Genomic DNA, 264,320 nt, shown 5'->3' on the forward strand with positions numbered 1-264,320 from the left:
CTTAAAGCTTCTAGATTTCCACCATTGCTTTCTTAATAGCCGCAGCTCGCTATATAACTAAAGGTAATAGTGCGTCCAATTTAACTATTTAGGGGTAGGCTCTAAAGACTAGGAGTGTAGGGACTAGGCCTTTTAGGCTAGCCGTGTTATTAATAGCTTTAAAAGCCATTTATAGGGCCATCTCCTTGCTGATTTTAGGGATTTTAGATATAATAATTTGGTAGGCTCGTTATAGCGGACTGTAGTAGCGCTCTACCATTCTAATGGAATTGTGTGATTCGACTAAAACTAACTTTATAGTTACTCCTATAGTAGCAGCGTAGTGCTTAAACTCCTTACTAATAAAGTTCTTCTTAGCGTCTATAGTAATTAAGTCTAGTAGTCCTAAATAGCTATTAATCTAGCACATTTATAGAATATCCTAAGTGTGCTTAGCGCTAATATCTTATAGCTATCTACTAGTTTAAAATTAAGTTACTTTGTTAACTACGTATAGTAGGGGGGAGCCGCTAATATATATAATGTCAACGATAATATTATAGTTAAAATTAACGTCATCTTATAAGGTAAAGCGAAATCTACTTAGAAATCTGCTAAACTTTTAGCAGTAGTAATAGAGTCTAGTTAGCTCTTCAATAGTAGATTTATTAGTATTATAGCTATAGCCAGTCTTATTAAGAAGCTTTTATAGTCTATTAACTAATAGGTAACCAAATCGACGGTATAGACGTCGTAGCTCTACGTTAGTTAAGTAGTAAGGGTTCGCGTTAAAGGACTTAACTAGATAAAACTATAAAGAGAAGCTCTATATAAGAAACGGGTGGCCAAATTGTCTAACTACTAGCACCTTTTTAGTGCGAGTAATAATAACGTCCTTTAGGTTATCGTATTTAATATAGAGTCTATCTATATCTGCTAAGTAAAGTAGAAAAGGAGTATCTACTTTAATAATATGGAATTATATCTTGCCTATAGGGCTGTTAACGTCTATAGTTCCGATAGACGTAGAGGCTCCAATCCCAAATTAGATAGTTACTTGGCCCTTAGTTAACGTATTAAGACTTATAGACTTATCTACGGCCTATAGGGCTTAGAATTGGCTATAGCTAGCTATAGACTTACGCGAAGCACCTGTATTAATTATAATTCCTATAAAGACCGTTAAGGTATATCGTAACGCTATAGTTATAGTTATATTACAGGCGAATAGGTTAATCTCTATATAAGGTTTTATAATAGACTCCATAGTAAGTTCTAAAGCTATAAGTAGGTATATATAAGCCTTATTAGCTAGCTCTACACTTATAGAGGTTGCTTCCTCTATAGTAAGTGTTCTAAAGGTAGTAATATAAACAGAACTATTATTAGATTCTCCGGCATTGCTCCTAAAGTCGTTAGCGTCTTATATATAGGCTTTAAAGTCTAAGTTATCCTCTTTATCTCTTTCGCAGGCGGTAACGTATTATTTAAAGTAGTTGTTAAAGTTACCCTTATTGCGGCCCTTAATATTAATAAAACGTCTCTTATAGTTGTCTCTAGATTAATTACGCTCCTCCTTTATATATTTCCACAAACAGTAGTCCTCCTTCTTGCAGATATAGCACTTAGCCTTTAATCCGCCGTTAGTTCTATAGGGGCGATTACTACTATAGCGATTAGTGTTTTAGTCTCGATTTTGGTTATTTTAATAGTAACGTTAATCCGTAAAAAAGGTTTGGTAAAATAATCTTATTAAGGCCTATAGGGGGTATTCTTTTTCCCACGTAATAATAGAGGATTGTAGCTTACTAATTAACTAAGAAAGGTTTTTTAAAGGGTTAGAGACAGCGATATAGCATACTAGCACTCCCTAGTAAGTAGTAACTAACTTATTTATAAAAATACGGTTTGTATAAAAGTCTAGGTATAGTCTATAATGTTACTTTAGCAGTTTATCTATAAGCAGTTAGAAGTTCTAATAAATTAACTTATTAGGGTTCTCGTCTATAACTCCTTAGAGGGTTATACTGTTCCACTCTATAAGGTTCTTACGGTAGTATTCTAGCCCTTTAAAGAACTATTATATGTGGTTATAGGCTTCCGTAAAAGGTCTTAACTTAAGGTTACTATTATAGTAGTGGTCCTAAGCAAGCCCTTTTAGTATACTAGGGAATGCCACTACGTAGCCTTCTAGTAGTAAGCCAGATCTCTTACAGATGTTATAGAAGATAGTTAGCTTAAAGTCGAAGCTGTTATTAACTCTATTATACTTTTAGTCGTCTATATAGATTTTCGCAATTATAGCTACCTCCTTACTATATCTAGGTCCTTACTCCGCACTAGGCACGGCTAGTTTAGGTGGTGTATATATATATAGCTACTGCGGCTACTATAGCTGCTATAGCTACTACGGCTGCTGCTCTTCTGGCCATAGTAATTAGTTAATAAAAGTATAGATTTAGTTATAGTTAAAGAATTAAGGACTAGGAGGGGTAGTAGGGGTAGCGAGAGTAGCAATTAGAGTAGCTGGCGGTGCAGTAATTAAAGTAGCTAGTGGTACAGTAGCTAGAATAGCTGGTGGAGTTAGTAGAGTAGCTAGTAATAGGGCTAAAGGTATAGCAAGCTTGTCTAAGGTCGAATTAAGTTAGTCTTATAGAGTTATTATAATTATTAGTTTTACCTCTATAAGGGCCGCGATAAGCTCCTTATCCGTCTATTTATAAAACTCTTCTTTATTAGCGACGTCTGTTAGCACCTTGCTAAGGAAGTATCTCTTATTTTACTTAGCAACATATACTCCTCTCTTAACTAGGTATTAACGGATTCCCATTTTAGTATTAGATTATACTCGTTTAAAGGTCTCTAACGTAAAGTTCTTAAAGTCTTCCTAAAACACTATCCATAGTGTAAAGTCTATAAGGTTAAATTGTATATATAGGTGCATCTTAGTCTCTATATACTCCGTTAGGTCATTATTCATAACCATCTCTAAGTCGATTCCGTAGCCATATTTAGTAATTCTTTCCTTCTAGTTAATTTCTATATTGTCGTGTCTTTATATATAAGGGTAGGTGTAAGGGTAGGTATAAGGGTAGTTATTAGTTTAAAGAAGTTAAGGTTTAAAGTAAGGATAAAAAGGTGTGTATATATCCTATTAACAAATCTACAGTTCTTAGAAACTGTAGATAATTCTTAGTAAAGATATAGTCCTTTAGGCGATCTAACGCGTTAACAGTTAAGTTAATATATGGTTTTAAGCTTTAAGAGTCCTCTAGGTAATTTAACGCGTTAATAGTTAAGCTAATGCGTAGTTTTAAGCTTTAAGGGTAACATAGCTCTCTTTAAGTAAAGGTATGATTCTCTAGGCGATCTAATACATTAGTAAGCTAATACGTAGTCTCGAGCTTCGAGGGTAATATAGTTTTCTCCTTTAACTAAAATAGGGCGATAGCTCTGCAATTTAACGCGTTAGCAGTTAAGCTAATGCGTAGTTTCAAGCTTTACTATTACATATTTCCTAATCTATACGTCTACTAATCAGTGTCGGTATACTCGCTTTATTAACATATACGAATATCACTTATAGTGGTACGTATGCGGTATTAAAGTTAGTAGTTAATAATATCTAGAAATAGGGGTTTGCTCCAAGGTCAGATTAGCTAGTCTCGCTTTATAGTCTTATAACCACGTTATATAACTAACATTCCAACATTAAGCCTTATCGCTTACAAATGCAACCTAATATTATTATAGCCTTATAGTATACGCAAAGCTAAAACCGTAATGGCTTTATTAAATATAAAAAATAATCTTTCCTAATAAGGAAATTATATACTAGTTTAGACTTAACCAGAAATCGCGCTATTTAATTTAGTTTACTAACTTTAAAATAAAGTAACGAGTCCTACCTAAAATTTCAATTTTAGCTTCTAAATTTAGTGCTATTAAGAGGCGCTACTTTTTACTTTAGGAGCTGTTTTATATATATATAATAATATATAGGGAGGATTGGCTATATAGCCGGATTAATATTACTGCGTTATAACGGGCGATTAATTTTTTAGGTATCTTTTATATAGGAAAACTCTACGTTAAAATTAGAGTTACGTAACCTTCTTTAGGAACCGCTAGAGTAACGGCAAAGGAGGTAACTCCTACTAGGCTTCTAGTAAAGAGATATTAGTAAGTAAAAGGATAGAATTAAATTATAAAAGGATAGGGATAGGCGTTAGGATTTCTTATTTCTTATAGTTTTCTACCGTTTTTTTATTACCTAGTAGTTGCTTATAACTTAGTATTTTACTAAAAAACTATAAACCCCTAGTTTAGGGGCTTATAAACTACTAGGATATAGTTACTAGTATATATTAAGCTGCCCTAAGGGATTTATATATATAGAACTATAGCGCTATAGCCTAGAGGCTGCATGCGTAGTATTATACGTAGTATAATACAACGGATATAAAAAATAAAAATAAAAAGTAATGGTAAGGTTTAGTTTACCTAATAGTAAGCTATCCTTATACAACGTTTAGACGCTATTATAGTAACTAATATTAATAGATTTGCCGCTTTAGATTAATAGAATTAGACTTTACTATTATTAATACCAGGGGTAATTAATTGTGTTTCCTCTAACTTTTAAGCCTAGTATAACACTAAACGCCTATTACTAAATTATAGCGTAGAGCTCCTAAATCCTCCTATTATTGTGTAAAAATGTATATAAATCTATCTAAATAGTTAAACCTAACTAAACCGTTTACTAGTTTAATTAACTAAACGAAATAAATAAGCTTAAAGCTTTAAAATATCTAATTAGCTACCTATAGTTTAAATTATTTATTTATTAGTAAGTCTACTACCCCTAGCTCCTTACTGCCCTATATACGTATATACGCCTACTTATAGTCCTCCTACTTAATAACCTAGCCTAGCCTAATCTAATATACCCTCCTAAGAGCTAAGTACGCGTATTTTGCCCTAGAGCCCTAACCTAAAGGGAGATACTAAGGCTATTAGGTAGGTAGGTTAAGAAAGGCTCTTATAGGCCTTCCGCCTATAAGGTATATATAGTTATATATATACCTACTTATAGTCCTCTAGTGCCCCCCTAAAAGCTAAGTACATATATCTTGCCCTAGGGCCCCAACTTAAGCCCTAGAGGAAGATACTAAAGCTACTAAATAGGGCGGGTTTTCCGTCTATAAGGTATATATAGTTATATATAGGTGCCGTATAGTATATCGCCATACCGTATAAGAAGAAGGGGGACGCCGTAAAATAAATGCCGTAAGTTAAGTATACTAGACGTGTACGTAAAGGCGTAGTAGTTATGTTTATAAGCCTCTGCTAAAGCTCACCCTCCCAGCAAGAAAATTTTCGCACTACTACCACGTCGCAGCGCCGACGCTGCGCAGCCGTATATACGTCTTTACGTTAGCTCTACTAAATCTAAGAACTAGCAGGTTCGTAGCTATTACCTCATATAAGTGCAGAGTCCGATTTCGACGGCCTGACGCGGATATTAAGCTAAGGAGTAGAAGGTAGTGGAAAGGACACGTCTATATATATGCGCCGAGCCTTAAGCGAACCCCTAACTAGACTTCGTAACGGTGCCGTTATAATATTATATATAATACTACACATATAGCCTTTAGGCTATAGCGCTATAGCTCTATTATATAAATCCTTTCTAGATAGCTTAATATAAACTAATAACTATATCCTAGTAGTTTATAAACCCTAGGCTAGGGGTATATAGCTCCTTAGTAAAATGCTAAGTCGCTAGCAACTATTAGGTAATAAGAAAACGGTAGAAAAAACTATATAAAATAAGAAATCCTAATACCTGTCCCTATGTGCTATGTATATAAACATATCCTTTCCTCTACCTCCTTTTACTCCTTAGCTTAATATCCTTATTAAAAGACGATCTAATTATATAGGCTTACATATCCCCTCCTATTATACTAGTGTATTAATTAACTAAGTTAATAATAATTTTAATATAGCTTTAAATCTCTTTAAAACAAAGTAAAATTATTTAAAATTAAGCTAATTAAAGCGATATACGACTTATTTTAAATAAGGTAGAAATGTTCCGGAATATTATATATACTAGTATTAGTCTATTAGCAAAATATCATCCCTTTTAGATGGCCTCAACTGCTAGTAATTAATAAGTAATTGAGTTTTTTTGACACGCAGCCTGCGCGCAGCCTGCGTAATTGGCGATTTTTACTTAATTTAAATAATACTCCTTCTATAGTAATGTGCACGACTAACTTTACCCCCCTTCCCCCCCTCTTAGCGAGTTATAGATTTAGTATAGGCATCCAATTTCACCTAATTGCTACTAACTATATATAGTAATTAAAGTAAAACCAAGTGCCTGGTTGCTGGGGGCAATTAAATTAAAGCTATATATTTAGAACTTACTTAACTTACTAAAGTTTTAATATTTATCTATTATTATTATTTATTGCTTAACGTCCGATTTAGATCCCTATTAGGCCTACGTGGACTACTCCTTATATACATATAGGGAGAAAACTCTATTTAAGAAAACCCCATAATCTATTTCCCCGCCTTTTAGAACTCGCCTATAAGGCGCCTACAAGGCGCCTATAAGTCACCTATAGTGCTCTACTACCTTACTTTTTAACCTTCTTAGGAACCACTACTGCTATAACAAGCCTACAAATGCGCTAGTATCGTAAACTTTACTCTACCACTATAGAGTCATTAGGGGGCGCCCGTTGCTCGCCCTCCCCACCCTCTATTACTATTTCCCTTATAACCCGGAACTGGTTTAGTATATTTTAGCTAATAAGCCACTAGGTAACCGCCTTAAGGCCTTTTTATATTAAGAGTAGTATATTATAGTTCTCTGTACTAGCTACTAAGAGTATTACTTCTTAATTAGTGCGTAAGGGGTATAACAGTATTATATATTTTGGTGTCTATCTTAGCCAGCCACATTTACATCTTAGACTACCTACTAGGACACCCACCTAGTAGAGCCAGTCTTTTAGTCCTATTATTCCTATTCTTAAGAGTATTGCTATTATATTTTCTGCCTTTATTAGGCCTTCTTAGAGCCCTAAAGTATTTACCCCCTATAGCGTTAACTATACTACAGCTTAGGTTCCTCTTACCTTAGTTAGCCTCTATACCTTTAACTCCTATACACCTCTTCAGCGTTGGTTTAGCCAGTGTTATATTACGGTAGATAGTTTTCTAGCGTTCTTTTATGCTCTACTTTAGCTCCTTTCTCTCTCTTACTATTGTTTTTACTAGCCTCTTACACATCTCCCTTCCTCCTCTATATGGGCCTAGGCCCTAAAGCAGCACTATTCTTCTTCTACTTTCTTTACCTATTTCTCTAATATATCTTCCCTACTTTAGGGTTATTAGTTTGTTCTCCTATAGGGCGCCCTAAAATCCCTCTATAGTTTATTTAGGCGTGTCTTAATATACTTTATAACATTAGAGTTACGTTTATTTTACGCCCTTTATATTGTAGCGGCTTTAATATATAGTTATAGGGGGGGAATATTAGCTTCCTTTTTAAGCAGTGCTATAGCCGTTTGCTTATATCCGCCTGTTATACTCTAGAGGTAGGCTATTTAGACCTTTTAGAGTGGTTTAAGGAGCGATTTAGGGGGGCCTTTCTCAGATTCTCTAATGGCCCAAATACTAGACCTATACGTCATAGTTGGCCGGACAACTGCTATATATAGTAGGCGTAACCTCTAAAAGTATGGTTTAATATTTATCTAAAATCGTATTATAAAATTGTTAATTTGCCTTTAATATAAATCCTCCTTTTATTAACAACTTAGGCAATTAAGGCATTAGTACGGCAATATAACGCGCGTAAGCCTATATAATTGGTAGTTTATAAACAAGAATCTAAAGCTAGAGAAAGGAAAGGAGAAGAAAAGTAGCACCGCTTAATATTTCACAAGATCTTCGCGTTACGTAACCGCAATATACGGCAATCTATAGTAACTTGCTAGTATAAAGGACTATAAAGTTCTACTAGGTTCTGCTAACTAAGTTCTACTATTTTCTGCTAGTGCCGTAACACCTTTAAAACGCGTAGCGGCTTAATTAATAGGTATGTTTTTTTACCTTAACAAAATTAACGAAGCCTTCTTTCTCCCTTATTATATACGCCTTTACCTTTATAGAGTTCTTACTAAGGTGCCCTATAATAGTCGCCAAGACGTAAATATAATGCTATTTAGCTAGACTTTATATTAAAGGAGCTTAAGGAAATAGAAAATAATTTAAAAGCTATAAATAAGGATAATAAGGAAGATATAAAGGCTTAGTTTAACTATATATAGAGTTAGCAGACTTCTTATATATAGAGCTAGTAAGCTTAATTAATATTACAGCACTGGCAGAACTTAGCAGAACTTCGCACCGGCAAGTTACTACAAATTGCCGTATATTGCGATTACGTGACGTAAAGATCTTATAAAACACCGAACGGCGCTACTCTTCTTCTCCTTCCCTTTCCCTAGCTTTAGATTATTATTTATAGACAATCCAATCGTACAGGCTTACGCGTCCCTTTTGCCGTGCCTATACCTTAATTAACTAAGTCACTAATAATTAAGGCCGTATAAGTTGCTGTATTTAATATAGGATTTTACTTACTTATAATTAAATATACTAATACCGCAATATTAAGCTATAGCCTCTTAGGTAGCTGCTTAAGCTATTTAAGCTTCTTTAGCTCCTTAGGCTCCTTTATAAAATATAATTAAAGATAAAAAAGAAATAACTTCACCACCTTACCTATGTATAGAGAGTAAGATTAATAATATAGGAAGAGCTAGCGGCGGCGTGTTTATTACTTATAATTATAATCTATTAATTTAATATTTAAAGGAGCTAGTATTTACCAAAACTCTTATTAATATAAGCCTTTAATATTATAATCCCTAGTAACTTAAAGTCCCTCCTATTTATATATTATTAAGAGTAAAGTATTTATATTAAGCTCCGGCCAATTAAGATAAAGGTTAATACTTAGCATATAGATATTCGCAATATTAGGTTTAATATAGATTCTAAAGTTATAGATTAGTAGTAAAAGATTAATACGTAACTTATTATATAGGCTTAATATACTAATAAATATAGCGAGATTAAGGCTCTAACTATTAACCTCTTAATTATATATACTTTAGATAGAAATTGGCTAGCAGCCTCTTGCCTATTAATAATTAATTAACCTATAATAAGCTTTTAACGCCCTTATAAAGCTTAGAGCTTAATATAATGCCTTATATACTTACTAGTAGTATTATAAATTTAATAGGCTTATAAATTAAGCTTACTAAGTATTAGTGCTATAAAAGTACTATCTTAACGCCAATTGGTATTATATATTTAGTTAGGTAAATATAAAATTAATAAACAAAGACTTATAGGAATAGGTAGCTAGTATTTAATAAGGTATTGTAAATATTAAGAATCCACCTTATAAGCTTACTATTCGGCTTTCTAAGAGAGCAGTAATAAGAGAAAAAAGTAGTAGAGAAGTACGCTAATCTGCCTTAAGTAAGAGCTCTATAATTAATAGCCCAGGCATTATTAATTACTTTTATATTAGCTTTATAGGCTTAATATAATATTAATAAATTACTTTTATACTAGCAAGCTAATTGCCCTTATTATTCTTACCTATATTACTAATATACCGCCTATAGGTATTAACCGTATAAAGGATCTTAAGGAGTTCTTTAAGTATTAGAGGTAGAGTATAGCTAGTAATCTTAATTAGGAGGCTAATTTTAAAGCTGTGTATAAAGTTACTTATAATTTAAAATGGGACCTAGAGCTTTTATATAATAAATTTAATAGCGCTAATCCTATTAAGGAGCTTATTAAGGCTAGTATTAAATTAGGTGTTATAAGACGGCTATAAAAGGACTTAAAAAAGTAGGTAAATAAGCGTTATACTTAGCTTAAGGGAAGTTTTAAAATATAAATAATTAGTAAAATATAGGGTATCTCTGTTACTGCTAGCGCCCCTATAGTAGTTATTACGGACCTTATATCGGCAGTAGTACGACTACTAAAAAGAGATATAAATGGGTTAATTAAAATAGTACGGGAGGCACTAAAACCAATTAAGCTATAGAATAAGGAGTAGCTAAGTTATATAGCTAGTTATATTATAAGTTCGGAATGTAAAAACGTAGGAATATAGGAACGTAGAGGATATACTAATGTATTAATATACTAGCGTACTTAGTATATTTCTTAGGCGCAGTATTATATATTTAAGGGACTATAGTCTCTATTTAGATAGTAAATCTTAAATTATAATTAGAGTTAATCTATTAGGTAACTTACTCTACTAGTTATATTAATGTTATTAACTTTTTGTTTACCTATATACCTAGCCTATTAGTAAGTCTACAGTAGTATTTCCTATAAGGCTTTATTATAGTAATAAAGACGCCCTATATTTAGGCTCTTTAAGATATAAATAATTATAATTAGTAAAATATAAAGTGTCTTTATTACTGCTAGCGTCCCTGTAGTAATAAAGACACCCTATATAATAAATACTATATATAGTTAAGAATGCTACTAAAGATTAATTGTAACTTTTACCCTAAAAACCTTAATAGTTATACCTACTATGTTAGAAATGGCCTCTTACGCTCTTACTCTTACTACTAATCTTATCTATACTTTAAAGAAGGAACGCTTTAAAGCTATAGCTAAAGGCTACTAGGTACTTTAGCTAAAAGTACTACTCCTACTAAATAAAGGCCTTTAGCTCTTTAAAAAAAACTCTTTAATTAGATTTAGATTAGGTAAGTATAGAGGTAAAAATACTAGCTTAACGCTAAAGGCGTTAAAGAGAGATTGTATCCTTTCTAAATAATAGAAGTTAGCATTATCTATAACTACTAATCGCTTAATAGGAAAGCAATTATACTATAGTAGAAAAGTATTTACTACCTAGAACTTAAAGCCTTTACTATTTATTAAGCCTTTATATACTAAGGCTATTAGTATACTATTAATTATATATATAGGTAGTATATTAAGCCTTATTTTACCCTAATTATATAGCGTTTATAAAACTAGTATAATACTAAAAGGAGTCTAGCCTGCCTTCTATACACCTATCTTTAAGTCTACACCTAACTTATCTATAAATACTAGTTAATTGGTAATATACTATAATATAAATATAAAATATATGTTATAATTATAAGCGCTATATTTAAGGGCTACCTACTAATATATCTTTATATAAGCTATTCTTTAAGCTTTATACTAGAGGATTTAATTAGCTTACCCGCTTCCTTATCTAGCCCGCTAAATAAAGCTCTTAAAATATTATATAGCGGTTACTACGACGTTAAATATGTTATAGATTAGCCACTGCAACTCGTCACTAAAGAGAGTTGGTTTCTTCTCTAGCTATATTAGTATTACCACAATTATTAGATCGCTTAGTAGGAACTAGCCGCCTTCGCCATTTAAAGGTGCTTAAGTTAAGCGAATTATACAACTAGCGGCGGAGGTATACTCTACTTAAGTTGCTCTAAGTTAAAGAAGATCCTTAATTAGAGCGTGCTAATATAGGCCTATTCGCAGAGCTATAATACGGGTAGAGGATAGGTAGAGAATGGGTAGAAACCTTATAATATTTAATAACGATTACAATACCACAGAAGGTCGATTGTGGACAGCTTTAGGTTCTTACAGCTAAGCATACGGCTTCGCTTCAATTACTATATACAGTTGGTGGCAATTAGGCGAAATTAGATGCCTATATCGAATCTGCAACTCGCTAAGGGGGGGGGGGGGTAAAGCTAGTTATATATATTAATAGTATATCTACGGTTCGATTTGTATAGCTAAATCAGCCGCTAAGTTACGATTTGGCAGGTAGGAGGCCCGTGCGCTTAGCGCCATATAGATATTACCCCATATTTACGGTCGATCTTCAATCGCTAGCAACGCCACAGTAATATCGCGCTCTTAATACCCGTTAAGTAGTATGCGTAGAGCTGTCCGAGGGCTCTCTGCTCGCACTAGGATGGCAAGAATTAGCTATAGGTTAATAGAGATATTTACGTTTTAGATTAGGCGCCGCTATTATATAAGTACCCTACTAAACTTATACCGCACTAAAATAAGCCCCTAAGGGGCTATAAATAAAGGCTTTAAGAGGACTTCTTAAAAGTTAGATATATATACTATTTTAAAGCTTTTCTACCCGCTTAAAGCTATTTATAAAGCTAATTTAGTAAGCACTATATCCGCTCCTATTATTAATTAACTTACTATATAGCCGCTTTCTTACTAACCCTTTAGGCCTACGCGACCCGCCTAATTTCCTTAATAACCTTAAGCTATAGGGAGTACTATTAGAGCTCGTTTTACCAGCTAGCCTACTATTTACTACTCTATTTAGAATCTAGCGCTACTATAAAAGGATTACCTCTAAGCCCTTTAGTCTACTTGCGCTAAAGGGCCTATACGGACTTTACTATACGGCATATATAATATATAGGCGGCTACTTAGGCGGCTACTTAGGCTTAGGCCCTTACTGCGGCTATAGCTATAGCTATAGCTACGGCGGCGCTAGTAAAGGGGAAGCTATAGCGCTTACTTAGGTGTAACGGAACCTTATAGCAAGAACTACGATAGGCTCGTTATTGGGCTAGGTGTATAGGTGATATGAGTTAAAGTTAACAACGCAATAATAACTGGTAGAGTGGTTGCCTAACAGATTAACTCTAATTATATTCTGAAAATCACTATAAGGAAGGAACTATCTAGGTAGGGACTAAGGGTCCTTAAATACACAACCGTACTTCTATAAAATCCTTCTTATACGTAATATACGTCTTATATGTAAAATACGTAAGTTCCTCCCGTTCCTCTTGTTTAATACGTAGCATATTATATAACCTTAGTTACTATTCCTCATTACATAGTTCTACCGGCTCTATTTTAGACCATATCTAAATTAACCAACTAGCTTCTTCTAACTCCTCTCCTAGTAGTCGTAATATCGTACTTAAAGCGTCCATAATACCATCCCCCTCCTCTTTATCTTTGTCCTTAAAGATTTAAAACATCTCTAAGTCGTTTATTAAAGGTGTAATATCCGTTTAATTAATTTGGTTAATATTATTGCTTATTATACCTAAAGCAATTTCTTCTTTATACGCCCAACGTCGTACTTGCACTATTACTGTAATATTATCTCTTAGTGAGATTATACCATCTCCGTATTCTCGCTATTTAAAAGAGGGGTTAGTTTATATTGCGTTGGCGAACCTATCTTCGCGACAACCGTCCTCTTACTTAGAGTGCACTAAAGTAAATATTCGTTTGTCCTGCGACGTTTGCTCTACTTTTAATGCTAAATATACGCGACCTATTACTCTTAATAGTCGTCTAGTTCCCTAATTAATTTGTCTTAGGGTTTTATGTTTAATCTGCTACTACGCGGCTAGATGGTAAACTATCTTAAGCCCTTATTAAGTTAGAATGTTCTTAGGATACGGAACAGAAGGCCCTGGATACTTATATCGCGGCGTTTACTCATCTACTCCGTCTTAAGAAGGTTTATAAGAAGGTCCGTTTTAAGGAGTAGAAACTTATAGAATAAGGTTTATAGGAACTTGGTAATAAAAGAACGGATTCTCTTCTAATAGAGAAGGAAACAGATTTAAGTAGTTCGGCAACTGCTCTTCTTAGGTCCCCCTTAGGTAACTCATTCTTTAGTAATTCTTTTTTGTTAATACTACCTGACCTAATTTCTTCTAATACTTCTATACCTTTTCTATAGCGTTCTTTAAATTCTTTAGTGGCTTTTAGGTAGTCTTAGTATAGCCTATCCACTTAACCTTATACCATATTTTATTGTTAATGTCCTTATAACTAACAATCTATAAAACTTACTATTTGTCTTCTTCTTATCCTCTATACATATCTGCTTCGTAAACTAGTAGCTTAATATTCCTATATGCTGGCTTTAGCATTACGATATACTATATAGGGTAGATCTTTATTTTAGCTAGTAGGTTTAACTTAAACGTAACCGGTGAAATCCTCTATATAATTTTAAAAGGTCCTAGTCTAACGTAGTCCAACTTCTTGCTTAGTTATTAACTTTTGAAATTTTTATATAGTAGCTATACTTTATCTCCCTCCTTAAGATCTAGTCCCTTAGATCTCTTAGCATTATAGTACTTTTTTATTCTCTCTTATACTTTCTTTACTAATTCCATAAGGTCTGTATAAAGATTTATTAACGTCTTTATTCTTTCTTTAGCTATACTACTCGTTTTCTTTACTTGCCGTAGTAATAACGATATTCTTAGCTTATATCCATAATTTGCCTTAAATAGTAATATGCCTATTCCTTTTTAAGGTGTTGCATTATATATAAACTGTATAACTGGTAATAGTAATACCTAATTATTCTATATATAATTAATATAGTGCCTTAGATACTGCTCTAGCGTCTAATTTAGTCTTTCTATTTAACCGTCTGTCTGCGGATAATATACGGTGGAAGTTACTGCTTAAACTCCTTGCTCCGCTAAGAATACTTCCTAAAATGCTGCTATAAATCTTAGATCTCTATCCAATATAATTTTACTTAGTGCTCTATATCTTATAAACACTTCCTTAATATAGATTTTAGCGACATCTTCCGCTAAGATTTCTTCTGTATATGCTATAAAGTATCCCTACTTTATAAGCTTATTTACTATTACTAAGATCGCGTTATAATCTTATCCGGTAATAGGATCTTTTAACTTTAGCAACTTAATAATAAAGTCCTATAATATGACCCCCTATAGTCTCTCTGGTATTTTAATAGGTTATAGCCCTCTATATAGCTTATACCTTGTTAGTTTATTTCTTTAGCAATNTANATATTNCNTNNTAACNNTNCNNGNTANNCTCNAGATTCNATTAATAATATACTCCTCTTAAAGTCTTAACACTAAGCCTATAGCTCCATTATATCCTTAAGTCAATCCCCTATAGAATTCCTTTATAAATTGCTCTGCTATACTTCTTAGGATATACGTTACTTTTTAGTTTTTGTATATATCCATCTATAGATCTTCTAGCTATACTTCTAGAATTCTTTATACCTAAAAGCTTTCCGGTGTTTTATAAACTCTCTTTAGTTTACTGCTTTCTTAAGTTGCTATAATTTTTAAATAATTATACCTAATTAATCCGTCTATATCTTTTCGCAGTAAAGCCCCTAATGGCTTTTTATTATTTTATAGTTCAGCTTTACGGCTTAGAGCGTCTACCCGTGTATTATCTGTACCCTTAGTATACTAAATCTTAAAATAGTATTCTGTAAGCATCTCTACCTATCTAACCTATCTTTAGTTAAGTTCCTTTATTGTTAGAAATCCTATTAGGTTCTTATAATCCGTCTTAACTATAAATAGTTTCTCTATGCCTTATAAGAATGCTCTCTATTTCTTTAATGCTATAACTATACCTAACAACTCTTTATTATAGATATTATAGTTTAACTCTAGTAGTGTTATCTTCCAACTGTAGTATGCCACTAGGTGCTATCTATCTTAATATTTCTATATAAAGTACGCCCCTAGTATATAGTCTAATGCATCCGTTTTTATAACCGTCTTTAGTCCTGGTTAATAGATCTTAAGAACTGGCTCCTAAGTAAATAACTCTTTAACTTTCTTAAAGAGTTCCCTTTATTCCTCTCCCCATACCTATAGTTCTTCTTTCTTTATTAATTACGTAAATGGCTTAATATCCTTTAACTACTGCGCTATAAACCTTCTACAGTAATTGCAAAACCCTAGAAACGACCTTAACTGTGTAATATTCTCTAGTTCTTGCTAATTCACTATAGCCTCGATCTTCTTTAGATCTATACTAAGTTAGCCTAGTTTAATAATAAATCTAACGAAATCGGTCTTTCTGGTAAAGAACTTGTATTTCTTAATTGCTACTAGTATCTGTTCTTCTTATAGTCTCCTTAAGACCTATTTAACGTATTCTCTATATTCTTCCTTAGTTATTAAGTAGATGATAATATTATTAAGATATACTATAACAAATTTATCCAAGTATTCTCCTAATATATTATTAATACGCTTTTAGAACATTACTAGTGCGTTTATAAGCCCAAATTATATAACTAATAGTTTATATAGTCCTTCCTTTAACCTAAAGGCTGCCTTCTATTTATCACCTTCCTTAATTCTAATTTAATGGTACGCCTACCTTAGATCTATCTTCGTAAAGATTTACGCATTGCCTATTTAATCCTAGATCTTGCTAATTAAGGGTAAAGGATACCTATCCTTTCTGGTAATATTGTTTAACTATCTATAGTTAATACACAGCCTTAGTTTGCTATTTTTCTTTAGTATAAATAGTACTGGATATCCTACTAATAACTGCGATAGTCTAATATATCCCTTTCGTAGGTTTTCTTAGATAAACTCTTTTAATACTCTACCTTCTTCTTCGGTAAGCTTATAGATTAGAAAGAACTTTAGACTTATTTCTGGTTCTAACTCTATCTTATAGTCCCATGCTATATACTCTAACAGCTTTTTACTTTCTAGTAACTATAGTTTCTTGCCGTACTTATAGTATCTCTTTAGTACGTGACTTAAGCCTCACTTAGTCTCTTTATATATTACTCCAACTTAGTACCATACTAACTTGGCTTATTATTACACCTTACGGCGTTAAGTATTTCTAATATCGACTTAACCTATAATCCAATTAATCTTTAGATTGTATTCCTGTAACTAAGGCATTTTTAATACTGCCTTATCCCGTCCTAATAGTAAGATATTAAAAGATATCTCAATTTGTCTCCCTTTGATAGTTAACTAAATAGGTCCTATTTTAAGATTAATAATCCCTCCTCTATAGGCTATTAGATCTCCTAAAATCGTTACTAATAGGTAAAGTTCCTCCCTTTATCTATAAGGTAATCCCATCCTTTTAACTGCTACTAGTAAGATATGGTTTCGCGTTACTCTACTATCTATTAGCGCTTCGAACTGCTAATCTTGCTATTTAACTTATAAATTTAGGTGTTGTCCTTAAATTCCTTTAAGGGTCTAAGGCTCTACTACTAGCTCCCTCTGGTTCTATAGGCCTCTACTTTTCCTAACTATTAGCTACTTAATCCCTATATACTTGGCTTACTCTTTAGCTAATACCTAGTTCGCTTTTTATCCTCTATATACTATAGACACGTATTTTCTAGGCATTTCCACCACTATTGTCCGTCTAAGTATTCTTCCGTAAGAAATCTTCCTAGTTAAAGTATTAAATTTCCTTCCTCTTAAACCTCTACTGGATGCCATCTATATATATATTTAGCATTCCTATACTATCGCTCGTCTGTTATCTAGTATATTCTTATAGGGTATTTCCGATTCTTTTCCTTTGGATTTTTGTGCATCTCGTATATATCGTCTACGTACGCAATCTATAATAACGTGTGGTGTGCTAGGTGCTTTAGATTAACTCTTAGCTCGTTTTCGCCCTTAAGTTTAAACCTCTATTGTACTAATTTAAACGTTATAACTTTATTCGCGGGTACTAAGATGCGTCTCTCGCTTCTCTAGTCCTCTAATTATTCCTCTAGATCCTTTAATGTTATAATTAAGGCTCCTTTAATATAAGTTATAGCCTTTTCTATAATTAGGTGGTCCTAAATAACTTTCTTATTTAACTATATATAGAAATCTTCCTACTTGTTATTATGCCTCTGCCTATACTACTTTTAGTATAGCTGTTAGAGTATATACGGCTTATCCGTAAGGAAGTATCTTCTTATTACTATATCGTAATAGCCCTTTATATGTCGTTCTTTAAACCTAGTAGGGATCCCTAAATCCTCCTTATCCTCTAGTTTAGTAAGCCACTTAGCTCTTAGTGTGCCTGCCCTAAGCCTATTAGTAATTCTTTATACTAATGCTCTGTCCTTCGTACGTCCTAATATACTAGATCTCTTATCTAGTTTCTGTTCTTGCTATACGATAATTCTTTACCTAAACTCTTCCATAGTTTCTTTTAGTTTGCGCCTTATGCTTTAATCCTCAAAGTTATCTTGCTTCTTAATCCTGGTATTAACTTTTTAATCTTTAGTTTAAACACTTTGTTTAACTAGTAAGTCTTCTAAGTCTATATATTTATCTCCTAGTTTAATTGCTATTTATACTACAGATTCTCTAATCTATAAGGAAGCTTCTTACCTCTTACTTATAGGTGTCTTGATTTGTACCCCGAATTCTTAATCCCTTAAATTCTTTAATCCTAAGCTTGCTTTTAACTTGAGCTTAGCTCTAGCCTTAGTCTAACTAGGCTTGCTTAGTGTTCTTATCTTATTTTAAGAATCTTAAATCTTACTTATCTTGTCTTGAGAATCTTATGCCTATAGGAACTTCCGTCCCGAGCTTATTTGTATATCACTAAACTAAGCTACTACTCTGCTCTATTGGTTTTTATCCGTTATAGGTCCTTAAGCTTGCCTTATCTTATCTTAATAATCTTAGTCGTCTCTTATCTTATTATGAGAATCTTAAGCCTTTAGCCTTTTGCCTTTATTAAGTGCCGAAGTGGTTTACTATCCTACTTCTCTTACGTCTCGCGAAGCGATAGACATTATATCTAGTGGGGTTTTAATCCCTACTAATGTTCCCTATTTTGTAGTAGAATCATCCTCTACCTCTAGTATAACATCTTCAATAGCTACGTGTTCCTAGTAAACCGCTCTTATTACCTTATCATTACGGAATATTTCGCCTATGTTAAATTTATCGTCCTTAATGTCCGATCTGCGAACTAGTTTATTGGTTCCTCTGTATTCTATAGGTGCTGGCTCTTATAGCTAATAGCCTGCGCCGTACTTAGCGTCCTTATAAATTTGGTATGCGTTATTGTAACAAAACGCAAAACTTTTAATTAAACACTCTTTTGTTCCTCGTAGCATATTGTTATCCCTCTATACGTGTATATCGTCTACTAGTCTCGTGCCTTTTACTATATAGTAACTCTGCCCACTTTTACAGTCTCTAATATAATGACCCTGTTTTCTGTAATTTATATAAGCTCCTTCTTTAAACCATTTTTCTTGCTATAGAGTCCGCCTAAATATCTTTTGCTACTAAGATCCCTAATTTGGCCTTTACTCCTTAGACCTTTAATTACTTAATCTTTATCCTCTAGGTTTCTACGGTTTTGTACTCCATCTCTTATAGGCTTCTTTAGTACTACTTAAGTCCATTAGCTCTGCGCCATACTATAGTTTTTAACTTAGCTTTAGTCGTTGCGTACTCTGCGCCTTATATAACTATAGAACTCTGTCCTAATCTCTCTTAGTCTATTCCCTTTAGTAGATTTAATTATTAATCTTAATCACCTAATCTATTAGTTCCCTTAGGGTATCTGTATCTTTTATTAGGATAATCGCGTCCTAGACTTTAGCCTTAAGTCCCTATTTATACTGTGCTATAAGCGCCCTATTATTCCACTTAACTTATATTGCTAATGTCTGGAACTATATTATATACTTAATTGCTAAGGTTCGTTGCGTAATATCTTAAAGTTTTCTTTTTACCGTAGTTACTGCCTCTAGGTCTCTAAATATTTATATAAGTCGCTCTATAAATCCATTCCAGCTTAAGAATATAAACCGTACCTCTTAGTTTGTAGTTGTTATTCCGTTTACCTAGATCTCTGTAAGGTAAGGCTTAAACTATTTAAGTACTCTTCCTGTTAAGAATAATCCTGCGTATACTATTTAATCTATAGGTGTTGCTAGCTTAGCTCCCTCTTACGCGACCTTAAAGTACATTTACGTAAAAAATCCTTTAAGCTTTAATCTCTCTCCTAAGTATCTTTTAATCAATAGTAACTTAACCTTTGCTGCGCCTATCCCGTTAATCCTATTTTCTAACATTACATTATTTTCTGTTAGCTAGTCGACTATCTCTTATAACTGTCCAACTGTTATAGGTTACTGTAAGTTAGTATCTGCTATATTGGTGTCATTACCTAACCTCGAAGTAGTTGCTGCCGTTAATGGCGTTATAGTGGCTGCTTTTAGTGGCATATTGTTCGACTTTTTGTGCTTAATACTATAACTAGGTAGTAATTGTGTAACGGAACCTTATAGCAAGAACTACGATGGGCTTGTTATTGGGCTAGGTATATAGGTGATGTAAGTTAAAGTTAACAACGTAATAATAACTGGTGGAGTGGTTGCCTAATAGATTAACTCTAATTATATTCTAAAAATCACTATAAGGAAGGAACTATCTAGGTAGGGATTAAGGGTCCTTAAATACATAACCGTACTCCTATAAAATCCTTCTTATACGTAATATACGTCTTATACGTAAGGTATATAAGTTCCTCCCATTCCTTTTGTTTAATATGTAGCATATTATATAACCTCGGTTACTATTCCTCGTTACATAGTTCTGCCAGCTCCATCTTGGACTGTGCCTAAATTAACTAACTAGCTTCTTCCGACTCCTCTCCTAGTAGTTATAACATCGTACTTAAAGCGTCCGTAATACTAGGCCGATATATCCTAGCTTAATTCTATAATAGATAAAAGCGCTAATAAACATACTATTGGTAAACGTGCTATTAGTAGGTATACTGTTAAACATAAATATATAAATACTAAAGAAACCTTAAGCTAAAAGGTAAGGCTGCTAGATATAAGCAATTAAAGCTATAAAAACTACGCCTATTAGGACTCGGCTATACGGTTAAATAATACCTATAGCTTACGTACTCGGGCGTCTATAGTCTTTAGGTAGTTTATAATAGTTAGTATAGCTTAGTAAAGTATTAATAGCTAGCTAGGGCCTTCTTTCTCCTACTATAGGTAGGCTTTAACCTTCCGTATAAAGGGTAGATAGGCCTTATACTAGAAGACTAGGTAGTCCTATATAGGGCTACTTAGGAATATCTTATAGAGGACTACTAAGTTCTATAGGATAACCTCCTGGAGATAAAATAGGAGGTTTATAACGCCTATAGCTATAAGGTTATTAACCTAGCTAACCTAAGGGCTAAACTAACCCTTCTAAATATTTAGCTCTGGCTAGATTATTAATAGTAGTATATTAGGAGGGGTAACGCTTGCCCTATAAATTTTAAAGTAGCCTATTTACGGCAAATAGCCAGCTATTATCCGTATAAACTCCTATAGTAGTAAGTTTAAGTAATAGCTAACTATCTACTCCTAGTTTTACCTACTAGNGNNTTTAATCTAGTNNTNACTAACCCCTTTTAGCTCCGCTGTTTTAGCGCTAGCGCTTTACCTAATATAGGTCTTCTTTTATAAGAAGACGCTAACGGCCTAGAATACCTTAGTAACCTACTCCCGCTATAAGTTATATAAAAAGGCCATCCTATAGTCCCTAGCGCTACTCTTAATTAGGTAGATATTATACCACACTAACTACTTACTAAAGTTTAAAAACGGCTTATTACTAAGGTTCTAGTAGTATAAGAGGTAAAAAGCTAGCCTATTAAGTATATAGACGAGCGGCTTTTTATTATATAGAGCTCTAATAGTCTTAAGGCGGCTATACTAGTTTTACTTACTAGCGCGTATAGTAAATATTAGGGGTATATAACGCGTAGGACCTTCCCCCTTAAACTTAAAGGTAAATAGGTTTAAGATCTTAGCAAAGCGCCTATTACTACCGTAGGTAAGTATATAGTGGCCTAGTAGGATATCTATAAGCGTATAAAGGTAGTATTTTAGTAAGGAGTCTTTATAGGCCTATAGCTCGCAGTAAACACTTTTAAACTTATCCTTTATATATCTGTTAAGTAGTATATCTCTACCCTTATCTATAAACTACTTCTTTTTCTACTATGTATCCCTCCGTTATAAAACCTTTAGGTAACCCCTAATATTATCCTCCCGTAAAGACTAGTGGCTATTTATTTTTATACCCTTTTATATTTAGTAAAGGTCTATTAAGGTAGTAATATAGCTATAAACTAAGCGCTAGGAGAGCCGTATCTTATCCTAAGGTACGTTATTACTAGCCTTATGGCTTTTTACTTTTAGTAGCCGGCCTATAACCTCCTTAATAAGGAAAAGAAGTAGCTTCTCTTCTGTAACGGTATTACTATTATAATACTACTTTCGCTTATAAAAGGCCTAAAAAAACGCGCGTTAGTTATAAGTATACTACTCTATAAAGCACCTACCTACTTACCTTAAACTCTTTTTGCTTTGGCTTATAATTTAAAGATATATTTTTAGGTCTCTTAGAACGTATAAGGGTAAGGATACTTTACGCATTAGCACGTAGTTTGGTATTATTTACGATATTAATCTTTACGCAACTAATTAACGGCATTTTTAAGATATGTAGGATGCTGCTAGAGAAGCTGCGCCCTAAGGGGGGGTTCCTATTTTCCTATATACGTAGATATAGACTAGGGAGAAGAGGTAGAGAAAGTATACCTACCGGATAAGTAACCTTACTATATAGGGTAAATAAATAGGCGTACGGCTGGGCTAATAGGCCAATAATACGCGCGCGTTAGCGACTTAATTAGTAGGGGTAAAGATATTTAAAAATGTCTACGGCTTAGCTATAGGCTTAGCTATAGATATCCGTAAATATTAATAGGGGCTATATATATTATATACGGCTTAGTAACTAAGCGGGCGCTTAGCTAAGCTATAAACACTAATAGTATATCTACAGTTCAATTTATATAGCTAAATCAGCTACTAAGTTACGATTTAGCAAGTAGGAGGCCCGTGCGCTTAGCGCTATATAGATATTACCCTATATCTACGGTTAATCTTTAATCGCTAGTAACGCCGCAGTAATATTACGCTCTTAATACCTATTAAGTAGTATACGTAGAGCTATCCAAGGGCTCTCTACTCGTACTAGGATGGCAAGAATTAGCTATAGGTTAATAGAGATATTTACGTTTTAGATTAGGCGCCGCTATTATATAAGTACCCTACTAAACTTATACTGTACTAAAATAAGCCCCTAAGGGGCTATAAATAAAGGCTTTAAGAGGACTTCTTAAAAGTTAGATATATATATACTATTTTTAAGCCTTTTTACTCGCTTAAAGCCATTTATAAAGCTAATTTAATAAGCACTATATCCGCTCCTATTATTAATTAACCTACTATATAGCCGCTTTCTTACTAACCCTTTAGGCCTACGCGATCCGCCTAATCTCCTTAATAACCTTAAGCCGTAGGGAGTACTATTAGAGCTCGTTTTACCAGCCAGCCTATTATTTACTACTCTATTTAGAATCTAGCGCTACTATAAAAGGATTACCTCTAAGCCCTTTAGTCCACTCGCGTTAAAGGGCCTATATAGACTTTACTATACGGCATATATAATATATAGGCGGCTACTTAGGTGGCTACTTAGGCTTAGGCCCTTACTATAGCTATAGCTATAGCTATAGCTACGGCGGCGCTAGTAAAGGGGAAGCTATAGCGCTTACCTAGGCCGATATATCTTAGCTTAATTCCGTAATAAATAAAAGCGCTAATAAACGTGCCGTTAGTAAACGTGCCGTTAGTAGGTATACTATTAAATGTAAATATATAAATACTAAAGGAACCTTAAGCTAAAAGGTAAGGCTGCTAGATATAAGTAATTAAAGCTATAAAAACTACGCCTATTAGGACTTAGCTATACGGTTAAATAACACCTATAGCTTACGTGCTTAGGCGTCTATAGTCTTTAGATAGTTTATAATAGTTAGCATAGCTTAGTAAAGTATTAATAGCTAGCTAAGGCCTTCTTTCTCCTACTATAGGTAGGCTTTAACCTTCTGTATAAAGGGTAGATAGGCCTTATACTAGAAGACTAGGTAGTTCTATATAGGGCTACTTAGGAATATCTTATAGAGGACTACTAAGTTCTATAGAATAACCTCCCAGAGATAAAATAGGAGGTTTATAACGCCTATAGCTATAAGGTTATTAACCTAGCTAACCTAAGGGCTAAACCAACCCTTCTAAATATTTAGCTTTGGCTAGATTATTAACAGTAGTATATTAGGGGGGGTAACGCTTACCCTACAAATCTTAAAGTAGCCTATTTACGGTAAATGGCCAGCTATTATCCGTATAAACTCCTATAGTAGTAAGTTTAAGTAATAGCTAACTATTTACTCCTAGTTTTACCTACTAGCGCGTTTAATCTAGTTTTTACTAACCCCTTTTAGCTCTGCTGTTTTAGCGCTAGCGCTTTACCTAATATAGGTCTTCTTTTATAAGAAGACGCTAACGGCCTAAAATACCTTAGTAACCTACTCCCGCTATAAGTTATATAAAAAGGCCATCTTATAGTCCCTAGCGCTACTCTTAATTAGGTAGATATTATACTACACTAACTACTTACTAAAGTTTAAAAATGGCTTATTGCTAAGGTTTTTGTTGGAATGTATATTGCGCGGTCGCGTGTATCTGATTAGTCACCCTTATGGTGACTCATCAGCCCCCTACTTAAGCACTGCGATCCTTACGATCCTCTGCTTTCGATACCTATTTGCAAACCATCAGAACAAGAGTATACTCTTAATAGGCCACCCCCCTGTGAAACCGACAGTTTTAGTAGTATAAGAGGTAAAAAGCTAGCCTACTAAGTATATAGATAAGTGGCTTTTTATTATATAGAGCTCTAATAGTCTTAAGGCGGCTATACTAGTTCTACTTACTAGCGTATATAGTAAATATTAGGGGTATATAGCGCGTAGAACCTTTCCCCTTAAACTTAAAGGTAAATAGGTTTAAGATCTTAGCGAAGCGCCTATTACCACTATAGGTAAGTATATAGTAGCCTAGTAGGATATCTATAAGCGTATAAAGGTAGTATTTTAGTAAGGAGTCTCTATAGGCCTATAGCTCGCAGTAAACACTCTTAAACTTATCCTTTATATATCCGTTAAGTAGTATATCCCTACCCTTATCTATAAACTGCTTCTTTTTTTACTATATATCCCTCCATTATAGAACCTTTAGGTAACCCCTAATATTATCCTCCCGTAGAGACTAGTAGCTATTTATTTTTATACCCTTTTATATTTAGTAAAGGTCTATTAAGGTAGTAATATAGCTATAAACTAAGCGCTAGGAGAGCCATATCTTATCCTAAGGCACGTTATTACTAGCCTTATAGCTTTTTACTTTTAGTAGCTGGCCTATAACCTCCTTAATAAAGAAAAGAAGTAGCTTCTCTTCCGTAATGGTATTACTGTTATAGTACTACTTCCGCTTATAAAAGGCCTAAAAAAACGCGCGTTAGTTATAAATATACTACTCTATAAAGTACCTACCTACTTACCTTAAACTCTTTCTACTTCGGCTTATAATTTAAAGATATATTTTTAGGTCTCTTAGAATATATAAGGGTAAGGATACTCTACGCGTTAGCGCGTAGTTCGGCATTATTTATAACGTTAATCTTTACGCGACTAATTAATGGCATTTTTAAGATATATAGGATGCTGCTAAAGAAGCTGTAACCGACTACCGGACCTTGCATATTACCCTGTTTCACCTGCGTCAGCACTACCCTCGCATGTCTCGGATATGGTTTAAATGACTTATGGGCTCCGGAGTTAGGGGTCTACTTTTATGTATTTATACCACTTGATTTCCATAGATTTATAATTAAGTTGCTTGTTTAATTCCTATACACTGCAAAGCTTACAGAAGCTACGCCCTAAGGGGGGATTCCTATTTTCCTATATACGCAGATATAAACTAGGGAGGAGAGGTAGAGAAAGTATACCTACTGGATAAGTAACCTTACTGCATAGAGTAAATAAACGGGCACACGGCTGGGCTAATAGGCTAATAGTACGCGCGTACAGTATATCTAAGAGTTAGCGTCGCTGCCAGCGTCGCTGCCAAGAGGCTAATAACGTAAGCAGTTAGTAAGCCTATAGAGTTATAACAGTTAGTTAGCTATAAAACTGTAGCTAGCTAACAGCTCGCTGCCTTGGTGGTAAGGTTTAGTAGTAAGTTAAAGCTTTTAGTAGAAGTTAAGGATATTTAAATCTTCGACTAAGATTATACGCTAAGCAATAAGAAACCTATAAAAATCTCTCGCTTAGCCATAGTAAATAAAGCATTTTCCCTAATATCTCCATTACGCGCCGTATACCCGTCCTCCTATGCCACCTATATAAAATGCAACATACATTACATTTTACGCGTCAGCTAGGCAGTAGAGCTTCTTCCTCTACTTTTTCCTCTACTTCTTCCTCTACTTCTTTATTAAATCCACAATCTATGCGTTACTTAACTCCTTTAGCACCGCGTAGGGTTTGTGGATTAACTACTTCCTCCCCTCTTCTAATTAACGATAATACCGAATCGGGCGATTAAGATAATTCCGTATCGCGAGAGCCTCCTCTAGCTAATTAGAACTACGGCTGTATCTTTCCTATTAATTGGGATAATCTCTACCTAATAATATACGGTAAGCTTACTAGTAAATACGGATACTGAGTTACTAATAAGCGGTTGCTATTAAGTAAAGCTCCTATATTACTAATATGGAAGTATAAAGTAGACCTTTTTTAGGACGGTCCTTTAGGCAAAAAAAGGCTTTAGCTGTATAAGCTTTGCCATCTAGCTTAAAGACTAGGTGCTTTACTTATAATTAACGGCAACGATTATATTAACGGCTATTTAAAATTAAAGCATGACCTTATTATTAACCCTAAAAGTTATAGTAGTAGAATATAACTATTAGCCGCAGAAGCTTTTACTTCCGCTAGTAGTTACGAACGCCAGCCGTTCTGGGCAGCTGGCTATGTTTAAGCCTATATTAATTAGACAATTTTATAAAATATTACCTTTTATTAAGCTATAAGTCCTTCTACGCGCGCTCTACTAATATTTAACTGTCCTTAGATCTAAGACTGTCTTATAAAGGCGCCTATATTACTAAGCAATTGGATTAAAACCGCATTTAAACAGCGGCGCGTTAATATTAAAGACCTCCTCCTTACCGCACTTAGTAAAATTAATCTTATTTATAATATCTGGATATCTACAAACGGAATATCACTGCTTAGTATAGTGGCTTATTTTATTAATAAAGACGGAAGGCTTTAATTAGTGCTTTTAGGCCTTCTATAACTATAAGAATTATACTCTACTAAGAATATAGCAACGGCCCTAGTGTCGGTAATTTAAAAGTATTAATTTAATTATAAGCTTGGCTCCTTAATAGCTAATAACGCTAGTAATAATAATGAGCTCTACGACCATCTCTTATAAAGCCTCTTAGTGCCTAAAAAGGAGCGGCTTTGGTGCGTTGGCTATATTATTAACCTTATTGTTAAGGCTTTAATATATGGCAAAGGCGTTAGCAAGCTTAAGCGCTTAATGATTGACGCGAGCGACTATATTAAATTTGATCTTATGCGGCAGAGAGGCTTTGTAGGTAAGATTTATAATATCGTTAAATATATTATGCGATTAATAGGACGCTGTAAGGACTTTGCTAAGAACTAGAGTAAGGCCTGTATTAAGGACGATCTTTTTAATTAAGTAGAGCTTCTGCTTATTAAGGACGGAGGCGTTTGGTAGAATTTAACCTACTTTATACTTTACCGTATATTACTTCTTTATAAAGCGATTAATAAATATCTACTAGCTTAAAGGAAGCCCGCTAATAATAACTACAATCTATCTTAGGACGCGCTTACTAATAAAGATTAGCAGTAGGTAGAGCAGCTTATTAAGATCCTAAAGCCTTTTATATTAGCTACTAAGCGTATAGAAGGTAACGCTAATAGTCCTAGTATTAAAGGCTTATATGGCGCTCTATAGGAGTTAATTACTAATATAGAGCTCCTCTATTAAATCCTCTAGCGAACTTAGCTAAGCCTTAAAAACGAATGCAACTCCTTCCTTAAATTAGGTATTAATATAGCTATTAAAAAGATTAATAAATATTTTAATAAAATAAAGGCCGAAAGCCCTTACTACTTTGCCGCAGTAATCCTTTATCCGTCTCTTAAACGCGCCTACTTTCGCGATAAGTGGAAACGGTGGCCCTAGTGGTGGAAGTACGCCAAGCGGTGTATAGAGACTTTATTTAATAACTATATTAATAAGCAAGTAGATGAGGAAGATAAGGAACTAGTTAAGCTATAACGCAGGAAGGTTCCTTATAAATCTAACAATGATTTAACTAATAAATATGCACAGTCCTTAGTCGTAGATAAGAGCCTTACTTCCTTAAAGCGCAATTAAAAGCGTATTAAGCTCGCCAGTAAGCTTAACCGCTACTATAATATAGGCCTTAAGTTTATTAAGATCTGTTCCGAAGATGGTAATAAGCAGAATAATGTTGTTTCTAATCCTCTTAACTAGTGGCTTAAAATTAGTCAAATCCTTTATCCAATACTTGCTAAGATTGCTCTTAATATATTCTCTATACTAGCGATAAGCTTCACATATAAATAAGCCTTTAGTTAAGCTAAAAAGATTATTACTAATAAGCGCAATAGACTTTTAGCTAATACGATTAAAGCAAACCAATGTCAGAAGTAGTGGTTAATTAAAGGCCTTTTATTAAGCAGTTTAATTGACTGTATTAACTTAAATAGAGCTTTAACTACACCCTAGTTAACGAGCTTAAATATTAATCTTACTAGCTATAAGCCAACTACAGAGGCAGAAAAGCTAGCTTAGTAAGGTAGACTTAATAGAGCTTTATATTTAATTAAATCTAATATAGAAATAGAGCCTCCGGAGTCCTTACTACTAACTATTCTACCTACCTTTTAAGCCTCTACGGGCGCGGGACGAATTTAGCTATATTTAGATACTATATTAGGTAAATTAGGGCTAAATTTTAATTAGGCAATGTTAATATTTGTATATAGAGAGGTGCTGCCAAAAATCTAAAATGAAACACTATAAAGTCTATACAAATTTCCTAATTGGGACAGCTAGCTGATAGCTTTATAGTTAGCGTACGTTATCCAACAGTTAGCGGACAGTAAGCGATCCAATTGACGCAGTCAGTCAGCTATTTTTCTTAAGCTCGCAGCTAAGCTAACTGTTAGACATACTGCGCGCGTATTAGCGACTTAATTAGTAAGGGTAAAGACATTTAAAGCTGTCCACGGCTTGGCTGTAGGCTTGGCCGTAGATATCCGCGAATATTAATAGGGGTTATATATGTTATATACGGCTTAGTAACTAAGTAAGCGCTTAGCTAAGCCTTAAACACTAATAGTATATCTACGGTTTAATTTATATAGCTAAATTAGCCGCTAAGTTACAATTTAGTAAGTAGGAGGCCCGTGCGCTTAGCGCTATATAGATATTACCCTATATCTACAGTCGATCTTTAATCGCTAGCAACGCCGCAGCAATATTGCGCTTTTAATACCTATTAAATAGTATGCATAGAGCTGTCCGAGGGCTCTCTGCTCGCACTAGGATAGTAAGAATTAGCTATAGGTTAATAGAGATATTTACGTTTTAAATTAGGCGCCGCTATTATATAAATACCCTACTAAACTTATACCACACTAAAATAAGCCCCTAAGGGGCTATAAATAAAGGCTTTAAGAGGACTTCTTAAAAGTTAGATATATATACTATTTTAAAGCTTTTTTACCCGCTTAAAGCTATTTATAAAGCTAATTTAGTAAGTACTATATCCGCTCCTATTATTAATTAACCTACTATATAGCCGCTTTCTTACTAACCCTTTAGGCCTACGTAACCCGCCTAATCTCCTTAATAACCTTAAGCCGTAGGGAGTATTATTAGAGCTCGTTTTACTAGCTAGCCTACTATTTACTACTCTATTTAGAATCTAGCGCTATTATAAAAGGATAACCTCTAAGCCCTTTAGTCTACTCGCGCTAAAGGGCCTATACGGACTTTACTGTACGGCATATATAATATATAGGCGGCTACTTAGGCGGCTACTTAGGCTTAGGCCCTTACTGCGGCTATAGCTATAGCTATAGCTACGGCGGCGCTAGTAAAGGGGAAGCTATAGCGCTTACCTAGGCTAATATATTCTAGCTTAATTTTATAATAGATAAAAGCGCTAATAAATATGCCGTTGGTAAATGTGCTGTTAGTAAGTATACTATTAAACGTAAATATATAAATACTAAAGAAACCTTAAGCTAAAAGGTAAGGCTGCTAGATATAAGCAATTAAAGCTATAAAAACTACGCCTATTAGGACTTAGCTATACGGTTAAATAACACCTATAGCTTATATACTTGGGCGTCTATAGTTTTTAGGTAGTTTATAATAGTTAGTATAGCTTAGTAAAGTATTAATAGCTAGCTAGGGCCTTCTTTCTCCTACTATAGGTAGGCTTTAACCTTCCGTATTAAAGGGTAGATATTTATACTAAAAGGACTAGGTAGTTATATAGGGCTACTTAGGAATATCTTACGGAGACTACTTTTATATATATCCTTCTAGAGATAAAATAGAGGTTATAGCGCCTATAGCTATAAGGTTATTACCTAGCTAACCTAAGGGCTAAACTAACCCTTCTAAATATTTAGCTTTGCTTAGATTATTAACAGTAGTATATTAGGGGGGGTAACGCTTACCCTACAAATCTTAAAGTAGCCTATTTATAGTAAATAGCCAGCTATTATATCTATATAATAAACTCCTATAGTAGTTAAGTTTAAGTAATAGCTTAACTATTCTACTCTTAGTTTTACCTAGTATATTTTATCTAGTTTTTATTAACCCCTTTTAGCTCCGCTGTTTTAGCGCTAGCGCTTTACCTAATATAGGTCTTCTTTATAAGAAGACGCTAACGGCCTAGAATACCTTAGTAACCTACTCCCGCTATAAGTTAATAATAAAAAGGCCATCCTATAGTCCCTAGCGCTACTCTTAATTAGGTAGATTTATATACCACACTAAACTACTTTACTAAAGTTTAAAAACGGCTATTATACTAAGGTTCTAGTAGTAATAAGAGGTAAAAAAGCTAGCCTACTAAGTATATAGACGAGAGCGGCCTTCTTATTATTATATAGAGCTCTAATAGTCTTAAGGCGGCTATACTAGTTCTACTTACTAGCGTATATAGTAAATATTAGGGGTATATAGCGCGTAGGACCTTCCCCTTTAAACTTAAAGGTAAATAGGTTTAAAATCTTAGCGGAGTGCCTATTACCACTATAGGTAAGTATATAGTGGCCTAGTAGGATATCTATAAGCGTATAAAGGTAGTATTCTAATAAGGAGTCTCTATAGGCCTATAGCTCGCAGTAAATACTCTTAAACTTATTCTCTATATATCCGTTAAGTAGTATATCTCTACCCTTATCTATAAACTGCTCCTTTTTCCGCTATATATCCCTCCGTTATAAAACCTTTAGATAACCCCTAATATTATCCTCCCGTAAAGACTAGTGGCTATTTATTTTTATACCCTTTTATATTTAGTAAAGGTCTATTAAGGTAGTAATATAGCCGTAAACTAAGCGCTAGGAGAGCCGTATTTTATTTTAGGGCACATTATTACTAGCCTTACGGCTTTTTACTTTTAGTAGCTGGCCTATAACCTCCTTAATAAGGAAAAGAAGTAGCTTCTCTTCCGTAACGGTATTGCTGTTATAGTACTACTTCCGCTTATAAAAGGCCTAAAAAAACGCGCGTTAGTTATAAGTATACTACTCTATAAAGCACCTACCTACTTACCTTAAACTCTTTCTGCTTTGGCTTATAATTTAGAGATATATTTTTAGATCTCTTAGAACGCATAAGGGTAAGGATACTCTGCGCGTTAGCGCGTAGTTTGGTATTATTCGCGACGTTAATCTTTACGCGACTAATTAACGGCATTTTTAAGATATATAGGATGCTGCTAGAGAAGCTGCGCCCTAAGGGGGGGTTCCTATTTTCCTATATACGCAGACATAGACTGGGGAGGAGAGGTAGAGAAAGTATACCTACCGGATAAGTGATCTTACCGCATAGGGTAAATAAACGGGCGCACGGCTGGGCCAATAGGCCAATAGTACGCGCGCATCAGCGACTTGATCAGTAGGGGTAAAGACATTCGAAGATGTCCACGGCTTGGCTGCAGGCTCGGCCGTGGACATCCGCGAATGTCGACGGGGGTTGTATGTGTCACGTGCGGCTCAGCGACTGAGCGGGCGCTCAGCCGAGCCGTGAACACCACTGTACACTCATTTGCACGACCAGCTTCACCCCCCCCTTTGGCGAGCGCTGCGAGATTTTAAATTCGCTACGCGCATCCAATCTCGCACCAACTGTACACAGTAATTGTAGCGAAGCCGTATGCTTGGCTGCAAGAACCCGAAGCTGTTTGTGATCGGCCTTCCTCCGCAGTGTCGTGATCTTTGTCAAATATCGTGAGGTTCCCACCCGTACGGTATTGCCAAATCTTATCGGCAGTTGCAGAGACAGCGTTGTATTCGCGTTTTGGCGGCCACAACGGAGGCGCAGTTAAGGGGGAGAAGAGGAAACGTACGTCTTCTAAAGAATTTGATCCTCCTAGCTAACCAAGGCGATTCCCCAGGGCAACCAAAAAAGGCCCTTGCGTGTAGCCACAACCGTTCGCTACAATTACTGTGTACAGTTATTGGCAGTCAGGCGAGATTGGATGCGCGTAGCGAATTTGAAATCTCGCAGCGCTTGCCAAATGGGGGGTGAAGCTGGTCGTGCAAATGAGTGTAGGTAAACTTTTTATAAAAAAATTATTATATGATTTTTTTTATAGCGTTGCTAGGAGACTTACTAGAGCTTAAGCGAAAAATTAAGCGAGGTAGGAAACTAAAAAAATCTGTCGGGTTGTTGTCGAGTCGATTGTTAATTGCGCAGGCTGCGTGTTAAATACGTTAAATGCGTTAACGTCAACTACGTCAACGGCAAGCTATTTAGCAGGCAATTGACGCAATTGACAGTATTTGATTTTGTCAGGGCACTGAGCAGGCTGATGGAATGATACATATAATGCTCTATGAGGAAGGATCTCAGGGGCTCGAAGACCCCAAGAAGATATCTACACGATGGCCCGCGCGCTGTCACGTAACACGTCGCTAAGCTTAAAGAGACTGCCTAAGTACCCCCCCCCCCAGGCTCTATGAGCTCTAGCGAATAGGAAACTCCTCCAGGATGACTATACCATGCTCTGTAAGGTCGTGGTTAATAGGTAGGGGTAGTACAAGTAGTAAGAAATGGACTTGGGAAAAAAATGGAAATTTTTCGAATATCGACGACGCTCGATCGCCCGTCTCCCATGCTGAAAAGTAGTATTAGTAAGCCTTTGAAAATTAGAACTAAGTCGATTGACGCTAATTCCGAGGTTCCGCCGGTCGTAGTATGATTTCCTAATCAGGCCTAGGTGGCCTAGGTGGCCTAAATAGCCTAGGTGACTTTAGTAGCACTGATACCTTCTTTAATCGCCTTATAGGCGTCCTTTGGTGAGCTTTCGTTAAGCCATCTACTGGTTGATCTATACTCGGTATATGGTGTAGTTTAATCCTACCCCGTTTAATATCCTTGCGGAGCTTGATATCCGCATAGTGGTCCTTTAGTCTTTTAACGAATCGATGCGTCTTGACCTTCTTATATTGAGTCGTCTTAACAGTTAGTGTCTGCCGCTAGCGAGGAGCCTCTAGTGACTGCAGGGCTTTCTTTAATATTCGCGGTATCTTAATCTTGTGCGGAGCTTTTAGATGAGGCTCCGGATGAGGCTCTAGATGGGTTGGCTGTATATATGCGTAAGATAAGCATGTAACTGCCGTATAAGAGACCTTCTTTAGTTTAGTAGTCGCTGTCTCCATACCCCCCTTAAGCTGTTAGTTAATTTAGTAGACGCCGCTGTTATTAGAATTAATATTGTCTTAATCGTTATAACCTTCGTCGCCCTTAGCGATTATTAGTATTATGCTCTCCCTACCTACGAGAAGGGAATTAGCAGTTGTTTGCCATGCTATCTCCTTTACAGTAGGTTAAGAGATTTAGCGCTTTGCTGTTAAGGCGTACGCAATATATTAAGGCTTTAAAGCCTATTAAACGATATATAAGCCGTTTTTATAAGTTGCTCTACCTACTACTAAATTATTAGAGTATTGTTAAACCGTATAGCCACCTGTTTCCTTATTAGGCCTAATATAGAGCTTCTTACGCTTCTTAAGGGATAACTCCAATAGGAGCTTATAGGGTGATTTGGGTGTATAGTAGGCCTTAGTAGCTACTATATAGGTATTACCGTCGTCTATTAGTAGGGGTATATATACCGTCCCTTTGCCAATTATATAGTAGATAGTCCCCCCTAATATTCCTATTTTGTAAGGTAGTAATAGAGTTATATATTTAATAAACTGGCTTTGTTTATTGCTTATTATAATATTAGAACAGGAATTAAGGAACTAGTTGTCCTAATTACTGTCGCCTAAGTTATCGACTATAGCCATGCTACTAAATAGGCCTTCTGCCGAGCCTCTGCCTATTATTCCGACTTAATGATTTAAATTTGATGTAGTCTCCGCCCCTTTTTAGGGTAGATCTATGCATAATATATGCTTTTTATAAGGCCTTTACGCCGGATATCAAAGCTCCGGGTGAAGGTAGAAATACCTCTCTTTATCGCCAGGGTGCTTGCCATTGCAATGTGAGCAGCGCTTAAGTTCCTTTTCTTCTGAATTGGATTTTGGTTAATTGTCTTTGGATAGGTTCTTGCTGACTAAGGACATCGCGAGGGTAGAGGTAGCTGGTCGAGTACGACTCTCGTCTATAAGGTCGCTTACTAGCTCCTCTATTGTAATAAGGTCTTCCTCCCTTGTAACTCTTCTGGCTGCTTCTTAACGATTAGCTGTCTAAATAGGAAACTCCTCCTCTACCGCGTAAAGTAGTTGGGCGTGTGCTTGCTTCCTTAATATTGGCATTAACGCCGCGTTTAATTTCCTTATGCCCGAGATAAAAGCTTCTGTGTAGGCTTTAAGTAAGGTGTAGTCTTTGCGACTAAGATCGAGCCATTAATTCCATATCTGGTAGTCGTGAATGAGACCTTGCGCGGTGTATAGTGATCGAATTGAGTCAAGCAGGTCCTTGATGGAATCTCGCGGCTTGCCCGATGCGGCGAGACGATCGCGAATCAATTCTGACACTGCTCCCTCTATTATCTCAAGTCCCATTATCTGTTTATGTCGCCATTCTCGGCATTCGTTCGTATTCGTTGGCGGCTCTACAGCCGTACCTTGTATCAGTGGTAGGAGGTCTTAAAGCTCAAGTCGTCGTACGATTCGACGATACCATTCTTCGTAATTGCTCTCCCCTTTCAATGCAGGAACAGCCCCAAGAGAGCTGTGGTATTCCTTTTTCTGTACTGTGTCCGCCATGATATGCAATTATCGGCTCACCCGTATCTTGCGTGGCGTGTATTTGTATTGGTTTGTTATGAATTTCTGTCGCACCGTGCCGGCTCCAAATTCGAGGGTTTATGGCTTCGTGTCGACCAATCAATTAAATAAAATAGCAGCTGATAGAGCTTTGATGGAAGCTGCAAGAGGGCTCATAACCTGTCAGGGCACTGAGCAGTGATGAACTGGATCTGAGGATAAAAGAATGAATGAAGCTATGGAATCTATCTATGAGGAATATAGGCCTTGATATAGGCCTATATCTACGGGGTTCGGGGTGACTACTACGGATACCGAAGTGGTTGCCGCGGATACCGAACGGGAAAGGGAGTCTGCTTATGTAAGCAGGTAACGCATGTGGAGGACTCCTCCAGTACCATCGTCAAGCAGGCTGATGGAATGATACATATGATGCTCTATGAGGAAGAATCTCAGGGGCTTGAAGACCCCGAGAAGATATCTACACGATGGCCCGCGCGCTGTCACGTGACACGTCGCTGAGCTCAAAGAGACTGCCCAAGTACCCCCCCTACCAACAGATTTCAAGCTACCTATCAAATGAATTTCAGCCTGCGAATATTTTCCCGATGTCGGAACAGAGACCCCACAAGACGGGCCCGGGTTCCTCCGCACAACCTAGAATGGAAACCCCTGCACTGATTAGCTATCTTTCATATCAAGAGGTCTCGTCACCACATGGACTCTAGAGAACGTTTGAGAAACCTCTCGCAATTATCAGGCAACCTTTCATGATGGCCGGGTTCAGGCACGCGTTCTCACTCTCGGCTGAAGAAGTCAGGAATGCTACACCACCTGGCACAGTTACTCTCGTTGGTAAAGAAAATTTTATATGCCCCTTTTTATGTTTACTCTGATCGCAATTTTAGACCATGGGCTTGAAAGAACTGTCAGTCATGATGAAATTCGGCTTGTCCCACAGCCCTCAGCTGATCCTGCTGATCCACTAAACTTTGCACGCTGGCGCAAGCTTGCTATCCTCGCATGCATGTCAATTGTGCCTTTCGTGGTCAATTTTACTGCGGCTTCAATATCGAGCGCGTTCCCAATCATGGCCACACCTCTAGCATTCAACCCTCCCGTGCCAATGTCCAGTCTCTCACACCTTATTGCTGTAAGTGTCTTAGTTCTACGAGATATTAGAGCCCTTCTAACAGGTGAGCAGGTCGATGTGTTGATGATGGGCGCTTCGAATCTTTGGTGGGTTCCGTTGGCAAACAGCTTCGGCCGCAGACCGATCGTTTTAATCAGCCTTCTTCTCCTGACATTGTGCTCAATGTGGGCTGGATTAACACACAACTTCAACAGCCTGCTGGCAGCACGGTTCTTCATGGGTGTCGGCAGTGGGCCTGCTGATACTATCTGCCCTGATGTAGTAGGAGAGATCTATTTTGTGCACCAAAGAGGTCGCGCTATGGTAAGTTATCCAGTTTGACTCCGACAGTTCTTGGCTGACAGGTTATTTAAAGGCTATATACACCGTACTTTTAGCGTTGGGCTCTTTAGTGGGTGCCTTGTGCGGAGGTTATATCGTGGCTTCTGGAGGCTTGGTCTGGATCCATTGGACTAACGTGATCCTTTCGGCTCTCATGCTAGCCCTCTGCTTCTTCTTCCAGCCGGAGACCCTGTTCGACCGTGCACGAGCATTAGGATACCCTCCGTCGACCATTACCGACTCGAGTGAAGCGGACGAAAAATCCCAAACCACACAAGTAGAGGAAACTGGGACCCCACCTTCATTCACAGCATATACATTCGGACGCTCTTTGAAAGTTGGCACCTATCGTAGTGGTGTCTTTCAAAAATTCGTTGCACTGCTGCTCCCGCTTCGACTTCCAGGCGTTTGGCTCGTAGCTCTATGGTACGCTGGGCTAGTTGGAGGTATCGTCACCATTTCTATACTAGGCCCAACCCTAGTTTCGGAACCTCCCTACCTCTGGGGCAGGAGTGCTGGTCTCATAAACGTTGGCGCTATTGTTGGTACAACTCTAGGTGCTGTATATACATACTTTATCGCCGATCACACGACAAAGTCACAGGCAAAACATGACGCTCATGGTTTCAGCGAACCGGAAGCTCGACTATGGACTGCGCTGCCAGGATTGTTCCTTGCAACAATTGGTTTATGGACTTTCGGATTTAGTGCTCAGAACCCTGCACCAAATGCCTGGCTGGGTCTGCAGTTTGGAAGTGGAATGCTAGCGTTTGGCCTTATGCAAGCCCCATCTATTGGATTTAACTACGTAAGTGCCTTGAATTTAGCGGTGTTTAGGCCAGCACTGACAACATCACTCTAGCTGATTGAAGCCTACAACGCTATTTCCGGTGATTGCTTCGTTGTAGTGACTTGTCTTCGTGCGATAATTGCCTTCTGTTGGACATTTTTCGTTGGAACTTGGTCGGAGAAAGCGGGACCAGCAGAGCCTTTCGGCATCTTTGGTATGCTCGTGGGAATCTTTGCGTTGTTAACCATTCCTATGATGGTCTGGGGGAAGAGAACCCGTATTGCTACAGCAAGGTGGCTGCCTGAGAAAGTAGATCATTGATACTTCAGTATCGTCGTAAAAGACTGTACATTATTTGAAAATTCGTGAGTTTCACGTGAAGAAATTTTGTGACGCATGAAAAACCTAAAGTACGTGATTACCTAGAATTAATTCCGAGGAAGATTTTAAAGGCTTTCTGGGCTCCTAATAAGCTCAGTTACATAGTTTTACTAATGGAGGATAATTTCTAGCCGTGAGATCCTTTCTGATCATGTGAATAATTCTAGACGTTACTATTACAGTACCCGGAACTGCAAACGATTTAACCTATCGAGGGAAATCCTCTTCATACCCCAACTGTGGTCCTTTAGCAGCCGCCCGTAACCCTCTCATAAGCTGAATTAGGTTTTCTACCAAAAGTGGCCCTGGTCCATGTTTAGCACTATGATTATCACGCAGTACCCCAAGCATAGAGTCCAAAACAGCACTAGGATCGTCGAGAAAAGCAGGCGGAGCTGAGTCAAGTGGATCATGCATTCCACGAACGCAAGGTGAACCTCGGTCCAGGCCAATGAATCTTTGCGTATCCGTCGTTTCTACATCATCGAGCCACACTGGTGGGCTTGGCCGTTCTGGTCCAGAGGCTGGCATGAAAGACCGCTTTTCTGCGCCCCGGATGAGTCCGTAAGCCCAAAATGCCAAGCTTGCGTGATACACTGCAATGGCATGAAAACCCCGAATAGAATTCGCCGGTAGGGACCTTGTTGCCCGTATGACCTGACCCCCGTGCCAAACTGCCTGGCGTGCAGCTGTAGTGCTCGCCCAGTCACGCAATGATGGATAAACACGACCAGTTTCTTCCTGCCCCTCGAGACCCGCAAATAGTTGGACTTCCTCTAAAGACATATTGAGGTGCATCAATATGATTTCCAGAACAATCGTTAAAGTGCCGCCGGAGTCATTGGCTAAGCCTTCGCAACTGATTCGGAAATAATTGAGAGTTTGAACAATGTCTTGATGGCGGGATTTCATCAAAAGACCTTGGCGAGATTGGGGCTTCAGAAAGGAGCTCAGTTGCCGATATTCCCACGCTAAACCCCAATGGGCGTAAAGATAGGCCATCCTTGACTCATCGGTATCAATAAAGTAGCTCGAAGAGCTTAGAAGGCCCACGTCGTTGACACAATCAACCAAAGTTAGCCGCCTGCTAGGAGCATTGGGTCTACTTAACCAAATGCTTTTCCAGGACTCGGCATCCGGAGCGAGCCAGAGACTTTGCGTGTCCGGTAGAGGTAGCAATAATTCAGCGTATGAGATTAATGGATTTGTCAGCAACGCCATTGACATTTGAACGTCATGTTGAAAAATGTAGAAGACAAGGCTAAAGCTTACAGTCAGTAGAGATTTTTGTAGGCTTAAACCCAGGTAAGAGTGCTCATTCGAAGGCTGAAAGGGCTCATAGAAGCACTTTAGTTGATCGGCCATAGGATGAAACTGAAATCCGTTGCTCTTACCGGATATATGACTCCTGCTCTATCCAAAACCTCCACTTTTTTTCAAGGCCTTGGCCATGGTCGTCTGGACAAGGTGCTTCAAAAGAGTATCCGGAATATCGGTATTTACCGCTACGTCGAAGCATCTAGACATATTAGGATTTGACCATAGAAGTTTTAGTTATTAAAAAGAGAGACAAGAATAACATATGCTAAAAGGGAGACAGTCCGGGCACACCACTAGCTGACTCTATCTTTTGTGTAGATTTTATTAGGTTACACTTTGGCACTTTAGGCCAGAAATTTCGTTCCCATAAGTATGATGTATGAGAACAAATTTAAGGACGTTGCATAGGCAAAAGAAGTAAGGTATATGATAGAGCTTTGAGCCGTTGTACATGATTTAATAAATCTGTATACTCACCGTAACCAGTGGTTGCAGAAAGCTCTCCGCCATTTCAATTTTACGACTATTGCCACTCCAGAGCCCGACCTCTAGTTGGAGCATAAATGCCTGCAGGAGCTCCAGATTCCGTGTTTCGCTATTGTCTTCCTCCCACTATAGAAGTGAGCTTCCCTAAAGTCTTGGATAAGAGTTGGATGGAAATATAAATTAAACATACCTTCATAGGAACAAACACACGCACTGCCTCTTGTAGTGCGAGCCCTAGTTTCCTCAAGGATATGTCAGGGGTGAGAACAGCTCCCGCTGCAATTAAGACTGTCAACAGCTCTGGTCTTTTGCTTGTAGTAGGGAAGAACGTAGGGATGTGCAGCCAAGTGTTGACTTTAGAATAGGGCGATGTGAGATAATATTGCAGCAAAATGTCCAAGAGTTCCATTGAAGGGAATGATGCTACTGCACGAGCTATGTTTGCTGTCTTGCAGGTACTTATTACGAGCGCTAGAATTTTGTCGCGTGAAGTCTGATGTAATTTGTCCATGGTGATCCGCCGACGAAGATTGATGCGTGATTCTGGGCTATCATGCGAATTGTCTGGTACTGGGAGAGAAAGATGTTGTTGTTCAGCAGCTCCATGGTCTTGTGAAACCGGGATAAAGCGCCAAATAGACCTTCGAAAAGCCTCCGTGCGTAATGCAGCTCCATTTTGCGGCATACCAACCTCTTCGGGCACATTACCAGAGGAATTGTACTCTGTATTTGGACTCTCGAAATCGAAGGGCGCTTTACTGTTATAAGTATCAAGGAAACTAAGATCAATATCATTCAGTTCTAAATTTGATTCGAGACCAAAATCCATCAATCCACGAGGAGTCCACGTCTCATGCTGGTGATTCAGAGTTCCCATGCTCATGAATGGATCTGCGATCGATGGTATCATGTTTCTGAGAAAGTCTGGTAGACCAAGCATATCGGAATTATTCAACATATCTCCATTAGAAATTTGGGTCTCCCTTCTTTGAGTGTCTGCAATTTGATTTCCAATATCACAATCTTCTGCGTTCGGCTGAGGCTGCAGTGATGGAACGCTTTGATGGAACATAGGGTCTTCATCTTGCCCCATGCCAAAATTCTCAGTGTGTTGGTAGTCCTCCGTGGGGGGTTGATTTCCCAAAGATATTTCAGCATTGGGAAGTGCCGTAGGAATTCCGGAATTTTGAGCTAACCTAAGGAGATCCCCAGCAGCGACCATGGTGGTGACCTCTTCACTCATCGATCGAGATAATACCATGCAAGGTAACTGCTTCTTCTGACATCTCTTGCATGGCTTGGTTTCTTCACATCGTAAGTGGACTTTGGCACAAGCTTCGCAGGCTTGGCTCACTCGTGGGTTAAAGGTTGGAGAAGCAGGCTGCTTATGACGCTTATCACTGGCTGTCGGTTCAGCTAACTTCGCCTTATGCCCCACCGCATGGCGCTTGAGTAGATCTCTGCAGGGATATTATTAGTATTCGTGCTATCCTCGGCTCCGGGGGGTAAGCTAAGGGGGCTTACACCCTGGAAAATCGCTTAGAGCATACCACGCAGAGGTAAGGTTTCTCCTGAGTATCTACAATACGAATTGATTAGCTAGGCCTACTTTTACGGAGCGCTCAAGATTTACGGACGCGAGCGAACATGCCGAGCCAAGTGGTCGACTCGCGTATAACTACGCTTACAATCGCCACATTGGTAGAAGCCTTGCTGAGGGTTCGAGTCGGACGCAATTGATGCTCTTGCTTCCATACTGGAGAATTGCTGATTACATTTGCGGGGCCATGCAGAGTGTGGAGAGGAATGGACGACGTGCGAATTGCGGTCGAGAGATAGGAGGTGGAGGTGGAGCCGATCATATGCGAAGAGCCGAGGCCTAGTGTGGCGAGTAGTGCTAGACCCAATTCAGAACCCTCTCACTTTCGGCTCCACTATCAGCCTGTACAAGAAACGACTCCCTAGGAAAGCCTGGGATACGCAATATTGCGCTTGAAAGCTCCGTCACACTCTACCGTATCCGTAACACCAATAATGGCTATCACTCCAGTACACTTCTTCTCTCATGGCTCGACCATGATGCTTGGCGAGGAGTCTGAGTCCGCCGAGTACTGGAAGAAATGCGGTGATGAAGCTCTTGTAAATGGAATCAAAGGCGTTATTATGATGGTCAGTCAGCTTTTCATTACACTTCCGTTAAAATTAGAGCAGGCTGCGCCACTTACATGAGAGCCAAGCTTCAGTCAAAAGCGTCCACTTACATTTCAAGGTTACAGGGCGCCCATTGGGACGCAAACGGTGACAAAATCGAAGTGGCCACAAACCCTAAGCCCAGGAAGTCGCCAGTCGCATATGTCCACCCAGATAAATACATACACTACAGGTTGAATCCAGACCTTCCGACGGCGAAGCGCTGCATTGAGATACTCTCTTCCGAAGGGTTTAACGTTAGAGGCAACAATTCCTTTGACTGGATCCATGACACTTACCTGATCCTCATACGGATGTTTCCGGATGGATGCCCTCCAACAACTATTATATCTATGAACGCACGGTTTGATCCACATTTTCACATGAAGGTTGGCTCTTCTCTTCGCCAACTGCGGAAAGAAGGGTATCTCCTGATTGGAACTGGAGGTGCAGTGCATAATCTTTACCGGAATCGCTGGGGCCCAATGTTACAGTACTCGGATAACTTCGCACAGGAGACCCCTCCCGAAGCATGGGCTCTTGAGTTTCGACAAGCGGTGGAAGATGTTATTTCGAATAACAGTGGCCCAAACTTACGGCGCGCCATGACGCGGCTTATGAAGCATCCGCAATACCGCGATGCGCATGCAACGGACGACCATTTTATGGCTGCTATGTTTGTTGCCGGTGCCGCTGGAGATGAAGAAGATTCTGGAGTATGTGGGAAGTTGTATGCAGAAACATGGGAATTGACAAATATGTTAGTGGTCAAATTATCCCTGAGTAAACCCAGAATGCTGACCATTTTAACAGGTGCAACTCCCAATTCACAATAGGGAATTGGGGTAGATTGGTTGCCTCCGCTGGCTAGTCAGAACTTTGAAGCTTCCTATTTTTATATGCTATATCCTTGACCCACGCGTATCATAAAATGAGAATTTGCTAAGCCCTATTATACATCCATCTTATCATAAAATCGTTCCCCGTTTAGTTTTCTAGCCTCATGTGTTCGCTAGTCTTATGCAAAGCCGATCGTGTGCTGAGAAAACGTCACACGAACAGATAACATCAGGGATGCACATAATCACCGTAATCGTAATCAGGCCATAGATTTTGATTATTATAGAATCACCACACCTGATTCTGATTGATTACATTGATTACATTGAATATACACTAATTTCCTAATTAGGATTAGATTGATCCTGGCTTGAGAGAGGCTCTATAAGTCGTACTTATAGTGATTAAAAGGAGCTCCAGATGAGATACGCATCGACGCGTATACAATAACTTCTCCTAAAAGCCCGCACGGACGTTTTTGTATGTAAAGCAGCAGGCTCGGCGCTTTTTAGTTAACGCCGGCCACATAGGAGTCCGGCCCACTCCGTACACGGTCCCACTCAATGCACACCAAAATCAAATATTACCAAGCCTCGATTTGAGGCTGTAGAATCACATACAATTAATAAAATAGTCTAGATTTTTGATGTAGTAATCTACTAAGTCTCCTCATTTAAATGAGCTATTGTATAAAATTTTCCAACTATAGGAAGTCGTCGAATTTAGCGTTAAGTGCGAGAAGCCCTAGATATAACTACTCCATCTACCTCCTTAATTACAACCTTTAAAATAACAATAAGAGATTACCTAGTAGCTTGTCCCCTCCGTCTACCTCCTCTTATTAGCTTAAGGTTATTTTAAAGCTATAGATTTACTGCGCGGGTATATACAGTCTCCTCTTTCTAGCGGCGTTTTTTAGCAGCCTTCTTCTCTCGTTAAACCTTAGCTTGTATTCTATCCTGCTTCCTCTATACTATTGTAAGTTGTTATTCTTCCTTTACAAGTTACTTCTAAATCTTCTCATCCTATCGGCGTACCTCCTTTTAGTGTTATAGTTGTTTACGCTCCTCTTAAAGCTCTTTTACTTGCTTAATCCCCAAGGGGCTAAAGAATATAGCCTTGCAGTTAGTTTCTGCACGTAGTTTATTAAAAAGAGGCTTACCACGAGCTCTTTTCTTCTTATTATTACTAAACGCCTTTTAGAGGCCCTTATTTTTAAAGTAGAGGAGAGTAATATTAGTAGTAAGCTTAAGAACTATATTTTTAAGCCTTTTAGCCTACGACTTTATAATCTTATTAACTATATTTTATAGAAGCCTACGCACCTTCCTCTAGTCGCTTACAAAGAGGGCTAAGATATTTAAGTCCCTTAATAAAGGCTAAGAGGCTATTTTACCTTACGTTTATTAGGTCTTAATAGCGCTAAAAATAACCTTTAAATTAAGCGGATTAAGCCTAGTATTTGCCTACCTACTAAGTATATTATTCCTAGTAAAGGACCTATTATAGGCAGCATAAAATAGACGGAAGAAATCTATTACGGACGCTTTAAGTATAATGTTATAACTACTTAAAGAAGAGTCGGAAGAAGCTAGTTAGTTAATTTAGGTACGGTCTAGGATGGAACTAGTAGAGCTATGTAATAAGGAATGGTAACCAAGGTTATATAATGTTGTACGTAGTGTACGTAGTATACGAAGGGAACGTATGTGCAATACGTATAACACGTACATTATATATAAGGAGGATTTTATAGGAGTACGGTTGTGTATTTAAGGACCCTTAGTCCCTATTTAGATAGTTCCTTCCTTATAGTAATTCTTAGAATACAATTAGAATTAATCTGTTAGGCAACCACTCCACTAGTTATTATTACGTTATTAACTTTAATTTATATTACCTATATACCTAGCCTAATAACGAGCCTATTATAGTACCTACTACAAGGTTCCGTTACATAATTACTACCTAGTTATGGTATTAAATATAAAAAGTCGAATAATATGCTACTAAAAGCAGCCGCTATAATACTATTAACGGCGGCAACTACCTTAAGGTTAGGAGGCGATACTAGTATAGTAGATACTAACTCGCAGCAACCTATGACGGTTAGATAATTATAAGAAATAGTTAACTAGCTAATAATAAATAATACGGCGCTAAAAGAAAGGTTTAATAGGATAGGGGCAGCAAAGATTAAGTTACTATTAATTAAAAAATACTTAGGAGAAAGTTCGAAGCTTAAAGGGTTTCTTATATAAATGCATTTTAAAGTTATATAAAAAGGGGCAAAACTGCTAATACCTATAGATCGAATAGCATACGCGGGACTATTCCTATTAGGAAGAGCACTTAAGTAGTTTAAGCCTTACTTTATAGAAATATAAGTAAACGGAATAATAACCACTAACTAGGAGGTATAGTTTATATTCTTAAGCTAGAAAGGGTTTATAGAGCAACTTATATAAATATTTAGAGACCTAGAGGCGGTAACCACAGCGGAAAGAAAACTCTAAAATATTACGTAATAAACCTTAGCAATTAAGTATATAACGCAGTTCTAGACGCTAGCTATATAAGTTAAGTAGAATAATAAGGCGCTTATAGTATAGTATAAATAAGGACTTAAGGCTAAAGTCTAAGATATTGTTTATATTAACTTAATAATACAAATGAGTTATATCCCGGGGCACGAAATACGTATAGTATCGTATGCTCTTTGGGATGGTAGTGACTGTCGATTCTATTGAGGTAGACTACGTGGTCTATATACTAACGCGCCTCCCCCTAATTAGTCAGCACCCAAGTAGTTAGTGCACTAAACGCGTAACTACACGTTCGGTGTACCACGTGCTATAATTATACACTGGCGGTACTTGGAAATGACTTAATTGTATCTAACCTCCGTAATCGCTTTAATGGAGCCGTAAAACATAAAAGAAATACATAGGAAATCCCTCCCAAGATGCCTTCTAGGCTGCCTTCTAAACAGTACTCCAAGCTGGTTGTAAGTCCTGCTTATAGTCCGTAAAATAAACCGTACGGCCTTCCAACGGGCCGTAAATAAACCATAAGTGCTCCGTTAGTCTCGTTCCACCCATTCTATAACCTTTAGATTGAGCTTATTTATGTTAATTAGGGTTTTTAGAGCTTGGCACGGCTTTGCCTTAGTTATAGCGTCCGCTAGGTTATCTCCGCTACTAATCCATTTAACCTCCGTAATCTTATGTCGTTTATAGGCCTAACGTAAGTATATTAGGTCGACCATGAGCCTCTTTTCCTATATCGTACCTAGTTTAACTAGGCAGTTATAGAGGGACTTTAAATTGGTGTATAAAACTAGGGGTAGCTACTCTAATTATAGGATCTTCTGGATTGTTAATTTGATTACGGCTGCTATATTAAAGCCATAGGCTAGCGCATATAGTTTAGAAGCTAGTACGCTGCGGGTTATTTATTTACATTTAATTGAAGACTAATACAGTATATTTACGTCCTAATTACGGTCCGTAAGTACAATTACGAAGCCGATTTGCGATAATAGGTCCCTGTTATTGGCAAAGGAGGCGTCCGTAAATACTAGTACGCTAAAGAAATTTAGGTCTAGTAGTATAAAAGTAAGTCCTCTTATTACATTGTTAATTTACCACTAAATACGCTTATTTAGCTGCTTAATATTTTCCTTTTATAGATCTGTTACCTAGGCCGTAAAGGATAAATCGTAGGTAGATTTAGGTTAACAAACTATAGTAATATAGGCGCCTCTTGCACGCTGTGCAGCGTATTAGTCCTTTATATTTATAGTCTTACGAGTCTCTCTACGGAAGCTAATAAGATCTATAGGCTTTGCTATAATAAGCCTTAGGTTTTAAGTTTAGCGTTCCTAAGTTAGCTAGATTATATTGCCCTTTTACGTAATTAAGCCTCTATTAAACTTAATTGGAGTCTACTTAGTTAACTACTCTTACGGCTTTACTAAGAACTTTACCTCTTATAGTTTAGTCTCTTTAGCATCCATAAAGGTCTAGTCTACTAAGAAGAGGGTATTATCCGTTTAGAGTCTAATAATGCTAAGACCGTTTAATGGGGTATATAGGAGGCAGGGGTCGTAGGTTAACTATTCCATTTTAAGTTTACTAACGTAATGCTAGTAATATGTTTTAAACCAGTGGTTTTTAGCTTCCGGTACTTTATAAAGGGGTTTTATAACCTATAGAATTGTTCCTAGTTATAAGTTAAGCTTAAGGGGTAGTTATATAAAGATGTCCCTACTTAGGTAGGTATTAGACTACATATAGGCTTGTGAGATATCCCATAAGTAAAGGGCTACGGTTTTAGCTTGCTATAGTCTAGACGTAAGTATAAGTATAATCCGTTAACTAACTCGTTAAATTGTAGGCAATTATGTAAGGACTAGGTCCTTTCCCTAGTCATTATAGGCTTATATAATAAGCCTTAATTTCTTAAAGGCTTTATTAGTACTAGGGTGCTTAATCTTATTAATAAAGCGTAAGTTAAATATACGGACGCCTTACAGAACATCTCTCTCCGTTATAACCATAAAGACGCCCTTCTTAAGTAGTCCGTTAATCTCTTTACGTTATAAGTCTATAAAAGGGGTTTCCTATACTAGAACTAATATATCTATAGGCGGAGATTACTTTACGGATGTGCCTATAAAGGTTAAGTAATTCTCCGTTACGGGGTTTTTACGGGGGCGTCCTCGGCTACACTTTATAGTAGGTTTAGCAGGTTTAGCAGGTTTCTAAGGAACCTCTAGGGTAGGCAAGGGTGCTTTTAGTTTATCTAATTCGGCGGGTGCTTCTAGTTCATCTAGCTTAACGTTATAGGTGTTTTTAGACCAAAAATAGGGTTTTACGGATATGCTTCTAAAGCTTATTGGTCCGCTAGGAAGCTATATATAGCAGGTCTTGTCTTCTACGGCTAGTAGACGGTAAGGTCTAGTCTAATTACCGCTTTTACGCTATATAAGGACTTCAGAATTAAGCGGGAGGTTATATACTAGGGTTATATTAGGTCCGTTACGGTAGTACAGGGCGTTATTAATAGTTTATTTAGTCCGTAATTTGGCTATTTTAGTTATTACCTTCCGTATTATAGCTGCTCGTTCCGTAATAGACGGGGCAAGAGGGCCTAGGTTGCTTATCTTTAGGTAGGCTCCGTAAACCAAGAGGGTAGGTACTAGTCCGTTAGGGCTAGCAGTATTATTAACGGCTTTTACGGCTATCTATAAAGCTAGTTCCTTTTAAATATCCTTATACTCGTCCGTAATAATCTAGTAAGCTCTCTATAGAGCTAGGTAAGCTCGCTTAATAAGCCTAATAGACTAGTACGCCTTAACTAGAACAGCTTTTATTAAAATAGCTATAGCCATAGCGTACTATTGGAATTCCTTACTAATAAAGTTCCTACCGGCGTTGTGGGTAATATACTTAGGGGGTCCAACGTATATATCGATCTAGTAGGTCCATAAAATATCCCAAGTATATTTTGCGGATATATTTTGCAACTAACGGGCGGCTTAATAGCGGGTTGCCTCGTCAATTATATATAATACTAGGCTGCCGTTAATATATATAATATCTACGTATACTAAGTAATTGAAATTAAGGTCTTTGTAGAAAGTGAACTTAAATTAGCCTAGGGAATGTCCGTATTTCTAGCAGAAGGAGCAGTATTTAGTTAGGTGGTTAATTACCTTCCTATTAACATTATCGTGTCTAGAACGTTTAAGGACTCTATATAGCTTTTCGGCTAACAGGTAGCCGAAACAGCGGTATAGGCGGTAGGTTTCCATACTAGTAAGGTAGTATGGGTTATAGTTAAGAGATTCCTAAATATAGGTCCGTAAAGTTTCTCCCTATATAAGGAATGGGTATCCAAATCGTTATACAATTAGTAGGGTAATATGCTTACTTCCTTAGGTAGTTATAGGGCTAATTAAGGTGTCCGTAACGTTGTTATAATAAACCTATAACCTATCCATGTCCGTAAGGCAGAGTAGGAAAGGGGTATCCGCTTTTACTATATGGAAGTTAACTGGGCTAATTAGTCTTAACTTTAACTAATTTAATTAATGCGGTTAAGCTAATGCCGAATTAGACGTTTACGGCCCCAGTTTGCATGGTATTAATATCCGTATTATTATTTATAATAGTCTTATATACAAGGTATTGTCCATAACCTATAGTAGACTTCTTAGAGGCACCTATATTAATTATAACGCTGTAGAATTCTTTGGGGGTGTAGCGTTTAGTAGTAATATATATAAATAGGTCCTGTTCGCGGTCCATAACGTCTATAATAGGTCTAATAGGTATATTTACGGGCTAGTTTTTGGGTGCAATTAAGTGTATAAAGGAGCGGTCGGCTAATACGGTCGTAATATTAAAGGCTTAGTTATCTATAAAAGGTCTATAAGTAGTTAGGAACGTCTCTAAGGTCTCCTATTCCTAAGTATCTAAGTTAAAGTCAATTATAAGGGCTTTTATTAACTCGTTAAGAGACTCCTCTACTTCCTCTCCTTTGTAGTCTAAGATAAACTAGTTAATCCAATTATTAAATCTCTTCTTAGACTTATTACGTTCTTCCTAGGTATGCCTTATAGACCAATATCCTTCCTTACCGTATATAAAACACTTCTGGCTAGTTCGTCTATAGGGGTATGCTTTTATATAGGAGTTACTATAGGGTTTACGGGTAGGACCTAGTCGATACAGGTACTGCTAGCGGTAGCGGCGGTCCATAAAGTAGGCATCTAAGTCAGTTTACGGATTTTATAGGTCCGTAATAAAGGCTTAAGTACTACCTAGCGGGTTTAAGGCTTCGTACATTATAATAGAGGACCGTAAATTGTTAATAAGGCCAGCTATAGTGTCTGCGGGCTTATAATAGGCGTATTTATAGGGTTCTATTTCCTGGCAAGCCATAATAAGTTTATTATGCAGGAAGTCGTCCGTTCGAAGCTTAATATTAAGACCGTACTATAGGTGGCGAAGGTCTTTAATAAGGATTTGCAGGCACTCTATAGTCGATTTTTCAGTGTTCTTATCCATTACGGTCCGTAACTTAGTCGCATTCTATTGGGTAAGGATATTACGCTTATATTCTGGTCCTTTAAAGTAGTTACATATGGCTTCGTATAGCTTATTAAAGGGGACACTAAGGGGGTTGCTCTTAAGGTTAGTGTAGTAGTAGTTAAGTACTAGGCCGCGCAGCATAGTAGAGTTGGCTTGGCTGAACTCCTATTTAGGAATATTAGCCTTCTAACAGAGGTCCGTAAAGATAGTTAGTTTAAAGTTAAAGTTATTATTTTTACCGCTGTACTTGGATTTGTCGGTATAGAGCTTAGCTAGGTTAGCTAGCTCCTTACTATAGGTCTTTACTTAGGTGGTTTGCGGATCTATAACTTAAATAACGGAAGGGGTTTAGTCCATAATTTAATTTACGGGGGTATTGCGGTCCATATTTTGGGTTACAGGGGTATTATAATCCGTAGCGTGGTCCGTAACGTAAGAGTAGGGTATATTTTAGCTAGCAAGGTCAATTCTAAAGCCGCTTAGGTCTATAGGACAAATTTGGTTAAATAGGTTAGCTATAAGGCTAGAGATCCTATTAAGTTTAAAGGAGGCAAAGAAGTCGCTAGTTTTAATATGATCTAAAATCTACTCTTTAGTCCATTCCGTTTAGTTCTCCTCCTATATTGTATTGTATAAGGACCGTGCAACAGTAACTTATTTATCCCTTTTAACCTATACACCCTAGTAACGTAAAAGGGTTCGTAAGTTGCGGATAGCATTAGGGTTACAAGCCTTAAGAATAGCTTCCGTAAAGTCCGCAAAGTCTTCCTTATATTACTCCCATAGGTCGTCATTTATAAGCTTAAAATATCCGTATTTAAGGATTTTGTACTTAATATAGTTGTTAACATCAATTATAGATATAAGGTCGACTCCTTATCTCTATTTCTCTTAACCTTTATTAATCTGCTTGCTTGTGTCTGCTATACTATATAGTATAGTACGTAGCGGGTAGTAGTAGCTTGTAACGGGTGGGGGAGGTCTTATAACGGTCCATAAAATCGATTAACGGGTCCATAATAGTTTAAGAGGTCTTATAATAGTCCGTAAAGGCGATTAACAGGTCCGTAATAGTTTATAGGAGGGTAAGGGTTTCCGTAAAAGGTCCGGAGGGGTTTAAGGTTTAAGGGGGTTAAGGATAGGGGGTTCCGTAAAGGTCTGTATTCGCGTCTATAAACTTCTAGTAAACTATACTAAGACTTAAATAAGTATACGGAGTTGGTAATAGTTCCGTAATCCCTAGCTTCCGACCTTCCAGCAGGTCGTACTAGGAGTCTAAACAGGTAGTCGCTGTCAAGTATCGCTTAGGGGGAGGTGTTAAGTAATTGCTAATCTATACGCGCTTACTAATTAGTGTTTGTATTAACTTAATAATATAAATAAGTCATATCCCGGGGCACGAAATACGTATAGTATCTGTATGCTCTTTAGGATGGTAGTAACCGTCGATTCTATTAAGGTAGACTACGTGGTCTATATACTAACGCGCCTCCCCCTAATTAGTTAGCACCCAAGTAGTTAGTGCACTAAACGCGTAACTACGCGTTCGGTGTACCACGTGCTGTAATTATATAGATATAATTATCCTAATGGAAGATACGGACACCCTATAGGAATTAATAGATTAAGTAATTAAAATTAATAATTGGATCTACTAAAGGGAATAGGCTAAAAGAGGCTAGAATAGAGTTTTATAGTTGTATAAGGCGTAGAGCACGCAATAACTAAAGCTAAATTAGAAGCTATAGTATAGCGCAGAGTTAATAGACCTAAGTAGTACTAAAGAAGCCTATAAAAAATAGAGTAAGAAACTATAGAAACCTAAAGGTTAAAGATCTAGTAATTATAGGACTAAAGAGTAGAGGCTAAACTAGGGATCTTAGCAGCAGAAGATATTTAGGCGGACTTTATAGCAAAGTTAGTAGTTTAAAAACGGAGCTTATATAAATTGTAGGAAATAAGGTTACTTCGCAAGGGATTATAAAGATAGTTAAAGTCACTATATAATAAAGGGAACTAGACTAGTAGAAGATATATATATATAGAGAGATAATAGTATACTACAAGGAACAAAGGAATGTTTAATTAAAAGTTTTACGTTTTGTTATAATAACGCATACTAAATTTATAAAGACGCTAAGTACGGCGTAAGCTATTGGCCGTAGGAGCTAAAATCTTTAAAATATAGGGGAACTAACAAACTATTACGTAGATTAGATATTAAAGACGACGAGTTTAATATAGGCGAAATATTTATAGATAATAAGGTAATAAGGGCAGCTTACTAGGAGCGTGTAAACCTTAGAAAAGTTATATTAGAAGTAGAGACTAAGACTGCTATAGAGTAAGGTTTAGTAATAGGTATTATAATACCGTTAGATACGGCATCTATTGCTTTATAAGATAAAAGAAAGAGTATCTTATAGAGATTAAGCAAGTAGATAACTGCTAGTGCTAATTCATTGCTTAATAAAGGCAAAAGGCTAAAGGCTTAAGATTCTTAAGATAAGATAAGAGATGACTAAGATTTTTAAAATAAGATAAGGTATACCTAAGGACCTACAATAGATAGAAACCGATGGAGTAGGGTAATAGCTTAGTTTAAGGATATACGAATAAGCTCGGGATAGAGTTTCCTATAGGCACAAGATTCTTAAGAAGAGATAAGTAAGATTTAAGATTTTTAGGATAAAATAAGAATACCTAAGCCTAGTTAGACTAAGGCAGAAGTAAAGCTTAAGATAGAAGCAAGCTTAGGATTAAGAATTCTATAGAACTAAGACTTTAAGACACAAATAAGGACTATTAATAAGATTAAAAAATAGGAAGACTTTAAGGATCTACTTATAAGACGCGAAAAGAAAGAAACTATAAAGGAATTTAGAGTAAGAATTACCTTATAGTAAGATTAGAAACTAGACAAGAGATCTAATATATTAGGCCGTATAAGGAATAGAGCACCCGTATAAAGAATTACTAATAGGCCTAAAATAGGCACACTAAGAGCTAAGTGGCTTACTAAACTAGAATAAGAAGAGGATTTAGGGATTTTAACTAGGTTTAAGGAACGACATATAAAGGGCTATCACGACGCAGCAATAAGAAGATACTTCCTTATAGATAAGCTATATATACTTAAGGGGTTATACTAAAAGTGGTATAAATAACGACATAATAATAAGTAGGAAGATTTCTATATGTGGCTAGATAAAAAAAAGTTGTCTAAAACCACCTAATTATAGAAAAGGCTATAAGTTATATTAAAGGAGCCTTAATTATAATGTTAAAAGATCTAGAGGAGTAATTAGAGGACTAGAGAAGCGAAAGGCAAATCTTAGTACCTATAAATAAAGTCGTAACGCTTAGATTAATATAAGAGAGGTTTAAACTTAAGGATAAAGATAAGCTAAGAGTTAACCTAAGACATTAAGCACACTATATATTGGTATGGATTGTATACGTGGATAATATGTATAATATATATAGAGTACCTAAAGATAAGAACTAGAAGTACTTAGTAAGGATATATTAGGCACCGGATAAGGCGAAATATAAAAACGCTAGGTATATATATAGTTGGCAACTAATAGAAGTATAGAGCTAAGGGGACTTAATATTTTAGCTAGGAAGATTCCTTACGGAAGAATGCCTAGACGGATAATAGTAGTAGAAGTGCCTAGAGAACATATATCTATAGTATATTAAAGATAAAAAGCGAACTAAGTATTGGCTAAAAGTGGACCAAGTATAAACAGAATTAAATAGCTAGTAGTTAGGAAAAGTAGAGGCCTATAAAACCAAAGAGAACTAGTAGTAGAGCCTTAGACCCTTAAAGGAATTTAAGGACAACACTTAAACCTATAAGTTAAGTAGTAAGATTAATAGTTTAAAGTACTAATAGATAGTGGAGTAATAAGGAACTATATATTATTAGCGGCAGTTAAAAGAATAGGGTTACTATATAGGAAAAAGGAGTACTTTTACCTATTAGTAACAATTTTAGGAGATCTAATAGCCTACGGAGGAGGTATTATTAATCTTAAAACAGGACCTATTTAGCTAACTATTAAAGGGAGATAAATCGAGATATTTTTTAATATATTACTATTAGGGAATAATAAGGCAGTATTAGAAATGCCTTAGTTATAGAAATATAATCTAAAGATTAATTAGATTATAGGTTAAGTTAATATCCAAAATACTTAATGGCGTAGGATATAATAGCAAGCTAAGTTAGTATAGTACTAAGTAGGAGCGACCTATAAAGAAATAGAAAAAGGATTAGGTTATATACTAAAAAGATATTATAAGTATAGTAAGAAACTATGGTCACTAGAAAGTAAGAAGCTATTAGAATATATAGTATAGGACTATAAAATAGAATTAGAACTAGAAATAAGTTTAAGGTTTTTTCCAATCTATAAGCTTACTAAAGAGGAAGGTAGAGTATTAAAAGAGTCTGTCTAGGAGAACCTATAAAAGGGATATATTAAACTAACGCAGTTATTAGCAGGTTATCCAGTACTATTTGTATTAAAGAAAAATAATAAACTAAGGCTGTATATTAACTATAGATAGTTAAATAGCATCACTAGAAAGGATAGGTATTTTTTACCCTTAATTAGCAAAATTTAAGATAGGATAGGTAATGTATAAATCTTTATAAAGATAAATCTAAGATAGGCGTACTATTAGATTAGGATTAAGGAAGGTAATAAATAAAAAGCAGCCTTTAGGTTAAAGGAAGAACTATATAAATTATTAGTTATATAATTTGGGCTTATAAATATACTAGCAACATTCTAGAAACGTATTAATAATGTATTAGGAGAACACTTAGATAAATTTGTTATAGTATACCTTAATAATATTATTATCTACTTAATAACTAAGGAAGAGTACGGAGAACACGTTAAATAGGTCTTAAAGAGACTATAAGAAAAATAGATGCTAGTAGCAATTAAGAAATACGAGTTCTTCACTAGGAAAACTAATTTTGTTAGATTTATTATTAAACTAGGCCAACTTAATATAGATCCTAAAAAGATCGAGGCTATAGTAAATTAGTAAGAACTAGAGAATGTTATGTAGTTAAGATTATTTCTAGGGTTTTATAATTACTGTAGACGGTTTATAGCGCAATAGTTAAAGGACATTAAACTATTTATATAATTAATAAAGAAAGAAGAACTATAGGTATAGGGAGAGAAACAGCGGAAATTATTTAAAAAAGTTAAAGAGTTGTTTACCTAGGAGCTAGTTTTTAAAATCTATTAACTAGGACTAGAGACGGTTATAAAAATAGATATATTATACTTTATACTAGGGGCGTGCTTTATATAGAAATATTAAAATAGATAGCACCTAGTGGTATACTATAGTTAAAAGATAATACTACTAGAGTTAAACTATAACATCTACAATAAAGAGTTATTAGGTATAGTTACAGTATTAAAAAAATAGAGAGCATTCTTATAAGGCATAGAGAAACTATTTATAGTTAAGACGGATTATAAAAACCTAATAGGATTTCTAATTGTATAATTACAGCACCTATTGTACCAAACGCGTGCTTACGCGTTTACGCGTTCAGTGCATTAACCACTCGCTTACGCGTCTGGTGCACTTATAAAGCACTAACTAATTAGGGGGGAGGTGCATTAGTATATAGACCACGTAGTCTACTTTATATAATCGACAGTTACCATCTAAATAAGTATACGATACTATATGTATTTCGTGCCCGTGGATACGACTTACTTGTGCTATTAAGTTAGTACGAATACTGATCAGTGAGCGCGTATAGATTAGCAATCACTTAATACCTTCCCCCGAGCGATACTCGACAGCGACCACCCGTTTAGACTCCTAGTACGACCTACTAGAAGGTTAGAAGTTAGGGATTACGGACTTATCTCTAACTCTATATACTTATTTAAGTCTTAGTACGGTTTACTAAAAGTATAATAGACGCGAATATAGACCTATACGGAACCCCCTACCCTTAAACCTTAAACCCCTATCCCTACTATACCCTCTTTTAATACCTCCGACGTCTTTTTAGACCCCTTATAGAGACCCCCTACCCCTTTACGAACTACTACGGACCTATTGAGACCCCTTACGGATACCCTTACCCTTCTACGAACCGCTACAGATATTAACCGCCTTTACGGACCACTACAAGACCTCTTCCACCCACTGTATACTACACTATACTATATAGTATAGCAGACCTAAGGAAGCAAGTTGATAAAGGCTAGAAAAAGTAGAGGTAGGGAGCCGACCTTACGTCTATACCTAACGTTAACAACTATATTAAATTTAAAGTTCTTAAATATGAATATTTTAAGCTTATAAACGTTAACCTATGGGAGCAATACTAGGAAGACTTCGCGGACTTTATGGAAGCTATCTTTAAAGCATATAACCCTACTACCATCCGTAACCTATAGACCCTCTTACGTAACTAAGGTGTATAGGTTAAAAGGAATAAACGAGTTACTGTTATATAGTCCTTGTACAATATAATATATAAGAAGGACTAAACGGAATAGACTAAAGAGGAAATCCTAGACCAGTTCTAAGAAACTAAGAAACTCTTTGCTTCTTCTAAACTTAATATAATCGCTAGCCTTATACCTAACCCACTTAACCAAATTCGTCCTATAAACCTAAGCAGTTTCGGAATTAATTTTATGGGCTAAAGTATACCTAGTACTTAAGTTACGGACTGCAATACCCCCGCAAACCAAAATACGGACCAAATTACCCCCGTTATTTAAGTCACAGATCTATAAGCCACATATCCGCAAACCATAAATCTGTAAGTTATAGATCCGCAACCCACCTAACTAAAGACCTACGGTAAGGAGCTAGCTAACCTAGCTAAGCTCTATACCGATAAATCTAAGTATAGCGGCGAAAACGATAACTTTAACTTTAAACTAACTATCTTTACGGACCTCTGCCAGAAGGCTAATATTCCTAAATAAGAGTTTAGCCAAGCCTACTCTACTATACTACGCGGCCTAGCACTTAACTACTACTATACTAACCTTAAGAGCAACCCCCTTAGTGTTTCTTTTAATAAGCTATGCAAAGCTATACGTAACTACTTTAAAGGACTAGAATATAAGCGTAATATTCTTACCTAATAGAATGCGACCAAGCTACGGACCGTAATAGATAAGAACACTAAAAAATCGACTATAGAGTACCTACAAATCCTTATTAAAGACCTCCGCTACCTATAGCACGGTTTTAATATTAAGCTTCAAACGGACGACTTCCTGCATAATAAACTTATTACGGCCTGCCAGGAAGTAGAGCCCTATAAGTACGCCTACTATAAGCCTATAGATACCTTAGCTGGCCTTATTAATAATCTATATTTCTCTATTACAACGTACAAAGTCTTAAACCCACTAGGCAGCACTCAAGCCTTTATTACGGATATTTAATATCCGTAAATAGACTTAGACGTCTACTTTACGGACCGCCGCTACCGCTAGCAGCACCCGTACCGACTAAGTCCTACCTGTAACCCCCATAGTAACCCCTATATAAAAACATACCCCTACAGACAAACTAGCCAAAAGTGCTTTGTGTGCGGTAAGGAAGGATATTAGTCTATAAGGCATACCTAGGAAGAACGTAATAAGTCTAGGAAGAGACTTAATAGCCGTATTAACTAGTTTATTTTGGAATACGAAGGAGAGGAAGTAGAAGAGCCCCCTAATGAGTTAATAGAAGCCCTTATAATTAACTTTAACTTAGACGCTTAGGAATAAGAGACCTTAAAGATATTCCTAACTACTTTTAGACCTTTTACGGATAGCTAAGCCTTTAATATTACGACCGTATTAGCCGACTATTCCTTTATACACTTAGTTACGCCCAAAAACCATTCCGTAAGCACCCCTGTTATAGACGTTATAGATTATAAGCAGGACCCATTTGTATATATTACCACAGAACGCTATACCCCCAAGGAATTCTACGGTGTTATAATTAACACAGGCGCCTTTAAGAAGTCTACTGTAGGCTATGGATAATACCTCGCATATAGGACTACCGTAAATAATAATACGGACATTAATATTACGTAAACTGGGGCCGTAAACGTCTAATTCGGCATTGGCTTAACTGCATTAATTGGATTAGTTATAGTTAAGACCCTAATTAGCCTAGTTAACTTCTATATAGTAAAAGCAGACACCCCTTTTTTACTTTGCCTTGCGGATATAGATAGGTTATAGGTTTACTACAATAATATTACGGATACCTTGATTGGCCCCGCAACTGCCCTAGGAAGTAAGTATATTACCCTACCAATTATATAATAATTTGGACACCCGTTCCTTATATAGGGAGAGACTTTACGGACCTATATTTAGGAATCTTTTGACTATAACCCGTGCTACCTTACCAGTACGGAGATCCACCGTCTATACCGCCGTTTCGGCCACCTATCAGCCGAAAAGCTATATAGAGTCCTTGAACGCTTTGGACACGACAATGTTGATAGGAAGGCAGTTAATTACCTGACTAAATACTGCTCCTTTTGCCAGAAATACGGACGTTCCCTAGGCCGATTTAAGTTTACCCTTTATAAGGACCTTAACTTCAACCACTTAGTATACGTAGACATTATATATATTAACGGCAGCCTAGTATTACATATAATTAACGAGGCAACCCGCTACCAAGCCGCCTATTGGTTGCAAAATATATCCGTAAAGCATACTTGGGATATTTTACGGACCTGCTAGATTGACACGTACGTTAGACCTCTTAAGTATATTACCTATGACGCCGGTAGGAACTTTATTAGCAAGGAATTCCAGCAGTATACTACGGCCATGGCTATATTAACAAAAGCTATTCTAGTTAAGGCACATTAGTCCGTTAGGCTTATTAAGCGAGCTCACCTAGCTCTATAGAGAGCTTATTAGATTATTACGGACGAGTATAAGGATATCTAAAAGGAACTGGCTTTATAGATGGCCGTAAAAGCCGTTAATAATACCGCTGGCCCTAATGGACTAGTACCCACCCTCTTGGTTTACGGAGCCTACCCAAGGATAAGCAACCTAGGCCCCCCTACCCCGTCTATTATAGAACGAGCAGCTATAATATAGAAGGCAATAGCCGAAATAGTCAAATTACGGGCTAAACAAACTATTAATAACGCCCTATACTACCGCAACGGACCTAATATAACCTTAATACACAACCTCCCGCTTAACTCTAAAGTCCTCGTATGGCGTAAAAGCGGCAGTTAGAATGGACCTTACCGTTTACTAGCTGTAGAAAATGAGACGTGCTGCGTATAGCTTCCTAGCAGGCCAACTAGCTTTAGAAGCACGTCCGTAAAACCCTACTTTTAGCTTAAAAACACCCATAACGTTAAGCTAGATGAACTAGAAGCAACCACTAAACTAAATGAACTAGAAACGACTACCGAATTAAATAAACTAGAGGCACCCTTATCTACTCTAGAGGTCCCCTAGAAACCCACTAAACCTACTAAACCTACCGTAAAGCGTGGCCGAGGACGCCCCCGTAAGAATCCCATAACAGAGAACTACCTAACCTTTATAGGCATATCCGCAAAGTAATCTCCGCCTGTAGATATATTAGTTCTAGTACAGGAAACCCCTTTTATAGACTTACGGCGTAAAGAGATTAACGGACTACTTAAAAAGGGTGTCTTTACGATTATAACAGAGAGAGACATTCTATAAGGCGTTCGTATATTTAACTTACGCTTTATTAATAAGATTAAACACCCTAGTACTAATAAAGCCTTTAAGAAATTAAGGCTCGTTGTATAAGCTTATAACGACTAGGGAAAGGACCTAGTTCTTACGCAATTGCCTATAATTTAATAGGTTAGTTAACGGATTATACTCGCACTTACGCCTAGACTATAGCAAACTAAATCCGTAGCCCTTTACTTATAGGATATCTTATAAGCCTATATACAGTCTAATACCTACCTAAGTAGGGATATTTTTATACGACTACCCTATAAGCTTAACCTATAACTAGGAATAATTTTATAGGTTATAAAACCTCTTTACGGAGTACTAAAAGCCGGAAACCATTGGTTTAAAATATACCACTAGCATTACGTTAGTAAACTTAAAATGGAATAGTTAACCTATAACCCCTGCCTCCTATATAGCCCATTAAACGGCCTTAATATTATTAGACTCTAAATAGATAATACCCTCTTTTTAGTAGACCGGACATTTACGGATACTAAAGAGACTAAACTATAAGAAGCTAAGTTCCTGGTAAAGCCGCAAGAATAGTTAACTAAGTAGACTCCAATTAAGTTTAACGGAGGCTTAATTATATAAAAGGGCAACTTAATCTAGCTAACCTAGGAACGCTAAGCTTAAAACCTAAAGCTTGTTATAGTAAAGCCTACGGACCTTACTAGTTCCCGCAAAGAGACTTATAAGACCATAAATATAAAAGACTAATACGCTGTATAGCGTGTAAGAGGCGCCTATATTGCCATAGTCTGCTAACCCGAATCTGCCTATAACTTATTCTTTACGGCCTAGGTAGTAGATTTGTAAGAAGAAAATATTAAGCAGCTTAATAAGCGCATTTAGTGGCAAATTGATAATATAGCAAGGGGACTTACTTTCATACTACTAGACCTAAGTTCCCTTAGCTTACTAGCATTTACAAACGCCTCCTTTACTAATAATAAAGACCTATTATTACAAATCGGCTTTGTAATTGTACTTACGGACTATAATTAGGACGCAAATATACTATACTGGTTTTTAATTAAGTGTAAACGAGTAACCTGTAATGTACTAGCTTTTGAACTATATGCACTAGCTTATGGATTTAATATAGCAGCCGCAATTAAATTAACGGTCTAGAAGATTCTATAACTAGAGTAGTTACCCCTGGTTTTATGCACCGATTTAAAGTCCCTTTACAACTGCCTAGTTAAACTAGGTATGATATAAGAGAAGAGGCTTATGGTTGACCTAATATGCTTACGTTAGGCCTATGAACGACGTGAGATTATGGAGGTTAAATGGATCAGCAGCGGAGATAACTTAGTAGACGCCATAACTAAGGCAAAGCCGTGTTAAGCCCTTAAAACCCTAATTAATATAAATAAGCTTAACCTAAAAGTTATAGAATAGGTAGAACGGGACTAACGGAGTACCTACGGTACGCCTACGGCCCGTTGGAAGGCCGTACGGCTTATTATATGGCCTATTCTACGGACCGTAAGCTATTAGGTAGAAAAACGGTGGAAAGCTGTAATAGAACTTAGTGGACTTACGTGACCTGCCAAATTCTGCTATATTCTGCCATAGTAGTCGAATTAACTAATTACGATTTTCCATGCCGGGCATAGAAAATCGCTATTGGCTCGCTTAGCACTAGCGCCTTGGCGGCCCTTAAAATCTGACTTACTACCTGTTAAAAGGCCGTATGGTTTATTTTACGGACCGTAAGTAGGACTTACGGCCAGCTTGAGGTACCGTTTAAAAGGCAGCCTAGACGGTACCTTAGGGGAGATTTTCTATGTATTTTTCCTTTGTGTTCTATGGTTTTATTAAAGTAATTACGGAGGCTGTACACAGGTGGTTTTATTTTTTAAGTACTACCAGTGTATAATTACAGCACCTGTTATACCAAACGCGTGCTTACGTGTTTACGCGTTTAGTGCACTAACCACTTGCTTACGCGTCTGGTGCACTTATAAAGCACTAACTAATTAGGGGGGAGGTGCATTAGTATATAGACCACGTAGTCTGCTTTATATAATCAACAGTCACCATCCAAACAAGCATACGATACTACATGTATTTCGTGCCCGTGGATACGACTCACTCGTGCTATTAAGTTAGTACGAACACTAATAATAAAGGAACTTAACTAAAGATAGGTTAGATAGGTAGAAATGCTTACAGAATACCATTTTAAGATTTAGTATACTAAGGGTATAGATAATATATAAGTAAACGCTCTAAGTTAAAAAGCTAAACTATAAAATAACGAAAAGCTATTAGGGGCTTTACTGCGAAAGGATATAGATGGACTAATTAGGTATAATTATCTAAAAATTATAGTAACTTAAGAGGAACTAAAAAGAGTTTATAAGTTACCGGAAAGCTTTTAGGCATAAAGAATCTTTAAAGTATAGCTAGAAGAACAGTTAAAATATTTAGAAGAAGAAATACTATATAAGTATAGAGAGGTAAAGTATATCCTAAGAAGTATAGCAGAGTACTTTATAGAGGATTTCTATAAGGGATTAACTTAAGGATATAATAGAGCCGCAGGCTTAGTATTAAGACTCTAAGAGGAGTATATTATTAATAGAATTTAGGGCTTAGCGCGAAAAGTTATAAAGGAATATCTAGATTACTAGAGAAATAAATTAATAAGATATAAGCTGTATGGAAGGCTATAACCTATTAAAATACTAGAGAGACTATAGGAGGTTATATTATAGGACTTTATTATTAAGTTACTAAAGTTAAGAGACCCTATTACCGGACAAGATTATAATATAATTTTAGTAATAGTAGATAAACTTATAAAGTGGGGATACTTTATAGCATACACGGAAGAAATCTTAGTAGAAGATATCGCTAGAATCTATATTAAGGAAGTGTTTATAAGACATAGAGTACTAAGTAAAATTATATTAGATAGAGATCTAAGATTTATAGTAGTATTTTAGGAGGTATTCTTAGCGGAATAAGGAGTTAGAGTAGCAACTTCTACCGTATATTATCTGTAGACAGACGGTTAAATAAAAAGACTAAATTAGATACTAAAACAGTATCTAAGATATTATATTAATTATGTATAGAATAATTAGGTATTATTATTACTAGTTATATAGTTTGTATATAATATAATACTATAAGAAGGAATAGGCATATTACTATTTAAGGCAAATTACGGGTATAAGTTAAGAATATTATTATTACTATAATAAGTAAAGAAAATAAGTAGCATAGCTAAAGAAAGAATAAAAATATTAATAAATCTTTATATAGATCTTATAGAATTAGTAAAAAAGGTATAAGAAAGAATGGAAAAGTACTATAATGCTAAGAGATCTAAAGGACCAGATCTTAAGGAGGGAGATAAAGTATAGCTACTATATAAAAATTTTAAAAGTTAACAACTAAGCAAGAAGTTAAACTATATTAGACTAGGACCTTTTAAAATTAAATAGAGGATTTTACTAGTTATATTTAAGTTAAACCTACTAGCTAAAATAAAGATCTACCCTATATAGCATATCGCGATACTAGAGCTAATATATGAAAATGTTAAGCCACTAGTTTATAAAGTAGATACGTATAGAGGATAAAAAGAGGACAAATAGTAAGTTTTAAAGATTATTAGTTATAAGGATATTAACNATAAAATATAGTATAAGGTNAAGTNGATAGGCTATAATNAGANTACNTAGGANCNACTAGAGAANNTAANNAANGCTANNNGAAAGGTATAGGAGTATTAGAAGAGATTAGGTTAGGTAGTATTAATAAAAAAGGATTATAAAAAAAAGAGTCACCTAAGGGGGACCTAAGAAGAATAGTTGCCGAACTACTTAAATCTATTTCCTTCTTAGTTAAAAGAGGATCTGTTTTTTTATTACTAAGCTTCTATAAACCCTATTCTATAAGTTTCTACTCCTTAAAATAAACCTTCTTATAAACCTTTTTAAGATAAAGCAACTAAGTAGACGCTATAATACGGGCTTTAAGAGCCTTCTGCTCTATATTATAAGAACGTTTTAATTTAATAAGGGCTTAAGATAGTTTACTATTTAGCTACGTAGTAGCAGATTAAATATAAGACCCTAAGATAAATTAATTAAGGAACTAGACGACTATTAAGAGTAATAGGTCGCGTATATTTAGTATTAGAGATAAAGCGAATATTATAGGACAAATAAATATTCGCTTTAGTGCACTCTAAGTAAAAGGACAGTTGGCGCGAAGATAGGTTTGCTAACGCAATATAAACTAACCCCTTTTTTAAATAGCAAGAATATAGAGATAGTATAATCTCACTAAGAGATAATATCGTAGTAATAGTATAAGCACAACGTTGTACCTATAAAGAAGAAAGAGCTTTAGGTATAATAAGTAATAATATTAACTAAATTAATTAAATAGACATTACACCTCTAGTAAACGACTTAGAGATATTAGGAATCTTTAAGGATAAAGATAGAGAGGAGGGAGATAGTGTTACGGACGCTTTAAGTATAATATTATAACTACTTAAAAAAGAGTCGAAAGAAGCTAGTTAGTTAATTTAGGTATAGTTTAAGATAGAATTAGTAGAGTTATATAATAAGGAATAGTAACTAAGGTTATATAACGTTATATATAGTATACGCAGTGTATAAAGGGAACGTATGTATACTATATATAACATATATATTATGTATAAGGAGGATTTTATAGGAGTACGGTTGTGTATTTAAGGACCCTTAATCCCTACCTAGCTTTTTACGGTTCTAATTTCTACAAGAATCTATATGTTTATTTTTATTACTTTTAACTTAAATTTTATCTAGAATCTTATTATTCTTACTTATATTTTCTAGCAGGTCTTCCTAAAGCGTCCTATTAGGGTTAATTATATTAATTACATCTAGTATTTAATTGGCCTTCTTTTAAAACAAATTTACTAGATTTAGCTAGCTGTTATTATAGACGAGTTACTTATTAAACGTAACGTCTTTTATATAAATTACCTTCCCTTCACTTAGTATATATATTTAAAAGATATTTATTAAATTATACCCTACTAAATACCCAATATAGGCTCTAGGAGTAAGCTTTTAGGTATAAGAAATATTATACTTAAGTAGGTAGGCTCTACAGCTATAGGCACATAAGTAAGCTATATTTAGCTTAGTTAGTAAAAACCCTATTACTAACTAAAACTTTTTAAAGGGGTCTTCTAGTTAAGCCGTCGGCTTAGTATCCTATTTATTATATATGCTACTACTTTAAAGACTTTAGGCTAGAGTTCTTCTAGTAGTTATGCTTTAATTTATATGTATTAAGACTTTATAATAATTACCCCCCTAAAACATTTCGTAGGACTGTTTTATTCTAGTATATTTAGAGCTAAATACTCTACTATAATACCTTAGTCGGTAACCTAGTTATTAAATTTACCTTTAAGGGATGTCTTATTTATTTATTTATTTATTTTTTAAATCTATTATATTATACTACGTACAATACTACGTATGCAGCCTTGGGCTATAGCGCTATAGTTCTATATATATAAATCCTTTTTAGGCAGCTTAATATATACTAGTAGCTATATCCTAGTAGTTTATAGTTTTCTAGTAAAATACTAAGATACTACAACTACTAGGGAATGAGAAAATGGTAAGAAAAACTNTAAGAAATCCTAACCCCTNTNCCTGTCCTTTTGNAATTTATTTCTNTCCTTTTNCTCTCTAATATNNTTTTAAGAGCCTAGTAGGAGTTGCCTCCTTCTAGAATCCTATCTGTTTTATTCTTCTATAGAATCTTCTTCGCGTACTAGTTTAGCAGCTTTAAGAGTCTCGCAGTCTTTACTATTAGTAAAGTGTTTTTCTTTATAATTAATGCAAAGAGGGGTGGTATGCTAGTAAGGCTTGCCTATTATTATACAGATAGAACAGGAATGGTCTTTAGATAAATATACAGCTGTATAGTATCTACAGGCCCTAGTAGAGCACCTGTTTCCTATATGGCCAAATTTTTAGCAGCTCGTACACTGCGTAATAGGAGAGACTTCGAGGTATTTTACTACCTTAATAGCTGTACCTGCAATTAATATCTCTTTTTACTTAAGGATTTCTTGTCTTTTTTTTTTATTCTCTATAGTAAAAACTATAGAGCTAAATCTAGTCTGTAAATCGTGTCTTTTTATACTAGATAAGATCCATCTAGGTAGTCCTTATATCCTTATAGGATTAAAGGTCTTAATTTTTTTTTTAGAAGCTTAGAGCCTCCTTCTCCTAGAAAAGGTAGGGTAGGGACCCTATAGGGTATAATTTAAACCCATAGTTCTAGTTTTTGTTCTCTTTAAAAGGTAAAGCAGTTATACCAGATTTCCTTATATTTAACTAGGAAATCCGCATTATACTCTTCTATAGTTATAAGGAGAATATTTTATTTTCCTTTTATTCTAGCTATAGATGCTAAAATGGGTTTTTTTACTTGCAGTTTTAATGCAAATAGTTAATTGACTTTGTTTTGTATAGAGAAGGTATCTAGAGGTTAGTCCTTTTGGTCTATAATTAGGACTAGCTTTCTTTCTTATAGCTACTTTTTCTTACTTCTAGTAGAGGTAGAAGGAGTAGGAAATAGTAGTGATAAGGAGGGTAGAGAGGACGAAGTAGGGAGGTCCTTCTTTAGCCTCTCTACGTAGGTTTCTTTAGTAGGGGCTACCTCCTTACAGAGAGCTCTTACTTCTTTAACTAGTCCTTTTAGGATATCTTTTATCTTTTCTTTTCCTTTTATAAAGGGATTTTCTTCTACTAGGATACTACGTGTATAGTCCTCTAGCTGTTTAACTTATTCTTTTTTATCTTCTTCTTCTTCTTCTTCTAGCCCTTTATAGGCCTGGGTTAGGCTATCTAAAGCCTTTTATAGGTGTTGTTCTAAAGAAAGGGGAGAGAAAGATATACTAGGTATACTAGCCGTAAAAGTTATTAGTTTAGTTATCTTTTTTATAGGTTTTTAGTTTTCTTTTTTAGTAGAAGACTAAGGATATCCTTTTTTTTCTCCTGTCCTAAATAGGCTAGAGAAGGAGAAGGGCTAGAGAAAGTAAATGTAGATATAGACTTATTATCACTTATTTCTATAGGAGGTTTCTTTTTAGGCCTACTGGGCCTTGGCATTTTGTGTCTTATAGGGGGGTTTTCCTAGTTTTTATTATCCTTATACCCTTTCTCCTTACTAATCCTACTAGAAGATTTCTGGGGAGATTAGGCTAAGAGGTAGTAGAGAAACTAGCCCCTATTTTATAGTTTTAGTATTAATAGTAGTGGTAGTAGTTTTGGTATTCCTGTCTGTGCCTTGCTTATAAGCTAGGGCCACCCTTAGAGAAATTTTTTCTGTTGGGAAAAGGAGGTAAAATAACAAATAAATCCACCTCTAGCTCGCTAGGCAGTAGGAATTAGGTCTTAAAAGTTAGAAAATCGTTTGTTTTTGATGGTAAGATGGGTATAGGTAAGTTTTGGAGTGTGGCGCTACCTTTTGGTAAGGTTGCATGTGTGGTGAAGGTTTGGGATGTCTTATTATTAATATAGATTATAATAACTTTAAAGCCGTAGCGGCGCTTAACTATATTATAATACTTAATAATTGCTTAAGTGGTTAATAACTTCTACGCGAATGTTTTAACTTTATTTATTTATATTAAATTATTAAGGAAATATATCGCGTATTTATATCTATTATAGGCTTTAATTTCTTAAATTAAATCTACGTGTATATAATAGAAAGGCCTTATTGCCTTATCTATAGGTACCCTTCTTAATATTACCTTATAAGCCTTACTAACTATATAGGTTTCGCATTTAATTATTATAGGGCCTTATATAATCGCCCCAGTTACTTCTTTAAGCAATCTCTTAATTATAGCACTTTTTATATATCTAAGTTAGCTATACTAAAACCGTCTATTTACCTTTTAATTTAGTAAAGGTTCCGTTAATTTAGCTATAAAGGACGCGTCCTCCGTCCTAGGCTTTAATTTATTATATTTAAGGGTTATTTAACTATAGTAATTGTAACGGAACCTTATAGCAAGAACTACGATAGGCTCGTTAATGGGCTAGGTGTATAGGAAATGTAAGTACAAAAGTTAACAACGTAATAACAACTGGTGGAGTGGTTGCCTAACAGATTAACTCTAATTATATTCTGAGAATCACTATAAGGAAGGAACTATCTAGGTAGGGATTAAGGGTCCTTAAATACACAACCGTACTCCTATAAAATCCTTCTTATACGTAATATACGTCTTATATATAAGGTACGTAAGTTCCTCTTATTCCTTTTATTTAATACGTAGCACATTATATAACCTTAGTTACTATTCCTTATTATATAGTTCCACGGGTTCCATTCTAGTCCGTGCCTATATTAACCAACTAGCTTCTTCTAACTCTTCTTTAAGTAATCGTAATATTATACTTAAAGCGTCCGTAATATTATCTCCCTTCTCTTTATCTTCGTCCTTGAAGATTTAAAATATCTCTAAGTTGTTTACTAAAGGTATAATATCCGTTTAATTAATTTAGTTAATATTATTGCTTATAATACCTAAAGCAATTTCTTCTTTATACGCCCAACGTCGTGCTCGCACTATTGCTGCAATATTATCTCTTAGTAAGATTATACCGTCTCCGTATTCTCGTTGTTCGAAAGAGGGGTTAGTTTATATTACGTTAGCGAACCTATCTTTATAACAATCGTCCTCTTACTTAAAGTGCACTAAAGCGAATATTCGTTTGTTCTATAACGTTTGCTCTACTTCTAATGCTAAATATACGCAACCTATTACTCTTAATAGTTATCTAGTTCCCTAGTTAATTTATCTTAGGGTCTCGTGTTTAATTTGCTACTATGCAGCTAGATAGTAAACTATTACAAGCCCTTACTAAGTTGGAATATTCCCATAATATGGAATAGAAGGCCCTAGATACTTAAATTGCGGCGTCTGCTTATCTACTTTATCTTAAGAAGGTTCGTAAGAAGGTTTGTTTAAAGGAGTAGAAATTTATAGAATAAGGTCTATAGGAACTAGGTAATAAAAGAACGGATTCTCCTCCAATAAAAAAGGAAACAGATTTAAGTAGTTCAGTAGCTGCTTTTCTTAGGTCCCCCTTAGGTAACTTATTCTTTAGCAATCCTTCTTTATTAATACTGCCTGACCTAATCTCTTCTAATACTCCTATACCTTTTCTATAGCGTTCTTTAAATTCTCTAGTAGCTCTTAGGTAGTCTTAGTATAGCCTATCCACTTAACCTTATACTATGTTTTATTATTAATGTCCTTATAATTAACGATCTTTAAAACTTGTTATTTGTCTTCTTCTTATCCTTTATACGTGTCTGCTTTATAAACTAGTGGCTTAATATTCCTATATACTAGCTCTAGCATTGCGATATACTATATAGGGTAGATCTTTATTTTAGCTAGTAGGTTTAACTTAAATATAACTGGTAAAATTTTCTTCTTAATTTCAAAAGGTCCTAGTCTAATATGGTCTAATTTCTTGCTTAATCGTTAACTCTTGAAATTTTTGTATAGTAGCTATACTTTATCTCCCTCCTTAAGATCTAGTCCCTTAGATCTCTTAGTATTATAGTACCTTTTTATTTTCTCTTATACTCTCTTTGCTAATTCTATAAGGTCTGCATAAAGATTTATTAATGTCTTTATTCTCTCTTTAGCTGTACTACTTATTTTCTTCACTTGCTATAGTAATAACGATATTCTTAGCTTATATCTATAATTTGCCTTAAATAGTAATATACCTATCCCTTTTTAGGGTGTTATATTGTATATAAACTATATAACTAGTAATAGCGATACCTAATTATTCTGTATATAATTAACATAATATCTTAGATACTGCTCTAGCGTCTAATTTAACCTTTCCGTTTAACCGTCTGTCTGCGGATAATATGCGGTGGAAGTTGCTGCTTAAACTCCTTGCTCCGCTAAGAACACTTCCTAAAATACTATTACGAATCTTAGATCTCTATCCGATATAATCTTGCTTAGTACTCTATATCTTATAAATACTTCTTTAATATAGATTCTAGCGATATCTTCTGCTAAGATTTTTTCTATGCATGCTATAAAGTATCCCTACTTTGTAAGCTTATTTACTATTACTAAGATCGCGTTATAATCTTATCCGGTAATAGGATCTTTTAACTTTAGCAACTTAATAATAAAGTCCTATAATATAACCTCCTATAGTCTCTCTAGTGTTTTAATAGGTTGTAGCCCTCTATATGGCTTATGCCTTATTAGTTTATTCTTTTAGTAATCTAAATACTCCTTTATAACCTTTCTAGCTATTCTCTAGATTTCGTTAATAATATACTCCTCCTAAAGTCTTAACACTAAGCCCGTAGCTCTATTATGTCCTTAGGTTAGTCCCTTATAAAAGTCCTCCACAAACTACTCTGCTATACTTCTTAGGATGTACTTTACTTCTTAATTTTTATATATATCCGTTTATGGATCTTCTAGTTATGCTTCTAGAATTCTTTATGCCTAAAAGCTTTCTAGTATCTCGTAGACTTTCTCTAGTTTATTGTCTTCTTAAGTTACTACAATTTTCGGATAATTATACCTAATTAATCCGTCTATATCTTTTTGTAATAAAGCCCCTAATAGCTTTTCCTTATTTTATAGTTTAGCTTTACGGCTTAGAGCATCTGCCCGCGTATTATTTGTACCTTTAGTATACTAAATCTTGAAATGGTATTCTATAAGCATCTCTGCCTATTTAACCTATCTTCGGTTAAGTTCCTTTGTTATTAGAAATCCTATTAGGTTCTTATAATCCGTCTTAACTATAAATAGTTTCTCTATGCCTTATAAGAATACTCTCTATTCCTTTAATACTGTAACTATACCTAATAACTCCTTATTATAGATGTTATAGTTTAACTCCGGTGGTGTTATCTTCTAACTATAGTATGCTACTAGGTGCTATCTATCCTAATATCTTTATATAAAGCACGCCCCTAGTATATAGTCTAATATATCTATTTTTATAACCGTCTCTAGTCCTAGTTAATAGATCTTAAGAACTAACTCCTGGGTAAATAACTCTTTAACTTTCTTAAAGAGTTCTCTTTACTTCTTTCCCTATGCCTATAGTTCTTCTTTCTTTATTAACCGCGTAAATGGCTTAATGTTCTTTAACTACTGCGCTATAAACCTTCTATAGTAATTATAAAACCCTAAGAATAATCTTAACTATATAACGTTCTCTAGTTCCTACTAATTTACTATAGCCTTAATCTTCTTTAGATCTATACTAAGTTAGCCTAGTTTAATAATAAATCTAATAAAATCGGTCTTCCTAGTAAAGAACTCGCATTTCTTAATTGCTACTAGCATCTATTCTTCTTATAGTCTCTTTAAGACCCATTTAACATATTCCCTATGTTCTTCCTTAGTTATTAAGTAGATAATAATATCATTAAGATATACCATAACAAATTCATCTAAGTATTCTCCTAATATATTATTAATACGCTTCTGGAACGTTACTAGTACATTTATAAGCCCGAATTGCATAACTAATAGTTTATACAGTCCTTCCTTTAACCTAAAGGCTGCCTTTTATTTATTACCTTCCTTAATCCTAATCTAATAGTACGCCCATCTTAAATCTATCTTTATAAAGATTTGCGTATTGCCTATCCTATCTTAGATTTCGCTAATTAAGGGTAAAGGATACCTATCCTTTCTAGTAATGCTGTTTAACTATCTATAGTCAATACACAGCCTTAGTTTGCTATTCTTCTTTAGTACAAATAGTACTAAATAACCTGTTAATGATTGCGATGGTCTAATATATCCCTTTTATAGATTTTCCTAAATAAACTCTTTTAACGCTCTACCTTCTTCTTTAGTAAGCTTATAGATTGGAAAGAACCTTAAACTTATTCCTAGTTCTAACTCTATTTTATAGTCCCATACTATATATTCTAACAGCTTTTCACTCTCTAGTAACTATAGTTTCTTACTATACTTATAGTATCTCTTTAGTATATAGCTTAGTCCTTTCTCTATTTCTTTATAGGTTGCTTCTACTTAGTACTATACTAACTTAGCTTATTATCGCATCTTGCGGCGTTAAGTATCTCTAATATCGACCTAACCTATAATCTAATTAATCCTTAGATTATATTCTTGTAACTAAGGTATACCTAATACTACCTTATCCTGTCCTAATAGTAGGATATTAAAAGACATCTTAATTTGTCTTCCTTTGATAGTTATCTAAATAGGTCCTATTTTAAGATTAATAATCCCTCCTCTATAGGTTATTAGATCTCCTAAAATTATAACTAATAGGTAAGGTTACTCCTTTTATCTATAAGGTAGCCCTATTCTCTTAACTGCTACTAGTAAAATATAATTTCGCGTTACTCTACTATCTATTAGCGCTTCGAACTGCTAATCTTGCTAATTAACTTATAAATTTAGGTGTCGTCTTTAAATTCCTTTAAGGGTCTAAGGCTCTACCACTAGCTCCCTCTAGTCCTATAGACCTTTACTTTTCCCAACTATTAGCTGCTTAATCCTAGTATACTTAGCTTACTCTTTAGCTAATGCCTAGTTTACTTTTTATCTTTAATATACTATAGATACGTGTTTTCTAGGCATTCCTACCACTGTTGTCCGTCTAAGCATTCTTCCGTAAGGAATCTTCCTAGTTAAAGTACTAAACTTCCTTCCTCTTGGATTTCTATTAGATGCCATCTATGTATATATTTGGCATTTCTATACTATTACTCGTCCGTTATCTAGTATATCCTTATAGGGTATTTCCAATTCTTTTCTTTCGGATTCTTATATATTTCGTATATATCGTCTACGCACGTAATCCATAATATCGTGTAGTGTGCTAGGTGCTTTAGGTTAACTCTTAACTTGTCTTTATCCCTAAGTTTAAACCTTTATTATATTAATCTAAACGTTATAACTTTATTCGCAGGTACTAAGATACGTCTTTTACTTCTCTAGTCCTCTAAACGTTCCTTTAGATCCTTTAATATTATAATTAAGGCCCCCTTAATATAAGTTATAGCCTTCTCTATAATTAGGTGGTTTTGGATAACTTTTTTATTTAACCATATATAGAAATCTTCCTACTTATTATTATGTTGTTATCTATACTACTTTTAGTACAGCTACTAGAGTATATATAGTCTGTCCGTAAGAAAATATCTCTTTATTGCTGCATTATAACAGCCTTTAGTATATCGTTCTTTGAACCTAGTAGGAATCCCTAGATCCTCTTCTTATTCTAATTTAGTAAGCCACTTAGCTCTTAGTATGCCTACTCTCGGCCTATTAGTGATTCTTTATACTAGTGCTCTGTCCTTTATACGTCCTAATATACTAGATCTCTTATCTAGTTTCTGTTCTTGCTATGCAATAATTCTTTGCCTAAACTCTTCTATGGTTTCTTTTGGTTTGCGCCTTACGCTCTAATCCTTAAAGTCGTCTTACTTCTTAATCTTAGTATTAACTTTTTAATCTTTAGGCCGAACGCTGTGTTCCCCTAGTAAGTCTTCTAGGTTTATATATCTGTCTCTTAGTCTAATTACTATTTGCGCTGTAGATTCTCTAATCTATAAAGAAGCTCCTAGCCTCTTGTTTATAGGTGTCCTAATTTATACCCCAAATTCTTAACCCCTTGGGTTCTTTAATCCCAAGCTTACTTCTAACTTAAGCTTAGCCCCTACCTTAGTCCAACTAGGCTTGACTAGTGTCCTCGTCTCGTCTTAAGAGTCCTAGATCTTACTTATCTTATCTTAAAAATCTTATACTATTAGGAATTCTTGTCCTAAGCTTATTCGTATGTCTTTAAACTAAGCCGCTGCTCTACTTTATTGGTTTCTGTCTGTTATAGGTCCTTAAGCTTACCTTATCTTATCTTAAGAATCTTAGTCGTCTCTTATCTCGTCTTAAGAGTCTTAAGCCTTTAGCCTTTTGCCTTTATTAAGTGCCGAAGTAGTTCACTGTCTGACTTCTTTTGCGTCTTGTAAAGCGATAGACATTATGTCTAGTGGGGTTTTGATCCCTACTAATGTTCCTTATTCTATAATAGAATTATCCTCTACTTCTAGTATAACATCTCTAAGGTCTGCTTACTTCTAGTAAGCGGCCCTTATTACCTTATTATCACGGAATATTTTGCTTAGGTCGAATTTATTGTCCTTAATATCCAATCTGCGAACTGGTTCGTTGGTTCCTCTATATCTTATAGGTGCTGGCTCTTATAGCCAATAGCTTACGCCGTACTTAGTGTCCTTATAAATTTAGTATACGTTATTATAATAAAATATAAAACTTTTAATTAAATATTCTTTTATTCCTTGCAGCATATTATTGTCCCTTTATACATATATATTATCTACTAATCTCGTGCCTTTTACTATATAGTGACTTTGCCTACTTCTATAGTCTCTAACGTAATAACCCTGTTTTCCGCAATTTATATAAGCTCCCTCTTTAAACCATTTCTCTTGCTATAGAGTCCGCCTAAATATCTTCTACTATTGAGATCCCTGATTCGGCCTCTGCTCTCTAGACCTTTAATTACTTAATCCTTGCCCTTTAGGTTTCTATAGTTTGCTCCTACTCTTATAGGCTTCTTTAGTACTACTTAGGTCTATTAGCTCTACGCCATACTATAGTTTCTAACTTAGCTTTTGTCGTTACGTACTTTACGCCTTATATAACTATAGAACTCTATCCTAGCCTCTCTTAGCCTGTTCCCTTTAGTAGATCTAATTGTTAATCTTAATTAACTAATCTATTAGTTCCCTTAGGGTATCCGCATCTTCTATTAGGATAATCACGTCCTAGACTTTAGCCTTAAGTCCCTGTTTATACTGTGCCATAAGCGCCCTATTATTCCACTTTACTTATATTGCTAGTGTTTAGAACTATATCGTATACTTAATTGCTAAAGTTCGTTATATAAGGTTCTAAAGTTTTCTTTCTACTATAGTTGTTTCTTCCAGGTCTCTAAATATCTGCGTAAGTCGTTCTATAAATCCTTCCCAACTTAAGAATATAAATCGCACGTCTTAGTTAGTGGTCGTTATTCCGTTTGCCTATATCTCCGTAAGGTAAGGTTTAAACTACTTAAGTGCTTTTCCTAATAAGAATAGTCCTGCGTAAGCTATCCAATCCATAGGTATAGGTAACTTTACTCCCTCCTATAAGACCTTAAAGTGCATCTACGTAAGGAATCCTTTAAGCTTTAACCTCTCTCCTATAAATCTCTTAATTAATAGTAGCTTAATCTTTACTGCTCCTATCCCGTTAAGTCTTTCTTCTAATACTATATTATTAGCTGTTAGCTAGTCAACTACCTCCTATAGCTGTCCAACCGTTACAGGTTGCTATAAGTTAGTATCTACTATACTAGTATCACCTCCTATCCCTAAAGTAGTTGCTGCCGTTAATAGCATTATAGTGGCTGCTTTTAGTAGCATATTATTTAACTTTTTATATTAATACTATAATTGGGTAGTAATTGTGTAACGGAACCTTATAGCAAGAACTATAATAGGCTCATTAATGGGCTAGGTGTGTAGGAAATGCAAGTATAAAAGTTAACAACGTAATAACAACTGGTGGAGTGGTTGCTTAATAGATTAACTTTAATTATATTCTGAGAATTACTATAAGGAAGGAACTATCTAGGTAGGGACTAAGGGTCCTTAAATACACAACCGTACTCCTATAAAATCCTTCTTGTACGTAATATACGTCTTATACATAAGGTACGTGAGTTCCTCTTATTCCTCTCGTTTAATATATAGCACATTATATAACCTTGGTTACTATTCCTCGTTACATAGTTCTATGGGTTCCATCCTAGTCCGTGCCTATATTAACCAACTAGCTTCTTCCGACTCTTCTCTAAGTAGTTATAATATCATACTTAAAGCGTCCGTAACAGTAATATCTATAATATATAAACTTCTCACCACCGCAACAGTAGAGGTAGTTACCCTTATTATGCTAAAAGACACCCTTTTTGTTAAGTCTATAATTATAAACTAGATTTATATAAAATCCTAGTATATATATAGCGTTAATAAGATAGATCTTCTACTTTCCTAATAGATAATAACTATAACTTTAGCTATTCTAAAGCCTTTAATATTTTCTATACTAGATCTAGTATATAACTGTTTACTAGCCAGTTAGATATTACCTATAAACCTTTCTTAGTTGTTAATAATATATAGGGTTATTATAGGGTTAAAAATTATACTATTATAGAGAGCGTAATCTAATGGAATATAAGCTCCAGCTTAATAAACTATAAAGCTTCCGTAAGGTTTACTAGGTAAGCTCTTCTACTCTATATTATCTAGCTTTTTATTAAATAAGGCTTTATTTCTTAACTAATTAATTATAGCCTTAAATTTAGGTAAAGACTTAGCAAGCTTTTACTCTATTAACTATATTTTTTAATTATTTAGTTTCCAACCTAATGGTTAAATTAACTTAATAAGGTAGTAGCATTTTCTAAATAGGTATAGCAATCCGTATAGGTATAGCTTTATCTATTCCTTATCTAACCTTCTTAAAGATTTAGCTTCCGGCTTAGCTTCTAATTTATTTTCTAATTTAGGCTTATTAATTAGCTCTCCTTTAAAGCTTAGTATATAGAAGTCTTGCTAACTCCTTACCTTCTAAGCAGAGTCTAATTATTAATAATTTTAATAGACCTTAATAATAACTTAAAGGGTAGGTAGACTTTTCTTCTTCCTCTTAAGGTTTTATAATTTGTTTTTCTAGTATTCTAACCATCCTAATAAGGCAGATTTAATGGTATATATAAAGTCCTTAACTAGTCAATCGCCATCTACCTTAGGTAGTTTAACCTTCTTATAATTATTATACACCTTCTCCTACTCGTAGAGCCACCTTTTAATATTCTAACTCTTTGGGGCTTTCTTTATTTTTAAATATTAGGTAACTAAGTTAACTTTCTAAGCATTATTAATTGGAGTAATAGCCTACTTAAGTAATATAAGGATATTATAGACGGTATTTCCTTTAAAGGTATAGTCGATGTAGTTATAGAAAATAGTGCTAATAATATAGGTGCGTAGAAACTTAAGGGCTGCTTCCTTTTTCTTATACCGCTTATAAGCTTAGTTATACTATTTTTATAAAGCTTAAAGCTCTTCCTTCTTACCTTTATTAAGGGCTAAGAATATAGTCTTCTAAGGATTAACAACTAATGGTAATAGCTCTAACAGTGCTCTATATCTAGGTAGATTATTTTTCTTAATATCCGGATTAATATACTCCTACATATTCTTACTATCGGCTCTATACTTAATAATACCAATCCATTAGTCCCAATTATTTAGGCCTACTAGAATTATAGTATACGTCGTAATAAGGGTTTTGGATTATTAAGAGGACATTTTAAGGCCTCTACTGTTTAGTTAATAATAGGGTAATTAGGGTTTCAAATTAAAGATAATACAGTAGATGGCCCGGGCTTATAACTATCGGACGGGTAAGTCACTTATAAGAACTCTGTTGATTAAAGCTGGCTCTAGAAGCTCTTTATATACATAAGGTAGGGGCAAAGGACTGACGATGACACTGACGACGACACTGACGACGATTTGGAACTATTACTCAATCGCCACAAGGTCGGTATTGCCACTCAGTCGGTAATAGGTAATGAATAGGTAATAGAAAATAGATAGTAAGACATACGATGGCAAGAAACAGGGTGTGAGTCATAAGGTGGTACTTGACAGTGACCTCAACGCTCGACATCTCTACTCGGTTACTAGGGAGACCTTGCACAAATCAAGTTTCAAATTACTAGTCAACAAGCCTCTATCGGTGCTGTGGCTACAGAATCTGGCATATAAAAATTTCTACGTTTGAGGTGTGGTGTTCCAGTCCGAGAGTCGAATGCGGGAGATATTCAGGGAGGAACAGTTCTGGTCAAACTCCCATCTCATAAGATAGAAACGGTAAATCTTCGCTTTTGATTTAGAAAAACCTACTTTATATTTGTGTCCATATATTTGCCGCTATGTGCAATCATCGCATCTGGTAGTCATCCAACGCCATGCCCTTCGCAATCTTCTTGATCAAAGCCTTCTTCAAGAATTGCTCGCGAGCTAGACTCCGAGTTTGCTGTTAATGATAAGCGAATTAGCGCAGATACCAGTGCAGAGGATCAGAAGTTTTATACCTTTACGAACACATCCGCTCCAACACGCCCTCTATCCAAAGCTCGGCCAAGGACGAATAAAGCATCTGCACATGCCCTTTCCTCCGCACATAGCGAGTACAGTTGGCCACCCACTAAAGTCGGGGCCACCAATACGTCATCCACATCCGGCACTTTGCGTGTCCGTGCCTCTTCCATTACGCGGTCAGCCTCAACCATTGCGTTTCGTAGGATCTGCTCGTTTGACGCTAGTGCCGCATCTAGCTGCTGTAATTGATCGAGTTCTGCTTGTAGGCGCCCGTGGGCTTCACGCAAGGCAAACTGCTGTGCTTGCAGAGATGCTATGGCATTCGTATTATCTGTTGTTGTTTGCCGGAGCTGAGCTACGAGTGTAGAGGATAGTGCGGTAAGAAGAGCATCCTTCTCTGGATTTGGAGGTATGGGGGGAGCAGGAATAGGGGCGGACTGGCCACTTTGAGATGGTAGCGTGACATCTAGTGGCGAGTCTAATAGGTCAGGAATGGGGTTTTTCGGCCTTTGGGGTAGATATTGGGTTTGCTGGCTTGGAGGCAACATATTTGTCATTGGATATTGTCGAGCAGGCATTTGGCCCGTGGGCCCTCCATATTGAGATGGTGCTTGAGCAAGCAAATAATTTGCTGGAGGTCTTTGGGGCTGTTGAGGCTGCTGAGGCTGCTGAGGCTGCTGAAGCTGTTGGGTTTGCTGGGCCTGCTGGGGTGTTGTAGGGGCTGTTGGTTGTTGCTGGCAGAGTCTCTGAGGCTGTTCATCAGGAGTAATTGGGCTGACAGGACTTCCAAGTTCGTATGATGTAGACTGGAAAGGTTGCTGGGTCATTTGAGCCTGTACGTGTGGCCGCACCGGTCGTCCTATAGGAGTTGGAGGGTTCATATCATAGCTTGGTTGTCGATGCTGTGTAGCATGCGGCATTCTTCTAGAAGTTTGCCAATTATCTGGATGTCCATATCTATTTTCAGATATCGTTTGTGGGTATGGAGGCACAGGTGGTAGTCTCTGAGCACTATCTTGTAGCTGTTGTAGTCTGTCTTGCGAAGGATCATGCGGCTTCAAGAGTTTAGGCGGTGGCTGAGGTTGTTGTACGGGAGATGGAGAGGCCGTTGGAGCAGGCCGCATTTCTTTCCGCAATTCTTCGGGTGGTGGAGGGACCGGTGGACCAGTCTGCTGGCCGCTTGGAGGCCCATATTGGGACTGTTGCTTGGAACGCACTGGAGGTTCTTTTGCAAACACCCCGCGAAGGACTGCTAGGAAGTCAAAAATCGTAGATTTCTTGAAGAGGTCAGCGTAGGTCAACCAAAAGTCTCCTAAAGCATGAAAGAGCACTTCAGTTGCTCAACATACGTCCCAATATTTCCCCCATTGCGCCAAATATGGATGATAAATCCTCCCATCCCCGCTAACATGCTGCCCTGGCCTGACTAGCATATCCTGAGAAGGAGTCACATAGACTATCGGCGATTCCCGTGGGTATGCATGGGGCACCCATAATGAAATGGGAAAGCCATAGGTAGCGCCTCGAAATGTGACAGGAAGGGTCCCACTGAGAAGCAGGAGGAGAGCAGACGCGCCATTTTCGTATGCTGGGACATGCCATAATTTCAGTATCAATATATATTGGTATACGGGAGACCATCGCAAGTGGAGGCGTACTATAGACCTCCGTTCGTGGAGAAAGAGATGGATAGTCCGCGAGGGCTTCGGCGACGTTGGAGTACGTGCGATTAACGTCGAGATATTCCTGAAAAAGGCCCCGTTAGCAGAATTGACTATAAAACTGAGGACTCAACGGGTGTTTACACTAGGGAGAACACTGTATAGCCAATTTAGGACTTTATCTGGCACTGGGGCCATGTTGCGATTTGGGCGCGAAGGCGGTTGCGGCGAGCATGCGCCATGAGTAGATATGACGACTATCGAGCCATGAGCACCGAATATGGCTTTCGAAGGTAGTAGAAGTTGATGGATGAGAATACCGATGCTGAAGCGTGTCTCAGAGATCGATTAGTAGGCTATTGGCGGGCGTTGGCGGTCTTCTGGTGGAGATTCTCAACGCCGAGCATTTCACAAGGCCACCACCATCATCATCAGGCATCAAAAAAGCTTTACAGTTAAATTTGAGCATTGTTTTCCTTCAGTGAAGAGTAAACTCATCAAGAGTCAAGACTAATAATATACAATGTACAATTTATACAGACAGTCGTCAACGCATACTGCAACAAGCAGTTCAGTAAAGCAAATCTAGCCATATTCTGTCCTTGCGCAGTCCTTTGGCATAGTAGCCTAACCTATAATTATAACTCATCAATCTTAATGCTGGCTCCACTCAATAGTGTTCAAATCAATTCCTTCTTGGACCAGCTCCCACAGAGGACTGAGCTCTCTTAAGAAGGTCACTCGTTCTCGCACAGCTTTCAATACATAATCAATTTCCTCTTCGGTTGTGAATCTGCCGATGCCGAAACGGATGCTGCTGTGTGCACTTTCATCGCTACTGCCGAGAGCTCTCAGGACGTAACTAGGTTCCAACGAGGCCGAGGTGCATGCGCTTCCTGACGAAAGAGCAATATCCTTAAGAGCCATGAGGAGCGATTCACCCTCAACATACGCAAATGAGACGTTAACACAACCCGGATAATGGCTAGAGGCATCACCATTTAGAGTGGTGTGCTCCAGGGCTAACAGTCCGTCGAGAAGGCGTTTTGATAATGCCGAGATACGCTTCCCATCATACTAGATTGGATCAGCTTCCATTATCTCCGTTCAAGAAATAGAGAATTGTCTTAAGAATTGTGTCCATCTCATAACCCCTGCTATGTAGCAACATAGTATGTCGACGTACAGGTGCAAGCACCTATAGCTTTCGTCGAAACACTCAGAAAGCCATGCATGTATAAAGCGAATAATCATAGTGACGGAAAGGTGTAAATTGAAGAACTTAAGGAAAATATATGCGTACCTCTATGTCCTCTTTACATATACGTGCTGCCTCGCCAATCCCAATGGCAAGCGGCGGAGCCAATGTGCCACTCCTTAGGCCGCGTTCTTGACCACCGCCGGTGATGATTGGGTCAAGCCGGACTCTTGGTCTACGTCGGACATAGCATGCTCCAATTCCCTTAGGGCCGTATATTTTATGCCCCGAGATGGACATAAGGTCTATATTCATTTTGTTGACGTCGATTGGAATTTTTCCAACCGCTTGAGCAGCATCTGTGTGGAAGAAAATTTTTCTTGATCGGCAAAGCCTTCCAATCTCTCCAACCGGTTGGACCACACCAATCTCATTGTTGACAGTCATGATGCTGACAAGAGCGGTTTCGGGCCGTATAGCAGCTTCAAGCTGTGCCATGTCGATAAGTCCGTTGCTTTGAACAGGTAGATACGTTATTTCGAAGCCTTCATCTTGCAGATGGCGGCAGCTGTCCAGGACACATTTATGCTCTGTTTGGCAGGTTATGATGTGCTTCTTCTTGCCTGACCGCCCAAAAAACCTGGCAACACCCTTGATACTCATATTGTTACTTTCGGTGGCTCCACTTGTGAAGATAATCTCTTTAGGGTCAGCACCGATGAGGTCAGCAATATACCCTCTTGCCTGTTCCACCGCTTTTTCAGTCTCCCATCCATATGCATGTGTTCGCGAATGAGGATTGCCGTAAAGACCAGTCATGAAGGGCAACATTGCATCAAGGACTCGTGGATCCATGGGTGTTGTCGCCTGCATATCTAGGTAGATAGGACGCATGCCTTCGTCCATTATAGTTGCCTGTTTTAACAGTTCTAGTGATTATCAGTTCGTAGTCAACCCATAAATTTGCTACTGTTATGAACTTACCAGCTGAAGGACTCATCGTGTCTGCACTCAATCTAGAGGTAGGTATAGTCTCATCCTGTGGCCTCTTCCCAGTCTTTTGTAAGAATGCCTTCTGATCTGCCTTGATGGCTGTTTCAACGCTGACGGTAGCGTTGATAGGTTTGGTCTCGGAAACATAACTTCGTCGTCCATTGTGGCCAAAAGCGGTGGCGGGTCGCGGTGAAAAGTGAGAAAAGCTGTTTGATGGGTATCGTCGTGAGCAAATCCTGAGGGCCTGCCTCGCTGCTGATGGGGTAATATTAGACATGATGGATCGAAAGCTTGGTGTCTTGGTGTAAGCTCCGCCAGAGCTTGCGACATTTCTTATCAGATGGTTTTCGTAAGCGACACCCCAGCGGGCAGACCTCCGTAAACAGCCCAATCCCAATTGAATGTTTGCTGGCTTGCAGGAAACGTCAAGTGCCTGGCTGTTTTCACATATTCTGTACTCGTGCGTTCTCCGTCAGCGTCTTTAATATTGAGGTTGCACGCATGCTGCTAGTCAAGTTTAAAATCCGAGAGTGACAAAGTCTTTCAGCCATTACTTACGAGGCTCGTGCTCAGCCACTGCTAGCTTCGTCATAGGATCGGCTTCAGGACATTGAAAGCACCCACGGACTTGATCCAAACCTCCACCACCAACGCCTACAACTTCAGAGCGCATCTCTTCGCCAGTATCCCAGTTTCCTTAGGCTATTGTTCTTTAGCATCTGCACTCGTCCAGCCCACCACAATCTTCAATCAATGAGTTGGAAAGGCATAACGAAGAGCGTCACTAGGGTAACGATCATGGTCTAGACGCCTGGGATTAAATAGGACTTGGCTAATTAATTTCTCGCAGGCGCCGCAAACCCTCAAGCAACGCTTTAACATTGTGAGTCTTTCCGATATCCGCATATTTCCGAATCGCGACAACATCCGGCTTTGCAAGTCAGGCCCCAACTGATCTGACTCTGTGGGACAGGGCGAGAACACAAAGGATCCAGTGTATGTTGATGCAGAAAGGCGGTTCCAAGAGTTGGAGAAAGAGACGAAGAGGTTGCATGATGAATCTAAGAAGTAATTCTTCTTCCCAGAGGCCACTGATATCAACGCGGCTAACAGTCACTAGGTATTTCGATGCCATAAATAGTTTGTACTCAGCAGCACTTTCAGCTTATCCACATATCTAACAAGATGGGCCTTAGGCATGCTCAACCACCAGATCGAGTTCTCTAAAGCGTGCGCGGAAATTTACAAACCCATCTCCGGTCGCATGTCGGATCCAGATTCTTTTGTGCAGGAAGGCAACCCGGAAGGAATACGAGCATGCGAAGAGTACGAGTCAATAGTGCGCGAGCTTCAAACTACGCTGCAGCCGGAACTGGAAATGATTGAAACACGTGTAATACGGCCTGCCGATGAGTTGCTAGAAATTATCAAAGTTATTCGCAAGGTAGCGACGAAGCGAGACCATAAACAACTGGACTACGATCGCCACCGAGCTACACTAAAGAAGCTACAGGACAAGAAGGACAAGACATTAAAAGATGAGAAAGCGATGTACAAGGCCGAAAACGAGGTTGAACAAGCCACGCAGGAGTTCAACTACTTCAATGATCTGCTAAAGGACGAGCTACCTAAGTTGTTCCGACTCGAGAGGGAATTTATACGACCACTATTCCAATCTTTTTACTACATGCAGCTTAATGTGTTCTACACGCTACACGAGAAAATGCAGAGCATAGATATCGGGTACTTCGATCTGACACTCGATATCGAGGCTGCGTTTGAGAAGAAGCGGGGCGATGTTCGAGAACAGGCTGAGGCGATAGCTATCACAAAATTCAAAACAACTGGAGGCCGAAAACCTGGCCAATTGAAATATGGCTCTAATAAGTTGGCTATAGAGGGCAAATCACCCACAACACGTCGATCAACCTTAGATTCTACAGATTCACCGCCGCCTCCATATAGCCCTGCTCCCGAAAAAAGCAATGCTCTCTCGCCCGCATTTTCTGGGGGCTTTGGAGTTGGCCGGGCTAATAGTACTGGTAGTGCCTGGGGTGCCGCTGCTAAATCCAAAGGTGCAGCACCACCGCCACCAAAACCCAAACCTTCTCGGTTGAACGGTGTGCCCGCTGTAGAGACAGTCACCGCACTCTATGACTACGAAGCACAAGCCGAAGGTGATCTCAGCTTCAGCACTGGGGATGTAATTGAGATTATTCAAAGGACATCAAATGAAAATGAGTGGTGGACTGGCAAAGTTAATGGACGGCAAGGGCAGTTCCCAGGTATGTATATTGCTTATGCCACAAATTCTCTTTCAAGAGACTTATATGTTTACTAGGAAACTATGTGCGCCTGAATTCTTAATATGGAGTAAGGGCTTGTGTATTTTTTTTGTCCACCAGTAGCCCAGCATCGTGGTAAACAATCACATTATTCTCACCTGTCTATTGAGCAGGAGATTTCATATTGAAACAGGAAGTATTGCATACTCTTTGGCCCGGTAGAGTGCAATTCAAGATACTTGAAGTCTCATGTGTGCCTTCATTTCATGCGCGATATTGTTATCAATCCCATATGGCTCTATTACCTCTTTTCTTTCTCAAATCAAAGTCACGGAATTCGCCACCTCTCAAGCCACACCCGAAACAATTTACACCCAAACATTAGCGCGAAGTCACAGCCCCGCATGACGACTAGTTGATTTGAAAGAACAGCTGCGGAAGAATGGAAGCTTCAATATCACATATAGCCCCACTTCTCCATCAGTAACTTCAATTCTCGCCCCTTCAATGTTTCCGGTTTTCTGTTTTCCTTGATATACTGACTTCCAATTTCTTAATCGTTTATTCTATCATTATCTCTCTCAACCATGGGTTGCGACTCCCAGACTTCCTTTACGCTCGACACAACCTGCCCCTAGTACGCCACAAATCCCTCCCAGCTTCAGTAAAGCCCGTTCAAACTTATTTCCTGGCAACAGGACTTACCTCGCCCTCCGCCGCCTGCAACTCGCCCTCGCCCAAATTCGTTCACGAGACCCGCCACCCCAGTAACTTTCACTGTGAAGTTCTTCCCCTACCAACTATACCCCGAGGCATCGAAAGCGGGCGAAGACAAGTACGAATGGTACAAGAAGTCGCGGTGTGGCGACTCGGAGGAGAAGATGAAGATGTGCACGACACTAATGAGCGCGTATGGCGCGAGCTGCGCCATTGATTTCAAGTTTGGAGGCATAGTCGCCAACACGATTGATGCATAGGGTGGTGCAATGGGTGCAGGAGACCAAAGTGGAGGAGGCCGCGATGAAGGTTGTTGAGTGTGAGTAGTTTTAGCCTCTGCGGTCAGGCGTGAGTTTATGAGGGAGGCGCAAAGGAGATTTGGAGTCGTGAGGGTCGGCAACGAGAGCTTAGCTGATGGTATACGTTGGCAACAGCGCTCTATAGTACTTCGAGAACGAGAAATACCCTTCATCGACCGAAACACTGTCAACCGCAACCTCTACGGCGGGTATTCCTGAGTCGGAAGCGAAAACGGTCATTGAAGACGAGTATGAAGGTTTACAGGATGTCAAGATGCTAATTCGGGAGCAGGCGGGAAATGGTGTTGATTCGGTACCGTACATCGTGGTTGAGGGAAAACGGACGTTACAAGGTGCTAAAGCGTATGTTAAGGCACTAGATCAAGTTATCAAGGAGAGCTGAGGAAATAATCGGTGGATCCAAGGACCGGAGTCTGTTCTTGGCCACTGGGACTTCGAGGCTGGAGAAAATCTCAGACGTCTCTAAACATTAATATATAAAATAGCGTAATACCCTAACTAGTAATTAAATTAAAAAACCTCCCGTCAAAACAGATCCGTCACAATTCTATATCTTCCTTTCCTACAATCAAAAGCTTGGGAACTGCCGAGGTTTCTCCGGCGCCGACATGACCTCACGCAGCTAAAACTGCCTTTCAGCTACCTCTCAGCAACCCAACATGCCGTCCTCCGACTATACCGGCGTCACCTCTGGTGCGCTGAAGCTTAAAGGTGGCGCAGGTATCGACAAAAAGCGCAAAAAGAAGAAGCCGAAGCCCGCATCAACACCTGATATCACCTCCGCAAACCCCATAGATCCAGACAAGGAGCAGGAGAAGGGGAAATTGAAGGGAAATGCCGCGAACATACAAGCTGCGTTAGCAGACGAGGATGAGCTCGATCAAGATGAGAGCAAGGAGCTAGAGAAAGTGCTAGTGGGGAAGAGGCAAAAGACGGAAGCGGAACAGCGGCATGAAGAAAGGAGGCGGAGAAGACTGGATGAGCGGCTGAAGCGCGAGGGCATCAAGACGCACAAAGAACGGGTGGAGGAACTAAATCGGTATTTAAGTAATTTGAGCGAACATCACGACATGTGAGTATAATATCCAGTTCGACGAGTCTACACTACGAGAGAGTCCGGGATAGTGGGAAAAGATAATTTGGAAGGCAGAGCTAATTGCATTATAGGCCCAGAATCGGACCAGGGTAACGAAGTTTTTTGGATAGCATATGAGATTGGAGATTGGAGATCCTCATATTTTGGAAAGCTTCAATGTTTTGTGGAAAATACATTGCATCAGCTAGAAGAATTTAGGAGTTTGATTCGTGTATATATCTTAGCAGCGGATGGCTTGCCACATGTAGCTAAGTTCCACAAAAGCCAAACAAAGAGTACTGTTTACGATTCCAGAGGCACAGTTCTGTAAGCGAGTGTGATTGTTTTTGGCTCCACCCTTGATCACAGAATAGATGGCCATAGTTTTTCCGGTGTTGTCGTTTTCGATATAAATCAATATTGTCGGGCATGTTTCATCAAGGATAAGAAAGTGCGATAACGTGGAGAGTAATAAAGGCAAGTGACGGCCAAAGAACTCTAGGGCATGCTCTTCTCTAGGGAATTGTTAGAATTCGGACGTGCCTACCTCATATCTCGGGTTGTCCTCACTAGCTTGGGTGTGTCTACCATCGGGCTCGGTAGCTTCGATAATGACTTTACAATCGTACCAGTAGATTCACTGGTGTTGCTGTTCGGCCCTTTCAGGAGTTTGGGCGTTTGTATGCTTGTAGATTGACTACAACGTACCGCCGACAGGCTTATAGCGGACATGTTGGCCTTTTCTATATTTCGGTCCCATCGTGTTGTATTCAGAAATTACTGAAAATGTGTTTCCTAGGAGAGGTATTCTGAAGAATAAACTGTAGGCGTAATAGTCATTAAATATATCAAGGGACTCTGATATAATCGTACTATTCTCATTTGAAGCTGAGGACATGGTAATCTAGTTCTCATTGTGATTAGAACAGAGTAACGCGGTTCTCATTCTGGGATGATATCTTGTTAATTAGATCCTTTCAACGGTGAAGTCCTACGAAAGTCGGACCGTGCGCGAACACCAGAATCGAAAGTACGCGTATGATTGATCCTAGTATTCTATTCTACCTTGCAAGGGATAGTAGCATAGAGCTCATCCTGACATATTTCCTTGACTAAAAACAGTTCCGTTTGGCTTTATTGCACTTTTGTGTGATCATTCAAGGGGTATTCTTCGATCTCGCACCTACGCTTGGAATTTGTCAGAAAAAGCCGTCAAGTTTCAATAGGTATTCGGACCCCGAACTACATCATAAAAGTGGGTCTCTTAATTGGCAAGGTTTCTAGCATTGTGAGACTGATATATTCACCTAAGCGCTTTGGGAAAAAATATATCGCACTTTCAACACATTAACATTACTTTATCTCTATGGACTCATCTCTACAATATGCCTGAAATTCGTAAAATACACCACTGGGATAAAACATCCCTAATCAAGCCGAGGTATGGTGTAAGCTTTTGCAGTGTGGGAATTGAACGAGCGACTTGATTGTAAATGTAGCTCTAAAGCGTCTATATATACACGAGGAAGGTATAAGGAATAAGATAAAAGGGGAGACTAATATGTAGTCGAAACAGGGTAATATAAGATATACGAGGTATACGAGGGTAGTGCTGACGCTAGTGACCAGGGTAATATGCAAGGTCCGGTAGTCGGTTACATATGGTCATCCCGTAACTCCACAACAAGCCACTCCAAAAGCATATGGAAAGGCTAGCATGACAAGCCACTCCAAAAGCATATGGAAAGGCTAGCATGACAAGCCACTCCAAAAGCATATGGAAAGGCTAGCATGCATTAAGGCTAAAACATTAGGGTTTATGGTATTTCGTGCGGTTACTTCATCGCTTGTTCCTGGTTAGGGTTGCAAAGCTTGAACTAGCGGCATCTTCCTCACCATGGCCATAAGCATCAGTGCTGTAAAACCACGCAAGTTTCCGCTCTATAGCATCTTGGGTGAAATCGCTAGCTGTAATGGCTTTAGGTGCGAACTCGGGCTCCATAGGATTGATAAAGTGAGTAGACGACGGGTAGCCCCACTTCGCTAGAGAGGTTACGTTGAAGCCAACCAGCATACTATGGAACGTCAGCTACGGCCTTCTGGATACATATTGCGTTTGGGTAAAGCCTTACTCATGATCCTCGTGAACGAGGTCGTGGCAATGGAACATGTAAACGCCGTCCCAGGGCGCATACCGAGCAATAACTTGAATAGACCTAAAGATGATAAGCATGATTTCTTTGAAGCGTTTCTTTAGCGCAACATACTGTCCGGGGCCTAGATAGACAACATCTTTCAAGCCAGCAGCTTCATACGGGAGAACTGAGCCACTATCTCCGTTTCGGGTAAGAATCTCGAAGTCGATGAGATGAATGTGCACAGGGTGAACCCCTCCGCCAGCGCCATTCTTTAGATTCCAGATCTCTACAGCACCACGAGGAGGTTTGGTCAGAATGCGGGCATTGATATCAGCAAAGCCCACTCCATTAATCTTCCACTCATCCCCAACACGCGCAAACTCAAAATCTTTATCTGCCTCGGTTTTATCTGGAGGAAAAGGTACTACTCGAAGTGTCGAGGGCAGGTCTCCATTATTGTTCTTGCTGGAGACAGTGTTACCAACCACAAATTGCATGACTTTGTCTGTAGCTGCATAGTCGATATTCTGTCCAACGCCTTGAGTATTTCTCAGGGTAACGTTTTTGCCTGAGAAGGACGAGAAGTCGAAAACTATCTCATATCTTTCACCCATAGCAAGGTTTAAAGTGCTTGTTTCGACCGGGTGGCTTAGGAATCCTACCCGATGTTAAAATAATGTACGTCACAAATGGTAATGAGCATGTTTAGATACGCGTACCACTGTCTGACGCCACAACGTTGAAGGAAATATCACTGCCGTCATCGCTTTCGAAATAAAGGGCATATGCTAAGTGAAGATTTTAGCATTTACAGAATCGAGTGAGCAAACCCAAACTTACTACGACTGACGGAACCATCCAGGAGTCGGAGGCGGTACTTGCGGGGTTCCACGCAAAGGTATGGCCATGGCTGCCCATTACTATTCGTTTTCTTTTAGCAAGGAATGCAATGGATCGGCTAAATGGGCACTTGAGCTCGCTTACACATGGATAATATCCCCCCAAAACCCGTTGTTGTCATTCGTATCAAACACGAGTTGGCCATTATTGTCATACTGTTTTGATGATAAAGCAAGTGGAATATCATAGTTTCCGGATGGGAGCCCAAATGAACCTTCTTCAGAATCATTGATGATGTAGAAACCAGCCAATCCTTCATATACATTCTCAGCAGTTATGAATTCTGCATGATCCTGTTTAGATTAGCACGGAATTTGTTGAAAAGGATCCTAGACCAATATGTTCATGCAACGCTGCAACCTAAAGCACACTGATATAGATACGCATTGCATTTGTAGAATCTGGGTTCCTTACATGGTACCAGAGGGTGCGAGCGTTCTGCCCATTAGGATAGTAATAGTCCTATAATATATTAATGTATGCAGTATCGTATTGACACGGATGAAATACTTTGTATTGTCCAGGTTGACTTGTATCCGCTGCCCAGCCATCAAATGGTGATCGGCCTTAGCAATTAGTCAGCGTAAGGGTATGTGGAAGGTAGCAGGTTGAACGCTTACTGTATTGGCCGTGCACATGAACCGAGGTCTCTCTTGGAGAGTTATTGCTGAATCGGGCTACAGCCTCTGCATGCATGTCACCCCAGATGGCTTCATTTAACAACCGCGGTCCTAAGCTAGCAGACATCGGGACTCATCTTACCGATACCCTTCTGCATCTCGAAAGTTGGTCCTGGAGACATTCCATCGTATCCAACGAGTTTAGTCTTCGGCAGATTCGGGTAAATTTGCTGTTCGAAGGACTGAATAGAAACCTCATAAAAATCAATAACTGCTCCTGTAGACGAGTTTGTCCACGTCCTAGCGAACTCGAGTCAACTCTGATGTAACCATAGCGAGTTTCCCTACTTACGTTGTAATGGTTTTGATAGGCGGAATTGGTAGCGGGTACTGGAAAATCCAATAGTATTCTGGGCTAACCCAACCCAAGTTGTTTCGTGGTGCTAATGGTGTGGGTGCTGCAAGAACTAATGTGGCAAACGCAGCAGCTAGAGTTAAACTCTTCCCGAATGCTCCGGAAGACATAATGATAAAGAATGACAAGTGAAAAGCGAAAAATTCTTGGCAGTTTAGAGCAAGATGGTACCAAATGGCTCAAAACATCTTATGCGATATCGACCAAGAATGAGTACGAGAGTACTTATACAAACTCTGAGCGCCCGGACTCCGCTATGCCAGTCTCCATCGGTGCATGCCATTTACGAAATACCGAACGTTGAATGCTTGCTTGGATTTGTCGGGATCCACACAAAGCGGTAAACACAGGGGCCATGGGGAGGTCAGTTGTCATTGGTTTCTGCATAGCCAATGTGATGGCAAACAAGGTCACTGCAGATCCAACTGACCAAAACAAGCCTCTGGGTCTGCGACGTACTCATCGGAACCCCATGAAGTCACAGACGTTCTGCTGCGCAAAATAAATATTTGCAGGAGCATCCATAGGACCAGGATCTTAGTTCCCGGCGCATCTTGGTTTAGCGAGCCGCAGAGCGATCCGATTACCGGGATTGGAAAGCCAACATGGTGTGCTAAGGCTGGACAATGGCTGCGGAGACGGCTGGTATACCTGACCTAAGATACAAGATATATTCAGATCCGTCTATAAAATTTTCTATATGCAGGGAAATGTACTACCATACTCGTACCATGGTGAAGACGAAGGTAGTGACGGCATGCATACGAAAAGTCTGGTTGGCCTTCGTGAAGGAACATGCAAGCAGTAACTTGGTCAGGCTGGAAGTAAGACATATTCCGGGTAATGGTGACGCGCACTGCATATCGACCTAAGATAATCAAGGGATGTCGCATGGGTAGTAAGCGCTTTATTGGGTCGGCGTGCGGACATATAGCGCTATATATTAAGTTCCTCCGGCGGCTGCGACGCAAGATCAAGCCCCATGGAAACAACAAGCGATGGTGCTCGGCAGGAGCACGCCAGGACGGTCCGAAGGCTAGTAGGAGGCACGCTTTCGGGTACCAAAGGCTTTCTGGCGTTAACGACACGGAATTTCCCCGCTCCACTTCCGAAAACTACCAACGTCCAATTCGCCGGGCCTCGCTTCCAGCCCCATCACAGCATCTCTACATGGATTTCGCAATCCTTGTGAACTTCGTAAAGTCGCTCAATCTAGAAGTTTGAAGCCGTCAATTGAGCCTTGATCAACACCAAGTAGCTTGACGCCGTCGCATACACCCTGGCTTGTAGATCCGCATAAAACCGTTCATATAAAGCCTCTCTACAGGGGACCCATACACATGCATAACGTAGGCTTAAAATACTTCATAAAATAAGGCAATTATTTGAAGCCTGCGTTACCTCGCTTACGCACCTATATCAGGTAAAGTTACTTAGTGATCGTCGCGATCGATCAAGCCATGACGTCCTTCTTCTCGCCCTCATTTTCCTTAAGATCACCAATTTGCGAGACGTCACGATCGTCGTTTTGTTACCACAAAGATGCTCGACGTAAGATAGGCTTATTACACGATTTGAACCCTTAAATAATATTAAGGCTCGGCGCCAGCCTCTCGCCCAAATTAGCATCCTCTAAGCCGTATTCGTGCTCTCTGCAGGCCTCCTAAATTAGCTCCAACTAGTGTAAGGAAATTTGCGAAACACGCTTTCTCAACTGCATCTCAGCCGCATCCTAAAGCACTGGCTCGTCCCTGGCGATTCTTCCAGTTCTCTGGCACCATCGTTATCCGTGAATAGAAATTCATCCAAGTCTTGCTCCTATCATGATTTCTTTTTCCGGCTTTTGTATACCACATCCGGTTGAAAGCGCGTTGATACTAGTGATCAAACGGCAGAGTTTATACCTTTTGAAGTAATACGCACGGCCATTTCAACATATTTTTATTTCTTTTTGGGTATAAATCTACGCATTTTGATTAGCGTGATCAACACGCGCTTTCAACCGGATGCGCCAGGGTGGTAGATCAAGAACGCCACGAAGATCTTCCTTTCGTGTTTCAAGCGTCAACCTTGGTTCTCGGAGAATGCAAAGACATCAGGTAGGGCCGCGTCTTCCAGCTTCTCAGGTCCCTCAAGAGACTGCCTTGATCCACCTTCCGCTTCATGTCTCACTCTCTTCTGCGTCGCCGTGCACTGTTCCTGCTTTCGCGAAGCTTGTTTGATGTCTCTCATCTTGGCTTCACTTGGCTTGTGTTACCACGGTCATTTCTATTTGAAGAATGGAATGACGAGCGTTGTCCTCACAACAGGCGAAGGTAAAACGTGAGCTTGTCGGGAATTTTTGGAGACCCAGCTCCGGCCTTGCCACCGTCCCCTCAAATCCGATACTTCGAGATGCTAGGCTCTATCAGATCAACCTACCCAGCCATGTCGGGAACAGCGAAACGCCGATTAATCTTGGCTTGGGTACGCAGTCCCCGTTCCTATATGCATGACGATGTAGTGGCGTCAAGCCGCTATCCGCAATTTTGCATTATGTACTCGGCACGGGTTCTTAATACCGCCGACTTCTCAAAAGGAGTGACAATTCCATTACAGAACTGTCCTCATTGAATCTCTGCTGCACCCCCGGGCAGGCGTTAGTTGTTTTTACATGGCTTTTCCTGCGGCTATTGATACTAGCATGACACGGCGACTCGCTCAATGGGTGGGTCTACGATCAACTTCTGAGACTTTTCGTTACCCTTTCGTCTCCTTCCACTAGCTATTTCATCTACCTCAGAAATTTCATTTGACTGAGACAGTTGAGCAGTGCGTTATTCTTTTGAGGCAACACAAATTTAAACGCTCAATCCGGATCGGCTAGTGAGACAATTTACAACTGTTGTATTTCTTTCTATGACAGTTTCCAAGGTAATGAAAATGCTTAACAGATTACCTTTCTTCACTCACTTCTTAAGTCAATATTCGGATTTGTAATCTTCGCCACCTCGTTAGCATTTTGAATTTCCCATCTTTTCTCTTCTGGCAATACCGCATCATAGTTTGAACCGGTCATTGCACCGAAAAACACCTCGCTCTAACGCAGCAACCATGGATCACCCGGTGAACACCGATTAACCAAGCTCTACGAATGACAAATCGCCACTGTTTACCGTACATGTGATTCATATAAGTGTCTATGTCACTCAACACGCACTATGATGACGACGTTAATACCTTCAAGCGTTCGGTGTCACTAGGCCGATAACGTATCGGGTCAAGAGTAGAGGTATGAAGAGAGCGGCCGCTCCGTAGCACGATAGGTAATACCAAGTAATGTGTAAGTGTAGAATCGAGATTCCCGCCCTACAATAGCGGAAATGGTTTAAGATGCCCGTACTAAGCAAGAAAACAAACAGCGAGGGAAAGGGTGAGGAAGCATGTTTAGGATGAGGTTGAAACGACTAATATCTGCCTTACGTAGTCAGGACAGATTATGGCCAAGTCAAGTAAAACAAATATCTTCTAACACATTTGCGCTTTTCTACCCAGTGAGGAAGAAATTTTATAAGATGAATATTAGAGTACCTGTCGCCTGCCCTCTGCTGCTTGCTAAGATCCCTTCATCATGTCCGAGAAATTTTTGAGAGTGAGACGGAGCCGCGTACCTGCAGGTCTTAGGAAAAATTAGGAACTTTGTATTTAGTTCTAAGTAGGCTCCCCGCAGGAGATAACCCTTGAATTGAGCAATCCTTTCTATATACATGCCATATATCGAAAGCCCTTTTAAACATACCACTATTCCAACAGTTCCATTATTCATAAATTCAACAATAGGGTATCATGATAAAACAGAAGCAGCCAGTCTCGCAAACCATCTCTCATGGCATCTCCTCAGCCGGACTTCCCGCAATGACACTTCATCAATGTCATATTTCCAAATACCAAAGTGTGAAAGCAGAACCAGAGGGGTAAACCCCAGCTCTGAGGTCGCCTCTAACAGTTTTCGGGGAATTCAATCCCAAAGTTCCTCAGTTCAGCCAACTTTCGGGTTTGTAGGCTTCCTAGGCTGCGTAGCTAGTCCTTTTTTCATGAGTAGGGGAATTATATCTGATGATTTAGCACGGTTAATAAATTTCCGGCACACTGGGCATTGTGATCGCTTCGGTTCGTGAGGCGCAGAGCGGTTTTCTCCAGCTATTAGAGCTTCCATGAGGCAGGTATGGCAGAAAAGATGCCCTAGATCGTGTATTAGAAAATCACTACAGTCCCAACTTTTATAGAGAAAACTTACCACATGACGTAGCAGTGATATCTGTAGGAGTGTCCATGCAGATTACGCAGGTAAGAGTCGATAGTCGCAGCGGCTTGTCGCTGGGCCCTTCCTGCGCCTTCACCTGCTCGACACGCTGTTTCTGAAGAGCACTCTGTAGCTGATTTGTGTCGCCCACCAAATCCACCTCTTCAACAGGATTACTAGCCGCTGCAGCCGCTGCCCTAGTACCCGTCTCATCGTTTAGTTTCATGCGCTTCGTAGAGGGGCCTGCAGCCGACTCTGGGCCAGGGTGGACATTAACGGTACGTTTGGAGGCTCTTCTAAGAGAGTGAATATGCGGTAACGAGGGTGACGATGGCTCGTGGGTAAGGTCCACGTAACCGTTCGGAAGGCGCGAGGATGACATGGCGGGTTGTCTGAAGGCTGAAGCAGATGGGAGAGTGGGCGAGTGCAGGCGTTGTGTACGTGGAGGTGACCAACTTAGAGGCGAAAAGTATCGGTCGCCGCCGCTGGTTTCTATGGGATTGAGGATGGTGTCGAAGTGAGTTTGAGACGACGTTGGTGTGTACTCGGAGAAGGCTTCTTGAAAAAAGGTGTCGTGCTGCGTAGAAGGCGTGCCTGGCTGAGAGCTAGATTGCGAAGTGGATTGATAACTGGTGCTGTGGTGGAAGTGAGGTGGGTTCTGAGACGTGGTGTTGCGGCTAGTGGCTCGTCGGAAAAAGGCAGCAGACGGTTGCTCTTGAACCGAATCAGTATCAGACATGGTGAAGGAGAGAAAGCATAGAAGCGAAAGAGTAGATCCGGTTCAGGAATGTGAAAGAAGAAAGAAGTGAAAGTGACAGCACGGGAGGGAGCGACATCGTCACCTAAGCAAGCCCTGCACTCCCTTCTGCGACTCGGCAGGGTAGGGTTGTGCTGCACGCCCGCCACCTTCGGGGAAGAGTCGCGAAACACCGATAGGGTGTGCCAAGAGTTCGCGATTTTGAAGAATTCGCAGGGCCCATGACGCAGAACTCCACTATCACCAGCTTGCCCTCATCGACCCTTCTTCGCCGAAATGCAGTGACGAGACTGGTTTCCAATCTTATAATGCGCAGTCATCGAGGGACATCTGCCGTGAAGCTTGTCTCTCGGCCTCGATGCGCTCCCACACCTCTAGGCATCCCTGTATCCCATATCCAGCAAAGATGCCTTGCTGTGGACGCGATGAGGCGCAGGAAAGGGGGAGATGATAAGAAATATAGAAGTCTATCAAGTGCGACCAATCCTCAGGATCCGCTACCTGATCAACGCTGACTGTTTGCTAGTTCCCACCAAAGCACGATTTAATGAGATAGGAGTACAGCAACTCAGTAGCCATGTACATTCTCAGATATTTCCCGGCAACGCGACTTCGCCTCCGCTTGAACTTGTAGCGCTTTCCGAAGACCACCTTAACCGCCATGATCTACTAGGAAAGAACCAGGACTCGACACCACCGGTGGCGTTCAATATCCCAACACTGCGAGGTTCCACATTGGACGAACATTTTTATAAGCTTGGCATGGATTCTGCAGAACCCTACTTGAGCCAGGCGAAAAAGTACGCCCGCGCAAATGCGCCCCCTAAACCACGGAAATGGGTCAGAAAGAGCGGTTGGACGAAGTACAATAGTGACGGGACTTCGGAAACTGTGGATGCACCGGATGAATCTATGCTTACCTTTGACACGGAGGTTATGTGGAAAGAGACGTCCTTCGCATGCATGGCATGCGCAGCCAGCCCTACGGCTTGGTATGCTTGGATATCACCTTGGCTTCTTGGGGAGTCGGACACAGATCGCCATCTGGTTCCTTTAGGCGACCCAAATCAGCCAAGGATAGTAGTAGGCCATAACATTGGATACGATAGAGCTCGGATAGCAGAAGAATATGACATTCAACAATCCAAAAACTCCTTCATAGATACAATGTCATTACACGTTGCTTCGAACGGGATGTGCTCGCGCCAACGACCGTCGTGGATGAAGCACAGTAAAAGCAGAGAACTAAGAGACAAGTTTGCAAATTCGGATGGAAGCGCAGATCTCTCTGCTTTATTAGAAGCTGGAGCAATATCAGATGAAGAGGAGGAATTGTGGATAGGAAGGAGTGCGGTTAATTCACTTCGAGATGTGGCCAAATTTCATTGTAATATCACTATTGACAAAGCTCGAAGAGAATATTTTGGGGAACTGGATCGGCCTGGCATTCGGGAAAGGCTAGATGAGTTACTGGATTATTGTGCTGCTGATGTCGAGATTACCCATCGAGTCTACCAAAAGGTCTTGCCTCTATTCCTGGAAACATGTCCTCATCCTGTCAGCTTTGCAGCCCTGCGATTTTTATCAGCAGAGATTCTTCCTGTGAATCAGACTTGGGACTCCTACCTCGCAAATGCAGAGGCCACTTACCACAAACTTTCCCACGCAGTCAGGGAGCGGCTAATTAGTCTCGCCGAAAAAGCATTAGAGATCAAGGATCAGCCAGAAAAGTACATGAACGACCCTTGGCTAAGTCAGCTGGATTGGTCTGGTCAAGAAATCAAAACGGTGAAGGGAAAGAAGAAGAACGACCCACCAAGGCCGGCTGCCCGGCAGAAGAAGCCAGGAATGCCTCAATGGTATAAAGATTTATTCGTAAAGAATGACGCACCTATTAACCTCACGGTTCGGACGAGAGTAGCACCGCTTTTGCTTCGCCTAGCCTGGGACGGTCATCCTCTGGTATGGTCAGATAAGCATGGTTGGACATATCAGGTCCCAATGGATGAGGCATTCATGTACAGTGACAAGAGCATGAGAGAATGCGACATGTCTGAAGAGGGAAATTTTTCCCTGCGAGACGACAGGAAGCATCAATACTTCAAGGTCCCTCACAAAGATGGCCCCAGTGCGAGATGCGGGAATCCACTCGCAAAAGGATACTTACAATACTTTGAGAAAGGAAAGCTTACCTCTGAGTATTCCTACGCAAAAGAAGCTCTGGAAATGAACGCTTCATGTTCTTACTGGATCAGTTCCAGAGACAGGATCATGTCCCAAATGGTCGTTTACCAGAATGAGACTTCTGGCCTGACCAAATCTAAAACAGGATCTGCAAAGAATAAGGTTGGATTTATCCTGCCTCAAGTCATTCCAATGGGAACTATTACCAGGCGAGCAGTCGAAAATACCTGGCTAACTGCCAGTAATGCAAAGGCGAATCGCGTTGGATCTGAGCTTAAATCCATGATCCGAGCCCCCAAGGGATATTGCTTCGTTGGGGCCGACGTCGATTCCCAAGAGCTTTGGATTGCCAGTCTTATAGGTGATGCACAGTTTAAACTCCACGGTGGTAATGCCGTTGGTTTCATGACGCTTGAAGGCACCAAAGCCGCTGGGACAGATTTGCACTCTCGCACCGCTCGGATTTTAGGTATTTCTAGGAATGACGCTAAAGTCTTCAACTACGGCCGCATCTATGGTGCGGGGCTAAAATTCGCAGCAACTCTACTCCGTCAGTTTAACCCCGGCCTGAGCGAATCGCAAACCTCTCAAACGGCACAAAATCTCTACCAATCTACTAAAGGAAAAAAGACGACGCGGAGGACACTCCACGAACGGCCTTTCTGGCGCGGTGGAACCGAGTCCTTCGTCTTCAATAAACTTGAAGACTTTGCTGAGCAAGAGAGTCCCCGAACGCCCGTCCTTGGTGCCGGTATAACAGAAGCGCTCATGCGCCGCTACTTATCCAAAGGTGGTTTTATGACGTCGAGAATCAATTGGGCCATCCAATCCTCTGGAGTCGACTACCTACATCTTCTCATCGTCTCCATGGATTATCTAACAAAACGCTTCAACCTCGACGCCCGTCTGGCCATTACTGTGCACGATGAAATCCGGTACCTAGTAAAGGAGGAAGACAAATATCGCGCAGCAATGGCATTGCAGGTAGCAAATGTGTGGACGCGGGCCATGTTCAGCCAACAGATGGGCATTAATGAACTACCTCAATCATGTGCATATTTCTCTGCCGTTGATATCGATCATGTCCTGAGGAAAGAGGTAGATATGGATTGCGTCACTCCAAGCCATCCAGAAAAGATACCACATGGGGAGAGTCTGGACATCGTCGCTTTGTTAGAGAAGGGGGATGACGCGAGACTAGATCCAAGTGTTGTTCCGGTGGATGAACCGCAAGTTGAAAAGTATGCGGACACATACACACCACGCCAGCCCGTCATAACTTCTATCGACGAGGCTTCGACGTCTCCGACTGGCCTAGCATATCTAAAAGCGCAGATCACCACTGATGACCGAGAGCTGAGAGAGATCATGAAGGGGATCAGGCCGGCTAGGGAAGTAACATCAAGGAAAACTAAGCAAGCACAGAAAACATCAGAGATGGAAGAAGTGCCCAGGCATAACCACCCTCAAGTGGCGAAGATGCTACCCGTTACTGAACCTTGGACACCCCCTCGGTTTGCAAAGAATTGGGTGAGCAAAAGGTCACCCGTGTTGCATCAGTTGAATGGGAATAGACACGGAGCATCCCCGAGGTCCGCAAGTCGGGTGTAATTAGGAATGAATCGCGAAGTAAATGGAGGTACTGTAAACGTATGGGTGAAAAGATGTTTGTATCATAGGAACGGCCGGTTTTAAGCAATCTTCGAAGCGGGATTATGGTGTATTGCGGCCTAGCGATGTCGGTCCTGGGAATATATTTTGCTTGTCGTCAGGCAGAGGCTCCTCAGGACCCGCCGTGTCAAGGGATACTTTAATTCCAAATTGCACTACCCCTAAAATTCACTTCACACTTCAATGATAAACACAATCGGATCCTGACCTTATGCACTCAACTTTACTATAAGCTGCGACTATCGGGCTTTAATCTAGCTTTATTGACATTCACTTATGTATCCCTTAGCACGTCGAGAGCCTAAGAGAAGAAGGCCCGTGCACGAACACCGTAACGTGTTTCAGGCTTGCGGGCGACAGCCGACAGCCCCGACAGCCTGTCCGACAGCAGGCCTGTCCGACAGGGCTTGGTGTCCGACAGGCTGTCGGACAGGGCTTGGCATTCCCACTTTTAAACATTCTTTCCCTCTCTTTCTCGTACGAAGCAGTATTAAAATGGCTAATTAGAGTAATATTCCATCTAATAGAAGCTTTTTGTATAGGGCTTAAACTGAGCTCTCTCCTGCGTCTCGTGGTGTCGTACGAGGCTCGTTCTCTTACTTACTGTCATCATCGAAATATCGGTAAAAATCACTAAGCTGCAGCAGCGCGTATTACCCCTTATTAAAACAATACATCCCTTGCAGCCCCACTAATATAGCTCCAAATTATATAAATGAGGACTTATTTTATAGCTTTACTCTAGAGCTATAAAATAAGTCCTTATTTATATAATTTGGAGCTATATTGGTAGAGTTGTAGGGTAATACCTATTTTTTGAAAAGCTGTCGTGTTGCTGTCGGACTGTCGGCGACACTGTCGGCCCGACAGCCTATCTGTCGGACAGGCCTGTCGGGGGCTGTCGCCCGCAACTCTGACGTGTTTCACCACTCATCCAGACACCCCGTCATCCAGACACCTAACGTGTAGTAACTATTATATATAAGGCCACATAATTCGTCGATATTCTAGGGTTAAGGAAATAGCCAGGTAGATTTTTAATTAAATTATGGCGTTATAGTGGATTAATCGTACGAAGATACGTAGGAACTAAGGTATCCGGATAAGTGGTAAAACACGGTATTAAATTCAGCTAATCTAAGTGGCTACTTCTTACCGATAAGCGTAGGACCAATTCTCAACATGCTAAGGGATATTGACAATAAGACTACTATGGCTCACCAAGCCTCTATTTGGCTGCGGTATATGCTAAATACTATTCTTCAGAAAGGACGAGTGCTGGTTACCTTATATTAAGCGACGTAACCCCAAAGAATAGGTTTATACCTCTGTACAATAATTAAGCAATATTATTAGCTTTTATATTTCTAAGCACCGCGTCTTGATTCTGCTGATTTGATTGGCTAGCCCTTATCGATAACCATACAACCTATTTTGACGGGTTAAGGGATAGAAAGGATGCGAATCAAGCAGCGGCCAGGGCTTAGGGGTTTTTTCTTGCGATACGATTTGGTTGAATATTATATCGAGTCGGCTCAACAATATCTGGATTGTTGGGGGTACGTTTGGAAGGCATAGTTTATCAAAATCTATTAATCAAATCATCCGTCAGAGTACTGCGTTATCGATAATGATATAGCCCGTGCATACAACACAAAACTTCCATATAGAATATATAGATTTTAAAGCTCTGTTTAACCACAACTATGCCCTCAACGAAATCTATTTACTAGAAGCCTCATGTTAATCAACTAAATACTAAGGATTAAACCTAGATAGAGCTTCTACGGAGAAATAGTTAAATATTATATTGATCTTGATTAATGTCTGATGCGGTCCCAAATTTGGTCCATGCAGACGAATACCGATAAGTTTAGGTACAAAAACCTCTAAAAAGGGCAACATGAGAGGTAATACAGCGTGTACCCCTCTAGGTAGCATGCCCGTACTACATCAACGGGAGGAAAAATACCGTTAGGTCGCTGCTCTGAGACTCAGTCCCTTGGGACAGAGTGTCCTGATTGCCTATCTTGCCCTATCTGCCCTTCGTAACATGCTTCTATATTGTTGTAGATTGCCGTTAGATGTCGTTGCCTGCCTACCCCTAGCTTCTTACTGCACCGTACGTGTATCCGCGTCGCCTGCGGTCCTCCTGCTTGTAGCTAAATAACACTCCCCGTTCTGATGACCCTCCCTTGCCTCTATCCCCTATCTTCCTGCGTTCAATAGCGCGCTCAACCTAGTACTAGTTGTAGGGGTGGACCAAGCCCCTACGGCTGAGTACCCGCGCTGCACTACGTATTAGAATATGCTAGGTGGATTAAGGTATAGAGGGAGTAGAGGGCGGTTTGGATAAGAGGCTCGTTATAGGCCTTCCGCCTGCGAGGTGTATACGGTTTGGCTGCGTGTAGGTGCCGTACGGTATCGTTATACCGCATAAGAAGAAGGGGGTCGCTGGTGTAGGTAGATGCCGTGATTCGAGTGTACTAGATGTGTACGTGAAGACGTGGTAGTCGTGTTCGTAGGCCTCCGCTGGGGCTTACCCTCCCAACAAGAAAACTCTTCGCACCACCACGACGTCGCAGCGCCGGCGCTGCGCAGCCGTACGCACGTCTCTGCGTTTGCTCTAGTAGTCTATCAGCACGATCCTGACGGAACGCTGATAGTACTACTAGGTTCCCGGGCTCCACCGCGTGGAGGTGTAGAAGCCGATTTCATGGAGCCCTAGTTAAATATTAACGGCTTCATATTTCGGATTGCGGCCAAGAATCTATGCCTTGTAATTGGCTGAATTCTTATCGATAACGCAGGACTAAAATTGACCGTTCAAGGGATATACGCGTATTTTTGAGTTCGGTGTTCCGCACGAACCACTTACTCTGTTACTAGGGATAGGTACCAATGCGAGGTATATGGTCCTTCCCCTTGAATTGCTTGGAAAACTGGTTGTAATAGCCAGTGGACATGTCTGGAACTGAATGACTGTAGAGATACGTAGCGCTCATGAAACATACACTGTGCAGGACGATGCATTAGCAACGCCGGGACCTCTTCCTAGATTAACAAAATCAACTAGAGCGGCCATAACTACCCAAAAAAAGGCCTGTTCAGAATGTACGACAGCGAAAGCGAGATACGACCTTTGTCAGTCCTCGTGCACAAGATGCACCACACGAAGCCTTCGATGCAAGTACATCAGCCTTGCGGAGACAAATGCGCATGGTTTGTGACTAATTCCCACTCAACTACAGATTTTGTTACCCTCATGAGTCCTCTGCAGGATGCCATGTCGGATTCTTCACCACAAGAATCTGACCTCAACTTCGGGCAAGCTCAGCGATTAGATTTCTCAGGCATTTCTCTTGTGCCTTTTGTTAGCCCAATCGGATTGGAAAATGTTTTCAATTTTGCGAATGGTGATGTAAGCTATCTCGCTGAAGAACTGGCGATGTTGCTAGCTCCTTGCGGGAAGCGTTTGTGGGAAGCGCGAAATAGAGAGGCATGGATGAAAGAGTATGACGTTTATCTGCAACTTCAGATGCATGAGTTTTGGCCGAAAGTGGAAGGTGAGGAGGAAAGAAAACAAAGGGTGCATGAGTGGGCGGAAGAAGTTGACGAATTCGGAATGATGATGTTGGCCGCGTGCACTATACTTGCATGGATAACCCATGGAAGTTAGCTGGCTATCAAGAGATTATGGATTCGAAGGGAGCTCCAGAAGTCTCAAGTGTGAGTGAAGATATAACAACATTTTGACAAAGCCACCTGATTCGCAGGACTTAGGATGCCTTGTTTCGCGCCTATCTCTAATGTTCGTAATAGAATGGCTGAATACTGATTTTTCATGAGTTTGCTTGTTGCAGTTTAATATCCCTCACATCGAAAGCAAACTCCTTCTCTTTGGAAATACTCATCCACTTAAGGTACATCCAGGTTATCCATTCCAGCAATACTGTCATTAACCAACCTCTATCTTTCGCGGTTTCCCAGCGCAAGTTAGCCTCTTTAAAGGCTGCATCAATTCGAGGCTTCCGTAGGTTTTCGTAATCTGAAAGAATTTGAGAAGTAGCTTTAGTTTCGTGCTGGCCAATCACTCGAGAGAATAAGATTACGTCCTCAAGGGCCAGTCCAACGCTTTCTCCCTGCGGAGGCATCTGTAATGGTTTCGTTAAATATATTCAAATTACGGGTGAGATGGGATGTTATATTTACAGCGTGTGCAGCATCTCCCAACAGCATTATATTTTCAGCGCTCCAACGTCCTCCTGGAGGGAGCTTGTAGACAGGATAAAGAATGAACGATTCCACCTTCTTGATCATATCCTCCAGATATGGCATTGATGAACCACTGAATCGCCGTACAATTTCATCCTTCACCACTTCTTGATCTTTGCCTTTCACCGCCCAACCCTCTCTGCTACTAACATCCTTAGTCTCCATTACCGCGGCAACATATAAACGCGACTTGTCGGCATTGTAGTAGGACGTCAGAAAAGTGCCATATCGCCCGGCATGTGCTGCCGTCTCGTCGAACTGTAAATGTTCCGAAATGCCAGTGGCATCCAAGAGGCCGTAAGCGACTGCAATACCAGAGTAGAGGGGCTTTCGGTCTGCCTGAACGAACTNCATGCGAACGGAGGAATGAATACCGTCACACCCAAGGAGTATATCGCCATCTACTTTTGTCCCATCTTCGAAGGTAGCTTCAATCCTGTCCGCGAGCTGCCTCGCAGATTCGATCCTCTTCCCATACTGAACTTTTACTCCTTCCTCCTCTAGCGCCTCTAGCAGCACCTGAAGTAGATCTGATCGCAGCACGCGAAGCGCACGTTGCTTGAATTTGGGCAAGTTATCGAAATTTACAGCGCCGAGATTCTGACCTGTACGCTGGGAAATTACGTCGATATGGCGGACTTCACATCCTTTCGGAAGGAGACGAGCGAGCACACCAAGATGTTCAAGGTAGCGCAGAGCATTGGGCGTCAAATTGACTGCGCCCCCAATTGTCGAAGGTTTAGGGCGAATCTCGTAGATGGAACATGATATCTTATTGAGGCGGGTAAGGGCGATGGCAGATGCAACACCCGCAATCCCACCACCGATGATAATAATGCGTGTTATCGTCATGGGTATAGCAGTCAAAGAAAAGCGAACGGGTTGTTAGGGGAAAGTAGACTGATGGAACGACAGGAATCAAAGTTTCAAATTGAATGCGTACAAGATACCTTATTATACTTAGCTGAGGCTGTCAAAGCTGGATACCTTGCGTACGTATCGCACCTATATCTATATCCAGCCAGCTTCAACGATGCTAGGAGTGGGTGGCTGTTCAAATATCTATAGATTTGGAGTACGAACCGAGAGATCGAAAGACGATAGCGTCTAGTGGACGAAAACACCCTTGTCTCATGACGGATGACGTGGAATTGCTCAAAGTAGGTCAAGCCTGTGGTCGCTGTCGCGTTTGGATGCGGAGGATACGAGAAATGCGAGCTTCGTAGACCTGTGGCTTTCGGCCCCTGACGCCACTCACGTGCTAGTACAGATCGACCTTATGGTCTATCTCAACTTCCTTTCGCGCTGTCGTTCAACAACAATATCACATTCAGATAATGTCTGCAATTCGCACAAATTGAGGGGGAATATATTCTTAGTCTTTCGAGGCAAAATTCTTCCGCGGCTCACACCATATCTTCTCACAATGTCTCCTCCACTCCCGTGAAGCTGAATAGTAGACTTCTCTTATTGGTCCACTATATTTGAGCTCAAGCCAATTTTTATGAATTCAAAAGCGATTTCAGAAGTATATCCTACCTCGTAAGTTTTCCAGCCCACCACCACTAATTATCAACCTTAAGCTTCACGAAAATTAGAACTTGGCTCAGCTTAAAGATGGCGATTCCTAGCGCTCTTCTTCTTACCACCATATTTGATCCTTCCGCAGTTTATCCTAGCACAACTATGGCAGCTACTGCGGCTAGTATTGCTTTTATTACCGTGGGGTCTCCGTTTGATTCAGCATGCCTGCCGTTAGACTGGGATTCGGTCTTTTCTCCTAGGCGTTACCCTTCAGGATATGGCATTACCTATTCGCCAAATAATGTTATGGGCACTATTACCGAAACAGTTGCTACGTGCTGCCAAGGTGGGATCTTGAACTGGTACAAGAGTTACTTGAATTACCAATCTGAGGCCTTTGACCTCCCCAGTGGACTCCCGTGCCCCCCCGTAGGCGCTATACTAACCTAGGAAGCTATTGTCTACATATTAATGTGGAATAACTTCTACGTCTTTCTTCCTGCGTGAGCAAGTGTATGCCTATCCCTTAAACCGTCAATTATCGTCCTAAGTTATCGATAAGGATTTGACCAATCAGGAAGTATAGATTCTTAGTGTTGTATGCACGGGCCATACTTTATCGATAACGTAGTACCTGACGGTTCAAGGGATAGCGTTCATGTGCGATGGCTGTTCTCGAATTTAAGTCTAAGGCCTCCTAAAAGTACTGCATTTATCTCACCAACTCCAACCAATGGCCCTACTTCCATCACCTTAAAGGCACAGACAACTACTTCATCAGTGCAGATAAGTCCTTTAGCAGCAACTCCTCTAATTGCTGGGGGGCTGTCTCAGTCCGCAAAGGTTGAAGTTAGTATTGCAGTACCGCTATTTTGTCCGGCATTGTTAATTGGGGTTCTGTTTTATCACTTTAGTGTCGCAGCAGAAACTCATAATATCCCTTGGGAGAAGCTGGAGCCGAAAGCACGCGATCCTAAACCGATCTACGGAAATAATGTCTCGCGAGACTACAGAATTAGTTTCACATAATTTGCTCTGTTTGCATTTATGACGTCATAGATGCCAATTGCTATAGGACGTCACTTGAAGGAACAGTCAGGAATCATGATACAGAAACTTCACCAAGCAACTCTAAGCAATTCCAAGAAGCGCACGAGGCACACCTTCGCTATCAAGCTACCAAACATTTGACTGGAGCTAAAGCGGTAGGAACAAGCAATGAACCCTGACAGCTCTGATTAAAGGACTCCAGCCATCATCGGATGATCTGGCACAAAGAACCCGGCAGTGGGTGTGAAACGTGCTTCTACCCCTCCTGTGACGTACTATTCTTCCTGTCTGGCCGTGTGCTAGAAGTGGGCATGGTGGGATACCAGTCGATCGGCGACAACGTCATACCAATAATATGCTACAAATGCTCACCTCACCTCCGCTGTTGTATCTTGACAGAAACATCGATACACCCATAATAATTCCCTAGAACTCTGCATTTCTCTCTCGCTCCAGCTTTCCTCGCCACGTCCAATTCATAGATACAATCCTACTTAAACACCATGGAGACACTTAGCAACGCCGCCAACTCTGCAAGCAAGATGATCTGGGGTGATAAAACTGGTGATGCTACCACCGAGTCAGGTCAAGAGCCTATTTCGGGTGAGCAAGGCAAAGGCACCGTAGAAGAACCATTTGATCGTGGTAATGAAGGTGCGCTTCCGTAGTTCGTCTTCTATTCCCCTGGTTCCTGGCTAACATCACATCCTTCAGAAAACCCAACTTCAAACCCAACTTCAAATCCAATCACAAACCCATCCTCAAGCACGGGTGAGTCTCAGCCAGCTTCTTCTAATCACGGACCGCATGCCACCTACGCCGGAGACATGCTCGATCTGAATACTACCGATGTTGCCTACGAAGAGACGTTCAGCCAAGGAGCAGACGACCGCCTGGCTTAGAAATCCTTGAAGAACCCCAACGAGTCAGCAGGCCTTCCGAAGAATCCGACGGCACCGATGAGCGTTCTTCCTTCAATTCTACCGAGCGTACCGACGAGCGTTCCTCGTCATTCCAGAATACGAAGCCTTCTAGTAAGCTCTCTAATGAGCCTTCTTCAGAGCAGCCGTCGTCTTTTAATTCAACTGAGCGTGCCGACGATCGTCTCTCATCTCTAAACCCCACCGATCCTTCTACGGGCGTCCAAAATCGCTCCACCAATAATCCTGCCACCGAGCCTCGATCAGCCAAGGACACTCTAAAGCCATCCGATAGATTTCTTATGTGTCCTTCTGCCCAGCCAAACTGACAGAATCCTGGTTCACAGATCCTACCGAAACGCCGGGTCCTAACCTACACTCCGCTGCCGCTGGTGACTCACTACGTCCTGAACATAAGATAGATAAAATAGGCGTTGTCGGCGGGATGGGCAATGATCCTAAGGCCTCGGACGTCCACCCCACCGAAGCATCCTCAAACACTAGCGCTGCCCCCGAATCTACTGCCTCACCAACGCAGAAACAACAGGGCGCTGAAAGGCCCGGTGACGCTCCTACCGGCGAGGAAGCTGAAGGCGTCAAGGAGGAGGAAGGCGAACAGGCATTGAAAAAAGATCTCAATGACCNCCCTGGCGAGCCAATGCACATGCATGATGCGCCAAAGACGCAAGCGGAACGACGAGAGAGCAAGGTCAGAAACGCCAGCGGACAGGAGCATGGCAAGGAGAAGGGGACTGGTGAGAAGTGGGTCAAGACGAGTGGGCTCGCTGCTGATGGAGGAGACTTTGATGCCACAAAACCTGGTGCTGGGCGGGAAGCAGACCGTAAGTTACCCTTAAGCCCGTGATGAAAAATTGTATTACCCATGAATCTCACCTCATATGAAGCAATTGAAACACCGCTAACTCATCTTGATCAAGGTCTGATGGAACAAAAGGGAATACACAAGACTTTCCCAGGCGAAAAACTAGAGCCTTCCAGTAATGGTGGTGAGAAGGAGAAAGTAGGTTTGAGCGAGAAGATCAAGAATAAGCTGCACATTGGGTCTAAGGATAAGTAGATACGTGATTTGGCCGGGTATTGCTTTAGCAATTCCCTGACGATATTTTAACTTCGTGAGAAAGACGCTAGGGGAGGCGAATTGCGGCGGAGTGAATGGGCTTTTTTGACTCCTACCAATGTATAACTAGACTACGGGAATGATTATAAAATAAATCAGATTCAATACTTGCATTGATACGATGAGAAATATACTCAACTGCATATTGCTGAAGCAAATCTATGAGACGAAAATAATTCTACAGGATAATACGGCTTGGATACCCTGTGTCACTCTTTAGCAAATCCTATAATCAGTTGTTACTTCAGATTAGTTGTTCGCCCACTATTGTAATCTCTTTTACTCTCTTAAATGAGCAACCCAAAAGATTCAATAGAAGTCCTTGGTGATCTTCAAACCGTTTGAAACGAATCGCAGCATAAGATTTTGATGTATCGTTTACGGCGTTGAATTTAGAGTTCGTATAGTACAAAAGACTGTCCGACTTACCGTGTGATACAACCATAGATGCGATATGATATACTCGCCTCCCTCAATCCCTCCGTTTTACTAAATAGATTCCATGCTCTTTACTCAAGCACTCGCCCTCGCGTCCCCTCCTCTCCAACTAAATGGATTGAGCCGTGATAAAAGGCTCCGTTTTAATTCCTTCTTTTCTTCTTGTTCCTCTCCCTCCTCTTCTTCCTTGCCCTGCGCCTCGTCTTGTTCAACGCTCTCCCCATCGAGCACCACATTCTCCATAGCCCTCTCTTCCTCGGTGCTTGGAAACGGTGCTGCAGGCTCATCAGGCCGCGGTGCTGTCCTTTTAACTACTCCCATTCGGTCGTGCACGACTTCTTCGGGCCAGCTGGAGGCATACTCGGCATCGGAGATGTTTGCCCACTTGATCAGAACACCTTCAAGGGTCATGGGCCGGGGGAGGGGGCGACGAAGGTACTTAGGAACGACAGATGCAACGACCGGATTTTCCGGGACGGGCGGCTCCTCCGTGTCCACCGCATCCTCTTCGGCAGCAGCAGCGCCTTGGGGAGTTGCAGCCGCAGCCGCTTTCTTCGCGGCCTCCGCCTCTGCTTTCGCAGCCGCCAGTGCCGCCTGCTCGGCGGCGATCTTGGCATCCACCTCCGCACGAAGCGCGATCTTGCGCTGGGCCCAGAGGAGCTTCTTGCGGAACGCCCGCAGGCCCGCCATGGCCTTCTCGATGCGGGCCCGCTCCTTCTCCTGGCGGCGCCCATGCTGCAGCTTCAGAGTCTCGAGATTAGCCTCGATACGGGCGACCTCGCCGTCATCGGCGCGCTTCGCGAGCGCCTCAATGTCCGCCCACTTCTTGCTCGCGACGCGCTCGATCTCCTCCCGCCGCCGCTTGATCGTCGCTTTCATCTCCACGCCCTTCGCGCCCTGCATCGACAGCACTTTGGACAGGTCCGCGATTGAGTTCGCTTTCTGGTTCATCAGCCATCGGATCCGGTGCTTGCGGTTCATTTTCAGTGCCTGCGGCGATGTGTGGTCCCAGCATAGCTCGTGCAGCTGGCGGAACTCGCGTAGCTTGCGGTAGGCGGAGAGGCCTTGTGGCGGGCTCGGGAAGGTTACAGTGCAGAGCGGCTTCCAGATGTCGGGCCGGATGGTGGGAGGCACGGAGTGTTTGCCGATAAAGGAGAGTTGGTTGATGTGGGTGTCCTAGAGTGTCTTAAGTGAGGGTCTAGAAAAAATTGGGCTGGGATAGCATGCGATGAGGATGGGAAAGGGGCGACGTAATGAGGAATTGGGTGGTGTGATGGACCTACTTTGAGGGTTCGGCGGAGAGAGTAGATGACCTGCTTGGTATCGATATTGGTGTAGACGAAGATGTGTCGGCCATGCTCGCTAGGACGGACGGCCTGGAGAGCCTTTAAGCCTCTAGCATTTGGTGCCAGCATGGCTACGTATCCCAATTGGTGTTTTCGGTGGTGTAGGAGGGGTTGGCTGGCTCCCTTCGCAGCCTGCGGTAGGGGAGCGGTGGTATCAGGAAAAATGTTGGGATTGAAGGGGAGGTGGTCCGTGCGGAACATACAGGGAGCTTCGCGAACAAACGGCGGCAGCATATAGCTTGCTGTTGAGATACACGAATCAATATATTTCCTCCAGAAGCAGACTATGAATTGCATGGCGAGGCATGTCTGCATACGTATCTTCTACTCTCCAAGAAATGCAATGTGCGGCGTTCTCCTGAAGCCAACTTCAAGTCTGCGTATTGAATAGCCAGCTCCCCTTTGATACTATGGCCGGCGACGAGCAAGATGGCGGATCCGACCAGGTCGCCGTATCTAGTTCCTCCCGAGAGAGGCCATGGTTGTTACCTTCCGTATGCACCCTCCCAGACATGCTGGTGGCTTCTAACCACTCCCTACAGAACCGGAAGCTCAGGCATCTCCAAGGTATCACTATCCGCAACCTCACGCTCGTCTCCAGCCCAGGCCGGCATCGTGGCAAAACCTTCGATGATGAAGCCATCCCGTCTACCCTCAAATCTCCCGCCAAAGTCCTCGCGCAGCGCGAGAGTAAGAAACTCGAGCATTCCCGCTCTTCCAGCGACCTCCGCTTCTCAGACGGCTCAGCATCACATGGAAATGGCGATCTCCGGAAGAAAAAGCTCCAGGCTAAGCCCTCGCGGTCCTCGTTTTTATCGGGATTACGCAGACGCAGTACACTAGATTGGTCGGGCGCGAGTCCGCTTGAGCGGCAGAAGAAATTGGAAGATGCCACTGGGGGCCGCATGGCGGATACATTCTTCTCATTACATGTCGCCAATCAAGATGGTATAGTCTCAATAGATTTGGAGCCTGGAATATGCTAATGGCAGCTATAGAACCCATATACATTAGTGAGGTTGTTGAAAAGGCAATGGTAAGCTGAGTTATGCGCTTGCACTCAGAATGTGGCAGTGGGGGGAAGTATGGTTAACAGGCGCAGAATCCAAATTTCCGCTTCTTCGACCTCAATTCGTGCGGCCCCGGAGTAACCAGACTCGATAAATTAACGATGAAGGTCTGGGCGCGGAACGAGTACTTAAAGGACTGGCAGTATCTCATTGAGTTCACGGTTCAATTGCGTGCATTACAATTTGTTGGCAGAGCTGTAGGCTTTTTGTTTTATTATGTCGAGAAGTCGCGGCCGTGCTAATATTGTTCAGCTTGAGAACTTCCACCATCCCCTACCACCAAATTGCGTCCTCTTTCACATGACGGATGGGGTGTACACGAGCTTTACGGATATGCCTGTAGGAGAATCCTGGCCGTTGATACCTGCGGCGCCACCCAAGACATCAACTAACCGCGCTCTTCCAACTTCATCCTATGATGCGTTGATGCGTCTATCTACTCTCGACGATTGTATTCAGGATGCGTTAGCCACACGCGATAGGCTGGCGGATGAAATAGAGACGATTCTCAAGAAGAACGAGGAGTCTATTTCCGTCGTTGAGCAGGTTCCAGAGGCCGAAGAAAGCCTCAGAACAGCGGAACATGCGGTTGCAGTGGAAAAACGACGGCTCGAAGCCTCTCGCAAAAAACGTGATGAGCTAAGAGCTAGTATAGCCTCGCGAAAAGAAGCCATTCGAAAAGGTCGAGAAGCTCAAGCAAAGGCGGAAAGGGACGTGTCCGAAGCGCGAGAGAAGCTTGAGAAATTCAAGGAAACAATACACCACACTGAAGATGAAGTCACTGGTCAGAGGCGGCGTATATGCGAGGAGCTTCAGCGGATATATCCTATTGAGCCGATTCCTGGCAAATCACTCGCCTTCACTATTCGCGGATTGCCTCTTCCTAATTCTGAATTCGATGATGCTAACGAAGATATCGTTTCAGCAGCACTAGGTTACGTCGCTCATGTTGTTCACCTTTTATCGCCCTACCTCTCCGTTGCGCTTCCATACCCTGTGAAGCAACACGGCTCAACATCAGTCATACTGGATCCGATATCTATGAATATGGGCCCTCGGACGTATCCGCTCTACATGAAAGGCGTCATTCGATATCGCTTCGAATACGGCGTCTTCCTCTTAAATAAAGATATAGAAATTCTATCCAACTGGTTGGGCTTGAAACTACTTGACATACGACAAACACTACCAAACCTAAAATACCTTCTCTTCGTTGCAACAGCTGGAAAAGGCGAATTGCCAGCTCGTAAGGCCGGTGGCATAAGGGGTCTTCTGAGACAGGGAACTCCTTCCATGTCAAGGAAAGGGAGCGCGGATAGTATGGCTGATAGTGTTGGTGAAGTAAATAGCCCCATCGACAGGAAAGGGGACGCTTTAGGAGACGTAGCCAACGGGCGGAAGAAGCATGACATCCCTAAGAGCAACGGAAAGCCAACATCTGCGTATCAATCCCTCCAGAAGTCGGTAGTGTTGCAAGGGAGTAAACTCAGGGAGGTGGAGTGACCAGTGGCAGTAGGAGACCTCAGATAGATTCTAGAGTATATAGCTGCTTTTTTATATGGGAAAGCAAGTAATTTAATCGGCTGGCAGACGTCCGATAGAGAGTGACGCTCCTGTCAGCAATCTGACAGCTTGGCCACCTCAAGCGGCCTTGGCAGAGATGTCTTGAAAAGGGATGGAGCAATATTATGAAGGCAATCCACGGTCTTCGTTGATGTAGATCATCTCTACTTGGAATGGAAAACAGCTTGATTAGATCAGATCGGAAACCAAAGTTTCGACGTATATGTGGTGATTTGTTCATGGGAGAAAGCTGGGGACAAGGAGTCGTCTCCAAATAGTTGGACCTTTTGGCAAAGAAGCTTAAATAGCCAACATAAATGCCAAAAAAAGGCACGTATGCTCGGTGCGTCAAAAGACATTCGATATGCAATGAATCTCCCAAAGTCGCATTGGGGTCTAAAGTAATCTTCCGCTGCTCCCTTTAGCCCCTGCCGAGTGCAGCATCTTCTACAATTGGGCGGCAAGTCTTGGCCCGTTAATCTCCTTTAGGGCCACCGCAATTTTGATGACATCCCCGACACTCCCGCAACTCCTCTCACACTTTTCTTCACCATACTCGAATGAAGACATAATGGCTCAATCTGCTGCTCTCGAACCCTTCCCGGCCCTGAATCCCTCCCACCATTTCGTGCACAGGGAAAGTCCCAAAACCAATACAAGCGATACCCGTCGGCGGAGGAAATCCAGTGGTCTCGGGGATGAACTACCAGGAGACAACGATGTAGCCGCATTAGCAACGCTTTCGCCTTCTCCGACACCAGCATCGCTATCTGTAGGTATCCTTTAGCATCCGAGACATTAAAGCTCCGAAAGGCGTTGTGCAGATTAGCTAACTTGCGTCTTTGCAGCGCACCCCCTCCGAGAAAACCTCACGGCATTCAAAGCGACGAAAAGCAAAGAAGTTACTCCGGCGGTGGAAGACTCTATCTATTCGGCATACATGGCTCAATCCTCTCTTGGCCTGCCTCATAATTATCTCCCTCTACCTGGTTAACCCCACCCCATCGAATCCACTCTCCGCAGCCCTCTTCCTCTCGTACCCACTTCCGCGCGAGCCTGGTTCAGATGGGCCCGTCCAATATAGTAAAGGCGGACGCGACTTTGTCTTCGTGGCTTTCTACACCATATTCTTATCCTTTACGCGTGAATTCCTTATGCAGCGCCTGGTTCGGCCGCTCGCTATCCGCGCTGGGATCCGCTCACGCGCTAAACAATCCCGGTTCATGGAGCAGTTCTACACTGCTCTTTACTTTGGTGTTTTTGGACCGTACGGGATATACGTAATGTCACGGACGCCAATTTGGTACTTCAACACAGCGGCCATGTACGAAGATTTCCCCCACAAAACGCATGAAGGAGTATTTAAGGCATACTATCTGCTGCAAGCGAGCTACTGGGCGCAACAAATGATTGTACTTTTGTTGATGCTAGAAAAGCCGCGAAAGGACTTCAAAGAGTTGGTAGCGCATCATTGCATAACGCTCAGCTTGATTTGGTTGAGCTACCGGTTCCATTTTACGTATATGGGACTCGCAGTATATATCACTCATGATATCAGTGATTTCTTCTTGGCTGTAAGTTACCTACAGTCCTCACATTCCTCTTCCACATACAACTCGGGATCTTCAGTGATTATATTTTGGTGCTAATCAGTCTTCTGGAAACCAGACCTCTAAAACGCTCAATTACATTGACGCGCCCTTTATAGGACCCTATTTCTTCTTGTTTATGATGATCTGGACCTATTTGCGTCATTTCATCAACCTCAAAATTCTCTATTCAATTCTCACAGAATTTTCTTCCATCGGCCCCTTCGAGCTCAACTGGGAAACGCAGCAATACAAGTGTTGGATCGCCCAGGTCATCACATTTTCACTTCTGGCATGCTTACAGGCTGTCAACTTGTTTTGGTTCTACTTGATCTGCAGGATCGCATACAGATTTGTTAAGACCTGGGGGGAGGAGGTGGAGGATGTAAGGAGTGAATATGAGGATACTGAGGATGAGGCTGCTACGGAAGAAGTCGCGAAGTCGGAGCAAATTGAGACGTCGAAGGAGCCCCAAACACTTAAGATGAATGGGAGCGCCAATGGCTATGCAAACGGCAAACCCAATGGCAAAGAAATTGCGCCCAGTCCGAAAGTCTTGTTAAATGGAGAGCCAGTACCGAGGACTCCCAGCCCAGCCGACACGCCCAGCGAGCCGGACACGATTAAATCAAGGCTAAGGGAGCGGAAGAAGCGGTGATCAGTTGATAACCTATCAATTGCTCACCATTTATAACCCTTTTTTACATGAGAATCACGGATTCACTTCTCTCTCGCTCCTCCCATTCTTGTGATATGGGGTTTATCTAGCCTCTCACTCGCTTATGCACTAGTTTGGATTACTATCATGCTCTTCTACTTCGGTTCACTCACTGTGCGAGTATTTTTTCCGATTTTTTGGCATCAGCGGCTTTTCCTTCAGCATGCTCCTGCCCATAGTGGCGTTTGACTTTTGGTCTCAGGCGCTTTTTTCAGCCTTTAATATTACCCTTGTAATTTGCACGGCTGTTACCTTTGCTTCCCTCCTATTTTCCAATTTTTTTTTTCTGGGTTAGGGCTTGGAATACTCACAGGATGTGGGTTACATGCTTTTGAAAGACACGGAGCAGAGGAAGCGCCATTTGGCTGTAATTACCTTTTAATAAGACTAGCTTAGGGTTATCTAAGAGCAACTTGACGTGTTTAAATGGGACTTCAGCTGGTCATGTAGCATCACAGCATTATGTGCATGTTGTCTATTATAGATAGCTGTCGATGGGTGATGCCCTACGAGGGCAGGGCGGTGCATCGATCCACAGGGGTCCAGGCGTTGGCTCATGAATCGTAATAGTAGAGTATAATAGCAAACTTACAAAATTGTTATGTAGTTCTAGTATTATTAAATGAGTAAGATTCCCTTTCCGGCTGTTTTCGAAAATTGCGCAGATTTAATGGCGTCAATTCCTGCAGCTTACCCTCGTACCCGGCAAACTTCCTTTCCAACCATATCATATTTCCAGGAACTGGCATGTACCTCAGTAATCAGAGCCTAGCAACCCTTGAGAGATGTTTGAAGCCGTTCATTAGCTAATGCGGTACACCATCCCCTCCAGACAATTACGCGGCGTTCTTCCATGCATACGTCACCATCATGAGAAGTCCAGAAATAAGGTCAGTCAACGTGGTCTAGTGAATGCAGATGGAATACATAAACAGCAGCTTCTACCATGGAGGGCAGCCGTCGCGGTGGATATCATGAGTGGAGTTCTCCCACTGCTATTTGCCATCTTTTTTTGTTTTGCAATTACGGATACCCAACCATAGGGAATAGTCGAAAAATATTCTAAATTATCATCTAAACGACCTGGACCAACAGTCGACTTCAGCTATTGTCCCTGATGACGAGCTTCAAGGAGAGCTCAAAGAGCAAGCTGAGTCAATCTTTAGTCAGCATGCCAATCCTTGAGGATGCGACATCAGGGTTTCACAACAGTACCTCAGGGATCCGCACAATCTCTGTTTAGCCGGCTGTGTGTTGGGCTGTGTATCAGGCATTCTATTTTTTGTTGGGCAGGGATACCGACGGTTGTATCACCACTTTCTCAGCGCCAAATTGTGTGCCAGACCTTAGCGGAGCCAAGATCAACAGGTCAAATTCAACCTCCATCCTCTGGCTTCATGTCAAGATCGAACTTTTCTATTGGCACAACGATTAAAGAATGCTCCATATCACTACTCATTTCTCGTACATCGTAAACACTAATATCGCCGAAGCTCCTTTGCCCCTGACACCGAACCCCCGACGTTATCGTGACTATACGATGCTCTTTGAATACCTGATCTGATCCTATCCATCTTTGGAAAACGCCTTCGCTAACCCAAAAGACCCAATTTACCTCCTTCTGCTCCCTTTGAGTATGCCACTCGACCCGCTGATGCATGATAACAGAAGGAAAAAAAGGAGGAGAACTCTGATCATCTATCTTGAAAGCGGAAAAATCTTTGGACGGCAGCTCTTTTTTTGGGTAGCATGACTGACATATGCCACATGGTGAGTAGACGGATAAAAAAATGGTTGCGAAACGAGGATCACCAGAATGACTACACTAAGGAAAGGGAACGCTAAACGGACATGCAATGTTACGAAGGGTATCTGTACAAGCCGTGAAAAGAGCATCAAAGAGAATAAAATAATCATTATCATCCGGCTTTTATGGAGCCTCCGGGGGCAAGTAATGGGCAGGAAGCTCCTGGAGTTGCCTAACAACTTGCTGATCCCTCAATAGATGATTTTCAGATTGACTCCGTCTCTCAATTCGCCACGGGGGCGAATCAATATGGTTTGCCAAAGTGGGTGCACTCTCCGCATATGGCCAAGTGTTGTTGCGTATGGGATTGCTGCCAGTTGCATCCATCTCTTGGGCTGTAGGAGCACGAAATAGGTCCTCAGGTCTGGTGATGTGGCGACCTCTTCGGTATGCAACGAGATATTGCGCTAACAGGGTTATATCTAGTTTGACGCTCTTGCGCGCAAGGTAGAAGCTGGTCTCCTTCTCTATGATTGCCAAGGTCCGTGGACTCCAGTCGTCATACTTGCATTTTTGGAGATCAGGACCGTCAAAACGAAAGTAAGGGACGTCGGCCGCTTGGAGCCGGCCTTTCATATCATTATGAACCTTATCTGGTTCCGAAAGTTTCTTATCCGTTGATTTGCCGCTGAAGAGCATACGTCGATATATGTCCCAAGGCCTGAGGAAGTCACGCGGCGCTTCTTTCCCGGATCCGATGCTGACCACTATGCCAACCCTCTTGTCATCATTTCTTTGTCTATCTTCACCCGCTTTCATGTTGTACAATCGAGCACCTTCATCGAATGCCTGGGATGTTGGATTGTTGTATTTCGATCCAACCCCACTATGCGGAGTACCCTTTATCAGTACAGGGGGGAAATGGCCCGGTACCGCAACGGCCGCTAGAAGTGTCTTGAGTATAGGGACATCGTCATCTTTGCGCCCAATTGCTCGAGGGAGATACGGTTTTTGGTGCACCGCCCGGTCAGCAACGACATCGTACGTGCGAATCATGTCTGCTGCGTCGACAGAGCTCGTGGGTGCCATGTTAGTGGCTTTTGGTCGGTGCTGGATAAGCACGGCACTTTGCATTGTCAGTTTCTCTCCAAAGATCATTCGCAAGCGTCTAAGGAGTCTTACGTTTGACATTGGCCAATCTGCAATACTCTATCCGCCGGCATCATCATGCAGTCCTTTGGATCCATTTCGTCCAGGTTGGAGTAGTTACCCCGGATCAAGTTCAGGGCCCAGTTTTCGAGTTTCCGGTTGCTGTAACAATACTTATGGAGGAAAAGCCTACTGCAGTAGACCTCACCGAGATCTTTGATTGCAGCAACGGAACCGTGAGAGCTCATTTGCAAGCGTCCAAGCATTACTGCTGCTACGCTATACGAGAGAGACGAAAATATTAGAACAAGAGCAGGTGTGACACAGCAAGAAAACTTACGCTCCAGTATCGGACCCTACACAGTTGTCAAAGTACAGACTTGGCAAGTGTGCATTCGGAGTGTAGCCATGTGATTGCTGGCTGCTACCATTAAGCAGCTTCTCTTGTTCATCGACCGCTTCGCAAATTCTCCGTATAATCATCAGCGAGGAATAGGTCATTGCCCCGCCACCATCTATACAAGTTAGTCTCCAAAACTGAAGGCAATATGAACACTCACCAATGCCTAGCACTATTTGAGAACCGTAGCCGCCGGCGAGCCACAGACGCTGCTGGATATCAAGCACAGCTTGAATTCCTGGTTGCGCCATGTTGTGATAGAACTAGAACCGTTGTTGATCAATGCTAGAAAGTAACTGTCATTCCACGGGAAGCTTTTGTATGAGAGTTGTAGAAGCGTAGTCCGAAGTCACCCACAGGGATGCGACTCACCCATGTAATTCAAGGTTGGCTTCGCTAATTTTTCACAGCAGCAGACAGGGCATCTGGAGATGGGGCAAGAGTCAAGCAGCTAATGGGTCCGCTAGCTTTTAGTGGCAGTGCTTCGCTGCTGTCAGGCTGCTCAGGCGGCTGGGAAGGGACTCTTGAACTCCTGTACCTGCATCGGCTCGGCTTCAACCATTCAAAATCGGTGAGATAGGGAGCGGCACAGTGCAATCGGCGTTATAGTATTTTACACTGAGAGACCCTATGGTCTTTGGCGGATTGGTTACTCGCATAGGGCGATTCAACCTTCCAGCAGAGAACGATATCCCCAGCTATTTTCCAGGCCTTATTACACAGGAAGCGGCACCTTCTGTTGAACTCATTCTACAACCAAGCAGTTCTGTCGTCACTTGGTTATCAGCCACTAGCAAGCTAGAGGCCCGGGCGATTAACCAAACGATCGGGGACAAATGAGCGAATCAAAGGTGATTGGAGGGCACCACCTTCGAAATAGCCGTCCGCCTCGGTCAACCGTCCGTCCTGAATACGAGATCGCAAAACAAGGGACACGAGAATACACCCTAAAAATCTTATCACAACGGATTTTATTGATCTAGATGCATCAAGCAATGCATGTCTGTGTTCCAAGGGTGAAGTCAGGAAAGATGCAATTACCTTCTCTCAAAATCCAGAAGGTAGAATCCTCATACTGCCCACGGGAAGTTTCTTAGCTATGGAACAAGGCTGAATTAGCGAACGCTTTCCCTAGAAGGCAGCCCTCTCTTGCTCATAGCTATCCTTTTTAGCCCGCTTCAAGGAAGCCTTGGCATCCTAGGGGAAACAGATCCGGGCGCAGCTCTCAAAGCTAGTCCAATCTTCATTGGAAAAAACTTCTAATATGAAACCGAGGGCTATGCCAATTGGGATGGCTCTGAGATCTGGCTTTGGGTCTTGAGCCAAGGAGTCTGCGCCATGCTGAACGGGAGGTCACATCCCTGAGGGCACAAAGCCACCTGCAAGCCTTGCGACACACGTAATTATAGGATCGGCAAAACCGGTGTGTGCAGAACCAAGGCATGTGGGGCTAGTTTTTTGGTAATGTGGAGTGGCAAAATGCACCTCTACAGTAATTGTAAAATCCGTCAACCCAGTATCAAGGTAAATAACCATGGTTTTGCCCCTAAGTAACAACTTTATCGGTTTTACCCCGTCTAATAGCGACCGGCATAAAAACCTCAAGGATCGGTGTGCAGCCTGTTTGCAAGTTTGATACACACCGGGAAATAGATGCATGAGGGCTGCAAGCCCGGCGCTAATTGTGCCGCTCCTTGTTTTGGGCGGTGCTCTGTGGATTTTCCGCAGTCAACTGTAGTATTTAACTCACTGCTCGCTATCTTATGCAGTGATGCCAAGTCAATACTTTCTAGTATTTTCGCTTTTGCATTATAGGCCTTTCATGTTATTCTAAATCATGGTGTTTCCCCTTCATCGAAGAGATTCAGACAAATCCGACCGCTCCAGTATATCGCGGTTGCGCCTTAACGGAAACAATTCAGGTGGACGCGGTAAGAAAGTTCTTGTCTATGATCTGGACGATAGCCGAACGACAAAAATGCCCAGGAGCCAGTTGGACACAAGATGCAGAGGTTAGTAGTAGGGCGTCTTTCTTGCTGGGAGTCTGTAAATACTAAGAAGCACCGTCTTCAGAAGCCCCGGAATCAATCCATCAAATACCGATATCAGCATATAATAAATCAGTTGCTGTAGAACTCAGTGATCCTTTAAACATGCGTCCGAAGGAATGGTACGCTTCGGTGCATCTATCGCCATCTGTGCGGATACAACGTCTATTTGGCCGGTTCGATACGCTATACATAACCGCAGGTTGATTTTTGGGAGGATTGCCGAAAGCATGTGCGCAGGGTCCCAATTACACACTGTGGATTCGTGTGGACTGCCAGGCTTTTGGCATAGGGTGCGGGGGTCTGCATTAAGGCCCAAGAGAGCCGCACAGGCTGATTCGATGGTCCTGGAGAGGCCATTTCAACAGAATTCTTCAGGAGTGAGTTGATATAATTTGAACGTTGTCTTCCGCCCTAACTGAAGTATTGCAGCGGATTGATCAGGTATATCACCACAACCCAGAGCAGTAAAATAGAGAAAAAAAGGAGAACATGCAAATTACGTAAATATATAGCACAGGAGACTACATACGTTTTGGGAAAACCCTTTTTTCTTTGAAGATAAAGCTCGGATAAACCGAATTCCATAGTTCCTGCCAAATTTGTGAGTTCCTGAAGTGGGGATCAAATGCCTTTTCGAGTCTGTCGCTATCACACCCATTCTCTATCGTGCAGCTTCAGCGTTTGTGAGCCTTCTTCCCGGCTGAGTATTTGGAGACCTTGAGGGATGTCATATTTCTCTGGCTCAAACTTTAATCCTTTATTAGCGAAGCTTGAAATTTTTGCTTTCCCACTACAGGTTACAGCCATTCAACCAGCTCATAAACTCCATCTAGGAAAAAAATATCAACCTATGGTATGAACCCTCCAAAACTTCACGGAGACTCGGCACAGCGCAGAGGATATCTCCACACCGAAGTAAATTGCAGATTCTATGGTTGAACGGTCACTTCTCGATGTTTGGCTGTAGGTGCTGTTGAGGCTGAGAACAAAAAACCATTGTGATTCAGCTGCAAGCCCTTCACTCATTACATCTACTCGTGTAGAAAACATCATCTTTCATCCATCCCGTAGGTGAGCAACGGTATAGACTCACATTTGGAGTACTGATATGGTCGATTTAAATCGTTTTCTGAGTCTTCGGTAAGTAGGCCAAGTCTGAGATGACTTATTAATTTCCTCACAAGTTCACAAAGGCTGGTGGGTTGCAAAAGTTTTAAGGGGCTTCATTGCATCTTATGCCATATATGGGTATCGTGTTTAAGATCCCTGAATTGGGAATGCTGAAGCTTCAGAAGCAGACGCCGTTAATAAATTCGCACAGCTGAAACGTAGAGAAAAAGTATGGCCACACATTGATAAGCAGCATCTCTATGCCCCGCCCCCTCCTCCCCCTCCTCCACCTCCGCTCCTCTCCGCCGCCCGCTGCCTTTTCTTTTTTAGAACAGCAGCCAAACTCAATATGCCAATAAGCTCATCTAGTTCCCTTGTATCCAATACCAAGGCTCCACCGGTCAGAAACGCACCCCACCATTTCTGCGAATACTTCCCCACCTCGACCTTTTTTTCCCCAAGCGCCTTGTACAACGTCATATTATGCGACGCGAACAACGAATCCGGCTTCCACATAAACGTCGCGCTATCCACGACAAATGCCTCCGTGCGGCGGCCCCAGCACTTATTCTTCATCTCGACCGGGTGAGAGCAGTGCGGCGAATCGCCCGGGAACGTGAGCGTGGCCGTGCCGACGGACGTCCAGGGGTGCTTCCAGTCCGCGACGCTCCCGCCGCTGCTGTCCGTAATCGAGTACTTGCGCCCAACCCAATTTTCGCGCTTGAGGACGTAGGTGGGCTCAGGGGCGCTCTTATTGACGACTTCTTTGACCTCGTTCTTGTACGCGTCTGACATGCCTGTGTACTGCGTTTGGACAAGCAGGGTTAGGTCGAGCACTTTTATGGCCTTGGTGAAGTAATTGTGCGGCGTGACCCAGAAGACGCGGTCGGGATGGAGGGGGGTGGAGTCGAGGGCGAGCGACTGTGAGATGTCGTCGTGGGGGGTGGTAGCGTAGGCGTCAGAGGCTTCATCGTCTTCTACTTTGACTTTTGGGTTTCCGCTGTGGTCGGCTGCTGGCACGGAAAGGCGGCGAGTGTTTGAAGACTTGCCATTTGATTCGGGGGTTAGGGCTGTGGATGCTGCGTCCGTCGTCCGTCGTCGATTGACCGCGTTCACATCTTGGAGCTCGATGGCCGTAGACATCTTGCACGGTGTGCTCACTTCAAGATGTAGTAAAAATGTAGTAAGAAAATAAATTCAGGTATGTAGAATCAATCTTTTAATCTCCAAAAGATAGCGCGCTCATGGTATATATAAACTACCCTCACGCCACCCCGTCATTCTCAAGATATTTTACATATGGACGCCTAGCTCTCGCATCGGAAATTTTCAGCCAGTGCCACACGCAAGCCAAGAAGTGCCTTACTATGCGGTCGATTCTATTGGACCGTTGACAATTTTTGGTGGTCGATGAGGTTGGCAAGGCATCTCCAGACTCAGCCTTGCGTGGCGGACCTCGTATTTCGCATTTCTCGCATTTTTCACCCTTTTGGCTGGAGAGCCTCATTTCATGGGCAGGAAGCGTAAAGAGATTCGAAAATATAGTATCCTAGCTGTCTGTGAGCTTGTTAGATAATAAGGCAGAAGGTTAAACCGTCTTACAGTGCTCTGGTTTACGAGAGCATTTAGCAATATGCGTTCTGCGCTAGCCTAGGTTCCCTTATCACATAAATCAGACCACCGGGGAGAAATCCCGCCACGGCGTGACGCCAAGGATCTAGTGCCACGCTTGTGGACTCCTGAGCCAACCAAATCACTATACCCTAGTCCTGTCAAGTCCTGAACCAATCATATTACACCAAGAGGCATTTCTCCCCGAGAGTCTGAGAGCTTATGGGCCCAGCTTTGGTGGTAACAGAGCGTCAAAGTACACCAAAAGTCACCTTTTTCACTGCCGTATCTCAACCATTTTATAACGTCTAGTTACTACAAAAATACTACGAGGTAGAAGCTCTTTAGCTTCTTTATCTATTGCATCAAAAAATGATGTTGTAACTATATTATACAAATTATTGGACATGGGCAGTCGGTCGCATTCGATCCAAAGTCGTCTACGGAGGTCCCTAACAAAAGTTCTTGCACCTTCCTAATTAGGAAGTTTGGCTCACCGCCTACCAAAATATTATAAATTTTGTCACCAGAGGCTCAAAACTTGCATTTAAAGCTTCAAATAAAAGGCAATATATAGGCAATTTCCTGCCGCTGAGGCTCTACAAAGCTGACTTTGAACGTTGCCGTCTTTGTGTTTCTGCCCTTTGTATTCGGTCGGTTCTGAAGCTCAAACGGCTGAGGAGGAGGAGGAGGCTCGGCGGGTGGCAGAGGCTTGAGGGGAGGTTTCGATTGAGCAGGCGGCTGGAGGGCCCATTTGGGTCGACGTCGGCGACGCTGCTTCGGATCGTGATCGCTATGCAGAGGCTCTAGATCCAAAAGGTCGTGCGGTAGTTAAGGTTCTATTTTCATGCGCTCCAGAAGCTCTGGCGGCTTAAGCTTACTTAATAGAGGCTCCGTTAGATCAACTTAATTAAGGCCTAAAAGCACCTACTGTCGCATATAAGTAATAGCCTGGCGCCGATATTGATCCATGCGTTTAAGCGCCTTCCAATCGCGTCGATAGTCAGCAGCGCCTTCACAATAGTCGTTGCCTCCTTTGTAGCGAATAACCTCTTTAATATGACGTGGAATTCGTTTAATCCAAGCTTGAATTCGCTACTGCTTAAGCTCTTCCTAAGCCTTCCGCCATGCTCGCTCAGCTTCTACTCTGGTTTTTAGCTCCCTTCCGTGTAGTGACTTATTTGAGGTAGGCCTAAGCTAGTTTAATCATGTTTAAATCGGGTAAATTACCGGGCTAAAGAAGGCGCTGGAGACCTGCTGCGTTAAAGTAGATCTGCTAGTGATGCGATGTGTAAGACAGAGCTTTATCCTCTTAAATAAGAGTATCTAGGCGATTAATCTAGCACTTAATACCAAAAGGAATGAGGATAGAAAGGAGGATAGTGGTGAGGTAGCGATACCAATTAATGCCCCCTTTCTTCCCGTTTCTCTAGAAGGCGCCATTCTCCTTAGTTATACGGAATTAAGGCTTTCTACCTAGCTTATTGCGAAGCCCGAGTTATTGCATACCAGTAGTAAGCTGCCAAGCCACACGAAGCTCTGGCTTAATTGCTTTATTAATCTTTTAAAGCTTAATCTTCGAAGCCTTCTTCTCTTGTGCAGTCTTAGGCCTCTATATATAGCAGGGAGCCTTCTAATTGTATAAGAACGCGCCCTAAAACATAAACTTAGTAGCTTTAGGAAATCGAGGTTAAATTGCCTTCTTATTTACCTTCTCTTTAGCTAAACGCCAGAGCCTATATCTACCTCTTCTATGGCCTAAAACAACGCCGGTTTCGTTGCTCTAGATAACAGCCTTCCGGTTATTAATCGTCTAATGCTTATATCGTAAGGCGAACTGTAGGTGAGCTTCCTTTATCTCTTATGAGAGGTAAGGCTTCCTTATAGGTTTCGTCTTTTAATATCCATGGCGTTAAAGAACCCGCTAGATAGTTTAAGTAGAGCAGCCATACTTAGCGGCAATATAGGCGCAGGACTTCTCTCTACCAAATCTATTAGTGGTAACTTTCTTAAGAATTTGCTGCTTAAACTTGCGGGTAATTTTAACCTTTAATCCAGTGCGAGGAGTATTAATAATATAGCCGTTAAGAATAAGAGGACGAGAGGAAGGGTCCTAGCCACAACTACGGGCCTTTTTGAAGATATATTGTAGTGTTTGGCGCTTAATTTCGGTGATGCGTTTGATATGTTAAAGGGTTGCTCCCATAGCCTTTATAGCCAGGGCCTGAGCCCTGGTCATAAGCTGATGAAAGCCTATAGTTAGCAAAGCAATATTTGAGCTGGAGGAGTCCTTGAGCAATTTTAGAAAGCATTGAGGGGACCTAGTGGCGTTGGTATCAGTGATGGAGGTGATGAGGCTGCAAAAGTTATTCTGCCGTCAGAATTTTTGGGGCAGTCAGTGGGCGGTAAGCCAAACTTCCTAATTAGGAAGGTGCAAGAACTTTTGTTAGGGACCTCCGTAAAAGTCATCCAAAAACTTTCAAGTTGGAAACATTTTAGAGAAAAACTCACCTTTTTCAACGCAGTATCTCCACCTTTAATATTATAAATATAGGATTATAATATATATATCTAAATATAAAATTACTTAAAGAATCTATTACATTAAAAAAAAAAATTATAACCTATATATTCAAGTCGTGGTACTTAAAAAGAGATAAAGATGGGGAAAATTTAATTTTTAAAACATTGAGTTACCACCAAAGCGACGCCCATAAGCTCTCAGACGCTCCGCAGTTGGTGACAGGGGTATGCAGGGGTTCTGATTGGTCTAGGAGTTAGTGTGCAGCCCGTGCGTTGCCCCGAGTCACCTGAATCTTCTGCGAAGCGTCAGATTTAACGTCTTAGCCACCCAGACGAGACAGCCACCCACCCGAGACAGTGCACGGGCCTCCTACAAAAATCAAAATCAAAATATCAATTTGATATCAAAATCGACGTTAAAATCAACCCCAAAATTAACCTAAATCTACCCTATTATATAAATATACTATAGTCCATTGGTAGTTCCTTCCAAACCTTCTTTATAAAAGTAATAACCCCCCATAATACAGCCTTTCTTTCCTTTACCCTCTTCTCTTCCTGCTCCTTTTAAAGCTTTTCCTTATTCTTCTTTTGTGCCTCTACTACTAATAAAACTCGTGCCTTCCTATAGGCAGCTTTTGTCTTATTATAACGCTCCTTCTTTTATTTTTTAAGAAGCTCCTAATTCGTTTACTTAAGGATTGTATTATTAGCTACCGTACTTAATGTAAACTGCCGAATATTATACACAACTTAAGAATATAGGGGTGATGCACCTTGTAAGAGCTGCCTAAATACCTTAGTAAGTCTCTCCTTTACAGAAGGAGACACGGGTATATTAAATCGATGGCCGTTCTTGTCTGTAAAGCTTATATAGAAAGAAGTTGGCTGAATCTTTTTTAAAATAACCAAAGGATCGAACGGTAGAAGGCCAGTTACCCGCCATGCACTTGCCATATTAGTTAATGATATAGCTTCGTATTATACAGCTTGGTAGTACTTAAGGAACTTAGGCTTAGTAATATTAATAGCTCCATAGAAGGCGAAGTTGTGGAGGCGCTTTTGATAGGCTTTTAATAGGGGGCTGAATATACCAACATCTAGGGGTTAAAGTAGGTGTGTTGAATAAGGTGGTAGATAGAGAGGGATGATCTTGTGAGCCTCGCAATACTTAACAAACTACATTAACACGTGGCTCTTGTGTCCGTTAAGAATTAATAAGCGATAGACTCCTTAAAGGCGTGGCTCTGTATATTAGTTAAAGTATTTTAACCAATTAACTGCAATATCCAAATTTGTTTACCCTAAATCGCTTACTTAAATTACTGCCTCGCAATTAAGTCCAGGTGATATCCAAGATCGTTATATTTGCTTCCCCTGAAAGATAAGGTAGGGAGGTAATTAATATTAACTTCCTAATATGCACTTAATAATAGACACCTAATCGCGATTACCTAGCTCTGTAATAAAGGCTTAAGCCTCTAATTAAGGAATAAGCACCTTAACCTTATCGCCTAACCCTATTGCAATTTCTTTCTTATCCATATTATATTAATCGCCTAGGGGAATTGCGTATTTAGTAATAGTGGCTTTATAGAGATTAAACCACTCTTTAATAATCTCTAGATCCTTAGTATCCTTTTGCTTTTAATTAAGGCCTCAGGCGAATCGAACTTTGAGCTCTAGGTGTTAGGTAAGGAAGTTTTTATACCAGTATTAGCCAAGCTCTAGAGGACGCTTCTTTACGGCAAGGATACTTTTGGCTATAGATTTAAGGTGCTAAATTTAAGGTGGCTAATCCTAGGCTCCTATTGTATTGATCCATTTAACTAGGGAGTCCTCCTTAATAACTAAGAGCTTTTGAAGCTTTTGGTGATACTCCTTGCTTGATTGGCGGCCGTTGCGACGATGGTAAATAGAAGAAGGCGATAGACCGTATATTCGGGCAAGCAAACGGCCAGATTGATTAGGATTAGCTTCCAATAATTGAAGAACAATTTGCATTTGATCTTCTTGGTCAAGCGACAGCAATTGGGAGGTAGTAGAGGACATAGTGGTGGTGTAGTAGAGGAGTATTTTGATGTTTTGATTTTGATTTTCGTAGGAGGCCCGTGCACTGTCTCGGGTGGGTGGCTGTCTCGTCTGGGTGGCTAAGACGTTATGAGATAAAGGTTCCCCGCATATTTTGCGCCTCAGCCTTGCTTGCCTTGATGCATGCTCTCTAATCTTCCGTCAGATAAATGTGCATATTCGAAACTGCGAACGCACGCTCTGTGCTTCTGCATATGCAGGTTACCGTTTATGCTCGCTGTATGTGCAGTTTGAATAGGATACAACCTGACAATTTCAGCAATTTAACGCCGTTTTCAGCAATTACGCTTTTATTCAGCCCCACCAGTACTCAATTTATGCAAGCCATTGAGGAGATAGACGGTTTGCCTGTTATAGAAAGAGGCCACTTGAGCTTCATGGGTGGTGCTGGAGCGGGGAAGGTGGCTGTCTTAATTAGCATGTTACTAATGAATACTACTTGTAGCTACCACCAGAAGCAAAAATATGCATACGATCGCGGAGCCTTGATCCTATTGATCCTATTAGCCGGCTCTTATCGATAACGGTAGGACGAAATACACTAGCGAAAGGGATAAGTTTGCTCTATTAGCCGGACTGTACGAAGCCACAGAATCGGTATGGAGGAAACAATGCATTGACAACACTTCCTGCACTCGCCGCAAACAGCCAGACAATCTCTACCCTTGAACCTTCCAGGCCTCTGAAGTATTGACTGCAGTAATGCCTGCATTGTGCTTAGAATGGAAGCCGGCCTACCTCTTCCCTGTATAGATGGTGGTGGCTTTGCTTGCTGTTGGTGCTCAGCCTTGCTGCTGCCAAGAAACTATAAATGAACTTGGCAAAGCGGGGTTTTCAGGCCTCGGGCTTCGAGGCAAAAGGTTTCGGCTCGTTTCAAGTTCTTTTGTGGGGTTCGGGCGGTATATCCTCTATTGTGGTTCGTGGGATGGGTGGATGAGGCTCAGATTGGTGACAAATGCTCCTCAAGTGGTTGCCCCTGCTGCATAGGTATGACAGCGCAACCTGAGCGAATGATAGTGATTGCGAAGCCAACCCACTAGGTTGAGGATTCTTTTGAGTAGCCCTTCAAAGCATAAAGACGTCTATATGATCATACAAAACCTCAATGGTTTTGTCTGATGGTGTAGAAAGAGCTCTGGCTCTCGTCCTGTGTGGCCAAGAAATCCCCAGCCACCTCCAAGAATAGCGCTTAGCTGCCGCTCGGGTGGTCGCAAGTTTTCGGACACGGCGCAGTAGGCACGCAACCTTAACCGGGACAGTAACTTGGAAGACATTGAGAGTGAGACCTTCCGGATCCTTCATTCCTTTGTTTAGGCAGCAGTGAAGGAGGCATTCAACCCATTCAAAGTCCAAAATAGAGTACATTCTCAATTTGTTAAAAGATTTCATTCGCTTTTTAGCATCATCTTTGCATCCAGTCCTCAGATCAAGGAGCCCTCCGTCATGNCCTCACGTGGAATCACAGCGACTGAGTATGTCGCAATGGAGAACATGAGAGAGCGCCATGAAGGCTGGCAAATGCGCTCGTTCAAATGGCTATTCCAAGCATTGTTTCCTGAATGGGCCGCATCACTGCGTGCCCCTCCTTGGTACATAAGTCCTTTCATATACAAGCCTCTGGCAGATCCAACATCCATGATACGTCTCATAGAACTCCATGAAGCAAAGCCGTACCCCTGGTACGACCCTGAGCAGACAATCGTAATTGACACTAAGGAGATCTCGCTTTCTGAGTGTCCGCAAGATCAGAAGTTCGTGGCCATTAGTTATTGCTGGGGAGATCCAAATGATACCGTCAAAATCATCTGCGATGGTAATGTCATGACTATCACCAAATCCCTTCACGATGCCCTTTTGAGATTCCGTGGCGAGGGTAAACGCGTCTTTTGGGCGGACGCTATTTGCATCAACCAAGCCGACGACGAAGAAAAGAGCCATCAAGTCCGCCTTATGCGACAGATTTATGAGAAAGCACACACCGTGGCTGTGTGGCTCGGTGAAGAGGCTTCATACAGCGATCATGTACTCAACCTCTCAGAAGCATTTGGTGAAGCCCTTCGACGGACCTATATGGGTGATAACCGGAACTACAAAGACCCTGGTGTGCAGAAAGCCCTGTTCAAGCATTTGCCACAGCTTAACGATGTCGGATGGAGTTCCGTGGGGCAATTTCTCCAACGTCCGTGGTTTGGAAGAATGTGGGTTATACAAGAAATTGCTGTCGCACCGGATGCTATGCTTCATTGCGGAAGTTCCTCTACATCATGGTCAACCTTTGCGGAGCTTCTGCAATTCATGCTTGCAGTAGGCCTACTGGAAAGCCACCCGGATAACCACGCGGAAAAAGTAGCTGCATTGATGAAGACACGAGAGAACTTCCAGAAGAAGGTCCAGGAAGATTTCTTGGTGATGATGCTGCGGCACCGGCCGTGCCAGGCGACGGTTGGCAAGGACAAGATATTTGCCCTACATGGGATTTCAAATTTTCCTTTACACCCGGATTATACTCGAACCGACGAGGACATTTTCACAGACGCCGCCATAGAGATGATGAAACTAGATTCCAACTTGGACATCCTCAGTGTTCCTCATGCAGTTAAACAAGCAGCCCAAACGACTTTGCCGTCATGGGTTCCGGACTGGACGGATACTCCATTTGTTGCGGCCTCGATACCCCGCGCGAAAACTACTGAAGGAGTGCCTGAAGATCCGGGCTTTCAAGCTGCTGGAGATATAAAGAACCACGAATTTTCTGTGGAGGTTTCAGAAGATCGCAAAGTACTAATCGTTCAAGGCTACGTCATGGATGAGATTGTGCAAGTGGCAAAGCCTGTCGAAAGTCTCTCATGGGGTCGATCCATCAGTGACATCATCTATAGTGACTGCTGTTTCTACGGCGCTTTGGTGACTTGGGAAGGGGCGGCTCGAGCTCGCTCAAAGACACCGTATGTCACTGGAGAAGGTATGCTGGATGCATACTGGCAGACATTACTTGCTGGAAGAACGCCCCGAGAGCTTGATTACCACCGGGCCGTGTTCCAGGAGTGGGAGCAGTCGTGGTCCGTCTGGTGGTATGTGTTTCAACTACCTCTTCCAATAGGCTTTCTTATCTGGAGCTGCTGGGCATTTGGCATGGTTGCGGCTTTTATAATGTACGCAAAACATCAAATGTTTGGATGGAAAGATTCGGTTCCGAAGAGGTCAAAGAAAGAGATGCAAGTGTTCAAGTACTCCATTTTAAATAGACGTCTCATTAGAACGACTAGAGGGTATATTGGGCTTGCCGCCAGTGGTGCTCAAAAGGGTGACAGGATAGCTCTGGTGCGATGCGGAAGGGTTCCTCTTGTCCTCCGTCAGAACTCGAAGTCGGACACTTCTGATTGGCATTTTGTTGGGGACACATACATTCATGGAATAATGTACGGGGCAGCATTTGATACATCTCGGTGCGGGAATATGAACCTTTCATGACCACTTCTACTATATAGGATATGGCCATTTCATAGCAATTTTTAGTATGCTGCTATTTCAGACGTTGCGTTTACAATTAGCAGTATCAATTCTCTTACTCTCCAATTTATTTGTGAATTGTCTCGAGAAGTTGTATTAAAGTCGCCCAAACAGAGTCGGCCCACGGTTATCCGATTCTGAAGGGCCCTTCCCCTTTTGTTATGGTGGTGCTGCCAAACTTCTCAACCTTTTATTTGAACATCGTGGGCGCTATCAACCCCTTTTCTGTGAATACTATATGCGAAAGTCTAGTTCCATTTCTAAACACATGATTGGCCCCTAGACGGGCCACTCTTGGCTTGCGGAAGGCCTGAGAGACTTCCGGCTGGCTGGTCGCTGCGCCTGCTTGGCAACTCGTCCCAGTGAAATTTCAATAGGCTGAAGATGCGAGACTGGCTTACCTGAAGAGCTGTTTGACCGGTCAAATTTAAATTTCGGCCCTAAACCGACCATTTCATCTATTTTTGCATCCCATCCGTCTGTCCTTCTCTTTCTCTTTGACATCTACTATGCGAGTGTCGTTCTTTCGTTATGTAACATGGTCTCTTTGAGGAGACGATGCACTCTGAGAACCGCTCTTATTGCGCTCCTGCTTTGGCTGCTCTTCGCGATTCTATTTCACCTCAAGGTAGAGCTTTGGAACCCTATCAACGGCCCCGACTATTTTGTTGAGGAGGATCTCAGGGTCACCGACCTAGCAAACGAGCGGCAGGCACCAACTGCACATACACCTACAAAACGACGGACTGCAGTTGTTGTCGCCAGCCAGAGGACGGAAAACGCAACATGGCTTTCCACATATTTTCCAGACTGGGAGAAAAATATATATGCGGTGGATGATCCTACAGCAGAACTGACCGTGCCGAAAAACAAAGGGCGGGAGTCTATGGCATATTTAACGTATGCTGACTGGACGGACTGTCTGCTGGCAACGAGAGGAGATAGAGCTAATGCAAAGTCAGATTCATTATCGATAACTACGATCACCTGCCAGACAATATCCTCTTTATCCATCCCAATAGATACCAGTGGCATAACGATGACCCTGACTACGATGGCCTTCCTATGCTACGACACTTCCAAATTCCGTACCTAGAAAAAGAGGGATACGTTAATATTCGATGTGCATGGTCACTTGGTTGTCCCGTTGAAATCAAACCTTTGGACGAACAGGGAATACATCGCGCTCAGGTACATGCCGGTGGGGACTACAAGCAAGCTTTTGAGGTGCTCTTTCCCGAGAGGGAAGTTCCAGGGTCGGTAGGTGTATCTTGCTGTGCTCAGTTTGCGGCTACAAAAGAAAGGGTTCTTGAGCGTCCAAAGCATGATTATGAGCGATACCGTGAATGGCTCTTCAACACTACACTGGACGATTCCATTAGTGGAAGGATACTGGAGTATTCTTGGCATAGTGAGTCTGGCCCTCTTATTGATCCAATAAGAGTCACCTGCTAACGTCACGTAGTGGTGTTCGGCAAGGAGGCTGTGCACTGCCCCTCCACTAGAGAGTGTTATTGCAACACCTTCGGTTTATGTGACCTGCAGTGTACAGATAAATCAAGTTGCGAAGGCCGATATATCCTCCCACCGTTCTCAACTCTTCCGTATGGATGGCCATTTATCGGCTGGGCTGGAGAAGCAAGGAACCGAAGCACTCCCGAAGTTTAATTTTCAACATGACTGATCCATCTGACCTGTTGAATCGGCCCAAAAACAACGCACTACCAATTGCCGGTTGTTTCACCTGCACTTTTAAGTCTTAGCAAACTGGATAGCGCTGCGTTTCTACAGACACGTCACTACATCCAACAGCTATAATGCTCATACCCCTCTTGCTCTCGGTCCGAAGACCCAAATCCGGGGAGCCTAATTGAGAAAGCTTCCGGCCTAGCCTGATATTTTATTCGTCAATTCAAACATCCTCTGCGCTAGCATACCAACAATACTTTGGACAAGCCCCTCGGATGCGAGCCTGCCATCCCCTTCAGATACAGTGTCGTTGTTGACGGATAAGAGCAGTTGGCCTGTATCGGTTGGGAAATGCAGGTTAATTTGGGAGATTTATACCAAAGCAGGGCGTAAATAGTGAGGCGGCCAAACAAAGGCCGTTATCCAGTGGACATAGTCATAGTAGGGTCGGGGGAGTATGCTGTGCAGCCGTGTGCCGGACTATCTGAACGATAGTGTGTAATGGGGCGTAAAAGGTGGACACTTGTGTCAAGAGAGATTATGCAACGTGGGGTCAGCAAGGAGCATATGAAGTCACATTGACTAGTAAGGCTGTAATGTGTTGGACTGCGTAATGCAAGTGGTTTGGCTTTTCATCGTCGATAGGCTGAATATTGAATACAGCCTTGTGAAACCTGATGAATCGAGCGATACAAGATATCAGGCTGGAGTTAAAATGGCCTACTAGCGTTGACTTTAATGAAGTGAATTGATAAAGCAAGGTGATGGACGAAATTGACTGGAGGATTGTGGCAACACCTCCGACGCGGCAGGTTGCGGGCCTGTTTGAGGCTCAAAACTGATTCGAGCGGCGTAACGGGAAGCAGCATGCGCTAATGAGTAATTGGCAAAGCCCGAGTTGACAAGGCTCTTCCTTGGCCTCTAGCAGGGACGGAGCCTCATATCACTAGTTGTGCGTCTGATCTGTTGCCCCATTTCGTCCCACCCACTTTCACCGAATGCGGGCTTACTGCAAGGTCACAGGCCAGTTCTGAGGCTCTGCCAGCGAAATTGCCGCTCGAGCTGTCCCGAGCATCCACATCTACAGCATCTGCTTAGGCTATGCACCGCCCTAATGTCCTCTTTATCACCCGCCCTTCGGGCTAATCTTCCGTTAGTCTTGTGTTTCATCACCAAATCTCCTCTAACCTTCCTAGGCCTACCTAGGCCTACCCACCACCCCTTCTGCGGAGCCTCAAAGTATACAAAAACCCCAGCTGAGGCCCACTAGGGAACCCTACTGCATAAGGCTTGGTCTGGAAAACAGTGTTTGAGCCTCTTCACAAGCAACCGGTCCCATACTGTTATGATTTGCTCTAGCTATTATTTCCTCGAATAGTCTATTCCCTCATTACAACTCAGATCTGCTCACCGCAACGTCAGAGACTACTCCTTTGCAGGCTTTAAATTCGGCCTCCTCCCCCCCTTTAGATCTCCCGTCCCAAAAGCCAACCAGTGAATAGATGCCTACCCTTGATAGGCTACCGTTCGACGTTTTATTCTGTATAGCTTCCAGTCTTGGTTTTGACGACGTTGTCCGCCTTAGCTTAACCTGTAGACAATTACGACTATTACTTAACGAGAGCACATTATGCCGCCGAACTATCGAGGTTGGTTGACACGACCCTTCTTAATTGCTTAGAAATACCCTTTTGCCTCTCTGTAAGCTTACACTCGCGTATTCAGACACATGTGCCTCATAGCCGAGAGGCAAAACTAGCACGGAGGGAAGAGATTACCTATCGAGAGGCCGTTCAAAGGATCTATGAGAGGCGTGAAGCCTTTGCAAAAGCAGCCCCGTTCTCGGCGCGAATCCTGGGCTACGGATCCGCCTTCCTATATCGACAAGGCGTTCTCTGTTTCCTATCGGGAAGCTATATTCGAGTACTGGACTTACACACCTCTTCTGGCCCTACCAGAATTATTGATCTTTCTTCTATTATTAATATTATAGTACCCCCTGGAACCTCCAACGTCGAACCGAAGGTTTCTTTGCTATACTACAGTGATGATATCATAGCAGTACACTACGAGAGGAAAAGTAGACCTAGCGACAGCTGGCTCCTTGCTATCAGTACCAAGGCTGATATCCCAGAGGACCATAGGCTTATTGCCAGCGTGGAACTTGAATCTAGTAGCCGCTTATTTGTGCGCCACACAGAGTCATTTCTTTACTTTGGAACACACTCCGGAACTGGGACCCATGGCCATCATGAGTGGAGAATTCAAGGCATATTATTAGACCAAAAGCACGCATTCCCACCGGATACCAAGCCATTGCAGCTTGAAGATTTTGTTGGGTCAGATATCGGTTCTACGGTCGCATTCGAAATCCATGACGGGTACTTTTACGCCCTGTCTAACCAGACATCCTTCGATGTGGAAGAGGTTGATTGGACGTCGTTTTATCACTGTGTTCGCTTCCGTCTCGAACAACCGTCCAAGAACGCCTTAGAAATCAACGCCCGCATATATCGTCGGCAACATGCGGAAGGCCCAATCAACGACTCCTGGACTGACTTAAGCCTACAAGTGGACGAGTCTACCAATCACCTCGTCATAGTAGAATCTCGCCGTGAGTGGCTTGATGGAGCAAGTAAACAGCATCGCACCTTCTATACCCAAAATATCAATTTCCCGTTATCCAAATCGTCATCCACATCGTCATCGCTAGGCTCATCTCCTACCGCAGGACCCTCTGCGGGACCAGCTCTTCCTTTAGATGATCCTTATGTGGCATTGCTGGGGAGCGGTGATAACCCTCACTGGGCGCCTTCTCAACCCCGGTATGCGCGCTACACACATCCGGAATACGGCGTGAACACTGACGCGGCCCGCTCTTTTATTCTTGCTAGGACCAAACTCCGCGCATACAACCTCTCGTGTAGCTCCTTCATCGATCTCGTTGAGGACGAAAAGTGCTGCGCCGCAAACACGCCAATGAACAACGAACCATGTCTGCGTCTGCGGATCGGCTCAAGGCGGCTCGCCCCCCTACACGAAGACGATTCCCTCGACGGCGCAGCTGGCAAAGCGAAAGTCATCCAAGAAACTTCATTCCCGCCTCTGTCTGGTGTCGACGACCGTTTTCGCTACGCCCCGATCAGGATGTGGCCAGAAGCCGCGTCATCATGCCCTTGTGCCGCTCGGCTGCATCGGATCCTCAATCCTCCTACGGCTGCAGGATCAGGCTTCAGTAAGACGGTTGTCGGGATTATTGATGAGCGCAGCGTAGTGTATATGATCAGACCCGCACGAGCATCGTACGGTGATGAGGACTGTACGGGCCCAATTGTCCTGGTCAGCTTTGATCGTGAGACAGGGCGCCAGACGCCAGTCGCATGGGACGACGCGGTCGACGGCGTGATCGTGGACAATGGTGCCGCAGCACAACAGGAACTGCAGTGGCGCTGGGACGCGGGAAAAGCGGCGTCGTGCAAGAACAGGTGTTGCTGACAGCTTACTGGCTTGTCCGGGCAAAGCGGGCGTGCATGGCGAAATTTGATCCCGACTTGTGAGCCTTGAGTCTGCCTTGGATGGATTACACTAGCATTACTTGTTTTCCTCAACACTTCCAGCTGATGCAGAGTATATCTAACATGGCTGCAGCCAACCCTCTTACCCAATTGGTCAAGAATTTACCATCGCATCCTGCTCATGCCATTCCATTGCCCTTCTGAGGTGCCAATGGATTGCAGTCGCCCATCTCGACAGCAGAGCACATCTGCCCAAGTCTGACGGATAGGGCAGCTAGCCACATCACCTGACTAGAGAGAAAGAATACCGCAGTCCTAAAGCCTTAGCCTTAGGCCATCCACATCCCTAAAATGCAACGCACCTCTCTTTAATCCCTCTTCCTGCACATAGTCGCCCAACCTAACGAAGGGCGCATTGCCCATCGTCCATCGGCAATCATTCACCGGCACGCAATTCGGCCCAACCAGGCCCGATCTTAGCGTGTGACAAGACGCACATAAGTGCTCATAAGGCTACTAGCTCTTTTGGCCCGCTATCGTAGTATAAAAGACGCGTAGCGAGAATAGTGGATGGCTATATAAGAGAATATACTTGATACCCGTTTAGCACTAAAGTTTTGGAGAATAAGACATGTCGGATGGGGGTAGTTTCGGTAGACAAGCTAGAACAATTTTCGGTAGACACAAAAAAGTAATTTCGTTAGGACTACAGGGCGCTTGGTGGCCTTACATTAGGGTGGGCGAGATAGAAAGCGTGCGAATGTGTGATTGATGATGCAGCAGGTAGTGCTCCGTTATACAAAAGAAACATGCTTGCAGTTTGCGCGGGTGTAGGCATCTGCTACGCGCTGAGACACTGCACTACGCCGCTCAGTCACGGTACCACCGCATAATAGACTCTCCACGCAAGGTGCAACGTGCTAAGGGTTGCTCAATGCCACAATTACTCATATTGCGCATGCTTGCTCCCCGAATCTATATATTCAGCGTGGATGGTGTATATACAGAGCTGTTGTAATCAACTGGTCTAGCAAACTGACCTCTTGTTGCTTCTAGCGGCGAAGAAGATGTGATAGGAGTCTATAGGATGGGTTGGTGGGGGTCGGAAAGACTTGCCTGAAACGCCCACCAAAGAAAATAAGTAAAACGTGCGTGGGGATATCTGATACAGGATACTGCAGCGGGAAGGACGTACGGGTAGGAAAGCTGCCGCTGCTATTGAATAGTTGCTGAAACGTACCGCTAGTAGGAAATGCTAAATCCGAAACGGTGAAAGTGAAGTATGTTACAAGCATTGCGTTGGGTGGGAGGGCGTGGGGATCCGAGTATTATGCGGGGGTAAATATTAAGATCAAAGCAAAGAATTAGGAGAGTGGCTTTTCGAGCTAAGCTGGAATCCGTGCGTCCACCCAGGGCAAAAAAGAAAATAAAAGATCGACGCGAGATCTAAGCGATAAAACCAGAAATGTGCGGAGATATTGGAATCCTTTGATTCCCTGCTGCTGGGGCATGGGAAAGGCGAATTGAAGCTCCTGTTGGTCCGTAATACAGGTACGCGAGTGCCCTGCAACCCCCCGCCGCTCCTTTCATTTCCACACCTCCATGTCCCACTACCAAAGTGCACTCTCGATCCTCGCTCACCGCGAGAACCCGTGGCTGGGACTGTTGAATCCCATCTGCCCCCACTCCCCACATTTGCAGGCTCCGCGCTCCCCACCCGCTCGCGGGCCACTGTCGTGTTGTTTTGTGGAGCTGGAGAAGAGCTTAAAGCTCGACGCCCTCCATGTCCCGCATCAGCACGGCCATCTGCGCACGCTTGGCCGCCTCGGCCACGAGCGCGTACTCACTCAGCAAGCTCTTCGTCTCGGCCGCCGTGTGGCCCGCGCCCTCGCGATTTGGTCGGTAGTCGAAGCTCAGCGGCCGCGTTGGGCTCTGTGGTTCCTGGTACAGCTCCTGTAGCTGCTGGGGACGCTGCGGGCCTAGGGCGCTGAAGAATGGCTCTGAGTGCTGTTGGGCAGAGGGCGAGGGCAGCGGTGCCGAGGCGGGTGACGGTGCGGATAGCGACGACAGGTTGCTCGTGCTCTGGAAGGCAGAGCTGCTGGTGCTGTTGGACGACGATGCCGGCGTGGGTAGAGGAGGATAGGGGGGCCGGGTGAACGGACGAGCGGGGGTTGGGGAAGTTGAAGACATTGTGCAGTGAGAGAATCGAGTTAGTCGGGTCCGAGTTTCTCCGGAGAGTTGTTAGGAGATTGCTGTGGTAGGTGTGGGAAGGGGGGAGTGGGTTACGAGGTGAGATGTGCCGTGAAAGGCCTTCGGGGAGCTTTGTATTGTTATTGTAGAGATACGGGGAGAGCAAGTAAACCAGCGTCGTCGGGCGAGTATGGTTAGGGAAAGTCAGGCAGGTTAGGCGTCTTAGGCTTTCGATGCGCAAAATATTTACCCTGCCCAGCGCTTAATCCAAGGCCAATATTGGGGAATCTTGCCTTTTTGCGCCCCCCGACGCGGCACAATCCCTCTTTTTGCCCCGCCATCGCTCGCCAAAAGCCCACCATGATATTCCCGTGTTTCGCCTGTGATGCCGAAGTATCCCCAGCAAAGGCACCATCAATTTCCGAGACCTGCTCCTATTATCTGATAAACGGGATAATCATGCCAGTCAGTACACTGTCACCCTTCCATGACTGGTATCGAATGCTGATGCTCTATCCTTAATGCCAGCTCGTGCTCGTCTCGGGTTATCCCTCGTCCGGCAAAACCTATCGCTCCAACCAGCTGCGGGATTTTTTTAACGAGAAGATTACGGCTTCGAAAGACCCGCGTGTCAGCCGTCTTAAAGTTCATCACATCAATGATCAAACCCTAGGTGTCTCCCGCGATGTCTACCATACTGCGAGGGCCGAGAAGGACGCAAGAGCAGAGGAATACTCCGCCGTGAAGAGAGCGCTCTCCAGAGATGGCATTGTCATCGCCGATGGCATGAATTATATCAAAGGGTTCCGATACCAGCTATATTGTGAAGCGAAGGCATTGCAGACCCCCAACTGTGTTGTAAGCTTTCGATTCGTTAGTGTTGCTGAAGCTGCTCTGACATTCCTAGAGGTGCATGTAGGGACGCCCATTAAGAAATGCCGCGAAATAAATGCGCGACTGCTCACAGACAAGGAAATTGATGGAGGGTATGTGGAAGAAGACTTTGAAAACCTGATTTTCAGATATGAAGAGCCGAATGGCATGAGTCGCTGGGACAGTCCACTCTTCACAGTTCTTGACGAAGATGAAACTCCTCCCTTTGAAAAGATATGGGAAGCAATTGTCGGCAGTGACGGAAAGGCAAAAGTGGTTAGGCCAAATCAAGCGACGGTGCTTGTACGTACTAATTTCTTGTACCACATCTACCCCTATAGATTACCACTAACCAGTTATTTTTATGCGTAGAAACCAGCAACAGAGCAAAATTACCTCTATGAACTCGACAAGACAACTTCGGACGTCCTCTCCCAGATACTGGCATGGCAGAAAGACCATGTAGGCGAAGAGGGTGGAGAAATAGCGATTCCAGACATTGAGAAACCCATCGAGCTACCAGCGTCGCCAATGACATTGCCACAGCTACAACGCATTCGCCGACAGTTCATCACGCTGAACCGACAACATAGCCTATCGAAGTCCAGGATAAAGGACCTCTTCGTTGATTACCTCAACGATCAATTCCTACAATAATTACTAATGCAGTCCATCTCACGTGCTGCAGTGATCCTAGAAGTAATTGTCAGTCCCTAGCAGCCCCCACCTCAGCGTCTAACAGCTGCCCTATTCTCAGCTTCATCTATCACGAGGCGCCTGCCTAGAAACATTCAGCCTTTGTTATCAATGCCAACCGCGACAACCGATCGATCCTGCAACCACCGCGTATTGTATCCAAAAACATCGCTGGAAGTTCCACTATGGAACAGCCTAGATGATGATTACACATTCGCAGGGATGACCTACCGGTTGCCCTGCAGTCATCTACTGCTTTCCTTGGTTCTAGAACAGACCTACCTGAAAACGGCACATGGGCTGGAGTCAGCCTTATAAGCCACATGCACGCTTCATTTAGAAGATGTCAGCAGTAGTGTGACGCAAATCCGATATTCGCTTACTCCACGATAGTCTTCTCTAGACGACTACACAATTGTGCTAGGCTAACCCAGGACCTGAGTCAGAGAAAGTCTGCTCAGGGCTCAGGACACGAGAGATGGCTGTCGGGTCATTGGTTCCATATTTGCGCGCTAGACCCACCATTTAACTCTTCCGAACCGCTAGCGGATTCAAGTAACTAATTGAGTAACCGGCCTAAACAAAAATAAACACTCTACCAATGCAACGTAACCCCACCATAAACAGCCCATCAGGCTTCCCTATCATAAAGCAGAGCCTCAAATCCCCCAGCTCTCCCCCACGTTGATCGTATTCCCTCCTTCCTTTCTTCGATCAGTCTCTACTCAGTTCTCCCGCTCCAAGTCTCACACGCATACGAGGATAGGCCTACCATGCAGAGGCGCCTCACTTTCATTCCACCCATCCTATCTCAGCTTCCACGCAAAGCGGCTCTAATTTATCTAACTTTGCCTTTTACATGGGCAACACGCTAAATGCAATGCCAAACACCACCGACAGCCACACCTGACATCACCTATAGCAGCCATTCGCTAGTATCTGGTAGCATCTGGTAGCATCTGGTAGCCGTAAGCGGATAACATACATCGGCTATCTAATTGACCGAAGGCGAAGGCGTAGAGTATCGGCTCGCTGGCTTGGAAGGGATGTTGTAATACGAGAACCTACAACTCATAGAAGAGAAGGAACGAGCCGTGAAATGTCAATTAAACAGACGTCAACAAAAGAAATTGAACTGCCCATACATAGCAGAGGGGGATGGCGTGATCCCTTGGCAGTAATCTACCCTGTATCTTCTCAACCTCTAGAAGCCCCTCCTTCTCGCCCAACTCCCAGCTTCTTGAACCGCAAAACCCAATATCCTATCCACCTCATGCGGTTCGCTACGCGTGATCAGCGGTGCAGATAACGGTCGTGGGGCGAGGCAGAATCCAGAAGTTGGGCATCTCCCTTGCTATGTTTTACTTCTATTTTTACTTTTTTGTAACCACGTTTCCGCCCCGCATAATATCGTGGGTTTTTGTTTACTTTTTCCCTACTCGTTGTTCATGTTTACTTTTCCCTGTTGGTGTTGAGGCTTTTTCTTTGCTTCTTCCTCTGTATCTTAGTTGCTTTTTCTGCCCACCTGCGTTCGTTGTCGTGTTGGCTGCATGCAGCTAGTTTAGCGCAAATCAATACGCCCTACGCAGCCCCTGAGACAGTCCGTAAGTCGGCGAAGCACCAATGCGCACTTTTTTTTTTCTGTTGCTCTTGAAGCTCAGGACCGGGCGAGCTGCGATGTCGCAGCGAGGGTGAAGGGCGTTGTGGACGGGCAGGATTGGTGAGCGCAGCAGCGAGTCATGAGCGGTAGGTCAGTAGCGAGTCAGGGCGTCATAGACTGCATAACAGCGTGGAATTTTTTTACGACAGCCGGACAGGCGGTGACTAGAGTAGATACAGAGGAAAAGCTGTGACCCAAAACAGGACCGAGATCTAAGACGAGCGCCTTTCTGGGACTGAATCCTCCGAAAAATGTAAAAGGCCGAAGAGAAGAAAGGGAAAGAGATATAGCTGTAAGGACCGGATACCGGAGGTAAGAGTACAAGTATTTTGCATTTGCGGTATCCCAAAAAGTCAGAAGAGCAAAATATCCACAAGAGAAATCAGCAACCCCTGAAAAGGAAATCATTAAAGCGAAAAAGTACTCCTCGGCTTCTTCTAAACTATCGACCTGAATCGCACTTATTACCGTCTTACTACTGTCTCAGTTACCTACCCCTTGATTCGGTCACCGACTCGGTCACCGACTTAGTCTACTACCCCTCTACCTTTCTCATGTATATATAGAGGCTCTAGAGCCACATTCAATAGACAGTCCTCATCCTTCATTGTCCGTTCGACATAAACCCCGTAGTTAACCAAAGAAACCGAAGTTGTAGGAAAGCGCGTAAATAGAGAGATAGACAAAGCCAACCCAAATGTGAAATATATTTGATTCGCCGTTTCCAATACACCGGTGGTATATCCATCATAACGACGTAACATCTTCAAGATTGCCTGCTTGCCCAGATGGGTATCTACAGCCCGAAGTTTCCATCTAGTCCATCTAGTCCTATTGGTCCGTTACCAGGCGAGTTCAACTCTGGAATTATGATGCCATAGACGCGCTCGCTACTCCCAGTTGATCCGTAATCACAGTTGCCAAACTCCTCTCCGCTAGTAAGGCTTTCGTCACTGAAGCTCAGCACACTCTGTGGAGGTTGCTGGTCCGTAGCCCCTAGGCCCCAAACCCCTGGTGGCCAGGTCAGATGCGATTCTGCGCCAGAAGAGAGTGGCAGCGCATCGATAAGCGCGTCGACAGGTTGTCCGCCGTAGATTGTGTCGTAGATGTTTGTCTGGCCATTATCAATACTCGACAGAAAACGTTCCCAATCTGTTGATGAGACTTCGGCTTCGCCAGAGGAGTCGATTGCAAATGGGTAGCTAGAGAGCAGGTCAGGGCCAAAAGATAGATAGTCGATATTTGGGTTTTGACGAAGCGAGCTACTTGACTTGCAAGTCTTGGTGTGAGTGATGATCGAGGGACGATGAGTTAGAGGACTGACAGTAGGTTCAGAACGTGCGGATAGCGGCTCCGATCGGATCGACGAGATACTGGCCGAAGACTGGTTGTTGTGATGGCCGAAAGGGGGAGAAAGGTTAGCAAGCGTGGCGCGACGGGGCTCCTTGAGGTCATGGCGAGCATGCTTAGTTACAGATGGAGAGAACCGCGAGGCGATAGCCTTCAGCTGTTTATGTGTGGCGCGGAATGTCTCTTGCGGAGCAGCCATGCTTCCTTCGGAATTGTCACGCGAGATTGATGGAGGTGAGTTCTTGCCAGAAATCATTGAACAACCAACACGGCGGAATTCGGAGGCGCCAGTGGCTCCACTACGCTCGAGCATCTCGATGACTGAACACACTAGTCGTTGGCAATCTTTGATGAGCTTACCCTCTTGGTCTAGGTCCAGGGTCTGGAAGAGTAAACCGAAGCCCGCTTGCACAAGGAGCTCGTTCTTATTTAGGCAAAATGCAAAGCTGAGCTTCCGTTCGTCCAACAGCTGAAGGATCTGTACCATGTGCTTGCACGAATCTGCAACAGCAACAACGGCGGATGACCCCCTATCACCTAGATTGGCAGTTACGGCTGGGCGATAAATGAGAGAGCGGATGTAATGGTACGCAAGTGACTGTCATGTGTGTTAAATTTTTGAGTTGAGCATTTCGGATAAAAAGGGTACGTACTAAAAGAGGTGACCGGCTGCTAATCACATTTGTGCTTGGCTTGTCTTGCTGAAACTGCAGTCTGAGATGAGGAGCGAGGTTACTCGACCAGTCTTCAAGCTCATCAGCGAGAGACGTTAGAGTGCGGAACGATATCTCATGTGAAGCCGAAGCCGGGTAGTTCTCTGATAAAACCTTGGCTAGCACACGTGTAACGCGGAATAGAGCCAGAGCGCTAGACAACTTGGTGTACTCCCCAGGTAATGTGGGCAAAAAGCCTTTCTCCGTTACGTACTCGTCGTCGGCGTCAACCGGGTACTCGCAGTGAACATCCTCTTCTTTCAAGAGTTTCGGAAGTCCGAGATGAGCGGCAGAAAAGCTAAAACAATTAGCGTTGAGAAGTACAATGGGAAACTAATGACACACCAGTCAACTATATATAACGTCCAGAAAACCTTTTTCCTGGTCTCACTGGTCAAGGCACCGAGCGCAAACCGTTTTTGCGATTGGTGTAGACCAAAACGTTGTGATAAGCTAACTGCCAGTCCTTTGTACTTCAGCAGTTTAGCATAATCCGACTTCAGGAGGCAGTAAATCTGCGCAAGAATGAGACATTGTAGGGTCGCCAGGCAGTTGTCCATCAAAAAGGTTTCGAGGGCCGCCTGCCATTGGACTTCGTAGGACCCAGTGTCCTGAGCGTCGCGTGACTGTTGCTCATTAGTACTATAATGCGTTGTTGAACGACAGAGTTGGCATACATCACTCGATAATGCAGCGATCCCGAAGATCAAGTTGAGTTGCGCAATTGACTTCTTATCAGCCATGGTATCAGGGCTAGCAACGTATTCTTCGTAGATTGTCAGGAACGTCGGTCGGTGAAGGACTGGGAACAGTGGAGCCCATTCTTGGAAGAAGATATTGATCATTTGGTCAGATACAAGGCGGGGAGGCGCTTTCCAAGAGACGATGCGTCCTTGAAATTGTGACGAGACTGATCGCGCCGATCTGGTGCTGAAGAAAGCGTCGGACTTGATGTCCACGCAAGGCCTACCAGTCTCCTGAACTTTGTGTTTGAACGCATCTGTTCTATATTAGATGAAGGGATTCAAAGACCTGTTTCGATATTCCTACCGATAAGAGTCCTTCCACTTGACGTCCCTACAAAGTACAAATCACTGTTCTCGTCGTCCAACAGCAGTGGCGATTGCTGAACCTTGAATATATCCTCTTTATCTTGCGAGTCCTCTCTGTTCTCGGGTGATGGTAACGGAGACTGTGTTGGCGGCCTCCGTGGCGATGACATCGCTTGGGGTGTGTGCGAATGTATTCTGGAAAGCATATCTATCTTTTCATCCTTTTCATCCAACAGATCCTTCAACTCGCGAACTTCTCCCTCCAGGAATCGCACCCTCTCTTCCAAAGACTCCGTGTATCCTCGCGGAAATGCCCGTCGACTCAGTTTGTCGCTTGTCTTGCATTCAAACCCGACATTGACACACTGCGAGCAACTCGGTCTGATCCCATCGCATCTGATCTTCTTAGACCGACATCGGTCGCACGCCTGGGCGATACGGGCTTGCGCGTTCGAGCCGACTTTGATGACCTTCATCGGTAGAATTCCTGGCATCTTTGCGATTTTTTCAAGTGATGGTGCGGTGTTTTTCTATTCTTTTCAGGTCCCGAAGGACTGGCGATCAGAGTCTGCAGAGAGTGCCGGTAATCATCCGAGTGCGATGGGCACAATCTTGAATGGCTCAGCCCTAAGGATATATTTCTGCGCGAGCGATCTGTGGGAGGGAAACTGTAAATATGCAAGCAGTCAGACGAGGGTGGACAAAGGAGGGCCTAGGTTGGAGAAGGCGTATGGGTGGGATGGCATCCACCCGTTCACGCTTTGCCTTAATCGTACTAAAGCCACCAGCCCCAGGAATGCGGGGGAAGGGACCTGTACGAGCAGCCAATAACACGCCAATATACATGGAGAAGGTAGCGCCCATTTTGCGTAATTTTGCTCGAACCACCGTTTTCACCCATTTCTTTATCGCTGGCCAGCTGCCACCATTCCCTAAGCCGATACAAACGCCTGCGAGGAACAACACCTACACCCATCATGCGCGCCTGTTATTTTGCAAACTTGTGTCAGAGCAGCTCGATCTGCTTCAGGCTGGGACACTGTCATAAGTTGTGGGGGATTGATAGTTGTGACAGCCAGCCCGCGCTTCTAGTCAACGCTACTCCTCAAGCGGCAGCATGATGCTCTATCTCAAGCAGCCCTCATCCGACGAAGGCCTCATGCATCTTTGACCCGCTGAGAAGGACAGGGATCTGCCAAGAAAGTTGACACGAGCGGCCCCTTTTTGGCCCATATGACATATATCACGAGCACACTTTAGGTGTTGGTATTATTATTACGTGCCTATAGTTGCTGGGGCGTCTGAGTATCTTGGTCTAGCCTCAAGCCAATCCATCATTCTTCCAGAATGCAGAAGTTAAAAGCTACTCCAGGTCCTTGCAGACGCAGGGATCACACGATCCTAGTATTCGATGGACTGTAGAAGGCTTGTCGCTATCCAGTTGTTGGAAGCAGCCAAGTCTAAATAATCGGCCCATATCCCGACGTACTTCGATATGTCAGCCGAGTAAAGCAGTTTGCCGGTGGGGAAGCGGTTTGACAACCTCTGGATGATTTGAGTCAGGGGGCCATTTACATTTACATATATATGGTAAGATAAGGAGCGAATAGCGCGGTTGGAAGCGCGGATAGCTGGACCGGTTCGCTTTAATAGTACTCTCCCATAGGCAGGCTATTCCGTCAGACCTTTAATTTCAAAGTGTTCCACTTCGCGCAATTTTTTGTTAAAAAGCTGTGGCAAGTTATTCTAGTGAGTGCGGTAAGTGCGAAGAAAAAAGAAGAAAATGATGTTCATCGTTATGGAACTCATCCGGTTGAAATCGGAATGTGTTTTCAATCTTCACGTGGAAATTGAGAGGCCCTGTAATTCCTATAGCAGTTTTCCACGCATATGTACGTGCCATGAATCGGCTAATAAAACGCCACCAAGGCTTCATTTGTGTGAGTTACGCATTCACAATAGAAAATTGTATGGGGAAACCCGGTTATTTTAGATAGACAGCCCAACCGTCTCCAATGAGAATTTAAGAAAAGTCTTCCTCAGCATTCTCTTCATCTGTAATCCCTAGATAACGCTTCACAGATTCCGATTCAATCAACACCAATTTCTGCCGCGAGAAGACGTTAGCGAAACTCGGTGGGTGTCTGGATGTGACGAGTGGCCTGCGGGAAGAACCGAAATTTGAACGTGGCTTGAGTGGCAGGAGGTGATGACGATAGTCCGGATGAAGCTTTACTTTAAACGTACCTGGTCTTCGAGATCATTGAAAGCCCTCTCCAACAGCTTTAATTCCAATTTGCGGAGTTTTCCTGCCAATTTCCATGGAACATCTCGAACACCCGAATCCTTCTCCGGATTGCCTACTTCGTGGAGATCTTCAATTTGTTGTTCAATCCGATTTTGCAGTAAAGTGATGGCTCGTAGTTGATACACCTCCCACAGCGCCTCTGTCTGGAGGAGATCCCTCAGCTTCGACGTGTCCTCCAGCTCTTCGGTTTTCCAAAACGCCCGAAGCTCCCGATCTCCATCATTGGTCTGCAAGAAATTGAACCCGAGGCCGTCCTCTTCATTAACACAAACCAACCACACAAAATCACTTTCCCAACCCGTGCAATCGCCCCCGTCAAAGATGCGAAATCCTGGGGCCATCGCGCTGACAGCAATCTTAGCTGACCTGAGAGGGTCATCATCAGGAATATTGAGGTCCAGAAACATAACTCTTGCAGACTCCATTGAATCTTCGATAAAGCCATAAGAGAATATCATCTCACATGCGCCTTTCTCATCACCGTAACTTTGATTTGCGTGTGAGCCAATCGGGTGAACCCTATGGGTAGAAATCGACATACGTTATCGTAATCTCATCTTTCCGCTTGACCGTCTTACCGGCATGAAGCAACAAGATGCCGTTACCGTCCTCATCAGTTTCGTAAAGTGCAGCTGCAGCTTCGCCAGATGAATGGTTTGCCATGTCCACGCAGGGCACCATGCAATCTCCGATGCCTGGGAACTCGAGGGCACGAGACCGGTACATAGTATCCACATGCATCCAGTCTTCGAACGTGACGTAGCCTTCATCTTCGTCCCACCAGTACTTTTCGCACCAGCTGATGTGCTCTGTTGCTGATCGAAGGTGTTCGAATTCGCGCAATAAACTATTCATCTTCGCACGGATAGCAGATCTAAGAGTAGTTCCAACCAAAAGCTCCTGCTCCTGTTCGGTCCAGAAGGTGGGGAGAAGTTCTTCTGGGAGAAACTTGACGTATCTAGATATCGTTAGTCCATGTGTATGAGAAATAGATGAGACTAATACTCAGTCAAAGGGTTTACCACTCCTGTACTCTCTGGTATTTCTGGACAGGATATGGTAGCCTGTATTAGTAGGAATACTAGTATCGTTCCTCTAGCGGTCTAAAAGGTAAATTAGACTTATGATACAAACAAAGGATGATTTTGCGCAGAAATGTGTTGAACTTGATTCGAAGGATAACCACTACGTTGGCTCTAGAGGCGTTTGGTATTTTGACAAGGAGCCACTCAACTCCCTTAACCTATCGGCATTACCCCAGGACACACACATACCTGTGCATATTCGCCTAGAGAGTCAAGAACCTCCTTCAGCTGTTTGTCGGATTTTGCGAAACCTTCAACACTTTCACGGGAAAGGGCTAGATCTCTAGGAATGACCATCAAAGGGCCAGTTTCTCCCCCAGTCATATCGTTTTCTGCTATAACAGTAGATCCTCGATGTTCAAATCCTGGCATTGGTCCTACTTGGACACCATTGAGAGTCACACCATTAAGTTCAGCCCAAGATCGAAAAGTGGAGATAGGCAGTTTGAGCCAGCCTTCCGCCCGTCCTCGTCTAATCATTGAATTTGTTGTCCGGAAGCACCGAGACCTTACTTGCTATTGGCCGGTCTATAAGAAGTCAGTAGGAAATGATAGAACATACATAGCATCCGCTACTCTAGCAGCTCATCTGTTATGGGTTGTTTTACCAATTCTCTTGGCGTTCACAAGGTCTTCGGGTGCTTATGGGATTGTTCCGTAAAACCCGAATATAAGAAGCGTTTCAGGAGATATCTAAAGTATTCCTAGGGATCGAAGTATTTCAAAAAGTTACGTAGAATGAAGCGTCCCTTGACAACCCCTAGTGCGCAGACAGTGTAGAAACCCTTCTCACCCAGCAATACAAATATTCTAAAACAATCAGCCTAGTAGGCTCTATATACGCCCTGATTTCTTGGAAGTCTTAAGACAAGCCTATTCCATTGAAAAAGGTTAGCAGGAAGAAAATCTTTCATTATTCACATAGGATATCTCCGAAAAGTAAAAGCGAAGTTTGTTGCATACAGCAATAGAAACGCGGGAACTGCAGGGAATTCACAAGCCGCAAGGAACACCCTCACCTCAAGGTAGAACAACGAGGTCATCCAGCCAAACATAAACACAGACGTGGTCGTTTGGATTTCCCCATGAAACATCCTGGCTCGTAGCGACCGGCAGGGTGCCAAGCACTCGTGAGTCGGGTCGGGTCGGGTAATGAGGGTCGGGTCGCCAAGTGGGTAGGACCTAGTGGGCCTGTGGGCGGCGCTAGTGCGCTTCCAGACTTAGCTTTATTTTGTAAACAACGAAACTCGACTTGTATTTTGTGAGTGTCATCTCCATCCCATCCCATCCCATTCTCTCCACGCCGCTTCATTCACACCACATCCTTACAATTATTGTTTATTATATGTGGAGAAGAGCTCTGGAGCACTTTGCGACCACAACAATAGCCACCAACACATCCCCATACCCACAGACACTGAAAATACTCACCTCCATCGCAACTCCTCCTTGCCCCTAACATTAGCAGGAATTATCCTACGCTTTCTAGAGATATATACTAGAAGCAAGCCAGCGAGATCGCTCTTGCTCTTTACTACCTGCGCAGGCCAGAACAACTGCTGCCGCAAATATGCCTCCTTCCACTGCCACCAGTTATGGGCAGGTTATTGAGTACATTCAAGGTAAAAACAAGAACAAATCCTTTCACCTTACATAATCTAGCGTCTTTGTTTACTGACGACCTCGTCTTTCGCAGACCGTCTCTACCTAGCCTCTTATACACACCCTCCAGATGCCAACACTCCATTTCCCTATCCCAGACAGAGCCGGCCGCCAAGCAAACGATCTTCAAGGGCACAACTAGGCCCCACCCCAACAGCTGGAAGTGGTCCAAAAGTTCATCCTCCCGTTTATTTTTCAATTGATAAGAGTCTCCTATACAACGCCTTTCATGCGGATTTTGGCCCGTTACATATCGGTCATTTGTACAGGTTTGCAGTACAACTTCACGAGGTACTCGGTGACCCTGCGAATGAGGATCGGGGTGTGGTTTTCTGGAGCAATGCGGATTCAAGGAGTATATTTCCCTAGCAACAAGGGTTACGAGCAGGATTCTAACTTTTTCTCAGGTCGCGCAAATGCAGCATGTATTTTGGCTTGCTATATGGTTTTAATACAGTCATGGCCACCTCACCTTGCACTTACTCCAATTGCGCAAATGGATCCCCCTTGCATGCCCTTCAGAGATGCGGGTTACAGCCAGGCAGACTACGTCCTCAATATCCAGGATGTGGTGTATGGAGTATGGAAGGCGAAAGAAGAGGGACTGTGCGGATTAAAAGAGTTCAGTCTCGAGGAGTACGTGATATATATCCACTTTCTTGCAACTAAGCTAATTCAGTTCCAGATACGAGAAGTACGAGCGCGTCGATATGGGAGATTTCAACTGGCTCACACCCAGCTTCCTCGCCTTTGCCTCTCCACAACATCAACCTACGCATATCATTCCCCCTTCTTCTCCCATGTACTCTACCTTACCCACAACCATTGCCGATGTACAACGATCAACTCTCCCAACCCCATTTAAGAATGTCCTATCTCATTTCTCTGCACGAAACATTGGCCTCGTCGTACGGCTCAACTCCGAGCTATACTCCCCATCATATTTCACTGCTCTTGGTATCCAGCACCTCGACATGATATTCGATGATGGCACGTGCCCGCCTCTTTCACTTGTCAAAAAATTCATCAATCTCGCACACGAGATGATCACGATCAGAAAAAAGGGTATTGCAGTGCACTGCAAAGCTGGTTTGGGTCGGACCGGGTGCCTAATTGGCGCTTACCTTATCTATCGGCATGGCTTCACCGCAAATGAGATTATCGCCTTCATGCGCTTTATGCGGCCTGGTATGGTTGTTGGACCCCAACAGCACTGGCTCCACCTCAACCAAGGCACCTTCCGCGAATGGTGGTATGAAGACTCGATGAAGGCCAAGATGGCAGAAATGATGCCCTCCACACCCACAAAATCTACACATAGGCAACGTCTCGCCAGCAATGGACAGACCTTCACACCACCGAACGGCTCGCAGAAGCGCTCCGCGCTCGGCGAAATCCAGTCGAATGAGCAGAACAGCGGAAATAATTCCAGCCTATGTGTGCAAGACGAGAATCTGCCTGTACCAACTCCAGGCCAACCGCGCAAGACAAGCAAGCTGTACGGCTGCGGAAGCAGCAGACACCACTCACCACAACGGGTGGATGAAAACGAGCCATTTGTTAAACCAGACACAGAGATTGTATCGATTCAGCGCTCCACTCAGGGCGAGTCTGAGAGTGAGGAGGAGTTCCTGCTGCGAATGCTGGCAAGGCGGACGGCGTCGCGCTCGCCGAACTCGAAGGAAAAGAGGCGCGCTGTCAGCTGCACAACGATGACATCAACGACAACAACCACAGCATGGGGAGTGCCCGGTGGCGACAGCGACGTGGAGAATAAAGGCATCACAGGCGCTCGACCGAAGACGCCCGCGCGGGACAAGAGCGTAGGCAGCGGCCGCGGTGACATCAGCGTGGGAAAGGCACGGTCGAGCCCAGCGCGGCGGAGCACCGAAAGCAAGAACGGCGTCAGGAAGACGAGCGGACGGGTGGGAAGCGTAGGCAACGCCACACTCACCCGGACTAAGCAATAGACGTGCAAGCATTCGCATCTGTTGATTTCAGGATTTTGCCCTCTGCATGGAAAATGAAGGTTTCAATGGCCGCTGCGTGGCATTGCTGGCGTCTCTTCGGGCTCGGGCTCTCATCATCCATCTTTCTGTCCTATCCTCCATCTTACTTACATCTTCGTCTGTACGACGCATATCTAGCCAATGGTTGTCGTTCGCGTTTTCTCTCGAGCATATCTCCCTCTCTCCGTACGCAAACTCCCGGGACACGATCTTGCTTTTTTCCCTCTCCAGTATCTCTTATTGTCCTGCGCGTTAATGGAGCCGGAGCTAGTCTATGTTAGGCGTTTTGAGCGACCTCCTGATGTTGGGTTTTTGTGTGCTGTTTTGTTTTTGTTTTTCTTGTACTTTTTCCCTCTCCTTCATGCGTGTGCTTTTCACTGTTCTTGGTCGTCTAGAGCTGCAAATGGGCGGATACAATGACGTGTATGAAATCCAATGAGAGCGCAACATAATTCTTATTATACCTGCACCAAACTGTGCTAGGCCAGACCTTGGTGGGAGTGAGGAGTGATGTGTTGAATCTGAAAACGGGAGGGCATCCCCTTGCGCTCCCTATATACAGCACATGTAATTGAACAGATGATGTGTCGCTGGGGATACTGGTCTTGTCTCCTTCAATGCTCCAAAACCAGTTTTTATGGTAGATTTAGTACTAGCAGCATCTAGCAACTGGGAAATAAATCCTATTTCCGAGTCGGCATACCAGAACCCAATCCTACCAAGGCAACATCGTTGGATACTCAAATACGATCCGATATATTTCTAATTCTCCTTTTCGCTCGGCCTCCAGGATCGACTCCCTTAGATCTTTTCTGACTCGGATTGCTCAGTGAGGATGTGTGTAGAACTTCCTCCCTGCCAATACTTTCCTACATTTTCTTCCTGCTTCGGGCTCCACGGAGCCGTACCATCCCCCTTTCATACATTAGTACGGAGCAACGCTAGATTTTAGAGGAAGTAATTGAAGTCCCGCCAGTAGCTTCTAGGACTGTGACTCTAGGCTTTAGGATGTATGAGAAGACTCGGAGACATCCAAGAAATTTCACATCCATATATTAGTTCGTTTGGACGATCCGTCCGCAGCAAGCACCATTTGAGGTGGTCTGACTTCCAGGCGTTCTGCCGGCGCGCCACGGAAAGGGGGAAGCTGCACCGAACAGCTGAGCACATGGCTCGTTGGACCGTCTAGAGCGAGCGAGGATGCATTAGTGCACGGGTAGAATTGCGGTCTTGCCTTTTTGCAAATATCGGGTTGTGGGTTATAATGATACAAAACTTCTAGCGGGTGAGCAAAAATTGAGTTACGCCAGAAAAACTTACTCCTAGCATCTCAAACTAGACCACCTAGTGTATTCTATCCTCGTCGTAGAGATCGTGTATACGTAATGGGTGCTGTTTGTGCAAAGCTGGTTCTGTCTGTGCGGTTGCTTGTCTAGAGGATACGAAATCGACACCATCCGCTTTTTACTCAGATCTGAGTAAGTTTACAAAAAGACGCCTCGAGAAGGCAGGGTTAATGGATACTTAAACTAAGCTTATACGGACTAGTGAAAGGTTTGGACAGTTTGAAGCATAATATTTAATAGTTGGAAGTGAAGCGGTTGGGCCCAGACTAACCCTTGCGGGAACCCAATACACCCTGCAGGAGCAAATATAACAATGAATACAGGGCATCCGAGCCGAGTAAACTGAGAAGACTACCTTTTCTTTAGCTAGGTGCTTGTTCACATCTGAAATCTCTAGAATCGCTAGAAAAAAGGGTAGCCAAAAAGGCCATCCTTATTGAAGAGGGGAATACGGTATGAGCGATCATGGTATCTAGGCTAGGGCCACTGGGAGAGCCGAATTAGTTTAGCACTTAAGCGAATGTCTTGAAGTCACCTAGTGTATGCTTAGGGATTTGTAACCAAACGTATAGCGTTCTTGTGAAGTTTTTTGTTTTTTATCAACATTCCGAACAGTGGCAAAACATCAAACAATCTTAGAATTGAGATTCCGGTTTTAATTACTTAAAATCCGAAACAAGCATTACAATTAAGCCCATCAAAGCCATATAGAGCTACCTACATAGAACAAAGGTACCTGGTTGATTCTGCCCCGAACGATGATCGTCGAGCCTGGCGTCCGCGTGTCTATGCTTTTATGCACCCCTGGGTCATCTATTGTGTCTGTCTATAATAGTCTATTGCTTGGCTGTTCGCTCGTAAACAATGCAATTGCGCCATGCGCTCTTTTCGCTGCTTTCTATGCGCGTAATAGGCGAGAATCATGATTAAAAAAAAAGATATATGAAACACTGAGGTATGAAGGGAGAAAGGAAAATGCTTAGAGCCATGCCATATGGAATTAAATTTTTGGGAAAGTAAAATGTATTCGGAGAATATAATGGGGATGGAGGAGATCTACTCAATCACGCTGCCTTGCACGCCACCGACGTCGATAAAGCTTGCATTCAAGGCCTTCTTGTACTCGCGCTTCATGCCATGCTTGACGGCCTCGAGGACATTGTCGACGGTAGCCTTCGGTGCGAATCGCGGCTTGGTGCCCTCTTGGAATACGCCAGTACGTACAAGAATCGAGTACCAGCTGTTTTCGGTACAGCTGTCGAACTCGTTGGTACCGCGGATGTCAGACTCTGGCGTGTCGCCCACAAAGTAGACGGTATCAGGTGGAGAGTCGATGCCGTGAGTGTCCCTGCGCCACTGCTGTATGAGCTGGGTGGCGAACTGGAAGGTGCCAATTTGAGGCTTGCCAAAGGCTGTAGTCTTGAGATCTTTCCCCGTAACAGCCTTGAACATGGCCTCTAAGGAGACGCGAAGCGCGCCCATGCCAATGCGGGTTAGGTCGTGGGACGTACTCCAGACGACGTCATTGTGAGAAAAGAAGACTGGAGGACCCTCTTCGAAAGTTTCGGAACGCGTACCAAGACGGCCGTTCTTCGACATCAAGAGATCGAGAATGATCTGCTGATCGGAAGCCCAATCTCGGCTGTCGGCAAAGACAAATATGGCTTCGATTTCAGTTTCGCCGAAGTTTCGAGCGCGGGAATGCTTGTATTCTTCTTCGGTAAGCTTGCGGAATGGGGTAGTGTCCTGATTGTCTTTGATGATGTCGCCAGGGGTTACAACATCTTTGAAGCCGTAGCCTTCGGCGACCTGACGGCACTTCTCGCCCTCGCCTCCAACGACGAGAATAGTGTTGTACCTCTCAGCCATTTCCCGCATGGGGGTGTGGCCGCAGATGAATTGACCGGGCGAAATTTCCATCTGGAGCTGCTGGCTGAGTTGCACACATCTTTCTTGCTCAGTCTTACCGCCACCGTTTGTGACAAAAATATATGGACTAAATGGTGTCAGTACGGGTAATGCTGTATCTAGATAGATATCAATTCACACTTTGATGCCATACTGATTCTCTCCGTTGAGAACCTTCATGGCCTCGACGGCTTCTGGAATGGGCTTGCCGCCGCGAATGAGCACGCCATCGATATCAAAGGCATAGGCGTACTTGTCCGTTATTAGAGTTTCAGGGGGTGTGTTGGGAGGAGTTGACGGCGATACTGCGTCGTCAAGTTCGTGTCTTGCAACCTCCATAGAAGTAGCAACTTCGTTGGCGTTTGAGGGAGCCATTAGGTGCTTCGGAGGAACAACTACAGTTGGCCCTAGTGAGAAGTTCTCTCTCGAAGCCTCGCTGGAGCTGAGGCGACGTATGAAGCGTCCCCCTACGGAAACGATCAAAGATGGAGCGGACATGCTGGCAGGGTGATTTGGGATGTGTTGATTGAAGTGAAGGGTAGAGAGTAGAGATCAAAGGTGGATATGATGTAGACAAAAAGCTTTCGGTCGGTGCGAAGTGTGTTGGTCTTAAATAAACTCCACAAAACTCGTGTGGCTGGTCTTAACTCAGGGAGACCCAAAGTTGTGGAGAGAAAAGTGGGTATAGCGGTGGAGGTTTAGTTGTCGGATGTCTGAACTAGATGTATGCCTGAATGGATTAAGGGGACCTAGGGGACCTGTGGGACCTGTGGGACCTGTGGAGGTTTGTAAACGGAAAGGATCCAATAATTCTGCTACATTGCTAAGCGACTAGTAACTAGTAGGCACAGAGAGGGAATTTATCGTCGCATTAGTAGTATATACGCTGCCACGTGGACTTGGCTGCCTTCAGACCCTGAAAGTGGTGAAATACTAGCGTTAGAGCTTATCAATAGAATAAGAGCAAAGCGGGTACTTTTTCGTCATTGCGCTGAGGATGGTGAGAAAAGGGACCGGGTCCGAGCCGAAGCTGTGACGATCAAAGGAACAGTTCGATGAGCGGTAGATCATTATCTGGGAGCATCCGCCAGCGGTTGGTAGTTGTGGCTCCTCATCCAGCGCCATTAGCTGCGCCTTGCCGAACCGCAGTTGGAATTTCGGCGGGTCTTGGGAGCTGACATGGGAGCAGAAGGGCGGATTGGGGTGGGAGAGGGAGAATTAATTGCCTCGATGCCATCACCAGCCCAATAGCTGTCACTAATAGCTGTGACCAATAGCTGTGTCACCAATTGCTCCTACCCTTAGTGGTTTGCAGAAGTGAACAGTGGAGAGGCAGTTGAAAACTCGGTGGCTCATGACGTCACCACCCCGCTAATTTGCCTTGATTAGGAGGAAGGGGCCCTCTTTTTAGTAGTCCGAGGGTCCGGCACATCAGCCCACAGGCGGCGGAAGTTGCAGGTACGGAGCAGTGGCAGCCACGAGAAATGCAAAAGTGCCAGAAATGCGCAGAGAACTTTTCCCCGCGGCCGGCCGTCATACGCTGCTCGAGAAAGGCCCGGCTCGAAATTCTCGTCCTTTGAAATCTCGGTGAGATTCGACTTGCCTCTTTCTGCTGGCTGTGCGACCTATCACAATAATAAGCACATGTCCAGTTCAGCCGTCTTACTGACTCTCGCTTTCTCCTCATTTTCCTCATACACTAGCAAAACCAAGACACCCTCCAACCGTTAAAAACCCCGTTCAGCGGCCCGATGGCAACCAGACTTTTTGATGCGGCGGCGGCGGCGGGTGGCTTGCTTTGACAGGGGGAACTGCGACCACAACACGGCGTCCAGCCATGGCATAAGTCCATATCGAGAAAATTGTACATACTACCTACATCGGTAGGCAGCCCGACGAGCTGAAAATAGCCCACTCCCTCTGCATTCCTGGTAGAAATCTACCGCCTTTGCATTATGAGGTCATCATGCAGTGAAAGCTCCTGTCGAGATAACCAGAGTTGTCTTCTTGCGCCTTGATCGACACCTTCACGTGTAGCTGCAGTGCTATTGACGCGTCCACTTGAGTAAACCTGTGATGGAGTCTCCTGGTTGAGGTTACTGTTCAATACAACGTTGCGGTGGATCGGAGGAATGAGTAGGCCCTGCGAGCTAGCTTTGCCATGATGGAGGTTGAGTGGGAAATGATGTGGGCTGCATCTAGGAAATTGCGATAGTATATAGGACAAAGGGTTGCAGTAGTGCTGGCCGGGTAGCGCTACGCACTACCAGTGGTGTAACTGGCCACGCGCAGACGAGAGCCTTTGGAAGTGAGCCCAGAGATGGAAGGTTGCGCAGCCAATCCCGGTTCTTTCATTGACAGTACCGATATATCTTCGAAAGAAAGGGACTATTTAATTAAAAACGAAATCGGTGTTTCCCCTCCTTTCTTGGCGACCGAATTACACCGCAAGAGAGGCAATAGAAAGCAAATTCATGGTGAGGATGAAGCGTAGCTTTTGCTCAAGAAAGCCACGGGGCTTTTTGTCAACTACCAATGTCAAAACATCATGAACTCACCACTCACCTTTGACACCCTTTTCCCACCCCACGATACATGAGTGGGTCTGCCAGCAGCGCTCAAAGCGTATAGGAAGGATGAACTGGACGGGAGGAAGGCTGCAAAGACATTCAAGAAACACGGGGAATGGAGTCATTAATCGTCAGAAACAGCACTTCGCAAAGGTCCGTACGCAGCTTCAAAATGGCACAGCACAGCACACCATCCCCTTCAGGCCGAGTTTTCTGCAAGAAGTCGATGTCAGCTTAGGCAGAAAGCTGCCGCCATTTTGTGACAGGTCCTCTGGACGTGTCGGTTATTCAAGGAGACTTCAAAAATCAGTCCACTATGACAAAAAGCTCAATTCTCAAGGCGAGCGGTTTGGTGAGATGAGTGCATTCCCGAAGCTCACCGATAACTCTCGATACGATGTTGGAGGGATCACAGGATGTAGCCCTGCTGCATATCGTAAGCACTTGATCGCTTTCGCATGGCGCAGGGAAGCAGCTAACTAACGTCTCACAGAGCGGACAAACCGACAGGAGAATAGTCGAAGAAAACGCAAAGTTGCGGAATCCTTGTCGGGGGAGCATTTTCTGGAGGCTAACAGGAGAAAGCTGCTTGGGCGACGGGACTGGGTTGGACTCGCACCGTCCCGACCCGTCCATGTGCATTTCCAATCATGCAAGGAGAAAGAGAGGATTGGGAAAAGGAGAAGAATTAACAGTCGTCCCTTACCACAAGATGGCGACATGATGACGCGCCATTTCCTACGTGATACGGAGATCAACGCTCGCGAGCCATTCATGAGCGGGGCGATTGTGACCGATTTGGAAGATATCAAAATACGAATTGGAACAGATGCATTACCCAGCCAGCTGCCGTCCGAAAGGAGTAAGCCTGTGCAGCCTGCAGCTTTACCTCGGTCAGAATCACCAGACCCTATGTTATTTGACGTCTTCGATGAGGCACACTCATGTAAGGCGCACAGCGGCTCTGCTGAGACAATCGGCAGTTCCATAATGGGGCCACACGCGCAGGAGTCCTGGAGAGGCGCTTCCGCGAGGCCCCTTTGCTCCGGACAGCACGGGGGAAAGTTTATTTTCAGTGACAGCGGAGAACTCCGCTTGGCGCAGGATTTAAAGAAAAATAAGGATGACGATCTGGGGATTCATGGGGGAACTGGGGGAGCCCCCCCTGTCGCCACTGCATCTGTCAAAGAAGAGCAACAGGATTACCTTGACTCCCTCCCTAAAAATATTCATGCGAAAAAGCAACTTAGGACTTTACCATGCTCATTTCGCCCCGTTTTTCCATCCTCCCCTTTCGGTTTGTCAGCGGCATCTCCGCAAGGCGTCTCGCAGGGCAATTATGCAGCGACAGATCTTAGTTCGAATGCACCTGCGACATACCTGGACGGCGGGGATTGCCAGAGGATGGATGTTGCTGGCTTCATCGTGCATGAGCATGGCCCCAGTGAAATTCGGATCGTCGATGACACACCGTGGAAAACATTCTTGGTCATTTCTGGTGATGGCTCGAGCCACTCAACCACAACAAACGTTTCCAAAGAGAGCTTCTTACAGCGACTACAACCCATAGAGGACAAACTAGAGCGCCGAGTTTCTTATCGTCATGCTATCGGTTTAGTGCGTGGTACGGCCGGAGACCAGACGGTGGTGGACACTTTATCCTCCGTAGAGTCTAGTAGCAGGCCATTCCATTCCGATGAATCGCTTCAAGCTCTGTCGAAGGCCTCTGGACAGAGAGCCGCTTTGGCTCAGAAGCCAGCAGGAGTGCCGCGGGACATTACCGAAGAAGTCGACGAGTTGTGGAAGGAGTTTGTCTTTGGAGGCGGCGACGGGAGCCCCACGTCTGATATCGCGCACGATGCTCTTCTCGACAGTGTGCAGATGCGATCTTGCTCCGCTGCGTCTTCGTCGATTTCAACAATTCCACTTCCCAAGCTAGTCGCCTCAGGACATCCGAGCTCACGCAACGACGTTACATGCTGTGTGGGGCCGACGTGAGAATGGTGAGGCCTCACCCGGAAAACTTGCCGTCAGGGTCCTTGTACGACAATGTAGCTCGGCTGATCCGCTCACCGGTTGCTGCAGCATATTCCCGATGGTCCAGGGAATGGTCAAAATTTGTACGGGAAGCCAAGAGCAGAGTGGCCCGACTCCCGGGCTGTGGAAAGACTGTCGGTGACACAGGAATTTCTCGACAACGACGTGTCTGTCGGTGGGCCGTCGCCTTCTGATGACAACTTTCTGAATATTTCTTCAGTGTGACTCAACGCCCCCGCAAAGGTCTAGACCGGCTACACGGGAGTGCGACTGCCCAAGCATTCGGTGATGGGCACGAAGCAGGCTCGGCCCGAGTTCCTCCCAAAGAAGACAACCGTGCGGAGGCTGAAATCGGTACAAATTCCCACCATCCGCGCGCTTTCAGATAGCGGTTGGGATGGGATTTGGCGAGTAGCACGAGAATGTTGTCAAGATAAAGCTAGGAGAAATTCTGGGGTAAATTTTTTTTTTTTTTTGGCCTGGCGTTTCCCAGAAAAGGCATCCGAGTATATTCGATAGGATTCTATACACGACTAGCTTGCCTCATCCATATGAATCCTGAATCATGTTCTCCTTTACAAGAGCCCTACCGGGTAACCTCGGGCCATTTGTTAAATTTCGTGGAGTAATGCTATCGAATCGATCGCGAGATTTGGGGTTGCTAGCTGGACGCAAGGCGAAAGCGCGATCAGCTCAGCTCATGCACAAAAATTTTCTTCCGTCCATTTGCCTTCTCCGTGCTTTTTAGGCTCTTATCGCGCCTTGTGTGAATATGTGCCACCACTCCGCCGAAATCGCCTTCCCAACAGCATATTGTTGAGGCTCTGTGAACAGTGACACACCCTTATGCGCCATTCGCAGCAGCCCAAAAAGGCCCGGGAAGCGAAGCAAATGGTGTGAGATGACGCGTGGGGCGAAATTGGCCATATTGGTCATGTCTCTGATTAGCTGCAAGTCATACAGGCGTTCGCATTATCGGAGCACGCGAGGAGTTACGTGCGGACTGCTATATCGGGGATTGAAGGTGACACACTGACACGATGGAGAGCCCAGCGGTAAAGCCACGGGGCAAGGTTTTGGGGGGAAGGAGGGGGCAGATTGCATGAAACGTCCATCTCAATCCTTCAGTGGGCATGGAATGATGGGAATTGGCAGGAGATTCAGCTGACGCCGACACGAGTACCGGAGCGCTTCAAGCAGTAGGTCAGGATAGAATTGGACGGCAATGCATAAAGTTTTCTTATATGTGATGGGAATATTGGACCAAGGAAGGCCCCCATTGGGTGTTTTTAGTGGTTCCGCCAGCAAAATATCACACCGCTTGGAGTCAGCTGATGACCTCTGGAGCAAAGGGCGGTTCGAGATGCGCCGTGTGCGGAAAGGGCCTTGGTTGACGCAGCGCGCAGCATCTCGCTCGCTGGACTGTGGGGAACGGCAGCATGATTCGTGCGAGGAACCAGGGGCTGGGGCCTGCTTCTGGAAGCCCGTGGGCTGGCGAGTACAAAGGGGGGTACATGTGCGGGTTAGTAGCGCCTCGGCATCAAATGTATGAGAATGTTCACTTTCTCCCTATAAATCCGCCGAGCCGCTAATAAATCCGTTCATGTTACCCCCTTGTACCCTCGCTCGATCAGACAGATGAGGGGCGCGAGGCACGCGACATTGCCGTGCAGCGCATTGCATTTTGATTGCAGTCGCACCGCGTATTGGTCGCACGGCGCCTCTGGTACCTTTTGGGAGCGCGGCCGGTAATCTCGTGAGGAGTGGGGTGGAGCGTGCAGCATCTCGCGGCCGCGTTCCTCTTTCTGTGTGTTTGTGACACTGGCAACCCTACAAGGCTTCGCAGGCTCATTCAGGGAAGCCGGAGGAAGCGCCGAAGAAGGTCTCACCGCAACGGATAGGGGCGGTAGATGTGAAAGGTGGGCTGTAGATCGGCGTGGGATGAGATGGGGGGTAACCCTGGCGATCATTCGAAGCTAAACCATCTGCCTGGACCCGTTTCAAACCAAGACCACGATGACGAAGGCGTCGGCTAACATGGAGTGTCCGACGCCACGTGTACCAAGGTACCCGACAAAACAACGGGGTCCTTTGCCGACGGGTGCACGGGCGCTGGCTGGCAAGAAAAACTGCCCGGCTGGACAAGGATCGGCTAGCACAGCTGGGCTCTGCTGGGCTACTTTTTCTGGGCTACTCTGCTAACTAAGCCTGACGATTCCGCCGGTACTGCTACGTGACACTGCTAATGCTTAGCTCACCGGTGTAGCGTCTCGTACTCGCCGAGTTCCTTCGCCTTGTGCCCATAGGCTTTTGAGTGCGGCGCACAGGGGCCACCTTACCTTGTGGGGATTGCAGCGACTTGCAGCGACTTGCAGCGATTTGCAGCAACTCGCGGCAACGACTTGGGCTATAATTAACCAGTTCCAAGAAATCATGGCCTTTGACGGCAGCCGCCAGTAGCTAGCAGCAAGCAGCAAGGCTGAGGGCCAAGTACATCAAGGTATCGTAATCTGACCCTTGGATGCCTAGCCGGCCTTGAAATCCTTCGCGTGGAGATGCTTTCCCCGCCGGATGCATCGGTCCAGGAAATGTCCTTGTCTGTAGCCAATGGGTGACTATTACCTCTGCTCGCGATAATTGTGACCTGTCGAGTCTGACTTGACTTTGACTGACTGGAGAAAATCCTCGGGAAATTTGTGCTGTGCTGTCCTCAGTTTGTGACTCCGCCGCTTGCTCCACACTGATCAAGCGAGATATTGGGAGGATCGAGGCGGCTGTGCAAAAGCACGACTCAGCAAGCGGAGCAGGCAGAATGAGCAATGAGTAATGAGCAACGAGCAAAAAGCTGGGCAGGCAAAGGAGGGGCCTGCAGACACTGTTGCTAGAGGTTTTCTTGAGTCAAAGGGCGCAATGGCGGGCAAAATGGCGAGCGAAATGACGAAATTGAGTGGAGCGAGGCCAAATGGGCGAAATTATTAACGACGATGCGATGACGTTTGGTCATGTTTCAAAAATGGAGTAGCGGGACAGGAACAAGCAGCGACCTCAGTAAACCGTCCACAGTGGCCGTAGTGGGTGCGCCTGGCCCGCTGTTAAGCCAATCCGGGCACTATTCCCAAACCCGGCGGGTTGGTTGGGCAGAGACCTGGAGATTGTCCACACGCTCAGCAACTGCGACTGTGAAGCCATTCCGAGCGCGCGACGGGCTCAGTGGTCAATGGCCGAACAAAGAGCCTATCGTGAGGTGGCCGGCGGGGCTCTCATGACAGCCAGCCACCAGCGCCTTGCGTGCGGCGACTACTGCTGTTCGACCCAGGGATACCCGGGTCGACAAGCTTTGGGAGCGGGTACTACAATACTTTTCACAACGGTCATAAAGTTACTCGCCGTCCGCTCCCTCTACCAAAAAAGCGCCCCCCCCTCCGGAAACGTTTCCTGTTCTCTTCTGCACAAATTCCTCGACTGCTTCTGCTTCATCTCTGCCTCTAGCCCCCCATTCTTCCCCGCGTTGTCACGGCTTGCCCTTGTCTGTGCTGCCTCTTGTTGACGCACGACACCGTCCCACTTCCGAATCAGCCTGCACTGCGCTGGCTAGGTTGACTGCAGACTGCAGCGCGCAGCCCTGTCGACGCAAGCAATAATCAATACCCGCATTGTACATATCCATTCAGCTGACCGTCTGGGCTGCATTGTTTTCTGCAGTACCTTTCGCGCTTGAGGCGCCCATCGTTAGGCCGCTCGTCCTGCCGACAGTATCCCACGATGCTGCAGTAAACACGGCAAGCTCAAGTGCGCTTCTGACAGCTCCGCTTCCTCTTCTTTTAACCCGCCCACTCGCAGTTGCATTTGCTGCACGCATCTCTCCCTCCGTTTGCTCCCAAAAACATGACGACCTCCACCATTACCACCAACTCCACCAACTGAGGCCAAGTCCCCGTTTCCAATCATGAACTCTCCTACAATCTCCATCCACGCTTCTCCAGTCCTCAATGGCGAACTGCGCCCCCGACGCTCACGGGTCCCGTCCCCGCAAGGCTCGTTTGCTCGACTCCCATCGAAACAGTTCATTATCACCTCTACCTCAGCTTCTGCTGCCAGCACCTCCTTGTCTCGAAACAGCCCGGCCTCTACGCCCTCCCAAGCCGGCACGAATAACTCCCTACAGTCGACACCCGAAGGCCTCCTACCAGTCACAAACCCTCCGTTCGGAGTGCCTGTCCCATTGGCTCTCCCAGAGTCGGTACTTATTACTCCAGGCACCACTCCACCTACATCTTCACCATCTCTCATGGCTGAGGCGCTCGGTAAGGGCCCAGGCTTGATGCGCAGAGTCTCCCGTGGTGCCCAAGGGATCCCCAACAAATTTCGCCGGAATGGGTCCAACGCTCAGCGAGATTCTAGTTGTGGTCCGGTTATCATGAAGCGGAGGAGCGACAGCCGGGGTGTTACGGATAGCGGCATGGATATCTCAGATCTCGAGCTGGAATTTCGTGATGAGGAGGCAATTGAAGATCTTGGCGATGCCACCTATGATTCAAACAATGGGCTTGGAAATGCTGCTAGCCGGTCGAGCGTTGGATCTGGGTCCGAAGCAGGTGTACTTGCACCAATTCGGTTCTCCATACTCCAGCAAGGCACTTTCCTCATCAAGATCACGAGGAGGAAGAGGAAGAATATCAAGTTTCGTTTGGACTTTGAGTCCGCAAAAGTTTGTTGGGATCCTTCCCGCCCTTCAAAACAATTCTACATTGACGATGTAAAAGAAATCCGCGTTGGGGCGGAGGCCAGGAACTATCGCGAGGAGTTCCAGATTCCTAGAACTAAGGAACCGCTTTGGTTTACTATCATCTACTCCGATCCCAATAGATCAAAAGGCCGCCCTTTCAAAACCATGCATCTCATTGCCCCTGACGAGTTTCATTTCAATCTTTGGACAAATACGCTTGAGTCTGTCTCGCGGAGCCGAATTGATATGATGGCAGGACTCGTAGGGACAGGCGAAAAGACCACCAAGTTGGTGTGGCGACGTGCAATGGACAAAAAGTTTGAAGGCGTCGAACACTTGGAGGAAGAAGAGACTATGGGTCTTCAAGGTATCATCAAACTCTGTCGAAGTTTGCATATCAATTGCACGGAGAATTCACTCCGTGCCCATTTTGAGAAGGCGGACAGCAATCACTCCGGCGTTTTGACCCAAGCACAATTCTTAAATTTCGTGAGACGGTTCAAAGAACGCAAAGACATTAAGCATATCCACAAATCCATCAAAGTATCAAATAACTCCGAGCTCGACAAGGGCGGCTTCTTCACCTTCCTTAGGAACGACCAAGAGGTGGATGTGGATGCTGACTTGGATTACTGGACCAATATATTCGAGAAATATGCTCGTGCATCAAAACCCAAAGTGACACCACCTCAAGCGAGCGCGGACTCGATGCCTCTTAGCATAAGCTTTTCTGCTTTCCAAGCCTTCCTTTCCTCCTCTGCGAACTCGTGCTTTGCCCCTGCACAATCAGAGCCAAAGTTCGATAGACCTCTCAATGAGTATTTCGTCTCTAGCTCTCACAACACGTATCTTCTTGGTCGCCAAGTGGCTGGTGAATCCAGCACAGAAGCTTACATTAGCGTTCTGCAGAAGGGCTGTCGCTGCATAGAGATCGACTGCTGGGATGGAAGCGATGGCAGGCCTATTGTCATGCATGGCCGCACCCTCACCAAGAGCATCCTATTCGCTGATACCATCAAAGTCATCGCAAAGTATGCCTTTGTCTCATCGCCCTACCCATTGATCATCTCGCTTGAGGTTCATTGCAACCCTGAACAGCAGGCTATCATGAGTGATATTATGAAAAGGGAATTTGGTGATCAGCTTCTTCTTGAACCCTTGTGCAGCGACTCAGTTGTGCTTCCATCTCCAGAAGAGTTAAAAGGCAAAATCCTTATCAAAGTCAAGGCAGCTGCCGAAGATGCTGATGAGAAAGCTGTTGCGAACGAGATCACAACCGCTCGGCGGCAGCGCAGCTTTAGCTCACCCTGGTCACGACCTGTCATCTTGGATAACTCGGCCATTCCGAATTCGCCATTGCTCTCCAGCCCTCCGTCCATGAGTCCCCCTGACCGTACAGGGTCCTTTTGGACGTCACCAAGAACTTCCACCACTTCCACCAATGGCACTGCTACAACTCCTGGAACCTTAAATAGCTCTGCTGAAGATAGCGACAGCCTGCAAGTGCTGACAGACGAGAAGAAGAAAAAGAGGAAGACCAGCAATATCGTCAAGGTACTGGGAGAATTGGGTGTCTACACCCGGGGCATTAAGTATTCGGACTTCAAAAATGAAGATGCAATGAGCTACAATCACGTCTTCTCTTTTGCCGAACGCACCTTCGACAAGCTTTGTAAACCAGAGAATGACACCAAAGAGCTTCTGGAGGAACACAACACGCGCTGCTTGATGCGTGTGTATCCTTCGGCTCATCGCATCAACTCGTCTAACTTCGACCCCATCATGTTCTGGCGCCGAGGTGTACAAATGGCCGCGCTCAACTGGCAAACGTATGATCCCGGACAGCAAGTCAATGAGGCTATGTTTGCTGCTGGGAACGATCNCATGGGCTACGTGCTCAAGCCTGAGGAGCTCCGTTACGACGATGCCTCGATGTGCGGTCATAGAAAGAAGCCCAAGAAGCTGGTCCAATTCTCTGTCGACATCATCTCCGCACAGCAACTTCCACGTCCCAAGGGCCTTAGTCAGGATGCAAACATCAACCCTTATGTCGAGTTTGAGATGTACAGTGCGGAGGACAAAGGCCGCGGTTTCGCGACTGGTGTAGGCGGACAGGATGCCTCTGCTCGGAATGGCATCTCAGGTATCGGATCACCACTCCGTAAACGAACACAAATCATCGAAGCCAATGGCTACAATCCAGAATTCAAAGAGACCATCACAATGACTTTGGAGACACGGTATCCTAGTCTCGTCTTCGTGCGCTGGACCGTGTGGAACTCGATCGATGGACGCAGCGTCAACAACGCGCCGCTCGCCACTTTCACCGCGAAATTGAGTAGCTTGCAGCAAGGTTACCGCCATCTCCCACTCTTCGATGCCAATGGCGAGCAGTACCTCTTCTCGACACTCTTCTGCCGCATTAAGAAGATGGAAGATATGCCCGTTGACGAGCATCTGGTGGATCGCAGCTTGGTTCCTAGGGGATTGGTTGAGCCGACCAGTCCGCTGAATGAGGCAGTCAAAGATCTCACATCAAAGGGTGGCAAAGGCGATTTCTTCAAACGAGTATTCAGCCGCACCCCAAGCCAGCGCAGAAAACGGAAAGACAGCGAGCTGCTACCAGCCAGCCGCAGCAGCACAATAGAGAAGTAGCTGCGGCATGTGGATGTGAATCCCCCTTCCGCTGACACTTCGACTTTAACGACTGCGTCATGAAGGGGAACCACCTTTCTTGTACTATATTACCTCTTCACTTTTCGGATTTTGAACGTTTTCCTTGGGAGGTTTTCAATCATTTTCTCATGACAACTATGCCGTTTGGGAACCAACACCCTCGGCCATTCCACACTGGGAGGCACCAATCTGGGCGGCTATCTGTACTACAATCATCCTGCGCTTCACGTTTTCATGCGTACTCATTCGCTAATGATTTATACCCCGATCGGACATGACTGTTTTCAGGGCGCAGGGCGGAGGGCAAAGGGAACGGGAGTTTATGTCTTTTTCTGGGAACCAGAGTACCATGGGATATGGGAAACTTATATAGACTTTACAGCCTCGATAGCTCACTCATTCTGCTCTTGTTATTATTTTCATTTTCCCCTTCTGTTTCATTTCGTTTCATTTCATTTCACTTTTCCCTCTGGTTTTGTGCTTGCCCTTTTGGATGGATGCCATGATAAAGACCTCTAGGCGGGATTTTGTTTTTGTTCCTTACCGGTCTCAGCACCGCGTTGCATCGTCACTATCATGTATGCTGGCATCTAAGTGGATTGCATTTGGCTTTTAGGGGAATCATCTTTTCTCTTCACTATTTTAACGCAGGCCAACGGGCCATGGGCTATGGGATCATGGATTACTAAATTTTTTGCTATTGGCGGCGCTCACGCAGCGCACAGAGAGAGGTAGTTTCAATACAAGACTCCTAGTTTCGGCGGGCCAAGAGACCCCCCGACGATCTCACCATTTCTGAACCTCTTTTTGCCTTTGCTTGCAAAAGTGTTTGCCTTGTGACGTGCTGCAGTGTCCTGCCCCATTCTTCCCCCCATCCTTCCTGGCCCATCATCCCTCGTACTTATCCTCCGTCATCAGCTTCGTGTTTGTCAGACTGCTCCGCGCTGGTCCATGCGGTCATGTATAGGTGCAGGGGATAAGGTATATAATGCATATGTATATGTACAAGCGAGCGTGCGCCAGTGAACTTCGCTGGGGAGACATAGATTACGCAATGGAGCGTGGCAACAGGCATGCCAGGCAGTAGCAGCAGGAGCAGCAGCAAAACAGTCTGATGCACATATACGAGCTGCGTCCGCCTGCGTCATCCCCACAGAGCCTGGGGTAACCAGGGCGAACCTTGGCCGAGCAAACCCGCACAGTCGCAGCGAGTGAGCCGCAGCGCGCGAGCCGCAGCGCGTCGTGGCGCGTAGCAGAGGGCCAGCAGAGGATGCAGACCCACAAAAACTACTGCGGATACGGGGAACGTCCTGAGTCGCGCTGACAGCCAGCGCTGCGACGGCGGGGAAGGATGACTCAAAATAATGAAAAAGGCCTGGTCTGGGCATCCTGCCGGCCGAGCGGCTGGCTGGCTGGCTGACTGGCTGCGAACAGTGGTTCGTTTTTGCGCGAGGGGGAAATTGAGGGAGGGTGAGGTGTGGAGAGAGGCGGGGAGTCGGGGGGTCCGGTGCTGTGCGCCATTTTGCAACTGCACATGTGTGTGTGTATGCATCCTGCACCCCGCACTGCAGGGCGAAAAAGGAAAACATAAGAGAGAAAGGCCGGGCTCAGAGAGGAGAGACTGTATGCATGCGAGAAACGAGTCGTGTGCGTGTCGCCTCACTATTGCAACGTGCGGATCAGGCCCCCCCGATGGCTTGCAGAGATTGACATACCCGAGCAACCCTGAGGAATTAGAGGGTCCATGATATGTAATCCTGGTAAAGTGGAGAATCGAGGAGGATTTGGGATGAATTGTGCAGTGTCCCGCTGGTAATGCAAAGGTAGCTGCATGTACTGGGCTGTACCTCTCTACAGCGGGGAGTAGCTCATAGGTACTCTTTCTTCTTGCTTGTACGCGTGTACTGGTTCATGTGCCATTCGACGTCGCCTTTGTTGTCGAGCGTTCCGCCTCGGATCTCAAATAGCCGCATTGTCATCCGTGGGCCGACTTCTGCCAGCTCGACGCTCTGGTAGCCGGTTTTTACAAAGACGTGGTGCCGCACTTCGATACTATCTTCAATGTTTTTGAATGTCACGACCCGATTACCGATTTTCGACGTGGCCTCACGGGGCGGGAAGAGGTGCTTGAGTACTTGGACAGTGCGCTGACCTAGTTTCGTTGTGAAGCCTTCAAAGATCAGGTGAGGGTAGGCCTCAGAGACGGTGCCGCGAGCCGCGTTCGGGATGTCGTGACGCAGGACAACATTGTGGAGCGAAAATGAGGCAGTTGGGCCATGAGGAAAGTGGGAAACTGTAAGTGCAGTCGGAGTGCCGCGATGCTCATGTAGGAGTATAATGTCGCTGAGGCCTGAGGCTAGAGCACTGGAGACTAGATTCGGGAGAATGAGATTACCGCGGTTGAGGCGAATAGAGGTCGGCAGCAATAGTCTGATCTCTTTTGCGAAAGAAGATAGACGTGAAGAAGGATTTCGTGATGTGGTAACCAGGATGCGCGGGTCAACAACGCCAGAAAGCTGGGCATATTCATCATCTAAAGCCAATTCCTCCTCTACGGTGCGGTCGGCACGTGATTCATCATATTTAAAATCAGTCCTGAGAGCCTTGTCGTTTGCTATTGAAGGGTCGAGAGGTTTTCCAGAAGCAAGAGAGGCTTTGAGGGCGGAGCGTTTGGATGCGAGTTCAGCATCCCGTAAAGTGTTGACACGGCGATAGAGGTAATCGCGGCGTTCGCGAGCTTGGCGACGCTGAGAAGTGTTAGAGAGGTCATGTTGAAGATACGTGAAGGATTCCTTACTATCATGGTTATAGGTTGAGACTGTGAGGAAAAGTCGTGGGTTGCGTAGCTCTGGGGATTTGGTGGAGGTGAATTCCTAGTTAGCTAGACATCGAAAAATCGTTAATGCCAAGCCGCGAGATAACCGACAAATCACCTGCAGCGAGTGGGCTGTACCTGCCCTAGTTTCGCCATCAAAAACCGCACAACCACTCCCATCTTCCTCATATCGCGCCTTCAGACCAGGCTGGAGATGGTTTGAAGAGCTTACCTAATCTTCTTCGCCTTACCCTTCACTCATCAGGCTTAGCTGCTGCTCGAACATTCCTTACGAGGCTGGCCTTGTCCGCCTTAACTTTCACCATCCTTGGGAAATTTCCTTGACTTTTATAACCCGCAAACAGCTGCTAGAGCTCACCCCGAAGCTTTGCAGCCCGCCATGGAGGGCGCTTTCACTCATATGGGCAACCACTTGGTCTCGGATTCGGCGCCCACGATTAACGCTGGCGATGATGAAAGTATTCTCGATGGAGACCTTGGCCGGAGCACCCTCACCGGTTCCCGTAGGCGGAGAGTAGATGACGACGAGGAAACAGATGTCTATGATGATGATGATATGGAGAGTATGGCCNGCATGGCTGTAGACGGCGTCAACGGCAAGGCTGGGATGAAGGCGGAAGAGGAAGTCGAACTCCCCCCCCACGCTTGCGCGTAAGTCTGCCCCGAGAGCTGTCTTTGGATTTTTTCCTCATTTATATGACTGATACTAATATACTCGATTATCTAGGTACTGCGGAATCCACAACGCTAGTAGCGTCGTCAAATGTCTCTCTTGCAATAAATGGTTCTGCAGCGCCCGCGGCAACACCTCTTCGTCCCATATTATCAATCACCTTGTCCGAGCTCGCCACAAGGAAGTCCAACTCCACCCTCTTTCATCGCTAGGAGATACCGTCCTGGAGTGCTACAACTGCGGCACCAAGAATGTTTTCCTGCTTGGTTTCATTCCCGCTAAATCTGATACTGTGGTCGTGCTCCTCTGTCGCCAGCCATGCGCCGCGATGCCGTCCCAAAAAGATATGAACTGGGATACGTCGCGCTGGCAGCCACTCATCGAGGATCGCTCTTTTCTTTCCTGGCTCGTTTCACCTCCTTCAGATCAGGAACAACTGCGTGCTCGTCACCTGAGCCCGCAAATGATTGCTAAATTGGAAGAACTATGGAAGGATAATGCCAACGCTACAATCGCAGACCTCGAAAAGGGTGCCGGTCAGGATGATGAGCTTGCGCCGGTGCTTCTCCGCTACGATGACGCTTATCAATACCAAAACGTCTTTGGTCCTTTGGTCAAGATCGAAGCAGACTATGACCGTAAGCTCAAGGAATCACAATCTCAGGATCAGCTCGTCGTTCGTTGGGATTTTGGCCTGAACAACAAGCATCTTGCCAGCTTCGTTCTTCCAAAACTCGAATTAGGCGACGTTAAGCTCGCTGTTGGCGATGAAATGCGCCTTAGATATACTGGAGAGCTCCGTCCGCATTGGGAGGGTGTTGGTTATGTCATCAAGATCCCGAACAACCAGTCCGACGAGGTCACCATTGAATTGCGCACAAAAGGCGATCACAAGTCAGTGCCGACGGAATGTACGCACAACTTCAGCGCGGATTACGTGTGGAAGGCCACCTCGTTCGACCGTATGCAGCATGCTATGAAAACTTTTGCTATTGACGAAATGAGCGTTTCGGGGTATATCTTTCACCGCCTTCTAGGGCACGAGGTTGCCGCTGCGCCGATGAAGACTCAATTACCCCGAAAATTCAGCGTTCCCGGACTTCCAGAATTGAACGGCAGTCAGATCAATGCGGTCAAGAGTGTCCTCCAGAAGCCCCTGAGCTTGATCCAAGGTCCACCTGGTACCGGCAAAACCGTCACATCTGCTACGATCATCTATCATTTGGCCAAGATCAGCCAAGGCCAAGTTTTGGTCTGCGCACCCTCCAACGTCGCTGTCGATCAGCTTTGCGAACGAATCCACCGTACCGGCCTAAAGACTGTCCGTGTTACCGCAAAGTCTAGGGAAGATGTTGAATCTCCAGTCGGCTTTCTCTCTCTCCATGAGCAAGTCCGGATGAACGATACCAACGTGGAGTTGAACAAGCTCAATCAACTGAAGAGTGAACTCGGAGAACTGTCCAGCCAGGATGAAAAGAAGTTCAAGCAACTGACCCGAGCAGCGGAGCGCGAGATTCTCAATAACGCCGATGTTATTTGCTGCACCTGCGTTGGTGCAGGTGACCCTCGTCTTGCCAAACTAAAGTTCCGCACAGTTTTGATCGATGAGTCCACTCAATCCGCCGAACCTGAATGCATGATTCCGCTCGTGTTGGGGTGCAAGCAGGTCGTTCTGGTCGGTGACCACCAGCAGTTGGGGCCCGTCATCATGAACAAGAAAGCAGCAAAAGCGGGCTTAAATCAGTCCCTGTTCGAACGTCTGGTCATCCTGGGCTGTGCGCCGATCCGACTTCAGGTGCAGTATCGCATGCACCCGTGTTTGTCAGAATTCCCGTCCAACATGTTCTACGAAGGTTCCCTACAGAACGGAGTCACCATGCAACAGCGTCTTCGCCGTGATGTTGACTTCCCCTGGCCGGTGGCAGATTCTCCTATGATGTTCTGGTCGAACTTGGGTAATGAGGAAATTTCGGCTTCTGGTACCTCGTATCTCAACCGTACAGAAGCTTCCAACGTGGAGAAGATTGTCACTAGGTTCTTCAAGGCCGGTGTTCAGCCACAGGACATTGGTATCATCACGCCCTACGAAGGCCAACGTAGCTACGTCGTCAGTTCGATGCAAGCAACTGGAAGCTTCAAGAAAGAGAATTACAAGGAGATCGAGGTTGCTTCCGTTGATGCTTTCCAGGGCCGTGAGAAGGATTTCATTGTTCTTTCCTGCGTTCGCTCCAACGACCACCAGGGTATCGGATTCTTGAGTGACCCTCGCCGTCTCAACGTCGCCCTTACCCGAGCCAAGTATGGCCTCGTCATTCTCGGAAACCCCAAGGTCCTGTCCAAGCATCCGCTGTGGCACTACCTACTCCTGCACTTCAAGGAGCGCAACTGCCTCGTCGAAGGCCCGCTGTCCAACCTTCAAGTTTCCCTCCTCCAGTTCAGCCGCCCGAAGCAGAGCTACCGTGGCCCGCAACGCTACCAGATGGCTTTTCAACACGCCTCCAACATGACCTCTGGGCGCCCGGGTGTGAACGGTAAGCCTCCCCGTCAGGAGTACAATGATAACGGTTCCATTGTCGGCTATATTCCCGACGACGTGTCTTCGGTCCACTCTTCGGCTCTCGGCGGTGTTGGTGTCTCATCCAACTATCCTCCAATGTTTTCTGGCTTCACTGAAACCTGGCCGACGCTACCCGGCGGTCGTGGTGGTCCTGGACCGAAGGCGAAAGGCAATGGTGTTGCCAGCAGCGTAGCGGGCGAGTCTATCGCAGCGAGCGAAATCACCGACACGAAGAGCAGCATCGCCGATACAAAGGGTGGCGTCAGCCTTGCAGGCCTTAGCCTCAACGACCTCAGCAAACCCGCTTCTCTCAGCCAGTCCGACCGTCTGAAACGCTACGTCGAGTCGAACGGACGCAACGACAATCTTCCTGTAGGCTTCGGCGGCGCGCGTGGGGTGCGCGGACTCGGTGGGTTCGACGACGATGACGTACGCAGCGTGTCGACAGCCTTTGCGAGCCAGATTGGAGGCTTAGGTAGTTACGACTGATGCAATGTGCGCGAGATATGTCCTCCGCCCTGGCAGTCTTGAAACGTTACCAGACCACTCTGCAGCACAGTCTTCGCGGACAAGCTCGGAGCCATCCTAACCACGATGGCCCCGGCACTTGAATACGAAGCCTTACTGCGAAAAGCCTCCGGCGATGTTCGATATCAACAGCACAGCACACTCAAAAATACGTTAGTCAAAAGCACGCCTTCGCCTCGATGAAGCGGTCGGCCCACACAAAATACGCCTTGTCGTCCAAAAATCAGCCCACTGCTCGGCAAACTCCCTAAACTCAATGCGGCCACACTACACATCGCACAAATTTGCTGGGAACTCAAACCTTGGGAGGGCTATCCTTGCCTGCCCCCCTTTCGTCCCGAAAACAGCTCATTGTTTCCCACACCACTCCTTGCTTGGTTAGCTGCAGAAAATAAAACGGCTCATGGAGCAAAAGCGCGTCACGGAACGCCTCGAGGGCGTCTTTTCTCTCTCGCTCCTTTATGGGGTAGCTGCTCATGTGACGTGCAATTACGGAATACATTTACTTCCTAATCTATTTTTTCTCTTTGTGCTCTTTTTCGTGTAAACCCTGCTGGGTATTGGGGGTGGGGAACGGGAATTTGATTCAGCTACTTTGGTTCTACGACTTCGAGGGGATGGAAGGGACGGGGCTGGGAGGGAATTGAATTGCTAGGAAGCGTTTCGTTGGAAAACAAAGTCGTGGAAGATTACTATTGCGGGATTACATATCTGGGTTGTGGGTTCAATAGGGCAAAAATTCGTAGCAGCTACTTAGTTCACAAGTTTCGACAAGTTTTACAGCTACCAAAAAAATAAACTATGTAATGTTTTTTTTGTCCCCTCCTCTATATGTACGAACGAGTGCGAGAGCGCCCAATTGTTTTTTAAAGGTTACAATACCTACCCACCTACATGAATCTGCCCTGCGGCTCCTCCATCTCCCGGGACGATTTCGTGCAGAGAACACAGCGGAAGCGGCAGAAGTGCCAGTTTCCTGGTCTCTGGGCTACCTGCGGCGGCGCCCGCGATCCCCATCACCATCTCGGCCCATCTCCCCCCGCCTTCTTTCTTCGCGCACAACGGCTCTACCTGCGGAATGCGGGTAGGGCAAACGGTTAGGGTTGGCCCCGCCTGGCCAATCCTGATTTGCCGAGGGCAGGGGGCGCTGGGATCAGGGCCGATGTGACCTAAGCCGCGTATTTGGACGGGGGACTGGAAAGGGGGGGACCCAAGACGGGGTTGCCGTGCTCGGTGCTGATCGTAGAGGGAATTTGTGAGCCGGGCCCACGGGTAAATGGGGGCTCGGTTACTGTTTTTCTGTTTGCGATGGCGGTTTGGCTGGGTACCTGTTGAGCGGGCCTAGGAAAGTGGCGGCGGCGAGAGGGAATGGCGAGATTCGCGGCTGCTGCTGATGATGTTGCTGCTGCTGCGAATACAACAGCACAATCTACACGGAAACGGGCTCGGTGCGCTTTACGTCGGTTTAAGGGGAGGCGAGGGAGAGTAAGGGAGTGTGGAGAGGGAGGACAGAGGCGAAGAGCAGGATGCAGGAAGGGGCAAGGGACAGGACCAGCAAGGTGGAAAGTACTCGAAGCAGAAAACGAAACGGCAGTTGAGAATCTGGCTGGGGAATTTCATGCAGAAACCCCCGCCATTTTTGCTTTCTTTACCGGCTGGTGGTGGCTGGCTATGCGAGGCGTAGATCAGGTGGTCTGCAGCGGATTGCCACACGCGGACGGTTTTTCAATTCGGCGGGTCGCACGATGCGGCTGGGTTGGTTTTGCTGGCGTAAGCAGAGTGAAGAGGAGCATGGCGAAGGTGAGGGGTTTACATGGTAATAGGATGGGATGGGGTAATAGTTGATGGCTATGTGCAGATAGGTATGGCGGGGGTTGGTGGTTAGAGAATACGGAAGAGATGCTGTGAGATTATTTGACGGGTTTTCTGTGTGCTGGTGAGAGGGAGAGAACGAGCAGTCTGCCTTGTGCTGTGGCCCTCGCTCGGTGGCTCTCGAGACAAGGACAAAAAAACTCGCGTATCGCTCGTTCAAGCCTCTACCTAACTACCAAGCCTCAAATGTGTATCTTGGTGTCTTAGCACCTTAGTTACCAAGCCCTGTACGGGTTCAGATACTGCCTTCGTCATAGAGCGCTTTGAGCCCATAACAGGCGCTTCGAGGATGGCGTGCTGCACTTGGCCGCAAGGCTGGGCTGGGGCTGAATCCGTGTGATTGAGTGGACTGGTGGTGAGGTTGACAGCGGGGATCGCTCTCGCAGCGGCCCCAATCAGGCAGGTGAGCATGGGGACACAGCGTTGGTGGGCGTTCGGGCAGTGCGAGAGCTAAGCGCACTTCCCGAGACCTAGCGTCGGTTCTTCCCCGGCTAGGTAGGAGATGGAGAAGAGATACGAAAGAGATACAGAACATGCATGGAACACCACTAGAAGGCGATTTCGTATTCCATTTTTCTCCTTCCTGTCGTTGTGGTTGGAGGGAGCGTGGAGGGTGGTGAGGCTGGGCTGGTTTTGCAAGACAAGGAGCAGGCTCTGCATGACGGGCATGGTAGCATGGATATCGCTGGTCCAGTCGGCTGAGAGAGCGGGGGATTGCGAACAACGCTAGAACTTCTGTTATCTTCGAGAAGCCTGCCGTAACAGGCAGCTACCGAAGCCATGGCCGTCGATGAACCGGCGAGAGCTTGTTGACAGAGCCAAATCGTGACTTCGTGACCGCAGAGAGCTGTTATTGCTATTCTGCCAGAGTCGCCTATTTTTTTGGTATTTTCCTGTAATTCTTGTAGCGAGACGGGCTCCGACTACGAGGCTCTGCTCAAGCTTTCGAGGCGCGTCTTCGCCACTGAGCAGGTCCGTCTCCTCTCAAGATTGTGGCGTGTCTGAAAACAGGCATTTGCGGAGAAATCGCACGCCACCACAGGCAGGCTGGACCGTGCAGCTCACCACCCTTTGCCTGGCTTGAGTTAATTGACGGTTGATCGTTGTGACGGGAACACAGCACCTGTAATAGGTGAAGGAGCTAGACTTGGCCCTGCCCCAGCGGTTGTGATTCTTTATCACATCCCTCCTGTCCAGGCTTTAGGCAATGTTTTGGGCAATCCTTCACCCGTGGCGCTCAGTGGCTGGTCGCTTCGTTCTTCCACTTGTCCTTTCGCTCCGTAGACACACTTGGCCCTTCCACAACCTGCGAGACCTGCACATCAACGAGGCGCGGCGCTGCCGACCAACAAACCCCCCTGCAGACCCGCGCATTGACCCTTGCGGACAGCTTCACCTATCGCGCGCCGCCCAGCTCTCGACGCAGCACCCAGTACTAGGGTTGCACCAAACTGTCAACCTGCTGATCCAAAATATAAAGTCCTGCCCCTGCGCACCACCCCCGACTTGTCTGGAGTGCGACATCCGACATCCAATTTAATTACCGCGCCCTGGACTCTGCTTGAGCTCTTCGTATTTCAATCTGGGTGGATAAGCTTGAGCTTTATTTCATCCACCGCCACCCGCTCCTGGCGCTCAGCGGTCCTTTTCTTTTCCTGTAACAACTACAGGTTGAACGCGAGGAAAGCTGTCGCGATTCCAAGAGGAAGAACTCCGCAACATGGAGAGTCCGGAGAAGTCCCACTACACCGTCGGTGCTGACGCGCCCGAGTATGGCGATCCTGCTGGTGTCAAGGATATCGTCGAGAGGAAGGGCCATGCCGTTGGAGAAGCTGCTGACATGTATGGCGATCTCGCGACTGCTGAGGAATACGGCTATGTCGAGCGAGGGTAAGTTTTTTTTATTTCTATTTTTATTTCATTTTCTCTGATTGGATGAGTTCGGACGAGCTCGATACTGGCGTTTCGGTGTTTTCGGTCGACACCGGAAGCTGACACCATCTTAGTCTGAAATCCAGACACATCCAGTTCATTGCTCTCGGTGGTACCATCGGCACTGGTCTCTTCCTCGGTATCGGAAGCGCTTTCTCGCGCGCCGGTCCTCTATCCGTCCTGCTCGGTTACAGTTTCACTGGTGTAGCCGTCTTCGCCATGATGCAATGTCTTGGGGAGATGGCCACATGGCTACCGCTCCCCGGTGCTATTCCTCAGTACTGCGCTCGTTATGTCGACCCTGCCATGGGCTTCGCTGTTGGCTGGAACAACTGGTACCAAAGTGCCATTACGCTATGCGCTGAAATCTCGGCTGCTTCCATTGTCGTCGGCTTCTGGAATGACGAAATCAGCATTGCCGCATGGATTTCCATCATCATCGTCCTGGTCGTCTGCTTGAACATCTTCGCGGTTGCCATCTATGGAGAGGCCGAGTTCATATTCGCCAGTATCAAGATCATTACAATCGTTGGTCTGCTTATTCTTGCCCTCGTCCTCGATCTCGGCGGTGGGCCATCCCACGATCGTCTTGGTTTCCGCTACTGGAAACACCCGGGTGCAATGAAGGAATACATCGGCACTGGCGATACTGGTCGTTTCCTCGGTCTTTTCTCCACTCTCGTCAACGCTGCTTTCTCATACGGAGGCGTCGAGATGGTCGCTGTTGCTGCCGGTGAAGCTGCCGACCCCCGCAGGAACATTCCCAAGGCTGTTCGTCGTGTCTTCTGGCGTATCCTCTTTTTCTACGTCCTGGGCTCTCTTGCTATCGGCGTGCTGGTCCCAAGCGACGACCCGAACTTGCTTACGACGAAACCCGGAGCTGCCCGTTCTCCATGGGTCATTGCCATCTACCGTGCAGGTATCCCCGTCCTCCCATCCATCATTAACGCAGTCATCTTGACATCCGCCTCTTCATCAGCCAACGCTTTCCTCTACACTGGCTCCCGCTACCTCTTTGGCGTTGCCCAGAACCGACAGGCTCCCAAGTTCCTCCTCAAGTGCTCCAAGTCCGGTGTGCCTTACTGGTGCGTCGGTATCACGGCCTCCATCTCTCTCCTAACTTACATGAGCGTGTCCACCGGCGCCAATAGTGTCTTCACCTGGTTCCAGAACCTGACAACAATCGCCCAGCTCTTCACCTGGTGCAGCATCTGCGTTGCGTACCTGCGCTTTCGTAGCGCGCTGCTCGCGCAGGGTGTCGACCGCAACACACTAGTCTTCAAATCACCCTTCCAGCCCTACACAGCCTGGTTCGCGCTCATCTACTTCTCCATCATCATCTTGTTCAACGGCTTCGCAGTGTTCACAAGGGGCAACTGGACCATCACCGACTTCCTGACTGCCTACATCGGCATACCTATCTTCTTCGCCCTGTACCTCTTCTGGAAGATCCTCAAGCGCTCGCCGTTTGTCAAGGCGTCCGAGGCGGATATCTGGACCGGCAAGGCGGCACTGGATGCGGAGATCTGGCCGGATCATGTGCCGCGGAACTTCTTGGAGAGGATCTGGTTCTGGATTGCGTAGACGTGGGTCCGGATTGGGTGGGAGTAATTGCTGTTTTATGCTGTTTTCCTTTTTTTTTCGGACAGAAATTGAGAAGGGTCATCCTAATGCATCATGTGTATGGTGCATTTTATGATAAAGGAGTGTAGATATATCCCCGGGTGTGCGAGGCAGATGAAAATATTGTTCTTTTTCTCTACTCTCCCTCTCCCTTTATGCCAACCGCCGATGCTGATGCTAATCCGTCATAAGATACCTCATTCCGTAGATATCGAACATACTGTTCAAACCATTCCCTCCGTGTTCTTCTTTGCATCTGTGATATTATTTGCGGGACTGTCACTTACATTGCTACCTGCACCAAATCACTCAAGCTACCTAGGGCACCCTCTTCGCTACCCAGCTTCCAACCCACATGTCACTGTTTCCCCAACGCACCAGTAACGAAAGCAACCACGCAACGATACGCACCACACTCCAACAACCAACAAAAAAAAAATTCAGCACAGCGCCCGCCTTATAACACCATCCGCCCAGTCCCGGCTCCGACGCCCTTGGCTGACCAAACCCCCGCAGCTAATCCAAAAATCACGGAGGTTTTAGCAATCACAAGCCGCGGCGCGCCCTACGAGTGACTCGTTGGCCCTTACGGCGCAACACTGGTGTGCCGTTTAGAGCTAAAGCCGCGCCCTGCGCAAGGGCCTTGACATGCGCCATACGAGACGAGAGGCTCGACCGCGGGTTGGTTGGTTGGTTGGGAGGGGTGGGGTTTGGCGCGCGATACTGGTTTGGGCTAAGGCGCGACTGCTCTTGGGGACGGCGCGGCGGGTCTTGTCGTGTCTTTGGTAAGACGCGCCGCGTCAGCACGTGTGTGGTGGGGTGGTTTAGGTAATTGGTGGGATTAGGTAAGCTGGTGGCTGATGAGTGGATGATTTGATGGGTTAGGAGGATTGGGTAGATGGGTGAGAGGGCGGAAGGCTGGAGAGAGGGACAATGTGCTGGGCGGGATGGGAGGGATGGGAGGGATTTGGAATGAGGTCAGATTGCAGCTTGCGCTAAAAAGCTTGGTGATGCGGACTTGCTACTTGCAGGGCTGGGCGTGGTGCCGACAAGGCTGTATGTGGGGTTTTTAGTGAAGGAGATTTTTGGGTGGGAGGCTGAAGCATGGTTGTGTTGCTGGGTCGGGACGCTAGTATGGTTAAAATTTGTATATATTGGACGAAATAAATGAATGTGGATGTTATTGCAGTATATCTAATGTCCGGATGACCCCATATTGCTGTGTATATATTATCTTTCATTCCATCTCTCTAGTGCTCCCAGCGTTCGAGTATGAGGAGAAGGAGTTCGGGCAGTGGCTGTCTGGTTAGTAGTTGTGTTAGAGTGAGGATGTGTGGTATCAACAGAAACTTTAGAAGAGAGTTTACGTCCAACCGAGATTTGGTGTCTCAGAGTCTCATTGGTCAAATGTATTTGCTCCACATAAAATTCCCGGTTCTAGACTATCTTTAATTTATCGCTGTAAGGCCATGTGCAGTTGTTCGTATCCGTCGTTTCGAAAAAGTGCTGATATCGGCTTCACGTAGATAGACGATTTGAGTGACGCAGGTGAAGAACTAAGGAGGAAAAGGTTGCGATCCCTTCGTCTGCCAAGTGTGGCTTTTCGTATTGGGCGCTTTCGGCGCTCCTGCCTGGGTTAGCATGCTGCAGGCACCCTAGCTAGCGTGATTTTATTAGCAAGCCTCACCAAAACGCGATGCCGATGAAATGCTACAGAAGGCCACCACTAAAAACACCTATATATATATATATATTTTTGAGGAAGTTGGGCAAAAAGTCGTAATATATAACGTTATGAATAAGTTTCTACCTTCCTCCATTAACTAGCTGCTGATTATATAGGAAAATCTTCTATTAGAGTCGCTTTATACGCGTTCTTAACGTCAATAAGGATAAGCCGGTAAAGGACCAGCTTAAGGTTATAGGGAGGGCGTGCTATATACGTTAAATAAGGTGTATTAAGTGCTGCAAGTGGTTGAACAGTTTAACCAGCGGTTATTCGATATCCAAGCGTCAATGAGGCGCCAGCACCCTTGCTGCCGAGAATCGCACTGATCAGAGGCTTCAACACCAAGCTCTATACAGTATAGAGCCTCTAGATTGGCTTATGAGGCGTGCATATACGAAAAGTCCTTGAATTCTTGCCACACGAAGAGATGGCTTTTCAGCCATTATGCAAATGGATGTGTTGTGGCCTGCCGTAGCTAGCGCGACCCTCGCCTTAACCTGCTTGCGTATCAAAATTAAGACCAGACAACACCTCCTCCTTTCGAGATTGCCTGTCCTCTCCACACAGGTTGAAGATATACTTAGCAACGTGAAACACTATCTCATAGTTATTTCTGCCCCCACCTATACCCTTGGTCGACTTTTGCTTCGACGCTTCCTACGGATTCCCCCGCGCCCCCTTTATCCAGCTTTGTTCTAAACCTCTACTTATATCTTCCACTACGCGTTCGTGGAGACCTTGAGGATTGACGCGGATCCCATCATACTGCTATAGAAGTTTTCTTCGCTAGGCGCCAAAAAGCTCCTCCATTCTCCAGCTAGAACCAGTTAAGGCGACTTGGTCTCTAGGCACTACGAAGGTTTCGGTCTCAAAATAGCCAGCTTCAGAGGAAATCCTACAGCACTAAACCCGCAGCATTGTAATTTCATTGGAGAATACTTCCAAAAGATATGTCGAGCACTGGAGAAGTCGATATGAACGAGAATACTCCTCAGAAGAAACCTCCCGATCAGCAGCTGAATCGGGCTTGTGAAGCATGTCGGCTCTCTAAAGTCCGCTGCTTAATGGACAGCCCATCAGCATCGCAATGTCAACGCTGCTCCAAAGCTAATCGAACATGTATCTTTACCGCTCCGCAAAAGAGACGCCAGCGCAAAAGAACGGACGTCCGAGTTGCGGAGCTCGAAAGAGAAGTGAGGGCTATGCGAGCTCTTTTAAGGAAAACGCGCATTTCTTCAGATGCGCAGGAGAATGAAGAATTCGACGAGGACGAAATACAGGACCCAAATTCTACCGTTGAGGATGAAAGCCGAGAATCACCTCAACCCCCATCCATGCCTTATTACAGTGACGACACTGGGAAGTCCATCAAGCCTTCACCATTGTCAAGTGATTCCCATAGGTCTCATCTCGACATCATTGATCGTGAGATTATTTCGATAGAACTTGCCGATGAACTTCTCGCTACTTATAAAAGTGAACTTTATGGATATTATCCGGCTGTCCACCTTTCGGATGACTGCACGGCTAGCGAACTTCGCCGGATCAAGCCAGTTTTGTTCCTCGCCATTATGGCTGCAGCTTCACACCGGATGGGTGCAAAGTTATCTAACCGCCTCCACCAAGAGATTATCAGCCTCTATGCGGAACGATTATTCATCAATGGCGAGAAATCACTGGAATGCGTACAGTCTTTGGTGATCACAGTAATATATTATACGCCTCCAGCATCTCCCTCCCAGCTTCAGTTCTACCAGTACGGAAATATGGCGGCTACCATGGCACTAGAGCTCGGCATCGCCTCCAAACCACGAACTTCAGAACAATTGCCGAAAAGGAATTGGCCAACTTTACAACGTGTATCATCGAGTGGAGAGCTGTTAGAGAATTGTCGAACAGTTTTAGCCTGCTATCTGTTGACAGCTGGGTGAGCATACACCATCAACACCTTCAGATATATCAACTGACTTGTGGCAGCCTCGCGATGAGACTACGTGGCCCAAATATACTCTCTTTCAACAGTTGGATGGCTGAGAGTGTATCGCTGCTCGATAAGTCTCCATTATTGATGGACCAGCGTACCACTGCCTTGGTTAGACTCCAACGTATCGCAGATGAGGCTACGACTGCTTTTGACTTTGATGACGCAAGCACCAGCTTCAGCCTTGACGAGCCGCGCATGCAAGTAATCCTTAGGTCATTCGAGAGAGGAATGGAGGAGTGGAGGCAATCAACTGCTCCAGGAATTTTAGATGGTGGGGCCCTCAAAAATCCACGGCACCGAATAGTATAACTGACAAATATAGTACCGTCAGTCACAATGATGTTCTACCAAAACACCATTTCAATGTGGGAGTTTGCTATGGATAATGGTACCCACGATGCCTCAGATTTCAGGAATAACTTCTTCACCCTCCCATCTCTGGATGGTGATGAGTTAGAGCCCGAAACGCCTAATTCCCTCACTTCCTTACAAGTTAGTGCAACCCTCAAATGTATCAGTGCAGCCCAATCTCAACTCGATGTGTTCTTGAATATACCGATATCGAACTTACGAACGATACCCAATGTTCTTTACTTTCGAGCGACATACGCCCTTACAGTCCTGGTGAAGGCCGATTACGCAATCGGAACCGGTCCAGCCGGACTTGGAGAGTTAATAAACTCCCAGAACTTGAGAACTAGCTCTTATTTAAAAAAGACAATCGAGAGGACTACCGAAGCAATCGGACCTAACAAGTGTAAAGTGCCTAGTCACTGGTTGCACGTAATCCAAGTCAAGATCGTGCCCTGGTACGAGAAGTACCTAAGTCTGCTGAAGCAGAGGCAGAATCCTGACCAGCCACTAAGCAATCTTCATGGATCCGACATTTCAACGCCACAATCTTCTGAAGGTGACCAGCGTGCTGGTTTGGTTGGCGCCCCCCAAGCGCAGCCCATAACCTTCCTGACCCCGATGCCTGGGGGGCCCGAGTTTGATCCTCTACCTGGGATTGATATAAGACCATCTGTCGCCGCATGGCCTAGTACTCAACTAGCTCTTACAGACGATGTCACCCAATCAGGCTTTGTATCCGATCAGCCGGCAACTTCAACGGATATGTCTGACTTCACCATGGCATTCGGGCGGGGCGATCTTTATTTCTGGAATGATGCAGCTGGTATTGTTGACTGGACGCAGCAGGGAGATATGTACAATGGCCCGGGTTTCTGGCCCCCAGGGCAAGGTTCCTGAATGCGACTCGGCGTAGAAAAGGCGTTTCTTGGGATATGGTTCAAGTGCTCTGCACAGTTGCGGCCCGGAGCGGGCAGGGAAGCAGAGAGGAAAACAATCAGCTTTAACTAAAGCCTATGGGTTTGTATTCTTACCTATGTACAACATCTGGAATACGCTCTTCTTTCAGTGTTTGGTTGACCGGTCGATACTGTTATTTATGCAATCAGAATTAAGCGGGATCCACGAGAGTAGGAGAACATGGGTTTAGGTCTTCATGAATATGCACTTCGCAACTGCGCGCTTCGTTATTTTAGAGTATCGGTTTCTCACGAAAGCGGTGTCGGTGCGGTGCATTCGAAAGCCCGAGCCCCCCTTCGGAAGATACGATTTTCTTGGCCCGAAGTCTATGACTCGACTGTCATTGGCACAGTCGCTTGATTTTGCGAGACGCTAATGTATTCTAGCAGTCTGAACCTTGACCATAACTGTTACCGGAGCCATCGAAGCACCGAAAAAGTGGAGCATAGATACCACTGAACTCGTAGTTATTCCATCTTACTTCTTGATGGATGCTCGAAGAAGCCTGGGACCCCTACCTGGTAGAAGAAAACCTTAACTTCCACCTTCCCTCTCGAACATGGACGAAAAGATCCCTGCAGATATGTCTACGACAACGAAAGACGGCGATACTGGCACCGCACCAGCAAGCAGTCAGGGACCCGTGGCGAAGGAAGATCTGACAGTGTATCCCCATGGCTGGAAACTCTATACAATTCTTATCTGCCTCTATTTCTCTGTATTTCTCGTTGCTCTTGTGCGAATCTCCAATCCTATCATCTGATAAGATCTAATAACACCGACAGGACAGGACTATCATCGCAACCGCGATCCCCACGATCACAGATGAATTCCACTCAATCGACGACATTGGTTGGTACGCCAGCGCGTTCCTGTTGACCGGATGCGCGTTTATGCTCTTCTACGGCAAGATCTACACCCTCTACTCCATCAAGTGGATATTCTTGACTAGCATCACCATCTTTGAGATCGGCTCCGCGATCTGTGGAGCAGCGCCAAGCTCTACTGCACTAATCGTGGGCCGTGCTATTGCCGGATTAGGCTCTGCTGGTATATTCTCTGGAGCTGTAATCATTGGCGTGCACACGGTCCCCTTGGCCAAACGGCCAATATTCCAGGGACTGTTCGGAGCTGTTTTTGGAGTTGCATCTGTTGCTGGGCCGTTGCTTGGAGGAGCTTTTACTGACAAAGTTTCTTGGAGATGGTGTAAGTTTATTCTCATCGTTCTTGCAGCGAGCGTGTTGACTGACGACGCCGATAGGCTTCTACATCAACCTTCCAATTGGTGCCGCCACAATTGTCGCTCTCATCTTCATGCTTGAAATAAAATCGCCAGCTCGCGCCAAGGATATGACGTACCGCGAGCAGATCAACCAGCTGGATCCACTCGGGACGTTTTTCTTCCTTCCAGGGACTGTCTGCCTGCTGCTAGCACTGAAATGGGGCGGAACCGACTATGCCTGGAGTGATGGAAGAGTAGTCGCGTGTCTTGTTCTTGCAGGAATCCTGATCATCGCCTTCATATTAGTCCAGATCTGGAAAGGCGAGACAGCCACTGTGCCTCCCCGAATTCTCAAGCAAAGAAGCGTAGCATCGGGTTTCTACTACGCAACATGCGCTGGCGGCTCGATGCTCGTGATGGTATACTACATCCCAATCTGGTTCCAAAGCGTCAAGGGCGTGTCGGCCGTCGAGTCCGGTATCCGCACCATCGCGCTGGTGCTCTCGATAGTCGTGAGCAGCATATCTGCCGGCGGGATTACCTACAAGACCGGCTACTACACGCCGTGCATGATCCTGTCGTCCGTCGTCATCTCCGTCGGCGCGGGCTTGATCACAACCTTCAAAGTCGACAGCGGAAGGGGCGTTTGGATCGGCTACCAGGTCGTGTACGGCTTCGGGGTGGGCCTAGGCATGCAGCAGCCCAACATGGCCGCGCAGACCGTCCTGTCGCGGAAGGACGTGCCGATCGGCTCCTCGCTGGTTTTCTTCGGGCAGTCGCTCGGCGGCGCTGTCTTCGTCTCCGTCGCGCAAAACATCTTTACGAACAAGCTGAAGGATTATCTGATGCATATTCAGGGCATCCATGTCGGCGTGGTTATGGAGGCTGGAGCGACGAATATCAGGCGTGTCGTGCCGCCGGAGCTGCTGCGGCCCGTCTTGATAGCGTTTAATCATGCGTTGACGAAGGCCTTTTACGTGGCTTTAGCGATGGCGTGTATTGGGACTGTTGGAGCGCTGACGATGGAGTGGAAGAGCATTAAGCATGGGGATGGACAGGGTGAAAAGAAGCAGCCTGTTGCGCTGGAAAAGGATACTGCGGCAGTTTGAAGAGGAGGCTCTGGTAGTTTCCCAAGGTTTTCGTATAATGCATTAAGGTCGGACACTGCGCGATGGTAGTTATAGAGAGTATATAGACTTTAATGCGACTCTTCTCTTCTTTTGATATACTTATTTTCGTTGGAAACTACTGTCTATTCTTTAATGACTAAAACGGACAGGGTTTGGTAGTGAGACATGAAACAGGTGAGCCATAAAATTCGCCTTGCTGTACTCCGTGCTTGGCGTTTGAAATTATGTGGTGGTTCAACTTCAGTTACCGAGGGAAATTGTCTCCTGCAAATATATCAATATTTATTTTAAGTTACATCTATGTTCAAAACTCCCTTGTATCGGGTGGTGCATGCAGGAATCATGTTCTGGTTTGGTGGGAAATATGTTCGCCCTGTGTCGAAGCTACCTGCCTACAATACATGGCGGATGTGGCTGAAACGGTTTGGGCAACAGTTCAACAGAATTCCAGTCATCTAAAGCCTCCGTCAAGATATATTCATCCTAAGGTCCCACATCCGATCTGAATCGATATTAAGTAAAGGATAGGGGACACCATACTAGCTTTCTAGTTTGTGGTAATTACCCCTGACTCTGGGCGGAAAAGCAATAGCGAGGCTGTGTTTCGAAGCGGAATCTGCCTCCCCCTATTATATCTACTCGCCCTCCTTATCATTTACTACATTACGGTCCTTGGATAACTGGTCAGCTGAGTTACTGTTAATAGGGGGAAAGAGAGAGTTAATCAATACATCCACAGACGGTTTCTATTAGAGGTGACTTGCTGTATACCCATATACCTTCAGGTGTACTTGTGCGTTTCTATACGTGAGCCCTGCGCTCCGTAATTGAAAAAAAATCTACCACTTTACCACCGAAAATAAGTGTCAATTGATTTTAGGTTGTGGGAGTGTTTGTAGGTACGAATTTCTTAGAGATGAGTAGGTTTAGTACGCGCATTTCTCCCCACTACCATATCTCCCGCAGGCAAACCCTTGGCCTCTAACAATTAGCTCCAGATCCAAATGTCTAACCCAACTCGCACTCAAACCCCTCCCATCCCAACGGCCTCTCCCATGCCCTCCTCAGACCCAGACACGTCTTCCAACCCGCCGTCCGCACCGCTCGACATCTTAGAGCAAATCAAAGCGCAAGTCGCGCTGCAAAAGCTCACGCCCTACACGGGCGGCCTAACGCGCGACGACATCAGCGAACTCGTGCTCTTCCACTGGCGCTTCACCAACTACCTCAACCAGCGCAGCCGCGTGCGCAGCCGGCCCCGCAAACCGCGCCTGGCGCGCCTGGTGTGGGACCAGTTCCGGCAGCTCAACGAGGACGTCAACGATGAAGTGTTCCGGCGCGCCTACGACGGCTTTGAAGGTGGGCCGCGGGGTGGTGCCGCGGGAGCTGGGGTCGCGAGGCCGGACTTCTTGGCTCCAAGGGTGGATCTGTCGGTGCAGCGGAATGGGGCGAGGAGGCGCGTGGCGCTGTTGGCGGAGGAGCGGTTCGGTGATTTGGTAGAGGATATTGCGGGGGAGTTGCCGTATCGGATTCCGGGGGTGGAGGGGGTGCTGGAGGTTTTGAGGGGGAGGGAGGTGACGGCGGTCTCTGGCGGGTAGGGAGGAGTTGGCTGGGCTGTGGTAGTGATGGTTGAATGATCGGATTCCAACTTAGGAGAGATTGTTATGTCAGTCCGTCAAACTTGTTGTGGCGGTGAAGTAAATTTAGGTATTGGAGCGGTCTCGGCGCATATTGGAGTGGTATGGCGTCGTCAAATAACTACTTCTTGCTTGTAGATATCTCCAATTAATAGTATTAACGGCTCAGATGATGCATTTTTACCCTTGTGTTGCTTGGATAATTTTCTTGTGTAGAAACATACTTAGTACACTATATCTCGAATTCTCATACCTGCTGGTTTGTATCTCTAAGAACCTGTTGATAATGAGTGGACTTAGAACTCTTGTTGCTCTGTAAGCCTGGTGTTTTTATGGTGCTAAATGTGACCAGAGAGGTTTAGCGCCAAATACAGGTCGTTCTTGGCACCAATTCGCGACCCTCATTCGACGCAAACAACGCCCTGCTTGAGCCCAAAGACTGACATCTTACTCAGAAGTCGTTCAAATATTGCTAGAACACTTCTCACTGGGTCTCTTGGCCATCTTTAAACCAACAACCTAAAGTAATAAGAAGCATCCTTTATCAAAAGATCATGTCATAACTTAGAAGATAATTTCGTCCAAGCATAATATACATGGCCCGCAGACAGGACCACTAGCGCTCACGGCTTTAGTTAGGGGCGCGTAATGAGTATTTTTCGGAAGAGCTGTGCTCTGTAAATATCTCGAAGCACTTAAATTGAGAGCCATAAACACGTACATGTCTATTTCGTATTCATCTTAATTACATAATAGGTGGAATTCACACAGGATCCTCTCATCCTTTCCCACAGGTCTACCACCACCTACCTCCGTAATCTCGATTCCCTCCCTCCCAACTTTCCTCCTCATATATAATGTCGCACTCTCCGCCTTTCTTCCCAACCCCCCACACTCCCCTCTAGGGCTCCAATCCTCCCACTCCCATTCGCAGGCGCCAGCATACCCGCCAACTCCGTCTCCGGATCCTACTCCAGAGTGTCAAGCACAACCACCAGCACTGCCGCCGTCGCCCACTCCCACGGCAATCTCGGGCCAGACCCATACAGCTGCCAGCGCACCGGATACGACATCGTCAGCGTCGCATTACTCGCGCTGGTGCCCCACGCGCCGATGCTCAGCAAATGCTGTGCCATGACGCCGACAACCGGCGCCAGCGCCGCGGCCGTAGAAGTGAAGTTTGGCTGCGTCGCGCCCAGATGCTCAGCGACGAGCACGAGATGCTACACTAGGCCGCGCTGCGGGAACAGCCCGCTCATGTAGGGCAAGATGCTCTAGATCTGCAGGGCAAGATTCGCAACGATGGCGGCGTCGGCGGCGGAGGGCGCGAACAGCACCGGGGTGTTGTGCTTCCCGCTCGTGTAGCCGTCTAGCGAGGCGTCCATGCCGGCGAGCGCGACGTCTCATGGCGCGACGAGGAAGAGGCCTTGGTGGAAGGTCAAGGTGCAGGTTGCGCCGGTGAAGTTTTGGGGCGGCACGCCGCCGATGTCGAGGGTTAGGGTGGCGGGCATGCTGGTGGTTGGCAGTGGGGTCGGGTTGCCGACGGTGTAGTTCTGCTGCGTCGAGTTGGGGGTGCAGGTTGTGGTCAAGAACGCCATCGTTATGTTTATTTGGCCTGTCCAGCCGATGGACTTGCGGGCGAACGAGGGGCCTGTTGTTCTGAGGTCGTTGAACATTGAATACACCCAGGCGAACTGGAGGGATGTCGTGTGCGCAGTTGAGCCGTTGATGGTCGTGTCGAGGCTGGTGATGAAGTCTACCTCGCGGCGCTCATGATTCCAGCCCACGGCATGCTGAGTGTAAGCTAAAGATATACTAGAAAGACTACTCAGGACTGAGGCGCTGGCAAGAGCAACGGCCATCTCCCAAGATGGATCGCCGTCGTCGAAAGAAGCTGCTAGTCCTTGGTAGTTTAACCAGTCGATACTTTCGAGCGTTATCTGCGGCGTGTAGGTGGTCGTAATCTCCTTCATATCCTTCGTTGTATGCCACGGGCCAGCATTTGGGTACCATCGCTCTTTTGGAATCCCTAGGGTATTGATACCCACTCCGAGAAGCAATACGCAAACGGAGATCGCGAGGGAGGCAAGGAAGCGGAAGAGACCAACCCAACCAGTGCCTGGCCATCCAAATAGCGTGCATCTTTTAAAATAGCTTGCAGTGGCGACCCACGGCTTGACAAGCTCCTCTTTCATGCCCAGGTCTATCGAATGGATACCTGCAAAGGTGAGGAAGCAGTCATCCAGTATGTAATGCACAAGAATGCCATCTTCAAGGCTGTACTAGACCATTATGTCCAGCAGCTTGTTGAAGAAGTCCAGAAGTGCCAATTGCGTGTCCATGTCGATACGAGTAAGTTAAGTGTGCCATGACCAAATGTCTCAGACGTAGCTCCGAAGACAAAGATGGCGATGATTAAAGCACACGCAAGGATCCTGATTCCTTGCACCCAGAGCCATTCCTTCGACCCAACTTTTAGCTGGAATTCCTTCAGTTTCTTTGCTTTTGTCCATGGATTCAGCCTTCTGTACCATGGCCGGCGGTGCGGATTCGTTGTAACGTTCGAAGCAGACTTCGGTTAGCCAGGGGGCGGTGGTTCTACGCGGCTGGCAGAGACGCTGCAACAACGGGAGCGGGAACAGCGGGAACGGGCGAAATTACAGGGACATTAGAACTAGTGCTTTTGGATGAAGATGCTGAAGTCCCTAGATCTTGCAATGGCACGTAATTCGACATGCTGGCACGAGGCTAGATATACCACGAAGCGGACCACAAGCTCCGCGACGTGTGGTTGCCTCATGTCATCTTGCTGCAGAGGAGAAGGAAACCACCCAAGGGGAATCACAGCTTTAAGAAATTTTTCGCAGAAAGGAAAGGAGTACTGGCCAACCTAACTTCTGGACAAAGCTGGAGGCCACAACTTTTGTCTCTCTGGGCACGCGAGGCTGCAGGGCTAAAGCTGCGAGGCTAAAGCTGCAGGTCTGAGGCGATGGCGAGGGTTTCTTTGGCCCATCTGGGGTTAGCGACGCGGCGGAAGTGCCTAATAAGGCTACCAGGCAGGATGATTTAACTACTTCTTTCGTTCAGATCATGTACTTTGCAGATTAAAGCGGATCTCTATGGCTTTGCCTTCGACTTTAGATTATACCTAGTAATTATGTGCATTCCTTGTATTATCAGAAAGTGAAAGCAGAAAAAGTTTCGAACGGCCAGGAAAAACCCGCTAGGCATTTAAGGAAAAGTGCGGCAGAAGCTATTAAGCAGCATCGCTATTTTCGAAAGTAATTTCCAATCCGGTTCCACATCTTCCTCCGAAATCCTGGTCTTTTGGTACCCCCTAGGTCGCCTGGGGTCGTTTCGTTCTCGCTAGTAACAGCCTCCGCTTTGAAAGCAACTTCTTCGTCGGCGGGAACTTGTTGAATGCGTACAAGTCGCCTTGCGCACTCATGGATTTTCTGTTTTTCGTCTGGATCTTCTAGGTAAGTCTTTGTATACGTCTCTAAGTCCCCAAGTCTTTTGTATTCTGCCAAGCCAATTTCGTCTTCGCCAGTGCTCGGGTTGAAGCGATAGAAGGGCTTGTTCTTCGTGATCATTCCTTCTTCGAATTCGTCGTTAACCCTCTCCACTTCGGTCAAGTTTTTCATTATGCTTTTTCCTTTCCCTATGATGGGGAGAAAAGTCTTTTCTGGCCGCCTTGTTTGACATCCTGTGCCCAAGCTGACGATGCACGCAGTTTGGTTGTCTGGGAAAAGCCGCTCCCCTTCATCCCATACCCTTTGGATTGGATTGTTATGCGCAAGCCCACCGTCCCAGAACCTTGTTTCACCGATCTTTGCTGTCGGGAAGTAGAATGGAGCCGCTGATGTTGCCCGCGCCGCCTGCCAAATTTTGCAATCATTGAATCCAGCACCATTCTCACCAGGCGCGGTATAGCTTCGGAGCAGTACCGCCGATCGATCCTCCCTCTTCAGCGCTACGACAAAACTAGTATATAGTCAGTCATAAATGAACCCAAAGCAATTAGAAGATCCGTACGTCTTGCATGTGCCTTCTTGAATCTCTGGAAGTTCTGATTTAAGAGTGGCTTCCGAGACATTATCGCCTAGCCTATCCTTCTCGTCGTAGGGAAGGCGCTCATTTACTATACGTCTAACTCCCCGCTTTAACCTTCTACCTTTGAACCACGGCTTGCCCACGGCCGCCTTTGCGATATTTCCTCCAATGAAGCGGGCGCGGCTTTGGCGGAATATCTCAGGGGAGAGGCGTTTGTACTCAACGATGGCACTCTGGATATCCATCCGCTTGGCTTTGTCAGCGACTGTGTTATGCTTCTACAGCATGACTTACTAGTCGAAATAGCATTATGCATATCAATCTGCATAGATTTTAGCATTATAACTGCATTGATGGCATGACAGACATACCCTCCCGTGCTTGTACCACCGGCCAGGTCAAAATAGTCAGCTGGAATTCGAACACGATGTCTCGAACCTGGGTCTTGTTCAATTTCTATCCTCTCTATCTCCCGCATGATCCTTTCGAGAATGAGAAGGCTGCAAAGTCCGCGGACTCCACCTCCATCTGCAAAAAACCGTTAGATAAGCGTAGATCAATCAGTTAAGAAGACTTACCAAGGCTGAGTAGCCGAACTGCATCTTTCGTATTATCCAGACTCGGGTGAGATGGTTTAGTTCTCGGCTCTGCTTCTTTCCATGCTTCGAGTTTGTCCTTGATTTGCGTAAAGACGCCATCTCTATCAGAAATGCACTTATGCCACATTCTAGAGCGTTCATGGACAGGATGGTTATCCCCAGGCTCCCTTCGGGATAAGAGAGTTCCATTTGCCTTGTCGAGTCGCTACCAGCCGTCAGTAAGACTCATTTTACATAGATTGACTGATCGCATACAAGGATTGAGACTCTAATTTGGTTAGTAATACAAAGTGTAGGAGGCATTGAAGGTAGCTTCCGTAGAAATTTCTCATTTATTGACTCAGTGTCCTCAAGGAGGGCTTGCGGGTTGAATTGCAGTCTCTTCCGCACGCATTTCGGATAGAAGCGGGTGCCTCGAGCGAATCGACGCAACATCTTTTGATGAGCTAGATGTGGAGTTTCGATAAATACAATGCCGGTACAGCATGACCAGAATGAGCAAGTCTCGGGCTTTTGAGAGTTGAGACAGTCAAGTAGAACCTACTTAATTTAGCATAGCTGAAACGATAGAATTTATAGGAGTACTCACTTTCTTGACGAGAACCCCGCCAAAGCCTACAGCAATGAATATAATTCTTGGGTGGGTGCTGGACAAGCCTTTGACACCAGCAGCCTGACAGTGTTAGCTTCGATTTTAAAGAGTAATGCCGGAAAATAAGCATGGGTTACTGTGTCCATCCGTCTCTGGGCCGCGTATGAGTTGATTAGGATTGTCGCCGCGGTAGATATTGGACCTTCGTCGCTATAGTCGCCGTGGTATCCGTAGCTCCAGACTCGGCAATTATGGAGCTGGTTTCCAACGAATTCAGGCCAAAAATTATCTTTCTTTGAATCTTGCCATGCCGTGTATGGATTCTGGTTGGCTTCCGGCACAAATATGATACTGTCTGCAATCAGTTCGGTCTCCTTTTCACTACATGACGGAGAGTACAACTCCACGGCCACTTCTTTCGGCTCAGCATCTGTCCTAGCCCCAACACGATATAGCGCAGGTCTGAAATTTCCTATCTTGGTTTTTCTGATATCTTCAACATAGTGAACAACGCTAGTTGCCTTTCTAGAGGGCGAGCCTTCCGCGTCAGTGTCTGAGGGCGGAGCTGGGTATTGAGGTATGTTGCTATTCGATCCTCTAGCACTAGTTGATGCTGACGAGTGTGGAATATTTGAATGAGCAGTTAGATAATGAAAATCAGAGCCAGACTGCGATCGGTGAATAGCCGGGCTATTATTCTTTTCCTCTTCGGTCATCCTGTTCAAGAATCTTCCGTTGAGGTTTGAAAAGTACGTCAAAAGGGAACGATGCCCTTGCAGTTTAAATAAGATTTGCGGAAACGTCAGCGGGAGAAATTACGTTAGTGGCGATGCTACATCAAGAAAAGAGAGAATGGGGGAGGCTGAAAGCCATGTTTACCTGACCTGAGGCTACTTCGGCATGGGAGTTTGCCTTTTTTTCTTGAACTCCTAATTTTGTTGATTCTGGCAGGCTGCAGATTAATCCGCTCCCCACAATTGGCCAGCGACTTTATGAGACGGCTTCGCGAACCGGAGAACGCGTCAGACCTCGCCTCGGAGCCAACGCCTCAGCCTTGCCAATACCTCAGCTGAAAGGGCCAAACCCATAGAAACTAGCCGAATATCCGCAGATCCGGATTCAGAGCATCTGAACTGTTTTCTGTGATTCGCCATTGCTATTGTTGGTTGCGGGCGGTGTTGGACACTGCCGAGAGCTGAGGGAGCCTTACAGGTGTGTAGCACCAATGAAAACACCGAAGGGGTGCGAGAACTGCTGTGGCTGACTACAAGGGGGCAACCTGAGCGGGCCAACCGCGCTCCTTGCTAGTTTTAGTGGCGTTATAGCCGTGTGTACACTATTTTCATAGGATATCATTATAATGCCACTAAAACTATCAGGGAGCGCAGTTGGCCCGCTCAGGTAGCCCCCTTGTATGAATGACCGCAAGTTTCAGCTTAAGCCCCATCGTTAACCTTTCGTTCTAGTGTGGAGAGAATAGAACAAAAATACCTAACAAACATGCAGGCCCGACATCCGCAAGGTCTCGTGATGGGCTTGAAAGTCTATCGTAAGCGTTTAAATCATCGCAGCTAGATATTTTTTCGAAGACGAAGCCTTTGAAGATGGCTAAGTGTAAAGGTAATGGTAGACAGACTGCAGAAATGCGAATTGTTAGTGAGATGCGACCGCCTCATCGACACTAGTACTGCGCCGCCTGCTGCCTACCACCTAGGCAACAGGAAGAATCTTCGAGACGGCTTATCGCTTTTGTAAGCCTTAGCCTTCGAGGCAATCGCAGCTAAAAACAGTGGCTGAACAGTTTAAAAACGTATGTAATCAACTAATAGTTGAGGTAATGATAGGGGTTGACCTGAGGACTTTATCCATATATCCGAATAGCCGGTAGATGTAATGGTGTTATTTAAGTACCGTATACAGTAGAATTAACCTAGCCATGCCAGTGACTCATTCATAACCACTTTCAAAAGATGATCTCTATAGACCGGGCACATCCTTTGTTGGAGGTCTTCCGAATTTGAAATAGCCTGGCTGTAGCTCCTGGAAAACTCTCGCAGGGTCATACTTAGTAGCCACTTTCACTAGACGGCCATAATTTTCTTCCCCATAACTGCGAAGCACATCCTGATACTGACTTGCATAATTCATATAGATGTACTCATTATACACGCCCCACTCTTTGGCCTTCGCGACCACCTTCTCCATCACTCTTGCGGTGGTGCCAATGATTGCCTCATCATCCTCCTCGTTCATCCACATAGTGGCGAAGATGAGGTTCATATAAGGGCCTTCCTCAACAGTGACCGGTAAGGGATTACCACCGTTCTTGGTCATGCGGGATAATGCGGTCTTCGTCATGACTTGTAGTACCGGCGCAGGTAAATATCCTAGAGTATCTTTGACTGGTTCAATCTCCTCAAGAAACGTTTCTACCATGAAGTTGGCCAATTTTGCATCCAGTTTGAAGGTATGGGTCCAATACATCTCCCGCATATGTTTCGGAGCGGTGGCATTGATCTCGACGGTTACGTCCGAGAGACTTCGGACTTTAGTGGAATCGGCGAGAGAGGGAATTGCCTTGAATTCATCAAAGATAGGTGGGTCGACGATAGGTTGGTGATACACTAGACTTGTGCTGACCAAGAAATCTCCTTGATAATGAACAAAGGCGACCCAGGTTGCCGCAAGGTCGTCTGGGTTGTTTCCAAAATTGACGAAGGCGTTGATGAGAGCTTGGCTGTGGTTTTTTAGGTCATATGTCCGACTGCCGGCCCATAAGTCTCCTTGCGGATACGTCTCCATGTCAAAACGTGTCACGATACCGAAATTATTACCACCGCCTCGGAGTGCCCAGTAAAGATCCGGATAGGAAGTATAATTGACATTGAGAATCTCACCACTAGCGATGACAACCTGATAGGCCTTTAGGGGACAGGTCAAGGAAACCATTAGGCTGCATTACATACCTCGTAGTTGACGACATTATCACAACCCCAGCCATACGCGCCGGAGAAAAACGATATACCGCCTGCCTCAGAGTTAGCCAGTAAGACTAGTCTAAACACGGCAGTGATCTCGCCTCCAAGGGTTAGTCCTCCGACGCCAATATCCGCAACGCGCCCACCAACTACAGTTAAGCCTAACTTCTCCAAAGCAGAGTAAACATTGTACCAAATATTTCCTGGGCCTATTTTCGCTATTTTCTGGTCTGGCGTGAGCTCAATGGCATTCATTGAAGACAAGTCGATCGTGATACCACCATCAAGATTAGAGGCGCCAGCAAAAGCAGCGTGGCCCCCGCTCTTTACTGCGAACGGGCACTTTGACCAACGTGATAAGAGTACAACCGCAGATATATCAGAAGAAGTCTTGGGCTGGAAAATGCAAGAAGGTTTCGCCGCGCTTTGCTGCTGCGACCAGAACTGATTGGTCCAAAGCTCATGTTCTGGCGAACCTTGATGGGTGATTTGGCCTTCGAATACGGAAGAGAGCTTTGAACACTGTAAAAAGGTCAGAAGTAATTAATATAGTAAGATATATTGGAGACTCACTGCTGAGGTGCAGGTGTTGTTATTGCTAAGCAATTGCTGCTGATCATCTAAGTAGCCCTCGAAATTGATACCTCGTTCCACAAGAGCTTGTTGGGGGTCAAATCCGGCGGGTTCGGTGTATTCGGCCCTAATACAGCCGCTTAGGCTAAGTAGTGCCGTAGCACCCAAGCTTAATTGACACCACATGATTAGAATTGGTGATTAAACAGAGCTGCAAAAAGTAGCCAAAGGCAAGGTGAATGCATCTTCAAGTAGCATGAAAATGGCCCCCGAGATACGTGTTACCTTGGCGTTTTACGGTGAGCATGCAGGAGACGTTGCTGACGCTAACTTCTTCTAACTAGTGAGACAAGCTTACCCGCTGATTGAGCCGCTACCATTGGCCCATTGGGCCAGCCGTGCGCCCATGTATTTACCCTATACGGCAAGATTACTCATCTGCTCGCTAAGCGGCCGGTACAAGGGGGTAACACAAACGGGTCAGACGGCCCTCCCTGCGTGTGCTAGCAGAATAATACAGCCCAACCATTTTGCAAAGGTTCGCTTATTTTGATAACATACTAGCAGGGAGGGCCGTCTGACCCGTTCATGTTACAGTAAAATCTCTTTAGTACGATACCGTTTGTTCGGCCGAGCGTATCGTAATACCAATGGTATTGTTATATCAAGAGTCACGTGTTGGGTGAATAAGTAGGAAAAAAAGGAGCTTAATACCCAAAAAGGCTTAGGATGTCTACCTCGCGGGCTAAATAGGGCCCTCTCCCATACAAATTCTCTACCGGTTATACCGATATTGGTGGTAGGTGCTTAACGATATTGCCAAAAGTCAGATTATCGTAATATTACACCAAAAAAGGCTTGATTAAGGGTAGATCGTAATGTAGAGGTTATCGTATATATACGAATTCGTACCCCATATCGTATTACTGTACCCTCGTACAATGCCAAGACATTGGTCTGTGCATACGGAGGTACAGCGGTTAAGTTTTGTAATAGCACTAGCAGGGGCATGCCTCACTTAACCTAATCGGGTAGTAGGCCTCACAACATCAAAAACACGACTTCAAAACCACTTCCGTAGAGTATTCTATCTAATACTTTGTAAATCGCCCTTCCGCATTAATTACAGCTTGACAGCGCGCCGGTATACTACTAATTAGCTCTTCAAACTCGTGCCTTCTAACCTTCTCCCATGCATCCTTTACTGCAACCCTTAAAGCGTTATAATTTATTACTTCCGGGTAGTTATCTTGTAGATAATTCTTTGTAATAAGACTTACAGGAGAAACCTCTTGGCAGGAATCTGACCAATTAAACAACTTCGACCGCCGGTCGAAGTTTCTTGAAATCTCTTTAACCACCTATATAGAAAATAAGCAATATACAAGCTTTAGCTCAGCGACCTACCAAATCAACAATTCCTTTTCCTTATCTAGTAGATAAAGCTCCGCGTGCTCGTTCGTCCACTCTATAAGCTTATCTATAATCTTATCCATAAAGAATAGACTAAATAGCCCAAAAGGACCGTGTAGATCAACGTTAGAAGGAAGATCTAATAAGCTATAGTTGCTCCAATCGTTAATATAGAGATGCTTAAATGTGGGTAGAGGCTATGGCTTAGGGGGAGGCTTTTTGGCGGTCTTATTTGGGGGTATATTGTATTGAGTCTTTGGAACAAGGTCTGCATCAATTCTAGCACGATTAGAAGGCATAGTGGTGGTGTAATTGATGATTGGATTCTATGTAGATACACGCGTTGTTTTGATCCTGATGTTCGTGCACGGACCTACCTTAATTCGGTCCTGACGGTTAAGGGATAGAAGAGACACGCTTACCTGAAGAGCTTTGCTTATACAACCAGCTGAATGTATAGCGGGCACCTTAATTACAATGTTATATAGATTAGAAAACGAATGATAATAAGACGACGTTATCTACGAACCCGCCAATTGCCGAAGTGAAGTGCAATGGTCCAAACAGGTCTGGTTAGTTGGATGATCCAGTCCAAGTGTTTTCTGATAACCAGCATATACCTTATAATAGAGCGGTAAGGCGTCTTTATAGCGCTTCTACTGGTGTAGTAAGCACGCAAGGCAATAGATGCTCGTCAGCGTGTCGGGGTGCTCTTTCCCCAGCCCCTTCTCATATCCCTCCAGCGCTCGCCGGTTCATCTCCTCTGCCGCTTCGTACTTTCCTGAGTTGTCCGAAGACCCTTGCGGATCATCTCCTCCTCGAGCCGGCGGACATTGCTGGCGACGCTGGGGTTCGCGGCCCAGGTGGACAGCATAGCGTGGCCTTTCAGGATGGCAGCAGGTGTGCCCGGATTTTGGACGGGTTCGAGGGCGGGAGCGCGGTAAATAGTAACCAACAGCATCGTGGAGCACCACATGCTATCGACAGAAGATAATGTCAGTCTAGGGGTCAGGAGGAGTAGGACTGAAGAGGGCCATATATGACGGAGTGAGAACATTGTAAGACGAGGGGCCAGAAAAAATGAGTACTTGCCCAACTAGATTTGCAAGTAACAAGGGGTGTCGCTCTTGCACTAGACTTTCCGATGAAAGAATATGAGCGATGCTATAATGAATGACCTCGCTTGAGAACGCTAAGAGATCAGCGTGCTGCTTTCCATCATCCGGTCCCTTAGTGACTATGTGAACGACAGCGGGCCAACCAATAACCCAATGCAGGGCAAAGTATTGCGAGCGCAGAAAAGCCTTTTGGGGATCCAATATCATAGCCGTGTCCTTTGGGAATTTAATGTTGGGCGGCAGGCTGTTGTACCACGTTGACATCTGCTCTCGTAGCACTTCTATAACCTTAGGCTCATACACAACATGCGGCGTCTTCCAAACGTTTTCAAGAGCATATGTGTAGAGGCGCCGCATAGAGATCGCGGCGAGGAACCATAACATGCTTGGCTCATCGTAATAGCTGGACGGGAGGGGGACAACCTCGTGAACTTGAAGCAGCGGCGTCGTTCCGTAATCGACGTAATTTTTCAGCTCGTACTCAATAATGAAGCAAGCCCAATAAGCGCGGTGGCAGCACTCGCGCAGTTGAGCATCGGAGTTGAGATGATTCCGAAACGCGAAAAGGGTGAGGACGGACTTCGACGCTAGGGAGATGGCGTGGGAGGCTTGGAGTGGGCGGAGGCAGAGAAGTAGATAGAGTCTGGGAAGTATTAGCATTTGTCGCAGAGGAGCAGCACGCTGGATGACAGGTCGCTGCATACGATATCAGGACGTGGCATTGTGTCTCAAGAAGTGAGTAGCCAAGTGTTGCGTCCATGGTCCTGGAGGCAGCCAGAAAATAGTTAAGGCCGGGGAACTCGTACGGGTCGTCACTTGTAAGGTCATCTGCCTTTGACAAATCTCCGAGACTGAGCATTAAAAGGATTAGACACGTCTCAGGATCAGACTGATCAAATAGGTCAGTACATGACTTCGCTACAAGTTTGGAAAACGATTCCTGGTCGAATATGGGGAACCACGTAAGCACGTTCCTGGCGAATGCTTGTAGCAGCCTCGCGCATAACCGAGGAGAGAGATCTAAATTGCCCGGATTACCAGCTTGATAGAGACGCTTGCCTTGCGCGATCTCACGCACAAGGAAAGCTTCACTCTCATCAAACTGAAACGGTTCAAGGAGGGGAGAAATCTCATGTCCCTCCAGTCGAGCGAAGGCCGCAAGGTTCAGCCCTATGCGATCATACCCGAGAGGACCGGTTGGCGCCGGGCCAGACGGTGGGATTGTTTCAGGATGTTGCGGCGTGGGTCCGGGGGTGGGGGAAGTCACGTGTTTGAAGGACGCAGCTGCAGGGTTGGAATTGAGACTCTGGTCTAGCTTAGCCTCAAGTCGATCCAGTCGGGCATCCAGTTTATTCAGAAAAAGTCCGGCCGCGTCTTGCTCTGGCCTAGGCGTGGTTAGCCCTGTACAGGGTAACGGCACTGTAGAACAAACATATGAAGCATCACGATCGTGGCGGCCAAAGCCAAATGAACGGCAGTGAACCTCAGCCGACAGAGAGAACGACTGGTTTACAGAGCGTGATACTCACCTACAATTGCGAGCAGTGGCATAAGAGCACGCTACGCCAAGCTTGGTGCAGGACCCACAGCCCGGCTTTCCGGCGTCGCACCGAACCTTTCGCACGCGGCAGACTTCGCAGGCCACGGAAGTGCGTTTGCGAGGATAGTCGTAGGGGTCAGAGATGTACCTAACAGGGCTCTTCCGATCAGGCGGGTATCCGTTAAGTTCTGGCCGCTTGGCGGCTGGCGATAAGGACTTGTTGTCTTGCATCACGCCGGCTGGTTGGGCTTGCATGGCAAATGGTGGTGAGTTGCGAAAACCAAGTGCTCGGTCGGGGTATATGAAGGCTTCCAGGCGCATGCAAGGGTCGAGCGGCCCATCACTAATGTCTCGCAGTCTCAGAACAGTGATGCTGCAAAAGGCAAATCACAGAGGCGCGACGGCATGGTTTCTTCCAAAGCCACGGGCCGCACATTGCGCGAAGAGTGGTTTATGCGGGGAGGTGCGGAAACGCCGCCACAATGCGTCAGGCTGTGGTGGTCATCTTCCCCAACACTTCAGCCAGCATTCATCAACCTGTCCAAGGGCTAGTTTAGATGTAAACAAAACTTAATGAAAGCTATGCGGAGTTTCTGCAAAGCTCTGAAAGCAAACACAGACGGAGAAACCAACTTCGGTGGATTCTCAGCGGGCATTCTCCGCCTGTGGTAGCGTCTTCTCTTGCAGGAGCGTGAGAGTTTATTTGTATGCGCATGGCTGGTTCGGAAGTGTTTGCTACAGTCCCGGTCGAATCAAGACAAGCCTTCCATGCAAAGCCCCTCGGCTGCCCCGTGCTTCCCCACAAATCGGCATGCGATGCCCTGTTTCGGCCGTCATTAGCAGCTTGCTTTCCACAGAAACGGATCTTCGTATCCCTTAACCCGTTGCTTCTGGCACTACGTTATCGATAGGGATCCAGCCAATAAGAGGCTCTCGTTCGATCCTTTGTGTGGGAACTGTACATCTCATGCAGGTGTTCATGCACGAGCCAGCTTGGTGTTGCGCCTCAACGGGTTAAGGGATAGCCAGTTTTGCTCTTGCCTGTACCCGCCACCAGATCTTTACAAGTAAGCTCTTCGTCATCCGCTCCCTAGGTATGCGAAAGAACACCAAAACTTCATATATGGATAGAGGTCAGCCAGGTTCTTGGAATGAGCTTGACATGCTCGAAGTTGGCAATGTATGAGTCCTCGATATTCGTCTCCGGACTGACAATAGTTTGGCTAATTTATCCATGCAGGGCGGCATGACGAATACCGAGCATACGGTTTGGATTTTATATAGCTTTATGCGGGGTACAACGGCCCCCTTGAGCAAGAATTGATGATTGGGGTTTAGAATGATCAAACCGGAACATAGAGGTTGAAAGAAAGGTATTTATTGCAAGGATATGAACAGCCCCTGAGCCCTTTATCCCGTTCTTTAATTTCTAGAGTCTACCTAGTGCCTTTTGTGCTCTCCAATCTGATTTTATGTATGGAGAGAGGAAGGTTGGTCTCTCGATTATGCCCCTATGTGGAAAATTCTAAGACCACGAGATGCTGAACATTTTGATTAGCATTGCATATATTATTCAAAGGTGGAACCTACGCTAGCATAATTCCTGCCCCCACACACATCGCCGAAAACTGCGTTAGAGTTTTCTTCAATTCTTTCCCTCTCTCTGGGCCTGTCTCCAGCAGTTCCGGTATCACGGCCACGGTACCAACATACAAAAATGTCCCTGCAGTGAATGGCAGCAGCATATCACCCCACTGGAGACTAGTGCCGAAGAGTCCAGGACCTTGCACAGTGTTGGAATTGCTTGATCCTCCGAACTCTTGAACTGCGATACCGATCAGTGTGCCGAGAAGGGCACCGATAGCCGTGATGAATTGAGCGCCCATAGCCGCACGCTTAGAGAACCCGGATTGGATTAGAAGGGCAAAATCGCCAACTTCATGAGGAATCTCGTGGAAGAAAACTGCGACAGTTGTCGTTGCGCCGATCGTGGGACTTGCGTAGAATGAAGAAGACAAGGCCAATCCGTCCGTAATATTATGGGTAAAGTCAGCGATTAGGTTTAGGTAACCACCAAGCTTTACACTAGCATTTATTTCTTTTTCGGGAATTGGAGAAAGAGTTCCATTTTCAGAGGTACCTTTTCTTGAACGGACGGAATCTAAGGATTTGTCTAAGCTGTTTTGTTAGTAGTGCATTCAATAAAATAGAAGGCCCGCTGCCTCTGGTGGAAAACTTCAGCGCAATAAAGAAATCGCGTTTATACCTTTAATGTCAAGCCCGCTAGCTTCAGCACCCGTAGAAGTATTCTCCGCAAGCTCAGCCTTTCCGTGGGATTGTCCATGTCCATGTCCATGTCCATGATCATGGATATCTTCTCCACCTGTAGCAATCCGTAATCCTTTATCCATTGCCACGAAAGTTACAAATCCGACCATTATAGCCACACCCAAAAGCAAGTTCTTATTAGGCTCAACCATCACAAAGCGCACATGCTCCGGCTCATCCCCTCCTAGGAATATCTCAGGGAGGAGGTGGAAAAGAGTATCTCCAAGCAACCCACCCACTGCAAATGCGACCATTACACTCAACGAGGAGGGGTCAATTTTTGGAGGGCAAAACATCAAAAGGAAATTGGGCGGGCCGGAGATGTAGAGTGTTGCGAGAAGAGCATTGATGGCTGGGCTACCTGGGAAGAGAATAGCAAATATTCTAGAAGTTAGGCTCGAGGTCGTTGGGCTTGTTGCGAGCTTATGCTTGTTTAAAAGATGGCATTCCTATCGTGAAGTGTAAGCTTGGAGGAACGGGGTATTTAGCATGCGACATCCTATGGATGGTCAGGGTATCAAGGATATATCAAAGAGTACCTTAATGGCATTGGTAGAGCACTACTAATAAGCAAAAAGATAATAAATTGTACCTGAAGTTTGCCCTCTATCTCTCCAGGCGTAGGCTCCCCCGTTGATGCACAGCCTTCCTTCGGGACACTGGCAGCAACCTGATAAAAGAATACAGCAGCAAAAACTGCCCAGAGAAACAACGATCTCCTGGATGCCATTGTTGCGACTATATACGAATATATGAGACGGCACACGCGTAATCCTCAGAGGTTAAAGAAGTCGTTCAATTAAGTTGGCGTAGGGCTGAGGAAGCGAAGATGCCAAGATTTCGTGTTGCAAACTTTCCAAATAACTTAAACTATTTTCCTCCCATCAACGTCTTGATTCTCGAGCGATACCACTAANCATGGGCCGCGAACTTCAGAAGAAGAAGAATCGCTCTTCAATTGCAAAAGTACAGCGTAAGCCTAAGTCGAAGAAGAAGATACTCAACAATCCTATTATCGCCGCAAATTGGTCCGTCTTCAACCCCTTCACCAGCGCATTTCTACCAACACTAAATATTTCAGCTAACCACTGTGTCACTAAACAGGAACCAAACAGAGACACTGTCTCAGAACTACCGTCGTCTTGGCCTATCCGCGAAGCTCAATCATGCAACTGGCGGCACTGAAAAGACGGCACTCACCCCCACCACTCCCACTTCCGAACCCACCAATACCTCTACCAATATCTCAGACAAATTCCACATACCCTCTGCCGCACCAAAAACCTTTACTCCACTAGACGCGCGTGTTGAAAGAGATCCTATCACTGGCAAAATCCTCCGCGTCCTTGACGTTCCCAACGCTTCAAAGAAACCTAATCCGCTCAATGATCCATTGAACGACCTTGAAGACTCTGATCCAGAAGAATGGACTGGCTTTGCGAATGTACCCGCCGGAACTCCTGCTACAACAGTTGTACAACAGCTAGAAGCGCAGGCATTATCCGGTGTAAGAAAGGCTCCACGAAAGCAGAGTGCGAGGGAGCAAGAATGGATACAGAGGCTTGTTGAGAAGTATGGAGATAATTATGGAGCCATGTTTCGGGATCGAAAGCTAAATCCAATGCAACAAAGTGAAGGAGATATCAAGAGCAGAGTAAAGAGGTGGAAAGAGAATCATGCTGCATAGAATCCGAATATTTACCTGGGGGATTTATGGGATTGGCGTTTTGTTAGGAAATCACAGGCTTTTATCGTCTTTTTTTTAGCGTGATATAACTTAGAGGGAAGGGCATTGCCAAATACATTGAGATGGTTGAAAGTTTCTCGATGTCTCCTGTGCTGAGACAGCCCGAAAGTACTCTGGAAAGAACCTCGCAGCGTTCTTGGCTATATCATTACTATTATCACTAAATGAAAGGCCCAGGAACTTTCCTCCAAATGCGTGTTTCCGTGTCTGCAGAGAGGCGAATCCAGCTGTCAGTAGTCGAACTATATTAAAAAGGCTCGGTGAAAGAACCCTCATGGGGTAAACTGTGCTGTGTTCTAGTCATGAATTCCACAATCCGCTACCTATAACACTGTCTTCACCTAGGAAGGACTATATTTAATCTCCTTTCATGTTTGATTTCTTGAACCTTGTTAAGTGAATTAAATAAGATCATTATTATTACATAAAAATGTAGCATATAACTCTATCGACATCACAGTGGCAGTCTATAACTAAGGACTCTGTCCTTGCTTTAACCAGTTCTCTACCTACTCCTCTTTACGTTCCGCCCCCGCCTCCTCAGCTCCCGTTACGCTGCCTTCGCCTCTCCCGTTAAGCCCGCGTTCAATCGCCTTCTCGGGATTTGCTTCCTCGATATTCTGCCTCAGCTTCCCGCTCATCTGTTCGAGAGGCGGAACAACCCACTTGCTACTCTCCCACGGTTTGACATCCATGAGATACATGGTATCGATCTCCTCAAGCGTGCGGCCTTGCCCCTCGATGACGAAGAAGTAAATGGCGATTCCAGCCAGCACATTGCAGGCCGCAAAGACGTACCCGTACCTGAAATCGATGTCACCGGTAATGAAGGGCGTGAAGAAAGCGAGCAGGAAGTTCCAGAGCCAGTTCGAGGCGGTCGAAAGCGCCATGCCCTTGGCCCTGTAGCGAGACGGATACAGCTCGCCGCAAATAGTCCAGATCATGGGGCCCCAGGTGGTCGCGAAGCCGAAGATGAAGAAGCACGCGAAGACGATCATGGCGCGCGCCGATTTGGGCGTGTTATTTGGTGTTTCGCGGTCGAGCGAGAAGTGGCCTACGGACGCGAAGATCATGAAGCAGATGAACATCCATGCGGACCCGGCCATCAGCGACTTGCGGCGCCCGTAGTGCTCTACGATGTACAGGCCGTAGAAGGTCGTGCCGAAGTTGATGCCATTCAGGATCATCTGCGTTACGAAGCTGTTGTTGATGCCCGTGCCTTCGAAAATCACAGTACCATAGTAGAAGAAATAGTTTGCGCCAGTCAGTTGCTGGAACATTTGCAAACCCATGCCTAGAGCGATGCGGTACGCCATCTTGGGCGCGAAGAACATCGAGTACCATTCTTGCCATGAGCTACCTTTAGCGGACTCGGCTTCGAGCTTGACGCGAATTTCTTCCAGCTCATAGTGCACGCTATAGTGGTTGTCTGACACACCATAGATATGCGTCATGGTTTGCTTGGCTTTGTCGATTTTGCCTTTGCGATAGTTGTAACGAGGCGTTTCAGGAAAGAACACGATACCTACACCGAGGATGGCAGCGAAGACGAAGGAGAGACCCATAGTGATTTGCCATGAGGCCTTTTTGCCTTTCTGGTGTCTTTCCGCTGCGTAATTAAAGACTGCGGCAAGAAAGATGCCGAATGTGATCATGAGCTGGTATGTGCTAAAAACAAGTTAGTATATAGGCGTAGCATTGGAAATTAGCTAGTAGGTGCGAACCTGATCAGGGCACCACGTATATGGCGAGGAGCAGTTTCGGCTTGATACATGGGGACCAGGAGGGAGAGAGCGCCGACACCAAAGCCAGCAACAAATCGTCCCAACATGATCTGGTACCATTTGTGAGTTGCTGAGATCTGGACGATCATGCCTACGGAGAAGATGCAGCACCAGAACATGATGGAGATTTTACGGCCAATCCTGTCTGCAATTGGGGCAGCAATCAAAGCACCAAATAAGGTACCGATTGATAGCTTTAAGGCGTTAGCATATCTAGAGGTACTGAGATTCGCAGAGAGTTACTTACCAGAGCGACAATTAGTCCAGATCGGACATTACTAAAGTAAGCGGTACCATCGGCGTGATGTTGGCCAAAACGATTGAGGAAGTCTTCCATCCCCAAGAAGCCGGAGATCTGACCAGTATCATAACCAAAGATGAAACCACCCTGAGAATAGTTAGTAAGACGGGGCAATGGCTGGTCAATACGAGAAAAGTACCATTGAGACGAGGATGCCCATGCTGAAGGACGCCCAGGTCAGACGTGGCAGTGGGCTGTCATCGTACCCTTCATGCTTCTCAGATGAAGATGAAGATGCCCCATTGCCATTGACAGCATTATGGCGAGCCTTCCAACTGGATAACGGATCAAATAGCTTCATTCTGAAAGCAGCCAAATGTGGTTGATTCAGATTAAGGCGTGTGGGGAAATGCCAGACATTCGTTCTCCGCGTACCATCACTAACATGATATATGGAGACCCTGGTGGCTATTCGGCAATTGTGGTCTTCCTCCTAGAGGCCCCAGACAGGGCCCTGCAAAACCTCACTGACCACGAGGTCGCACGCGGGTGGGGGCAGCGAATTAGAATAATATTCGCTGTCAAGATATTACCAGCGGAAGAGGGCGGATGAGAACAACCATCCTCGACAGGCGATCACGCGTGTAAAGCAGGATACAGTGTTACATCGTGGTCTTTGGGGGGGCGGAAACTTACACTGATCACTGCGAAAGGAAGCTCATAATTTGGCAAATAGGAACAAAAGGAAAGAGAGGAAGCTCGTCTTGGTGAAAATCGAGCAGATAGTGAACTAGTACGACAAGAATGTATCTTCTCGAGCGCAAACAACGGATGAAGACCATTCCAAACCGCGACACGACGGCATCTCTTTCATTTCAAGTGACAAAGGTATCAAACACTACAAAATGAAACTTTTCGCAAGATCTTGGGTCTACTGAACACTAGGGCTGACCGTTGCTGTCCCAAGATGTGGGGCAGACCATCTGGCCTACCAATGGTGTTCCGCCCACTTCCGCCACCACGCCAGGTAGGTAATCCGGGTGCCGAATTCCTGGCATATACGTCATTGCTCTGATCCCTGAAAGTCTTAAATGTTCTAGCGTGTGGAGAAACAGCCTCAGGAGTATAATGCGGAGACCATTCACAAAGCGATTCAGGAGCTGACGAAGCACCTCGCAGGAAAAATGACGTGCTAGGTCCTAAGGTTTGCATTACATCTAATTGCGAAGTGCTGGCGCTAGCCTTGGAAAGCATGTCAATGGTGTTGCTGTGACCTCCGTGGTTCTATCGAAAGTTCGCCCCTTGGCTAAACCCAAAGAGGGCAATTATATAGGTGCGCCAAGCACGGAATAGTCTCACGTGCTTAAAAACATCAGCACCAATGCCATGATAATGAGACCAATACCACCATCGAAGGGCAAATTTCACCACTTCGTACGGCCACCTTGAGCAGCTCATTCTGACACAAGAAATCTTCCATCGTGCCACATCCGCCACGGCCCATGAAAATACCATGCCAGATCTTCCACCGCCTTGACGCGGCGCCATTATGCGCAGCATTTGGCGTCAAGGTCTCATGGAAATTCAATGTAAATTCAGGTTAATGCCATTAGCTACCAAGGAAAACGAATTAGAGAATCCCATGCATTTAGATTTATCCGTTGAGGTTTCAAGGTCGCCTGAGGTTTTACCATTGATCAACAGACACTAGTATCCAAAAGAAATGGAGAGGGTGTGCAAAACATGCTTTTAGCATTCGCCTATCCAGTTTCTATGTGAAAAGCGGCGACCTAAGAAACGGTTCACTTCTCATTGTATACATCGAGTGCCGGTTTAGTCGGAATGTGCCATCCTGTAGTCAATCCAAGCTCCACCAACCTCAAACTCCCCTCAATCTGTCATTACCTTCTTCTCAACTCCTTGCTCAGCTTCTCTCAACTCCATTCCATCAACCCCCCTTACAAACCCGTTCTTGCGATTAACCTTCCCTCATGTTGACCACACACCTGATACAATCACCAGCCTTCATATCTGCGAAAGCTTGGTTGATATTGTCGAGCAGTTGACGGTGGGTAATGAACTCGTCAACCTTCAATTTTCCGTCCATGTAGTCTTGCACAAGGTCTGGAAGCTGTGTGCGGCCCTTAACCCCGCCGAAGGCGCATCCTTTCCATACACGGCCAGTGACGAGTTGGAATGCTGGATATGATGTTAGTCAGGTTTCATATTGGGAAGAAAATAACTAGAACTTGGGGATGGCAGGAGTAGGAGTTCGGGGTAGCACAAAACTAATACAGATAGTAGAAAGAGAGTATTTGCTGGTAGATAGAGTGGTTGGGAATATCCTTGGAAGTGGTAACTCACGTCTCGTGCTGATCTCTTGTCCTGCTGCCGCGACTCCAATGATGATACTCTCTCCCCATCCTTTATGACACGCCTCAAGCGCACTTCGCATAACATGCACATTACCAGTACAATCAAATGTGTAGTCGCAGCCACCATCTGTCATCTCAATCAGCTTTTCCTGAATGCTCTGCGGTACGATCTTAGTCGGGTTAACGAAGTCCGTTGCGCCGAACTTCTTCGCCCATTCCTCCTTGGAATCGTTCACATCCACTACAATGATCTTGCCAGCCCCGTTCTTCACGGCTCCTTGGATGACACTAAGACCGACACAGCCAGCGCCGAAAACAGCGACATTGGCGCCTTTCTCAATACCCCCCTTGCCTGCCGTGATAACAGCGGCACCATAACCAGTTGTGATACCGCAACCAAGCAGACACGTGCGGTCCATAGGGGCTTTGTCGGTAATCGCAACGACAGAGATGTCGGCCACGACAGTGTATTGTGAAAAGGTTGAGGTGCCCATAAAGTGCAGAAGATCTTCGCCTTTGCATTTGAAACGCGAGGTTCCGTCAGGCATTACGCCTTTTCCTTGCGTGGCGCGAATCTTCCCGCATAGGTTGGTCTTGCCAGATAAACAAAACTTGCATTCGCGGCATTCAGGAGTGCTGTATGATTGTTAGCCAGGTCTGTAAAGAGTAGGGTGGTTGAGTATGTAGAGACTAGCAAAGAGAAGAAATTCCAGAGCAAACGTCACATACTAAAGCGCAACGACATGGTCCCCAGGTTTCACTGATGTGACTCCTTCACCAACACTCTCTACTATTCCTGCACCTTCATGCCCAAGAACTATGGGGAAGGCACCCTCAGGGTCCTTGCCCGAGAGCGTGTATGCATCTGTGCATCTGCGTCAATTCTTATTCTGCCGATCCAATTCATCCATTTATCCGCCGATGCTTTTTATCATCTTTCTGGGTTGCTCTCTGACCTGTGTGACATACGCCGGTATAGTAGATCTCAATGCGGACCTCATGTGCTTTAGGCGGCGCGACCTCGATGTCCTCGATTGTAAGATCCTTGCCAGCCTCCCACGCGACAGCCGCCTATAGCATGTCAATTAGTATCGGATGAGCAGGATATATTCCATAGAGGATAAGCATGAGGTGAACCGTACCTTGCAAGTGATTGTCTAGAGAGAGAGGAAGATGTCAGTATGTGGACGTGACGTAGGCCTTTTCTTTCTTTGAGGATAGGGATGAGCTAGCGGGGTATGAGGTACCTTTCCAACGGTATCGGCGGGCATACTGAGTGATTGTGAGGTGTAAGATCAATGGTGCGCTTAATGGATGTAGGCGTTAAGGTGGGATGAAGTATTAGGTAAAGGAGGAAGAAGAGAGGGTCCAGTCACTACCTCGCGACAATAAGTGCCGTCGCGACACCCCTATAAACGACCCGGAAGACGACGCGGGGTCGACACCGATGACGCGCCCCCGGGCGGGGTGCAGCTCGGGGGGGTCACGGAAAAGTTGAAAGGGGTCACCGATGGGGGTCGGCGAAAGTTGAACGGGGTCACCGATGGAGCGCCGGAAAAAGGTCGGCGGGGTCACACTTTTACCCATACAGAACGCGCATCAGTAGCCACAATTTGCCTTTAGCGACCGTATGCATCAAATATGCGGTGCATATGCTAAGTATATGCATATACCCACGAGAATATATCGCGGTAGTTAAACGGCTTGTTAATAGTGTATGTGTTAGGCATATGCTAGGTATATGCTTAGCATACACAGAGTATACACTAAATATGTAGCGCAGCCCACCTTATAAAAGTAATATGCTAAGCATAAGTTAAGTATATGCTTAGCATATGCTTAACTTATGCTTAACTTATGCAATATAAGATACCTATATTGCAGTAGTTAAATAACTTGTTAATAAGTAATAATATAGGCATATGCTAAGTATATGCTTAGTATATATAGAACTATAGCACAGCCTACCTTATTAGGCGTATAGAGTATATATATACTATACACTAAGAATCTAGTTAACCCAAATCTAATATATACTCTTACGATATTAGTATAGGCTGTGTATACATATTGCATATGCTTAGTATATGCTTAACATATATAATGTACCAGTTCTATATAAGGTGGGCTACACTAGATGTTTGTGTATGCTTAGCATATGCAAACACTATTCTATGGAAAGATAGGCTGTGCTAGGTATATGTATAAGCTTAGCATATGCTGCGCATATGCTCCATAACCAAGCTGTTTAGCTCACTTTATGCCAGTGTTTATTTGCTATAGGATTTTGCAGCTGTACACGTGCATATACCGAGCATATGCACCGCATATTCGGTGCATATGGTCGCTTAATTTAAATGTAGCTACATTAATACTCTAGTTAGTAGGAAGCATATGCAAGGCATATGCAACTTCAGCGTTATAGAATTTATTTATTTAATGCTTTAAATTCTAAACAAAAATTATTTGCATATGCGCTGCATATGCATAAAGCTCAGCGGGGTCACAAGTTGAGCGTGGTTAGAAAGGTTGTGACCCCGTTGAACTTTGTGACCCCTCCGAGTTTTTCCGTGACCCCCCCGAGCTGCAAGCCCGCCCCCGGGCGCCACGGCAGGCTTGTCCATAGTGGTCCTCTGGAGTATTCTAGCGGATTTAAATCGGGCTATGTTAAAGCACACGCACTTGGCTCGGAATTGGCATGGAAGAACAGCGTGTTGTTCTAGACAACATGTCTGACAATTAGAGATGCAGCGGGGTTGAATGCCTTGGAGGGGTTGTCTCTTGCTGTGTGGGAAATTTTCCGAGTTGTGGCTGTCGGAACATTTTACCTTAATGGGATGACAATTGCTGCGTTTGTGATTGCATACATCTTATGACTTTTGTGAGGACCTGTGAACCCAAACATCCCAAACGGGTCACAAAATTACTGCAAATGAGCCGACTCAGGCTTGATAACCTAATACTACGCAAATGCTAACCTCCACGTAAACTTAAACGAGAATCATTTTAAATAGGACTAGCGCGTAATTGCTTATTTAAGAGTATGTTAAGAGTTCAAGATAAGTAAGCGTTTGCTATGTCAGGCGAACAAGAATGTAATATTAAAAGGGCATCCAAGCACTCCAGTTCTAGAGGCAGATTTGTCTATTAACTTTAAACTAATGCCAATATATGCGTGTTGGTGAAATTTTTTCTGAGGTTGAAGGGCTCTCTGACTACCTCTTGTTGAGCTTCTTTCATTCTTGCATTAGTGCTGAGCATGGTCCCCAGCTACGATCTCGCCACGAAGCTGCCAAGGATCGTGCCAAGACAAGGATCTAATTGTGTCGAAAGCCCCAAGGTTATGTGTAGTCGTAAGTGGATCAATATTCGAAGGGGAAAATGGAATTGCATAATTTTTTGCTCTATATGGGGCAGTAAAAGATCTTAACATTAGGAGAAAAAGGTTGCTAGTAAGTAGTCGTACGATTTTCTGTTCGGCCTCATCTTTGCGGTGAAGGGGTAGGCTCGGCGCATGCAACCCTTGTAAAGGTATACTGAAGTGGAACTAACAAACCCTAGCCATGGGCAATTACTCCGCTGTTCCGGACTTATTTTATCACCCTCTCTGCTGTGTTCTTGCTCAGCGAACTTAGTTTTCTGCCATACTCTATAGCTTCTCAAGCGATAGCTAGCAGTGAACATATTCTAAAAGCATTGGGCTTCAAAAGTGTACGTTAGAGGAATGTTATAAAACTTGACCGCCAGCGTCGGCGTCGCCGATACTACAATAACTATGACCCCGAGCATGCTGTTCCAGCAGAATCTTAGCTGTAACAATGAAACTTGGCTGCGCACTGAGCCGTTTAAATCGAGATATAAAAACAAGCCAATGTCTCCTGATAGCCAGCATTCTTATAACCTTAAGGCCTCATCGATTGCTTAGGCTGCGGGACAACAATTCAATTCTCGGTAATTAGGCTGAACCATTCCTACTATGAAGTTCCAACACACCCTCTTCTCCCTCATCGGTTTAGCTAGTCTTCCTTCTATTCTGGCTGCCCCTGCATCTGGTGCCGACGAAGTACAGGTTGGACTGTTAGTCAACGACCGGGGTGTTGCGAGGCTCACGCGTAAGTCGAGCTGCCACACCCGTTCAGCAAATTTTATTAACTAAGGCTATGTAGTCGATAGCACAGCACAAGAATGCAAAGTCTACAAGGACTGCGCGAGGTGCGAGACAGGTTATTGGCGCTGTTGTTTTTCTGGTTGTGCTGGTCATGAGATGCCAGGCTCACATACCTGTGCGTGTATCCAGGATGGGAAGGATTTGGGGGCGAGCTGTGGTTGTACTTAGGGCTAGATAGTGTGTGGGTGTATAATTGGAGTTAGTATGTGTACAAGAAAGAAGAAAGAGATCATGAATTTGGGGTTCCTAAGTTGTTTAAACGGCGCTATACCAAATTGGGTAGACACCGATCATGAGTTTCAAGGCTATTTACGATATTCTCCAATTCTAAGATATTTTGAAATAGTACTTCAAGCGAGTTAAACAAAGCAAATAACTCATATAAATCATTCACTAGCTTTCTGAATTTTACTCATTCAAAAGGTAAGATAGCATAGAGTAACCTCAACACTATCTATGCACAATAACCCTAGAAATACAAATTTACACTCCAATGCCAATGGGTATCCGTATCCACGGTAAACAGGAATAAAAAATGTCTTCGCCAAGCCTCTACTAGCGCTCATCATTTCATCACAAGCTGGAGGCCAATGTCCTCATGCATATCCTTCAAGTCGTCGCAACATCATTAGAAGCAGGAGGCATGTTTTCCTTCTTTTCGTTTTCTACGGCTTTCTCTTCCTCTGCCCTCTTCTCTTCAACCTTCTCTCCACTCAGCCTTGGCCTACTGCCGCTGCGTCTTCCTTCCTTTGGTTCTTTGCCCTTCCCCCAGCTAGTATTGCGTTGCTTAATTTCTTTTATCCCATGGCTCCATCGCTTGCGTATTGGCGGTTTTGCATCATCCAGACCTATTATCCTTCTCAACTCAGGCACCTGAGCGTGATCTCGGGTATTCCGCATCCGATGACACCACACCACCTTCTCTTCCTCGAACATAAACTCCCCACCAACTTGTTTGAAATCTCCGCCCTTGAGTCCATCACGGCCGGTCTTGAGCACTTGCGCGATGCTTTGCACAGTGGTCGCGAATAGATTACTCTGAATGTAGTCCGGCTTCTTCTTGCCCAAGTCAAGAGTGCGCCCCATGCCAAGGTAGTCGTAGAGTTTGCGCGTCGGGTCGGCGTAGATTGGGAATGGGCAACCGGTTGTAGCGGCGTACATATCGATAAGCTCCGGGCGGCCACAGCCGATGACGGTTATGAAGGTTGGTGTAGGTAACGTGAGAAGTGCTTCGGGAGTTACCGAGGACGCGAGAGTGCGGAGGTATTCCTGGCAATTCTATGAAGGTAGAGTTAGCTGTGTTGCTTTTTCTAAACAGTAGGTTGAAGCAGATCTAGTGTGTAGATGCGTCGTCAAGTGCTTTCGACTGTTCGGTGCGAATTGTTCAGATAGCTCTTCTACCCTGATTGAACCGGGGAGGCATTCTAGAATAATTGACCAATTACTTAAATTCTTCCAGAACAAGCAGCGTGAGGGGCCTTATATCCCGTGAGGAACTTGCCATGCTCTCAATCTAGGCCGAAGTATTCCAGAGCAATTCCGCGAGGGTACTCTTGCATCCAGTCCAGTCCATACCGTATGGCATCGGGAAGAGATATACTTACTCCGCAAAAGAAATGTCGCACGAAAATAATTAATTGCCGTGGCGCAACGCCTTCCCCCGCGTAAAGCGTCTTAAACGGCCGCGACGTTCCTTGCGCGTCCAGCACAAGTAGATCGGCGCATTTGTCTAGGTCAGTTTGCGTGGGAATGTCGTTGGAGACTAGAACATCGCCTTGAAAATCTAGTTCCGGCTCCGGTTCAGGATTCGACGATGGTGCCGTAGACGCGTGCTCCATTGCTGGCTTGGAGATCGCTTCAGAGGCTGTGAAGGATTTGTCCACGGTGGGTTCTAATGAAGCCGCCATGTTAAGAATTGTTGAATTTATTGAAGTAAGTATAGAGTATTCTGAAGGATCGAAGGATGCTAGGGTGTGTGGTTTAGCACGGAAGCAGTAGAATGTACGTGGGTTAATTGAGAAAGAGAAAGAGCTGGAGGCGAAGGTGATGTCAGCGAAAGCATGGCTAGTTCCAGGCCTCTTCGCACATGAACAGGTGGCGCCGTCTTCTCGTCGCCTCTCGCCGCCTCATTGTCTCCTAAGCTAGCTGATTCTCAGCGGTGCATCTCGTGCTGATCTTACCAGCTACTCCTCCTGTGGAAGGGCTTTGTGTCATCGCAGTTTCAGAGAGCTGCTGTTGCGCTGCGTCAGGGCGCTGGCGGGCGCTAAGCAAGGCCATTGCCCAATCCGTGCTGGACACGGCAGAGCCCCAGTTTCAACATCAGATCAGGATTTCACTATGCAACCCTTCCACACTTACTTCTAGAGAATCCAAAATTCCCTGCAGTACTGATTCTTGGGCTATCCGCCGCTACTGCCGCCGCTGAGAGGCGTGCCTGAAACCCCTGTTTCTACCCTTCGATTCCACTCGCGGATCCTAATGGAATTACCTGAATCCAATCCACCGAAATACCGCCTTGAAACATATTATGAGGCATCCCTTATGACTGATCAATTGATCTACTCCAGCACCCAGTGATCAAAGTCGATGAGCTAGGCCCCTGAGGGCAGCTGCCAAGTCGTGAAGAAATCTTGTAGTACCATTTCAGTCGCCACCACTATTCAATGCGTTCATGCTCTGCTTCACCCGACGCACAGCACTAATGTAGTAGCGAATATCCTCGCAATCTGGGCCGCGGCAGTCAAAGGTGACCTGGAGAGCCTTTCGAGCCGCACTGAGAGCATTGTCTAGGTCCCCTTTAGCCTCGCAGATGATAGCGATGTCTAAATAACTAGATATTAATGATTAGCAAGTGCAATGTAGGACATTCTTGGTTATAACCAGTAATCTTCGCATTTGTCCACGTCTATGCATGAATTGTTGAATCTGATAAATGATAAGACTTACGTGTGCGCTAGTTCAGCAGTCCACAAGCCTTCATTTAACTGCAATGCCGCCATTTCTAGGAGACATGTCAATAGTGGCTCTGAAGGCGAAGCTGGAGAGTTGAGGTTGCGGGATCGAATTCCGGACATCACATCATCCAGTTCACGCAGTCTGTATCTCCTCTGCGCGCTGATAGCCGCGAACGAGTCTGGATCGCTCGAATCCTCGCACGCAGGGCAGCCACACTCAAAACCGTAGTGCTTCAGCTCCCACCGTCGCAACGCAGTATCGTGGTGCGGGTCGCAGTAGCACAGTGTGATCTCCTCGCCCACCTTAATATCCATGGTAGCGTGAATGGTTTCTTTGTCGATGCGTGCATTCCAGGAGAAAAACGCGTTTGCGTTACAGGAATGGTTGAAGCGCGCAGCTTCGTAAAAGACCGCAGCACCTTGTTCCATCTCCATGCAGTTGGTCTGGAAAATTGACATCAGACTTGCCTCTTTGTCTGTACGTGCGTCGTGCTGTTCTTCAATGCGCACTCGCTCGCTTAGAGAGATATTTGGGTGGATGCTTTGAGGCCAGTTTGAGGTGCTTTGTCCATGTGCAGAATGCAATTCGAAGTAGCGCTTCTTGTCTTCTGGCGAAAGTTTCGCAAAGGCCTCTTTGATATCAACATTGAAGTAACGTGCCTTCGGAATCGTGAGTAGTGGAATGTCAGCAAGAATACGCTTTCCGCGCTTTATGTCTTGGGTTGCAAAGGCACCCATGCCCTTAGAGCAAACTCTCAGCTCGTAGAGTTTTTTGATTGTGGATTTCCGATTCAACTCTCGCTGGGGATCAGCTAGTTTTGGAACATTATCTATTTTTTTCTTGATATCATCAGCTGTTTCGGTCAAAGGTTGTGTCCTCCCAACTGTGGCTTGGAGGGCATGATGAGGGGTGACGGCTAGAGATCCTTCATTTCTATCCACCGCGTCTTCCCTAGAGCTATCGGAATGCTTGAGCGTGACAAGTGACATTGCTGCTTCGAAATTGTGTAAAAAACTAATGGTAAGTGAGGTTTATTGTAGCGGCTAACGAAGTGAGCAGTTAGTTTCAAGCAAGAAAATGAGTTCTCAGGCTTTCAGACCTGGGCTGTCAGCGTCGAGGAACCTTGATGGCAATCAGGCACGAAAGTAGTATACGCTATTGACCAAAACTCAACAACATCCATCCTGTCACGCCAAAAATAATAAGGCCCATCTCATTAGAACCCCGTCAGTATTCCGCCGGTCCCTCCTTACTATGTCCATATGTCCAGCTGTGCCACTGCTGAAGAGTGGTTTATTCAGCTCGAAGCCCATTAATACACTCCTCAAACCAAGTATCAATCCACTTCACCCCTTCCTCTAAAGTATTTGCGATATTATCTGCACCCTGCTTCGGATCCTTCCACCCTTGCGTCCTAAACTGCATTGGGGCGTCTAGATGGATATTCCATTCGCACCGAACTCGCCCCATTAATGCTATCCATACCATGCATACAGAACAGCTGGCTGAAGTGACGTTGATTTAGAAGTGGTCGAGGGCAACGGAGAGGAAGCAACGCAGCTGCCCGCTGTTTATTTATTATCGGCCGGGAAACTAAGGTCGAAGTTAAATTTTACTAATGTCCGTCCCTGGGTGGAGAGACGCACCTCGTCGCGAGACGAATTTATGGTTTAGACCTCTGAAGTCTCCCTCGCAAGCCTATAAAGATATGGTCGATGTGTCACTGTTCTACAGCCATTTCTCCTCCAGGAAACCAGTCTGCAACGAGAACTACCGCGGTGTTGGTCATGCTGTCGATCGTTTCGTTGACGCCATCGATCGCTGCTTCAGCTGCTCCCCCCTGCTCAATCGCGACTGTGGGAGTCTCTTCAAAGTTCGGAGTGCTAGGGGGAAAGTTCTATGGAGAAAGAATATGGCTCCAAGCCTTGAAGGCTACTCTGACCTGAGGAACATACATTCCGGGAGTTTCGCCGGGCGGAGGGGGGGCTACCCAACGTGGCGTGGTGTTTTAGCGCGACTTGGCGTTCATTAGTGTGCTTACATTATCCGGTATTAAATTGTATTATATTTCGACGCTATTATGCTTTCGGATCAGCCTTTTAGAACGACTGTGGCGCGTAGCGGTAGGTTTCTAGAAGTGTCTATGACCACGTGCCCAGTTTTCATTGCCTGGAGTTGCCTGGAAGCTGCCTCTCACCCGTTCCCTTCCTATCACTATCATCTATCACGACAGTAAGCTAATATGTCCGACCGAGCCAATCGGGTACTGTAAGGGATATTATTGCGGACACCTCGGGTTGCCCTCAGGACAACCCCCGGACGCCCCTCGGATGGTCGCCGGTCACGTGCCGGAGGCACGTGCCCGTAGTATATAGTCTCCACGATCCCCAAGGCCTTACCTCCTCAAGGATTCGTCTCTCTTACCAATCTATCCTATTCCACAATCGTGTCCTTATAGCCCCCTATCTACAAAGTCCCCTTACATATAAATCCTTTCTACTCCTTTTTAGAAGAGTAGTTGGCTTTAAGGACCAGATTATTTATTTATATCTTTTATTTATAACTACTATCCTCCTTTAAAATCTCGCGATAACCCGAATAGGAACTCCACAGACACCTTATAGAAAGCCGTCGCGGCAAGGCAGGAAGGTCCCTCTAATAGCGAGAGATTGCGATAATATAACCCTCTAGGTAAGATAGCTAAATAAGCCCTAATACCTAGATGCTCTAAGAGCTTAAAGACTCTTATATACCTACAGTTACCGGCAACGCTAAGGAAAATATAAATACCCTTTATAACGGTTATAATACTACTAAAAAGCAGCTAGAACCCCTCTAGCCCTACCTAAGCTAATTAGAAAATTAAGCGCTAGAGGTAACTTTAAGATCTTCCTTTAAGCTAGAAATGCTAGAGAAATATATTAATATATCTAATTAGGAAATTAACTAGAACCCTCCTAAAAGACCACTAGCCTATAATTAGTATAGTAGTAGTATATAAACTACTTATAAGCTAAGCGGGCTTACCCCTTTAAGTAATTTAACCTAACTACTAACTTAAGACCTAAGCCTTATTAGAAAGCCTATACTAGCTATTAATACTAATACTACCTCTATAATAGGAGCTTCCCTAAGCCTAAGTTTAGAAAGTTAAGAGCCCTATACTAATCTCCTTTAAAATAGATATTAGGAAGTTATTATAAGGTATTATAGACCTTATATTAGTAGTAGTGCGACTACTAAGAATAGATATAAACGGGTTAGTTAAGATAGTATAGGAGGCGCTAGAACCCATTAAGCTATAGGATAAGGGGTAGCTAAGTTATATAGCTAGTTACGTTATAAGTTCGAAACGTAGGAACGTGGGAACGTGGGAATATAATATACTAACGTACTAACGTACTAATGTACTTAACCTTTACTATAAGGAGGAGTTATATATTTAAGGACGTACGGTCTCTATAGATAGTTTCTCTTCTTTATAGTAAATCTTAGAATATAATTAGAGTTAATCTATTAGGCAACTACTTTACTAGTTATTATTACGTTATTAACTTCTTGTTTACCTATATACCTAGCCTATTAATAAGTCTACCGTAGTTCCTACTATAAGGCTTCGTTATATATTTACTACTAAGGTTATAGTATTAATAAAGTTAAATAACATACTACTAAAAGCAGTAGCTATAATAGCGTTAACAGCAGTAACTACTTTAGGATTAGGTGACGACACTAGTATAGCAGACACTAACTCTTAACTAGTTACTGTTAAACAGCTATAGGAAATAGTTAATTAATTAATAGATAATAATAGGATATTTAAAAAAAAAGTATTAATAGGATCGGAGCAGCTAAGGTTAAGTTACCCTTAATTAAGCGATTCTTAGGAGAAAAGTTAAAGCTTAAGGGATTCCTTATATAAATACACTTTAAGGTTATATAGGAAGGAGTTAAACTAGAAACGCCTATAGATTAAGTCGCTTATGTAGGATTGTTCTTAACAGGAAGGATACTTAAGTAGTTTAAGCCTTACCTTACGGAGGTATAGGAGTATAGTATAATAACTACTAGCTAGGAGGTATGATATATATTCTTAGGTTAAAACGGGTTTATAGAACGCTTAATATAGATATTTAAAGACCTAAAGGTAACTACTACGGTAGAATAAAAACATTAAAACCTAGTATAAAGAACTTTAGTAATTAAGTATATAATATAGTTTTAAATATTAGTAATATAGGTTAAATAGAATAATAAGGCGCTTATAGTATAGTATAAGTAAGGACTTAAGGCGAAAGTCTAGGATATAATTATCCTAATAGAAGATGCGGATACTTTTAGGGATTTAATTAATTAAGTAATTAAGATCAATAATATAATCTACTAAAAAAAGCAGACTAAGAAGGGTTAGGATAGAGTTCTATAGTTATATAAGGCGCAGAGTACGTAATAATAAGGTTAAAGTTAGAAACTATAGTATAGTGCAGAGCTAATAGACCTAAGTAATACTAAAGAAAACCAAAAATAGAATAAACGACTATAGAAACCCAGAAAATAAGAATTAAGTAATTAAAGGTCTAAGGAGTAGAGGCTAAACTAGGGATCTTAATAGCAGAAGACGTTTAGGCGGACTTTATAGCAAGAAAAATGGTTTAAAGAAGAAGCTTATTGTAACGTTTCCCGCCCTAACGTCGCCATTCGGCCAAAAAGACACGGAGTGCTTGCGAACTTATTTGTAAGCGCGGCGGGATCTAATATATATACTCTTACACTTATATAAATTATAGAAAATAAGGTTATTTTATTAGAGACTATAGAAGTAGTTAGAGTTACTATATAGTAAAAGGAATAAGACTAGTAGAAGATATATATATATAGAGGGACGATAGTATACTACGAGAAATAAAAGAGTGTTTAATTAAAAGTTTTGCGTTTTGTTATAATAACGTATACTAAATTTATAAGGACGCTAAGTATAGCGTAAGCTATTAGCCACAGGAGCTAAAATTATTAGAGTTTAGAGGAACTAATAAACTATCTCGCAGATTGGATATTAAGGACGATAAATTTAATATAGGCGAAATATTTAGTAATAATAAGGCAATAAAAGTAGCTTACTAAAAGTATATAGACCTTGGAGATATTATAAAAGAGGTAAAGGATAATTCCACTATAGAATAGGGAATATTAGTAGGGATTAAGACCTTATTAAATACAATATCTATCGCTTTATAAGACGTAAAAGAAGTAGAATAATAAACTGCTTCGGCACTTAATAAAGGCAAAAGGCTATAGGCTTAAGATTCTTAAGACGAGATAAGATAAGCTTAAGGACCTATAATAGACGACAACCAATAGAGTAGAGTAACGGCTTAGTTTAGTAATATATAAATAAGCTTAGGACGGAGTTTCTTAAAGGTATAAGATTCTTAAAATAAGATAAGTAAGATTTAAAACTCTTAAGATAAGATAAGAATACTATAGAAGCCTAGTTAAACTAAGGCTGGAGCTAAGCTTAAGATAGAAGTAAGCTTAGGATTAAGATTTATATAGGACTAAGATTTCTAAATATAAATAAGGACTATTAAATAAACTAAGATTAAGAAGTAAAAAGACTTTAAGGATCTACTTATAAGGCGAAAACTAAAAGAAAATATAAAGGAGTTTAAATAAAGAATCCTTATATAGCAAGAATAGAAACTAGACTAGAAATCTAGTATACTAGGTTATATAAGGGACGGAGCACCTATATAAAGAATTACTAATAGGCCTAGGGTAGGTACGCTAAGAGCTAAATAGCTTATTAAACTAGAAAATAAAGAGAATTTAGAGATCCTTACTAGGTTTAAAGAACGATATATAAAGGGCTGTTACGATATAGTAATAAGAAGATACTTTCTTACGGATAAGCTATATATACTTTAGCAGCTATACTAAAAGTAGTATAGGCAGCGATATAATAATAAGTAGAAAGATTTCTATATATAGTTAGATAAGTAAGTTATTTAGGACTACCTAATTACTAAGAAGGCTATAACTTATATTAAGGGAGCCTTAATTATAATATTAAAGGATCTAGAGGAATAATTAGAGGACTAGAGAAGTAAAAGGCGTATCTTAGTACCTATAAACGAAGTTATAACGTTTAGATTAATATAGTAAAGGTTTAAACTTAAAAATAAAGATAAGTTAAGAGTTAACCTAAAGCACCTAGTATACTATATACTATTATAGATTATATATATAAATAATATATATAAAATATATATATAAAATATATAAGAATCTAAAAGAAAAGAATTAGAAGTACCTTATAAGGATATATTAGGCGATAGATAAGTAATAATATAGAAATACTAAGTATATATATAGATGGCATCTAATAGAAGTTTAAAAGTTAGGGGACTTAATACTTTAACTAGGAAGATTCCTTATAGAAGAATGCCTAAATAGATAATAGTAGTAGGAATACCTAGAGAGTACGTATTTATAGTATATAGAGGATAAGAAGCAAACTAGGTATTAGCTAAAGAGTAAGCTAAGTATATAAGGATTAAGTAGCTAATAGTTAGGAAAAGTAGAGGCCTATAAAACTAAAGGGAGCTAGTAATAAAGCCTTAGACCCTTAAAGGAATTTAAGGATAATACCTAAGTTTATAAGTTAATTAGTAAGATTAATAGTTTAAAGCACTAATAGATAATAGAGCAATAAGAAACTATATCTTATTAGTAGCAGTTAAAAAAAAATAGGATTACTTTATAGATAGAAGGAATAATCTTACCTATTAGTTATAATTTTAGGAGATTTAATAACCTATAGAGGAAGCATTATTAACCTTAAAACAGGACCTATTTAGATAATTATTAAAGGGAGACGGATTAAAATATCTTTTAATATCCTACTATTAGGATAGGATAAGGTAGTATTAGGTATACCTTAGTTATAGGAATATAATAATTTATTGCTTAACGTCCAATTTAGATCCCTATTAGGCCTACGCGGACTACTCCTTATATATATATAGGGAGAAAACTCTATTTAAGAAAACCCTATAATCTATCTCCCTGCCTTTTAAAACTCGCCTATAAGGCGCCTATAAGTTACCTATAGTGCTTTTACTACCTTACTTTTTAACCTCTTTAGGAACTACTGCTGCCGTAATAAGCCTATGGACGCGCTAGTATTATAAACTTTACTCTACTACTATAGAGTTATTAGGGGGCGCCCATTACTCGCCCCCTACCCTTTATTACTATTTCCCTTATAACCTAGAACTAGTTTAGTATATTTTAGCTAATAAGCCACTAGGTAACCGCCTTAAGGCCTGTTTATATTAAGAGCAGTGTATTATAGTTCTCTATACTAGCTACTAAAAGTATTACTTTTTAGTTAATGCGTAAGGGGTATAGCAGTATTATATATTTTAGTGTCTGTCTTAGCTAGCTATATTTATATCTTAGGCTACCTACTAAAACACCCATTTAGTAAAGCCAGTTTTTTAGTCCTATTATTCCTGTTCTTAAGAATATTACTATTATATTTTCTGCCTTCGTTAGGCCTTCTTAGAGCCCTAGAGTGTTTACCCCCTATAGCGTTAACTATGCTACAGCTTAGGTTCCTCTTACCTTAGTTAGCCTCTATAACTTTAACTCCTATATACCTCTCTAGCGTTAGTTTAACCAGTATTATATTACGGTAGATAGTTTCCTAACATTCTTTTATACTTTACTTTAGCTCCTTTTTCTCTCTTACTATTATCTTTACTAGCCTCTTACGCGTCTCCCTTCCTCCTTTATATAGGCCTGGGCCCTAAAGCAGCACTATTCTTCTTTTACTTTCTTTACCTATTTCTCTAATATGTCTTCCCTACTTTAGGGTTATTAGTTTATTCTTCTATAGGGCGCCTTAGGGTCCCTCTATAGTTTATTTAGGCGTNTCTTAATATACTTTATAATATTAGAGTTGCGTTTATTTTAGGCTCTTTATATTATAGCGGGTTTAATATATAGTTATAGGGGGGGAATATTGGCTTCCTTCTTAAGCAGTACTATAGCCGTTCGCTTATATCCGCCTATTATACTCTAGAGGTAGGCTATTTAGACCTTTTAGAGTAGTTTAAGNAGTAACTTAGGGGGGCCTTTTTTAGATTCTCTAATGGCCTAAATACTAGACCTATACGTTATGGTTAGCCAGATAACTACTATATATAGTAGGCGTGACCTTTAAAAGTATGGGCCCTATATAGAATTAACAATCCTAGATAATACGATATACTATACTTAGCCCTTATAGGCCGCTTACGCCGCATATACGCTCTACCGGAGCTTACTATTTACCTATACTCCTAATACCCTTAGGCCCTAAACTAGTTAACCCCTAAAGTTTTAGATATAGATTATATACTAAAGATTTGCAGATTAGTTACGTTTTCTTATAAAATAGATTAGCTAGTATTTCTCTGGTAAGAATTAGACTCTATATTGTCTTGCCTATTCTATATAGGTATTATAAGCTTTCTCTAGCATTCTGCAATTCTTTACGGCTAATGGCCCGTATATAATTAGGTTTGTATTATTAACGAAGCCTATCCCCTAGGTCGCCCCTTTCTTAAAGGAGTTAAGTAGGTTACTTATAAAGAAAAGGAAGAGTATAGGCGAGAGGGGTAATCCTTATAGTATTTCTATTATAACTATAATAGGGGGGCTCTAGTATCCGCTAAAGACTAGTAATGTTTCCTTCTAACCTATAAACCCTTAAATAAATTATATAATCTATTCTAGGAAGCCTTTTACCCTAAGGATATATAGGAAACGCTTATGGGGTATGTTATTATAGGCGCCACTAATATTTAGGCTAAGCATTAATACTATAAAGTCCCTTCGCATCGCCTATATAGATTTAATGGTAGTAGTGAGTAGCGTAAGTGCTAATAGTGTTAAGCGGTTCTTTCTTACCCCTATTTAGCTCTATGGTAGTAGGGCGTATTTCTTAGCCGTGTTTACTATGTGGTCCGCTATTACCTTTTTTAAGATCTTACTAAGGGTATTTTCTAGGGCAATAGGGCAGTAGCTTCCTAGGATTAAGTAATCTATTTTACCTTCTTTTTATAGGATAACCGTTGTTATAGATCTTCTAAGTTATAGGTAGTAGCTTATAGTAAAGTATGCTCTAACTATATCTATAAGCTAGGGTGCTATAAGTGGTTTATAGGTCTTTAAGGCCTTATTTAGAATTATATCTAGTCCTAGTACTATATTATTTAAAAGGCGGCTAATAGTTCTGGCCATTTCCTCTATTATTATATTACTGTTAACCCGTAAGCAAGTTACTAATATTTTACCTATAATGTTACTAAGGTCTACTAGAGCCGGTTAGGGGAAGAACCTTTCTATAAAGATCTTTACCTTCTTATTATTATTATTAGTGGCCTATAATTCCCCTACTCTTTATAAGGGTAGTAAATATAAATCTTTTACTAGTTGCCCTACCTTTTTCTTTACCCATTTTATTATAGCCTATAGGCCCTTATTATAGGGGAGGCTTAGGTTAAAAGTATACTTATTTATAAACTATCTCTAGTTATTCCTTACTTCTTTTTTTAGGGTATTCTTTAACTAGTTTCTTATGTCTTTATATTATCTCTTATCTTTAGGGTTATAGCTACTTATATATTTCCTTCTTACTTATTATTGGCTAGCTATAAGAACTGCGTATTATACGGACTATACGTATCGCGTATAGGGGCCCGGTTTTAAAACCGGGCAGTACTCTTCTAGCCTATTTTTAATTGCTGCCTAGATCCTTTCTAGTCTTTAGTTAATTTCCTTAGGGGTAGCTAATAAGCCTCGCTTATTTAGTATTAGGTGGATTTTTTTTAGGTCTTAGAGTTGTTATTTAACTGTATTAAGAAAACCATTTACCTTAAGCATCCTTATTACGTATCTTTTACTATTTAGTTACGCCTTAATATCTAAATCTAGCTGTATTTAGATGGGGATATAGTTTAAAGTAAGTGCCTATTCTTCTTTAGGGTTATACCTTTTAAGTTTCTAGTATAGGCCTTTGTCTATAAATATAAGGTTAATTATATTTTTAGCAGGTCCTTATTACTATATAATTACTCTAGGGGGGGGTGGCCAGCTTAAGGCCTTAGGTGTCTATAGCTTTTAGTAGGCACTCTACCTATAACGGAACCTTGTAGCAAGTACTACGATAGGATTATTAATAGGCTAGGTGTGTAGGTAATGCAAATTAAAGTTAATAATGTAATAATAACTAGTAGAGTAGTTGCCTAACAGATTAACTCTAATTATATTCTAAGAATTACTATAAGGAAGGAACTATCTAGGTAGGGACTAAGGGTCCTTAAATATATAACTGTACTCCTATAAAATCCTTCTTATACGTAATATACGTGTTATATATATTATATATACGTTCCCTTTATACACTATATATACTGCGTATAACATTATATAACCTTAGTTACTATTCCTTATTATATAGCTCTATCGGCTCTATTTTAGACTATGCCTAAATTAACTAACTAGCTTCTTTTAACTCTCCTTTAAGTAGTTATAATATTATATTTAAAGCGTCCGTAACACTATCTCCCTCCTTTTTATCTTTATTCTTAAAGATTCCTAATATCTTTAAGTTGTTTACTAGAGGTGTAATATCCGTCTAATTAATTTGGTTAATATTGTTACTTATTATACCTAAAGTTCTTTCTTCTTCGCAAGTATAACGTCGTGCTCGTACTATTACTATAATATTATCTCTTAGTAAGATTATACCGTTTCCATATTCTTATTATTTAAAAGAGGGGTTAGTTTATATTACGTTAGTAAGTCCATCTTCGTAATAACTGTCCTCTTACTTAGAGTGCACTAAAGTAAATATTCGTTCGTCCTGTAACGTTTACTCTGTCTTTAATACTAAATATACGCGACCTATTACTTTTAATAGTCGTCTAGTTCCTTAACTGATTTATTTTAGGGTCTTATATTTAATCTACTACTGCGCGGCTAGATAGTAAACTGTCTTAAGCCCTTATTAAGTTAAAATGTTCTCGTAATATAGAGTAGAAGGCTCTTAAGGCCTATATTGCGGCGTCCGCTCAGTTACTCCGTCTTAAAAAGGTTCGTAAAAAGGTCTGTTTTAAGGAGTAGAAGCTTATAGAATAGGGTCTATAGGAACTTAGTAATAAAAAAACAGATTTTCTTCTAGCTAAGAAGGAAATAGATCTAAGTAGTTCGGCAACTGCTTTTCTTAGGTCCCCCTTAGGTAATTTATTTTTTAGTAATCCTTTTTTATTAATACTGCCTAACCTAATCTCTTCTAATACTCTTATACCTTTTCTATAGCGTTCTTTAAATTTTCTAATAGCTTCTAGGTAGTCTTATTATAGCCTATCCACTTAACTTCGTACTATATTTTATTGTTAATGTCCTTATAACTAACGATTTTTAAAACTTACTATTTGTCTTCTTCCTATCCTCTATATATATCTACTTTATAAACTAGTGGCTTAACATTCCCGTATGCTGGCTTTAGTATTACGATATACTATATAGGGTAAATCTTTATTTTAGCTGGTAGGTTTAACTTAAACGTAACCGGTAAAATCCTTTACGTAATTTTAAAAGGTCCTAGTCTAACATAGTTTAACTTCTTGCTTAGTTGTCGACTCTTAAAATTTTTATATAGTAGCTATACTTTATCTCCCTCCTTAAGATCTAGTCCCTTAGATNTNTTAGNNTTATAGTACNTNTTTATTNTNTNTTATACTTTCTTTNCTAATTCTATAAGGTCTGCATAAAGATTTATTAACGTCTTTATTCTTTCTTTACTTACTATAGTAATAATAATATTCTTGGCTTATATCTATAATTCGCCTTAAATAGTAATGTGCCTATTCCTTCTTATAGTGTTATATTATATATAAACTATATAACTGGTAATAGTAATACCTAATTATTCTATGTATGATTAATATAATGCCTTAAATACTATTCTAGTATCTAATTTAATCTCTCTGTTTAACTATCTATCTGTAGATAATATACGGTAGAAGTTACTGCTCTAACTCCTTGCTCCGCTAAGAATATCTTCTAAAATACTGCTACGAATCTTAGATCTCTATCCAATATAATCTTGCTTAGTGCTCCATGTTTTATAAATACTTCTTTAATATAGATTCTAGCGATATCTTTTACTAATATTTCTTCTATGTATGCTATAAAGTATCCCTACTTTATAAGCTTATTTACTATTACTAAGATCGCGTTATAATCTTATCCAGTAATAGGATCTCTTAACTTTAGTAACTTAATAATAAAGTCCTATAATATGACCTCCTATAGTCTCTCTGGTATTTTAATAGGTTATAGCCCTCTATATGGCTTATACCTCATTAATTTATTTCTTTAGTAATCTAAATATTCCTTTATAACTTTTTATGCTAAGCCCTAAATTTTATTAATAATATATTCCTCCTATAGTCTTAATACTAAGCCCGCGGCTCTATTATGTCCTTAAGTCATTCCCTTATAGAAATCTTCTATAAAGTGTTCTGCTGTCATAGTGCTGCAATAAAGTAGACCAAATAACTACGTTGTGGTATAAAGAGGAGAAGAAGGTGAAAAGGGGTATCGTATATAAATAGTAGGGCCAGCCGCCGAGGCGCTAGTGGTGGGCTAGCTAACGGTAGGAAATAGTACAAGACAGTATGGAACAGTATATAGCAAGTCAGTGCCGTAACAGTACTCCCCTCCCCTAAAAGGTTTAGTCCCCAAACTAAACAGGTAACTCCAAAAACAGGCAATACGCGATTTTCCATCCCGGGAATAGAAAATCCTAATTAGTCAGCTTAGTAAATAGAGTTAGCAGAATTCCACACCGCCATCTAAATTGGTCTAGCGCTGCGCCTTTTGCAAGAATCTAACTAATTAGATAACTTCAACCGGCGGTTAAAGTTCTATAACATCTCAACCATTACATAATCGACCTCGGCATAACAACTCTCCCTTATCTTATACCTAGTCTAGGGGTCCTAGCTTCTTAAGGTATTGCTTATAGAACTTAAGTAGTGCGCGCTTACACCCTTTTAGGGATTTCTTAGGTTCCTAGGTTTCTTTATTATAATACTTCCACTTAATACAGTATGTTAAGCCATGCTCGTCCCTTTATTTATCATGTACATTAAGGATCTTCTTAAATTCCCACTTATCTATAATATTGCCGTTATTATCCCTTTTAGCTATCCTGCCTGTAACGTTACGACATTCCTCCTTATTAATGCGTGCTTAGCTAGGGATCTCCTTAGGGAACCAGAGGCGGACTTTTAACATATAGAAAGACTTATTAACGCGAATATGGTCTAGGAGGTCCACTATAACTACCCCTCTATAGGTAGCTAAGACGGGCTAAGGTCCATCCCAATTGTTATCCCACTTCCTCTTAGGCCGGTTAATCTTTATATTTTTAAGGCTAACCATAACCATATCATCCTTTTTAAATATTATACCTTCGTCCCGTTTTGTATTGGCGTTATCTTTATAGCGTTACTAGGAGATACGGGCTAGGGCCTTAAGCTAAGTTAGGATACGCTTAAAGCGGTTCGCAATAGTATCAGCTTATAGGTACTCTTTCTTTATATATATAGACAGGGCTAATAGCTAGGGGCCCACTAGTTTAACGCCCAGACATAGGTTATAGCTATAGTTAGCAAAGAACGGTAAGAATCCCGTGGTCTTGTTAACCTAGTTATTTATAGCGAACTTAGTAAGGGGGAGCCAATCTACCTAGTCATCTTAGGTGAAGCTCACGAAGGCACATAGGTACTTATTTATTGCTGCATTAATAATCTCGGTTTAGCTATTTGTTTTAGGGTGCCATACAAAACTAGGGCTTAGGGTTACCTTTAGGCGCTAGTTTAGGCGACGCTAGAAGTCAGAAACGAATAAAGAGCCTCTATCGGAAATAATAGTATTCGGAGCACCGTATAACTTATAGACAGTATAGATAAATGCTTTAATAAGCTCCTTAGTGTCTAGGCTAGTAACAGGAATAAAGTGTCTTATCTTTATTAGGCGGTTAACAACGACAAAGATGTATCTATATATTTTGCCGTTACGAAGGCACTTAGGCAGGTCAACAACGTGGTTAATAGAGATATCAGTCTACGGGCGGACTGGTAGTTCTAGTAGTTTTAGGAAACCAGGCGGTGCTAAGCGTGGGGTCTTTATACGGAAGTAGAGAGCGCAGTCTTTTATAAAGGTAGCTGTGAACTATAAAATACCTGGCCACTAATAGGTTTAATTAAGGAGGTCTAGTGTCTTAACGCGGCCTAGGTAGCCCGCAGGACCCAAACTATACATACAATATGCAACTTCTAGTCAGAGTTTAGGCGAATTAGGGACAAATACTCAATTCCTATAGTAGATTAGGCCGTTAATAATTAAACATTCGGATTTATTACAGCGGAGTAACTTCCTAATCTACTTGGGCCAACGGCGTGCTTTACAGCCTTCCCGTTTGCGTAGCGTAGTCAACATATCCCTAGCAAGTTTATTCTCCTTATAGGCATTCTTAATAAGCTCCTTAAGGGGTTTTTTCTTAGGCTTTAGGTCCATTACTGCTATAAAGTCTTTAACGCTCTAGTCTTGGGATTCGCTTAGTAGCTCTTCTAGAATAGCGGGGTCGACTTTCTTCAGTAGTAAGATAACGCGGTCTTAGTGTCGTAGACGTTCGTCACCAGCATTAGCGGGTATTACGCCTAGGAGGCGGCTAAGAGCATCTAGGATTATAGCTTTAGTGCTAGGCCTATAGGTAATAACAAAGTTAAATTAGGAAAGGAACTTAGCCCAGCGGACTTGGCACTAGTTTAGTTGTTTCATTATTATAAAGGTCTGGAGGTTCTTATAGTCCGTAATAATTTCAAATAGCTGCTTAGTTCCTTGCAGTTCGGGGCACCATTCTTCTAGTACCTTAACTATTGCCAGGAGCTCCTTGTTGTATATTTTATAGTTATATTTAGGGGCTAAGTGCTTAGCAGAGAAGAATGTGACTAGCTTAAGCTTGTTATTTTTATTAGCTTAGTAGAGCACTCTACCTAAAGCCTAGTTTAAGGCGTCTATCTCTACCACAGTCTTCTTTATATAGTCGTAATATGCTAAGACCGGTGCTATGGTAAATGCTGTTTTTAGGGTCTAGAACGCTTCTGTTTGATCAGGGCCCCATAACTAGCTAGTACTCTTCTTTAGTAGCCTAGTTATAGGCTCAACTATCTTAGAATAGCTTTGGATAAATCATTAGTAGAAGTTCGCGAAGCTAAGAAACTGCTATAGTTCCTTTATTAACGTTGGGTCCTTCTATTCCTACAAGGCCTGCACCTTCTTAGGGTCCATAGTTATGCCGTTAGTTAAGATAATTAGGCTAAGGTATTTTGTTTTAGTAGTATAAAACTTAAACTTATTAATATTAATCTGGAGTCCGGCATTACTAAGTCTCTAGATAATTTCATTTATATATTTTATGTGCTCGGCACGTGTTTTAGAGAAGATAAGGACATTATTAAGGTACGCAGTGCAGTAGTTGTTAAGGGCGTTGTGTAAGACATAGTTAATATAGTTCTAAAACGTAGCGGGCGCGTTATAGAGACTAAATAGTGTAACTAATATCTTATAGAGTCCAAATCGGGTAATAAATGCTATAAGCTATTTATAGCCTTCCGCGATCCAGATCTGGTTAAACACAGTAATTACGTTAAGCTTAGTAAAGTACTTAGCACTATAGAGTGCGTTAAGTGTCTTGTAGACTAGTGGCAATGGGTATCGATTCTTAATAGTAACTGTATTTAGGCCTTAGTAGTTATAGTAGATTTATATACCGCCGCCAGGTTTCGCAGCAAGGAGGAGTGGTACGGTGGCTAGTAAGGTTGACTCGCAGATAAAACCCTTATCTAGTATTTTGTTAATCCACCTCTTTACATATATAAGTTTAGCGGGTAAGAGTGGTCTGTTTTTATAGTATAGGGCTTACTTTCCGGGTATAATCTTAATTTTATAGTCCCATGGTCGGTAAGGGGGTAGCTTATCTATATTCTTAGGGAGAAAGTGTTTAATATGTTCGCGGAACTCTTTTAGTAAGCGTTATAAAATATCTTTATAGGTTAATCCTGGCTTACCTTTTAGGAACTTCTCAATATTAGTATTAACTATCTTTTAGCGTAGGAGCTTAGACTCGGTTTTAAGGTTTATCTTAAGGAAGTTATAAAAATAAGGGGGTAGCGCTTTACGGGCTTCCTCCATTATATAGTCGCCTTCCACTAGCCAGCGAAAAGACCTTTCTAATAGGTTCGGTACTTCTATTAGGCCTATAGGCAGCTCCTTAAGCAGCTATTAGTGTTCTTATTTAACTAGTTCTACTAGCTCCGCTATATAGATCCTTATTACCTTTACGCCTTTTTATTTACAGAACTGGGTGAAATTAACAGCATAAGTGTATTTAATGTTGTCCAGGTTAGGGCGTATCTGGTTCCTTAGTGCTATAGTTAGGCTAGTACAACTTAGTCGGCCCGGGGGGACGGAAATAAGGCGGCGGCCCTGCACGGTACGCGCGGGAGATGGGTATGAGGTTGGGCGTTGCGGGGGGGAGGTCTTAATTACTCTAGTTTTAGCCTTGGCTATAACAGCCTTAGCTATTATACATGCGGTCGTATATGCGTATAGCAAATGTCTTAAAGTTAGGTATCTTATTGCCTAACCTGGGTTAAGCGGGTATATACGGGAGACTTATAGTTCTGGTGGTGTTATAGTACGGGTAGGAGACGGTGGATTGCGGTGGAACTTGGTAGATAGTTACGGTGGAACTTGGTAGACAGTTGCGGTGGAACTTGGTAAACAGTTGCGGTGGGACTTAGTAGAAAGTTGTTTTCTTAGGGATGGGGCGGTGGTCTAGTCTTCTAGAATCTCCGCTTCGTTTACTGTGTATATTAGTTTACTAGTATTAGGCACTTCTTTTACTGTCAGCTGTCGGTATCTAAGCGTTAGCTATGTAATGCGTCCGCTTAGTGCTACTTAGTTACAGTTAGGGATATGCTATAGGAGACAGTTGTAGGCATAGTAATTAGAGTTAAACTTAAGCTCTAGGACGGGGAAGTCTATTTTTAGGTTATGCTTTTTAAGCTAGGGTATTCCAAGAATTACTAGTATTAAGGGTAATAACTTCGTAACATAGAAAAGCATGGATTCTGTATGGTGGCTAATTATTATTTTTACTGTAAAGTAATGGGTAATAAAGCTAGACGGGAGTCCGTTAGTAAGGCGGAGTGTTTTTAGGGCTAGGAGTCTTTTTATTATAATATTATGCTTTTTTATAAGCGAGTCTTCGTCTACAAACGCTGGTACTGTACTATCACTGTTAACGAGGCTAACTGTTTTAATAAAAACTTTTAGGAGTAGGTTACGCAGTAAGAAGAGGTAGGTCTAAATAAGGATAGTATTTCTGTTATTATTTGCTGTTTTAAGGTTAAGTAGCAGCTAGCTTAGAACAAGGTCTAACTAATCTAGTAGTATAGATCTAATCCTTTTATCCTCCTCCCTATATAGTTCTAACCCTTAGAGGCGACTTAGTCTAAGGGTTAGCCTTTTAATAACTAGATTATAGGGCTCGGCTAGTGGCTGTAGTCTTAGTTAGTATGTCCTAATATATCGGTCTCTAATAGTATATATATGCTAGGGGGTACTTTACTAAGGATATAGCCGGTCTTACGGTTAGTACTAGTACGGAGTATTTATCCGTAGTTTACGTATAGGACTATTAGCTAGGGCTGTATTAGGGAAGGAAATTATAGGGGTAGGTCTCTGTGTCCAGACCCACGTCCCTATCTATAGTTACCGCCTTAGTTATTATCCCCTCTATTAAAGAATCCGCTGCGGCTAGGAAGGGGTTAGCGCCGTAGCATTGGAAGGGGATTTAGGTTCTTACTAGGGTCGTAAGCGTCTTTTTAGTGGCTAGGTTAACTATATGCCATATAGAGTCTATTATCTATACAATATCTTCAGACGTTATTAGGGAGGCTACCGCTACCGCTACCGAATTTAGCGGCGTTAAGGTTTATTAGATTATTCTACAGTGATATAGGTTAATAGCCGCCAGCGGTACTTAATTTAGCGGTATTTAGCTTAGTGTAGTAAGTGTGGTTCTATAAGTTATAAGCGAATACATCTATCTACTTACTCTATCCTACGTAGTTAGCATCGCTAATCTTATGGCTAAGGGTAAGGGCTAGGTCTGTAACGGAACCTTATAGCAAGAACTACGATAGGCTCGTTAATAGGCTAGGTGTGTAGGAAATGCAAGTACAAAAGTCAACAACGTAATAATAACTGGTGGAGTGGTTGCCTAACAGATTAACTCTAATTATATTCTAAGAATTACTACAAGAAAGGAACTATCTAGGTAGGGACTAAGGGTCCTTAAATATATAACCGTACTCCTATAAAATCCTTCTTATACGTAATATACGTCTTATATATAAGGTACGTAAGTTCCTCTTATTCCTCTTATTTAATACGTAGCACATTATATAACCTTAGTTACCATTTCTCATTATATAGTTCTATCGGCTCCATCCTAAACCGTGCCTAAATTAACTAACTAGCTTCTTCCGTCTCTTCTCCAAGTAGTTATAATATTGTACTTAAAGCGTCCGTAACACTATCTCCCTCCTCTTTATCTTCGTCCTTAAAGATTTAAAACATCTCTAAGTTATTTACTAGAGGTATAATGTCCATCTAGTTAATTTGGTTAATATTATTGCTTATTATACCTAAAGTAATTTCTTCTTTATACGCCTAACGTCGTGCTCGCACTATTACTGCAATATTATCTCTTAGTAAGATTATACCGTCTTCATATTCTTATTATTTAAAAGAGGGGTTAGTTTATGTTATGTTAGCGAACCCATCTTTATAACAGCCGTCCTTTTACTTAAAGTATACTAAAGCGAATATTTATTCGTCCTGTGATGTTTGCTCTACTTTTAATACTAAATATACGCGACCTATTACTCTTAATAGTCGTCTAGTTCCCTAATTAATTTGTCTTAGGGTCTCGTGTTTAATCTATTGCTGCGCGGCTAGATAGTGAATTATTGTAAGCCCTTACTAAGTTGGAACGTTCCCGTAACGCGGAACAGAAGGCTTTAAATACTCGAATTACAGCGTTTACTCGTCTGCTTCGTCTTAAGAAGGTTTATAAGAAGGTTTGTTTTAAGGAGTAGAAACTTATAAAATAAGGTTTGCAGGAACTAGGTAATAAAAGAACGGATTTTCTTCTAATAGAGAAGGAAACAGATCCGAGTAGTTTAGCAACTGCTCTTCTTAGGTCCCCCTTAGGTAACTTATTCTTTAGCAATCCTTCTTTATTAATACTGCCTGACCTAATCTCTTCTAATACTCCTATACCTTTCCTATAGCGTTCTTTAAATTCTCTAGTAGCTCCTAGATAGTCTTAGTATAGCCTATCCACTTAACCTTATACCATGTTTCATTATTAATGTCCTTATAATTAACGATCTTTAATACTTACTATTTATCTTTTTCTTATCCTCTATATGTGTCTGCTTTATAAACCGGTGGCTTAATATTCCTATATACTGGCTCTAGCATTACGATATACTATATAGGGTAAATCTTTATTTTAGCTAGTAGGTTTAACTTAAATATAACCAGTGAAATCCTCTATATAATTTTAAAAGGTCCTAGTCTAACATAGTCCAATTTCTTACTTAGTCGTCAACTCTTAAAATTTTTGTGTAGTAGCCATACTTTATCTCCCTCCTTAAGATCTGGTCCCTTAGATCTCTTAGCATTATAGTACTTTTTTATTCTCTCTTATACTTTCTTTACTAATTCTATAAGGTCTATATAAAGATTTATTAATATCTTTATNCTNTNTTTNGCTNTACTACTNNTNTTNTTNNCTTNNNNTANTAANAANNATNTTCTTNGCTTNTATCNATAATTTNCCTTAAATAGTAATATGCCTATTCCTTCTTAAGGTGTTATATTATATGCGAATTATATAACTAGTAATAGCGATACCCAATTATTTTATGCATAATTAATATAATATCTTAGGTACTGCTCTAGTGTTTAATTTAATCTTTCTATTTAACCATCTATTTATAGATAATATGCGGTAGAAGTTGCTACTCATACTCCTTACTCCGCTAAGAATACTTTCTAGAATACTACTACGAATCTTAGATCTCTATCCGATATAATTTTACTTAGTGCTCCATATCTTATAAACACTTCTTTAATATAGATTCTAGCGACATCTTCTGCTGAGATTTCTTCTGTATATACTATAAAGTATCCCCACTTTATAAGCTTGTCTACTATTACTAAGATCGCGTTATGATCTTATCCAGTAATAGGGTCCTTTAATTTTAGTAACTTAATAATAAAGTCCTATAATATAACCTCCCCTAGTCTCTCTAGTATTTTAATAGGTTATAGCCCTCTATATAGCTTATACCTCATTAGTTTATTCCTTTAGCAATCTAAATATTCCTTTATAACCCTTCTGGCTATCCTCTAGATTCTATCAATAATATACTCCTCCTAGAGTCTCGACACTAAGCCCATAGCTCCATTATATCCTTAAGTTAGTCCCTTATAAAAGTCCTCTATAAATTACTCTGCTATACTTCTTAGGATATACTTTACTTCTCGATTTTCGTATATATCCGTTTATAGATCCTCTAGCTGTGCTTCTAGAATTCTTTATACCTAAAAGCTTTCTAGTATCTTATAGACTTTCTCTAGTTCGTCGTCTTCTTAAGTTACTGCGATTTTCGGATAATTGTACCTAATCAATCCGTCTATATCTTTTCATAATAAAGCCCCTAATGGCTTTTCCTTATTTTATAGTTTAGCTTTGCGGCTTAGAGCATCTGCCTGCGTATTATCTATACCTTTGATATACTAAATCTCAAAATAGTATTCTATAAGCATCTCTACCTATCTAACCTATCTTCGGTTAAGTTCCTTCGTTATTAGAAATCCTATTAGGTTCTTATAATTTATCTTAACTATAAATAGTTTCTCTATACCTTATAAGAATGCTCTCTATTTCTTTAATGCTGTAACTATACCTAATAACTCCTTATTATAGATGTCATAGTTTAACTCTAATAGTGTCATCTTCCGACTATAGTATGCTACTAGGTGCCATCCATCTTAATGCTTTTATATAAAGCACGCCCCTAGTATATAGTCTAATGCATCTATTTTTATAATTATCTCTAGTCCTAGTTAATAGATCTTAAAAACTAGCTCCTAGGTAAACAACTCTTTAACTTTCTTAAAGAGTTTTCTTTACTCTTCCCCCTATACCTATAGTTCTTCTTTCTTTATTAACCGCGTAAATGGCTTAATGTCCTTTAACCATTACGCTATAAACCTTCTATAGTAATTGTAAAACCCTAGAAACGATCTTAACTATATAACGTTCTCTAGTTCCTACTAATTCACTATAGCCTTAATCTTTTTTAGATCTATACTAAGTTAGCCTAGTTTAATAATAAATTTAATAAAATCGGTCTTCCTAGTAAAAAACTCGTATTTCTTAATTGCTACTAGCATCTATTCTTCTTATAGTCTCTTTAAAACCCATTTAACGTATTCCCCGTGTTCTTCCTTAGTTATTAAGTAGATAATAATATTATTAAAATATACTATAATAAATTCATCCAAGTGTTCTCCTAATATATTATTAATACGCTTCTGGAACGTTGCTAGTACGTTTATAAGCCTAAATTGTATAACTAATAGTTTATATAGTCCTTCCTTTAACCTAAAGGCTGCCTTTTATTCGTCGCCTTCCTTAATCCTAATCTAATAGTACGCCCATCTTAAATCTATCTTTATAAAGATTTACATATTGCCTATCCTATCTTAGATTTCACTAATTAAGGGTAAAAGATACCTATCCTTTCTAGTAATGCTGTTTAACTATCTATAGTTAATACACAGCCTTAGTTTACCATTTTTCTTTAGTACGAATAGTACTAGATAACCCGCTAATAACTGCGATGGTCTAATATATCCCTTTTGTAGATTTTCCTAAACAAACTCTTTTAACGCTCTACTTTCTTCTTCGGTAAGCTTATAGATTAGAAAAAACTTTAGACTTATTCCTAGTTCTAACTCTATTTTATAATCCCATACTATATATTCTAACAGCTTTTCACTTTCCGGTGACTATAGTTTCTTACCGTACTTATAGTATCTCTTTAGTATATAGCTTAGTCCTTTTTCTATTTCTTTATAGGTTACTCCTACTTAGTACTATACCAACTTGGCTTATTATTATATCTTACGGCGTTAAGTATCTCTAATATTAACTTAACCTATAATCCAATTAATCCTTAGATTATATTCCTATAACTAAGGCATACCTAATACTGCCTTATCCCGTCCTAATAGTAGGATATTAAAAGACATCTTAATTTATCTTCCTTTAATAGTTATCTAAATAGGTCCTATTTTAAGATTAATAATCCCTCCTCTATAGGTTATTAGATCTCCTAAAATTGTAACTAATAGGTAANGTTGCTNNTTTTNTNTATAANNTAGNCCNATTCTCTTAACTACTACTAGTAAGATATAGTTTCGCGTTACTCCACTATCTATTAGCGCTTTAAACTGCTAATCTTACTAATTAATCTATAAATTTAGGTGTCATCCTTAAATTCCTTTAAGGGTCTAAGGCTCTACTACTAGCTCCCTCTAATCCTATAGGCCTCTACTTTTCCTAACTATTAGCTACTTAATCCTAGTATACTTAGCTCATTCCTTAGCCAATACCTAGTTCGCTTTTTATCTTTAATATACCATAAACACATATTTTTTAGGCATTCCTACTACTATCGTCCGTCTAAGCATTCTTCCGTAAAAAATCTTCCTAATTAAAGTACTAAACTTCCTTCCTCTTGGATTTCTATTAGATGCCATCCATATATATATTTGGCATTTCTATACTATTACTTATCCGTTATCCAGTATATCCTTATAGAGTATTTCCAATTCTTTTCTTTCGGATTCTTATGTATTTTGTATATATTGTCTATATACGCAATCCATGATATCGTATAGTATGCTAGGTGCTTTAGGTTAACTCTTAGCTCGTCTTTATCCTTAAGTTTAAACCTTTATCGTGCTGATCTAAACGTTACGACTTTATTCGCAGGTACTAAAATACGCCTCTTACTTTTCCAGTCCTCTAAACGTTCCTTTAGATCCTTTAACATTATAATTAAGGCTCCTCTAATATGCGTTATGGCCTTCTCTATAATTAGGTAGTCCTAGATAACTTTTTCATCTAACTATATATAGAAATCTTTCTACTTATTATTATGCCTTTACCTATACCACTTTTAGTACAGCTGCTAGAGTATATACGGTCTGTCCGTAAGGAAATATCTCTTTATTACTACGTTATAATAGCCTTTAGTATATCGTTCCTTAAACCTAGTAGGAATCCCTAGATCCTCTTCTTATTCCAGTTTAGTAAGCCACTTAGCTCTTAGTGTGCCTACTCTTAGCCTATTAGTAATTCTTTATACTAGTGCTCTATCCTTTATACGTCCTAATATGCTAGATCTTTTATTTAGTTTCTGTTCTTACCACGCGATAATTCTTTATCTAAATTCTTCTATAGTTTCTTTTAGTTTGCGCCTTGCGCTCTAATCCTTAAAGTTATCTTACTTCTTAATCCTAGTATTAATTTTTTAATCTTTAGTCTAAACACTTCGTTTAACTAGTAAATCCTCTAGGTTTATATATTCGTCTTTTAGTCTAATTACTATTTATACCATAGATTCTCTAATCTATAAAGAAGCTTCTTACCTCTTATCTATAGGTGTCCTAATTCATACTCCAAATTCTTAACCTCTTAGGTTCTTTAATCCCAAGCTTACTTCTAACCTAAGCTTAGCTCCTACCTTAGTCTAACTAGGCTTAACTAGTATCCTCATCTCGTCTTAAGAGTCCTAGATCTTACTTATCTCATCTTAAAAATCTTATACTATTAGGAATTCTTATCCCAAGCTTATTTGTATATTTTTAAACTAAGCTACTGCTCTACTCTATCAGTTATCGTCTATTATAGGTCCTTAAGCTTACCTTATCTCGTCTTAAGAATCTTAGTCATCTCTTATCTCGCTATAAGAATCTTAAGCCTTTAGCCTTTTACCTTTATTAAGTGCCGAAGTAGTTCACTATCCTACTTCTCTTACGTCTTGCGAAGCGATAGATATTATATCTAGTAGGGTTTTAATCCCTACTAATGTTCCTTATTCTATAATAGAATTATCCTCTACCTCTAGTATAACATCTCCAAGGTCTACTTACTCCTAGTAAGCGGCCCTTATTACCTTATTATCACGGAATGTTTCGCCTAGGTCGAATTTATTATCCTTAATATCCAATCTGCGAACTAGTTTATTAGTTCCTCTACATCCTATAGGTACTAGCTCTTATAGCCAATAGCTTATACTATACTTAGCGTCTTTATAAATTTAGCATACGTTGTTATAATAAAACGCAAAACTTCTAATTAAACACTCTTTTGTTCCTCGCAGTATATTATTATCTCTTTATACATATATATCGTCTACTAGTCTTATACCTTTTACTATATAGTAACTCTGCCTACTTCTACAGTCTCTAATATAATAACCCTATTTTCCGCAATTTATATAAGCTCCTTTTTTAAACCATTTTTCTTATTATAGAGTCCGCCTAAATGTCTTCTGCTATTAAAATCCCTAATTCAGCCTCTGCTCCTTAGACCTTTAATTACTTAATCCTTATCCTCTAGGTTTCTATAGTTTGCTCTATCTCTTATAAGCTTCTTTAGTACTACTTAGGTCCATTAGCTCTGCGCCATACTATAATTTCTAACTTAGCTTTTATCATTACGTACTCTACGCCTTATACAACTATAAAACTCTATCTTAGCCTCTCTTAGCCTATTCCCTTTAATAGATCTAATTATCAATCTTAATCACCTAATCTATTAGTTCCCTTAGGGTATCTATATCTTCCATTAGGATAATCACGTCCTAGACTTTAGCCTTAAGTCCCTATTTATACTATGCTATAAGCGCCCTATTATTCCACTTTACTTATATTGCTAGTATCTGGAACTATATTATATACTTAATTACTAAAGTTTGTTATATAAGGTTCTAGAGTTTTTTTTTTACTATAGTTATTTCTTCCGGGTCTCTAAACATCTATATTAGTCATTCTATAAATCCTTCCTAACTTAAGAATATAAATCGCACGTCTTAGTTAGTGGTCATCATTCCGTTTACCTATATCTCCGTAAAGTAAAGTTTAAACCACTTAAGTGCTTTTCCTAACAAGAATAGTCCTATATAGGCTATCCGATCCACGGATATAGGTAACTTTACTCCCTCCTATAAGACCTTAAAATGCATCTATATAAGGAATCCTTTAAGCTTTAACCTCTCTCCTATAAATCTCTCAATTAATAATAGCTTAATCTTTACTGCTCCTATCCCGTTAAGTCTTTCTTCCAACACTATATTATTAGCTATTAGCTAGTTAACTATTTCCTATAGCTATCCGACCGTCACAGGTTGCTATAAGTTAGTATCCGCCATACTAGTGTCACCTCCTATCCCTAAAGTAGTTGCTGCCATTAATAGCATCATAGTAGCTGCTTTTAGTGGCATGTTATTTGACTTCTTATATTAATACCGTAACCGGGTAGTAATTATATAACGGAACCTTATAGCAAGAACTACAATAGGCTCGTTAATAGGCTAGGTATATAGGAAATGTAAGTACAAAAGTCAACAACGTAATAATAACTAGTAAAGTGGTTGCCTAATAGATTAACTCCAATTATATTCTGAGAATCACTACAAGGAAGGAACTATCTAGGTAGGAACTAAGGGTCCTTAAATACACAACCGTACTCCTATAAAATCCTTCTTATACGTAATGTACGTCTTATACGTAAGGTACGTAAGTTCCTCTTATTCCTCTCATTTAATACGTAGTACATCATATAACCTTGGTTACCATTCCTCATCACATAGTTCTATTAGCTCCATCCTAAACCGTGCCTAAATTAACCAACTAGCTTCTTCCGTCTCTTCTCCAAGTAGTTATAACATCGTACTTAAAGCGTCTGTAACAAGGTCCTTTATCTTTAAGGAAATGTTCTTCTTAAGCAAATCCACTTTTTATTCCTTAGTCTTATTTGCTTTAATTATTAATTTATTAAGCTCTGCCTTCTAGAACTAGTAGTTACGCTTGCCCTAGTTTAGGGTATCCAACTTATTTTTAGCTGCTTAGGTTATGTCTATAGTCTTATAGTACTTCCTTATATATATAAGCATAGACTCTTAGTCGGAGAAAATCCATTTACTTAGGTCGCTTGGGTGTATACGTAGCGTATTAAGGCCATACTTAATATAGTTATAAGCCTTATCTATCAGCATATCTAACATATAGAGGACTTCGTCTATTAGGGTTTTAAAGCACTTTATATCCCTCCGGAAAACGCCTTAGACCTTCGTTTCCCATATTTTGAATTTTTCTTGCTTTTTAGTTGGTGATCCCTTACTATTAAACGGGGTTAGATCTTTTGCTTTACGCTTTTTCCTATAGGGCTTGGCAAGAGAATAGGAGCTAGCAGCTATATTCTTATCGGCGATGGTCTAGGTAAGTATAGTAATCTAAGAGCTTAGGTTTTATATAGTCGTAGTGTATATTAAGGCTTGCTGTTCGTATTGTTATAGACATAGTTTAAGCGTTGTAAGGGAGTTAATCCTATGCTGGGCTTCTTTAAGTTAGGACTTTGCGGTTTAACCTTCGTCGTAGACGGCTTAGAGGCCACTCTCGACGCTAGTTAAGAAGGTTGTATATATGGAGAGGTGCTAGAAGGTTCCTGCTATGTTAAGGTCCTTAGGGTACTCCAGACTACTTCTAATTATCTAGGCAATGTGGTTATAGGAGGTATTAAAGAGGCAGGCGAGTGCTTTACGTGTGTTCGCTAACGGGGTATTATCTATGTTATAGTCGCCCATTCTAAAGGGTCTAGGTAGAGTAATTAAAATCTATAAGGCTGGCTGTGATACTAAGATTATCTGGGATTATACTAAGATTGTCTAGGACTGTGGTATAGTGTTATTGGTCGCGCCGGGTTACAATTATACTAGGAAAACGGAGATAGTGGATTGGGAAGAGTAGAGATCGCGATAGGGCGCAATTAGAGATACTATAAACTGTTATAGTGCTGCAATAAAGTAGACCAAATAACTACGTTGTGGTATGAAGAGGAGAAGAAGGTAAAAAGGGGTATTGTACACGAATAGTAGGGCCAGCCGCCGAGGCGCTAGTGGTGGGCTAGCTAACGGTAGGAAATAGTATAAGACAGTATGGAACAGTATATGGCAAGTCAGTGCCGTGACATCTGCTATGCTTCTTAGGATATACTTTACTTCTCTGTACTCATATAGTGTCCTTTTTTCTAGATGTTTTAACTGTTCTTTTAGTTATACTTTAAAGATCCTTTATACCTAAAAGCTTTCTAATGTCTTATAGACTCTTTCTAGTCCGTTATCTTTTTAAGTTACTATACTTTTTGGATAATTGTATCTAATTAATCTATCTATATCTTTTTGTAATAAAGCCCCTAATGGCTTTTTATTATTTTATAATTTAGCCTTTTTACTTAGAGCGTCTGCTTGTATATTGTCTGTACCCTTAGTATACTAAATCTTAAAATAGTATTCTATAAGCATCTCTACCTATCTAACCTATCTTTAGTTAAGTTCCTTCGTTGTTAGAAATCCTATTAAGTTTTTATGGTTTATCTTAACTATAAATAGTTTCTCTATACCTTATAAGAATGCTTTTTATTCCTTTAATACTGTAACTATACCTAATAACTCCTTATTATAGATGTTATAGTTTAACTTTAGTAGTGTTATCTTCCGACTATAGTATGCTACTAGGTGCCATCTATTTTAATATTTTTATATAAAGTACGCCCCTAGTATAAAGTCTAATGCATTTGTCTTTATAACCGTCTCTAGTCCTAGTTAATAGATCTTAAGTACTAGCTCTTAGGTAAATAATCTTTTAACTTCTTTAAACAATTTCTACTATTCCTCTCCCCATACCTATAGTTCTTCTTTCTTTATTAACCGCATAAATGGTTTAATATCTTTTAACCATTATACTATAAACCTTTTGCAGTAATTATAAAACCCTAAAAACGATCTTAACTATATAACGTTCTCTAGTTCCTACCAATTTACTATAGCCTTAATCTTCTTTAGATCTATACTAAGTTAGCCTAGTTTAATAATAAATTTAACGAAATTAGTCTTCCTAGTAAAGAACTCGCATTTCTTAATTACTACTAGCATCTGTTTTTCTTATAGTCTCTTTAAAACCCATTTAACGTGTTCCCTATATTCTTCCTTAGTTATTAAGTAGATAATAATATCGTTAAGGTATACTATAATAAATTCATTTAAGTATTCTCTTAATATATTATTAATGCGCTTTTAGAATATTGCTAGTGCGTTTATAAGCCCGAATTATATAACTAATGGTTTATATAGTCCTTCCTTTAACCTAAAGGCTGCCTTTTATTTATTGCCTTCCTTAATCCGAATCTAATAGTACGCCTATCTTAAATCTATCTTTGTAAAGATTTGCGCGTTGCTTATCCTATCTTAAATTTCGCTAATTAAGGGTAAAGAATACCTATCCTTTTTAGTAATGCTGTTTAACTATCTATAGTTAATATACAGCCTTAGTTTGCCATTTTTCTTTAGTACGAATAGTACTGGATAACCTGCTAATAACTGCGATGGTCTAATATATCCCTTTTATAGGTTTTCTTAGATAAACTCTTTTAACGCTCTACCTTCTTTTTTAGTAAGCTTATAGGTTAGAAAAAACCTTAGACTTATTCCTAGCTCTAACTCTATCTTATAGTCCTATACTATATACTCTAATAGCTTCTTACTTTCCGGTAACTATAGTTTCTTACCGTACTTATAGTATCTCTTTAGTATATAACTTAAGCCTCGCTTAGTCTCCTTATATATCGCTCTAACTTAATACTATACTAACTTAGCTTATTATTATATCTTATAGCGTTAAGTATCTTTAATATCGACCTAACCTATAATCTAATTAATCTTTAGATTATATTCCTATAACTAAGGCATTCCTAGTACTACCTTATTATTCCCTAATAGTAATATATTAAAAAACATCTTAATTTATCTCCCTTTAATGGTTAACTAAATAGGTCCTGTTTTAATATTAATAATACCTCCTCTATAGGCTATTAGATCTCCTAAAATCATCACTAATAGATAAAAGTGCTCCTTTTTCCTATATAGTAACCCCATTCTTTTAACTACTACTAGTAAGATATGGTTTCTTATTACTCTACTATCTATTAATGCTTTAAACTATTAATCTTACCACTTAACTCGTAAATTTAGGTGTTATTCTTAAATTTCTTTAAGGGTCTAAGGCTTTATTACTGGTTCCCTCTAGTTTTATAGGCCTTTACTTTTCCTAACTGTTAGCTACTTAATCTTGTTTATACTTAGTCCACCTTTAGCTAATACTTAGTTCGCTTTTTGTCTTTAATATACTATAGATACGTGTTCTTTAGGCATTCCCACTACTATTATCCATCTAGGCATTTTTCTATAAGGAATCTTCCTAGTTAAAGTGTTAAGTCCCCTTAGCTTTATACTTTTGCTAGGTGCTAACTATATATATACCTAGCGTTTTAATATTTCGCCTTATCCGGTGCCTAATATATCCTTATTAAGTACTTTTGGTTTTTATCCTTAGGTGCTCTATATATATTATACGCATTATCCACGTATATAATTTATGCTAATGTGTAATATGCTTAGTGTCTTAGGTTAACTCTTAGCTTGTCTTTATCCTTAAGTTTAAACCTCTCTTGTGTTAATCTAAGCGTTATAACTTTATTTGTAGGTACTAAAATTTGCCTCTCGCTCCTCTAGTCCTCTAATTACTTCTTTAAATCTTTTAATATTATAATTAAGGCTCCTTTAATATAACTTATAGCCTTTTCTATAATTGGGTGGTCTTAGATAACTTTCTTATCTAACTATATATAGAAATCTTCCTACTTATCGTTATACCTTTGCCTATACTACCTTTAGTATAGCTACTAGAGTGTATACGGTTTATTCGTAAGGAAGTATTTTCTTATTACTGCGTTATAACAGCCCTTTATATATCGTTCCTTAAACCTAATTAGAATCCCTAGATCCTCTTCTTATTCTAGTTTAATAAGCCACTTAGCTCTTAGTATGCCTACTCTAGGCCTATTAGTGATCCTTTATATAGGTGCTCTGTCCCTTATACGACCTAGTATACTAAATCTCTTATCTAGTTTCTAATCTTGCTATAAGGTTATTCTTACTCTAAATTCCTCTATAGTTTCTTTCTTTTCCCGTCTTATAAGTGGATCCTTAAAGTTATCTTACTTTTTAATCTCGTTAATAGTCCTTATTTGTGTCTTAAAATCTTAGTTCTATAGGATTCTTAATCCTAAGCTAGCTTTTATCTTAAGCTTTGCTCCTACCTTAGTCTAACTAGGCTTAGGTGTTCTTATCTTATCTTAAGAGTCTTAAATCTTACTTATCTTGTCTTAAGAATCTTATGCCTATAGAAAACTCTATCCTAAGATTATTTGTATATCTTTAAACTAAGCTATTACTCTACTCTATCGGTTATTATCCGTTATAGGTCCTTAAGCTTACCTTATCTTATCTTAAGAATCTTAGTCGTCTCTTATCTCGTTTTAAGAATCTTAAGCCTTTAGCCTTTTGCCTTTATTAAGTGCCGAAGTGGTTCGTTATCCTATTTCTCTTATATCTTATAAAGCGATAAATATCATATTTAGTGGGGTTTTAATCCCTACTAATATTCCCTATTCTATAGTAGAATTATCCTCTACCTCTTATATAACATCTTTAAGGTCCGTATACTCCTAGTAAGCTACTTTTATTACCTTATTATTATAAAATATTTCGCCTATATTAAATTTATTATCCTTAATATCTAATCTATAAACTAGTTTATTGGTTCCCCTATATTCTAAGGATTTTAACTCCTATAGCTAATAGCTTACGCTATACTTAGCGTCTTTATAAATTTAGTATATATTGTTATAACAAAACGCGAAACTTCTAATTAAACACTCTTTTGTTCCTTGTAGTACACTATTATCCCTCTATACGTGTGTGTCTTCTACTATTAGTCTAGTTCCCTTTATTATATAGTAACTCTAACTATTTTTATAATCCCTTATAAAATAACCTTGTTTTCCGCAATTTATATAAGCTCTATCTTTAAACCATTAACTTTACTATAGAGTCCGCCTAAACATCTTCTGCTACTAAGATCCCTGGTTTAGCCTCTATTCCCTAGTCCTATAATTACTAGATCCTTAACCTCTAGGTTTTTATAGTTTCTTACTCCATTTCTTATAGGCTTCTTTAGTACTACTTAGGTCTATTAGTTCTGTATTATATTATAATTTCTAACTTAGCTTTAGTTATTACGTACTCTGCGCCTTATATAACTATAGAACTCTATCCTAGCCTCTTTTAGCCTATTCCCTTTAGTAGATCCAATTGTTAATCTTAATTACTTAATCTATTAATTCCTATAGGGTATCTGTATCTTCTATTAGGATAATTATATTCTAGACTTTAGCCTTAAGTCCTTATTTATACTATGCCATAAGCGCCTTATTATTCCACTTAACTTGCGTAGCTAATGTCTGGAACTATATAGTGTATTTAATTGCTAAAGTTCGTTGCTGTAACGGCGCTATCGTACGTTACCTGCTAAATTCTGCCATATTCTGCCGACTTGTGATTGGCCCGCCTAAAGCTAGCGCCTTGGCGGCTCACCCTATATATTTATTTATATTGGTCCTAGCGACCCCTTTTCCTTCTTTTTAGCTTAGTATTTTGGTAATATAGCATTCGTTCAAGCTTCGGTTTAGAGGTATTTATTTAAGCCGTAATATTATACTAAGCTCTCCCTACCTTACCTAGGAAGGCCTTAATAATATCCCACCCTAAAGAAACTTTGTCTGTAACAACGCATTAACACGCTATACTTAGACACTAAAACAACTTTATATTGCCTGGGAAGGCCTAGATAATATCCTACCTTATAAGCTAGAAAGGACTGGACCTGTACCCCTGGAATCAAAACTAAAGCGTACGATACTGACGAACCTTAGGAAGTCAATGATGGCACCTAAAGTAAGCTTATCTAAGAGAGCTGCCTCTACCCGAGAGGAACCTGAGATCCAATTAGGATTAGAAATTGAAGATAATAATGATGTCGTAGATATACGCGAGCAGATTCGCGCCCTTGCAGCTAGCCAGGAAGCCAATTGTCTTGAAGTAAGAAATATATAAGAGACCCTATAAGAGATCTTAGAAAGCCTTACAGCCCTATAAAATAGCCCGGCTTCCCCTTCTTAAAGCCCTAGTTGACCTATTTACTCTACTAAATGCGATATACTAGGGAGTATGGATATAATAACGAAGTAATTAAAGTCCGTTAAGCTCCCTAACCCCCTACTACTGTCTAACGGGATAGACCCTACCTTTAAGAATTAGAGGATTTAAGTATAAGGAAAGCTCCGCGTTAATTACAACTATTTCCTTTCTAAAGAAGCTAAAATGCTCTACCTCTTTAGTTAAACCACTAGGGACGCCCAACGGCACCTTTAAGCCAAGTTTAAGGACGACTCCCCTGTCCGATTTATATCTATTAATAAGATAATACGGCACCTAGCGGCTATCTATATTAACCCAAATAAAGTATAGGATGCCTGTTATAACTATAATTACCTAATAATAAAACCGAACTAACCCTTTGCCGAATTCTAGACTTAATTCCTATACCTTATAGGAGAAGGCTAGGTTCCCCTTAAGAACTACTGATTAGACCTGTATAATAAGCTAACAATCCAGCTATAAGAAAAGATCGCTGTAACCTTAAATAACCTACTAACCTACAAAAGACTTATAGCTCGTTGCCTATTATTAGACTTAGAACTAAAGCGGATTAACGCCCGCCCTAATCGGCAGAAGCGACTCCATAACGATTGGAACTCGCTAGCTATACCTATAGGAGCTAGAGTAGAAAGATAAGTTACGACTACTCTTATACTAAAGGCGGTTACAGCTACGCACTAGTGAGCCTCGCCCAATTAGCCATATACTACGCCATTAACTAGTATTCGCCGTAATACTCTAATCAACCCTACCTCGGCTATGTGCTTTAACTATAATAAGTAAGGTCACTTTGCCTTATCCTACCCGGAGCTAAAGAATATAGGCAATATTAAGGAGATAAAGGAAGGAGAAACGTCCAATAAGTTAGGAAAAGAAGAACCCTAGGGAAAGACTCCCCCCTAGGGTACCCTATTAATCTTAAAAAGATTAATCTTAGTTAGTTAATAGGTGGAAAGCATTTTATGGTTCTATATACAGTATCTTAAAATGGATATAGAGTTAATATAACCACCCTTATTAACACTAGAGTAAATGGCTTTGCCTTTATAAATACTGCCTATATAAATAATATTGCTAAGTTTCTAAATACAGAAGCTATTTAACTAGAGAAGCCTATCTAGGTAAAGGGCTATAACGGCCAAGCTGGTTGGCCCATTACCTACGTCTTAAAGTTGCATATTACTTTTAATGGACGACGCCAATACGGTATCCCCTTTTATATCCTAGACCTAGGGTCCCACGATATAATCCTCAGACGAAAATGGATGTTCTATTTTAATATTTGGTTGAACATGCAAAAAAGATGGTTTGTCTGGCTGGAGGATAGACTAAGGTTGCCCTCCTTTATTAGGGAGATCCAAACTAACCGCAAGACACTAGCCGCAAGGGCTAACCCTACCTACTAGTAGGATGTCCGGGCCTGTGACCTAGCCTTTACTTAAGAGGACGCCCGCCGCGAAGCTAGAAAGAACTCTGTACTAATAAAGATACTCTCCTAAAGCGCTACATTTAAAGAGGACTCTACGTACGGAAGCGGGATAGATAATGACGTAGATAATATTTAAATCGTATAGATCTAACCGTTATAGAAAAGAACGTATTAATAGGATATAAGGGATGACCTTTAAAAGATGTAATAGGAGCTAAAAGGAGTAATAATAACGCTAGTACCCTAGAAGTCCCTAAAGTTATATACGCCCCTATTATTAGTTAACCCCCCTACTGTAAACATTGCCGTAATTAGCGCTATAGCGTTCCACTTTAATATATACCGGAAGGACAATAAGGTCTTTATAACGAGCCTATATGAGATTAACCGAATTATTAATAATAGAGAGGAAAGGCTAGATGAGGAAACTAATAAGGAACTAGTTAAACGCCTTCTTTCTACCATTTATATAGGCTATAAGGATACATTCTTAAAGGCGGCCTTAGATAAGTTACCCCCCTACCAGACATACAATTATAAGATTTAATTAAAGGCCTATAACTCGCTAGGCTATAGCCCCCTCTACTATTAATTAACGGATAAGCTAAAAGTAATAAAGTAGTACTTAATTAACAACCTGGATAAAGGGTTTATTGAGTTAAGTTAAGCCCCTTTTACTTCCCCTATTCTGTTCATAAAAAAGCCTAATAGAGGCCTTTATTTTTATATTNACTATTANAAGCTAAACNCTATTACTTAAAAGGACCGGTATCCTATTCCTTTAATTAATAAGACCCTTATACGTCTAAGCTAGGCAAAGATCTTTACTAAACTTAATATCCGCTAAGCTTTCCACTAAATTAGGATAGACCCTACATCTAAAGATTTAATAACGTTCCGTACCCGCTATGGTTTCTATAAATATAAAGTTCTTTCTTTTAGACTAATAAACGGACTGGCTACGTACTAAAGGTATATAAATAACGTTCTTTTTAATTACCTTAACGAATTCTGTACGGTATACCTAGACGACATTCTTATATACTTAGACGATAAACTTAAGTATTAAGTTTATATTAAGAAGGTCCTAGAGAGACTATAGAATACGGGCTTATAAGTTAATATTAAGAAATGCGAGTTTGGGGTAAAACATATAAAATACCTCGGGTTTATTATAACTATAGAAGGAATTAAGGTTAACCCTAAGAAGGTAGAGGTAATCCGTAACTAGAAGCCCTTTTACATAGTAAAAGGAATCTAGTCCTTCCTTGGTTTTTATAATTTCTACCGCCAGTTTATCTATGACTACGGAATTGTAGTAAAACCTCTTATATAACTAACTAAGAAGGATACGCCTTTTATCTTTAACGATAGCTATATAGAGGCCTTTAAAGAGGTAAAAAATTAGCTTATCTCTTCCTTAATCCTTTATCACTATAACCTAGACCTTAAATTAATGCTAGAAACAGACGCCTCTAATAGGGTCGTAGTGGGAATCCTATTATAGTTATATCTAGACGGCGAATAGTACCCTATAGCTTTCTTCTTAAAGATAATAAACCTAGCTAAGTGTAACTATAAAGTATACGACAAAGAAATGCTAGCTATTATTTAATTACTCTCCTAATAGCGCGTAGAGCTCGAAGGTACGAACTCCCGGATTAAGATATATATAGATCATAAAGCCCTAGAGTACTTCATGACTATAAAGCAGCTTATGGGGCGATAAGCCTAGTGAGCCGAAATACTCTCCTAATTCTTCTTTACGATTATATATCGTTCTGGTAAGTAAAACTCTAAGGCTAATACCCTAACCCAAAGAGAATAAGATATAGGACCCTAGGATAAGCTAAAGACCTAATATNNGACGCGCGCCNTCNTCTATCNANAANAGCTTAACCNNNNGATNCTTAANNAGCTANACTTCTAGTAAAACNAGNTAGCACNAATAGAGGAGTCCTTAGATAAGCTAATAGGGCTAATTAACCACCTCCTAACTGCAAACCGCATAGCTAACGCCCTAAGGGCCCTCCGCGAATAAGCCGCAAAAAAAGACCTTAATTTTAAGACGGAGGAAGGATTGCTCCTATACTAGGAGCGGCTTATAGTCCCTAATATCAATAATCTATGGACCGAACTAATCCGCGAAGCTTATTGTTAAGTCTTTACGGCATACCCTAGCAAGAATAAGACCCGTAAAATCATTAACTGCCGCTACTACTAGCTGAGAATGGTTGCGGATATTGATTAATATATATGGAACTACAAAGACTGCTGGAGAGCTATAATCCTACGGGATAAGACCCTAGGACTACTTAAGCTACTCCCAATACTAGAGCGCCCTTAGCAGTATATCTCTATAGACTTTTATAAACTACCTAGGGACCATAATAGATACGATATGGTTATAGTTATAGTTAACCGCTTTAGTAAACGCCCGTTCTTAATTCCATATTATAAGAACATTGATGCTAAAGAGGCAGCCTAGCTATATGTTTATTACGTCTACCGAATCTATGGACTATTAGATACTATTGTGTCCGATTACAGGCCGCAGTTTATATCGGCCTTCTAAAATAAGTTTACCTAAATCTTAGGCATTAAGCTAAAGCTTTTTACGGCTTATTACCCCTAGATAGATAGTTAGACAGAGATTGTAAATTAGTACTTAGACTAAAGGCTTAGGCCCTTTGTTAACTATTTTTAGGATAACTGGTCTAAATTACTACCTTTAATAGATTACGCGCAAGTAACCTTACCCTATAACTCTATAGGGTTTGCCCCAATTTAGCTAGAAATGGGATATTTACCCCATATAAGCTTTAACTGGAAAAGGCCAGAAGAACCCCAGACTATATAAGAGAAGCTATTCTATGCTGAGGCCTAACAGTACGCCAAACAATTAAAGGAGGCCTGGATGGTAGCCCGCGAGAACCTAGAAAAAGCTTAGAGGTCGATGGAATAGCAGGCGAACAAACACCGTTAAGAGCCCGATTTTGCCCTTGGCGATATAGTCTGGGTTATAATAAGGAATTAGAGGACTGAATGACCTAGCCATAAGCTGGACTACTAGATGGTAGGACCGTATAAGGTTCTTAAGAAGATAGGCAACTTATATAAGATAAAGCTCCCAGATTTAATTAGGGTTTACCCTATTTTCTCGCTAGATAAGTTACAGAAAGCTGCAAATGACCTATTGCCTAGATAAAAGAACGAGCCTCCCCTACTAGTTTAAGTAAATGGTGACAACAAATAGGAGGTTAACGAAATACTGGCCTATAAGATAGTATAGGGAGCGCTAAAATACCGTGTCTAATGGAAGGGCTATAATTTTGACCTAACCTGGTACCCTATATAGAACTTTATAGGCTGCCCCCAGAAGCTTAAAGAATTTTATAACTAATACCCTAATGTGCCTGGACCCCTAAAGTACCTAGATAAATGGATGGAATGCTAGTATAATAAAGACGATAAGTTACCGGAAGAATATAGGGATAAAAACGCCTTAAAGCCCTAATACAGCTGTCTGCTAAATTCTGCCATATTTTGCCAAATTCTGCTAGTACCGTAAAATTTCAGATATCTAGGAACTTTGACCGTCGGTTAAAGTTATCTAATTAGTCAGATTCGTGCTAAGACTTTTAGCGGCTACTCTTTCTAGCCTAGTGCTTCCACTTAGCCCACAATCACCCTTTGTACTTAGTTAGGATGGACTCGTATCCCCTTTTGTCTCCTTATCTTATATTTTTGTAATCCTACGTTTATAAGCCTAGTACTACCCTATTTTTTCTAACTAAGCCTAAGGGTAGGCTTTCTTTTAAAGAGGGGGGTGATGTAACGGCGCTATTGTATGTTACCTGCCAAATTCTGCTATATTCTGCCGACCTGCGATTAGCCCGCCTAAAGCTAGCGCCTTAGCGGCTTACCCTATATATTTGTTTACATCGGTCCTAGCGACCCCTTTTCCTTCTCTTTAGCTTAGTATCTTGGTAATACAGCATTCGTTTAAGCTTTAGTTTAGAGGCATTTGTTTAAGCCGTAACAGTTGCGTAATATCTTAGAGTTTTCTTTCCGCTATAGTTACTGCCTTTAGATCTCTAAACATTTATATAAGTTGCTCTATAAACCCTTCCTAGCTTAAGAATATAAACCGCACCTCTTAATTAGTAGTCGTTATTCTATTTACCTATATTTCTATAAGGTAAGGCTTAAACTACTTAAGTGCTCTTCCTAATAGGAATAGTCCCGTATAGGCTATTCGATCTATAGGTGTTAGTAGCTTTACCCCTTCTTATATAACTTTAAAGTGCATTTACGTAAGAAATCCCTTAAGCTTTAATCTCTTTCCTAAGTATCTCTTAATTAATAGTAACTTAATCTTTACTGCTCCTATTTTATTAACCCTTTCTTCTAGCGCCGCATTATTAGTCGTTAATTAGTTAACTATCTTTTATAGTTATCCAACCGTTATAAGTTGCTGCGAGTTAGTATCTGCTATATTGGTATCGCCTCCTAACCTTAAAGTAGTTGCCGCCGTTAATGGCGTCGTGGTAGCTGCTTTTAGTGGCATATTATTTAACTTTCTATATTTAATACCGTAACTAGGTAGTAATTATATAACGGAACCTTATAGTAAGTACTACGATGGGCTTATTAATAGGCTAGGTATATAGGTGATATAAATTAAAGTTAACAACGTAATAATAACTAGTAGAGTGGTTGCCTAATAGATTAACTCTAATTATATTCTAAGAATTACTATAAGGAAGGAACTATCTAGGTAAGGACTAAGGGTTCTTAAATATACAACCGTACTCCTATAAAATCCTTCTTGTATATAATATACGTGTTATACGTGTTATACGTACGTTTCCTTTATATACTACGTATACTGTATATAATATTATATAACCTTAGTTACCATTCCTTATTACATAGCTCTATTGGCTCTATCCTAGACCGTGCCTGAATTAACTAACTAGCTTCTTCCGACTTTCCTTTAAGTAGTTATAATATTGTACTTAAAGCGTCTGTAACACTACCTATTGTTTAGCAGTGACGTAGATACCCCCCTATTGCGGGTAGTAGAGGTTTATATCTCCTAATAGGATAGACTCTATGCCTTTAGTTTTAAGTAAGCTTATTACTAATATAATGTTCTTTATTTATAGGACCCCTTTAACCCTAGGGTTATATATATTAATAATTTATACTAGTCCTCTATATATCTAAATTATTATAACTACAATATCTAGATTAACTGCTTACTATAACTATAAGAATAGGCTAATAGTCTTGCTAATTATAAAGCATACGCGTATAGCTGCTTTTAGTTTATATAGGAGCTGGAATCCTTAGGGGCAGTATATTAATTATATATAGGTATTATAATACGGCTCTTATATAGCAAGGATATAGTATTTCTTTAGGTTTAAACTATCTAGTAAGGGCCTTATAAGACGGTGGTTTATATTACTATAGTTATACTATATAATGGATAAGTGGCGGACCCCCAGTAAGGGTCCTTCGCCTCTTTATTATTCCTTACTTCTTCTATTTCCACTTTCTCTAGGATATTTAAAACTTTTATCTCTTATATCTGTACCCTAGTTACTACTTATTTTATATAGAGCTTTCTATTTTTATGTTTTATATTCTTACTAGCGCTTCTATATCTAAATATGTTATTATCTCTAGTTCTTCCCCTATTCTTACTAGTTAGCTATATACCCTTTAAAAGTCGGCTATAAATGTTATATTTGCCGCGTTAAGTCTAATTCTTCTTAACTATCCCGGTTTTAAGCTTGCTATAGCTGTCTATAAGGGTCTTCCTATAAGGTATTCTCTCCCTTATATCCCCTATAACCCTTATATCCCTATATAGTCTAGTAATGTCGCGTAGCGTCGCTTCTAGCCCGTTAAGGCTTGGGATAGCTAGCCTAGCCCCCTAGTATTAAAGGTAGGAAACGCTAGAAAGGCACCTGCGCCCCCCTAGCTTATCGCCTATTATTTCCATTTATATAACCTAGCGTGTAGTTATTTTCGCAGCTGTTAAGCCCTTACCTTCCGTCTCCTATATTTAATATAATCTTCTCTCTTTTACGCCTTATATATGCTTTAGTGGCAGTTTATATATTTTATTTAGTCTTAATTTAAGCAGTGTCTTATATTGTAGGGGCCTACACAGTGGCCGTAGTATACCTATACTGCGCATATAGATTAGGTGTGCCCCTATTATATATAGTAATAATATCGTTTTAGGCGGAGTTTGTAGTTATAGAGCCTTACGTTATATATAAGGCTATTTATAATAATACCTTTTTAAATAAGGAGTTTTTGTATTCCTGGTGTATATATGCTAATAATAAGGGAGCTATGCGTTTAACTAGCATTTCCCTAGCAAGTCTTTGGCGACCCTTATGTTCTTTTATTATTCTTATTATATACTTAATTTACATTTTCCTATTAAAGCTATTAGATTTAGGTAATCTTAAGTCCTAGTATAAGGCGTTCCGTTTATTTTACTATCTTATATATAGTTGCTGTATTGTCCGCCTAACGTCCCTTTTCTACCCTAAGGCTTAGGGGAACTGCTAGGACTTTGACTAGGTAATCTTCGCGGAGCACTTTTATACCAATATATTCTCCTAGCCTATCCTCTACCCTAATGGCTTATTCCTTTACCTATTAGTCCCTTAGGGTAACTCTAATATCTCTACTCCTAAGGTATCGGACTATAATAGCGTCGTAGACCTCTTTACGAATCTCCGTAAGGACTTCTATTTCTAATTATCCCTTAAACCCCTCTGCTTTTTCTATACTTAGTTATATTGTAATTATATACCCAGATATTATCTTTAGGGGGGTAGGTTCCCTATTCTATGGATATACAGCTACGGCGGCCCAGGTGCGGTTCGCCAGTAAGGAGGAGTTTTATTTATTTTTAATTTTACTTAGCCATTAGAGGATTTAATTAAGGGTTTACTAGAGGGGCGCCTAAGGTTTACTAGACTAGCGGAGCCATCCTGCTAGCTATATTAGTTCGTTATAGCTAACGGTTACTCCCCCGTAACTATAGATACTAAACGCGTCTAATAGGCTTTATATTTTATTAGATGCCTTCTTAATAAAGGTCTTTCCGCTTTATAGTGTGGTATTCGCCCGTTCTTATTGTAGAGGGCTATTGCTAGGCGTGGTTCTAGTAAACGCGCGTAAGTGTAAACCACCGTCGTTTAACGTATACCTCCCCTGCGATGCATATATCTTAGGGGGATTCTCTAGGTGTTTTTTAGGGTTCTTTTAGTTGGTTTTAGTCTTTTTGGGCCGGGTGCAGTAAGAGCTCTAAGAAGGTTCTCTATAGCTTTATAAAAATACTTAATACTACTTTAATATAGTATATATGTTACGGACCTCCTAGATATAGCTATAAATGAAGACGGGCTTAGACACGGACTTGTTATAGGCTATATTAACGACATAAGCATTATAGTAAATAGAAGAACTACTAAAGAAATAATAAAGACGCTGGCGATGCTATATAAAAGGAGTTATAGGAATATAATCTAAAGATTAATTAGATTATAGGTTAAGTTAATATTAGAGATACTTAATAATATAAGATATAATAATAGATTAAGTTAGTATAGTATTAAGTTAGAGCGATATATAAAGAGATTAAGCGAGGCTTAAGTTATATACTAAAGAAATACTATAAGTATAGCAAAAAACTATAGAGCCTAAAAAGTAAAAAGCTAGTAGATTATATAGTATAGGACTATAAGATAGAGTTAGAACTAAGAATAAGTTTAAGGTTTTTTCTAACCTATAAGCTTATTTAAAAGGAGTTAAGAGTACTTGGGGAGTTTATTTAAGAGAACTTATAAAAGGGATATATTAGACTATTATAGTTATTAGTAGAATATCTAATATTATTTATACTAAAGAAAAACGGAAAACTTAGGTTATGCATTAACTATAAATAGTTAAATAGCATTACTTAAAAGGATAGGTATCCTTTACCCTTAATTAGCGAAATTTAGAATTAGATAGGTAATATATAAATCTTTATAAAGATAGATCTAAGATAGGCGTACCATTAGATTAGAATTAAGGAAGGCAATAAATAAAAGGCAGCCTTTAGGTTAAAGGAGGGACTATATAAACTATTAGTTATGTAATTTAGATTAATAAATATACCGGTAATATTCTAAAAACGAATTAATAGTATATTAGGAGAACACCTTAATAAATTTGTTATAGTATACCTTAACGATATTATTATCTACTTAATAACTAAAGAAGAATATAGGGAGCACGTTAAATAGGTCTTGTTGGTTACATAAGGTAATATTACGTAGCTACGGTTCGTAGATAGTATAATAATGATTGTTAATTCTTGTAGTAAAATGAGGGAGGGCAAGGAGCTTAAGGCTCCTTGCCACGCTAGTGCCGCGGCAATACGTGATGGTAACTTACCGTATATAACGGCAGGTTGCTATATATAACGGCAAGTTGCTATATATAGTGGCAATTTGCCTTATATAGTAACTACTTACCTTTATTCCTAACACTGGCAACTCTTTTTTTATAGTTACTATATATATATATATACCACTTAACTAGCGTAGCAAATATTAATCCCTCTTACTTACTATTACTATTATAATATAAGTCTTACTGTTCTAAAATTTGCCTCTTAGCACGTGGTGCCTTCTTGCTTAGGAGTCGTAGGTAGATATCTTATTAGGGCCGCTAAGGCGCTAGTAGTAAGCGAGTTAATAGCGATTTTCTATCCTAGGGATAGAAAATCCTAATTAGCTAGTTTAAGTTAGGGTCTATAGAATATTATACTCCTACTCTCTTTTAACCTAACCTTTAACTTATATACGTAGAGTATTTATATTAACAAACGTCTCTAGTGCCTTATTTGGGTTTGCCTTTATTATTACATCTACTAGGTTATCTTAGCTATTAATCTATTAAATCTTAAAGAGTTCTTAACGCTCGTAGGATTGCTAAAGTGCTATAATATCGATTATAAGGCGCTTCTCCTTTGTAGTACTAAGCTTAACTAAATAATTATAGGGATAATAGGAAGTTTAAGTCGATTTATAATTATCTTTAGGGTAGTTCTAATTGCAATTACTATATTAACTCCGCCAACTATTCTATATATCTCTAACGCTAGAACGCTTTAAGTAACGCGCTTACTCTTAGTTAAGCTCTAATAAATAAGGTTGCCGTAGATTATAAAGTTATTCTCTCTAGTAGATTTATTTGCGATAATAATCTTATATCCTAACTAGGAGCTAAAGTCTTTATTATTTATAAATAATCTATTAATAAATATAAAGAGCTTAGCGGTGGGAAGATTAATAGGCATGTAAAGTAGTCCCTAATTAAGATGGTTTATTTACTAGGAAAGACGCTTATTTAGGGCAAGAATATTATCCTTAGTAGGTTCCTAGTATTAAGCGGCAATAGAAAGATTAAATAAAGTCTTAGGTTAATAGATAGAAGTAATATAAGCTTCGCAAGCATATTACTCTATATATCCTTACTTTAGAGAATTAACGTTAATAACATTAATCTTCTTACCTTAACCCTTTTGGCGTAAAGTAATGGAATTCTTATTTAGGGAGAGGATGCATCTATTAAAGAGTAATAGTGTTATTAAATTAAGCTTTTCTTTTAGCTTTACTATAAGATTTACCTTTACTAGCTTATCTTCTTTAAGAGCTAAGAATTGGTCGTCTCCTAAGATAATTATATTATTAGTTTATATGCCAACGATTCCAAATAGAGTTCCTATAGTTATAATAAGGAAGTAGGGATTAAATATAGATATAGTTATTAAAAGCTTTTCTTTATAGTGCTTACTATAGGTAGCCCACTAATAAGTTCCTATCTCTATAATTCTGTATAATAGCTTAAGCATAGCTATAATCGTATCTTTGGGATATTGGTGGCAAATTTACTCTAGAAGGTGCGCTAATATTAAGCGCTAAAGGTGCGTCTCTAATTAGGTGTAGGCCTAAGTAATATCTTATAAATAGACCGCTATTCTATTTCTTATTAAGGAGGGAGCTAATATAATAATAACTTATTAACTAGCTCGTTAAATTATAGGAGATTATATAAGAATTATCTCCTTACTATTATTATTATAACCTTAAATAATAAGCCTTAATTTCTTAAATAGGGCGTTAATAGCTTTACCCTTAATCTTATTAACTATCCTTAACTTAAAGATACAAACTTTATTAAACTTAGTAGGGTTATACTTCTTAAATTTAAAGACTCCTTTTATAATAAGACCGTTAATCTCTTACTTATTAGATACTTAGAAAGGAGCTCCTAGGGTTATAATATAACCTTCCCTTTAGAGCTGTTCTGTAAGCTTAAAGTTAGCCTTCTCTTTAGCTGTTATAAAGGCCATTAATAACTTAACTCTATTCTTAATAGCAGCAACAAATTGTTCTTTAAAATTAATAAGATATTAGCAATTTTATAATCCCTTTAGGTGACCTCTACCGCGTTATAGTTATGGCGCATCTACTATAATTATATTGGGATTATAGTCGCCTTCTAGAGCATGTTAATCGTAGTTCTTCTCTAAAGTATCTTCTAGGGCATCCTATAAAGGCTCGGAATTGTTATCTTTATAGTAAGGCTTAATAATAGTTAAATGGAATTAAGTGGGTTTGTAAGGCATCTAAATAGTATAAGTTTAACTATTACTTATAATAAGTTAGTATGGGCCTAACTATTCTCCCTTTTTACGCTATACGCGTACCTTAGACTAAAGTGGCAGATTAAGTATAGTTAAGGTATTTAGGCCATTTCTTATTCTTAATACGTTATTAACCTAGCATATAGCGTAGAGACGTCGTACCTCCTTTATTACTTTATAAATAGCCTTAGCTTATTATACAATAAAGGGAGATAATAGAGAATTATTAGTTATTTAAGGGTAGGCGCTAAAGACTAGTAATATAGGTATAAGTCTATCCGGGCTAGCGGAATTATTAATAGCTTTAATAGCTATTTATAAGGTAAGTTCTTTACTAGCGTCCTTTAGTTTTAAAGAGATAATCTTATATACGCGGCGTAACGGCGTATAATATCGCTCTACTTTTCTAATACTATTATATACCTTAATAGGAACTTCCTTAACCTTAATTGCTATTGCCTTTATTTATTATCGGAACTCTATAAATAAGAAGTTCTTTCCTATGTTATAGATGATTTAATTAGGGGGTTCTAAGTAGATATTAATCTAGTATAATTAAAGGGTATCCTATATGTTTCTAGCTAATATATCCTTTAAAAAAACGTGCGGCTTAAAAGGAGGTTAAGAAGTTAATAACTTAGAGCACTGGCTTGCCGCTAAGATATATAACGTTAATAATAATATAGAAGTTAAAGTTATAGTTATTCTTAAGGGTAAACTTAAATCGGCTAGGGGACTTCTAGTTTATTTAGTAGTAATAGCAGTACTTTATAAGATGCTTAATTGCCTTAACCTTAACTTTATGGCCTACTTACTAAAGAACCCTAAGCAATTAATAAACGGATAGGTGGCCAAAGTAGCGGTATAGTTAGTATAATTCTAACTTAGTTAAGTAGCTTTAAGTAATACTCTTTTCTAGTTAATAAAGGAGCAACTAGGGGTAACCTTACTTACGTATAATAGGCACCCGATTATCTCCCTAAATAAGTATATTCTTAAGGTTATTAAGCCTAACACCTAATTAATTTATATCTTTAATATAAAATAGAAATAGGGTTTTCGCGGAAATAATATAAAAAGTAATATATCCTAAGGGGGTTTGGACCCTAATTATGCTGAAAAAGATTATAGTACCTTTGCTAAAACGAATTGTATATTAGCCTGCCGTTAATTAGTTAATTTAAATAGAGCTATTAAGCTACTAGAGGGCTTAAACTTAAGGTTCTCCTACTATAGATACTCCTGCGGCTCTAGTATCTGGTATAATACTATAGAAGACGTTTGCTAAGTATCTGTTATCAAAGGAGAACGCGAAGCTCTCTTTTAACTTATTAAAAATATCTAACTTTATAATAGAATAGAGCGTAGATTAGTTATTAAGAACAGCGACGGTTTATATACCATCTACCTTACTATACTTAGTGAAGTATTAGTTAGGAGAGTAGTTCTTAATTTCTATATCCATAAGGAGCTATTTAGTCTTATTAACCTTACCCTTAAGATCTTCTACGCCTTTATATTAAACTAGGAAGCTTTAAAAGTAGGCCATAATAACCTTATAATTTCTAATATTTCTTATACTCTAACGGAACTTATTATATGCCTCCTTTTGCTTATTAAGGGAGTATCTAGTTAACTAGTAATTTGGCTTTTTATAAACGTAGTATTTTTTTTAGTAATTACTTCAAAATAAACCTCTATAAGGACCTCTATAATTACCTTATAGTTAACATTAATTATACCCTTTACTATATTCCCTACCACGGCCACTATATATTCAGTCAGTCTAGTTATAATTATATTAGTTAGGATTACTTAGTTAGGTAGGGTTTTCGGTATAAAACTATTAAGATTCTTATATTTACATTATATACTCCTTTAAATATATCTATAGGTTTATATAGCGCCAAGTTACACTTAAAAATGCTACGGCATGCTAAGATAACCTAGTCCCTTAAGCTGTTCTCGTTTTAGTAAGTTTTAGTAAGGCTATATTAGATTTTCTAAAGTTTATTAAAGAGTAGTTAAAGGCACTCTAAATAAGTCTTTATTAGGTTAGAAGTAATAACTCTCTAGAATATAGTCTCTCGCCATTTAGATATATAAAGTTAGTAATTCTTATTAGTTTTAAAGTGGGCTCTAGTAAGCTAAAGCATTACCTTAAAGCTATAGTTTTTACCCGCGATATAGTTGTAATAGAATATTACTACCCGTCCCTTTAACATAATAGAGAAAGCATAGTAGTACTAGTAGTATTAAATTCTAACCTTATTATAACAGTTATAGAAGACCTATAGTTTTGCTCTAAGTATATCGTATAGTTCTCCTCTAAACTTCTTCTCTTCGTCCAAATATACCTTTATTAGATTCGTAACTTCTTATAGTAGAGGCTTACCGGTTAGCTAGGATAGAGGAGGTAGAGGCGGCAAAGGGGGTAGCGGAAGAGCACCTTTAGGTAGGAAAGCACCTCCTAGTAGAAGAGTACCTCCCGGTAGAAGAGTACCTCTAGTTAGGGGATTAGCGTTTTAGGGGTTTTAATACAAATTAAAGTTGCCTTCTAAAGAATATGGGTTAGTTTTAGGTTTCCGTAGTTAACGTATAATCTTAGCTTTTGTCTATACTAGTTCTTCTATACTAATAATAACGGCCTAAATATTACTAGCAATTGGGTTACCATTCTTAGTAATATATACCCTATTCCTATAAAGGAAGTCTCGGAAATTCTAAACAATATTAATATTGCTAAGTACCTAAGTGTCGGCGGTCCATCCTACGAAATCCTTCTTAAAATATTCCCATAGTTATAAAT

At 42.4% G+C, this 264,320-nt stretch overlaps 53 protein-coding genes across 53 annotated transcripts; 24 read left to right on the forward strand and 29 right to left on the reverse strand.

The window, feature by feature from the left end:
• The first annotated feature begins 36,016 nt into the window (after window positions 1-36,016).
• K441DRAFT_600296 (MFS general substrate transporter) lies at window positions 36,017-38,096 on the forward strand. Its single transcript, XM_067645192.1, has 5 exons — window positions 36,017-36,292; window positions 36,346-36,590; window positions 36,642-36,893; window positions 36,946-37,719; window positions 37,774-38,096. Exons 1-5 carry the CDS (start codon window positions 36,208-36,210, stop codon window positions 38,020-38,022), a joined length of 1,605 nt encoding a protein of 534 aa, XP_067510611.1. The 5' UTR covers window positions 36,017-36,207; the 3' UTR covers window positions 38,023-38,096.
• Window positions 38,097-38,162: 66 nt separating this feature from the next.
• On the reverse strand, window positions 38,163-41,643 carry K441DRAFT_702114 (uncharacterized protein; the record flags this gene model as incomplete). Its single annotated transcript, XM_067653392.1, has 6 exons — window positions 38,163-39,343; window positions 39,477-39,601; window positions 39,880-40,014; window positions 40,079-41,348; window positions 41,413-41,467; window positions 41,526-41,643. 6 exons carry the CDS (start codon window positions 41,641-41,643, stop codon window positions 38,290-38,292), a joined length of 2,757 nt encoding a protein of 918 aa, XP_067510612.1. The 3' UTR covers window positions 38,163-38,289.
• A 273-nt stretch (window positions 41,644-41,916) lies between these two features.
• K441DRAFT_691974 (catalytic LigB subunit of aromatic ring-opening dioxygenase) lies at window positions 41,917-43,120 on the forward strand. The gene is made up of 3 exons (XM_067652524.1): window positions 41,917-42,057; window positions 42,165-42,838; window positions 42,892-43,120. The coding sequence occupies exons 1-3, from the start codon at window positions 41,923-41,925 to the stop codon at window positions 42,947-42,949; spliced, it is 867 nt and encodes a 288-aa protein (XP_067510613.1). The 5' UTR covers window positions 41,917-41,922; the 3' UTR covers window positions 42,950-43,120.
• Window positions 43,121-77,568: 34,448 nt separating this feature from the next.
• K441DRAFT_650715 (UEV-domain-containing protein) lies at window positions 77,569-79,995 on the reverse strand. The gene is made up of 5 exons (XM_067647079.1): window positions 79,882-79,995; window positions 79,735-79,822; window positions 79,426-79,664; window positions 78,070-79,353; window positions 77,569-78,011 (listed from the first exon to the last, which is right to left on the reverse strand). Exons 1-5 carry the CDS (start codon window positions 79,933-79,935, stop codon window positions 77,916-77,918), a joined length of 1,761 nt encoding a protein of 586 aa, XP_067510614.1. The 5' UTR covers window positions 79,936-79,995; the 3' UTR covers window positions 77,569-77,915.
• Window positions 79,996-80,191: 196 nt separating this feature from the next.
• Window positions 80,192-82,219, reverse strand: K441DRAFT_650717 (cysteine desulfurase). Its single transcript, XM_067647080.1, has 3 exons — window positions 81,920-82,219; window positions 81,041-81,864; window positions 80,192-80,814 (listed from the first exon to the last, which is right to left on the reverse strand). The coding sequence occupies exons 1-3, from the start codon at window positions 82,203-82,205 to the stop codon at window positions 80,392-80,394; spliced, it is 1,533 nt and encodes a 510-aa protein (XP_067510615.1). The 5' UTR covers window positions 82,206-82,219; the 3' UTR covers window positions 80,192-80,391.
• A 133-nt stretch (window positions 82,220-82,352) lies between these two features.
• Window positions 82,353-84,433, forward strand: K441DRAFT_650719 (reduced viability upon starvation protein). The gene is made up of 6 exons (XM_067647081.1): window positions 82,353-82,717; window positions 82,779-82,811; window positions 82,902-82,996; window positions 83,049-83,068; window positions 83,125-84,213; window positions 84,270-84,433. Exons 1-6 carry the CDS (start codon window positions 82,682-82,684, stop codon window positions 84,293-84,295), a joined length of 1,299 nt encoding a protein of 432 aa, XP_067510616.1. The 5' UTR covers window positions 82,353-82,681; the 3' UTR covers window positions 84,296-84,433.
• A 1,464-nt stretch (window positions 84,434-85,897) lies between these two features.
• K441DRAFT_650722 (DUF1754-domain-containing protein) lies at window positions 85,898-86,907 on the forward strand. Its single transcript, XM_067647082.1, has 2 exons — window positions 85,898-86,322; window positions 86,418-86,907. Exons 1-2 carry the CDS (start codon window positions 85,910-85,912, stop codon window positions 86,437-86,439), a joined length of 435 nt encoding a protein of 144 aa, XP_067510617.1. The 5' UTR covers window positions 85,898-85,909; the 3' UTR covers window positions 86,440-86,907.
• A 789-nt stretch (window positions 86,908-87,696) lies between these two features.
• On the reverse strand, window positions 87,697-90,584 carry K441DRAFT_650724 (bilirubin oxidase). Its single transcript, XM_067647083.1, has 12 exons — window positions 90,336-90,584; window positions 90,126-90,283; window positions 89,984-90,049; window positions 89,874-89,929; window positions 89,778-89,825; window positions 89,448-89,656; window positions 89,304-89,383; window positions 89,183-89,251; window positions 88,593-89,121; window positions 88,458-88,541; window positions 88,091-88,400; window positions 87,697-88,016 (listed from the first exon to the last, which is right to left on the reverse strand). The coding sequence occupies exons 1-11, from the start codon at window positions 90,506-90,508 to the stop codon at window positions 88,166-88,168; spliced, it is 1,707 nt and encodes a 568-aa protein (XP_067510618.1). The 5' UTR covers window positions 90,509-90,584; the 3' UTR covers window positions 87,697-88,016; window positions 88,091-88,165.
• A 3,386-nt stretch (window positions 90,585-93,970) lies between these two features.
• Window positions 93,971-95,549, reverse strand: K441DRAFT_650725 (uncharacterized protein). The gene is made up of 2 exons (XM_067647084.1): window positions 94,675-95,549; window positions 93,971-94,619 (listed from the first exon to the last, which is right to left on the reverse strand). The coding sequence occupies exons 1-2, from the start codon at window positions 95,417-95,419 to the stop codon at window positions 94,417-94,419; spliced, it is 948 nt and encodes a 315-aa protein (XP_067510619.1). The 5' UTR covers window positions 95,420-95,549; the 3' UTR covers window positions 93,971-94,416.
• Window positions 95,550-101,409: 5,860 nt separating this feature from the next.
• K441DRAFT_11769 (uncharacterized protein) lies at window positions 101,410-102,284 on the reverse strand. Its single transcript, XM_067639992.1, has 4 exons — window positions 102,171-102,284; window positions 101,965-102,016; window positions 101,836-101,918; window positions 101,410-101,778 (listed from the first exon to the last, which is right to left on the reverse strand). Exons 2-4 carry the CDS (start codon window positions 102,008-102,010, stop codon window positions 101,587-101,589), a joined length of 321 nt encoding a protein of 106 aa, XP_067510620.1. The 5' UTR covers window positions 102,011-102,016; window positions 102,171-102,284; the 3' UTR covers window positions 101,410-101,586.
• On the forward strand, window positions 102,171-103,053 carry K441DRAFT_11779 (uncharacterized protein). Its single transcript, XM_067639993.1, has 2 exons — window positions 102,171-102,482; window positions 102,544-103,053. The coding sequence occupies exon 2, from the start codon at window positions 102,558-102,560 to the stop codon at window positions 102,969-102,971; it is 414 nt and encodes a 137-aa protein (XP_067510621.1). The 5' UTR covers window positions 102,171-102,482; window positions 102,544-102,557; the 3' UTR covers window positions 102,972-103,053.
• Window positions 103,054-103,134: 81 nt separating this feature from the next.
• K441DRAFT_672672 (FAD/NAD(P)-binding domain-containing protein) lies at window positions 103,135-104,419 on the reverse strand (the record flags this gene model as incomplete). Its single annotated transcript, XM_067650577.1, has 2 exons — window positions 103,135-103,446; window positions 103,505-104,419. The coding sequence occupies 2 exons, from the start codon at window positions 104,417-104,419 to the stop codon at window positions 103,135-103,137; spliced, it is 1,227 nt and encodes a 408-aa protein (XP_067510622.1).
• Window positions 104,420-107,495: 3,076 nt separating this feature from the next.
• K441DRAFT_650730 (uncharacterized protein) lies at window positions 107,496-108,320 on the forward strand. The gene is made up of 2 exons (XM_067647085.1): window positions 107,496-107,903; window positions 108,000-108,320. The coding sequence occupies exons 1-2, from the start codon at window positions 107,507-107,509 to the stop codon at window positions 108,137-108,139; spliced, it is 537 nt and encodes a 178-aa protein (XP_067510623.1). The 5' UTR covers window positions 107,496-107,506; the 3' UTR covers window positions 108,140-108,320.
• Window positions 108,213-110,520, reverse strand: K441DRAFT_11933 (mitochondrial 54S ribosomal protein mL67). Its single transcript, XM_067640004.1, has 4 exons — window positions 109,921-110,520; window positions 108,629-109,813; window positions 108,339-108,425; window positions 108,213-108,270 (listed from the first exon to the last, which is right to left on the reverse strand). The coding sequence occupies exons 1-2, from the start codon at window positions 110,296-110,298 to the stop codon at window positions 108,713-108,715; spliced, it is 1,479 nt and encodes a 492-aa protein (XP_067510624.1). The 5' UTR covers window positions 110,299-110,520; the 3' UTR covers window positions 108,213-108,270; window positions 108,339-108,425; window positions 108,629-108,712.
• K441DRAFT_650732 (uncharacterized protein) lies at window positions 110,237-112,908 on the forward strand. The gene is made up of 5 exons (XM_067647086.1): window positions 110,237-110,477; window positions 110,526-110,931; window positions 110,982-111,019; window positions 111,086-111,250; window positions 111,306-112,908. The coding sequence occupies exons 1-5, from the start codon at window positions 110,394-110,396 to the stop codon at window positions 112,554-112,556; spliced, it is 1,944 nt and encodes a 647-aa protein (XP_067510625.1). The 5' UTR covers window positions 110,237-110,393; the 3' UTR covers window positions 112,557-112,908.
• A 279-nt stretch (window positions 112,909-113,187) lies between these two features.
• On the forward strand, window positions 113,188-114,863 carry K441DRAFT_531552 (LAG1-domain-containing protein; the record flags this gene model as incomplete). The annotated part of the gene is made up of 3 exons (XM_067642209.1): window positions 113,188-113,388; window positions 113,465-114,190; window positions 114,285-114,863. The coding sequence occupies 3 exons, from the start codon at window positions 113,188-113,190 to the stop codon at window positions 114,861-114,863; spliced, it is 1,506 nt and encodes a 501-aa protein (XP_067510626.1).
• Window positions 114,864-116,363: 1,500 nt separating this feature from the next.
• K441DRAFT_650735 (uncharacterized protein) lies at window positions 116,364-117,783 on the reverse strand. The gene has a single exon (XM_067647087.1). It carries the CDS (start codon window positions 117,757-117,759, stop codon window positions 116,854-116,856), a length of 906 nt encoding a protein of 301 aa, XP_067510627.1. The 5' UTR covers window positions 117,760-117,783; the 3' UTR covers window positions 116,364-116,853.
• Window positions 117,784-120,056: 2,273 nt separating this feature from the next.
• K441DRAFT_672678 (uncharacterized protein) lies at window positions 120,057-120,738 on the forward strand (the record flags this gene model as incomplete). The annotated part of the gene is made up of 4 exons (XM_067650578.1): window positions 120,057-120,231; window positions 120,281-120,389; window positions 120,470-120,647; window positions 120,700-120,738. 4 exons carry the CDS (start codon window positions 120,057-120,059, stop codon window positions 120,736-120,738), a joined length of 501 nt encoding a protein of 166 aa, XP_067510628.1.
• A 766-nt stretch (window positions 120,739-121,504) lies between these two features.
• K441DRAFT_650739 (uncharacterized protein) lies at window positions 121,505-122,969 on the reverse strand. Its single transcript, XM_067647088.1, has one exon. The coding sequence runs from the start codon at window positions 122,521-122,523 to the stop codon at window positions 121,639-121,641; it is 885 nt and encodes a 294-aa protein (XP_067510629.1). The 5' UTR covers window positions 122,524-122,969; the 3' UTR covers window positions 121,505-121,638.
• A 949-nt stretch (window positions 122,970-123,918) lies between these two features.
• K441DRAFT_531162 (uncharacterized protein) lies at window positions 123,919-124,086 on the reverse strand (the record flags this gene model as incomplete). The annotated part of the gene is made up of 1 exon (XM_067642194.1): window positions 123,919-124,086. A coding segment is annotated over one exon (168 nt), but the record flags the coding sequence as incomplete, so codon positions are not given.
• Window positions 124,087-124,924: 838 nt separating this feature from the next.
• K441DRAFT_531490 (uncharacterized protein) lies at window positions 124,925-125,104 on the reverse strand (the record flags this gene model as incomplete). Its single annotated transcript, XM_067642205.1, has 1 exon — window positions 124,925-125,104. A coding segment is annotated over one exon (180 nt), but the record flags the coding sequence as incomplete, so codon positions are not given.
• A 3,671-nt stretch (window positions 125,105-128,775) lies between these two features.
• K441DRAFT_650740 (HET-domain-containing protein) lies at window positions 128,776-131,156 on the forward strand. Its single transcript, XM_067647089.1, has one exon. It carries the CDS (start codon window positions 129,049-129,051, stop codon window positions 131,074-131,076), a length of 2,028 nt encoding a protein of 675 aa, XP_067510632.1. The 5' UTR covers window positions 128,776-129,048; the 3' UTR covers window positions 131,077-131,156.
• A 497-nt stretch (window positions 131,157-131,653) lies between these two features.
• Window positions 131,654-132,783, forward strand: K441DRAFT_532631 (uncharacterized protein; the record flags this gene model as incomplete). Its single annotated transcript, XM_067642245.1, has 3 exons — window positions 131,654-132,015; window positions 132,078-132,526; window positions 132,581-132,783. The coding sequence occupies 3 exons, from the start codon at window positions 131,654-131,656 to the stop codon at window positions 132,781-132,783; spliced, it is 1,014 nt and encodes a 337-aa protein (XP_067510633.1).
• A 1,651-nt stretch (window positions 132,784-134,434) lies between these two features.
• Window positions 134,435-136,299, forward strand: K441DRAFT_691992 (uncharacterized protein; the record flags this gene model as incomplete). Its single annotated transcript, XM_067652525.1, has 2 exons — window positions 134,435-134,453; window positions 134,798-136,299. 2 exons carry the CDS (start codon window positions 134,435-134,437, stop codon window positions 136,297-136,299), a joined length of 1,521 nt encoding a protein of 506 aa, XP_067510634.1.
• A 1,784-nt stretch (window positions 136,300-138,083) lies between these two features.
• Window positions 138,084-138,305, reverse strand: K441DRAFT_468308 (uncharacterized protein; the record flags this gene model as incomplete). The annotated part of the gene is made up of 1 exon (XM_067641837.1): window positions 138,084-138,305. A coding segment is annotated over one exon (222 nt), but the record flags the coding sequence as incomplete, so codon positions are not given.
• Window positions 138,306-138,869: 564 nt separating this feature from the next.
• K441DRAFT_683548 (chromatin associated protein KTI12) lies at window positions 138,870-140,039 on the forward strand (the record flags this gene model as incomplete). The annotated part of the gene is made up of 4 exons (XM_067651700.1): window positions 138,870-138,974; window positions 139,038-139,367; window positions 139,419-139,685; window positions 139,755-140,039. 4 exons carry the CDS (start codon window positions 138,870-138,872, stop codon window positions 140,037-140,039), a joined length of 987 nt encoding a protein of 328 aa, XP_067510636.1.
• Window positions 140,040-142,534: 2,495 nt separating this feature from the next.
• Window positions 142,535-145,347, reverse strand: K441DRAFT_531302 (C6 transcription factor FacB; the record flags this gene model as incomplete). The annotated part of the gene is made up of 6 exons (XM_067642198.1): window positions 142,535-143,686; window positions 143,742-144,099; window positions 144,147-144,427; window positions 144,479-144,801; window positions 144,852-144,967; window positions 145,022-145,347. 6 exons carry the CDS (start codon window positions 145,345-145,347, stop codon window positions 142,535-142,537), a joined length of 2,556 nt encoding a protein of 851 aa, XP_067510637.1.
• Window positions 145,348-146,876: 1,529 nt separating this feature from the next.
• On the reverse strand, window positions 146,877-148,726 carry K441DRAFT_683550 (SET domain-containing protein; the record flags this gene model as incomplete). Its single annotated transcript, XM_067651701.1, has 5 exons — window positions 146,877-146,960; window positions 147,101-147,647; window positions 147,703-148,119; window positions 148,167-148,264; window positions 148,436-148,726. The coding sequence occupies 5 exons, from the start codon at window positions 148,724-148,726 to the stop codon at window positions 146,877-146,879; spliced, it is 1,437 nt and encodes a 478-aa protein (XP_067510638.1).
• A 1,090-nt stretch (window positions 148,727-149,816) lies between these two features.
• On the forward strand, window positions 149,817-151,878 carry K441DRAFT_533208 (phosphatases II; the record flags this gene model as incomplete). The annotated part of the gene is made up of 4 exons (XM_067642268.1): window positions 149,817-149,868; window positions 149,943-150,263; window positions 150,316-150,544; window positions 150,594-151,878. 4 exons carry the CDS (start codon window positions 149,817-149,819, stop codon window positions 151,876-151,878), a joined length of 1,887 nt encoding a protein of 628 aa, XP_067510639.1.
• A 2,441-nt stretch (window positions 151,879-154,319) lies between these two features.
• K441DRAFT_530725 (HAD superfamily hydrolase-like protein) lies at window positions 154,320-155,669 on the reverse strand (the record flags this gene model as incomplete). The annotated part of the gene is made up of 2 exons (XM_067642181.1): window positions 154,320-155,259; window positions 155,311-155,669. 2 exons carry the CDS (start codon window positions 155,667-155,669, stop codon window positions 154,320-154,322), a joined length of 1,299 nt encoding a protein of 432 aa, XP_067510640.1.
• Window positions 155,670-157,987: 2,318 nt separating this feature from the next.
• On the forward strand, window positions 157,988-160,004 carry K441DRAFT_650754 (uncharacterized protein). Its single transcript, XM_067647090.1, has 2 exons — window positions 157,988-158,168; window positions 158,226-160,004. Exons 1-2 carry the CDS (start codon window positions 158,099-158,101, stop codon window positions 159,737-159,739), a joined length of 1,584 nt encoding a protein of 527 aa, XP_067510641.1. The 5' UTR covers window positions 157,988-158,098; the 3' UTR covers window positions 159,740-160,004.
• Window positions 160,005-161,024: 1,020 nt separating this feature from the next.
• K441DRAFT_650758 (uncharacterized protein) lies at window positions 161,025-161,324 on the reverse strand. Its single transcript, XM_067647091.1, has one exon. The coding sequence runs from the start codon at window positions 161,292-161,294 to the stop codon at window positions 161,106-161,108; it is 189 nt and encodes a 62-aa protein (XP_067510642.1). The 5' UTR covers window positions 161,295-161,324; the 3' UTR covers window positions 161,025-161,105.
• A 2,400-nt stretch (window positions 161,325-163,724) lies between these two features.
• Window positions 163,725-167,159, forward strand: K441DRAFT_683553 (1-phosphatidylinositol-4,5-bisphosphate phosphodiesterase-like protein 1; the record flags this gene model as incomplete). Its single annotated transcript, XM_067651702.1, has 2 exons — window positions 163,725-163,796; window positions 163,842-167,159. 2 exons carry the CDS (start codon window positions 163,725-163,727, stop codon window positions 167,157-167,159), a joined length of 3,390 nt encoding a protein of 1,129 aa, XP_067510643.1.
• Window positions 167,160-167,904: 745 nt separating this feature from the next.
• Window positions 167,905-169,143, reverse strand: K441DRAFT_12558 (uncharacterized protein). Its single transcript, XM_067640037.1, has one exon. It carries the CDS (start codon window positions 168,767-168,769, stop codon window positions 168,110-168,112), a length of 660 nt encoding a protein of 219 aa, XP_067510644.1. The 5' UTR covers window positions 168,770-169,143; the 3' UTR covers window positions 167,905-168,109.
• Window positions 168,909-170,189, reverse strand: K441DRAFT_12688 (Brix-domain-containing protein). Its single transcript, XM_067640047.1, has 2 exons — window positions 169,978-170,189; window positions 168,909-169,927 (listed from the first exon to the last, which is right to left on the reverse strand). The coding sequence occupies exons 1-2, from the start codon at window positions 169,981-169,983 to the stop codon at window positions 169,049-169,051; spliced, it is 885 nt and encodes a 294-aa protein (XP_067510645.1). The 5' UTR covers window positions 169,984-170,189; the 3' UTR covers window positions 168,909-169,048.
• K441DRAFT_12602 (uncharacterized protein) lies at window positions 170,146-171,943 on the forward strand. The gene is made up of 3 exons (XM_067640043.1): window positions 170,146-170,667; window positions 170,744-171,685; window positions 171,768-171,943. Exons 1-3 carry the CDS (start codon window positions 170,396-170,398, stop codon window positions 171,799-171,801), a joined length of 1,248 nt encoding a protein of 415 aa, XP_067510646.1. The 5' UTR covers window positions 170,146-170,395; the 3' UTR covers window positions 171,802-171,943.
• Window positions 171,944-174,959: 3,016 nt separating this feature from the next.
• On the forward strand, window positions 174,960-175,799 carry K441DRAFT_650763 (uncharacterized protein). Its single transcript, XM_067647092.1, has one exon. It carries the CDS (start codon window positions 175,143-175,145, stop codon window positions 175,617-175,619), a length of 477 nt encoding a protein of 158 aa, XP_067510647.1. The 5' UTR covers window positions 174,960-175,142; the 3' UTR covers window positions 175,620-175,799.
• Window positions 175,800-177,366: 1,567 nt separating this feature from the next.
• Window positions 177,367-179,162, forward strand: K441DRAFT_672694 (uncharacterized protein; the record flags this gene model as incomplete). Its single annotated transcript, XM_067650579.1, has 2 exons — window positions 177,367-177,536; window positions 177,653-179,162. The coding sequence occupies 2 exons, from the start codon at window positions 177,367-177,369 to the stop codon at window positions 179,160-179,162; spliced, it is 1,680 nt and encodes a 559-aa protein (XP_067510648.1).
• Window positions 179,163-181,904: 2,742 nt separating this feature from the next.
• K441DRAFT_532603 (uncharacterized protein) lies at window positions 181,905-184,165 on the forward strand (the record flags this gene model as incomplete). The annotated part of the gene is made up of 3 exons (XM_067642243.1): window positions 181,905-182,857; window positions 182,908-183,185; window positions 183,237-184,165. The coding sequence occupies 3 exons, from the start codon at window positions 181,905-181,907 to the stop codon at window positions 184,163-184,165; spliced, it is 2,160 nt and encodes a 719-aa protein (XP_067510649.1).
• Window positions 184,166-184,808: 643 nt separating this feature from the next.
• On the forward strand, window positions 184,809-186,603 carry K441DRAFT_600366 (major facilitator superfamily transporter; the record flags this gene model as incomplete). Its single annotated transcript, XM_067645193.1, has 3 exons — window positions 184,809-184,961; window positions 185,011-185,431; window positions 185,487-186,603. 3 exons carry the CDS (start codon window positions 184,809-184,811, stop codon window positions 186,554-186,556), a joined length of 1,644 nt encoding a protein of 547 aa, XP_067510650.1. The 3' UTR covers window positions 186,557-186,603.
• Window positions 186,604-187,162: 559 nt separating this feature from the next.
• Window positions 187,163-188,463, forward strand: K441DRAFT_12810 (uncharacterized protein). Its single transcript, XM_067640057.1, has 3 exons — window positions 187,163-187,260; window positions 187,317-187,497; window positions 187,576-188,463. The coding sequence occupies exon 3, from the start codon at window positions 187,582-187,584 to the stop codon at window positions 188,173-188,175; it is 594 nt and encodes a 197-aa protein (XP_067510651.1). The 5' UTR covers window positions 187,163-187,260; window positions 187,317-187,497; window positions 187,576-187,581; the 3' UTR covers window positions 188,176-188,463.
• Window positions 188,464-189,514: 1,051 nt separating this feature from the next.
• Window positions 189,515-189,857, reverse strand: K441DRAFT_650769 (uncharacterized protein). The gene has a single exon (XM_067647093.1). It carries the CDS (start codon window positions 189,810-189,812, stop codon window positions 189,618-189,620), a length of 195 nt encoding a protein of 64 aa, XP_067510652.1. The 5' UTR covers window positions 189,813-189,857; the 3' UTR covers window positions 189,515-189,617.
• A 1,386-nt stretch (window positions 189,858-191,243) lies between these two features.
• K441DRAFT_12835 (FabD/lysophospholipase-like protein) lies at window positions 191,244-193,576 on the reverse strand. The gene is made up of 7 exons (XM_067640061.1): window positions 193,456-193,576; window positions 193,122-193,406; window positions 192,846-193,071; window positions 192,639-192,795; window positions 192,562-192,589; window positions 192,250-192,515; window positions 191,244-192,198 (listed from the first exon to the last, which is right to left on the reverse strand). Exons 2-7 carry the CDS (start codon window positions 193,299-193,301, stop codon window positions 191,484-191,486), a joined length of 1,572 nt encoding a protein of 523 aa, XP_067510653.1. The 5' UTR covers window positions 193,302-193,406; window positions 193,456-193,576; the 3' UTR covers window positions 191,244-191,483.
• K441DRAFT_12829 (uncharacterized protein) lies at window positions 193,316-194,327 on the reverse strand. Its single transcript, XM_067640059.1, has 3 exons — window positions 193,861-194,327; window positions 193,456-193,809; window positions 193,316-193,406 (listed from the first exon to the last, which is right to left on the reverse strand). Exons 1-2 carry the CDS (start codon window positions 194,172-194,174, stop codon window positions 193,482-193,484), a joined length of 642 nt encoding a protein of 213 aa, XP_067510654.1. The 5' UTR covers window positions 194,175-194,327; the 3' UTR covers window positions 193,316-193,406; window positions 193,456-193,481.
• Window positions 194,328-195,072: 745 nt separating this feature from the next.
• On the reverse strand, window positions 195,073-197,226 carry K441DRAFT_600371 (FAD-binding domain-containing protein). The gene is made up of 3 exons (XM_067645194.1): window positions 197,010-197,226; window positions 196,425-196,958; window positions 195,073-196,371 (listed from the first exon to the last, which is right to left on the reverse strand). The coding sequence occupies exons 1-3, from the start codon at window positions 197,193-197,195 to the stop codon at window positions 195,436-195,438; spliced, it is 1,656 nt and encodes a 551-aa protein (XP_067510655.1). The 5' UTR covers window positions 197,196-197,226; the 3' UTR covers window positions 195,073-195,435.
• Window positions 197,227-199,423: 2,197 nt separating this feature from the next.
• K441DRAFT_672701 (uncharacterized protein) lies at window positions 199,424-201,335 on the reverse strand (the record flags this gene model as incomplete). The annotated part of the gene is made up of 3 exons (XM_067650580.1): window positions 199,424-200,183; window positions 200,245-200,941; window positions 201,074-201,335. 3 exons carry the CDS (start codon window positions 201,333-201,335, stop codon window positions 199,424-199,426), a joined length of 1,719 nt encoding a protein of 572 aa, XP_067510656.1.
• A 980-nt stretch (window positions 201,336-202,315) lies between these two features.
• K441DRAFT_650773 (Zinc/iron permease) lies at window positions 202,316-204,186 on the reverse strand. The gene is made up of 4 exons (XM_067647094.1): window positions 204,001-204,186; window positions 203,347-203,857; window positions 202,671-203,253; window positions 202,316-202,621 (listed from the first exon to the last, which is right to left on the reverse strand). The coding sequence occupies exons 1-4, from the start codon at window positions 204,136-204,138 to the stop codon at window positions 202,606-202,608; spliced, it is 1,248 nt and encodes a 415-aa protein (XP_067510657.1). The 5' UTR covers window positions 204,139-204,186; the 3' UTR covers window positions 202,316-202,605.
• Window positions 204,187-204,291: 105 nt separating this feature from the next.
• Window positions 204,292-205,475, forward strand: K441DRAFT_702152 (nucleolar protein 16). Its single transcript, XM_067653393.1, has 2 exons — window positions 204,292-204,436; window positions 204,513-205,475. The coding sequence occupies exons 1-2, from the start codon at window positions 204,327-204,329 to the stop codon at window positions 205,093-205,095; spliced, it is 693 nt and encodes a 230-aa protein (XP_067510658.1). The 5' UTR covers window positions 204,292-204,326; the 3' UTR covers window positions 205,096-205,475.
• Window positions 205,476-205,664: 189 nt separating this feature from the next.
• Window positions 205,665-207,541, reverse strand: K441DRAFT_531655 (MFS monosaccharide transporter-like protein; the record flags this gene model as incomplete). Its single annotated transcript, XM_067642214.1, has 4 exons — window positions 205,665-206,823; window positions 206,880-207,133; window positions 207,187-207,327; window positions 207,380-207,541. The coding sequence occupies 4 exons, from the start codon at window positions 207,539-207,541 to the stop codon at window positions 205,665-205,667; spliced, it is 1,716 nt and encodes a 571-aa protein (XP_067510659.1).
• Window positions 207,542-208,785: 1,244 nt separating this feature from the next.
• K441DRAFT_600384 (S-nitrosoglutathione reductase) lies at window positions 208,786-210,826 on the reverse strand (the record flags this gene model as incomplete). Its single annotated transcript, XM_067645195.1, has 6 exons — window positions 208,786-209,379; window positions 209,545-210,191; window positions 210,285-210,420; window positions 210,512-210,626; window positions 210,698-210,712; window positions 210,803-210,826. 6 exons carry the CDS (start codon window positions 210,824-210,826, stop codon window positions 209,159-209,161), a joined length of 1,158 nt encoding a protein of 385 aa, XP_067510660.1. The 3' UTR covers window positions 208,786-209,158.
• Window positions 210,827-213,457: 2,631 nt separating this feature from the next.
• On the forward strand, window positions 213,458-214,091 carry K441DRAFT_650780 (uncharacterized protein). Its single transcript, XM_067647095.1, has 2 exons — window positions 213,458-213,667; window positions 213,722-214,091. Exons 1-2 carry the CDS (start codon window positions 213,532-213,534, stop codon window positions 213,889-213,891), a joined length of 306 nt encoding a protein of 101 aa, XP_067510661.1. The 5' UTR covers window positions 213,458-213,531; the 3' UTR covers window positions 213,892-214,091.
• Window positions 214,092-214,446: 355 nt separating this feature from the next.
• Window positions 214,447-215,552, reverse strand: K441DRAFT_488081 (uncharacterized protein; the record flags this gene model as incomplete). Its single annotated transcript, XM_067641958.1, has 2 exons — window positions 214,447-215,001; window positions 215,328-215,552. Coding segments are annotated over 2 exons (780 nt in total), but the record flags the coding sequence as incomplete, so codon positions are not given.
• Window positions 215,553-216,366: 814 nt separating this feature from the next.
• Window positions 216,367-217,415, reverse strand: K441DRAFT_683573 (SET domain-containing protein; the record flags this gene model as incomplete). The annotated part of the gene is made up of 2 exons (XM_067651703.1): window positions 216,367-216,553; window positions 216,670-217,415. 2 exons carry the CDS (start codon window positions 217,413-217,415, stop codon window positions 216,367-216,369), a joined length of 933 nt encoding a protein of 310 aa, XP_067510663.1.
• Window positions 217,416-264,320: the final 46,905 nt, after the last annotated feature.

The sequence above is a fragment of the Cenococcum geophilum genome (assembly GCF_001692895.1).
Source record: "Cenococcum geophilum 1.58 unplaced genomic scaffold K441scaffold_1, whole genome shotgun sequence".
NCBI lineage: Eukaryota > Fungi > Ascomycota > Dothideomycetes > Gloniales > Gloniaceae > Cenococcum > Cenococcum geophilum.

Bases quoted from the DNA above. Each gene is read 5' to 3' on its own strand.
- K441DRAFT_600296 (XM_067645192.1), top strand. From the start codon at position 36,208: ATGATGGCCGGGTTCAGGCACGCGTTCTCACTCTCGGCTGAAGAAGTC. The intron at 36,591-36,641 runs GTAAGTGTCTTA...ACAGGTGAGCAG, and splicing joins GTCTCTCACACCTTATTGCT to GTCGATGTGTTGATGATGGG. The intron at 37,720-37,773 runs GTAAGTGCCTTG...ACATCACTCTAG, and splicing joins CATCTATTGGATTTAACTAC to CTGATTGAAGCCTACAACGC.
- K441DRAFT_691974 (XM_067652524.1), top strand. From the start codon at position 41,923: ATGGCTATCACTCCAGTACACTTCTTCTCTCATGGCTCGACCATGATG. The intron at 42,058-42,164 runs GTCAGTCAGCTT...TCAAGGTTACAG, and splicing joins TCAAAGGCGTTATTATGATG to GGCGCCCATTGGGACGCAAA. The intron at 42,839-42,891 runs GTTAGTGGTCAA...CCATTTTAACAG, and splicing joins ACATGGGAATTGACAAATAT to GTGCAACTCCCAATTCACAA.
- K441DRAFT_650715 (XM_067647079.1), bottom strand. From the start codon at position 79,935: ATGGCCCCAGTGCCAGATAAAGTCCTAAATTGGCTATACAGTGTTCTC. The intron at 79,823-79,881 runs GTAAACACCCGT...GGCCTTTTTCAG, and splicing joins TATACAGTGTTCTCCCTAGT to GAATATCTCGACGTTAATCG. The intron at 79,665-79,734 runs GTACGCCTCCAC...GGCATGTCCCAG, and splicing joins TCCACGAACGGAGGTCTATA to CATACGAAAATGGCGCGTCT.
- K441DRAFT_650717 (XM_067647080.1), bottom strand. From the start codon at position 82,205: ATGTCTAATATTACCCCATCAGCAGCGAGGCAGGCCCTCAGGATTTGC. The intron at 81,865-81,919 runs GTAAGTTCATAA...GATAATCACTAG, and splicing joins CACGATGAGTCCTTCAGCTG to AACTGTTAAAACAGGCAACT. The intron at 80,815-81,040 runs GTACGCATATAT...GATCCAATCTAG, and splicing joins TATGTAAAGAGGACATAGAG to TATGATGGGAAGCGTATCTC.
- K441DRAFT_650719 (XM_067647081.1), top strand. From the start codon at position 82,682: ATGAGTTGGAAAGGCATAACGAAGAGCGTCACTAGG. The intron at 82,997-83,048 runs GTAATTCTTCTT...AACAGTCACTAG, and splicing joins TTGCATGATGAATCTAAGAA to GTATTTCGATGCCATAAATA. The intron at 84,214-84,269 runs GTATGTATATTG...TATGTTTACTAG, and splicing joins ACGGCAAGGGCAGTTCCCAG to GAAACTATGTGCGCCTGAAT.
- K441DRAFT_650722 (XM_067647082.1), top strand. From the start codon at position 85,910: ATGCCGTCCTCCGACTATACCGGCGTCACCTCTGGTGCGCTGAAGCTT. The intron at 86,323-86,417 runs GTGAGTATAATA...ATTGCATTATAG, and splicing joins TTGAGCGAACATCACGACAT to GCCCAGAATCGGACCAGGGT.
- K441DRAFT_650724 (XM_067647083.1), bottom strand. From the start codon at position 90,508: ATGTCTTCCGGAGCATTCGGGAAGAGTTTAACTCTAGCTGCTGCGTTT. The intron at 90,284-90,335 runs GTAAGTAGGGAA...CGAGTTCGCTAG, and splicing joins CCTATCAAAACCATTACAAC to GACGTGGACAAACTCGTCTA. The intron at 90,050-90,125 runs GTAAGATGAGTC...ACATGCATGCAG, and splicing joins CGAGATGCAGAAGGGTATCG to AGGCTGTAGCCCGATTCAGC.
- K441DRAFT_650725 (XM_067647084.1), bottom strand. From the start codon at position 95,419: ATGTCTGATACTGATTCGGTTCAAGAGCAACCGTCTGCTGCCTTTTTC. The intron at 94,620-94,674 runs GTAAGTTTTCTC...TACACGATCTAG, and splicing joins TATCACTGCTACGTCATGTG to GGCATCTTTTCTGCCATACC.
- K441DRAFT_11769 (XM_067639992.1), bottom strand. From the start codon at position 102,010: ATGAAATCGGCTTCTACACCTCCACGCGGTGGAGCCCGGGAACCTA. The intron at 101,919-101,964 runs GTAGTACTATCA...ATAGACTACTAG, and splicing joins CGGTGGAGCCCGGGAACCTA to AGCAAACGCAGAGACGTGCG. The intron at 101,779-101,835 runs GTAAGCCCCAGC...GTACACATCTAG, and splicing joins AGAGTTTTCTTGTTGGGAGG to TACACTCGAATCACGGCATC.
- K441DRAFT_11779 (XM_067639993.1), top strand. From the start codon at position 102,558: ATGAGTCCTCTGCAGGATGCCATGTCGGATTCTTCACCACAAGAATCT.
- K441DRAFT_11933 (XM_067640004.1), bottom strand. From the start codon at position 110,298: ATGCAGACATGCCTCGCCATGCAATTCATAGTCTGCTTCTGGAGGAAA. The intron at 109,814-109,920 runs GTAGGTCCATCA...AAGACACTCTAG, and splicing joins CTCTCCGCCGAACCCTCAAA to GACACCCACATCAACCAACT.
- K441DRAFT_650732 (XM_067647086.1), top strand. From the start codon at position 110,394: ATGGCCGGCGACGAGCAAGATGGCGGATCCGACCAGGTCGCCGTATCT. The intron at 110,478-110,525 runs GTATGCACCCTC...CACTCCCTACAG, and splicing joins GGCCATGGTTGTTACCTTCC to AACCGGAAGCTCAGGCATCT. The intron at 111,251-111,305 runs GTAGGCTTTTTG...AATATTGTTCAG, and splicing joins TACAATTTGTTGGCAGAGCT to CTTGAGAACTTCCACCATCC.
- K441DRAFT_650735 (XM_067647087.1), bottom strand. From the start codon at position 117,759: ATGGCACCCACGAGCTCTGTCGACGCAGCAGACATGATTCGCACGTAC.
- K441DRAFT_650739 (XM_067647088.1), bottom strand. From the start codon at position 122,523: ATGTCTACGGCCATCGAGCTCCAAGATGTGAACGCGGTCAATCGACGA.
- K441DRAFT_650754 (XM_067647090.1), top strand. From the start codon at position 158,099: ATGAGTGCATTCCCGAAGCTCACCGATAACTCTCGATACGATGTTGGA. The intron at 158,169-158,225 runs CTGCATATCGTA...CAGCTAACTAAC, and splicing joins GATCACAGGATGTAGCCCTG to GTCTCACAGAGCGGACAAAC.
- K441DRAFT_650758 (XM_067647091.1), bottom strand. From the start codon at position 161,294: ATGTACCCCCCTTTGTACTCGCCAGCCCACGGGCTTCCAGAAGCAGGC.
- K441DRAFT_12558 (XM_067640037.1), bottom strand. From the start codon at position 168,769: ATGTTTTCCTTTTTCGCCCTGCAGTGCGGGGTGCAGGATGCATACACA.
- K441DRAFT_650763 (XM_067647092.1), top strand. From the start codon at position 175,143: ATGGCGAGATTCGCGGCTGCTGCTGATGATGTTGCTGCTGCTGCGAAT.
- K441DRAFT_12810 (XM_067640057.1), top strand. From the start codon at position 187,582: ATGTCTAACCCAACTCGCACTCAAACCCCTCCCATCCCAACGGCCTCT.
- K441DRAFT_650769 (XM_067647093.1), bottom strand. From the start codon at position 189,812: ATGGCGTTCTTGACCACAACCTGCACCCCCAACTCGACGCAGCAGAAC.
- K441DRAFT_12835 (XM_067640061.1), bottom strand. From the start codon at position 193,301: ATGTTGCGTCGATTCGCTCGAGGCACCCGCTTCTATCCGAAATGCGTG. The intron at 192,796-192,845 runs GTAAGTCTTCTT...GGTTTTTTGCAG, and splicing joins AGTTCGGCTACTCAGCCTTG to ATGGAGGTGGAGTCCGCGGA. The intron at 192,516-192,561 runs GTAAGTCATGCT...GACAAAGCCAAG, and splicing joins GCATAATGCTATTTCGACTA to CGGATGGATATCCAGAGTGC.
- K441DRAFT_12829 (XM_067640059.1), bottom strand. From the start codon at position 194,174: ATGACCGAAGAGGAAAAGAATAATAGCCCGGCTATTCACCGATCGCAG. The intron at 193,810-193,860 runs GTTGTACTCTCC...GATTGCAGACAG, and splicing joins CCGAAAGAAGTGGCCGTGGA to TATCATATTTGTGCCGGAAG.
- K441DRAFT_600371 (XM_067645194.1), bottom strand. From the start codon at position 197,195: ATGTGGTGTCAATTAAGCTTGGGTGCTACGGCACTACTTAGCCTAAGC. The intron at 196,959-197,009 runs GTGAGTCTCCAA...ACCTTTTTACAG, and splicing joins ACAACACCTGCACCTCAGCA to TGTTCAAAGCTCTCTTCCGT. The intron at 196,372-196,424 runs GTATGTAATGCA...AAGGCCTATCAG, and splicing joins ATAATGTCGTCAACTACGAG to GTTGTCATCGCTAGTGGTGA.
- K441DRAFT_650773 (XM_067647094.1), bottom strand. From the start codon at position 204,138: ATGGCATCCAGGAGATCGTTGTTTCTCTGGGCAGTTTTTGCTGCTGTA. The intron at 203,858-204,000 runs GTACAATTTATT...ACTTCACGATAG, and splicing joins AGATAGAGGGCAAACTTCAG to GAATGCCATCTTTTAAACAA. The intron at 203,254-203,346 runs GTATAAACGCGA...AAAACAGCTTAG, and splicing joins TAGCGGGCTTGACATTAAAG to ACAAATCCTTAGATTCCGTC.
- K441DRAFT_702152 (XM_067653393.1), top strand. From the start codon at position 204,327: ATGGGCCGCGAACTTCAGAAGAAGAAGAATCGCTCTTCAATTGCAAAA. The intron at 204,437-204,512 runs GTCCGTCTTCAA...GTCACTAAACAG, and splicing joins CCTATTATCGCCGCAAATTG to GAACCAAACAGAGACACTGT.
- K441DRAFT_650780 (XM_067647095.1), top strand. From the start codon at position 213,532: ATGAAGTTCCAACACACCCTCTTCTCCCTCATCGGTTTAGCTAGTCTT. The intron at 213,668-213,721 runs GTAAGTCGAGCT...AAGGCTATGTAG, and splicing joins GGGTGTTGCGAGGCTCACGC to TCGATAGCACAGCACAAGAA.